The following is a 288,358-nucleotide window of genomic DNA, read 5'->3' as shown; positions in this document are numbered from 1 at the left end:
CTTCAAAACAAGAAAATTCCTGTGCAGTATTGTATATGTACCTAATAATTAACACACGCATGTCTGAGTGCACACACACACTTTTTACACTATTGAATCAAACCAAATAGATCCCAGAAGAACGTAAGAGGTAGCATTTGGCCATGTATATTCTGAGGAGCCAAGTTAGTCCAACTTAATCTATATTGGATGCTCCTACAGCATACTGTAGAAAAGCACATTGTAAAACTTAACTTTGACCTGAAACTCTTGACCTAAGGTATATTTCTTCAAGACCTTATGGCTCTGTCTATTGAAAGGCAAAACTCATCAGAGCCCTCTTGCTGTTGGTAGAATTCACGAAGTCACAAATTGGGTGACCACATGTTCTAGCTTGCCCAAGACATTTCCATTATGGTTATTTTCTTGCACAATTAATAAAGCCCCCATTCAGTCCAAAATGTGCAAGTTTGGATGATAAATTTTTTGGCCACCCTACTTACTAACCACCCAAGGGCATCACGGCACTGGGAAAAAATCTCAATATCAGTTCATATCTGGGAACCTTTTGAAGCAGCTTGGTTTCTGATTTATGAAATACAAGTCCAGAATGTTTGGGTCAATTTCCCCGCAAGAGATTTCTGTGGATCCTTGTTAGATGTCTTTAAAAGGAACGACAGTAAAGTCCAGTTTATATTAACTTTCACACTATGATTCTGAAAGAAAACTGTAGTTGCCTCCTCACATACTGGCAAGCTGGGAGACGTACTATTTTTAGCACCATAGAAATCATTACATAAAGGGAAGTCTGTTTTCATCTGTGGCTGACAACTTGACTAGTCTCAAACACAGAAAGATAATAGATGTGAAAAGTGTTTAAGTGCAAGGTGCTTCTCTGCTTCCTGATGTGTCGGGAGCTTTCACTAGTAAAAATGTAAGATTCCAGAAAACCAAGGGGACAAATTACTGTTCAAAGTTGACCTGCAAATGTATTCTGATATAAATAGCAGATCAACTTCTTAAAATTTGGTCAGTTGCATATCCTCTGCCTTAGGTAGATATTAGGGCAACTGATCTTATTTCATTAGATACAAAAATTATTTTTTCTTGTTGGTTCAAAATTACAAAACATATTTGCTTTAAATTGGGCATAAAATGTCAAGATCCCCTGAAAAGCATCCATGTCAATAATTAAGTCAACTGGCTATAAAAAGAATAAATTCATCTTAATCAGTAACTTCTCTCTTTCTGGTCCAAGACTAAACCCTTGTGCATCAGGTACAACATGAAATTCAAGTACATCACTTTGTAACTTCCAAACACCCCTCGGCTGATTCAACTTGGAGTGTGTTTTGAAATACCAGGGTTGGAGCTAGAGACAAGATACCTCTGAAATGGTAAGGTCAGGGAGTAGATTAAAACTAGTAGATTAATACATATTGCTCTCAGGCCAGGCAGTCCTAGTTTATGACATCTATCAAATGCTGGAATTAAACCTATCTAGGGATTATTAGTTTCCAAATGGTGAGCTGAGTCCACACGATCTCTTCTTTGTGCATCAAACCCAATACATTTATGAAATGTTATTGAGAAATAATAAAAATATAAAATATATATCTATACTCAAAAGCAAAAAGGAGGAAATCTGGTTGTTCAGAAACTTGGATAAATGCCTCAAAGTTTGAATAAAAGAGGAACAGAATTAAGATCAAATGACGGTTTGAGAGACACTCAAGTGTGTGTTAGAGTAGTAGCTCAAAATGGTGCTCCATGCCAAGCAATGTGAGAACTTTCACCTGACTCGTGACAGTACTCCATCCATGGTGACAGGTTAATCTAAACTAAACTTTTAAAAAATGAAGATCTGTATCTTTTCATCTCATAGGGTCACCTGGACCTAAAGGTATTATGAAAATTATTTCTTTCCTGGTAAACTGTAGTAAAGAGTTTCAATTATTAAGACTCTGATTTGTCTTGTATTACAGGCAATAATTTATTTACTAATGTACAGAGTTCATTGACCTCCCCACCTTCCAGGGACACCGGGATCTGGGGCCTACGTGAAACAATGTGTCTGGGCTCAGAGCAGGAGATGGCCAGCTTGACTCTGACCCCAAGGCACAAATTAATAAGAAAATGTCTTGCATCATGTTCCTGATCTGGGCTGGCCACCCCAACGGGCACCTGGCTGGACTATAGAAACATCCCATCCGTGGGAACAAAAAGATAAAAACATCCCATCCATGGGAACAAGAAGAAATAACTCAAAGTATCCAAATGTCTGAAACTCTGAGTCAGAACCCAGAAAATACTAGAATAAAAGGGAGTTACAAGCAGAGAACAATTAGAAGTCTGACTGAGGAGAGGACGTTTTGCCTCAGACCGAGACAATCGGCACTCCTGCCCACCATACAAAATATTGGGACTTCCCCAGCTGATTGTGGTGTGGATGTTGTAAGTACCGATTTGTTGTTTGCTTCCCCGCTCCTTTGTTCTGTTCCCCTTTGTCAATAAACTCTGATTGCTTAAACAACCAAGTAGCCTTGGCGGCACCTGTCATTCCTTGCCCTTTGTGGCTGCGGACAACAACTAATGAAGCCTTGAGTTCTATTTATAAATATATTTCTCTTCTCCCACTCTTTAGGTTCTTTCCCCTTCAATCAGGTCTAAAGATATTTTCGACTGAAGTAAAAAGGGCAAATCACATCAATTTCCTTGAGTGCCAGAGAGACAATCTCTGAGATTGTTCATAAAATAATGCAAGCTTCTTTCTCAAAATTTTGGATAAATTTTCTAATGAAATAGAGATCAATATGTTCTAACATTTACAGTTCCCTCAAAATTTGCATGAAATCATTTCAACAGCCTGACTTTAAATTGGAAATCTTTCAACATCTGTAGAGCTTGTACACCCAAAGGCTGATACATCAGCATCAGAACCCTGGATGGACATGGCTTTCCCAGAGCTCCATCCATATATAATCCAAACAGGATCATTCCACTATGAGGCACTGCTTTAGCACTCCCTGGGCAAATTATATTATGATCAGACTCACGAGTCAAATTTGGATATAAATTTCCTTACATTTCCAAACTAAGGATGATGCTATTAGTGACAACATTTGGTGTTTCCTACCCTGTAAGCATTCTTGAAATGAAGATACTAGAAGAATTTGATGACAATCACTGTTTCCCTCTCCAAGCCCGTGTATGTAACTACAATGGTAAATTCAGAGGCAAAACAAAATCAAAAGAGTAAGTTCCTCTCTATATCTCAAGCAATATTCTATTACCCCCACTAAAACAGACAATTCCTCCATCTGAATCTTTTCTTTCTGCATTTTATAAAAGCAAATATATTAAGCATAATTTAATCACTACTTATTATTCTTATTCCGTGTTTTGCCTGCATTCATATTTTTTCCAGTTTTATTGAGAAATAATTGACATATATCACTGTATAAATTTAAGGTATATAGCATGATGATTTGATTTACATATATTGCATTCATATTTTAATTCAACCATATATTAAATAAAACTTTAATAACTGTCTAATAGAAAATAGACAATCTTATGGAAAAATCAAGGAATAAACTACATTAAACTATTTATTATTAGTCATTGACTATTAACAGAAATACTTTATAGGTAGTCCATTTCAGATATGACTATTTAATTTATCTGCTCTATCAGCATAAGAGTTAGTGTAGGAGAAATGGCTCTTTGGCGAATCCTGTAACAATCTGAAACATTTTAAGAGGGTTGTGTCTTGTTTTTGTGATCTATTTAATGTAAGAACATGAATTCAGGCATTTATTTTTTTCATCTCCTTTTTTTTAATTCTTCTCCCCAAAGCCCCCCAGCACATATTTGTATATTCTAGTTGTAGGTCCTTCTGGTTGTGCTATGTGGGACACTGCCTCAGCATGGCTTGATGAGCAGTACTAGGTCTGCACCCAGGATCCAAACTGGCAAACCCTGGGCTGCCAGAGCCCAGCGTGTGAACTTAATCACTTGGCCATGGGGCCAGCTCTAAATTTAGGCGTTTTAAAGACTGCATTAATGTACAAATATCAGAGAAAAAGAGAGACCTGTATCCTACATTCTAATTATAAGCTTTTATTATTATGAAACAGGAACCAACACAAAAAGCAATTTTTCTAGGAATGTGACTAGCATAAAATATAATAGCTTAACATTAGTTTTAATTAAGTGAACCTTTTCTTAGCCACTTATATTAATTTCCTGAGTCTGTCATAACAACGTACCACAAGATAAGTGTCTTAAGCCAACAGAAATGCGTTGTCTCACAGTTTCAGTGGTTAGAAGCCTGAAATTAAGGTGTCAGCAGGGCCAGGCTGCCTCTGAAATCTGTTAAGGACTCCTGCATTGCCTCTTCTAGCTTCTGCTGGTTTGCCAACAATCTTTGGTGCTCCTTGGCTTACAGCTGCATAACACCAGTCTCTGCGTTTATCAACACAAGACATTCTCCCAGAGGTTCTCTGTCTTCATATGGCCGACTGCTCATAAGACACTAGTCAGATTGGATTAAGCCTCCATGTTATTCCAGTATGACCTCATCTTAATCAATTACATCGTCAGCGACCCTGTTTCAAAATAAGATCACATCTGAGAGGTCCTCGAGGTTAGGACTTTAACATACCCTTTTTGAAGGAATACAATTCAACCCATAACACCTGATATTCTTTTTTTAAAAAAAGACAACATAAACTAACTCAATTTATCAAAGAAAATTGGACTCATTTGCCTGCAAATGTTTTTGCTGGGGAATCAACCAAGCATCTATGTCACCCAGGGGTATTATTGAGTTGTTATGAGGGTAAAGAGGATGAATGCTCTGAAAATTTTGCAAATTAAATTGTTTTGCCATAGGCGATGATTTGCAATTATGGTGTCTCAATCAAATGTTTGCCCAAGTTTTCGAGTATACATAAGCTACTTCTTGAAGAAAATTCTGATGAGCTCTATTGATGCTGGAGTGTTTTTCTGGGTAAAGAAGAGAGAACTCTCCAAATGGAAGAAAGCAGTGCTTTCCTGTTCTAAACTGCAAAATACAAAGTTTTTACTCATGCTTTCTTGTAGATAAACAGTGGCTTCTATCACATAAAGCATGGAATGCCTTTTGTGAATATACTTATCTTGACTTAAATATAAATTCTCTTTATGCAGTAAAGGAAAATGCACCCCTAGTTGATCACAGCAAAAAGCTGCTTACAATCCTGGTACCTATCTTCTTGCGCTAGCATGAGATGGGAACCCACATATTGGAATTCAACATAAAAGACAGATGAGAACATCTCTACTATTTCATGGCAACTGTTGGCCAAATTCAGCAGAGGTACACATAATATTTAACAACCATCCAGGAAGAGGCACAGGTCAATTAGAATAGATACCGCCCTTAAATCCACATGTGTCTTTCCTGATGCAGACCCGTGGCATGTCTCTCCTAGACAACAATAGCAACTGTATTTAGGTTGTTATTTCTGCGGTTTTATATAACATTTTTCTGTAATAGAGATTTCCTGGATAGATTAATAGATTAATGAGAAAATCTGTCTAATCTATTAAAATTTTAATTTTGAGAAATGATCAGTGATTCGTTTTCAAAAGTGCTGTGTTTATATTATTGGATACTTTTAATTTTTTAGGTTTGTTATAATATCTTAATAAAATAGAAACTGTAGGACATATGTAAAATTAATATATGAATCTTTATTACCTTCTTGAGCCTTTTCAAGATAATAATGCTAGGACGCCATTTCAAGTTAGCCATATTCTAATACATTCAATAAAATTTGCATTATTTTTCATTTGAATATTAAAAGGAATTATTATGTGATATTTTCTTTTAAAAAAACAATTACAGTGTAGTTTGCCGAGGCGGTTTATTTTTTTCTTTGATTAGTCTTACTAAGTCCCAAATATGCTATATAGAAGGTGTCAGAATAAACTGTGAGAACAGGCAATATTTCTTCCTACACAAACAAAGGAAAAAGGTTTTCTTCATCCTTAGTCGTGTGTTTTTCTTAAATGAATATTCCACAAGAATGCAAATACAATAATGCCATTGTTTTAAAATCAATTTAATGTAAGTTTAGGTTAGAAAATGGAAATCTTTTTTTGTATCCTTGTAAAGGTACTCACTTGGCCCATCTAATTTGCTTACCTCCCTATGCCCAACTACAGCACCTTTAGTGACATAATATCCAAAGAATCATTGGGTGCTTTCATGATGAACTTGTGAACACATTTTGTTATTACTATTGTTGTTGTTATTGCTAAAAAGTAATGTTACTCATTGCTTTGAAAGGAGAGTCACAGTTGAAAAGAAAAAAGTAGACATCTTAAAGAGTCTAGATTCTTATTTCTAAAACACAGAAGCGCTACCTGTTCTCTGAGTTTGTATTTCTACATTACTGTTGTGCTGAAGTGTTCAGCTACTATTCTAGTAGAACTTGGAGCATTACAAAGTTCCTAAATCATGACACATGATGGTTCATTCTCAGAGTTTTAGACATGGTTAGTATATGTAACTCTAATTCATTGCAACAAGTAAGAAAAATGCAAAGTTAGCTGGACATCCTACCCCCTATCCATCTCCTTTCATCTTCGAGGGTAGTCAGGCCAACAGAGATGGATTTAATAGAGATCAGGAGACATTTTTCTGTAGAAATTTTTAAAAATATGTTGGTATATGTTGATGTGTTAGAAACTTCCTGGCTGATGCAAATTGATTTCTCCAAATATTTGTGTTTAACTTATTTTTGATTCACTAGACATATAAGATTTTATTCTTAAATAGACTTTTAGGCGCTAGCCCAGTGACACAGTGGTTAAATTCGCAGTTCCGCTTTGGTAGCCTGGGGTTCGCCGGTTCGGATCCCGGGCGCGGACACGGCACCACTTGGCACTCCATGCTGTGGTAGGTGTCCTACATATAAAGTAGAAGAAGATGGGCATGGATGTTAGCTCAGCCCCAGTCTTCCTCAGTGAAAAGAGGAGGATTGGCAGCAGTTAGCTCAGGGCTAATCTTCCTCAAAAAAAAAAAAAAAAAAAGACTTTTAAAGGCCATGAGGAATACGCTTTTGTTTATAAAAGACACTTCAATGTACTTTTAGCATGTTTTTTTCTCAAGGTGCTAATTAATAGAGTTGATCATTTCCTTAAAGGCAACTAACAATTCTTAAATGACAAGAAGATCAGCACTAACCCCTCCCACGATCTTGCCCTGGGAATCCCAATGTCACCAAAGTGCTAAGACTGACAGTATCTTAGAAAAAATTCCCTCAGCATCTCTGCCACCTGTCGTTGTGTCTTGTTATCCACTTACCATTGTACCATCTGTCACCTCACTGAAATGACCTGTAATTAAGAACTTTGAAGAAAATCCACTCTAAATTATGATTGGACACAGTTTTTCATGGCCCTCAAAATATAATGTCATTTCTGTTCTTGCTATTAGTCAAGAACTCCCTTGCACGGGGCATGGAGAAGACTGGCATGTGCATGGAATGACCTCACTGTCTTAATGACCACTAATTATGCATTTTGTTGTTCAAAAGGCACAATTATATGACAACTACACAGCTGCTTCTCCAAGAAAGGAGAAAAAAGATTTTATCTGGTATAGATTAGCTTTTTAATTATATTTCCCTCCTTGGAATATGGTACATTTTTTGGTTTTCCCCAAATAATTTCCTCATACCGTGAAGTTACTTTCAATTTTTTTAAAAGCACATAATATAACTCTCTTATTAGTATATTTTTATTGTAGCATAAAATGCTTTGGTCACATAAAATATGTGTTTTGAAAGGAAAACAGAATGGCTAACTTGAAAAAATCTACTAAAAAAGATCAATTATACTTTGCAAATAATATTATAAAATTTCATGAATTTTATTTTAATATCTGTATTCCAAGTGCCAGATGTTCCCAAAATGATAAATCCTGTGAGAGGAGGAACTTTTCTCACTTTATTTTTAATGATTTTAAAATTTATTCAACTCACAGATTTGTTAAAAACACTGCAGATATCTTCTTGAATTTCCATATTTTCTGCTTCTTAAGACAACACATTGCCATTTGGAGTAGCTTTTATGGCAAATTAAACTATATCATTTGGAAGTATAATGTCAAACATCACTAAGTAAAAGGGAGATGGGAAAAAAGTGTTTAAGTTATTAAAAAAAATTGAATTCATAAAATCTTCTCATCTTTAGAATTGACAAAGTGCGTTTTTTAAGAGTGTTCTCCACACGTGTTCTGCTACATGTGTGGTGACTGAAGCCCCAGAACAGTCCTCAGTCCCATCCTTGAACACCTCTAGAGCCAGCCTTCCAAATCCTCCAATCCACTTTTGGATAGTTATCATTTCTAGAATGATCTTGCCTAACAGTGAACCAGAAGCTTTTTTTAACTCCCATTCCTTATATTGAAGTTTTAAACTCTTGGGAGATACCTTCTCAGAGGGAATTCCTCTCAAGGTAATGTCACTCTTTCACCTCACAGGCCATCAACAGTATGAACACAACTTCTACTTCCCAAAGGAAACATCTCTAGCTCTTTTTACAACTCCTAGAATGACAAGAATTTTTTAATCCCTTTAGCATGCTGCTGGTATTCTAAGATATAATTTTTATTTCATTCTGTTGACTAATTGTCATATTGTATGCAATAAATGGATCTTTATTCACTATAAGCCATTACTGCCCACCATCTGAGTGAATGCTAAAGAATTTTATGATGAATAAAGCATGCGGGGTATGGAGAGAGAGGGGAACCTAAGTGGACGCATCTAATTCCTCAGTGCCTTTTAAAAAAGCCCCAAAACATATAAGGTATTAAAATCATGTTGACAACCAACTATTATTGTTAACTATCAGCATCTGTGCATACAATTAAGCTATATAATCTTGCTTCAAGAGGGACTGTAAATTATGCAATTTTGTAAATTATGTAATGCAATTATGTAAATTAATCCAATATCTTTACTTTTCAAATTAATTGTAACTCCTTATGATATATATGTATGTATGCATGTACACATGTATGCTTATACACACATACATACATATTTACATGTAGTACATGATATACGCAATCTGTTGTCTGAGGAATTTTCCAATACGGTCCAAAATATTCACTATCATGTTTAAATTTACTGATCCTTCAATGATAAAAGCAATTAACTTTCTTGACTCCAATACGGTGCAAAGAACATAAACAACGTTTGCCCTCCTTTCTTGTTGTTTATTCTTCCTCACTCATTTTAGATAAATCAATGAGCAGAAATGAAGTGAGCAGGCAAGCCTTTTAAAGGCCAGCTGCTGCTGTTGGCATGTATTCGAAGCTAATGGCTAATCTTCAAGTACAGCATCGGTTTTGCTAAAACCTGAATCCTCTTTCATCCTGACAGTCTATGTTTCTGAGCCAAATCAGGGAACAGTTCCTGGATTCCTGAGTCTCTTATTTGAAAGGAGTGTAGGATAAACAGATGAAGTGAAGGGGAGAAGGAACATGTTTATCTTCATCGATTCTGCAGGATGCTTTGTCTTTAGTTCATGTTATTACTGTAGAAGAAGAAAATGGAAAAATGTTCCCTATAAATTGTCAAAGATATGCTCCCTATTAGGATACTATATATATTTTTACTTTTGTTATTTTGTACATGAACCAGAAATATCTGAAATTAAATATAATAATATCACTAAAACATTGTACTTATATGTATATAACATTTGTTTGTTAATATGATTTGTATTCTTGCATTTTGCTTATTGATATTTGTGTTATTTGTCAATAATTTCCAAATGGTATAATTCACAATCTGTAACATGGATATTTATTTCATGATAGTGCAAAAGATATTTTGCCAGTTACAAAAATAGTGTCTTTTATCTTGTCATAATGATAATTAGACCTTGTTTTCCAATTTTCCTGAATTTTAGAAAACATCCATCTAACAGTGTTCAAGTGAACACTTTGAAATAAACAAATCGGACAATTTAGTGAAATAAACTGCTCAAAGTGATGGCTTTTTTAATCGACCAGCAATCAATTTGGTGAATTATGTTATTATGTTAACTGTTCCACTGTAGACCTGCCATTTCACTTCCCTGAGGATTGATAGTTGACAAAACTGATTAAGAAATGCAGGTTTTCTATTAAACATGTGTATGACATATATATGTACATATTACATATATGCATGCAAATGCATATTTATGTCCACTTAAGTGTTTCTATATATGTAATTGCTCCACATATAAAAAGAATTGACAACATTGGGGTGGATGAGGACATAATGCATAGGTCACACACACAATGTGTATATATATATAAAATACATGTATAATTTTATATAGTGAGCATATGTAAAAAATACTCTCATTCTTTAAATTAAGTCCTCAATCTATCCCATTATAAATCTTTACTGAAAATTCATTTCCAGACACAATAACACATTATGAAATAAATCTGCATAAATAAGTGTATAGGGGCTGGCCCAGTGGTGCAGCAGTTAAGTTCGCACGTTCTGCTTCCACAGCCCGGGGTTCACTGGTTCGGATCCTGGGTGCGGACATGGCACTGCTTGGCACGCCATGCTATGGTACGTGTCCCACATAGAAAGTAGAGGAAGATGGGCACGGATGTTAGCTCAGGGACAGGCTTCCTCAGCAAAAAGAGGAGGACTGGCAGTAGTTAGCTCAGGGCTAATCTTCCTCAAAAAATAAAAAATAAAAAATAAGTGTATAAATTTTTTCCTTCCTAAAAATAATAAAAAACATATGAAATGGGATTGGAATACTCAAGCCTCATGAGAATTTATAGTAGAAGTATTTTTGTAAGTACGACAAGAATGTAATCCTGATAGTGATGACGATGATGATGATGATTTGTTTCATGCTGAGTTACAAGATCAGTTTGCCTTCACATGGCAGGGACAGAAATGGACCATTTAAGCGCTTCCTCAAGGTTATCTGCACAGCCCCACTGTATGTCATGGGATGGTAGCCTGAGATCCGGCCCTGTTCTCCTTCCCCACATCAGCAAAATGAGCCCATTACACTGATGATCCAATGTTAACACGTGATAACTTGCCTCTGCTGAGGGACATCCTGCAGACTTTGCCAGAACATCTGCAAAAGAGAGGATGGATGGTGAACCCACAGAAAAGTGGAGGCAGAGGGACGTCCATAAAGTTTTCAAGAGTCGTTTGTTCAGATAGACACGTCTTGTCCTCGGAGCTGTGATTGATAAGATGCAAGCCTAACCAACCCCTAAGAACATGAAAGAGCCTTTGTAGGGACTTTAGGCATTTGGAGGACTTTTATTTCCCACCTGGCACAGTGCCTCCATCCCTTATACCACCTGGTAAAGAAAGGGCACATGTGGGACTGGAGATCAGAGCAATAAGCCACCTTTGAGAAGGCAAAAATGCTAATGATGCAGAATAAACCTCTGGGCATCTCCCAAGCAGGGCTACCATTTGAGTTAAATGTATTTGTGACTTCAGAAGGCATGGGTTGGGCACTGTGGCAGAGACAACAAAAGGAGAGAGTACACCTAGGATTTTGGTCCCAGTTCTGGAAGGGGACAGAACCTGATATGCCCCAATAGATCCGTAGCCAGCCAAATTGCCCTCAGTAAAGGCAGCCCGCTGGGGTAGCCATTTGTTTCCCTTCTTTGTCACAGTGCTCTATGCACTTCCTCAGACAGACCAGCTGGCATGTGGCTGTCCACAAGCATCTAATGTATGGGCCACCCCTCCCCATGTAGAGGTCAATGGCCAACTCAGGATTTTCCCCAATGATGCTTCTTTCCCAAGATCCATTTCTTTGGTCTCCTGGCTGGCTTACAGTTGTTGGCTTGAAACCTTGAAAGTTTGGTTGGACACTGGGGTGAAATTTAAAACTAGTCCCTGTACGCAGAAGGAAAGGAAAGACTGAAGAAAAAGGCCCCACTCCAGATTGGTAGGTGGCAAGTTTAAGAAGCAAAAGAACTTACACAGGAGGCTTGCTTGGGTAGCTGCAAGATGAGCAGATCTCCACATCCGTCTGCCAGAATCTTAAAAGTTTATATAGAGGCCTTACCTGGGTTCAGTCACATATACCGTCCAGATAGTCTCAACAACACCTTGCTCTCTTAAGGCTGTGTCCTTGAAACAGCTCCTAGAGCTGGGGATGGTGGGTGGAACATACATTCCAAGGACAGGGAAGGGTGTGAGGAGCCTCTGATCACCCCAGTCCCGCAACAGGTGGTCAAGCACTCTCAATGACGTCCTCCAACCAGAAGATTTGAAAATGATGAATAAACTGAGGGAATAAGACCTTTCGGACACTATTTAAAATGACTAAAAGTAGTTAAATATGTGCTAATGATGCAGAAATGAACCAAACATAAATGAAACAGAATCCATAGCCCAAAACCAGAAAAATATTCTTTATTTCATTCATTAATTTATATTCTAACTTAAAATGCCACAGCTGTATCTTTGTTCATACCACATTATCATTTGTGAGCCAAGAATGGACAATTGCTTTATTTCATTTTTTCCACTTTATCCTTAATCTCCATTGTTGTTCTCCTAACTCCAGTACACGTTCTACTCAAAAAATGTTATGTGCCCTTGAGTACATGCCTTTGAACGTATATCTTTAGTTGTGTTTTTTAGATATTGTATGTAATTTTTAATTTACACGAATATTTTGCCATATGCATTTTTCACTTCTTGATTTTTCTCACTCATCATTACATGTATTAGTTCAATCTATGTTACTGTGTATACATCTAGTTTGCTGTCCACTATATTCCATAGTGTGTGTCTGATATTCCCCCATAATGAAAACTTGTTTCCAAATTCTCTTTCATATCCAAGAATACACTGCAGTTATCAATGTCCAAGTGTTCTTTTGTACCTTTGTAATAACTTCTCTTCGATGTATACTTTGGAGATTAGGTAGACAGATGAGTCTTGTTGTATACATGTAACTACTTTTATTATGTACTGCCAAATGGCTTTCCAGTTTTGTAGACAAATTTACACTCCCATCAGAGATGCAGGATGCTTTCTGCTTTCCAAAATCCTCATCAAAATTTGGTGGTGTTTAACTTTTTAGTATTTGGCCAATATCATGAATATAAAGTTTTCTCTTTTCTTAAATTTGGATTTCTTTGATTGTGAATTTAAGGAGCTTTCATCTTCTTCATTTATTTATAAGTGACAAGATCCCATCCAATTTAAATGCACTCTCCATTACTGATGTACAGCTTAAAAAGTCTGTTAATTAAACCATATGAAACAATAAATGTAAGTGGCATGCCAATTCCAGGCATGTTAAAATGTGAAAAATAGTGATTTTTTATCTTTTAAGAATTGATATATTGTACTTATTAATCATCTGTTTTCCCCATCAATGAATTGCTTAATTATATTTGTGACCATTTTTCTATTTGTTCTCCTGTATTTACCTTTTGAATTTTAAGTTTGCCTTTGATGATCTAAATTGTATGCTTTTGTTGGTAAAAGATGATAATTCGAATAATAAAACAAAATAAGAGCTTAAATTTATTAAGAGGTTTTATATTCCATGCGCTGTTCTAATCACTTTCCATGTACTATCTTGATTAATCTTCATAAAAATACGATAACCAAAATAACACTGGAACCAAAAAGCTGATTCACAAAGAAAAATGCCAATGACAAAAAAAATAACAACCTTTTGAAAACAGGTAATCTGACTCCATAGTCGGTACCCTTATGCAGTGCATTCCAGTTATTCTTAAGCATCATACAGAGTCTATTATATAAATTGTGCAAATATGTGGCTTTAATAACTTATCCTATAGAATTATACACTGAATAAAATCATTGGTTTTTATACACTAAAATCAATATGTTTTCCTGTTTATGAATTATACTTTTTCTCTTTCCAAAAAGCTATTTACCTGACACAAGATTACATGTTATTTATCAATTGATCTTCTGGCATTTTCTGTAATTAGCTTCACAATCTTAATTCATTTTGCATATTTTTACAACAAAATATGGGCTAATTTTTTCTTTCTTGTGGTGTGCCAGATTGTTCTAAACCAATTACTAAATATTTCATCCCTTCTCATTTATTTGAGGTAACATCATTGTCATATCTACCAATGTACATCTGTTTCTGAGCTTTCTAGTGTGTTCCATTAGTCTCTTTTTTTCTTGACATTTTGGCAGAACAAACTTATTTAATATATGGCTTTGTAGTATATTTTTATACCAGCTAAATTGACTTCTACTTCTTTTCTCTAAAGAAATTAATTGGTGATGGACTTTTTTAAAATTGTAAATGTGCAGAGTTGCTAAAAATAGATAGCTGAATTTTTTTCATTGAATTTAAACATACTTAGCCGTTATTGGGGGGAGGGGCAACTTGAAACTTTCCTTTACTAAGATTTGTGATCCACGTGCTGGTTTATCTGTCTGTTCTTATTCTCATCATTTTTATATTGTTCATTGACATAATATTTCTTATTGTCCTGTGCCTTCATTATGTATTAATCCATAGATCTTGTACTTTGTTTGGTTTCTAATAATACTCTTGTTTTTAATTTAATAGTAAGTGCCATTTTACATAAAAATTATTAAATTTTATAAGTTGATGTTATATTTAGCAATTATGATGAACTCTCATCAATTCTTAGTTTCAGATTCTGGTGCATTTTTTTTAAGACTTTATTTTCTTGGAGAAGTTTTAAGTTTACAACAAAATTAGGAGGAAGGTACAGAGGTTTCCCATACCCCCTACCCCCTCATAGGCATAGCCTTTCCCATGATCAACATCACTCACCAGAATGTTAAATTTTTTTACCAAGAATGAACTTACAGTGACACATCAGAACCACCCAAAGAACATTAGGGTTCACTCTCAGTGTTGTACATTCTACGGATTTGAATAAATGTATAAGGACCTATATCCATCATTGCAATATCATACAGAGTATTTTCACTGCCATAAATATCCTCTATGCTCTGCCTATTTATTTCTTCCCCCTTCTACCTCTGGCAACCACTGATTGTTTTATTACCTCCCCAGTTTTGCCTTTTTCAGAATGTTATATAGTTGGAATCACACAATATGTAGTCTTTTCAGATTGGCTTCTTTCACTTAGTCATATACATTTAAGGTTCCTCCATGCCTTTTCATGACTTGATAGCTCAGTTCTTTTTAGAGCTGAATACTATTCCATTGTCTGGATGTACCACAGTTTATTTATCCAGTTACCTACTGAAGGACATCTTGGTTGCTTCTAAGTTTTGGTGACTATGAATAAAGCTGCTATAAATATCCATGTGTAGGTTTTTGTATGGACATAAGTTTTTAACTTCCTTGAGTACATATCAAGGAGCATGATTACTCAACCGTATGACAAGAGTATGTTTAGTTGTGTAGGAAACTGCCCAACTGCTTTCCAAGGTGTCTGAGCCATTTTGCATTCCCACCAGCAAGGTATGAGCATTCCCGTTGCTCTCCATCCTCACCAGCATTTGGAATTGTCAGTGTTCTGAGTTTAGACTGTTCTAATACGTGTATAGTGTTGTCTCATTGTTGTTTTAATTTGCATTTCTCTAATGACAAATGATGAGGAGCATCTTTTCCTGTGCTAATTTGTCACCTGTACATCTTCTTTGGTGAGCTGTCTGTTGACATCTTTAGCCTATTTTTTAATCAGTTTGTTTGTTTTCTTCTTGTTGATTTTCCAGAGTTCTTTGTAGATTTTGGATAACAGTCCTTTATCAGATGTGCCTTCTGCAACTACGTTTTCCCAGTCTGTGGCTTGTCTTCTCATTCTCTTGATATTGTCTGTCACAGAGCATACATTTTCAATTTTTAGGAAGTCCAGCTTATCAATTATTTCTTTCATAGATGGTGCCTTTGGTATTGTATCTAAAAAGGTATCACCACACCCAAGGTCATCTAGGTTTTCTCCTATGTTATTATCTTCTAGGAGTTTTATAGTTTAGTTTGTGTTTTATGTCTGGGTTTGTGATCCACTATGAGTTAATTTGTGCAGGATGTAAGGTCTGTGTCTAGATTCATTTTTTTTTTTGGCATGTGGATGTCCAGTTATTCCAGCACCATTTGTTGAACAGACTATCTTTGCTCCAGTGTATTGCTTTTGCTATTTTGTCAAAAATCAGTTGACTATATTCGTGGGGGTCTATTTCTGGGCTTTCTATTCTGTTATATTAATCTCTCAGTCTATTCTTTCACCAATATCACACCGTCTTGATTACTATAGCTTTATAGTAAGTGTTGAAGTTAGGTAGAGTCTGTCCTTCAACTTTGTTTTTCTCTTTCAATATTATATTGGCTATTTTGGGTCTTTTGCTTCTCTCTATATATTTTAGAATCAGTTTGTCAATATCTATAAAATAACTTGCTGGGACTCATGGATTTTTTAATGTGGCTGATAAAATCTGCAAATAATAAAAATTTAATTATCTTCTCACCCTAACAGGCATCACAGTATATTCTTACACCATTTTTTCTTGTTTTAAAACATTTTCAGGGTTCAACTTGAACAATAGCAGTAAAGGCAGACATGCTTTTGTAAATTTTTTTTCCAAGTTTACAAGAAATGCATTTTAGTTACTCCACAAATTTCAATGATCGTGTTAAGTGTGTGTAATGTAGGCATCAGAAGTTTAGAATGTTCCCTTCTGTTCCTTATTACAGAATATATCTTTTAAAGTCACAGATATAAAATAAAATTTTGTCAAAATATTTTTGTGACTCTATTGAGATTATTTTCACCTCAACATCTCATTAATGTAACAAAATACACAATAGATTGTAAACTGTGATGGGGCAGTGGAGTAGTCCAAGATTTAAACAAAGCAGTGCATAGAAGGATTTTCCATTACTTATTACCTTCCTCTGATAATCCCCCCCCCCACACACACACTGTATTCTTGGGTAACGTTTTTTCTTAAATGTCTTCTACTTCTAAAGGATTTTCACGCACATTTTTATGCCAGTTTTCCACATCCACATACTCCTTTTTTCTCTCACTTCTGAAGCATCTCCATTTGGGGGAGGTAGCTAGAACTCATGCTGGTTATCTTTTTTTCCTCACATGGAAATTTATTATATCATAAATCTGATATTTCAAATCTGTGGGGTAAATATTAGCTCTTCAAAAATTGATGTCGGGTAATAGTTTCTGCATATGGGAAATTAAATTTAGATTTAGATTTTGCATACACAAAAATTAATAGAAATTAAAGAGCTAATTATAAATAGTAAAACTGAAAAAATATTGGAAAAAAGATTTTATAACCAAGAAAGAGCTTTTATGAATAACATCTAACAATTAACTATATCAATATTAAAAAATAACAATATGGAACTTAAGACTTACATATACAATAATTAAAAAATTCATTTTGGAAGAAATAATCTGCAACATATATAATATTGACAAAGGATTAATATCTAGGCCAAAGGGAAAAAAGGTAAAATATAATATGAGTGATATATCAATAAGTATAATAAATAACAGAATTAAACTCCCAAGAACTACAGATTATAGAAACATTTGATAAGCTCTTTAGTAAGGATGTTTAATTGATTTAAATTAGAGAAATAAATGAAATATCTAAGAAATTCAAACATATAAGAATCCAAAAGAGAAGATCATTTTAAAATTATTTAAATGGGATCTCTAAGAGTGTTATTGAGTTTGAACTTAGAAACTTATTGGATTTTAATCAGCAAATTCAACTCAGCTGAAAAAGTAGAAAGACCTGAATTTTTGATGTATGTTACAGTACAGGCCAATAGAAGGAAAAACATAAAAGGCAGTGTAATGAACCAGAATACAGTATAGCATGTCGAATTGGAATTACATCAAAAGGAAATACAAAGAATCAGGAGAAGGCAAAGGAATAATTTGGTATGGAAATGACTTTTGAGGGGGGCCAGCCCCGTGGTCAAGTGGTTAAGTTTGCACAATCTGCTTTGGCGGCCCAGACTTTGCCAGTTCAGATCTTGGGTATGGACCTATGCACTGCTCGTCAAGCCATGCTGTGGTGGCATCCCACATAGGAAAAACTAGAATGACCTACAACTAAGATATATGGAGAGAAAAAAAAAAAAAAGAAGACAATTAGCAACAGATGTTAGCTCGGGGCCAATCTTCCTCACCCAAAAGCATACTTTAAAAAAAAATTAGGAAATAAAAAGAAATGACTTCTAAGATTCAAAAAGCACAAGTTTTAAGTAGGGTAAATCTGCACGTAGGCATATTTTAGTGAAACCACAGATAACTAAACACATTGAGAAATTTTTAAAAGCAGTTACATCCTAGCATGTCAATATGTAGAGTAAGTTATTGAAACATTAATAGAATATCTTAGGAATAGCTGAGGAAAGAAACTCATTACCAATTGTATTATACCCAAATTTGTGCTGCCCTGGAGCAGACTATTTTAGGATTTTACATATTATTTTTAAAATTAGTTAAGTCGGGGATAAACGATAAAATTTCAGAAGTAATTTTTTAAAGAAAAGAATAAGAACGTATAAGTTTTAAACCAGAGTGTAGATGGGTGGGAAAATAAACATACGAAGTCCAAGATATCAGAAAAAAAAAGTATAAAAATACTGAGTAAAGGAACACAGATTATAATGGTAGAAATTATTCCTAATATATTGAAAATTACAATCAGCAAAATGTCTAAATTGCCACACATAAGGTAGAGATATTTTAAAAATATTATTGTACAAGGAAAATTCTAAGTAAAGGAAAATTGTCACTGTCATAATATCATTAGAAAACATGACTTTAAAGCAAAAATCTCTTAAAAGATAAACTGAAGCACATTAAAATTTATAAGAATTTATTTAAGCAAACATCAATTCCAATCAAGCAGAGGGAAGCCAAAACTGGTTAGTGCGTTTGACAGAAGCTGGGGTAAAGGCTTTTGTAGAGAAAACACAGAAGCAAAACAAAGGAATTTGATTGGCTATTGCTTAAGCAATTGCCTTGTTTGAGAAAGTCAAGTTGGCTGTCTGTGATTAATTGTTCTTAAGTTTTGTTCTTTCAGATTTGAGGGCATTAACTCTGGTTTAGATTCTGGTTTGCTTGTGTAGGCTACCAGGGCATTAGAGATAACTCAGTCTCATGGCCTCCTTGTTTAATTACCTTAACAATCCTTGCTAGGCCTCAAGAGCATCATCATGCTATCAATAAACCAGACTAGAACTGGAACGGGAAAGAAAAATAATGACATAATCTCATTTATGAATTTTGATACAAAAGTCTTAAGTAGGTTAGCAATAGTTAGCAAACACACATGATCTTATTGCATCTATCTTCAGAAATGCAAGAACAACCTAACACTATATATGCTAGCAATGCAAATTACCATATTAACAGATCCCTCAAAAAAATAACATGATCATCTCAAAATATGTAGAGAAGGCATTAAAAATATTCAAACCATGATTTAAATTAAAATATCTTATTAACTAGGAACAGAAGGGAAATTCATTAGCTTAATAGAGTCTACCAAACCTTGCAGCAGACACAGTTAGTGGTGAACATTTGTAAGCTTTTCCCTTTTGGAATAATCAGGAACTCTGTTCAGGTGCCCTCTCCCATCACCTCTGCTCACTACTGTGCTGAAGGTCCTAACAGTGCAGTCAGATACTCCTGGACCAGCACCTGGGCCAGCAGCTCCTTACAAGCCCTCCTACACATATACACAGATACGCTAAAGATACACCTAAGAATTAGAAAGAAATAACCAAAGCTGACTTTTTCACTGACTATATTATCAGCACACTGGAATCAATCCACAAACCATAAAATATAACCAAAGAGTTTCATTATATATTTATTATAGGAAAATCATTTGTATTCCTACATCTGAGAAATATACAATTAAAATGCGTGCTGAAAAAAATCCCACTTACTTAGAAATGTTTCTAACATAAGCTTATGGGTGAGATAAGCTAGGAACAGGGTGTTAGCAAGTTGTATAATTTGAACAGGTTAAAAGAAGATAGAAGGGATTTTTAATGTGGCAGCAGACATTGGTAATTTAGAAGAAGACATAGTATGTAACTAGGGTTTATGCACAGGGAGTAAGTCAAATTTATTCAAAAAAGGCAACAATGTAGGACTGGAAAGGAGAAATTTAAATGTGAGTCAAGTCATGAATGGCTTGTTATGTAAGTTACAGAAATGGTGTTTATTCTCCTGTCAGTGCTGAAGGAAATAGAAGTAATGGAACTTGGAAAACTGACTTAGTACAATCAAGGCTACATTTAAGAAGAAGAGGATTCTAGGAGATGGCCTGAAGCGGAGAAAGCCTGCAGACAGGGAGACCATTTAAGTCTATCTTCTCTATATCTTCTTAACTGTACATTTAACAGACATTAAAACTTTCCAGTGCAATTACTTTTGTAATCCATAACCATTCAGGCAGGGCTAGTCTTAGAACATGCATTATGACAGTGTTTTCCTTCAGCATATTTGTTTTTTTTGTAGCCTATAAACTTCTTCATACATCTTCTTAAAACGGCAACCACCACTACAAAAGTTCTCTTTCCTATCTTATTAATATTGCAATAACCAGTAAGCCTATGCAACATATATCTCAGTAATATAGCAATAACCATTAGCTTATTTTAATGCTAATAAAATATATAAACATGCCACTGTAATATTTACTGCTAAGTTCATATGCACTCATTGGTTGATGACTTTAATAGTATAATGGAAAAGGAGATATTCATAGAGTGGAAAGGCACAGCCTGTGGAGTCAGACATATCTGAATTTAATTCCTGGCTCTACAGTTTTCTAATTGAGAACCTGAGTGAGATTTTGTCTTCTCAGATTGAGCTTTTAATCTCTTTACCAATATGAATGGTATAACGCCAATCGCACAGTGTGTTAGAAGGATTAAATGAGATGACATATGTGAGATCCCTAGCTCAGTTACTGGCATATTATAGGCCCCAATTAAATGAGTTCCTCTCAAATTTCCCTAACACTACATAATACAGTGAGAAGGAAAAGAAAGTATGATAGAAATGGCACTGCTCCTGCGTGTGTGTGTGCACGTGTGTGTGTGTGTGTCGCAGATGGGGGTGGGAAACTTCTGCAGGATGAATAATGAAAAATATTAAAATGAGAACTGAAAAATTAATTATTCATGCCCAATATATTCAAATAATTGAAAGCATACCAATGATTGACTAAAGGTTTTGGCAGTTATTATAAGTCATCATTAACATCAGTGGGATAAATGAAGTTCCTAAAAATAAAACCTGCAAAATGATATAAATATTGAGAGAAGTTATAATTTTTCATGCCTATATTACTCACATGGCAATGCATAATCAATAAAGTATATATCCAGTTTTGTGTAAATCTGCTTTTCATGGTAAATACAGTATTTATCTTTAGAATCACCTTTGTTTAAATCCTACAGAAACTTTAAGGGAATACATACTATGACTCTCTTAAAAGAGGATGCTTGAGTCCATGTGTGTGTGTTTGTGTGCAGTGTGTGTGTGTGCACGTGCATGTGTTTCCATTCAGAGCATAAGAAGCATGAAGTGGGAAGACAAGAAGACCACTGCAATTGGCAAGATAAGATCGTAGCGTGGAACAGTGGCAACAGAGATAATAATAATAACCAAAACTGATGACTTTTATTCTAACCAAGGGCTCCAGAATAAGGGGACCAGTGGGGAACTGAAATCTGGTACCTTGTGTTCACCAAACTCATTCCTTGGAACAGTAACTGTGTCAGTCTGGAGCAAGTTTTTATTCCAACAAGGCATTTATGGGCCAACAAGCTCTCTGATACTCCCACATACTGCATGGCAGACATTATTTTGTGAGCAACATAGTCTATTTCATGAATTAGATGCATGTAATATTGTGTTGGTTAGTTTGTGTCCACTGAGAAGACTCCAAGGACAGATGTACATGAAAGAAATTTGTTTGTGGGGGTCAGAGGAGCAAGAGAAGGGGAGAAGAGTCCTGAGAGGTGACCAAGATGACATGGACATTCCCCTCAGCTGGGCTAAACTCTAGACAGGTTACTTCCTGCCTCTAGGTTCCAAACCTCCCTCCCGCCCTGACCCTTACAGAATCCAAAGCCTAAACAGAGGCCTATCCCCTCCATTTTCTGAGATCCTTCACTTTAAAAAATGTCATTATAATTTCTTTCTCTGCTCCTTTGAAATGTGAATGTTGTAATAGTCTCTTGCCAGTTTTACAACCCAAGACTGTTTTTCTCAAGGACCTGGGAGCCATCCCTTTGAAATATCATCTCGAAGGAGGGTAGTGCCCCTATCTCTGTCTCTGAGGGAGGATAGGAGCCTAACTTCCACGGGCACTTGACCCAAGCTGTAAAACTACCTCTTGTGATTAAGAAAGAAGAAAGTTTACTTTTCTTTTGGGTAAGCCCAATTGTCAAAGACCAATTGGCAGATGGACTATGATCCCTTGCCAATTTTGCCCCTAAGAGGTGTCCTGTTCTCTTTGTAATGGGTTGACCTTAGTACCCTTGCCTTCCTAGGTCATGGCAGACTACAAGAAGTGTGGCCATGGCCCAAATATAGTTGTGGACACAGGATCAGCAGTCATTGAGGATCCCATGGCATGAGAGATGAGCAGTGCATTTTTATGGCCTCCATTGTCCATACTGCTTACTTCTCTATATCCATATAAGTTCAGGGAGAAGCTCCTTTGTGGTTCCTATGGGCTTTTCTTCTGGAGGGGAAATTTAGAAGAGTAGGAGGAACTTCCTGCGGTTGCCCTCAAGACTGTAACTGGTACTCATCCTTAACTTCCTCCACTCTTCATTCAAATCCTCCCTCATCTGAGCTATCACCTCCTCTGGTCTTGATGGCTTAACCTAGTGGTATAACCCAAGATTTCACTCCTGAGGAGCCTGACCCCTTAGCAATTATACCCTTCTCAGGTCAGAGTTGCTGCACATGCCCATTCACCTTACAACGGAGCAAAGAGGTACCAGGAGGCACCAAGTGGATCATCTGGGTTCTGCACGTATTGCTTCATGCTCTCATTGTATAAATGCAGCCACACCTTCTCTGCTGATCAAGGTTAGTCACCCCTCCAGGACAGTGACTCCTATTTTCACCTGCTGGTCCCTGGACACAAGGAATCCAAAGTACACTGGCAGCAGCCATTGTTTATAGTCTAGTGGGACCCTTGCCATGTCCTCTGCTACTATTATGCCCTCTTTGGGGACCAGGGTCTCCAACTTTGTGGAGAAGACAATTCCGGATACAGTGAGCACAAAATACCCCAGCAAGGTATTTAGAGTTATGTTAAATGGAATCACTCCTGTTTCTACTCTTTGTTTCCACTCATTCTTCCTATTGATGGCACAGTAGCACATTAAGGTCTCTAATTTAGTGAGTTCACTACATCTTAAAGGATGACAGCACATCTTTTCATAGTATGGAGTTTCAGCTATGCCTTTAGAAGGCTGCTCTTGTGCTCTATGATGCAAGCTTCTTTGAGACAGTTCTGTATATATATTGACCAGTGGAGGCAATTTCCATTACTCCTTTGCCATCAAGTGGTCTCCCAGGTCAGATGCTATCTTTCAGGCTCTGCAGGCAGGATATCTATCCAAACTTACCCCTATAAAGACAAACCTATGGCTTGTCAGCAGGAACTGAAGGTACTCAACTTGCCAGCAGGTGGCCGGTTGGTCTCTCTTGTTTTAAAGAGACACTATTTTCATTTTTAGAGTTTTTACTCATCTCACAGTGATGATATGAGCACATACGCTCAAATAAATATTTTACTCAATTAATTTTTAGCATGTTAAATTTAGCAATGCTAGAAAAATTATTTAGTAAAACCTTATTTGAGGGTATGTGTCCAGATCAGCGCTATGAGATAAAGACTCCAAAAATAAAACTGTTGCCTCTTTGAAATAAACTATTTTTAAAGTGTTAGTCTTTTCTCTTTTTTTTGCTCAATGTTTTATCTAAATCAAATTGCCTATCACCCTTGGGTTCTTTGCATGAAAGAGTCTTTGTTAACACTTATCTGATAAAGAACTGTAATCTACACATGAAACCGTGCAAGGATCTTCATATTATGTCACTCTTAAATACTGTGATTTTATTCTGGAAGTGACATCTCCAAATTCAAAATGATGAAACAGGCATATTTAGAAACTGTAATATTATGGGTTTCAATTGAATATGAGTGCTAGCATATGATCCATAGTGGAGTACATATACAAATGTATTGTTTTTTAATTATACACACTAGTTGTGACTGCTTTATTTTTTTGATAAATTTATTAAATTATAAAATGTCTTCAGAAAAAAGCACATCATCATTTTTCAGGATTCACAAAGGGAACTTGCTGCTGTAACCAGCACTTAGACATAAAACAACATTACCAGTCTCTCTGGGATGGCATCCTTACTTCCTCATCACGGTCACTTCCTAGCCCAACAAGGTTTATTGCTATTCTGCCTTAAGCAATATTGTTTGGCTTTGCATGGCTTTCAACTTCAGATAAATGAAATAATGCCATGATGCATGCCTCTGTGCTGGGTTTTTGCTCTACACTCTATCTGTGAGATTCATCCAAGTTGTGTATAGTTATATATTATTAATTTGCATTTCTGAAGAGTATCCAATTATATAAATATATATTCTATATTTATTTATATTATTATATTATATTATTATTTATAAATACTGTAATTTATTTATCCATTCTACAGTAGATGGACATTTGTTAATTTCCAGTTCACAGCCATTAAGAAAAGCTTCTTATGAACATTTAGGTTCGTCTTTTGTTGAACATATCCATTTGGGAGGTTTAAATGTAGAATTAGAAATGCTAAATTGATAGGTTCAGCTTGAGTAGATACTGCCTCCAGCAGTATTTAAGATTTATCGTTTTTTTAATCTTTTTAAAGAATTTTATTTTTCTCTTTTTATTTGATATTTTTATCTATCCTTATTTCTTTCTACCGTCTCTGAGTTAGATTTCTTTTTCTACTATTTATGAGAAATAATGTTAGATAACTGATTTTTAGTCTTTCTCCTTAAAATATATGCATTTATGATTGTAAGCTTCTGGTTAAGCACTGCTTTACCTGCATCCCCGTGCTTTGACATGTCATTTCTTTATGATCATGCGGCTCAAGTTACTTTCAATTTCTTTTGTGATTTCTTCTTTGATTCAACAGTTACTTAGAACTGTATCACTTCATTTTCAAACAAAAAGTATCTAGTAGTCATTAAATCTACAGTGACCGAGGAACATCTTCCAAGTGATTTTACATCTTTGAAATGTATTGAGTCTCAAAAAGTAGCGTACAATCATCTATCATATGATCAATTTTGATAAACATTTTATTTTCACATCAAAATAATGTACATTCTGTCAATGTTGGACATGCTGTTGTATATCTTAAATGTAGTTCAAGTGTATTAATTGTGTAGTCAAGTCTTGTATATCATTACTAATTATGTTTATCGGCTGGATCTATAAGTTAATGAAAATTAATGTCTCCTGCTGTTATTGTGGATTAGGGTATTTTTCTTATAGCAATTAATGCTTTAAAAATTTTGAAGCATTATTATTATGTAAATATAGACTTAAAATCAATATATCTTTCTGGTGGATTCTTTCACTTTATAATAAAGCCTAAAGAAGTCAGTGTCTTCTCAAAACATCCCTTCCTCTGCACTTTGTACCAATCTTTCTGTTCAGATGACACTTCCTTTCTTACCTGACTCCTGTAACGGTTTCTTTAACTCCTCTAGTCTTCCTTATTACCTTCAGTCCATCCCAAATGCTATTTCATAAGGTGTGATGCTGCTCAGAATTCCCTCAGTGGCTTCCCTCCTGCCCTCAGGATAGCATCTTAATTCCTATGAGGGACATTCAAGAGCTTCCACATTTGAGAGCTATTACAGCTTAACGTGAACTGTGCTGCATTCAAACCAGATTGCACTTTCACTCTACAACTTGCCAAGCATTTTCCTGTTCAAGTATTTGCTTTTATTGTTTTCTCTCTCTGGAATGCTAGCTCAATCTTATCCCTCATCAAAATCTAGCCTCCATCAAATGCCTGAAGGACAATTCCAACTTTTACCTGCATCCCCTTCCATAACTAATGATTCTGACCCACATCCCCTTGTGTTATGGTTGTGTCTATTTTTCACTCTTGCTGATAGTATTTTCTTCTTTAAGGGTAAATATATATTTTTTTATTTTTACAACACCAAATCCAGGAATATTCCATGCAAAAGGCATTCAAAAATGACATACTTTATAAATGACTAAACCTTTACAAAATAACAAAGAAAATCATTCTCCGTTTCCTTTAGGGCTATTGTTGCAGGTACGCTAACTGAACGTTAAGACGCCCCCTGAGTCTTAACAGGACAGTGACCTGAGAATAACATGTCGGCATTTTACTCATGAAAACACGGTTTGGCCGGAAGGAATGGAGAAGCAAGTTCATCATATGTGCACTGAAGCTGCCTAATCCAGCTCTGGCAGGAGCTTGCCGCTCCACACTGACCCTCAAATTGGGACTAAAAGCTTGTACATTGGCCTCTTCTGAGCTCGAGAGGGGAGTGGTGCAGGACTGGAGACAAGAGGTGCTGCCTTGGAGAGAAAAGTTTCTCGACCTTTCTCAGAAGCACAAGGCAGAACTGTTCTTGAACTTTGACAGGGGCAGAGTCACTGGATTCTCTGCCTCCCCTTATTCCACTGCCAGTGTGCCCCAGTCCCGTTAACTTGAGGGTAAGAAATATGCTTATAAACTAAGACATCAGTGCCAGGATATAGCTCAATGACAATTTGGTAATAGATCTTGCTTAGAAAGAGTTCAAGATGTAACATAACAGTAAATGCCACCTTACTTGGAACTGATTTACAGGAAGATTTAGTGACAAATGTTTACACTTGATTCAGTAATATAGGAATAATTTTAAAGGATAAAACTTATGAGAGAACTCTCCAAAAATTGAAATTAATCAGTATTTGATTTGCTGTGGATATTAAGCTAATCCAATTTTTATTAAAACAGCAGGTAATGATATTCTATAAGCACAGCAATATTTTATATAGTTTTTTAGACTCTTAGGCAACCTTTCTATAGCAGAGTACTGGAATTTATTGAGGAAAACAATTTCTTAAACTAACCTATTTTGCTTATTTCTAGTTTGAGTCAGAATCTATAATTATTTTACAGACCACTGAAAGTGTTATATGGTGGAAATTTCTGTGTATAGGGAGGAATGTGACAAGTTTAAATTTGATGTGGTTACCTTAGACAAATTGCTGTGACAATATTAATCCATAATATCATTAAGGTGAAAACTATTTTTGACATTCATATTTACGTTTCACACGCTGAAATTGATTTGTTACTCCAAGGCAGTTTTGGTTATCATTTCTGTCATATTCTCATAGATAAAAATTAAATATATAAATTATATTGGGTCACCTGGGGTCAAAGAACACACAGGCTGTTGAGTGGAGAAGGGAAAACATTTTAATGCTTCAGGGAATAAACTCTACTCTAGAATCGTCTTTTCTTCGGAAGTGCATACTAGCTTTCCTTCTTATAACAAATACTCAATATTTCGTTATTCTTTTCCCAAGACAAAATATTGAGTATTTGTTATAGGAAGGAAAGCTAATATTCTTTTCCCAAGTCTTCAATTTTTGGCACTTGACTGTAATTTCTTCATCCAGTGCTGTGAGAGAAAGGCAGCGGGGTTAGGTTAATACAGTGAGTCAAGACAAATGCCAAGTACGCGTCTTACGAGACTTATATTCTCCATAGAGAGAATCACAGAAGCATGGAGCATGGTGATATATTTGAGCGTGGCACCGAAGTTCTACAGAGGGCTGTAGATATATTGAGTTAGGCACTTAAAGCAATTGCTTTCAGTCATCTCAATGATAAGCAGTCACAGATGAGATGTGTGCATTTGAGATGAAAGAGCTCGGTGTAAATTTAAATCAAATCCAAAGTCTGACATTTACCTCATTTTGGTTGGAGAGGAAAGGAATATATTTAAGGTTGAGAAACAAATTTAAATACTCAAGATGAGTTAAAAAGAGTTGGAAATTCTGTCACAGAATCTCACTTAGATTCACTGTAGATAAATGAGTTGATGACTATCTCATATTTAGATAAATAGAAGACTTCTTTGATTATGGACTGAAGTAAGATTAATGTGTAAAGGTAAACGAAAGGAATCATTTGATTGTTTAATTATGAAAGACAATCAAGAAGGGGGGCCATGATCATAAAGAAATGTATATAATATTCTAGGTCTGTTCAATACGAGTCACACTATGCACAGAGGAGACCGAACACTATGATGCCTAAAAATATCACTCATTCCTACTGTCTGTAACATACAACAAAATGTAAGCTGCTGCTCATCACAAACCACTGTGAATTTAGACTTTGTAAGAGGATTTATATTTTTTTAATTATAAATGAGGCCCTTTCAGAATAAAATGTCCCCAGTATCTCTTAATAGGTAAATCAGAAAAAAGCAGACCAGTGAGAAAGAAGAAATATTCAGAAATATTACTGCAACATTTTAGTTGGCCGTTAAATTATCTGGAGGGTTTTCCCCCAACCCTAAAAATGTGCCTTTAGGAATGATCACTCAATATCAGGTTCTGGAAAAATAGAGGAGGTGGAGTTATTCTGTGTAGCTCCCATGGAAGGAATGAGAGGTAACAGCCAACCACATGGTCACCTGCTTCTGCAGGACAAAAGGATTCATGTCTGGACATTCACCTCCATGACAAATGTGGCTGCGACAGAGCAGATGGTAATGACCAATAGTCAACAGTAGTTTTGATCAACATTGACGACTCTTCCCCAGTTGTTTATTCAAAATGGGGAAATAGGGAGAAATCCTGATTTCAAGATGTTATCTGAAACAGCAGGCTCTGAAGCAACCACTTCGAATGGTCCCAGTTTATTCTTAGCTTAGGTTTCCTAGAGTAAAGAACACCACTCAGTTTATTACAAAAATAGAGGGTTATTCATCTTTGACCATCAATAAATGTTGTCCCATAAAAATTACGTACTTTTTATTAGCTTATTTATCCAAAATAACTACTTGTTTAAAAATAGAGACTTTTCTTACTCAAAGAGGAAATTCTTGAAATATTTAAAATAAACTTATTTTTCTAGTCACATTCAAAAGGCTATTACCTTTGCATTTTATCATTGGGTTTGCAGGCCATAAATATACTCTGTATGTGTTCTCCTTTTGCTATTCCTCAAAGTGAATAATCGCAAGAAGAATTTGCCGTTACAAATGTAAAGAACAGTAAAGTTAATTTGGCCACAGTTTCACAGATTCTTGGCAGAGGACATGAGACTCCTGGGCCACAAAGAAAGGAGTTTATTCTTCACTGAACACTAGACAGCATGATTTTATATTTGCATTGGCTTCCACTTGCCCCCCAAGTCCCATTAGGGCAGTCTGGAAGTAGGCACAATTGTACACTGCACATACAGTGGATTTGCACAACATCTGAGGAACTCCAAGCTTAAGAAAACCCCTATCTTATGAGGAGGGTACTAGCAAACCTGCCCAAACTATGTCCCAGACGGAGACACTCCTTTTGTCAGACTCAACAGGAAACATGTGCCCTCTGCCCCTACTGGGAGACACTGTTTCTATCTTCCAAGGCTCTTTGCTATACAAACATCCTTGAAAATAGAGTTGGGAACAAAAGCTCTCGCAAGGCATGTAAAAATGCCACAGACAATTGCATTCAAAAACAATCATAAATCAAAATATTTGAGAATCAACTAGACAGAGAAAGCAGAAGTAGAGGCGACATCATCAATAAAAAATATGAAATCAAATAGAATAGGAAAGCTAATCCCTCTTCAGCATTACATGTGCCAATTAACACTTAGTGTTAATCAATATCTTCTCCGTCGTAGGTTTCTTCCTATCACGTCCCTCTTTCTTAAAAGTGTTCTGGCTGCTTCTCCATTGCCAGAATATCTGAGGGAGATTTCTTCTTCACTGTTGACCTTTGATTTACTTCATTAATCATATCTTTTCCGCAGACCCCATTTATCACCATTGAAAGATTTTGTGACCACCACATGCAAGTTAATGGTGTAGATGGTGTAAACCAAGAAAATATTAAGCTTAGTCATTTATCAAAGGGCCTTTATTTTCCTTAAAAGAAATAAAACACAGTTACAGGTAGGTGAACATAAACATTAAAAGAATATACAAAGACAGAAAGGGATTCAAATACAATAAGTGCAACAAAAGTAAGTTCTCATGAAGTCGTAGATTTCATCACTTTTAAAAAAGATTTTATCTTCTACAATAATCCTAAACAAGCCTTTTTCTTTTTCTTTTCAGTTGGAGACATTACCTGTTTTTGTTGGCTTGAGGTTGGTATAGATTTGTAGCCTCGACTAAAATATATGGTCTATTTAACCTTCATAAGCCTTATTGTAGCTTTTCCCTATGGTGCCCCAGAATAGATTTCCTGAAATTTACAGCCACTCTGCTCTTGGTGTATTGGAATTGGCACAGTGTACAATATCTCAAAGAGTAATTCCCATTACCTAACAGTACAGACCTAAAGTGAAACAAGTCCATTGTCCCAATCAAGCAAGACTTCTCAGGCAGCTCATGACTAATTGAAAGTTCCTCTGGCTTCATGTTTCGACATCCCATGGGCAACATTTTGGAACAATATTCTACTCAGTTTTTTTAAACTGACTGTACAGTCAGAAAAAGAAAAATGTTTGCTTGTATTTCCTAATAGGTTCTGATGGAGAATTTATGGTACTTTCATTTACTTTAACATTTGGCACAAGTATTTTTTGCCCTTAATAACCCTCTGTCAATTCGGTAAATTTTACTTACCATTCTTGTCACTTTCAGTGTGCTTGTTTGCTTTTTTCTATTAGTAGTTAACAGAGCCTTACATTGTCTTGCTCTTTGCTCTCTTGACTCTCATCAGGATAGCTGAATAAAAAAGAAGTTTGTGTGACAACTTCTGAAAATAAATATTGATATAATTTTAGGTGGATTGACTTCTATAAAGCTAAATAATTATATTTTCCACATGGCATGAATTTACAAGATATTAGATCGTCTTTTACCTTCTGCTACCTCAATCTGATTTTGAGAGACGTTATTAACAACCCCTGAAAACTTGGCATGGATGTCACAAATATCTACATCTAGAACAAAAACACTGCTTTAGAAAAGTCAAAGAAAGAATAGAAAAACAAAATAGCCCAATTCATTAGTCAGAAATAGAAGTATAAATTATGTAAATTATAAATATATCTAAATAAGTATACAAATAAATATAAATATATATAAATTATAAATAAATCATTCTATAATACTGTTAACATAATAACGTCAACAACATTGATTTCTTTCTTTTTCTCTACCTCTTCTCACTTCTACTCCATTTTGCTTGCTTACTTATTCTTCCTCAATAATTAATTTCAAAATATTGATTGATTACTCCCAATGTGTCAGACAGTGTGCTACATAGTGAATATACAGTCTGGGCAATACACAAGATGCTTTCCTTCCTCCAGCTCACACTACAGCAGAGAAAGACAATAATAAAATAATTAAATACAATGCAGTGAAACGTGCGCTAGTGGTTCTGCAGTAGCATGCACCAGTTTTTAAAAGATCAGGGAACGGAGGTTTTGCTTAAGTCCTAAAGACTGATGAATTCACTTTCTCCTTCATCCTGTGTGTCTTCTTTATCATCACACAATCCTCTTCTCTTAATATTTGTTACCATTAACATAGTGAGAGTCTCTACAAGGCAGTGAACTTGGCATTATTTTATATTTCATTTAATCATGTCTTGTTTTCTGATCGCTAAACTCCTGAGACTTTTCACAAGAGAAAAGTTCTGCAATTCTTAAATTGTGATCAGTTTTAAAATAGTAATAGAAATAACCTAATTTTTTTTGGTTTTTTGGGTTTTTTGATGCTTCATTTCCGCAAATCCCCCCTGGTACATAGTTGTATATCCTAGTTGCAGGTCCTTCTAGTTGTGGCATGTGGGATGCCGCCTCAACGTGGCCTGACGAGCGGTGCCATGTCGGCGTCCAGGATCCAAACCAGCGAAACCCCTGGCAGCCACAGCGGAGGGGGTGAACTTAACCACTCGGCCACGGGGACAGCCCCTAACCTAATGTTTTTATAGTAGCATTTGTTAAGGAGGACACTGCAAACATTTGATTGCATGTATCCTAATTCAATACAACTACATACAAGCACTGTATAGTGTTTGAGTGTTATGTAATATAGAAATTATTTACCTTAAACATCAAGTGAAACTGGCTTTCCTTTTGCTATACATCAGACTGATGTAACACCTCTCTCCCTTAGTTTTAAGAATCATTTTTTATTATGCAAGTACTAGATGCTTGTTGTAAAGATTTTGAAACCACAGGGAGTTTGAAAAAATAATAATCACAGAAAATTATCCTTCCCAGAAATAACTGTAGATGACAACTTGATATTTTACAGTGGCACTTAGTTTATGATGTGTGTGTGTGTGTGTGTGTGTATAAATTTACATGTGTCCCTTTTCATGCAATTTTCCTGTAAGATGATTCAATAGTTCTAAAGTATTCTACTTGAGAAATTTTCTATAAAATTAGTAAATACTTTTGTTCTCTCCCAACACTATTGTTATCTCTAATTGTTCTCTTTAAAAATATGACCACAATGAATATATTTCATATAAATCTTCCCTTCATCTCATTATGATATATTCCTCAAATTGCTGAATAAAATAAAGAAAAAACCTTAGACTCTATACTGCAGCCAAAGGTCCTATTTTAAACATTCTGCTTTTCTTCCCATTTTGCTAAGTTTCACTTTACTTAGCCACGTATTTAAATTAATGCAAAGAATCTTGCTTGTTTTTTCTGAGGAAGATTCACCCTGAGCTATCATCAGTACCAATCTTCCTCTATTTTGGTTGTGGGTCACCACCACAGCATGGCCACCAATGAGTGGTGTAGGTCCATTCCTGGGAATTGAACCCAAGCCCACGGAAGTGGAGCATGCAGAACTTAACCACTAGTCCATGGGGCCAGACCAAAAAATCTTGTTTTTGATGAGTTGGAATTGTAGTTGAATAAGCCAATGAAGAGTGACAGTGCCACTCACAGTAACCTTAAGGAAAAGAGAGCAGTGATGAGAAGTTCTCTAGTTCTGAGATCTCTGGTCAGAAACACTTCTCTAAAGATTCTAAATCCTAGATTGATCTAAGCCTACTTCATGGAATGTGTTGGGTTGCTATAACAAAATACCACAGGTGGCTTAAACAAATGAATTTATGTTTGCAGTTCTAGAGGCAGGAAATCCAAGATCAGGGTATCAGCATGGTTGGATTCTGGTGAAAGTCCTATCCCTGCGTTGAGGACAGCCACTTTCTTCTGAGTTCTCACATAGCAGAGAGAGAGAACAAGCTCTCTGGTCTCTTCTTTTACAGGCGCTAATCCCATCATGAGGACTCCACCCCTATGACCTCATCTGAACCTAATTACGTCCCAAAGGCCACATCTCCAAATACCATCACATTGAGAATTAGGGCTTCAATATATGATTTTGGGGGTACACAATTCAGTCTATGGCATCCTGCTTTTTCAGATATCCAGCTGAAAATCAAGTCATCCTCCTCCCAGATGCCTGTGGTACATGGCACAATGGCAGTCACACCATGGCACAGAAGGAGCCACCGCCAACACCTACCACAAGCCACGGGTATCCCAAGGACGTTTGGAATGTGTTTAAGAATCACTTGCCTAAAGAACAAGTGGGGAAATGGGCAAAAGATTACTTGAAAGAATTACTTCTCTTCCCTTTTATCTTCACCTTCAATGAACAGGCCTTTGCTTTAAAAGCCTGAATGAAAAGATCAGGAAAAGCTGTTTCTCTGTGCCTTCCTTCTCTAGTGTTGTTCCAGAATCATCTGGGACTTCAAACTCAGTCCCATCTCTTGTCTCTGAAGTTGGCAAGAAGTCTCAACTTCACATCTTGCCTTTCTCCAACATGAATGGCTTACGCTCTATCTCTGAGTCTTCTGACCTTATCAAGACTCCTTTACAATGTACTGCTTCAGCCTCAGACTTCTACAGTCATTTAGTGATATCTGGATTAAATCAGCCAATCCGAGGAATTTATGACTTGTTACCCTTCCAAGGAAACTCTTTCCTCCAGGCATACTTTTCACAATGCTGTTCCAAAAAATCTAGCATACTGTGTACTTCTAAGCCCAAGTTAAAAATCACATTTTCCAGGAACACTCATTAAATTTTCTTTTTTTCATGATTTCTTCAATCTTTATACTTCACCTTAAACTCTGGGATAATATCCCATTTTAGTCAAAAATCATAGAAATAGCAATGCTAATAACATTAGCAAAGTATGCCTAGTATTTTCCTATTTTCAAAGCACATTCATAGGGATTAATATATTTGACATTCATGTCAGCTCTGTGAGATCTGAAAAGAACTATTCTGATCCTCCTGTTACAGATTAGAAAACAGAGGCATACAAGGGATATAAGTGTGTCCTTAAGCCTAGAAATACTAAAGAAAAGGGTCAGAGACCGAACCTGGGATGTACTTATTAAAACAAAAACAAAGCCTACTCTTTACAATACCCTATAGAGCTTTCCTTTATTATTAGTTGCTCCATGCATTTATGTTTCGACTAATCAATTGGTGTCAAAAGGAAATTCACTGTTTATTTGCCTGCAGAATTTGAAACCACTATGCACATTCATACTAAAAAATTCTTATGTTGTTTCACATGCAAGAGGGCTGTGATTTGTATCATATGAAGAAATAACCAAAGTTGTCAGCCTTTACATGCTGATGTTCTATTTGATAGCAACCTGTATTTCATACTTTCTATCATAACTGCTATGGAGTCCTTGCATTTGCACAAATCCATTTCCATTTTTTGGGATAATTAGGCTTACATAAAGTAGCTCATTAGTATCAGAATTTCATGCTTATATAATATAATAGACTCATAGTAATTAGCGGGATGCTTATTTTTGCCTGAAGTTAAAAATTTTCATTTTCCTTCCTTTTTGACTCTTGGGTCAGAGATATAAAGCTAAGTAGAAATTTGTATAATTATCCTATGGATTTCAAAAGTTCTAGTATGTCCAATCAATTTAAATCACGAAATAGCTTCTTTTTCTTTTTTGCAAAAGCTGTAATTTCAAGAAAATATAAAGCCTCTCACATGTAATTCAATCAAGACATATATTTTTCACTTCATTTTTTTACATAGTTCTTCTTATCCACATTCTTAGCCTCTATGCTAAAAAAATAATAATTAAATTTTTATTTTAATCACTACATTGCTGACATTTAAAAGTCAAGACTTATTGTTAAATTTTACACTATGTGTTCCCAAACCTACTTCGTTCATGAATTCATTAATTAAATGTTCATTCTGTGTGTCAGATATTCTGCTAGATAATTGAATAGAAAGATAAACAGGGCATGTCCTTGTTTGACTTTACATATTACAGATTCTAAAGGAGCAGGCAAAAATACCCCAAGCAGAATATAATAAGTGCTGTCACAGACGTGCGTGCGTGTTGCGTTGGTAACACAGAGGAGGAGGGGCCGCACTCCAGCTTCAGGTGGAGTGGTTGTCAGTTGCGCTTTCCCAAGAAGATTGGGGTTCATCAGAATCCTACAGTTTTTGAAGCACTTTGCGAGATGTACCGGGTAGGAAATAGGGAAAAGGCGCAAAAAACAGATATCTTCAAGTGCATGGATTTTTCAAGCAGAGTGAGCAAAGCATTATTTGAAGAAAAGGAAGGTGAAGGGTATGGGCCAGGTAGCTTAGCTGGAGAAAAGCTTTTCAGTGTTAAATTTGAAAGGGGCCTTTAAGCGTGGTTGAATTGTGGGCACTGGAGTAAGGCAGAACTTGGCTCGAATCCTGCTTCCACCTTGTAATAACTGTTTCACCTTGGACAAATTACTTGACAGCTATAAGGCTTGGTTTTCATGTTTGAAATATAGAGATATATAAATATATATATATATATACCTTTTATGGGTTTGTCAGGTTAAAATAATAAAATTTACGTGATGAACATAGTGTTTAACTCTACTGAAATTTCAGCAATCAATGCTGTTGCTATTCCTACTGCTATTACTCTTCTTAGGGCTTTATTCAACAGGAAGATCGTGCCAGCAGCTGTGTAGAGGACTCATCGGGAGAGGAAGACACTGCAGGCTAGAGAATCTCTTCACAGAGTATGAGAACCATCCAGTCTACAAAACAAATGCAGCAGAATAATAATATTGATAATAAAAACAAAAACATTATCTGAATTTATTTAGTACCTCCTACCAGAGAAACAGAACCAATAGGATATCCATATATTCTATATAGAAACAGTCGATAGAGACAAAGAAAGGACAGAGGCAGAGAGCGAGGGAGAGAGATTTATTTTAAGGAATTGGCTCCAGCGATTGTGGGGGCTAGGAAGTCTGACATCTGTAGGGTAGGTGGCAGGCTAGAAACGCAGGCAGAATTCTATGTTACCGACTTCTGGCAGAATTCCTTCTCCTTCAGAAAACTTCAGGTTGTGTTCTGAAGGCTTTTAACTGATTGGCCTTCACATTATGGAGGATAATGTGCTTTATTCAAAATCTACTGATTGTAAACGTAAATCACTTCTAAAAAAAATAACTTCACAGCAACATCTAGATTTGTGTTTGACCAAACAACTGAGCATGGTAACCTAGACAAGTTGGCACACAAAATTAACCATTATTATAGAGCTGATGAAACCAAGATGTAGTTTACTTAACTGATAACATGTAAAACGTCTGAGAGGTAGTAAAATGTGGAGCTGGCATTCGAGCACCTGGATATCTGCCTCCATACTGAGAACGAACGTGTCATCCATATGCTTTACCATCTCCTAATAGAAGTAGATGTGGAGAAGAGAAGATTCATGTGAGAGCCAGGTCTGTACGTGGGAACTGAGAGACGAGAGAGCATAAAATTGTTTCCTATAGCTTATTTTGAATGATTACTTGGCTGGTAGAGAGATTCTGAAAAGAGGTGATTGTGGAGGATGAAGAACTGGTCTATTTTGAATCAGGTAAGTTTTAGTCCTACAAGACATTAAGCAAAGATAAACAGGTTACTTCCCTGAGTAAAAAGCCTGGATGGAAAAAGGAATTATTGTTCCTTGCCTCCTTCCTTTTCAAATGTCATCCCTGCTGCGTGAAATGTCTGTCCGCATTTATCCACTCACAACGCCCGGCTCCTCCTTCAAGTTTGAGATGGACTGGTATCTTCTACACAGAAGCCTCCTATGAGTTTCCAGGGACACTGAGTCGTCTTTCCCCTGCTTCTATAGGGCACAGCTCTGTGAATTCTGTCGCACTCCACAGTGACCTCCTCCAGGTGAGGACCTGTGTCTGACCTAGCCATGTATATGCAGCAGCTAACAAAGTGCCTGGGCACCAGCACTGGGCAGTAAGTTATTGCCAAATGAATAAAGATTAGTCTCCTCATTTTATTAATATAAATATGCATATGGTTGGTCAGGAGTATAAAATATTATGACAGATTTATGGATCCTTTTCAATATTCAGCTTAAGTATATAATAATAGGTGGACTGTCCTGTCAAGTACAATTGACTTTGTAAAATGTTGTGCTGGACTCATTCATTTCATTTTCTGTTTGGTTTGTCTCGATGTTGACTCCAAATTATATATCATTCTTATGTTTACATATTCATGTGATTTAATGTGTTAGAAAAAATACCATTGATATATGCAATGCTGATTATGTATAACTTGAGCTAAGTCTAAAAATAAACAGAGGGAAAATAATCAGTAATGTATATATTACATTACTGAATAAATTTAGCTTAAAAATGATTTTTGCTCATACTGAAATGGGCAAACAAACTAACCTTTTGTATTTTCCTTTTTTGGCATCTAACTGATGTTTCTCAGTTTTCTTTCTTTAATTCAGGAAAATGAGCTGACTCTACTGTGTTGGTATAGTTATACAACATTGCACTACAACTTAAAATTTGATAATCAACTAATTGACGCCAATTTTAGTAACAAACTAAAATTTAATTAATGATGGCAACTTCAGGATTGCATACTCTGCTCAAACTGTAGTGTACATGAATTAATTTCAAAGGAAGAGCAAGTCCACATAAAAGCTGATTTATATATTCACTTCTGAGGCCCTGGAATTCCATCTGCCTTTGTGGCATTGGGCCACATCAAATTCTTTCAGGGGCACATAGGTGTCCAGTAAACTGTGCTTGGCAGCCTGCACACCCGGTACACACATCGATGACTGAACACAACGTCCCTCCTCTCAGTGAGAGCCGCCTTCTTATTCGTGTTTGCATCTGTATATGGTTTCAGGCCAAAAATGAGTGGATGGGCAGTGACTTTAAGCAATGAAGACACATTGGGTATATACATTGGATTATCTTTTAAAAAGTGTTTAAATTACAAAATCTAAGAATGCTCACCATCTTACATGAAAAAAATCATTCCACTGTAAATAAAAATGCAGAGATATGTTAATGTATAACCATCAACTTTAAAGCAGCATAGAAAAAATACTTTTTTAGATAAAATTTTGGCCTTTTTTATTTAAAATAGTGTGCAACATATACTACTGTTAGAACTTTCATTGCCCTAGTTCCACTTCACCTAATCTGTTCTAAGTGAAATGTTCATTTCTTTATTCTGCTGTGTTTTTACTGATTCTTTGTGTGGCATGATTATTCTTGATTTTAAGCCTCTAAATAAACATAGAATTGCTAACTCAATAACAGTCTGTGAAATAAAAATATATTCTATTCAGATCAGAGCCTGGCATTTACTATTACGTTAAATCATTAAATTATGTGGATGAATTACAAATTACGATTAGGTTATTCTACTCACCGAATACTAACTATAAGTTACTTTTATAAATTTATCCGACTCTTGAAATGCGTGCACATATGCAGACTAGCATGTCTTATTCTGAAGCTCCTCTTAGCTATAAAAATTCAGGATATTCGCGTTAGTCTCCAGAAGAACGTTCTCAAAGCATGCCTCCAGGAAGCTTCTGAGACGTCAGCCCTTCTGCCTATCTTGGCTATAGTTTTAGGCATCTTAAGATGCTTTATATACTTTTCTGACATTGCCCTCATTTTTTTCTCTCTTGTACTTTCGTAACATAATTCAACAAGCATTTAGTGAGTGCCCACTAGGTGTCAGACAATCTCCTAATAATTTCAAAAGAACAATCTTCCCTATCTTCACATATGTGAAAGGAGTGGAACAAGAAAGAGCACAGTGTGAGGAAGAGGTAATTTTCTGTTTTCTCCTTGAAAATGTTGAGGTAACCTACTTCCTGAACACTTTCCAATTGGGTCTGATTCTACAATTGATTTGATTATAAGACTATTTCTTTAAAAACTGGTTTTGAGTAACAAATTTGCACAGTAAGGTAATTACTCTCTTGGGTATTAAGTACCTTAGTAAGGTATTACTTACTAAGGTATTATTTATAATGACTTAATACCTTAGTAGGTATTATGCTAAGTGAACTGAATCAGCTGGAGAAAGGCTGACATATGATTTCACTCGTAAGTGGAAAATAAAAACAACAAGCAAACACATAGATACAGAGATTAGATTGGAGGTTTACCAGAGGGGAAAGAGGGAAGGTGGAGGGCAAAAGGGGTAAAAGGGCACATGTATGTGGTGACAGATAGCAATTAGCCTTTGGATGGTGAACATGATGTAGTCTATGCAGAAATCGAAATATAATGATGTACACCTGAAAATAATAATTCTTTCATTCATTCATACAACATTGTTGGAAGGTTTACTGTATGGTAGATCCCATGCACAATTTCTGTGAAGAAAACACAAATGAAAAATGATGTCTATCCTCATGGAATTTACTCTCAGCAAGAGAGAAATGAATATCATAATCATATTCAGAAATGCAAGTTGGAACGTGAACTCGACATACTCAATTAGCAAAGACAGAATTTAGGTGCCAATATAAAAGTTAATATTCCATTCTACGCCTTTGGGCAATTTTCATATAATAAAAAAACAACTGCATGAACTATAAGGTTTTGTTCATTTTAGGTAAGCATATATAGTCTTAAAATAAAAGTTCAAATTCAAGAAAATTTTGTCGAGTGTCTTAACATTGTATTACAAAGAATGCCTATTTCTTTCTCTTATGCAATCAACCTTATTTTGAAAATACTTAGGCGTGCTTCTAACTGAAAAGAACTTTCAGGAGACTATAAGGTAAAGGCAACCACTTTATAAAGGAATTTATACGTTTTCTCTGTTAAAAGAAGACAATTGTTTTAAACTGATACAATATTCTATATATAATAGAAATTTACTTTATTTTGAAAATAAAAATGGAATCTTCAAGTTCATTGGTTAATTTTTTATATATACACAGTATCTAAAGACATCTCTCTGAAGATTTTTTTATTATATTCATTCTAGAATTTATTTCCTATCTTTATTCTGCTTAGTTTTATTGGTTTAATTTGTTGTTTTAGCCTCATTGTAAAAGTTTTTCCAATATTTTGTGACTCTTGTTTAATTTACTTGTTATCAGGAAATCCTATTCCAGTTCTAATTTGCTGTGATCTGTTCCCTGATGTTATATAAAATGGCCAGAATGTACTGCTACTGCTGAGAGGTACGTGCCAGGGTCATTTCTTTTGGATATGAGCTTTTCCCTCCCTCCTGGGTGTTAGATCCCACCAACATCTCTCCTCTCTTCTTTCTCAGGGCTGACACTCACTGCTCCAGCTCAAGATCAAGTGCCACTCCTTCTAGTTCTGAGTAGAAATGGGAGAAACTCAAATGGCCTAGCTGTTCCAAATCAATTTCCCCTATCAGTCTCCTTGACAACAAACATTCCCAACTTCATTGCTGCATCCCGCCTGCAATGACTCAGCACGGAACTCTCTGATGCTGCTCCTACTTTTGCAGCAAGAATCTGCTGTACATGTTCTGGGAAGTGATTTATTCAGGTTTGAGATCTGAGCATGTCTACTTTCTAACCTTTAGGGTTCCTCTCGGTATTTCTATCAAGTAGCTTCACAGTTTCTTGTTTTGCTGGACATCTATAGGTTTATTCTTATTTGTAAAATACTTTTTTATTTCATTCATGGAATGTTAAGTGAGAGGCAGAGTGTATGTCTTCCTCACTTTTTCATTTTGTTTCAATCTTTTAACAATCTCCACCATTATATTGTTCATGTTGTAAACTCACTCATCTTTCGGTATCTTGAACATTGTACTCTTTTATACACAATTTGTTGCTTTAATAAAGATTTTTATGTGAAAATGTGCTTCTCTCTTTGATTCTTTGTTTCTTTTCCTCAGGGAATGGCAACAACATTCTCCCAATATCCCTACACAAATTTTCAGTCTTATTTGTCTCCTCTTTTAATCCTACTCCCTTCATTTAAACTCTCCAGTATTTTCTTCATCTGTTTGTTTTAACTGTTTCTTTTCCAATAAATATTTTCTCAATTTCCCTCACTCTCCATGTCTACTACCACTGTTTGGTTCCACATCTATCTTTTCTTGACTGGCCTATTGCATTCATCTGTGGAAGTTAATAAACAGAAACATCATTAAAATGGAGTCGGGAGGCCAAAAGGGGGAACTCTCATGCCCTACATCCATAGCAGAGCCCAAGTGGGAGAAGAAAGACTTCCTCTTCTTAACAGCAAGGAGCTCTGCCAATTAGGTGGCCACAACTCAGCCAATGAAAAGCCAGTACACCTCAAACTCTTTGTTTATACTAGCTCTCCCAAATTCCTCTTCCTCTCTATAAAAGAGTTTCTCCTCCCCTTGTTGCTGGGGGACTTGCACATACCTGGCCATGGTTGCAGACCCCAATTGCAGTTCTTTGTTGATCCAGAGTAAACCCATTTTTTCTGAAGAAATAACTGGTTGTCTATTTGTTTAAGGCCAACACATCTCAATGGACATTGCCTTCTTTAACATGCCCAACTAATCAATTTATTTCACAGCAGATAAAATTACTTCTAAAGTATAAGTCAGATCTCATTTTCCCATGAATCTCCAATACCTCTGGGGAATGGCCTATAAGCCTGGATGGATCCCAAGATCCTTCATGATTTTCAGCTCATATCTCCCTGACTGATTCCTGGAATCCAGCACATTTGAAGTTCTTCTTTTTTCTGGTTCCCCATGCTCTTTTTAGTCTCCTTGATTTTACATAGACTTAATTGAAACACCCAGTCATCCTAGTGTATAAATGGATGCCCTTTCACAAAAATAGTCTCTAAATATTTCTTGAATACATATTGATTACAGAAACCAAATACTGGACAGTTCGACTCTTGGTGCCATTATGTAAACTCTCCTCCTTTTTTGTTTTCCAAGCATTTCACCTCTGGCCCCAGTCTTCTCAGTAATCAAGAAAAAACTCTCAGCAAATCACAAATGGTCCGCTGGACTTGCCCTACTTTGAGCCACTTTATTGACCACCAACCTAGAGAAATTGCAGGGGTGACTTACCCTCCTATAGAAACCACAAATCAGCATTAACTTTCCAGTATTAGATTGAGCCATATAACATTAATATTTTTTCTTGGTCAAAAAAGTCTGATTTTGACAATTTTATCTTATTTAATCTAATATGTACAACATTACATTCTACAAAATACTAGCAAAAATAATTTTCTCTACCTAGTTACATTTCCAGTGACAATATGGTACTGCTCAGAGTTTGGTCTATTAGACACCTCACACATTGACCCACCCTTGAATGTATATTTGATTTAGAGAAGACATTTTCTTTGGCTGAATGGCTTTACCATTTTTTTAAAAAAATAGATTTTATATTTTAGAATAGTTTTAAGTGCCCAGCAAAACTGAACAGAAAGTACAGTGTTCCCATATCCCACTTTGTCCCACACTGGACAGCGTCCTCCGTTGTCAGCATCCCCCAACCAGAGTGTGACATTTGTTACAAGCAACAGCGCAGTATTGACATATCATAATAGCCCAAAGTCCATAGTTTACATTAGGGTTACAACTTCTGTGTATAATGACATGTATCCACCATCATACTATTATATGGAATAGTTTCACTGCCCTAAAAATCCTCGTGCTCTGCCTTTTTATCCTCCCTCCCTCATTGCAATCCCAGGCAACCAGTGATCTTTTTACTGTCTCCATGGTTTTGCCTTTTCTAGAATGTCATATAGTTGGAATTATACAATATATATAGCCTTTCCAGATTAGCTTCTTTCACTTTGCAGTATGCATTTAAGTTTCTTCCATGTCTTTTCATGACTTGATAGTTCATTTCTTTTTAGAGCTGAATAATATTCCATTGTCTGGATGTACCATAGTTCATTTATCCATTCATCTACTGAAGGACATCTTGGTTGCTTCCAAGTTTTAGCAATTATGAATAAAGCTGATATCAACATACATGTGCAGGTTTTTGTACGGATATAAGTTTTCAACTTACTTGGATAAATACCAAGGGCACGATTGCAGGATCATATGATAAGAGTATATTTCATTTTATAAGAAAATGACAAACTAGTTTCCCAAGTGGTGGTGCCATTTTGCATTCCCATGAAGCTTTATCACTTTTAATTGCTGAGAGGACTCTTGTACACTATTCAGACTGGAACCCAGTTCTTATTTTCTTTATGAAACCTTCACCATCTCCAGGTAAAACTAGGCACTTTTTTCTCCATTCTACCATAAGTCTTAAATTTTTTTTAAGCTTATGTTAAGTATACCCCCAAATGAGGCCAAATCTAGGAAAGGACTAGTGTCCTTCCAAGGATCAACTCACCTTAGAAAAGGTAATGGTAATTGAGGAAGACAGATTTTAGGTCAAACACTGTGGGTGTTGTTGGTATCTTTCTAGACTCTGTCACACTAGTCTATGGCTGCATATAAATAAATTAAATTACAAGCTGCTTAGAGCTTTCATTGTGGAAGCCCTGATCTACTTTGGCATCAAGTTGTGTCTGAACACCACACTGGGAAGACAGAAGTCCCCCATCAACACCGAAGCAGTATTTGGCTGATTGAGAACAGCAGGGAGCGCTAACATGCTACTTCCTGTTGGGGACAAGACACAGGGATGGCAGAAATCAGCAGGATCAGGATTTTGACTGGACGAAGGGGCTGCCCGTTTCAGTTTTATCCTATCTTTGAAATCATGACCTTTGAACAAAATTCTTAAGGAAATTGAGACCAGCAGTTAACGATGCCTAGAAATCAGTTGATTTGTAAATCATCTTTAGTGGTTAAGGACTGACAAAAATTACTCAAGAAAGGGAATCAGTAGGGGAATAAACAACTCAAAATCAGCAGAAGGCAAGTGTTTTTGAAACATGGCTGATACAGTAAGTATGAAATAGGATCTAGTGATTATAAGAATAATTAGAGATTTGGGGTCTAGCCTGGTGGAATAGCAGTTAAGTTCAAGTGCTCCTCTTTGGTGGCCTGGGGTTCTCAGGTCTAGATCCCAGGCATGGACCTAGCACAGCTCGTTAAACCACACTGTGGTGGCACCCCACAAAAAATAGAAGAGGTTTGGCACAGATGTTAGCTCAGCAGCAATCTTCCTCAAACAAAAAGAGGAAGATTGGCAACAGATGTTAGCTCAGGGCCAATCTTCCTCACACACATACACACACAAGAATAATCAGAGATTAAATGAAATAGTGCATATTATTATACTTTGAAATATCATGCTATACAAGGTAAAGTATTATTTATCATAGAGATCAGCATCTTTTAAGTGTACTTGGAAAATAATTTAAATAACTGTATTTTAATTCAGTTAATATTCCTAAGAAAAAGCCTCAAAAATGACTTCATTTAGTATGAAAATACAAATGTTATTATTCATTTTAATTTTATATTTTCTGTACTCTTCTGATTATCTTCTGATATTGATAATCTTCTATTATCAGAGGAAAAAAATGTGTTCACATACTGGCTTGAGGAAATAAAGAATTCAATGAGTCCTCAAGTGGCTGGTCTGTTACAGTTTTCAACTTTCCACGTAGAAAAAAAATGATCATCATTAGGTTTTAATAATGTATCACATGTTTAAATGCTTGCCAAACTGACAGTGAGTCTTTATATATTACTGTTTTTCTCATTATTAAACCAAGTGAAATTGACAGGAATGAGGTTCTGTGCCAAGAAGAGACATTTGTTATTTCTTGCTCAGGAAGGTAAGGGAGATTAGACACCTTAATTCCCCAAATACCCAAACTTAGAGAAGATTTTAGGAAGAGTTTATCTTTTAGTTTACTATTGTATCATTTGAAAGTTTCAAAATGCTTATATAATCTTATTTGTAATATAGATTTGTACTGTATGCATTTTCTAAAAGAGTAACAAATGATTGTTTGCCAGTGACTGGTTAGTAATGATTCCTGTTAAAAATAGTAGTGGTTAAGTGCATAGATTCAGGTGTTAAACTTACAGTGTCAACTCTTATTTTGACAAATTATTATCTGAGTGATGATGGGTAAATTAATAGTACCTCTCTCACTGAGATGTTATGGGGATTGAACGAGTTGACATCTGCAAATGACTTAGAATGATGTGTTCAACATTCAGAATCAATCAGTGTAATTTACTATATTAGCAGAATAAAGAATAAAGTTGATATCATCTCAATAGATAGAAAAAACACTTGACAAAATTCAAAACTCAGTTACGATAAACACTTCCAGTGACCGAGGTATAGAAGGGATCATCTTTAATATGATAAAAGATATTCATGGAAAACCTATTGCTAATATACTACTAAGTGGATAGACAACAAATTCCCTAAGATGGCAACAAGGCAACTATTTCTGTTTGGCATTGTGTTGGAGTTCCCAAGGAAACAAAACAAGAGAAAATTATTCAGTTAAGAATGGAAGGAGAAAATTATCTTTTTGGCAGAAAACATGATTGCTTTTATGTAAAATACTAGTTAATCAGAAAAAAAAATCCCTAAGATTATTAATAAATTAATATAGCAAGATTATAGGGCTCAAATCATTATGAAAGAATGAATTATATTCTTGTATACTAATAAACTATTGAAAATTAGCACTTTAAAAACAATACTATTTATGGCAAATTCTAATAAAAAAAATTTAGAATAAATATGGTAAGTCCACAATGAAAACTATAAAGTAGAGCAGAGAGAAATTAAAGAGGATCTGAATAAATGGAAAGACAGGTCATGTCGTAAATTTAAAGGATTTAAATATTATTTATATGTAAATCTCTGAAAAATAATATACAAATTCAAGATCACTCCTGTAAATAATCCAGTGAGCCTTCTTGTAGAAATTGACAAGTTGATCCTAAAACGGACATATAAATGCAAAAGACCAAGATGGAAAACTTGTAACTACTTGATTTTAATACCATAGTCACATAAATCTCTGGTAATTAGGAGAATGTAGGGGTAGACAAATAGATCAATGGGACAGACTAGAGAGTCCAGAGTAGACATAAACATATATGACCAATTAAATCGTGATACAAACACTAAGGTAATTAACTGGGGAAAGGCTTTTCTCTTCAAGAAATTTTCCAAAACAACTGCATATCTGTTTAAGGGAAAATGAGTCGATACTCCTACCGCAAATGATACATTGAAGTTAGATTGAAATGGATCAAACTGAACATAAGTGTGAAAAATAGAAAGGTTTAGAAGAAAACTTAGGATCATATTTTTGTGACCTATAAGTAGGTAAAGATTTCTTATAAAAGACATTAAAATAATTAAATATAGAAGAAAATTGGTAAACTTTATCAAAATTATCCATTTCTACTCCTCAAAATATATATTGAGAAAATGAAAGGGCAAGACATAAGTTGGCAGAAAACATTTACTAGATGTAAAGCTGTCAAAAGACTCGTATGCAGAGTATTGGTATGTCTGCGTTTGTGTGTGTGTGTGTGTGCGTGTGTGTGTTGGAGGGGAGTTTGCATCTTATAATTCCATAATAGGACTAACAGTTTATAAAATGTGCAAGAGACTTCTTCATGGAAATGCAAATTAAAACCGCCAAGAAAAATTACTTCATAGTCACTTTAATGACTAAAATTAAAGTCTGATAGTATCAAACGTTAGCTTGTATGCAGCAATTGAATTTCACACACATTCCTGCTGGGAGTTAAGATGGTTACAATCACTTCAGGACATAGTTTGGCAGTTTCTTATAAAATTAAGCAAGACCTACACTATGACCCACCAATTTCAATCCACTAAACATATGACCCAGCAGTTACTCTCAGAGAATATTCACAAAGTCTTCTTTCAGTGTAATCAAAAGGGAAAAATGACGCTAATATCCATTAATATCTATTAATGGATGAACGTATGAAATCGTGGCATTCATACAATTCATATCAAGCAATAACAGAGACAAAGAATTGATGCCTGCAATGACATGAACGAATTTCAAAACTTTGTGGTAAGTGAAAGAAACCAATTACGAGACAGTGCATATTGTATGATTTCATTTATATTAAGTTCTAGACAGGCAGAACTATTTGATGGCAATAGGAATCAGAAATTTGTTTTGCCCTGGGGGACTTGGGAGTATGGATTTACTGAAACAGGACCTGAGAAACACATGGCAATGAGGAAGATGTTCTATAGGTTAATTAGTGTAGGAATTAGACATTGCACATATTTGGCAAAACGCAAAAAGTTCTATGCTTAAATTATACCTTATTAAAAAAAATAGTCTACCTTAAAGCAAAATATGACTATAATCTATGACTACTGATCTATAACAAAAAACTGCTACAAGGAAGGATTATATGTAAAAATCACATACATGAAATCTATATAACTGTATAGGTACATTATTACATATATGCATATAACAGTTTTATATGTATACATATAACAGCATTATAAGGGGATGTACATATATACGTATATTTGTATGAACATATATACATATGTACAGGTGTGTGTGTTTAACAGATGTATATGTCTCTCAGGATACACCAATAAATGTTAAAAAGATCGTTAAGAACAAACAAGAAAATTCAGTATATATTTAAATACATTTTAAAGCCTGGTTGTTCTCCAGTTATTCAACCACGTTTTGAAAATTTCATTTGAATTTCAATATGTTCAACTACATCTTAAAAAGCATGTTTAGATATTTAAGTATTGTTGTCATTATTCCTCCACAGCTAGGTCAGCCCTATCTAATTACATAATTTAAAGCTTATTTTTAATGCATTGGTGACTTTTTTATGCAGATCATTTTAAGGAGATAGATTTAGTTCATTGCTCTTAAGGTAATATTATGTTTTTAAAAGTAGGCCCCTTTTTTGCTCATTATAATAACAGAATAATGTGTTTTTTTCCTTCCTTGTGAAACAATCCTAAAATATTCTTATTAATTATAGTTTTAATCATAAATGTACTTGGAGGTAAATATAAACGTTGCTTCTTGTTTCTCTTCTTTTGCAAAATAAAAGTGAGTATTAACTAATATTTCCTTTAAGCTTATCCTTTTCCTGTGATTTCACATCCACTTTTCTCAAATAATTGAGAAGCTATGAGACAAAATATAAGATAGAATGTTAAAGCTAGGAAAGACTTGAGCCAACATCCAAGCTTTTGACCAACTGAGTAACATATGTCAGCTCCCAGACTCCACCCTGAACCGATGAGAAAGAGTAGATTGAAGGAACTGGGGCTAGCAACTATTACTGAATTCTGACAACTTTGTGGGAATATATGGGGAGCCCATGTGGGAGGAACAGGAAAAATGGAGTTCAACATTGTTGGAGGAGAAATCACTGCCCTGGAGTGGGAGAGGACAAGAGGCCACACACTGATGATGGAGGACAGGCTGGGGAATTATTATACTTGTGCCATTGTTCCTTTGCAAATTGACCAAGTGGGATCTTAGCTTGCCTGTGAGCTCATTGACAACAAGAAAGCACAGCCATTGCATATCATAAAGTGAGAAGGTGAGTGCTTTGGAACTAGGTACCAGCAATGTGTAAAGTAAGGAATGTTGGTGTGTTTTCTCGTTTCTCTCGATCTACTTCCCAGCATACACCATATACAGGTGCTTGTCAATCACAACAGGCAATTGCAGGCTAAGGGTTGTGTACTACCTGGAACAGAGGTGAGGAGAAATTATTTGGAGTTATAGGAAAACCTGTGGAAGAAAAATGGGAGAGATCAAGCCCTTTATCCCTCACCAAGAGGGTGTTTTTCAGACTGCTAAACATAACTTATTTGTAGATCAAAAATGCATTTTAGTGGGCCACACTGAGTGTGTTTACTTAAAAAGAAACTGAATTGAAACATCAAGGTATCACATGAGTGATAGCAAGTGTGTTTTCATAAAATATTTGTAAGTTAAACTTTTAGAATCTTTGTGTAAAATGTGTAAAATCTTAACTCCATAAGGACATCGATTTTGGTCTGTTCTGCTCCATCCTGATACCCAGAGAGTCAGATTGCACCAGTGTCTGGTATTTTATAGGCACTCAATAAATATCTTTTAATAAATACAAGCATGTGATACTTTATTAAAATACTTTATGAAAAATATATTTTCCATGGTAGGTTGCAATAAAACAAAAGTTCGATAATAGTGCTATAATTTTAACTAAAAAAGCACAACATAGGTACTAGACTTCCACCCCTTCTCCAGCCCGAGTTAGACATTATTAGCTAGAGTGAAACAAAAATCCATCAGCACTGAAAATGAGCACATAACACGTGAGGAAGATGATCACAGTGAAAGACTATGAGGAATGTAAACCACCAATAAAAGAGAATCAAAACGTGTGTGTGTGTGTGTGTGTACAATATTGAAAAGAAAAAAGAAAGGATATTAGAAACATTAAGCAGGAGTAAAAAGCAGTTTTAGAAATAAAAAGCAATTGAAGATATTAGATATAAAACTACAATTGTTGAAATAGAGATCATCTAGTTCAAAGCTCTCTTATTCAGAGAGGAAATTGAGACTGGAAATTGAGAAAGGAAATAATTGTTTCATGTCTCTGCATGATCTTTGGATTAATATATGAAAATGTAAATTTGCATATGACATATTTTGCTTTGCCTTTTTACTATTTCTGAGATATTCTAATATAGCGATTTTATTTAGTTCTAAAGAAACATATTTTTGCCTTCCAAAATAACTTGACTTTAGTTTTATTTAGCCAGTCATATCTTAACAAGTACTTAAAAGTTAAAGAAATAAAAGGTGACTGATAGTAGGGTTTGTCACTTAGAAAACATTAAAAACCCTGTTAAAATTCATTTTTACTAGGATATTTTAGTACTGATTAAAGGGATTCATAGCATAGATAATTCTTCAGAAAGAGTGTTAGCTCTTTAGTAGTAAAGAATAATACTCAAGAGAAGTTTGGTTCTGAAGGAAAATAGTGTTTGTTTGAATCTGATTCTCTCACCATATTCTCCCAAGAAAGGCATAAGACCAACGAGTAGCGACATACACACACACACACACACACATTCCATACCTTTGGCCTTACTAAGAAACAGAGAATATCACAAAAATTGTATTACCTCTAAGGAGAGAGAGAAACACCACTCACTAACAGTGCTCCCACACTGCTGCAAGCTTCTTGGTACAGAGAGCCAAGGCGGGGAGAGGAGACTTAAGAGACTCCTTGAAAAGGCAGAGGGGAAAGAGGAGAACTTCAACAAATCATACACTAAATTACCCTCAAGACCTTCAGTTAGAGAAATTCCAGTACTAAGTTCCAAAATACAAAAGTCACATCTGGGACTTGGTAGTCCATAACATCAGCTGCGAGAAGGTAGCTTGAAAGAGAGAAGGAGAGGAAGTGAGAGAGAGGCAGAAACATTTCTCTGGATGAGAAGATAAAGCAAGAAGAAGCAAAAGAATGGGAAGGGTGAAGAATTAAGTATTCTACAGAAATCAAGTAGAAACAAGACTCACTAACCCCTCATCTTCACCCACTACCTCCATCATCCACAAGGTCATCATTTAAACAATATAAACTGACAGAAGTGGATGCTATTGGACTTGGAACCTGTGTAGGCAGAATAATGGCTCGTACCAGTAGAAACATCCTAGTCCCTGAAAACTGTACATATATTTCCTTACATGACAAAAGGATGCTTAGGAAACTGAGGTTGTAAATCAGCTCATCTTAAAAAAGAGGTTGTATTCGATTTTCCAGTTGTGCCCAACAGAATCATAAAGCTCCTTAGCAATGGAACAGAAAAGCAGAAGAGAAAGTCCAAGTGATGTGTTGTGAGGGTTCAACCCACCACTGGGATTTTAAGACACAGAAAGGGGACCCTGACTAAGGAATGCGATTGACCTCTAGAAGGTGAAAAAGGAAAGGAAACTGATCCACTCCTAGGGCAGCCAGAAAGGACCCCAAGCTGGTGGACATGTTGATTTTAGCCCTGTGAGACCTGTGTCACACTTCTGAACTATTGAACAGTAACATAATAAACTTTTGTCATTTTTAAGCCACTAAATTTGTGGTAATTTGTAAAAGCAGCAATAGAAAACTAATACAAACTGTCTCCATGAAATATTTAGGGTTAGAAAATAAATCAAACAAACTCCATATAGAGCTATGGTAAAAAGAGAAAATACACATCAAAATATTTCGGCCAATGATTATTGTATGCCCAAGATACACAGAGCAGAAGTAAATTTTATGGCTGTTAATTGAAGTAAATATCTAATATAAACATTCTGAGATTTTAAAAAGAATCAAAAAATCCCTTAGAATCAGATCCAAAAATTGAGAATAATAGAAAAAAGAGAAATAAATGGAGAGCAATTTCATTGGTCTCAGAAAGGTGCAGAAAATATCAGAAACAAAAAATTACAAAGTTGTCAAGTGCATCTAACAAAGCAAACGTATGAAATAAAATAAAACAACGAGGAGAATTGAAAAAGAAATAAAGAAAGAAATAGAAAGGGTCAGAGGTAAAAGTTGTTGAAATGAAGGACAGGCAAAAAAGGTCCAATACCCGTATAGGGGGAGTTTTTGAAGAAGAAAACAAAAACAGAATGACTATATAAAGGTATAATGCAAAAAATCCTTTAGAAGTGACTTTAAACACCTTAATTAAACTTATTGAAACTGCCCAGCATATACCTTAGAAAAATTGGGATGCAAAAAATCAATCCTAAGACATGTGTCAGTAAAAGTTTTAGACTTTAAGACAAAGAAAAAAACTCTTGGAAACTGTAGGCAAAAATATCAGGGGCCAGCCCAGTGGTGCAGTGGTTAAGTTTGCACATTCCACTTCGGTGGCCCAGGGTTCACTAGTTTGGATCCCTGGTGTGGACACGGCACCCTTGGCAAGCCATGCTGTGGTAGGTGTCCCACATATAAAGCAGAGGAAGATGGGCATGGATGTTAGCTCAGGGCCAGTCTTCCTTAGCAAAAAGAGGAAGATTGGCAGCAGATGTTAGCTCAGGGCTAATCTTCCTCAAAAAAAAAAAAAAAATCAAGCTGCTTAGAAGTCAATGAAAACTAGGTTGGCATTAGATTTCCCAAATGCTCCATACAAAACTGGGCAATGGGGTAGTAAACCTTTTCAAGAAACTCAGGAAACAAAGTACATGCCAAGGGTTTATTTAGCCACATTGTTCTTCAAATACGAAAGATTCAAAAGAAACACTTTGAAAGGTTGAAAACTCAAAGATGGCCCATTGTTGAGAGTTTAGCTAAACTACTCCATAATATTGCTACATCTACATCCATTTTGTGTGGCCAACCTGCATGGCCCTTGAGCTGACAGGGATTACCCTGTCAAGTGCATGCCCTAGATAACCCCTCTCAGAGTCACAAGTAAGTGTAAGGTCCTGATGTGACTCCTCCCGCTGCCCTTGTGATAAGCATGTTCCCCTCCTCCAGGGCCTTCCACTTCTTTTCCCCTTAAATAAGGCCCCCATGAAGCTTACCAAAACCTGGCTCCTTTTGGTTTAAATTGACTCATTTGGCCCTAAGCCAGAAACCCGAAAGCACTCCACCTGCAGACCCTGAAAAAGTCATGTGCCCCAGGTCCTGCCCCACTCTCTCTGTCTGTACCGTCTTGACCTCTTGCGGCCCTCCAGGAGTGCTGTGTATCCCCTCCAGAACCTGTGAGAAATAAACTTCTCTATTTCACTTTGCCTTTTCCAACCAGGGCTCACCATCCGACATCCCAGGGCTTTACTTAACAAATGTTAATTTAGCAAAGTCATAACAGCTGGCTTCAGGACTGGGCTGGATTGAGTCCAGCATTCAATGAACCACAGGGAATGAATTTTAGCTGCAAATGGCTTATGGACTGGTTCTCCCAGGTGGCTAATTCTTTCTGGGAGGGGTCCATTGCTTACTGGCTTGCAGTTGCACTGCTTTTCACTGCTTTGTACTGACTGTGCCAAATTTTGCCTTGGCTTCCCATACAAGCTCTGAAAAAAGCCACCAGATTCCTCCTGAACCTCAGGGCATTGCTTATCACAGCAGGTTTGAGCTGCTATGGGTGTATTTATTAACATCCCACAGGGAGAGGGTAAAGTCCCCCAGTGGGTCTTGGGCTTCAGATGTGTTTCCTGACTCTAAGAACACACCCAGCTGGCAACTGTTAGGAGAACTCACTAAGATTTTTGTAGGGTCCCTTGCATTGGTTAATGGGCGGGGCACGAGAGTGGCAACCTCTTTGGAAGCAGGTGCTACTGTATAAAGGTGCCAGGCGGTATCCTTATAAGGAGGAGAGGGAGACTCCCCTTACCTGACCCCTGTGTCTGCGGGCAACACCAGGATGATAGGGGCACCCTGACTCAGGAAGTCATGGCCCCTGGCAAGGCAAGTGCAGCTGAGCCCGGAGGTCCCTCTGTGGCTGCATACCTTGCTGCTGTCACATCTCATCCCCTGACCCTATGCGATATTGTGGGTCTCACCCCTGGCTTGTAGTAGCACAACATCGATGGCCCAATACAGATGGCTGGAACACCTAGTGCCAATGCCCCGTGAAACCCCCAAGGAGGCTAATAAGCATCTCACTAAACTTAAAATGTCCATAGAGGTAGACTGGGCACCACTCAGCACCATGGCCAACCAACATGCCAAAGTGCTGATTCTACACTTTCCAAATCCAGGGCCGGGCCTGCTGATCCTGCCGCCATTGCACTAGTGGAGGCTGACCCCAGTGCCAGGGAGGTCATTTGGGACACCCTGGGGGAAGGGCTGCCTGGGAGTCTGGCCACTGGGGACATCCACTGCAGATCTTTCCAGTGATAATTTGTAAGGTCAAATCAGTGGGAGATAATACAGAATTAAAAACTGAAACTCATACCTTTACCAATCTGGAGATTCAAAATATTTTAAAAGACTTGGTATAGCAAGAGGGTAAAAAAAGGGGGCTGACTAGATGTTGAGAGTGTTTAACCCTGGCTCTGAGCTATTGTATACTGCCACAGAAATGAGGCAACCAGCTGGTGTTTCCAAGGACCTAAAAATGCATAACCTTTAAAAGGCCCCCAGAACCTGAGGGCCAAATTCTTGAGACACACTGGTGACTTCAACCCTCCACTTACACAAGCCACCCCAGGACTAAGTCAACCAGACTTAAAGCAAAGGCTGCTGACTCAGACAATCACAAGGCCACAATCCAGGCCTCTAATGATGAGGGAAAGTTCAAACCCAAAGGCACAAGACCTAAAGATATACAGAGAGAATCTCTTCCCCTCCTTACTTGGATTTTTATGGCTTGGTGCTGAGCTCACCCTTCTGTCAATGTTATTACCTCAAAGGCTCAAAGCCAATGGAAGATAGTAGATGAAGTCTGACTCTCTATAAGATTAATACGGTTTAATGGATCTATCACTTCTTTTAAGATAGCAACCCAGATGACCTAAATTTCATCTCCAATCCTAAGGAGTCCCCAATCAACCCTGACTCCAGAGAATTCTTCTCACATACAGCCCCCTACCCTCTCAAATTACAAGGCTTATGCTCCTCCACTACTTGGGGACTTCCCATGGGATTCAGGGGGCCATGGAGGGAATAGACACAATGACCCGCCATGAGGGAGATGCTCACCCAAACTCCCAGATTTTGTAGTACCAAGACATTCCACAACCTCAAGGCCAGCCCTTGAGTGCCAGGCCCGGCATCCCACTTCACAGAGCATTCTTCCCACCGCCTGGTCCTGGAGTCCCCATGCCAACCATGTTGGGAACCAATACCCAACAGGGATGATTCTAAACAGCAGAGTGCCTTATACTGTCAGCTCCAGCAACTGGGGGTCCCCAGTGAGCCTATATCTGGGAAGCCTTGATGCAAACTCCTCTTTTTAAAATAATTGATCACTTCATTACAGAGTCTAGTCTCAATGGCCCAGAGGCCTTCAAAGGGTCCAGATACTCCCTCTTCTCCAACCAACTTCTCCCACCTGTGGGTTTGGCAGCAACCCAGAGCGTTACCATGGAGACTGGAGCTTGTGCCACTTCTTGGTACAGTTACCCATTGACTACTCTTGTGGTCCGCTGGGACAAAGGCAATAACCAGACATTCTCGGACATATTAGATACAGGAGCCCAAGTCATTCCCATAGTAACTCCAGGTAACCCTTCTGGATTCTCCAAGGAAATGTCCTACAAGGCATAGCAAGTAAAACTGTGACGACAGTAGAAATTAAGCTGGCTGTGTCTACTGCCACCATATTTCTAAAGCAGTTGCCAGTGATGATGGTCCTCCTGGCTCTCTTTATCTATTATAGGTATGGATGCCCTTCTCCAGCTACACGTCTGGTATAATAAACCCAAATTCCTAGCCTTTTTCATGGGAGCTAATAAATGGGAACCTGCCCAAATTCCTTCTCCAGTGGAAAAAGTAAATACACCACAATCTCAGTTGAAACAAGGCACAGAGGGCCTTCTGCCCATCCTTAGAGATATGCTTGACACCAGGCTCATTAGGCCCACCATCTCATCCCTTAATAGCCCTATCTGGCCAGTGGTAAAGCTGGCCTCTAATAAATGGAGATTAACAATTGACTATCAAAACAAGTGCACAGGTTCCTGCCATTAAGACTCCCATTCCCAATATTGTAGAGATGATAGATAACACCCAGAAAGCTCAGGATCCTTATTTTTCTGTTCTAGATCTAGCCGACATCTTTTATTTGGTCCAAATAACTGAAGGCTCACAACCTCAGTTTGCTTAGTTTCAAGAGCACCCCGTATACCTTTATCAGGCTGCTTATGGTTATCTAAGTAGCCTAGCCATCAATATATAACCATGCAGACAAGATCTAAATTCACTCAAACTAACCCACTGCCACCTTTGGCATTATATAGAATGACATTCTTCTATGGGGGTTTTCTGAGGATGCCATTGGGGAAAACTTACACCTAGTAACACAATATTTATAGCATAAGATCAAAGGACCAGCCACTGAGCTCAGGTGATCACAAAGAAAGGTTAGTTGAGGGCCTTGAAATTCCTCACGCTGTAAAACATCGACTCGCAATCAAGCCTTCCACTACATTACAGCAGGCCAAACACGTATTAGGTCGCTGCACCCTTCAGTGGCAATATACTCCACACTTACTCATTCTACTTAAGCCTATTTATGCTATTACATGCAAATTGGCTTATTTCCATTGGAGAGAACCTCAACAAACTGCCTTGTGGCTGGCCCAACAAACCATACAGCAGGGCCTGCCTTTAGTCCCTCTGGGCTCATACTTCTGAGTGGAGTCACTGACGATGCCTCATGGAATCTCTAGACTAAACACAGCTGCCTATGGGGTTCTGGACCAAATGCTTGCCCCAGACAGCATCTGGGTACATGCCACTCGAGCAGCAAATTTTATTGGCCTACTGGGCCAATTGAGAGACAGAGGCATTATTGGGCTCCCAGCTTGTACTGCTTTGCAAACAAGTCTTCACCCTGACTTGGGTCAGGAATTCAACCCAGGAGAGTCTCAGCATGGGTACTGAGGCCTCATTGTTAAATGGAAATGGGGTACCTTCAAGAAAGGGCTACCCTGATGTCAAGGACCCTTCCAGATACCAGGAAGATGTGGCATCCATATGACATATTGTGCAATATGACCCTCTTGTATTAGAAAGCCTGGGGGACAAATCCCAACCAAATTACCTAGAAATCACGATTAGGCGGATTTTATTGGCCCAGACGATGGTCTAGCGCCAGCCATGAAGCTAAGATGAAATGTGTGTGGTTCAAATACTACTATTTTTTTTATTAAAAAGTTCATTTTCCATAACAACACTGTTGATAGAAATCTTCTCACTGTCATCACTGCCCTGAGATATCAAGGATTATTATTTTATCCTCACCAATAGTAAGTATGGGTTTAAGAGCACTCCACTTTAAAGCTGAGTCACTTGTCTTTCCCAGTTCTCTTGTGTAAAAAGAATAGGAACTTAGGCAATTTTATTTAATCTTCACTTGTATTTTCATCATATAAAATGGAGATAATAATAGCACTTACCTCAGAGAGTCATTGTGACTATTAAATGTGTTAATATATGTAAGACACTGCCAACACTGCCTGGCATATAATGGGGACAAAAATGTTAGTCACTATCATCATCACCTTCATCATCTTAATCATTACTATTATCGTAAATTAGAGCCTTATAATTCTGCGAATAAGTTTCCCAAGCACACATGTTAAAGATACTGTTCATCACTGACATTTTATGTGCTTAAGTTTACCACTTAAGAGATGCATGATTATATTTTAAGTGATTTGGAGAATAATCTTTCTGTTTGTCTTTATTTTTCTTATTTTTCAACAAAATTGAAAAATTTTTACTAAGGAATGTATCAAGCTACAGAATTAATTGTGTTCAATATTCTATGTTAGTAATTCCACGAGATTTTAGCTTCACAGGGAAAATGAGATATAATATGGTTATCTTTAAATAACTTAAACGATTCACTTTGCCAATAAATAAACCAGAAATTGATTTTCACTTTTTCTATTCCTGTCTCAAAAACACAAAGTTTATAAGAGTGCAGCGAGTTTGCGTTTCCTCCCATCCATCTAAATGCTGTCTGCTCAGGCTATCACTTTTGGGAAGATGATGTAAGAAAGTTTCAATATATAGCTGGCATAATTGTGCATAGCTGCTGTCAAGAATTCCTAGGCAGAGACTGTCATCTTAAAAGGTTACTGTGACATTTCTAGAATATGCTTTTTCAAATATGAATGAAACATGTTGCCTTTTTGGTTGAGGGTAGGGAAGGCATGGAACCTGACATTTTCCGCAGTGCCAAAATTAGAAAACAAAGTATTAGAATGCCAAAATTAATCAATCATTCAACAAGTATTTATGTAATATCTACTCAGGTGTCCAGTCCTTAGAACGAGCATTTTATCAGGTTTACGTATTTAACAAAATGTAACCACAAAATCAAGGAATTGCTTTAGTCTAAATTACATAGATCTGCCAAGAGAATGTTCCATATGTTGGAACTGCTAAAGGCTCTACACTGTTTTGAATGAATATTTTCTATGCTCAGAGTTATTTCAAATGCAGAATCAAATTCTGCCTATAATAAAATTTAACTCTTAGAAGAAACAGAAATATGCAATTTACGTAGTTAAGATGCACATATATGTATCAAATCATTTTGTTGTACACCTTAAACTTATACAATGTTATATGTCAATTATATTTCAATAAAGCTGGTAAAAAATAAATAAAAATTTCAAACAAATAACTTTGTAATGCTAAAGTCCTACTCGTCTAAAAGAAAAGTAGAATATGCCAGAAATAAATCAATCACTAAGCTTTGGCTGTTTTGTACAAAGATGTACTGACATTAACAAAATCATTTAGGAGAGATTTATTTTAAGCTACATTAGTAGTGGGGATAATGGAAATAAATGTAAACTCCATCACAATGGCATAGATTTTACATGTTGATAAAAAAAATTTTAGATCCTCTTGATTGTAAAAGGATAGAGACAAAGATCATGGCAAGAGTCTTAGGGATGCTTCTAAATATTTCACGTTGTGTAGGAGGTTTGCTCAGACAAATTTGGGAATGGAGTTGTTGCGCTCTCCTTCCTGTGGAGTTGTAAATGTCATGTTCCAAATTCAGGATAAGTCCACAGCTGGAAAAGAGTTTTCACAAACTGTCTACCAGTTTTCTATTATGCACTTATTAATCGTTAATCCTTTCCAATATAAATCTTTTAATTTAATAAGGAATGTCCATTGTGCAACTTTACGCATACTCTAAAATAATCGCATTTGGAATAATAGTAGAAAATAAAGTTAAGCAAAGTATCTTCATTTGCCTTTTTGTTTGGTTTTACTTGTACTAATTACAATTGTGAAAAGTTCCTTCTCTCTCTTATTTTGCTTAGTTGGTTTCCAAATGTGAAATGAAATAGCTAGTTGGGGAGGTTACTACTGTATTCATAACCTTAAAGAAATAATGAGGTTATCACGGGGATTGGAATATGTATAATAAATGTTTGAGTGGACTAAAATAAATTATATATTATCTATAATATATATATATAAATTTTATATACATATTGTTTTGCTGGGGTTTTCTTAGAGGCTGAGACTTTATATATATATATATATATATATATAAAATATATATGTTTGGTTGTTTTCTATTTTTAACCATCAATGAACCTTTGACTCCAAGCATCTTTGCTCATTCACACCAATTCTCTCCGCTCATTTCCTTGATTTTGTTGTGAGTTCTTGATCGATCAAGGTTGTCTCCAGAGTCCATGCCTGGGTAAAATTGAAAGATGCTCTCTTTGCATGGCAATAACTTGGTATGTGTTAGCAATTTCAACAAGTGAGACGTTAAAAGTAATCAAGAAATACAGATCTAACTCTTTATCCCAGTAATTACAGCCTGTAAAAAACAAACAAAATATACAAGAAGCAAGCAAATTACAAAGTTAAACCCCACTGCCTTTTGGCAAGAAGGCAGGAGAGTTTTTCTTGGGGATTGGTCTTCTGTTCCGCTTCAACTTTCCTTTTCATCATCATCTTTCTCAAACCTTTCCCTGATCAACAGTCTCTTTATTTGGCCTATTTGCAGCACTATTAAGGTCCCAAAAATCATGACCCAGACCCCAACCACACAAGAAGGGAACCTGAAAAGACAGTCATTCTCTGTCTCTAGCATTTATTTTATTTTATTTTATGCCAAGTCTCACTATCATAATCTTTGGCACTTTGCAAATATTCCAAACACATTTCAATATAACTTCATTTAAAACAATATTTTGACTTTCGCAGATTTGTATGCTTTAATATTTATTTTCAATTTCCTAAAGCAATTAGCCAAAATAATTATTAGCTAATTATTGTTTATCCTTAAAACGATAGCCCAGTGCTGTACCAGTCTGGAAGAAAAAGGGTTCACAGAAAATGAACAAGAAAGTCACTAAGATGCCTCTGATAACTTTGAGTAGCTCACCATATAAAGGAGGAGGCAGAAATATCATATGCATATAATATATATAAGTATACATATATATTTAAAAGTAAGTATAATGTGTGATAAGTCCAATAGTACATTTATTAATTTTTCCAACAAATGTCCATTGAGCCGCTAAACAGATAGACATAATTCTGTTTATCAGACATCACAATGAACAAAAATGATAAAATCCATGCTCTTGTGAATTTTACATTCTGTCTGAAGGAGACAGAAAATAATCATAGTAAACAAGTAAGTCACATAACTTTGAAATTAAAAAGGTGGTTGTGTTTGGGAGAAAATAGACACAGCGGAAGAATGATGGGAAAGTCCAGGGAAATACTATAACTCTGAGTAGGGTGGACAGGGTAGACATTACTTAGAAAAGAGCATTTGATAAAGAACTTGAAGGAGGTAAGGACACCAGCTGGAGGAAGAGGGAATGGTCAGTGTAAACACATGGACGCAGGAAGGAACAGCAGAGAGGGAGAGGCTGGAACAGAGCAAACAAGTGGCAGACGAGGTCAGAGGGGTATGGAGATGCTTTTAGGACATTATAAGGATTTTGTCTTCTACTCTGAGTAGAATGAGGAAGGAGTAGAGTTTAGAACCAGGGAACAACCAAGTGGAAAGTTCATTTTGAACATATTTCTTTGATCTCCATGCTAATAGTAGTGTAAGTGGGGCAAGGTGGCAAGAGAGAGGCCAGTTAGGAAGTTAATTGCTCTTAATAATTGAGAAAAACAGGTGTCGGTGATGGGTCAGGGAATCGAAATGATGAGAAGTGGTGGGATTCTGTGTATGCTTTAAAAAGGAAAATGAATCTGATTTCTTGGATGTGGGATTTGCAAGAAAAGGTAGGATCCAGATGACCACAAAGTCTTGGGCTTGAGCACAACATTGCAGGAAAAGGGGAAAGACTTGGCTCCTCATGTGCTCTCAGCAAAGGAAAGAAATGACTAGACGCTACTATTGTATACTATTTACAACCTGCAGAATGACCAGGTGACCAAGTCGGGGCCCTGAACCCTTTGGGCCAATACTGCGCTCTTTCAGAGCAATGGGAGAGGTCCAGCAGCTGGGCCAGGGTATAAAAAGAGACCAAGGGTTTACTATTATTTCAAGCTCAGGGACAGGCTGCATTTCTAGCAGATGTGGAGGGGCAGTGTGTGAGTCAGGGAAGTTCTGTTTATGGCCACAAGTAGCTACAGCTTGCCCAGCACTCTTGCTGTGCCGCTTCGGGTTACCCACCCAGGCGCAAATCCATGGGGCCAGAAAGCTGCAGCCTACAGTTCCAGTGCCAGGCAACAGGTGGCCCTCGGGGTGTGGGTGTGGCTGGTGAAGGCATATTGAATGCATTATAAGTAGATACTTATGTAGATGTATTGATAAATGAACCCAGACATATGAATATCCTTAATCCTAAATCTTAGGTTTCCTTCTTTTAGACTATCCTAGACAGCTAATTACCCATAATTCATGTGTGTAAGTCTACCAAAACATGTCTGGAGCTCTTGCAGTTGTCCAATAGTAGCTACTTGACATATACAGAGGAACTCAGCCTAAGAGCATGAATTTATCATTGCATAAACTTTCTTTGATATTTTGTTGAAAACAGAACCAATGAGAATGGATTAACTTAATCAGCATTTCTAACTACCAAAGTTTATAAATCATTTTATTTCACTTATCTGAATATTTAAAACATGAAAAAGGATGACAGAATACTTTCTTTTCTTTGTGTTCAAAAAAATTAATAGTAGTAGTGGCGGGCCCTGTGGCCTAGAGGTTAAGTTCGGTGCACTCCACTTTGGTGACCCTGGTCTGGTTTCTGGGTGTGGACCTACATCACTTGTCAGTGGCCATGCTGTGGCAGCAACCCACAGACAAAACAGAGAAAGACTGGCACAGATGTTAGCTCAGGGCGAATTTTCCTCAAGCAAAAAGAGGAAGATTGGCAATAGACGTTAGCTTAGGGCAAATCTTCCTCAGGAAAAAAAAAAAATAATAATAGTAAAAGTTAGGTATTTTGTTATAAATTTTAAGTGTTTTGATAACTGTTTGCCATTTTTTTTCCTTTTCATGAATACAGGAATTATGTACATATATAAAAATTATATATGATTTACTATTACATCCCTAGGGGTTAGAACACCCTTTGATTTTCACAAAAGATACCCCAAATATTTCATGAATGAAGAAATAAATGGACGAACAAGTAAAAGGTCCACAGTTATCTAATGAAATCAATAACATGATCCTGAGAGACATTTTCCCCACTCCCCATATTAAATAACATTTGGACATAGAGTAATCTCCATATTGGGTATTCCTTTGGAAGAGCAAGGAGACTACTGCAAGAGTCTGAGCAGGTCTTTATAGGCATACTTTTTAATTTCAGTGTTTCCAAGATATTAACTGTTTAACCCATCACCTTCATTATTAAAAAAATTAGGATATCTGTTACTGAGAACTGTTTCAGTACTCTGAAAAATGATTTCTGTACAATATGGTTCCTATATTGCCAAAGAAGCCTGCTAATCAATCTCCTTAAAGAGAATCTTTGGGTGACAGTGGGTGATGGTTGACATAACTGGCACAATTCTTTATATTTATACACTGGATGACAAATAACATAAAGGACAGATCAAGTTAATGTCAGCTTGAAATTATCTGAATGAGGATAATTAAAAATATTCAAATAAGAATTCCAATTACTGACATCTAATGTAAATAAAAATAGCTAGTGCTGGAAATTTTCAATCAAATGAATATTATATTTTTAACTATAACTCATATGAAATGCTCATAAGAAAAACCTTCTTTTGTCATTTCCATTTTTGCTGATTTTATTTGATAAACAGTCCTTCTAGGATATTGAGGGTTTTCTTTTCCTTCAGTTCAGCTTATATGATTAAATCTTTTTTGTTCTTGCTTCTTTTTGACTTAAACTTTGTCCTTTAACCAGTCTTCTGGTTACATGAATGGGTTTTTGAATATAGGAAGACGACCAAGTTACGTTTTACCATGGCTGATGTGTCACTTAGCTTTATAATGTGACTGTAATTTTAACTAGACCGCATGGGTTGTTTTTCTTCCATAATTAAATTACTCGGCAAACCAAAATGTTTGCAGTCAGAGGAATGTGTGCCTTTTCAGCCTGAAAGTTGAGGAAAAAAACACCATTCAAGATGATTGAAATAATTAATTCTGCATTAAGGATATGTCAATATTGCTCTCTGACTCACTCCAAAAGCATAGCATTTTCACTAATTGGAAAGCACACAAATCTTTGTATTGTTTACGATATACTCAGTGGGGAATTCGACTTCCTAGTGTAGACCCAACAAAGTGTTCCATTTATAAATAAATCATGTTTGGATCTTGAGCAATGAGGGATCAGTTAGTGGCAGTTGGCCTCCATGAATCTCAGGAACTCCAGATAATTAACTGCCAGTACTTTTTTTAAACTTTCTATTGAATCCTTCACCGACAGAAAAACAGACTTTGTTACAAATAAACATGTAATGCATTTTCTAAAACTTGACATAATTACAATGCTGTATCTTAATGGAATACTCAACATTATTACTGTCATTACCAGGCATTTTCAGAGTCACCATGGGAGGTAAGCATATTTTCCATTAAAGGATTATTTCTGTCTGAAATCTGTGAACTATTATTGCCTATAAACCTCAATAGCACAAATGTCACACAAAAATAAGACAATGTTTTATTCTTTCAGATACAATTTTAGTGAATATGAACAAAGTGAAATTACTGCATTGCTTGTGTTTGGGGATACTTAGCATAAGGATGGCTGTTTTAAATTTGTTTAAATGGTAAATTTTTAAGTGGTCTATAAATGACTATTACTTTTAATGTGAAGAGATTTTCAGAAATCACAGCATAACAGGACTTATTGAAAAAGTAACTTTTACCTAAATCATATTAATTTGCTTAGAGCTCTCAATAGTAATTATAACGATTTTGTGTGCTTACCTGCATTCAACGTAATTTTGTACCAAGATATTTAGTCCAGAGAGAAATTTTTTCCTCTTAGGGAAGAAAGAAGCTGGAGACAAGGTAGTTGTAAAAACTGGTTTATTTTTTTAAAAATAAATACAAAAATATAAATATAAAACATTAGCAGATAGAATTTGATGAAATGAAATTGCACAAACGTTTGTATACCAGGTTCTATATCACACCTACTAACACCACGTGTACATTTTTTTTTAATTTAATGTACAGAACAGGATATACCTTAAATTTTTCTTCACCTTTTTAAAAGCTTCATTTGCAAGGGCAGGACGTGTATCTAACAGAAGCGGCTTGTTTGTGAGGTTACTTAAAGGAGAACTATCCTGTTCATGTTTCTGAAATTATCTTTTATTTCCTAAGATGGACAACACTGAATTTCCATAGCTTTGGCTCTTGGAAGAGATTAAATAAAATGCCGTATATATTCCATGAGACGTCCTACAGGAAAGAATTAATGAAATTAATGGACAAATTTAAAAAGTAAATGGGAAAAAATTGTGCTGAGTGGCAGGAAAATTCTCCTGAATATCAAATATTGTGAAGTGGAGACGGTGTGGGTAAAGTTACTTCCTCTTGTTGGGACGGAACATACAGCCTAGGTTAAGAGTCTTTGTCACTTTCTCCGCCACCATACATTTCTGCCAGCTTATTAAACCGAGGGCCCCATTCTCGGAGGTAATCGTAGTTTTGGTCTCCGTCAGTGGTACCTGATTCCAAGGAACTCAGAGATTCCGCGATGGAATCATTTCCTTCGTAGGCATAGGTTGCAAGGGAGTCGTAGGGGGGTGCGGTGGGATCCAGATCGTGCTCTTTTAGCCTTTCGTTAATGAAATCCCGGACATCCGTATTATCCGGCGCCGTGGGAGTCCTCCGTGGTATAAATAAAGTTTCCGGCATAATATCTCGCCGGAGCTTTTTTTCCTCGATCGCTGCAGGATTCCTCAGGGTGCCGATATCAAAGGCCTGAGTGTCCTCCTCTCCACCACCTTCATCGTTATAGCTCACAATGTTGTCTCTGATGTCCTCTTTAGACAAGATCAGAGGCTCTTTTTTTCGCTGTCTTTTCAGAGCTGCAAACAGTACTACTATAACTTGAAAAAAGAAAAGAAGATACATTAGAGGGCCATCTAAAACACTATATAAATAACCAGTGGAGGTACGATAAAGGAGTTTCAATTATTTATGTTTTCCATGATAGGTTAGAATTTAAGATTAATTTTGTACTTCCAACAGATCGGTGGGGGGCGGGGGGGGGGGGAGTGTTGAAGGATTCAGCCAGGGGAATCATGTTTAAGAACAGTGTTTATAATTTATTTTTAAAGGAATATGTGATATTTCTCAAATATAGTGACTTATTTTATCTATTTTTCTAAGAAATGTTTAAAGATAGCTCCTGACTGGACAGACATCATCTGTACTTTGAAATAGTGACATAATATGTTATATTTAAAAAAGAAGACAGATTGAATTCAGCTTCAAATAAAGCAATTAAGAAGGGCAAAAATATGCTCATATTTTTCACATCCCTAAACATATTTTTCACATCCCTAAACAATGTTAAAAAAGCAGCATTCTTCACAAGATATGGAGTATTGGTTTCTGTTAAATAGCTTTGCTGATGGATTTACATAATTTTTTTTCTTACATTGTTAAAAGAAGGCCTTAATTACTGGGAAAAAAGACCACATTATTTAGACATTAGATTGGAAGTTTTCCATGGAAATATATGCTGTGCATAAGACCAAAAAAAACTGTTGGATCACATGATGGCAAAGTGCATTCAACTTACAACATTGAATTAACTACAAAAACCATATGTAAACTTTGGCGAGATGCAACTTAAATGTAGATCCACAAGGAGAAATGTGTTTCCCTCAGAAAGGACATTTCTTTACCTCCATGAGAAAGTGTCAATAATAATAATCACATAAAAATCATTTTAATAATCATAGTAATGGTAATAGGAGAAAGTTAATATCAAATTTTCTCCAGTTGCATTAATTTCCCACTCTCATATGCTATCCTCCAACATTTTGGTCCTAATCCTTTAAAATGATGATTTGCAGAAACAGATATGAATTCAATTAAATGGGAAAAGAGAGGGAAAATATCTTGCTTGGCGTGTATACATGTATCTATATATATACGAAGAAACAGCTATATTTATTTACCCTCTTTAGAACAAACATTTAAAGGATGTGGGATTTATTATTGCTATGGACTGAATGTGTCCCCTCAAGATTCGTTAAGTTGAAGCCTAAATCCCCAGTGCGATGGTATCTGGAATGGCGTCTTTGGGAGGTAAGTAGGTCATAAGGGTGGAGCCATCACAAATGAGATTAGTGCCCTTACAAAAAAGACACAAGAGAGATTGTTGTCTCTGTTCTCCACCATGTGAGGATACAACAAAGGACAGCCATCTGCAAACTAGGAAGTGTGCCCTCCCCAAACACAGGATCTCTCAGCGCTTTGATCTTGGGCTTCTCAACCTTTGATCTTGGGCTTCTCAACCTCTCGAACCGTGAGAAACAAATTTCAGTGGTAAGCTACCAGTTTACAGTATTCTATCACAGCAGCCTGAACTGACCAGGACAATTATATTATTATATGAAGGGGTATTAAGTTATGTTTTCTTTTTCATTAACATAGAATGGTTAAGATTACTTGCTTTCAGGCTTGTGTGAGAGGGCAAACAAGGGACTTTTTTAATGCTACAAAAAAGAAAGTTTTAATCTATTGATAAAGGTTCTTGACCTTCAAAGTGATTAAAAATAAATATGTCACCACCAAAAAGAGAAATCAATGTTTACTCAAGTTTTTGAGAAAATATGACATTTTATTTTGCCTAAATTCATGTATTCGTGTACACACAAAAACTTGTGATGCAAAGATTTTAAACGTTAGATTGTTTATTATCAACCATGGGATCCTACCCAGTAAAAAAGGTTCTAATGATGAAGATAATGAAACTTACTAAGACTGGCTCCAAAATCCAAGTTCATTTCACAGCTTCTTATAATGTTAGATACAATGTTTTTTTGGTTAGGGTCACAGGAATATTCACAATAGCTTTAAGATAATTCAACTAGAGAGTAAATTTAATCTAATTTTTAATTCAAAAACAGTTTAAAAGAAATTTGTGCTGAGTTCTAAAATCAAGTATCATTGTTTCAGGGACAAGAGAACTAGGTAAATGGCTATTTTAGCATTATTTCAGTGAAGAGGTAAGATATTGAGGCCTCCATCCAGTTATAATGAGGAAAAAAAAGTGGAAATGAACTTGAGATTTACTGAAAAACTATATACTGTATACACAGTGACTAGTAGCAAGGCACCAGGCTCAGCTACTCAGAAACTGTGTGACCTTGGGAAATGTTTTGAATATTTGTAACTTTCAGTTTCATTATTTAAAAAAGGAAGGTTTCAAGCCTGGCCCTGTGGTCTAGTGTTCAAGTTCAGCATGCTTTGCTTTGGCAGCCTGCGTTCTGGGCATGGACCTATGCCACTCACCAGAAGCCATGATGTGGTGGCAACCCACATACAAAATAGAGGAAGGTTGGCACAGATGTTAGCTTAGGGTGAATCTTCATCAAGCAAAAAAAAAAAATAAAAATATAAAATATAAAAAGTAAAAAAGGAAGGTCTCTATCTGATCAGATAAAATATTTTTAACATAAACAACATTCCACAGTTATTTATGTCTATCTTAAACATTGGGGTTAGTTGGGGGGCATATTTTAATAGCAACATTTCTTATTTACAAACACAAGAAAGTAAGCAATCTAGGAACTAATCACATTTTCTTTAAAGTTTCTTACCCAACAGAATAATGATGCAGAGGAGAATGGCGATCAAGGCTCCCGTGCTGAGGCCGGCTGGGAGGAGCAGGGCCTCAGCGCTGCAGGACTGCATATTGCCTTGGCTGTCGCACGCGCACACGCGGATGGTCAGTGTCCCTGTGCTGCTCTGAATTGGGTAATCGTTGTCTGATATCACCACAGGCAAGAGATAGGTACTTATTTCATGTCTATTGAATCCATTTTTTCTGGTTAAAATTCTGGCAGTATTATCTAAAATAAATTTTAAAATATTACAAATGGCTTGAAACAGTAAATTTGTCTCATCCTGATCACTACGGTTTGACTTACATATAAATAGAAAGATGTTTATGTAATGTATAAAATTGCTATCAATTTTTCCATAAAATGTACACAATGTAATTAAAATAGAGAGAAGATACATTACAGTGTTTGAGGAATCTAATACTATGATTGCTTATTTATTAGAATTTCAACTAATTTTTGGATAATGTTTTCAAATAGTGAATTTTATAAGTGAATTATTTACCAAGACTACATAGATGATAGCATATTGTTTTTCAGAGTTTTCGGAAAACATAAATATTTTGCATACCAAGAAAAAATAGTAAGTGATTTTTTTATTTACAAATGCATGTGTGCATATGCACACACACAAAACACATATTAATCGAATATTCATGAAGAAAAATATGATTGGGTAAATTTTGTGTCGTTGCACTTTTAAAATTAATAAGGCAGTCCCAAACCTTCCAGAGTCCCTGTTTATGAACAACAGTGAGCAAGTTACCTATTTCTCAACTTTGATTTCCCCATTAAAGTGAATACAACGTATAACTCAAAGTATTCGTGGATGACAACGTACAGTGCCTGATAGACCCATAGAGAGAAGTAGGGTTTAATAAAGGCTAGCATCCTACCACCTAGTATATTGCCACTGATAATTCTTTTATCTAATAACTCACCAAGTGTCCTTAAATGAGGGTTGTAGCGTTAATAGAAAAGATTTCTCTGAGCCCTATATAACCAATATTAAAAAATACAATCAATATATACTTGGATGATAATTTCCTATCCGCTTGTCCAATGCACTTAGTGTTGTTTAGCCAGTCCCATAGGGCTGTTTAAAAAGCCGCTGTAGGGAAGGGAGCAAGTTAGCCAATTGCTAAAGCAAACAAACTGGACAGCACACAATAAAAGAAAAAAAGTGACAATTTCTTGCAGGTGTAGCTGTTGAACTTAAAACAATAATTTCCTAAACTATTAATGAGAAGTTAAATTCTAATATATCAGTTTGCATAAACTAGGAAAGTAGATTAGCAAAATAGATGTACATGAGCAAATTTTAAAAATAAAATACAGTCCTGATAATTTTGCAATTTGGTGTATGTTCTAAGAAGTAGTGTGATACAATTCCTCCATTCTCAAACCCACACTGAGATAAACATTTATATGCCTGTGGGTATTTTTAGAATCTTCTTGCCTTATTGTTTTCAAACTTTTCAAAAGTTTCTAAATCTTAATTTTGCTTACAATAGCCTTGATATATTGAAGAAGCAAATGAAGTTTTACCCTACAGTAACCATTTATTCAAGTTAGTTGATTAAATATTCAGAAAGTCATCATACAACAATGCTTTTGACCTATAAGATAGTGAAAAGTGAGAGAATCTCAAGAATGAAAAGCTCTAAGTGTGGTATCACAGAAGCCAGATACTAATCTTTTAAAAAATGATGCCATAGAGTTAAAGATTTTTAAGATGAGCATGTAGATAAATGCAAGGGTATTTTCTCAAGAAGGGCAACATGAATGTGATGTCTATGTCATTGGAATTCCTTTCAAAAGCCTCCCAATAACTGAAAATAGTGAATTTATGCAGGATTAGATCAAATATTCCATCACGCTTTAGCGATATGTATTCTGTTTAGTAAGATGTTCAGGTTCATAGTCATATGGCTTGAGCCCTTGCTTTGAGTAACTTATTTAGGATCAGGAACTCTTTCTAACAGGAAAATGGCACTCTTTGTCAAAAATTAATTAAGATTAGCCTTGAGTTGATTCCCCAGTAACTGTGAAATGCTGGGATAAAACAATATTAAGTTGAGTCTCTATTACTTTTAAAATTGAGAGGGAGCTTGTTGGGATCCAGGGCTCAGTTTAAGAGGAATATAAAACAAATAAAAATACAACTAGAAAGAGATATAATTTTGTCAATTCAGTGTTGAGGATGTCCAGTCTAAGTTGTATGTTTAGGTTGCCAAATTCAGCAAATTAAAATGATTGGTGTTTATCTGAAATTCAGATTTAACTGGGCATTTGGTATTTTTATCTACCAACTCTATGTTAATTTTCCCAATAAAAATTATTTTAAGTGTCCAGACGGATAGAAAGCATCGACATTTCAGAAACACAGATTTAGTAAACAGATATTACCAATGGATACCCTCTCTTCAACTGATTTGTGCAAAGTTTCTACTACATCAAATATCTCAGGTAATGGTGGGCTCAATGTAAATCTCTCCATTATCTTAAACTACTTTCTGATATTCTGAAAGCCACTTAGAGGTGATATGGCCTCCTGGTTCTGCCAGCATACATACACTTTTATGAAAGTATTTTAAATATGCCAATGTAGTTATTAGATTTATTTTAAGAATACCTATATCTGCAGTTGCTTTACAACAAGAATGACTTTTTAACAAAAACTAGCTGATAAAATTAGTTTAACATAAATGTACTACGGAGAGAAAAGCTCTAATTGCATACTTTTGTTTAGACTAGAATAATTACCATACATATTGTCCAAAGAATAAAGCTGTTCTACTTTTTAAAAATAGTAACCATTTTCATTTCTTTTTACTCTAAAATATATTTCTGCCTTTTATGAGAATGCAAGAAATATAATTTCAGTATTTTTTATCACAGTGACATTATAAAATCCATATGTTACACAGGACAACAGTTCTTGCCGTTGCAGCCATGCTTTTGCTCTTAACACCCTCATAGGCTAATATGGCTACCTTCTTCACTTGTCTTGTATGCCTTTCTGGCTCTGGTGAATCTGCTGCTGCTAAATCTCATTGAAGTTTGCACAAGAGTCTTGAATCATTCACTTCTCTACCCTATGTGTCTTACCCTTTTTATTACAGGAACTGATTATTTCTAGCCTTTTTAATGTTTTCAAAATTCTACCTTTCATTAGTACCCATATAGAGACTTCTTTCATATATTTCATCATTTTAAAATTCAAGAGAGTAAACAGTGTAAGTCAAGAAATTTGCATACTATCTCATTACATATCTGATGAAAACAAAATTTTGTAACACAGATGAATAAATCAATAGATAATGTATATGGTAATTGTCAATTTCAAGGAAGTTTCTTGTTAATATCACCTTAAATCATAATGAACACATTCTAAACTTTACCTTCGTTATCCTGTACTGTGAAGTTTGGATTGACAGCAGCTAAACTGAAGAAAAATTTCTGTCCACCTAAGGGGTCATCTTTGTCTACCGCACTTATAGTTTGTATTAGCTGCAGAAAAGAGAAAAATACATATTTCTCAAACTTCCATGGGTATAATCTGCTTTATAATATGTAATTCTTTTAACATCCAACTTTATATAATGTTTTTTTAAAGGCAATCAATTTTCTTCCTTGTGCATATATCTTTATTTGAATTATTCCATCTTTTTTATTATTACTTTGATTTTAACACAGTCCCTCTGTCTGTCTGTCTCTCTCTCTCCCCCCTTCCTCCCTCTCTCAGTTTCTCTCTCTCTCTGTTTCTGTCTCTGTCTCTCTCTTAATTTGTCCTAGATAGTATCCATTCCTTCAAAATAGGAAACAGTCATATTATATTCTTTGCAGTTTTATTAATTTAGATATAGCATTTGAAATGAGTGGGCTATTGCATACATATTTAAACATTGATCTGGAAGAGTTGATGTGATGTAGGCAAATTTTAGAAAATTATTGTGATTATGGCTTTCCTCCTCATCAAAAGTAAAGTGAGGGGCCGGCCAGGTGGCACAGTGGTTAAGTCCGCACATCCCGCTTCGGCAGCCCGGCCGGGGTTTGCTGGTTTGGATCCCGGGTGCAGACATGGCACCGCTTGGCAAGCCATGCTGTGGCAGGCATCCCACATATAAAGTAGAGGAAGATGGGCACGGATGTTAGCTCATGGCCAGGCTTCCTCAGCAAAAAGAGGAGGATTGGTAACAGATGTTAGCTCAGGGCCAATCTTCCTCAACAACAACAAAAAGTTAAAGTGGAACAATTCAAAGAATGTAGAGATTTTATAGACAATATTATACATAACTTTTTAAAGGAAATTCTTAATCATTATCTACTTTAACAGTAACAGTTCACTTCATTTGCACTGTCAATAAAGTTATATATTATTAAATTCAACATATGCATACAATGGAGAATGGTTATTTTATAAGGGTCAACTCTTCAATTTATTTTAGGACAAGAGACAATATAAGAAGAGCTATCTAGTAACACAGTAGAAAATTTAACACCTTATACTATAATCAGACCACTGTTTTGAATAAATTATATGATTGATTAATATGACACATATACATATGACACATACATATGTCACAGATAGCCAAATACTATTTTTCATATATATCCAACTTGTCCTTAACTTATATGTATTTTTATATATATATATTTTACATATATATATATTTTGCATATTTTAATTTTGCAAGAAGACCTCAAAAGTTGTTAAATATATGTTTTGATGCCTATATAAATGGTCAAATTTATGCTTAACTAAATCTTAAACAAATTTATGCTTAACATACTTTTACTATGTTAACTCAATTTAACATTGTGTGGATATTTGATGGAAATATGTTACTGATGTTTTGTTGATTTAAAAAGGGTTTCAGGGGCTGGCCCTGTGACCAAGTGGTTAAGTTCACGTGCTCGGCTTCAGTGGCCTGGGTTTTCACTGGTTGGGATACTCGGCATGGACATGGCACCGCTCATCAGGCCATGCTGTGCTGGCATCCTATAAGCCACAACTAGGACCCATAACTAAAATATACAACTATGTACTGGAGGGATTGGGGGAGAAAAATCAGAAAAAAAAAAAGAAGATTGGCAACAGTTGTTAGCTCAGGTGCCAATCTTTAAAGAAAAAAAGGGTTTCAAGTTTAAAACATTAAGTAAAATAATTAGAAAAATTAAGAAATTATTTTAGCTATTCTTTATTAAATTATTGTTCTTTTAAAGTGTCGTATAAAAATAAAAATGTGGCAAATTTGAGGTACTCCTTATTTAATTAAAACCCTAACCATTGTTTCAAAAGTGATACAAGAAATATAATTGGGGGGCTGACCCCTTGGCCAAGTGGTTAAGTTGGCCTTTGCTTCAGTGGCCTAGGGTTTCACCAGTTTGGATCCTGGGCGTGGACATGGCACTGCTCATCGGGCCATGCTGAGGCGGCATCCCACATAATCCCACATGGCACAACCAGAGGCATTCACAACTAGAATATACAGCTATGTACTGGAGGGGCTTTGGGGAGAAGAAGGAAAAAAAAACCCAAAAAACAAGATTGGGAAGAGATGTTAGCTCAGGTGCCAATCTTTAAAAAAAAAAAAAAAAAATCAGCCATATTTAAAAAAAAAAGAAAGAAATATAATTGGACCAAAGGTAAATGTTTATTGTCTAGAAATAAGCAGCAAAAAAAAAAATTATTTAAAACTTTGAATAATTTTTAAAATACAGCATAACTACTTTATAAGATTTTAGAGGTAATTTAAGGTTAAATAGAAGCAAGAATATATGACTAATGGCTTATTCTTTCAATAAAAAACCAAAAGATGGTACATATATGAAGGAATTCAAGAGAAAAATGTTAAAATAATGTTGGTTAGTCCCCTGAAAGAGGTGTCAGTTCAGTTACAAAAACATTTCTTGATTGACTCTTATTTATCAAGTAGTGTAAAGGATTTTACTTTTAAATAGTGATTAATAAGAATAAGTTGAAGAGGAAAAAATGGCATAAATGAAATAATATATCAATAAAGATAGCAACTACTGAAATTCTTATGTTTATATATATCATTAAGATTAATATGTTAACCCTCACATATTGACACATAAAATGATAAAAAGTGAAAGTAGAGCTAACGGTCTTTTAAAATAAAAACTACAATGTCTCAAAATAAATAAATATATATATATAACTGGAATTGTAATTTCCAGTTCATTTTTTGGATCAAAAGAATACATTTCAGAGAACAAAATGGTCACATCTTTAATATAAGAAATTATAAAGATTTACATAAAAATTCTCAGTTAAGATGTATTATTTCAATAAAAGATGATAGCATTGTTGACTTCAAAATCAGTGGTTCACTGATATATTTTCGCTAAATATTATAAAGGGAAAAAGTCAAACTCACATTAACTATACAAACAAAATAGAATTACATGTTGCAAATCTATATCACATTACAACATATTTTTATGACCTAAAGACTTCTCTATTGCAGTTGGAGGCACTTACTTCCTCTACAAGATAGATTTTTTTTTCTTTCAGACACAACTTGGCTTCTAGTGTCCAACCTCTTCATATCCAGAATTTACTTTTCCGTCTAGTCTTCCTTTTCATTTCCAGGCATACATTCGAAAATCACAGTATGTTGTTTTGGTATATGTACCATAAAGAGTTGTGATAGAGATTGGAAGTTGGCAACGAGGAGATAAAACCATTTCCCCTGTCTCTCTATATAAGCACTCACTATTTTATCTTTACTGGAGACAAACTCATTTTGACCCATTTCCAATAAAAGAGGTTGTCACAATTAGGAAAAAAAAATACTGGTGATGTCTAGTAATCATTGTGAGCTTATGAAGAATACACACAGATAAGTCATTTATATTTTATCTCCTTAGAAGTTATATAACGGGTTTGTATTTTCACTGGGCTAGTCGAAAATAGTCTTAAATCAACTTGAGGAGTGTCTCAGTGATCATACTATAATGGAGTGTGGATTGCAAACAGATTTTAAGATACTTAAAGTTAGAAAACTGGTCTCTAAGTTTTAATATTTTAGCTTTTTCAGTGGAAAGACTATTAGTTTCCATTGAGAAAAAAATTCCTTTTTTTCTGGTAAAAACCACCCTTTTTAGTTGTTGGGGAAGTAACTAAACACTGTTCTATGGGAAATATATGATGAGATATTTTGGGTTTGATAAGCGCCTGGAGCTTAGATACTACGCATAGGTAAATATAATCAGCACTCCTCCATAGGGAGATTCTCTGAGAAATCTCCTGTAAGACTGAAATGCTATTTCCTTCCCAAAGAGATTAAAAATTATTGCAATATATTTTATAGACTGAAGGAGTTGGGGTACACGTGAGGTAAAATGGAAGAACGGAGAAAGAGCCAGTCCCCACTTCTGCCCTTTCCCAAGGTGCTCCCACTCTGTCTGAGATGGAAAAGTTGGGGAGTCAAGAAGTCAAGTTCAGGCACAAACGGGGACTGTTAATACTACATCGATTGTAAATTGCATCCTTTCCAAGGGGGAAAGTCTTCTACCCTTAGACCAAGGAATAGGCAAGAAAGGAGGAGGAGGTGGCAATTAACTTTATTTTTGTCTGCTCATTTTGTCCCCACAGCAAATGAATAGAATATTTTCCATGTAGTTGTTCTAAGTGCTACTCTTAAAGGGAATTTAATTTACAGGAGTATTGGGTGGATTGAAATACTCTATAAATAACAAGAGCACTCCCCGAAGTCACAACCAGCTCCTACTTCCTTAGGAGGAAGGGAGACAGAGTTAACAAGTGAATTTCAAGGAAGGCTCAGTGAAGGACTTTACCAAATAGCCACTTTGATTTTGTCTGCTAGGATGTCATAACCTAGAATTCCCTCAAGTATATAACAGTTTAGTTTAAGCAACCACTTTTCAGCCTACGAGACCATAACAACATCTGACTGGTCTTATTAAAATTAACTACTATGGGAAGCTATTGCATATGCAGCCTACAATTAGGCAAAATAATTAAACATGTTCTTCCTATCAAGTTTGTCAAAATTGGCTAACGACTTTCTTATTAAAATCATGCTTCATTTAATTATTTTCCTTTAATATGCCAATTGGCTTCTAAAAGTCTAAAAAGTATAAAGTTACTGAGCCAGATATAGTCAAAAAAAAAAAAAAGAAAAAGAAAAAAGGCATAAAGAAAGTAAACAAACACAATCCCTTACTTTGGATATTTTGAATTCATTTGGAAATCAGTATTTATAATGACTCCAACGCTCTGAAAAGATATCTCTTGAAAATCAAATAGAATAACCACAGAAGGAGCAATGTATGCAGCAGTTGCAAAGTGGGTAATTTATCTCTTGGAGAAAAGGCTTCAACTTATATCATGCTGAGCCTGCGAAGCACAGGACTGTTTGGAATGGTATTTTTAGGGCACACACTGTTTCATTAAGAAGTAGGTCAGACATAGCTAAGTCATTTAAATATTCCAAATTAAACATTTCCATAACATTTTCAAATAAAAATAAATGAATCCAATTGCAGCAATTTTACCATTTCAAACAATAGACAGCCTATTGAATTCCGTTAGAATCTTCAGAAGGAAGAATTTGAGCTATTCCACAAAGCAATTTGCATAAAAATGTAACAATGACATTGATGTTTATAAAGAGCATCAAATGATGTCAAAACACAGTACAGTTTTGCGATGGCTCCTCTTTCTTTAATAAAACACATTTGATTCGCAATTATTATTTATAACATGCAGCTTCCTTCTGTGAAGATAGCACTCAAACCAATTAAGAGCATTTCTGTCAGCCATATACGCTGGAGGTTTCCAGACAACAAAATGAGTCCACTGAGGAAATGGCTTAAAGAGTTATAAACAAAGCTGATGTAGAAAGGATGTTTTAAAGGACAAAAACTAAGTCATTAAGCACTTTATGTGTTGCTATAATGATGAAATGCAATGTATAATCTACGGAGCAGATTCTTTGGCCCTGCTTGGAAATGGTATTTGCATACACTGGAATATTGATGGAATTTTCTCGGATCCCATGTATTTGTCTCTGTTTTTCCCAACTTTGATTTCCCATCTCTCTGGCAGCTATCAATATGTATCTAATGGCACAGCGTTGGGTTTTTTCCTTTGGTTTCTTTTTTGTTTGTGTTTGTTTTTTGAAAGTTTAAAAAGTTATTTCTTCTTATACCTCAATTTTTGTGGCAACGGTAAAATCTTACCTTTATAAAGGAAATATGAAACCTGTTAGACTGTTATTTAAAACATTTTCAGCCCTTAGAAACATCGCCTCTGTTTTTTTAAATTATATTATTGGGACTATATCTAAGTGTTTTTATCTCTGTTTCCTCATTCCTGTCAAGACTGTGAAAATAAAATATTTAACATGCTGTTAAAATCTTCCTTTTAAATCGTGCAGGTGCTCACCTGTCCTGGTCTGGCATTTTCACATACAAAGGTGTCATAGAACACAGCGAATTGTGGGGCATTGTCATTAACATCCAAAATTCTCACAAAAACAGCCACACGAGTCATCTCTTTGGGATTGTCTAGAACAGGGAAGGGAAAAGTTTGTTTAGGAAGACAGATTTGCGTACCAGATTTAATTCATATAAGCATTTTGTGGATATTGAGTGCTCACATACAAACAGGCACTGCATTCATTCCACTAACATAATGAGCACATGCAATAAGGAAAATTACTACAACGCCTAATTAAGTAGTCATGAATTCAGTTATTTTTGGGCTCATGAGCACTACTATTATTTTGGAGAATTTTTATAAAAGCACAACCCAGTGTCATTGAATTCATATTATATCTGTGTCTTTACTGTCCAAATGTAAAACAATGACAAAAACTATTTATTAAATTATTGTTGTACATTATTGTATTACTTAATATTTACCAATTTTTTGGATGAAGAAATAGTTTTAAATAAATTAGTAAGTTGCCCAAGGTCATTAGCTCCTAAGTGGTAGTTGTTATATTACAACCAACCCTTCTGACTATTATCATTAAAATATATTCCAACAGCTACTCTCAACTCTCCTTTTGGAAATTTTAATATATGGCTACTAATGTTACAGTTGGATGGAAATTTACAATGAAATATGAGAGTTCAAATATTTCATTGATATTACTGTTACTGGCCCCATTTCCACAATCCAGTCTCAATATTGCATAACAAAATTAGCTCAATAGTAACAAATAGTATCTTAACCATGATTTTTTTGCTACAAATGCTAAAATCAAGAGCATCAAAGTTTCACATAAAATACGCATTTTAACAATTATCTTGATTTATAAATGGAATTTAAAAATGTAAACATCTATTTAACTTAGCCTTAGGCAACAACTTCATACTAGTCATAATTGCATTATTTCCGCTATGGATTTTTCTAAGGCACTTGTACTGCTATCTGAGAGTGTTGTGACTTCTTAAATTCAGGTTATATTCATCAGCCTTGGAGGTATCAAAATCTCAGTCTTTGGATATAATCAACTTCTGTGTGAACTTTGACAGAGTCAAGATGAAGAACAATATTAAAGGAGAAAGGAGATAATTATCTAAAAACAAAGCAGAACAAAAAATAGCAGACAAGCTGAGGGAAGGCAGCGATCTTGCTAAATGCCTCTACCGACATGAGTTATGAGTAATATCATTTACCCTTGCGAAATTTATCTAACTTTCTAATTTTATCTAAATCATTTTCAGATACGTACAGATAGGGAGTATATCACTACCCAAAATAATTTATTTCTCCTCCTTTCTCTCCATGTAATTATAATGTTACTAAAATAATGAAATCAGCACTTTTTAAAAATGATGTGTAAGAACTGATTCCTCAGCAGGGACGTTAACAAGGCTGAAATAGTATGAAGGAAGGCAGACAGAATTCTAACTCCATTTGAAGTGTATTTACCTTTCCTTCCTCTTTTCAAGAGAAAGTTTAAAACATATCCCCTCTTCAATACTCCTCTTCAGTCTTCTTAACCCCTCTGCATTCAGTTCTCAGGTTCTGATTTTATATTTGCTAACGTGTTGTTGCATATTGTTCATTTCTTAGTGTGTCAGAAGGTTAAGAGTTCAGAAGGTGGAGTCAAACAGCTGCTTTGATTTCCAGGTCCACCACTCATTCACGGTGAGACTGGCCAATTTACTACACCTCCCTAATGCCTCAGTTTACTCAATATGAATCAAAATAGAACTTCCAATGTTGAAGAGTTATTTGAAAAACTAGGACAATTAATGCAAGAAAAGTTCTTATCCAAGTATCAGTTTGTTGGTAAACACTCAATAAGCCTTGACTGTTATTATTAAGATCATCTTTATTATCACTGTCACATCTCCATTTCCTTACATAACTTGAGAGCTTATGCTATCTTTCTCTACACAAAGCATCCACACAATAAAAATGTGTTAACTAGCTTTCCTACAATTCAGATGGGTCTGAAGAGGAGTACTTGTGGGGATAAGTGAGGAGAGGAGAAAAAAAATAGAAAAGTGCTATTCCACTATTTTCCTACCTCTCCTATTTCTACACCATTTGCTAATAGCCAGATGCACAGTATTCACCTACAAACGAATCCTCAACTACCTAAAGTTACTTCTTGCTATAGAGAAGAGTGGGAAGGTACGATTCTTCCATATTTTCTAGAATGTGCACTTTAACCTACTTATACAGTTGGCAGACATAAGCAAAATATTTTCTTTCAATATAAGGTCTTGACATAAAAATACCTCTTTTGTTGGTAGCAATTCACTTTCTAACTATGCCACAGAAGCCAAGAGACAGAAAAGTTTCATATCTAAAAAATTGCTCTGCCAGTCCCATCCCTAATACAATATGGAGATTCTCCAGCCTTTTTATGTATACCTCAAGGCTCTTCAAATCAAAAGCTAAATCCACAGGGATAAATGTGCTTTGTAAACCATCAGGCCTGGAGTCACCTATTCAAAAAACAGTGCTTATACTAATCTTTTTACTGGCAGATGTTGCAGTTTATGTATAAATAAAAATACAAGCATTCCAAGGAAGCATCATACTGAATGGAAGCTGGCATATATTTACCACCTGAGTCTCTTTCAGAGCCATCCAGGCAAGCTCTACTGTAGCAAGAATATATCAGCTATAAAGGATCTTAAATTGTGTGTCCTAAGGTGAAACCTTGTCTATGTATTCACAGGCTTTTCCAAACCTCCAAGAAGAGGAAAGCTTAAATCACTATCTAGATATCCCAGGCTTTAGAAAGGTGTATCTTTTCTACCTGTTTAGGGCAAGAATTTCCACAAATAAGGACCCAGGTCTAGATAATGGAGTCCTTCAGTCGTAAACTTTGCTTTACAGTTCTCAGAATGCATTGCAAAGATTATAGTTAAGTTTTCAGATGTGGTTATAGGAACTCATTGGTTTTTACAATGTGTTCTACAATCCCTCATTGTGACCTTAATTTTAGATTTTTTATTCTCTGCATAGTTTTTAAAAATATATATATTTTCTTTCATTGAGGAAGATTCACCCTGAGCTAACATCTGTGTCAATCTTCCTCTACTTTGTATGTGAGTTCCCACCACAGTATGGCTGACAAGTGGTATAGGTCCATGCCTGGGATCAGAACCTGAAAACCTGGGCCACCAAAGCAGAGCGTGCTGGACTTAACCACTATGCCACAGGGCCAGCCCCCTAAAAATATTTTTTAGAGAAGAAAAAGAGAAGTTATTGCATGATATAATGCACAAAATAATTACCTGGAGTAGTATTTGCCATATGATGGGATATACTGCTATGAAACGTAGAATTAAATTGTTCAAGGTAGGGCCTGGAAACACATTGGTAAGAAGTACATTCCTACGTCATTCTGCCCTGCTCAGTGCTTGGCGTATGACACACTTACCATAAACCCAGTGTTTAAAATCTAGTAAAAACAATGCCCTATATGCTGTTTCCCTCTCCCCCTCATTCCATTTAATACACAGAACAGCATAATGGGCCCCTGACTGTTTGTGGTTTGGCAGGTAGGCATTTCCAGCAGTTACTCTATAGATTGATTTTACTTAAGGGCAAAAAATAGGTTTAGTTCTTAAAAAGAAGAAAGTAATTGTCTTAGCTTTTTACAGAATAGTAATTACTTCAACTAGCTTTAGAAGTTAACTTTCCCGAAGTATCTGAAATGGAAAATGCAATTCTTAGCTCATTGGGTTTGAATAAAGATCGTGAATCAGGCAGCGAGCACAAACAATTGTGATTCTGGAATGACCAGATTGGATCCTGTCAGACACATCTAATCATGGTGATATGGAGACAGACATAGAAATTAAAACTTGCCTTAAAAGAAAATCTCAAAAAATCTTCAGTTAGCCTTAAAAGACACAGCCATTTATATCTCACTACAAAAGAACTGGATCATTTGGATGGTGGGGTTAATCTGTATTCCAGATCCAGATTTAAGGAGAAAGCTAAATCTACTACTTTATCTTGAAACTGAACTCCTTCCTGATGTTCTGTCTAGCCTACTCCCATCCTTCTCAGACTCTTGCTGATTCAGCCCCAGTGCTCTGCCTTCCAAGTCCTGGAACCGTTACTTCAAATAGCTTGACCTTGATACATGTTTGTGGATTCAGCTTAGTATTTCAGATGTGGAATTTATAGGATTAGTTTTTCACCATGATTCAGTCCCTAATTAATGTTTCTTTTTAAAACAGTCAAAGAGTTGCTCTATTCCATGTACATCATAGTACAGGAATCAGAAACCATGAACAGGTTTGCATGTGTAGACAGGGCTGGCTTCATGGCATGTGCAGTTGCACAGGGCCTCACATTGAGAAGGGCCCTACACTTGTTTTAATGTTCTGCTCTTGCCATGTTAAATTTCTTAACCATTTTTTAACAAGAGGCCTGATAGCTTCATTTTATAATAGGCTCCACAAATTGTGTAGCCAGTCCTGTGTATGAGCAAGAACTTTTGTAATTAGAGAGAGAGATGGTTTTGAATCATAGCTCTGCCTGTTAATAGTTGGATGAAATTTTGTAAATTAGGTATAGAATTAAGTACTGGATCTGGAAACAGAATGATTGGTTTCAAATCCCAGTTTTACTACTTCTGGCATTGTCTTCACCTTGGGCAAGTTGCTAAAACCTCTGGAGCCTTATTTCATTCTCTGTTAAATAAGGTCAATAAAAATATTAGCAGGAGAAAATTAATTTAAATTCTTAGAATAATACCTGGCATAGAGTGTTTAATGTTAGCTATTATTGCCAATACCTTGGTTTCTTCATCTGTAAAAGGAAGTAATAATATCTACCTAATCACTGTTCAATGATACACGATCAGCATTTAGCATAGATTTTAATTCAGTGTCCGTGCAACAAATTTAATAATTTCTTATGCCACAACTGGAGGGACAACCAAAGTATACAACTATATACTGGGGGGATATGGGAAGAAAAAGAAGAAAAAAAAATTTCTTTCTCCCCAAAAGAGAATATCTTTAGTTTCCAATTCTCAATCATTTTTATTAGTTAATATTAAATACAGATTTATGAATACCTATAGCTATCCCTCAATATATATAGAACGATTGAAAAAAACTATAGGTATTGAGAAGCCTTTTAAAATCTTACAATTAAAATTACAATTCATGTGTGCAATGAAAAGGAATTATTTTTCATATAAAATAAAACCTAAAAATATATGTTAAATATTATATACATAAAATTCATCTTACTAATCTCAGCAGCTATAACAGTAAGATTGTGCCATTGAGATAGTTCACGGTCAAGTGGCTTTGATGTATAAAGAGATCCATTTCCAGAATGTATGTTAAAGATCCTGTCAAGGTCAGTATGGCGATCCAAGGAAAATCTGAACATAGACGGGAGAGAAAAATACACGGCAGTATTATTGATGGTTTGCAGGAGAAAATGGTAAAATGCAAAGACACACATATAGTGATTTATAATAATTTCAGGAAAGTACATTACTGATCCACAATGCAGACTGTGTCACGGATTTATCACACACACACACAGAGTTGGCACTTTGTTCTGCATTCAGATGCTGGTCTTCTGAATGTTTGTGTTATTAAATCATTATCTATTGCCATATTCAACTGTCCTTGATGTATTCTTTCCACAAAATAGTTGGCATTACAGGTGGTTACATTACCGACTGACTTTACCTAGGGCGTGAAAATTCTGTTGAGGAATTACTACAAGAATCTAACGCAAAAGATCATTCTCAGAAGAAAAGTCTTTTTCTTAGTGAGAAAATTGGAGACAACGTTAGATTCCTCAGAGTAGTAGGTCATCAACTTATGATGGTGTTTAGTAGCTTCATGGTATGATACACGCGTAGCTTCAGTTTCTTAACCACATGTATCATTATAAAATGTATACATTTTAACTAGAGACGTTTTAAAAATAGACGAGTTTGGGATAGGAGTTTTTATACATTTCTATCAAATAAAGTCTTAGTATTTGACTTTAAAAAACAGTTATTCTGCAAAGTGATTAAAGGCATTGTGTTGGGTGTCATTCTAAAGCCTAACACCAGGTTTATCAATCAGGTTGATGCAGTTGGGATAAATCCTATTATTCTGGGGACTGTCAGCCAAAGTTTAAAATAGCTATACCCTTCATCAGTTCCTGTCAGTTCACAATCCTAGTGCCTTACAAATGTTTTATAGTTCTTGAGTTAGCAAGCATGATTCCAGTTATATTTAATGCTCCATATTAAAGAATAAAGAAAACAAAGCAAAGCAACGATGGCAAGACTAGGAGTAATGTTCAGTTATGGCATATCTTTTCCTGAGCCACAACTGTCATTCATTTTAAGGAAAGATATATGAAATAGTATTTTTAAATTGTGTTTTGTGAGTAATAATACAAAATAATTAAAAAGGTACCATAAAACTCTTTTCTCTTTTAGTGTTCCAAACTTGTATAATATTTCCAAAAATAAATTGAAATTTATAATCCTTATGCCAGGTTTTTAATAAATTGCATTAGAAGAACAATTTAACATGTGAACACAGCTAATGTGATTTTACTTTTGAGGACTGCTTATTTTAGATTTTTATTTTAAATCAGTTCTAAATAGAACAGATCAGTAATTTACAAATCTCCTTAATCAACTCTAGCCCTCTCTGTGAAGACAATATGAATTCAGTTTTGTATTCTATATATATATATTTTTTTTGACCTGCATGGTCTATCAAGATTAACATTCAGGAATATTCATTTGAATTTCCTACATCAAGTTAGCATAAATTCATACAACAACCCTCATGGTGTAGACTATGCCATTAATAAGCAATGAAGTCATTAATTCTGTGGCATATAGTATACATAAATGTATTCTTTCCTCTTGGCGTTTAGACTTGTATCCTGATTAAATATCCAATGTCAATATTCATGTCTATGGATTCAAAAATCCATAGACATATTTTGACATATGATAACCATTATTCTATAAGAGGATGCAAAATCTATTTCATTATGTAGAGAAATATCTTTATGTTGCCACTTAATAATACCACTAGATTTAAATTGAACTCTTTTTAAAATATTATATTTCCTTTAAAAAAGGCCATTTTAAAACAGGAACATGGAACACAGCCTGTTAAAGTCAGTTAGGAGCTATGCCAAGGAAATACTTGCTAAGTATTTAATGGGGAAAATTAAATGTCTATATTGGTTATTTAAAAGCTTCAAAGGAAAAAAAAATCCAAGGAATGCAGCAATTTCAATGAAGATAAATGGATTGAGGAAGAGGCATTTACGGGGAAGTCATGCTGGCAGATGGGAGCTGTACGTGATTGCCATGTACAGGTTTCTGCTGCCAGTATGTCACCTGTGATGCTGTGTGTGAATATAAGAAAATATTTAGGTAAAATTATATAAACCAAACAGTTATATTTATATAAAATGTGACTTCACTTGATGAGAACCTACAGAATTTTTAACATTAAGTCCAGCTAGAGTCCCATGGCACATCAAATTAGAGGTTTCCTACATTCCACTGCTGCAGACTTAGGAGTCAGAGGAGAGTGAAATTGGAAATTGCACAACTATTTGAACTCCCACTTGACTGGTCCATGTGGAACAAGGGGAAAGTAAAATTAGCTAGCTGAGAATTAGAGAAACAAATGAAATTCAAAACACATGATGGACTAACAGTTTAAAGTGAGCAGTCATTTTGATGCTGAATTGAATCTTGTATATAGAGATCTGTATTTCTCTAAAATGACAGAACAAATGTCAGTGGTAACTTTGAGTCTTTCTCATTTGTATGTGTTTGTCACATCTCATGGTTTTAGGCTGCCATAAGAAAGCAAACGAAAAGACATTGAAATTACTCTGATCTTTCTGGAATGTTCTAATAGTTTTTGATATAGCCAAAATGATAACAAAAAAACTTCCCTCTTTGATGGCAGTAGTACAGGGGAGTTTCTAAAATCATAATATAACTGCATAGAAACATTGCTATATGCCTTTTAGCTATTAAAACTCTTCTTGACCTCACATATTATTTAAGAACCTGAAAGCACAAAGAAAATGATTTGGTTGCATTGTAAATGCACAGCCTACATAGTGCCCTTTATCTGTACCAGGGGTCAGAACGTCAAATACCTTCCAGAGACAGGCAGATTATACAAGCCAAGTTTCAGGCTAAAGGGCATGATTAAAACTAAAGTAAACTATGAAACTTGTGCATGCCCTACCCCCAAAACAAAGACAATTTAAACACTTGTGGTCACCAAATTTGTGTACAATTTATGGAGAGATTCTTGTAATTTTCAATGCATTAAGTGCTTTCAATAGAATTTTATGGTCTCTATATTTACATCAATTCCCTTTCTTTTCATCTTAGACGCAGGCATAATTACCTAATGGGGCTTGAAGTAGAATCTGGGTCCCTGGCCATTACAGTACCAATGATTGTGCCCACTTCAATATCTTCATGAACCTCAAACAGGTAGGAGGGTCTGCTAAAAACAGGAGGTTCATCCACATCTTCTAGAGAGATTTTCACAATTGTTGTATCTTTAAATGGTCCTAGGTAATAAAAACGGGGATCCACGTGGGTATTTTCTGCTTCAACCTTCAGGGTGTAAAGTCTTCGGCTCTCATAGTCAAGTGGCTGTATAAAAAAATAAATCATCAAATTAGAGTGAGGGAAACTGGATTATATGTTCCTTCCAAGTTACAGGATGACTTTTAAAGCCTGGTTGAGTTCTGTCAAGTTGTTCATTAACTGTAAATAATTAAAAAAATATAATCTTTACATATCAGAGAAGATTCAATTTTTACTTTTTATGTGTGCAATATGTAATACTTCAGAACATAGGAAAATGAGATTTTAAATCTTTAAAAAAGTGGAAAGGATATTAAAACCTATCTCATAAGGTGATTCTCTACAAAAAATGTGCTGGTGGGTTGCGTGTGTATTTGTGTGTTCGTGTGTGTGTGCTGAGGTGTTGGGTACTGCTAAATTTTTCTAAGAAAAAGAATTCAGTTATCTTTTTAAATTGATGTTGTGCTACCTCCAGGCAATTTAATGGGCTCATGGTACTACATAAACTTTATGAAATTTGGAAGACTAATGTAAAACTTTCAACAGTTGTATGAAACATTAAAGATAGGGAATACCATGGGTAAAGAGAAAAGACAAAAATTTTAATGGCAAATTGGTAATTAGGTTACAATATGAAACAAGAAGGAACTTAGATATTGATATAATTTAACTGTCACAAGTATAAAATTAAGCCCCTCATGGGTCACCTATTCTAAAATGTATGTTGTGTTAGAAAAAAAGGCATTATTGATTCAGATTCCCTCGATCTTCTTTTTTTATCTGAGAAGCAGCAGATTCTATTTGCATTACTATTACTTCCCAGTCATGAAAAACCAACAAGAAAGCTGCTTTTTCCCCTTGGCTGGCCACTGTTCATTTAAAAACAGTTGTTGTGTACCTCAGCTTTGCAATAGCATCTCGGGAAAGTGTCATGATGAACCAGAGCTTCAGTGGTTATTTTACGCATATAGAATGTTCTGGATATTTCATTAGAATCTAACTTTCATTGTGCCTCATTTTTTTCTTATAATGATGGTACTCACTCTGCAATAAAAACCTAGTTACCTTTAAACTGTATCACTGAGCATATGTTAGCAGAAAAGTTTAATTTATGTAGCAGAAGGGAAAATGTGAACAATTAAATTATCTTCCAATCCATGCTGTCTCTTTTTAATAGCAACTCTAATTATTGCTTCATACATCTGGATAGATGGCATGCTACTTTTTATGCCTCCAACTGTGGTGAGATATTGCCATTATTAGCTATTAACTGTTTTTTTTTTAAGAAGACAATGTTATTGTGGGGGGCTTTTATTAATGTGGCTCAGAAATATAATCACACATATATTAACCAGCCTTTTAAATCTTGTAAAACCTCAGGTTTCATGTTTCAATCAACAACAACATTTGGTCAAAAAGTTCACGGAGATCTTTGGCTTTATGTCCCTCATATTTATGCACCATATAAATTTTTATTTGAACATGATATTTATTTGAAATACTTGAAAATTATATTTGAAGATGATAGTGATACTTCCTAATGGATAATGCATGAGTGGATAGTACATAATGAAATCTCCTCTTTCTAAACAGGCAGCTTCTTATTTATGCTGATGCTGTGCACCTTTTTCACAGTTATGATGCCTTCCTGTGTGTCCTTGTCAGTTATGATGTCAAACATATCAGTTCCATCACCATCAATAATTCGGTATTCTACTTCAGCATTTTTCCCAGTGTCAGCATCAGTTGCTTTTACACTTCCAATGGCTGTGCCAACTGGGGATGATTCAAGAACTCGAAGATGGATGGTGTCTGCAAAACATAAAGAAAAGAGAGAAAGAGGGAGAGAAAGAGTTCTCAATACAATATTGAAAGGTAAAGTGTGCCTTGGAGATCATTAGAAATCTTAAATTTCTATATTAAATGTTGACTAATTAATAAGGCAAATACACACAAAATGGATAATATTACAGTCTAGGAACAGAAAAAGTGGAACTTCGCAGGATTTTGTCTGTGCATATGATGAATAGTGAGTACCAACCTCTACTTGTATTAGGAATTCTGGTTTCGAAAAGGAGCATGTCTGTTTTGCATTTGCACAAATAACTGAAGATCAGCTTTGAGTGAAGATATGTACCTACGTGTGTTTATAGAATCACGAAAAATCACAGAATATACAGTGAATATTTCTATTTAATTATTTTTCCTTTTTTGTATTTAGTTATTACTACTCTTAGTTTATTTCAGCTGCAGGGCAGAACATCACAAAATTCATGAAATCAGCCACAGTGGGGAGAAATCCTATTTCTACCTGTGATAGGAGAAACAAAGGATAGTCTGTGGGAGAAATACAAAGATGGTTTTCACAGTGTCAACGGAAAAATGCTAAATTCTGACAAGGTCCTCTCCATTCCAGTGCAAAACCAGAATTGATCTAAGCCCCGGGTTCACCACAATGTGCTTCCAGCATGAACAACCTCTACCGCTAATGAGATTTATGTTTTAGCACCTGATCATAAACCACACTTTACTGACAAGTTAATCGACCTGAAGCACACTTCTGATTATAGCACCTTCTTGCTCATAAACCTTAAGTAATTCTCCTTAATATACATAATAAAGTTCAGATCTCTTAGCCAGTCATGCTCTTGCCTGAGTATATCTTTCCAAATGCATTTTTCTTGTAGTCACTTCCATGAAAGATTTGCACCCAATTGGACTTTTCAATTTTCTTGTCAAAACTTAATTTCCTATAGCTCTCTCTCTACTTTTTACATGCTATTTCCCTCTCATAGAATTCCCCCACTACCGTCATATAATCATAACACAATTTACCAAATCTGAGAAAATGGCACTGTTATGGGCTGACTGTTTGGGGGGCTGTGCCCTCTCCCCCTAATTCGTATGTTGAACCTCTAACCCCTATTTGGACCTCAGAATGTGACTGTATCAGGAGACAGGGCCTTTAAAGCGGTAATTAAGGTGAAATGAGAACTTTAGGATGGGCCCTAATCTAATATGACTAGTGTCCTTATAAGAAGAGGAGATCTGGACACAGACACAGAGAGAAGACCATGTGAACACACGGGGAGAAGATGGCCATGTACAAGCCAAGGAGAGGCCTCAGAAGAAACCACCTTGATCTTGGACTTCTAGCTTCCAGAACTGTGAGAAAATAAATTCCTGTTGTTTAAGCCCCCCAGTCTGAGGTATCTTGATATGGCACCCCTAGCAAACTAATATACACACCTCTATCTGCTTAGCTTGGTAAGTCATTCCCTAGGAGACAGCATGAAGACTCAGTTTCTGTCACACTCCAGTAAGTCTCTTAGAGTATATTTTTGACTCTCTTTTTTGCATTTTTTCTCTCTCTATCTTTGGTATCACACTATTGAAAACAACTTCAACTCATTCCTTGGCAACCACCTCATTGGTTTTCTTTGCCTTTGCTGTTTCTTTTCCCAGAAACACTTGTCCCTGGATATTCAGATGGCTCTCTTGCTCACTTCCTTCAGGGGACTGTTCAACGGTGACCGCGTCAGAAGCTCTCACCAATAACCTCACTGAAAATAACCCTAGTGCACACACCACTCTCAGTCACTCTTCTTATCACTGCCACTGCTGGCATTATATTATTTACTGTAGTGGCAGCATCCACTTATTTGTGTATTGATAAATGAGGAACTTCTAACTAGTCTATCAGCTCCTCCACTTGGCCAAATCCAATCAAATCTCAGACGCCCTCAGTACACACTGCAGCCATATTACCCTTTTGAAAGCAATCATCTTATCAATAATTACTCAGAGCTTATCAATAATTACTCAGAGCTTCAAAGCTCTTTGATTGATCCCATTGTACTTAAAATAAAACATACATAGGCCAGCTCTCCATAAATTGGCTCCTTTTCCCTGTCATTCTCTTCTCTTAATTAATACTCTCCATAACACTGATCTCCTTTAGGTTTTTCCAATACGCTTTTCTTATTTCAATGTAATAGACTTTTCCTCCTTATGATAGATTTTCCCCATAACTCTTGGCCTGGCAACCTCTGAGTCTTCCTTTTGATATATTTCTATTTCACTAGCTTTGTTTCTACCACAGAACATCGTTAACTCTAGCCTACTTACTGCAAGAACTTTCTTTAAAAATTAAATCTTATAGAAGCAGCACCTCAGTAAACTGATTTATTACACTGTAGCAGAAGTAGCCTTTCTAAAATCTAAAAATGATATCGTTGCTCTGATGAAAGCACTTATTACTGATGTTAGGAATAATGGGAATTAGGGTAGGCTGCAGCCAAATATGCCACTTTAGCATATTGATTATTTTGTATTAAAGTTTCTTGAGAAACAACTGGTGCAGGAAGGACACTCTGATCCTCCTGTCTGGCCCCCTGAAAGTGGGAAATAAATCATCCCTATAAAAGGGACCCTTCTTGTACCAGGAGGTAGAGATATCCTTATCACCAGAGATAGGGAATTCAGAGACAAGAAGACTGCTTAAACAAACTCTTACTTAGTTTCTTCACTAACTAGTACCCAATTTTAAGTTTCTTTATCTTGCCAGTTCTTCACAAGTTTATTGTTTCTTTGTCTAAAAGGTATATTAACAACCTGCCTTGGTCACTACTTGGGTCCCATGACTATGAGACCTCCATACTTACAAAATTAAATTTGTTTTTTTTCCTCCTGTTAATCTGTTCTGTGTCAATTTAATTATTAGACCACACAAAAGAACCAAGAGGGCTAAAGGGGAATTTTCCCCTCCCTGGCAAGATAAATTCTTAATTTCTTTATTTGGGGTATAATGTCTTATAAAACCTCATTTCTATTAAAATCTTCAGTGTCATGATTATTCTCAAATCTAGAGTATATTTTAAGGACAGCTACATTAATGTTTTTTCAATTAATGCTCAATCAACCAGATCAAAAACATTATAAATACATGGAATATTTACAAAATAAATACAAACAATATGGATGATTTGATTGATGTATATATAAATCCTGCATGCACCATCTAGAGAATACAGATTCTTTTCAAGCAGGCATGAAGCATTGAACCCAATTTCATAAGTACTAAGTTATTAGACAAGTTTGAATAAATTTTAATAAATCAGTATCTACTAAATTCTCTGACCATGCTACAATTAAGGTAGAGCTTAACACAAAAACGATAACCCCCACTAATCATATTCTTGAAATTTTTAAAAGAAGAAATTTAAAATAAATTCTCTGTAACTGATGGTTCAAATAAGATACAAATTTGGACACAAAAAACTTGAAAAAGCAATGAAAAGAAATTAAAACATGTGGTGCAGAGAAAATGATTCTACTTAGAAAAGGTAATTTATAACTTTACATGCTGACAAACAGAGAAAGACAAGCTGAAATTAATGAGCTAAGCAGTAAATATAAGAAACTGGAAAAGAAAGACATCATACTTGCCAAATAAATAGATCATTAAGATAAAAACAAAGTCATGAATTTGAAAGCAATATACAAAAAAGAGAATAAAAATGCTAAAAGTTGGTTTTTTGAAAGGGCTTACCAAATAAATACATATCTGGTAAAACTTCATGGAAAGGGGAGAAAAGCAAATAATTTTATTAAGAATTTTTTAAAAGAAATATAACTGCAAATAATGTAGTGCTTTAGAAGATTAGACAATATTATGACCACCTATATGTCAATAAAATTGAATATTTAGCTAGAGTGGTAAATGCCTAAAAATAATTAAGAATATACAAATCTACTAAAGAGGAAATAAAGTACAATTTAAAATGATCTATTCTCCAAAATACAAACAGTTAACTCAAATATTTTCAAGGAACATTCATGGTACAGAAAATTCCTTATTTTCCTGGAGAAAGAAAATGAGAAAAGATGAGGACTGTTTCCCAACTCGTTATATGAGTTCACTGTAACCCTGATACCAAAGCCAGATGAGAAGAGTCCAATAGTTATATAATGTGGGTTAAAATTCAAGCTCCAGCCCATCTAATTGTATAACCTTTAGCAAGTTCATTTTTAATTTTTAACTCACAATCACTTATATAAAGTTTAGTTTATGAGACACACTACTCTAATCACTTTACTATTAACTAAATTCCAGAATTTGTTTGAATTTCACCATCTTTCCCGTTAAAGTCTTTCCAAAGATCTTACTTTGCATTTGGTTGTCCTGTCCTCCTCTCGTCTGTGCGAGTTCTTCAGTCTTTGTCTTCTACAACCTTGACACTTTTAAACAATACTGATCAGTTATCTTGTAAAACATCTCTCAATTTGAGTCTGTGTCATATTTTCTCACGATTAGCTTGAGATTATGCATTTTTGTCAGCTCTATCATAGAAGTGATGTGTTCTCAGTGTATCGGGTATCAGGGAGCATGTGATGTCAATATGTCTTATGACTGATGTTAACCATGATAACTTGGTTAAGAAGGTGTTTCTGCCAGTTTTCTCCATTTTTCTTTTTTTTTTTTTTTGAGGAAGATTAGCTCTGAGCTAACATCTGCTGCCAATCCTCCTCTTTTTGCTGAGGAAGACAGGCCCTGAGCTAATATCCATGCCCATCTTCCTCTACTTTATATGTGGGATGCCTGCCACAGCATAGCTTGACAAACGGTGCATAAGTCTGCACCCAGGATCCAAACCAGTGAGCCCTCGTCCAATGAAGCAGAACCTGCGAATGTAACCCGTGCACCACTGGGCTAGCCTCTCTATTTTTCTTTATAATCAATATATATCTCAGGATATATACTTTAAGATTTTGCAGCTATCCTGTTTCTCCTCAAAAGTCTGCCCATTAATTTTAGCATTGATCAGTGATCTTGCCTGCAATAATTAATGCTGTGGTTTTCTAATGGTGATTTTCTGTTTTCTTCATTCTTTCTACATTTATTATTTGGAATTGTTCTGTAAAGAAAAGCTGCCCCTTCGCCTCTACTTATCCATTTATTTATTATTTATTATAGCAATATAGACTCAAGGACATTTATTCTATCTGCTATAATCTAATAATATGGTTATTTGTTGTTTTGTGCAAATTCTTCTTTAGTCTCTGGTATCACAAAAATGTTACGGGTTCATTTTATATTTTCCCTGCCCAAACCCTGAAATGAACCACGTCTCTAAGTTAGTCCTGGTTTCATTTAATGGAGAAAGAACCATATTTTTTTTTTTTCCTTTTTATCCCCAAAGCCCCCCGGTACATAGTTGTATATTCTTCGTTGTGGGTCCTTCTAGTTGTGGCATGTGGGATGCTGCCTCAGCGTGGTCTGATGAGCAGTGCCATGTCCACGCCCAGGATTCGAACCAACGAAACACTGGGCTGCCTGCAGCGGAGTGCCCGAACTTAACCACTCGGCCACGGGGCCAGCCCCAGAACCATAATTTTTTAATATAGTCAGGATTCAAAAATTTCAATAAATGGAGTAGCTCTTGCTTCATAACGTTGAAAAAGCCAAAGGAAGGTAATTATCTATATTTGAAATAAGAAATCTAATTATGTCTTTAATATAAAAATTTAAATAATTATGTTATTGTCTTTTAACATGTTAGTTGATCTTTGCTTTAGAAATAAAATATCTGTATCTTTCAAAAGGAATTTAGGGTGCTATGCTTTATAATATTAGTATTTAAGACTTTTTAGCATAAGAGAAAATCCTGTAGTATATTAGAATAAAAGTATTTAAATAGAAACACTATAATCTTGGAACTGACTACATACATCTTTATTTATAAATTCATAGTTATAAAGTAGGACATTTTTGTTTTAATTGTTGTCACTGAAAAAGGCCTACAATTCCATTCCACTAGCACCAAACACAACACTTATACCCAAACACTAGTTACTAACATAAATATTTTTCAATAATATAAACTAAGTCTTCTTGGAGATTTGCTGTTTCTAAGTCTGAGGAGTGGAAAGAAAAGTGAGATTAAGATTTTTTGAGACAGAAATTAAGCAAGATATCAGCGATTAATGGGATCATAAAAAAGTACAAAGAAACCAATCAACTTGGTTCTACTGGTCAGTATTTTGGAAATTTGATCATCAATAAGATAACAATAATTTAGTTGATTAAAACGCATTAAATCATAGTTGTTTTCTGGCAATGCAAGCTAGATAATTCAGTACAACTTTTCAGCTGAAAAACAATCAAATTTGTGGATCATAGATGGAGATAGAGATGTACATGTAAAGGTATTAAAAAGTACAAGCCCCAAACTGAAGGGAAATGAGAACCTAGAGAAATAAGTGGAAGACTGAAGTCCCTTTTTGGTATGAAGATATTTGCCATTTTCACAAAATGGATCTTTATTTTTATAGCCTCTTGAAGCAAGGAGGACTTATATCAAACTCCAGGTAATCCACAGGGTGGATAATCAACAGCCAATGGTCTCCACAACAAACTAGGACTAGTAAGTGTTTTACAGTCAGTGGAAGGGTTCCAGACACAAGCCCTCCTGAAAAACATTTTGCATTCATAGTATGAGTTCAGATGACCTTCAGAGCTGTATTTTTACACACATAGGCAGCTTCAACTGCTAGGGGAGAAAAGATGACACTGTGGCATCCAGAATGCGAGAGGTGAAGGATCATAGGACAGCGTACAGTTACTTCAGGGAGAATCTGTGGAAGGACAAGAAAATCACCGAGATTACGCCACCTGAGAGGATCCTTCTGGGCCACCTCTTCTTATACCTTTCTTCCTCAAGTGCCTTCTCGAAAAGTGAGAGACATTAACAGCCCTGGAAAGATGTATTACAGCTCAATCAAAATCTAGTTGTAAATATGTAGCTCATAAAACCACAAAGGAAGGAAAATGATGGAGTCAGCTGCTGTAAGATATAGAACAACATGTCAAGTGTCTGTTAGGGACACATACCAACACACATGTATGCATACACATGCACACATATAAATAATCTTAAACTAATAGATCTTTAATATTTTGATGGAATATTTTATCAGCCAAATTTATAAATAAGCTTTTAAATTTCCAAATGAAGAAAAATTCAGCCCTGCCAGAGTGTTGCAGGTTTCTCTGCCTTGGTTATCACAAGATGTCCCCTTCCAATGAACATCGTAAGTTTCCTCTCTTTTTCCTGCATGTTTCAAAATAATTCTTGAACTGTAAAATACTAAGTCATATTCGTATATTAATCAAGCTATTTTACCACCAAAGACAGCTGTAACCTACCTGGGAGAGGGATTACAATGAGATGTGGTAATTTCCAACTTCATCCTTCATGGGCCCCTTTTTATTTCCTTCACACATGCAAAATTTTCGTTAAAAATTCTGAGCCTGTATCTTTTTGGTTAGCACCACAATCCTAAACTTACAAAAACATGTTTCTAAAACTTTAAATTAATTTACAAGTAAACGTAGGCTAATATTTTAATGATCTTTGGTAAGGAAAGGATTTCTAAAATACAACAAACAATAAAGCATAAAATAAAAGGTTGATAAGTCAATCTATACTCAAATTAACACCTTCTATAAATAAAAGACAATATAGGAAAAGTGAAACATGTTACAAATAACAGGAGGAAGATAATTTCAGCGCTCATATGGACAAACAGTATCTCTAAAGAACCAGAGAAAAGCCAGATAAACTAGTGGAAAAATTAGTCAAGGATGTGAATGGAAAACAATCTATAGTAGAAGAAACAAGACAGACAGAGAGAGAAATGTACTGGATCTTAATTAAGCAAATGCAAATTAAGGCCATGATGTGATATCATTTGACACCTACTAAGTTAACAAAAATGTAAGTCTGACAACACCCAGTGTTAAAAGTATGTGGTGTAACAGGAACTATTATGCAGAACTGATGGGTGTTAAATTTGGCACAATGACTTTGGGAAATGCATTCATTTCCTAGGGCTGCTACAACAGAGTACCAAAGACTTGGGGGCTTAAAACGAGAGAAATTTCTTGTCTTACAGTTCTGGAGGCTAGAAGTCTGAAACTGAGCTATCTGGCAAAGCCACGCCCCCTGACAGCTCTAGGGAAGAATCTTTCCTTGCCTCTTCTGGCTGCTGGTGTTTGCCAACAATCCTTGACATTCCTTGGCTTGTACATGCATTAGTCCAGATACATGGCCGGCATCCCTGTATGTTCACATCAGCTTCCCTCTGTGCACGTCTCTCTCTGTGTCCTTTTATAAGGACATCAGTCATGTTGAATTAGGGCCCTAACCCTGATGACTTCGTTTCAATTTGATCACCTCTGTAAAGACCTTATTTCTAAATAGGTCACATTTAAGGTACCGGGGGTTAGGACTTCAAAATAAATTTTTTAGGGGACACAATTCAACCCATAACAGGAAACCGTATGAGATTACAGAATGTGAAGTTAAATATTAACATAAATAAATTTCAGCAAGGTGTATGAGGAGAACAGTTGCAGAAATGTCACACAGAATTATTGTTTGTAAAATAAAAAAAAAGAAGAAAACCAAAATGTCAAACAGCATGAGAATAGGTAAATAAACTGTTATATAATCACACATCCCAACATAATGCAAAAGTGAAAACTGTGAGCTACAGTTACATGGGATAAATATGGATGAATCTTAAATGCATAATATGAAGTGGAAAAAGTCAGTTTCAGAACTCAATAATGTTGTTTCATAATATGTTGTTTAGGGATACATAAACACTATATATATATATATATATACACACACACACACACACACACAAATACACATATGTATGTGTATATATATATATATTTTTTCACATGTGTATAATCTTTCTTTCTCTATCTCTCTCTCTGTATATATAGCAAATAGCAAAATATTCAAGGACCATACATGTGAATGCAAACTACTTTTAAAGTCCTTGTGATGCTTTAAAATGGTTCTACTTATATTCTCCTACATATACTACATGAAAATTTAAAACAAGCAAACCCATATACACCACAAATAATTGTCAAGTCAAGCCTCACTTAAAAGTGTTGGTAGCAACCCTGACACTCGACAGAAGCAAACATCTTTTATTTAGAATTCAGTATCAGGCCTCACAAATTTCAATGATTAGAAATTTCAACAGTATATATGTATAACAACAAAAGGAAATATGAGTGAGTGTCAGCAAAAACCCAAAACACTAAAAGCAGCAATGATTAGAAAAAGAATTTCTGAAAGCAAAAAACAAAAATAAGACCCTCTAGCTGAAATCAGATCAACAAAACAACCATATGGAATCATCACATGCAGAATATAAAAAAAATACTTAATAAGCTTTAAGAAGTATAAGTGATCATAAAAATCTCACTAGAGAATAACTATGAAAAGCGGCTGGGCGTATTTGATATAGAGCCAAATACAATAAATAGATACTAACAATATAATAGTTAAAGTTAAAAAAAAATAATGAATGGGTTAAATAGAAGATTAAAATGATCCAAGGAGAGAATTAATGAGCTAGAGGATAAATGGAAGGAAGTGTGCAATTAAAAACGAATACATACATAATTGCTAGGTTGAAAAAAAATACATGGATAAAAATGTCAATGAACCTTTCAAGGCAATCTCTGATCCTAAAAAAATATTGAGCAATGTCATCAAAATTTGATGATAAAATTATTTTGAACCTTGAATGCTCACTCTAGCCATTAATCAAGTGTGATAATCTGATAAAGATAGTTTTAGACCGAGCAAATTTATCTCCCTTTGGGCCTTTTTAAATAACCCAATGAAGAATGTATTCCAGGAAAATAACAGGCTAAGCCAAGATAAAGGAATACATGAGATCCAGAAAGCTATGTATCCAAATTATGAAAGTAAGAACAAAACATCTGGGATGGCAGGTTTTCCTGAGGTATAGAAATTAGCCAGCCCACGTTAGAACAGGCATCCTGAAGCCTCTAGTTTTGCAACTCTGGATGCTGCCAAAATGAAGCCAATGCTATAGGGCTGCTCACTAATAAATTTTGAGCAGCTGTACACACAGCACACCAAAAGCACAGACCTGTAATATCTTGGAAAATATAACTTTGCTAAGGAGGATCTCTAATACTCAATAGTTGAAATTATTACATGGGAAATAAAATGGCCTTTTCCTCTTAGACTTTGGAGAGCCAGAGTATGCCCTATATTTGGCACAAAAGACCAGAATTTTACACAGTTAATAGTATAGCATTTTGATAAGTGCATTTTGAAAATTACACTTTATTTTTGGACAATAAAAATATATATCTTCAGTGAGAGTGCTCTTGGGACAAAAAGACAGAGAGGGAGGCTGACAATTGTGGATAGAAAAGAAACTTCATAACATAATACTTAAATTTGCTAAGATAACCAATAGAGAAACTGAAAAAAAAGTGATGGAATTATGTTTAGGGGAGAATACTTTGAGATGTTACTGAGCTCTGTTTTCATTAACCATGAGAGGAAGTCAAAAGGCAATATATAAAAATACTTCAACAAGAAAATATTACTTAAAGAATTGCAGTTTAAGCTAAACGAACTAGAGAGTAACAGTTTAAAGTTGTTTTCTGTGAGAATTAGAGCTGTTGGCAAGGAGGAATGGAAAGGGTGGCTTATTTTCCTTTTTTAAAAAATGTATCTGTGAATTTAATACTTCAATAGTCATTTTCAAAAAAATTAAATCAAAAATTTTCCTGACGTTATTAGAGATTATCAGTTTACAGTGAAAAGTTTCCATATCATGGATCTCCTTTTAACAGCCAGAGAGAGAACAAAAGAAAAAACGATTTTTTTGTTCCATTAATTTTACTGTCACATGGATTTCACTGTGAGCATTGTCTGTGGGACTTTGTTCTCCCACTTTTTATTTTTAGCTTGGACTTCTTTGAGATTGCTTGTATTTTTAGGCACACGCTTAGATTCTGGAAATCTGTCTGCGTTGAATTCATCACTATAGTTCTGGTCAAGGATCCAAACTGATTTGTTTCTCAGTTGGTGCAGAGATTGTCTGCATTACAAAGTGTATTTGGTTTTGATTAGAGTAAGCATTAGCCATGTTAATTTTCAGTATCTTCTGAGACTTAAAGTGGAAAGTGATCTTGCTTCATTGGTTCATGTGATGAGGAGCCTAAATTATTATATATATATGTACTTCAATTCTCTTCCTCAGTAATTTGTTGCAAGGGATACGCAGACACACACACACACACACACAGAGGTGGGTGAGTAGGTGAATTGTGAGTGCGTGTGTGCATACACTCACATACATGTATATATTTATTTTTCCCTGAAACATTAATAAAAGTGTTTTCAAGGTATTCCATACTTTCCAGAAAAGTGATGATTAAGACTGAGTCCATTCATCAAAGTAGTATAGATTTAGCTCTTCTGTTAAATAATTCAAATGGCTATGTTACAAAGATATATATGTTGTATACACACATACAATGCACATATTCATGATTGTTTTGATTGTATGGCAACTTTCCTAATTAATTCATTCAACAAATGTTTACTCAATGCCCAACATATATAATTTAATAATGCTTTCTTTGGAATAATGTTTATGCTCAGACACCAATTCGGGGACAGGCTTTATTGGGTCTATTTCAAGGTTAAAAAGTACACTTCTAGATTTTAAATGTATGAAAGAACTATTCATTCATAGTTTTTATTTATTTCCAAGATTTGTCTAGTGAACACAAGAATCACACTTTGTCAAGCAAATGGAAATTACCTTAATTAAGAGGCTGCAAGACTGTTTCCCACGTAGGGGGCACAGAGAAGGGACACCAGGAATGAGACATAGACTCGTATGCACACACTGACATGGGCATAGGAGCACCTGTCACCCATCTTAAGTTTCATTTTTCCCTAAAGACATCTATTTGCATGCTCCTTATTTTTATCTTACAGTTGATGGAGCTGTAATTATGTCGGATGCTTTCCTATCAATTCCAATTTATAGTTGTTTTAAATTCGTTCCCAGGTGTCAGGTTGAATGTCCGCTTCTCTTTTAATGTTTAGGGCAGATAAATATTTCTTCCCGGTGAGCCTGTTCTTAGTTTGGTTATTGACTTAAGCACAAAGGCATGAATGAGGAGGAGAGAGTTAATTGCCATTTCTGGATCACATACAGACAGTTGTATTTAGAGGTAAAAATCTAAAAGATAATATCGCAAAGAAGGCTTCCTAAGGACTGGGCAAAATATGTGGCTCCTTAAATAAGTGCACTTAAATAAGTGTCATTGATGACTTCACACAACATCTGAATTTTCATTATTAAAGATTTCAAACAATTTTGATGTTCTGGTTTTATAGGATTCAAGACTAAATATTCCAGGTCATTTATTCTACCAAAAATTTGATCGATAGGACTTTTGCACTTGAATATTACAAATACTACAGATTTGTGTACTAGAATTAGAAATAACTGACAATGTAAGAGACTTTGGAGGGAAGATATAAATAAGAGAGGCAAAGTAAGAGATGTGACAGAGTGACTTCCTCAGGAACAAAAGACACAACTGAGAGGACAATAAGGGCAAACCCAGGTTTTGAGCTTGGCAACAAATAGCTGCTGTTTTATTTGTTGATTAAAAAAATGAGGTTCAAAGAGATCTAATTTGTCTTTCCCTTTTGTTTCCTGCCCTGTTTCTATTCACTTTTACATAAGCACTCTACTTCTCCAGAGTTGAGATTTTAAAAAGCACCACATATATGAATCAACAAAATAATTTAACATTAGTTTAATTTTTTTATTTGCTTTGTGTGTAATCTTATTGTAATATCTCTATGCTGCATAATAATCTCCAACAATACTTACTTTAAGAAAAATGACACAATTATACACGTTTATAAACCATTCCATTGTACAATGCTTAAAAGATCTTTTTTAATGAGCTTAACAGGAAGAAATTAAAAACAAGATAAGGCTCCTTGGAGGAAACTGCAGGGTAGTTAAGGAAATTATGCAATGCTAAATGGGCATTTAGGAGAAAAGAGGGGAGCTGAAAGGCACACCAGAGACTGACAAAGGATTGAGGCTTTGCAAGTGGGGGGTCTCACCAGAGGAAAGACAGAAACCTAAATTTGTGAGCACTGGAGACGTGATCATCAACCTAGCTTTGAGCATTTAAGTTAAATTCGAGCAAAAGGAGATGCTGTATGATGTCAATTTCCTGTTCATGCCATTGAGGAAAGCAACAAGACAAAGCTTTTCGAGAAGCTGCCATTGATCCCCAGAGACTAGGGAATCCATCTTGATACATTTCTTTGAAATTGTCTCCAAGTTAATTGGCATCAATAGACACACACAATTGCAATGTTTAGAAACATAAAAAGTATATAGGATTGGGGGAGGTTAGGATAACCTTAAATGAGTCGTTCATAATCATATTACGTTGTCTTAGGTGCTCAGTCTCTTTGCGACATCTCGCCTGAAATCGTAGGCGTATTAAAAACTCTGTGACAGCAGCCTAATTGAGTCTAAACATATTTGCACAGCTAGTTTTGTATCTATATATCTATTTCAATACCTACCCAGGGGTATTTTCCAACTTTGTTCTAGAGGATACCACAATACAGGGGGACTCTGAATCCCACTATGCAAAATGCCAAGCAGTTTAGCCTAAGGCAACTTTCCACTGGAATACCTGGAGAGTTCCAAGTGGATTTTTGTATAATTTCCATGTACACTATTTTTCTTAGAGAATTATATATTTTATCACACTTGGAAAATTCTATATTTTCCCAGTTACGTCACTCGAAACATTTAGCCTAGCCAAGGTCATACATGTCTGTTTTCACTTACATGTCACATGTGTACCTCAGATCAACTGGATATTTAAAACCCACTATCTTTCTGCATGCATCTCAATTCAAAATGTTCAAATCAAACTGAAATCACTCTCTTTCTTCGAACAAGCTTTTCTCGTAGAAAGCATCTTTTGCTCTCCTCTCTCCCTTAAAACCTCTATTGAGCTCATTATTAAGTCCTATGGATCAGCCTTTTACAGATATCTCAAATCCCTCCTCTCCTTGGCATGAGTTCAGACTCTCACCGACTCCTGCGCTCTTCCAATCCAAGCAGTGTGCTTCATTGCTGCCAGAATAATTAGGCAAAATGAAGAACTTTGCCTGCTGCTCTCCTAAAAAATGTTCCCTTAGATAATAGATGTGACATTTATTTTTGTATTCACCTCTTTTCATGATGCTAACACTGCTTGTATTTCCATTCTCATCTCTCTCAAATCCTGGGATCCAGTCATACCAAATCACACACATTTCCCTGAATTCCACCTTTGTTCATTCTGTCCTCTCTAACAGAAACGCTCTCTCTCTTAATGCCCCTTGTTTTCCTGCCTGGAAACTTTTAAATAAACTCTTAAATAATTTTTTCTTTCTTGATCCCCTTACATCCAAAGAGTCTATCATTTTATGATTTGGGTTTTAATAATTATAGCATGTTATTGCATCATTCTCCAAGTAGATGTATGTACAAAAGCTTATATATATATGTACATATATGTGTATATATACTTATGTTTGCGCATATATATATTTAACCTATATCTACATATGGAAGCAAGAAAGAAAAAGAGAGAGACAATGTGTGTGAGAGCAACCCCAATGTAATAAAATAAAAGTCTATATACGTGTGTTTGTGAGAAAGAGAGTTTGTGTCTGTGTAACTTTCCAGAATGCAAACCATTTATGGATATATTCTGTATCTTATTTCTCACTGCAAGATTATTAGTTTATTATTATTTTCTAGTATGGTTCCTGCCACATATAGGGCTTTAGTCAGTGTTTAATAAATTAAGGAATGCTTTAATAACATTATTTCTTTGTAATTCTTACAAACTAGAGGTATTGGGAACATGGGGAAAATCCTACAAACATTTGAGGGTCTTTTGGTGGTCACAGTAAAAATCTCAGCCCTATCTAACCAATACAAATTGTAGAAAAGTGCTTTTGAATGTAAGAATATTCAGTTTTTTCTAGATAATAAAAAAAGGGAAAAAGAGACAGCTTTAATTTCATCCCCTTCTTTCTCATGCTAAAGAATCTTCCTTGGGACATACCTGACTGTTGCTCTATTTGAAATGTGCTTGACAATTTTAAAATATGCAGATCAGCCCGGGGCCTACATTACTTTGGAATCCCCAGTAGAGGAGAGGTTGACTCTATTTACAAAGCGAAAATCAGCACTTATTAAATCAAACCTCTCTTGTACCAGGCAGGGACTACGCTAGTCTCACAGCTCACCGAATGTAGGTGTCTTAAATCCCCATGTATATCATATAGACATTTCCTTGAAAGGCCTTGTCTCATGCAGACTTACTTATCTGTCCAAGCAGTATAAGGATCTCAGCAAAGGAATCAGTCGTCTTTGGTATGCCCCACCTGAAGTTGTCCCTATAATCTATATAGAAGTAGCGAATCATGGAATTAACTAAAGGCAAGATGCACCAGGGAAGATAAAGACAGTCTTTGATGTACCAATTTCTTTCTTGGTGTAGTGGTTAGAAGTGCAGATTTCTGAGGCAAAGAATCTACGTCCCCAACCTGGCTTTTATTTATTTTCCAGCTGTAGAACCATCAACCATTGACTTAAATGTATGTGTTTCAAAATTTTTTAACTAATAAAAAGGAGTAAATAACTATACGATATTATGTAAGGTGAAAATTAAATGAGTTAATATTTACATTATATTTTATAGTGTTTAGTACATGCTGTAATACTGTGTCTATTACTATTATTTTTATACTGCTGTTTTATTTTAAGTTGAGGTAAACCAGGCAATCCATATTTATGTAACGTAACGGGTTAAATAAAGTCAGTAGCCACACAAGATCATTCAGATAAAACAAACATAGAAATGAAATCTTTTTAGGCTCTGAGTGATTCTGCAATTGCTTACTATTGCTTCTCGATTGGCTGTAGTTGTGTATAATCCTTAGATACAATTTGTTGGGAAATATAAAGAGATGGTATCAAAATACTCAGGAAATTAGATTCCCATTAAGTTTATTTGCACACCCAAAGTGTCCCATCACCTATAATTTATCTTAATAAAGTCTTTCCTATAAGCAAGAAATTCTGTGTTAAGTTTTAGAACTAATAACCAAATGGTGAAGAACTGACTTTTTTGTTACTATTCTCAATAATTCATGGCAAAAATATAGTAGACAGGAATAAATTCATTTTTTTTTGAGTGCACTTGGGATAGACCTGGAAGCTTACATAATAAATATTTACCAAATTCTCATAAATTTCATACTGACTACCTATACACATAATATTCTGAAACTTATCTTAGGAGGGTCAAACATAAATGAATACAAATATGGCCATCATTCAATCATACAATATTTTGTTTGCAGTTTATAAATTTTTTGCCCCTCATAAAGTTTCAGCTCAACTAACATTACATAAATGTACTTGTCACTGGTCCCTGACTTCTACTTGTCCACCTAAGCTGTGTGCAAACATGTCTGTGACTCAATGCTAAGTAGACTAGGGGCATGTTTCTATGACAGGTGGGTTTCTCAGGAACCTATACCCACTCTTAAGCAGAAAGTGAAAAGAGTCTACTCTCTCTCTTTGCTCTCTGACAGATGTGTGGGAAAGCACCTAAATGCATAAAGAGCTGTGGTCTTGAACTATGTTCCAGAGTTGACTCATTTGTGGGTTGGAACTTTTTGCCTGGTCTCAGATGCTTAGTTTCCTTTCTTCTTCTTGAGTCCTAGTGAAATGCTGTCCCACGCAAGAACTAGAGCCAAGTCCTGGGCACCAGCTGGTTGGCTGGGACCCTGACCATCTGCATAACTGCTTTGTAAACTTTTTCTCTAGGCCTGGGCCTTCCTTTCTGAGGTTGATTTTTTCCTTTTTTGGAATGGATGTAAGAGTCTTATCATGCAGCCTTTTCTGCTGTATTAAGGCAAAGATGCCAGGACTAGCCTGGCCTCTGCAGATCAGATCCCTCTTAATCACTGACTCTGGTCTACATTAAAAATCAGTATCCTAACATTTTCCAAGAGATACTCTAAAAAATGGCCATTTGGGCACAAATCCTCTTGTCCCAGTTGGTTTTGCCAAGCCCTACAATAATCAGGTCCCAATAATTAATCTTTTCATAGACCTTTTCCATGGAGCCTATTTTGTGTTTCTGATTATAGGGAAAGAAGGAAGGAAATGGGGTGAAAGAGACTAAAATATTCAAGTGGGAATACCAAGTAGTTAGATTTAAGGTGAGGAAGTGTAACATTTACCTATGTCAACACAATGAAACCTAGCAAAACTCAAGGACCATTGAATGTTTGACTGGTTGGAGAGGAGGAAAATATGCTCTGGAGTCCTCAATCATGGAAATGTTCATTTGTTCATATGAGGTAAGCACACCATTTTATTGTGGTCGCCGAGCTTAGAGGTCTCTCCAGGCTTAAGGTATTTTCATTTAATCTTTGGCTGGCCATAAAAGAACAGTTGCATAGCATCAGAGCAAGGAAAACAAGAAGATTAGAAACAACAGACATACTCCTTGCGAAGGAAAAGAGGAGAGGAAATCCAGATGTATTGAGAACCTAGTTTATGTTACAGTTACTACTGAAGATATTTTATCTATGTAACCTTATTTCTTAATTGTAACACTATAAGTATTGTATATATAGGAACTGGTCTAGAGAAGTTAAATTACCTAATTTTGTGCATTTTCAGTCCTTGAAATTATTCAGGCCTCCTTACAGAAGCCTCCCCTATTCATCCTTCCTAAAATGGCACCCCCATCATTCTCTAGCCCCTTACCTGCATTATGTTCTTCAGAGCACTTACTGCATAACTGGAAATCATATTATACACTCACATGGTTATCACGTCACTGTCTACACCTTCAACCAGTAGCTCAGGTCCATTGTTGGCTGCTGTGGCCTAATTCCTTAGAGCCTGGGATACAGGAGTTACTCAAAATTATCTACTGACCCATTCTTAATCCAGGATTGCTTTCTAACAACAGCAATATATTCCTTTTCTATTTTATTTTCTTGTTCATCTTAGCTTCTTAAATTGCAGGCATTATTTCAATCCTCTTCTTTCTTTCTTTTATTTTTCAACTTAGTATCCTCCAGCTTCTTCCAAAATGATTTCTACTAAAACCAATTGGAAAGGATATTCCACAATTACCGCCATTATGTCAATTCTAGTAGCTGCTATCTAGTACTCATTTTATTGGACTTCTTCAAAGCAACTGTCATTTTTGCTATTTCCATTCTTTGCTATTCTGTTTCCTTTTAGAATTATAAAAGTATAAAAATATATAAAAAATTGGGGCCGGCCCCGTGGCAGAGTGGTTGGGTTCACGCGCTCCACTTTGGTGGCCCAGAGTCTCGCTGGTTCAGATCCTGGGGTGTGGCACCACTCATTAGGCCATGCCGGGGCGGCATCCCACATAGCACAACCAGAGGCACTCACACCTGGAATCTACAACTATGTACTGGGGGGATTTGAGGGGAAGAATAAAAAATTTAAAAAAAAGATGGGCAACAGTTGTTAGCTGAGATGCCAAACTTTAAAAAAAAAAACATAAAAAATAAAAATATATAAAAAAGGAAATTGCAAACATGAAAAGCATCTATTATTTCATCACCATCACTTTGAAGCATGTTCCTTACCATGTTCCTTTCATCCTCCTCAGAATATGCTCTTTCATAAATTGGTAACTCTGCTAATTTCTACCTTCATGAGCTTGCCTTCTTTTCCTATCCCTATGGCTTACAGTAATTTTAAGGAGTAGGTTAAAGAAAAGATTTAGGCTAAGAGCGAAGTTCTCCACAAAAAGCTTCTACTGTAGAGGATGCATTCGTCCACTAACTCCCATATTTGGAAATATACTGCTCCTTTGTACAGTATACATTCTGTGCATAGTTCCTTTATCACACTTATCATTTCATACTGAAATATTCTCTCCCCTGCTAGACAATAAGCCACTCATAAGCAGGAGTCAAGACTTATTAATCTTCATGTGCTTAACTGCAAACACAGTACCAGTCACTGGAAGGTAAGCAATCGATTTTTTTCTTCACGTACTGTTTTTAAAATTAAATTAAGTCACTTGAAATGACCCATGATTCTGAAACAATTTCGACAGAGATATCCCTTTTGAGAGTACAAAATACAATTTAATATCCATAGCAAAAGAGCAGAAAATACTTTGGAACTCAGTTTTCAGGTTCACCTCACCCTTCTAAACCATTGCTTGTCTTTTAGAATCATACTAAGGTGCACATATTATGTTAATGCTCACATATCTATGTACCTCTAAAACCAGAAGATCAAATGATAGCTTATATCAGGCACACAGTTATGTGTTTGTCAACTCCCATAATAACTTACTATTGTCAACGTTCCTGTGAATGCAGAGCTGTCTACTCTAGTCTCCCACCAACCTCCTTGTTGTTTGGCATGATCCAGCCACACTGGTCTGCAGTTCCTGACATAACACCATTCAATTTCCAACCTTAGGGTTTCTCACAGGCTATTTCTTCTGCTTGGAGGATTTTCCCATCTTAAAATGGCTGGGTCTATTCCATCTTAAAATGTTCGAGTGAAATATCACCTCTTGAATGAGAGCTTCCCTTATCCTCCCGTTACACACATGTTCCACGTTTTATCCAGGACTGAGCCAACACCTCGTATTTATACAATGTTTTTACTTATGTGTGATCTGTCTCCTCTACTTTCATAAAAGGTCATAGGGAAAAAAACCAGGGCTATTTTTCTTTTTTTTACAAAATTCATATATCTTGTTTCTAAAATAGTGTTTCATGCAAAAGTGTTCTCAAGAAATAGTTGTAGATAAAGGAATTTATGACTTCACTTGAACAGATCCTCATATAACATATCAGTTTCTCACCTACGGGACTGTTGACATTTTGGGCCAGGTAATTCTTTGTCCTGTCAATTCTAAGGATGTTTAGCAGCATTCCTACCTTACACCCACTACATGCCAGTAGTACCTACCAGTGAGACAAGCAAAAATATCTCAAGATATTACCAAATGTCCTCTGGGGGGGGGGCAAAATTGTTCTTGATTGAGAATGATTGTTATAGATCTACACAATAAAATAAGCTAAACAAGGAAGCGTAATATCTGGGTTTTCGTCTGTCCCTGTCCCCTCCAAATGACTGAGATTTTTATCTTCCACAGATGCAGCATATTGGGAAATGTTAAATTTGGATCAGCCAATCCATGTGAAAGTTTAAGTTCTGACCCTACTTTTATAATATTGACTAATCATAACAACAGAGTAGCACTTACATAAATCAATGTTACTGAACACGTAAGTACACCAGTGCCAGCCACTGACTCAAGGGCTTCAGAGATGTTAAATTATCTCGTTTTATACCACTCCATGGTTTTATGCACTGCTATCGAGTTTTACTGAACGGCATGGAAAAATAGAGACGTCAGTTTAATTGACGAAGGTGAAAAAGCTACCAAGTGAAGAAGAGCATTGGAACTCATGCAGAATGACTCCACAGTCTGCTCCTGAGCTGTTCCATATGGCAGCCACTTGCCAAGCTTCTAACCCTCAAGTGGCTATTGACTGGAAATATGGTTAGTCTGAACTGAGACTTGATGTAACCGGAAAATACTTGATGTAAGTGGATATTTCAAAGAATTATGGGAAAAAAGAATATGAAATATCTGAATAAGTTTTATATTGATGATACGTCTAAAGGATAGTACTGAGTTAAAGAACATATATGATTAAAATAAAGGTTTCCTGCTTCTTTTAACTTTTTTAATATGGGTGTTAGAAAATTTAAAATTACATACGTGGCACACAGTTTTGGTGTGGATTATATTTCTATTAGGCAGCACTGGTTTGTTCTCTTGGTCATTTCTACTCTGAATCTCCTTTACTTTTTCTGTACATTGGGTATAAGGATAATAACAATGGTCTTTACAGGTTAGTTGTGAGTTTTCAATGATATGCTACATATGAAAGTCTTCATAAACTGTGGAACTCTCTCCAAACTTTGGCTATTTAATGAAATGATATTAGAAATGAAAAAGTAGTTTTCCGGATGTTAGATGACTTAGACTATCAAGTAACATTCTAATTGCCATGACTGAGTGTTCCCAATAGTAAGATATGGTTGCAAATATTCACAGCAGAAAAGATAATTGAGAAAATAAAAACCCATAAATTATGTTTCCATCTATAATTAAAAAATAATGAGACAAGATACAGGATGCTCTAAAATTTCTCTAAATGTATTGTGTTGTACATCTGAAGTTGGACATGGATTTCAACCAACCTCTGCCATTACTTCCAGTTTAGCCTTAATGCCTCTAACCTTTGTTTTCTCGTTTGTAGAATGGAGATCATAAGACTGACCTGAATGATTATTATGATTTAATGAAGCAGGTCAACAAATAACTTGATACAGTGTCCAATAAAAATACCATTCAGAAAATATAAGTTATGCTGCTGCTTCTTTTTGTTATCATTACATTATTATTAATTATTATTGTTATTAAGTCCTGGCTTGTGTAACATGCCTACCAGATACCAATCTCAAATTCTGACTTAACAAAAGGAAAAGAAATAATTATTGAATGAATTAATAAAGGTGTTATAATAGATGAAAAAATAATAAAATGAATTTTCATTGGATATTATTCTTTCAAATGTCAAATTTTTCCATTTAACTAGAATCTATTAATTTTCTCATTGAATGCATCATTTTTAAATGGAATGCATTTTAGACACGTGTATATATGTTCTTGGGCATTTAAAATATAATATTTCTCAATGGCTATTTATTATTGATAAAATGCTTTTTACAGGAATATTTTTTGCTCATTGTAGATTATATAATTAATCAGTTATTCTCCCGGATTTGCATATTCATTCTCCTGATAACAGGCTTACACTAAGAGGTGGTCAGATATACACATAAAATTTGAAATTTGAATTTTAATGTAACTAAGCATGTGTTTAGGCTTGTTCAAAAGAACTATAAAGGATTATTATTGGTTTTCTTTTCTCTCCCAATTCTGAGGTAACCTGGAGCTGAATCCTGATGATTTGAAAAGAGCATAAAGGAACGGCCTTCTCTCTGTGTTTTGGGCTGAACACAACAAGAGCAGACCTGAGGGGCAGGGACCATAAATATCTAACAAAAGAATCAGCACAAATACATAAGCATACGATTAGTCTGCCCAAGAAAATTCTATCTGAATGGTATCATCTTTCCACACACATGATTTTAAACAATTCAATTCAAATCATGCAATATTAATAATCAAAGTTAGATAAAAATAGCATGGAAGAGAGGTAAAATGCTTTTAAACAGTCAAAATAACACAGTCAATTCTTAGACCATAATTCCTTCTGCATAATAGTCTTTAGTGTAAAGACATAAATAACACAAAAAGCTACATTTTAATACTTTATCACAATGGTATATAGCCCAAAAGCTAATTAAAATTGGAGGATCAATTTAGAAGTTAATACACAGCAAATGCTAAAAATCAAGGATATAGACCATAGTAGAGCTTGCATTTTATGCCACATTCCCAGCAACATGACATTTTATCTTGAAGTATAGGATCTTTTAGATTAGTAGGCAATTGGCTGAGTCTTGAGAGTGTCCACTGAGACCTAATATCATCCTCTCTAGCTGCATGTCTACCAAATTTGTATAAGAAAGGAGAACAAATACATGTATTACATGGTTGGAAGCTAATGGCTCTTAACCTATTCTTGACCTATTGTGAAAATATGAACGGCTAGTTTTATAACACAAAATAGATCTATAAATAGATCAGGAATACAAAATGTTTTAGGATGATGGCTATTCCAAACACAGAGGTATTCAATGCAAATCTGACGCAGTCATATTAAGTGCAAGTCTGATTAGTTTGCAAGGTTCCCCCATGTAGCACTTTCTTGCTAAGTCTTTATAATATGACAAATTAGATTTTTCATTGAACACTTTTACCCTCAAGTTAGGATCTTCCTTATTAAATTCCATGTGGAAATAAACACACTCACTGTAGAAGAATGATTTAGTTTGTTTTCTAGTAAAACATTATTTCCTTTGGCATTACAATCATAGATGCAGAGTACGTATACGGAGAGGTTTTGTGGTCATAGATCTCCCTGTCTCTGAAGTATATCTGAAATATTTAATTGTCATCTTTTATTAACAGTGAATTCATCAGCATATTTACCTTTTCTTTTTTTTTCATTTCTGTAGCACATTTTTGATGTGTTTTAGATTAAATGATCAATCGCTTTTTTCCTTTCTTTTATTTTCTAACGCTAAGGCTTTTGCCCTGCAGAAAGACCATTAAAGGCAGCTTACTCTGGGGGAAGCGAGGGGGGTTGTCATTGACGTCTGTCAGCGTGATGTTCACAGTGGTGGTGCCCGACAAGCCTCCCATCTGGCCGCCCATATCTTTGGCCTGGATCACCACTTGGTATTGCTCCCTGTTTTCTCTGTTCATGTTTGGTAAAGCAGTCCTGATGATACCTTGAAGAAAATATAAAGACTGTGTTATCCTTATTAAAATCTCAATCATTAGTTGCTTAAGCCCACAAATTGTATACCTAATGTAGTGATTTTTGAAAGACAAAATATATGTTTGCTGTTAATTTTTATTATCTAGAAGTTGCAAAAGTGATTCAGTGTAAATATTTCACAATTGGTGCTTTTTATTATTTCCAAAAGAACACCATGTGTGCTATACAAAGACCTAAACCCATATGTAAACACATAAAACAGGTATACTTCCATTAGCTGACTCAACCTTTCAACTTTGAGTTCTTAAATCTTTAAGAGTGGCATCATCACTCTTCTGTGAGTATTAACGTTAAGGTTTAGTTCGTATTTTCCCCCCTCCTTTCTACGTAAAAAGAGCATAAAGACTATTAAATTAACAAACACTGATTCATGATTCCTGACCTGTTTCGGGCTCCACAGAGAAATACGGCTGCCCTTGAAGGATGCTGTAAATGACTCTGGCGCTGTTCCCATAGGAAGGGTCATCGGCATCGGTAGCTGTGACTTGCACCACAGAAGTACCTGAAGTATCCAAATTCAGCTTAGTTCTGCACAGTACCAGAAGGAGGAGCAAAAGCACTGGTTTTCATGGAAGACTTGAACGATTTTTGGTTTTAATAATGACCTCTTAAAGAAACATTTATACAATTTAGAGGAAAATCACATATATAGCATTATTACATGCAAACTCTGGTTTCAACTACAAAAATATTTAGCTAACAGGTGTATTTCACGCATGCAATAGACAATGCTACAGTGTATCAGATTATAACAAATGCAGTCACTTTACAAATGCTCAGGTTTGATATTTAAATTCATTGTCACATAATAGATTTGTTTTGTGTAAAGGGCATGTCTAATCACAAAGGAGTATGTATGCTCCTCTTTCTCCCCCTCCACTAATTAACTATAAAAATAATTAACATCTGCTCTAGAATACAATTTTATGAATAGATTAAATTCTAAATTTAGAAACAAACCAAGATGATCCCAGGTTCCACGAACTCTTAAAAGCTATTTAATAAAGTTCAAGATATTTAAAAGGGCTTTATAGTCAGGTAATTGTCAAAAGTCCTTGGGATTTACTGAAGTAAATATTAAATGATAACCCCAGAACAATGCTTTTGAGAAATGCAGACTTGCAAATTGGCTTTTATAACTGTTACAAGAAAAAATGTATCAGAACTGTTTCATCAGTTTGCACAACTTCTCCCACATTTGAGAAACGCATTTATTCTACTAAATCCATAAACATATTTCTAAAAATGTTATCACTGTTTCCTGATGTTTAATTTTCTGTCATTCTCTATTTGATTAAAAAATTAAAGCCATCTTAACTTTCTTTGCCTACAAATACAACTTCTATTTATTTACATTGAAAAGGGAAATTTCATTTTCTTGAATGTTATGCTTCTAGTTTTTTTAATACTTTCTGTTTTACAGGTTCCACAACCTAAATTTTTAAATCTGTATCTGTGTGTGATTAACTGTGGATTTTCAACTGGTTTATTTGAATAAGAGATTTATACTGGCAGAGTTTTATATATAATAGTTATAATGAAAGGATGTTTTCAAATACTTAATTTGAAAGAATTAGTTAATCTAATCAATTACATCATTCTTATTATCTAGATAATTCAAACAAACTCTAGGCAAATTATGACTAACGAATACATAGAGAACATATGCAAAGACCCTATATTATATCTATGGTGCTCTAAATGTACCTAAAATATATTTGGAGTCAAAATTTTACACAGCTGTTATCTAAATCCATGTGACAAAAAATTGTATTTTTGCAGTTTTCTACTAAGTTCAATAGTATTTTCTTGGATTTTTGAGGAAAGTGTCTACTGATTTGCATTGTAAAGATTTACAAATCCATAGGAAGTGAAAAATGCATTCATCCCTTTTTTTCTGATCATTTCCTAAATTAGGAAATTAAATATGTACTCTTAGTTGGGAATCAAAGATGATTTCAATTACTTGATCATAGAATTTTATGAATTTCTTGTTAATTTTTATACTTTTTGATTACCGTCATAAATGTTGTACATGAACTTACCTACAACGGACATTTCAGGAACACTAGCTGTATAAATTTCCTCTGGGAATGTTGGCTCATTGTCATTGATATCATGGATTTTGATCACAAACTCAGACTCTGGTTCTACTGGTCTCAAAGTTCTTCTGTTAATAGCTTGTGCACGTAGAGTATAAAAGGCCTTTTCTTCCCTATCAATTCTTCTTGTGGCATGAATGTCACCTGTTTTTTCATCAATAATAAAAAGAGTCCCAGCTCCATCTCCAGATAAAATATATTTGAGTGATCCATCTCCTTTATCTTGGTCTGAATGAAGCTAGGGGAAATAAAAAAGTGTATATCCATGAGAATGTCTAAAGGTACATAATGCTGAAAGAATTCAAAGAAGGTCTCTCGTGTCCCATCACTGAATAATGGGGTCAGTTATCTTAGTTCTTGAAATGAGAGTTGAATACGTATGATCACACTCATCTATATACTTTAAACAACAGGACTAGCCTTTTATATATCAGCAGGATTTTTATTCTAAATGGAAAAAAGTAATAAAAATAAGCCAAACAGAGCTATTCTCTGTGCTTTGCTTGGTAAATAACTATTTTCATAGGCAAATAACTCCTGACAAAGACATAAGTCATCAGTCTCGACATGCTGGTGTAAACATTGTTTCTCTCACCTATTTCTGTGAGTGGAAAATTCTTTTACTCACATTATGCAGGAAACTCATCTCCTACAAATTTATTATTAGTTATTGCATTTCCATTGGGATATTAGTGATATCTTAAGAACTGTGAGACAGGCAAAATTGTATGAGACATAGTTCCTACATGAGAAACACTATGCATCATTTTTTGGTTCATACAAAAGACAGTGACTACACCATAAATATTTGCGGGCCTCAGAGTAAGAGTACAAATAGATGTCTATATAACATGTGGCTATATATTTTAAAGTTCTAGGGGCCAGCCTGGTGGTGTATTAGTTAAGTTCGCACACTCTGCTTCAGCGGCCTGGGGTTTGCGGGTTCAGATCCTGGGCGTGGACCTAGACACCACTCATCAAGCCATGCTGTGGCAGCATCCCACATACAAAATAGAGGAAGACTGGCATGGATGTTAGCTCAGGGACAAACTTCCTCAAGCAAAAAGACGAAGATTGCTAACAGATGCTAGCTCAGGGTCAATTTTCCTCACCAAAAAAAAATCTATGTTCTATCTAGCCTCCTACCTTGTCCAATCTATCTTCTCAACAAACTTAAGCAAGTTCTGTGAAGGAACAAGACAATGCAGGGCAAGTCTGTTTCTTGCTCCCAGCCTATGCCCACAACACTAATCTTCCAGAATCCAAGTCATCTTGTCAAAGAGCATGCATTCATGTGGACATCTCAGCCCAGTGCTCAACCCATCCCAGTGCAAATGCTCGCCCAGGAGCCCAGTGTCATGGGCAAATTCCATTTATGGTGTCTTTTACTAGATGCCCACTAGGGGTTAAGGATGCATATAACAGTGAGCGAGTCTGGCATTTGGGTGACTGACCTGGAGAAGAAACCCTCCTTGGACTTTGAAGCAAGCTCAGGAATGTTTGGGCAGGGAATAATTGGTCCCAAGTACCCTGAGCACAGTCTGGAAATGGATGTGCAGGTTCCAGATGTGAATATCCCCTACCTCCCATGGAACTCTTACCCTGAAGGGAGGGGTTTGGCCATTGGAGGAACAGAGCGTGGCTTTGTAAAACACAAGGATTATAAGTTTTTCTTTAATTGTACCACCCAACCAATGAACATTTTCTATGCTATGATCACAGTTTTATTATTTGCAATAAGAGACTCTGTTTTTTAAATTTTTATTTTGTTTTTTATTTGGTAAGAAATATGAAAATAAAGTGTAGATTTTCTAGATCTCAACAAAGCATTTATTATAACTTAGACATCATCACCAACATGTTTGCTTTTTAATATTCATATAAAGTATATTCATAAATCAGAGTAGGCACACCAACCTGTAGCCTAGAGAATTAAAAATAAGATACATTATCCTTAAATTATGCCAAACATTATAGAGTTAGATATTTACCTACATAGGTTTTATTTTTGCTCTTTAGATTACTTGCATCAACAAACATTTTCATCTAATTATGTCTAGAAACATTAAATTGATTAGTTTCTATTTAAAGAAAATTTTATTTCTATTCTTTATGGGAGTTCATGTCAATGACCTTGACCAGGAAACATTTTTATATGGACATCAAAACTGTTTAAATTAAATAAATATTTTAAAACACACACACACATGCCTAATATATTGTATCACTGGTTATTGCTGTGTCTACAAAAGCAGTCTAATTTTTGGTTAATGGTTCATAGTAATTCGCATTTAGCTATCAAATTTGGATCAAATATCATTTTTTCTGATTTCTGGACAAATAACTCATTACAGATATAATGGATAAAGAAAAATCCCAAATGGATATGTACTTTGGAGAAAAAGAAGTCAGGTAACAAATAGTTTTTCACTGCATTTTCAGCTATTTATAAACAATAGAGTAAGGTTGAAAAACTCAAGAAATATCTGCTTTTAACCAAAAGGCTCTCAGAAGTAATATAAGACTGTGTTGTCCAGGGAACCACTCTCAAAAAGTCACAAGACTGATGCGTTTTAGTAATTGAAAATGCACAGAGTTGCTGGGAAACTTTCCAATTATATGAATGCACAACACAGTGGCAATTTTCCAAATGGCAGGTGTAAGTGTTGCATATTTCTTGTTCTGTCTGGCAATCAAAATAATTCAAGAAAAGATTATTGATATTATCAATCATTTGATCAGATAACTTTGTGGATTGTAATAGACAGTTATGATTTTTATTATCTATTATTCAGCAGTTTTAATTGAGAACTATCTCTTTACTTTCATAAGAATAAGGTACTTTTAAAAGTAAATCAACAATTCCATTGTAGTTCCATGGAAGATTCAAATACTGTGTGTAATAAAAATTCACAGGACAGCCCCTAAATTCGCCCATGGGAATGAGTGAGGATTTCCTTAAGCATATAACACCTAAACTACCTGATAAAGAATGAGTAGAGGTTTCAATCTGGGAAATTTTTTGCATTTTACAAACTTTACATCTCATAAAGAATACTGGATGAATATAGAACATAGATTCAGGGTAGTGAGGGATATAAGGAAAGACGGGAATTATTAAGACCGGTTCTGTTATTCTAATCAGTTAGACATGCAAAAAAGTTACTAGTATGGTGAGATTTTAATTTTTATAGAGCTCAGTTTTGGAATATGAATCACAGCAGGATTCTTACCTTCACTCATACTACAGAGAGAGAAAATTAAATCCTGTAATTGGACCACATGCTGTGGGAGTTTCTGCTGGATTAGAAAATGGAACACGGTTTGGGGAATCAAAGAGATGAGGGCTGGAAGTCAGACTGGTTTTGAGAATCAGAAATGAAAGGATTGCTACCTTCTCCAATGGGAATATAATAAAGAGAAACAAATTAGACATACAAATTAGTAAGTTTTGGTTTTAAGAAGCCAGACTTACAAGAAATGTTTTATGAACCATGAAAGCTTGCATGAAAAAAAAGTACCTTCTTTTCTTACAGAGGGGAATAACTGAACATTAACACTAGAATAAAGGACCAAAATGACCATATTTGAGGGCTTGAAATTAGCTCATGTTTATCAAAATATAATTTAAATAAACATATTTAAGAACTGGACAAGTAAAGAAATTACAACAGACATTTACCATAGGGCAGAGAGATGCACTTCCAGAGCTCCCCAGACTTGGGGAGTTGCTTCCTCCTCTAGATGGAACCGATGGGAGGCAAGAGCTAAGTAATAACAGGTATGTGGATGATGATTTCCTTACAGTTACAGAAAGACACCATGGACAAAGTTCTTTAATTATAGTCTCCTGCCCCAGCTCCCCGTCATCTTTTTAAATTTCTCTTTATTATTTTAATCATCCCTTCCTTTGGATACTTTTTCAATCCTTACACTAGTATTGTCACTCTCTCTCATTCCTTGTGTGGATGATAGAATTTTATTTCACATTCCAACTCATTTACAAATAATGATCAGACAAGCGTTAGTCCTTACAACTGTAGCTTTCCCATTACTTTTCCCTTTTTTACTTGGATCTTAGATATCAATACTTACATTTATTAAACATTTAATTGAACAAAATTAATTGTTTACATACTGAGAAGTGGGATTATGGATCATGTGCCAAATAACTTACAGCGTCTACTTTTGAAATAACTTTTATATTGATTTGACCTTGTGCTATTTTATTATGTGAGACATTAAGTTTTCTTTAAACATAGAAAAAATGTCAGAGTATTGTGGCTTTAGTTTCTCAGTAACACCTGTTCTCCGGTGTGAAACATTTGTGCCACAAATCTTTAAGAAGAATTTTATGTTAATACTGACCTTTTCTTTCCTTGAGGAAAGCCTATTAAAAATTCACAACCTGCTGTGTTCCTTGTAAATTCACAAGCAGATAAAGGACATGGCAAGATGCATGACAATTAATGGAAATAGAACAACTGGGACTGTGCTGCACATTTAAAAGTCATTTTCCTATTATTTAACTTTTTAATTTAGATGTGGTTAATTATAACTCATTTGCTTACAGTGAGTAGATTAATAATTAAAACTAAACAGCCCATTGAATTTTAAGAAATATTTTAACCACAAATTATATCATGCAAGCCTGGTAATTTTAAATGTGGCAGGTTTCTGATAAGTCTGTAACATTTCATATAATTCGTCATCTTAAGATATTTGCCTAGAAGAAAGTTTGTAAACCAAAAGGGGTCTTGTGGCTTATCTAGTTTAAGGCCTTCTTTTTTTCTAAGAGGAAGAAATTGAGATGCAATCAATTTTTTATCACACAGATGTTAAATTAAGATAACACTTCAGGATAGGTGCTGTGTTGGCGGAATACCTTCCTCTTAACATCAGTCCATTTTTATTTCTCAGTGTCTCATATTAAATGAGGAAATATTCTTAAAAAAATAATCAAAGTATCTGTCTACAAAGTATAGAGAGTTTAAGTAATTTGTTACCAGAAAGATAACTGATAAAAGATTTTACCTTATTTTTTCACCTTGGCTAGAAAAAAAATAAAGAACAGTTTTACAAAGTGAAAAAACATATCTGCCAATACTGCCAGTAAAAGTCTGATTACTAGTTTAGAGGAATTTATATTGCTATCAGAGTCTTTTTCATTTATAATATTGACACCTTTATGGATATTGGTAATTGTTGGTATTTAGTTCCATTGCAAAAATTGAGAAAAGACAGTAGAAGAAATTAGAATTATATTTGTAGAACTATATTAGAATTATATTTATAATGGTTAGACTAGTTCTTTAAAGGATAAATTTTGATGAATGAACCACAAAGACTGTAACATTTACTATCTGATTTGACAATTTCGCATTTTCGTGTGTGTCTATTAACTCGAAAATTTCAGAAATTGTTGAATGGATTTTCTAATGTACAGTGATAATTTTATGCCTGCTGTTCTTTCAAACGGCCAATATATGCTATATTTGTTTTAAACAACCCAGAATGTGGCAAATATGCTGTGTGGTAGCATCATCATTAGCATTTTGCTCTAATTGCTCTAGTGAGTAACATAATGTCAAATGGAAAATAAGGCACTAAATCAAACAACTTTAAATCTGCATCCAAGAAAAAAAAATACTGGTGAACATGGCCCAGCATCAGAAAGCAGCTGAAAGCATGTTAAACCAAGTAAACACAATCTGGTCAGAAATAAGTACTTACTCATTTTGTTGAGACTGGGGGAAAAGAGGGAAGAGGGATGGCAAATCTTGAATTGAGTAGGTGAAGCTTACAGTGTGAGACTGAGTATTATTTTAATATTAATGATATAGGAAAATATAGACCAATTTTTATGAATCCCAATGAAATAATTTTTCCTTCAAAAATAGAAATAGGGAGGAGAAATAAAGCTTATCCATGGAATGGATCGTAAAAACAATTACGATAATTTAAAAATACGTCACATATAGGATTTAGATTGATAAAGACTTTCTTGAACAATTTCTTTCTGGGACTAGAGGTGAGCAGAGAGGATTACATGATGGATGGAAAATGACATCTGCAAAGCTTAGGTTCTGCCAAAAAAATTAAAGTGATTTATTTTCAACTTTTGAGAGGGTTCTCTAGAGATCTCCTCCAAGAGGAAAAGCTCCAGGGGAGTTCTGGACTTAATAACTAGGGTTTCCTCTTTTTACTTGATCTTTTAAGAGTGCAGCCTGTTGAAAGTTGGTCTTGTGCTTATGGGCCCCCTGACTGGTGAGTCCAATCTGGGATCATCTTGGAGTTTTGGGTGCTCTATTTGGAGCAATAGGAATTACTCAAGACGCTACAACAGGTCAGATTTCTTTGCAGAGAGTGCTATAAAATTAAAGAAGATAACTCCTGCTAGAATTGCTGCTAACTCACATCTTGAACTGTCTCAACTAGGGTACATTTCTTTGCCAGTACTGTAAGGATGCCAAGATTGCATTGAAGGTATGCATTTAAGTTTTGCATGAACATACTTTTACAGGGCATTATCTGCTTTAAGACCTTACATGGTATGTATAACACACAGTGGGCACATTCTTTCTAATGTATTACTTTATCCTTTCCAAAGAGAGTTATAGGGGAAATATTTTAGAAAAAGTTCATATTCCTTTAGAAGCCTGGCATCTTCCTTCTTATAGATTCGAAAATCACTAAATTATGCAAAGTATCCCCTTCAATGTCAATGAACATGACATTGAACATTTCACTCCTTATTTTTCTCCACAACTTGAAGAACTCTTCTTAAGCATCCTGGATTTATAATATAGGGATATATGTAAATATATGCCTAAAAAGTCGCTAAGTAAATGTAAAATATTTAAAGCCAAGAGATTCATCTTTGATTAATAAGGTGAAAAGAAATTAGAGAATAATTAATAAAGGCTGATCACTTTTTTTCTATGGGCTCCAGAGGCAGCTGAGAATTTATCCTCCCTCCTTTTCACCAAGAAAGGTGTGATGACAGGAGGTGTGAAAGGAAGGAGAGGGACAGGAAGAGGTGTTTATTGAAGGAATTTATTTAAATCAATGTTTCTTTAACTGGTTGAACTAAACTAAATTGAATAGAATGATGCGAATCCTAAGTGCGGTATTTTAGGACTCAGAAGTTTCAGAAATTTTGCCATAGAGGCAGCATTGAAGCTGTTTGGTTTCTAAGGCTTGCAAAGATGCTGTTATCTTGAAAGCTACAGAATGACAAGTATATGATTGGATGCCCAAAGGAGAAGACACAGGCAGCTGTCTGCTGTCTACAGGGGCTAAGGTCAAGGAGGGGGAAAATTAAAAGGGGTCTGAATCTTTACAGTTATTGGATTTTTTGAGGCACTGACTGAAATGAGAATCTAAAAAAAGGGCTATGAATGATATCCTAGGAAAAAAAATTACGTTTGTGTGTGTGTATGTGTTTGGGTACAAAATACAAAAACAATGTTATATGCTGTATCAGGAAACACAAATACCCCCTGAAAGGTAGCCATAGACTATTAAATAAAAAACTCCTATGCCAGATCAATTTTCTATGTTTTTATACAAAAGAAGGAACAGAGAAATCAGGTAGATGTTCTCCTCAGGAAAGGGGTTTGCTCATTTGGCTGAGAGACATTCATATCTTCATGAAATGAAGAAAATTACTCCCCAAATTTATGAAACAATATCATGCCTTTATAACTTGTCTCCTCCACCACTACCTTAATTATCCACCCTGCAAATTCTTACTCATCTGTAAAGATCCTATTTTGATGACTTATCTCCTATATGAAGCACTTTTTCAAACTCCTGTAAGGCTAAATTAATCTCTTTCTTTTGTGTCCCAATTATAATTTGTGTGTGTTTGTATGAATGTGTGTATATACATATATGTATATATTTATATATATAAAATATAAAATTTTGTCTGTATATGTATGCATAAAATATATATATAAAATTATATATATATGTGTATACATATATAGAAAATTTCATAACACCTGTACAAATTTTGAACTATTATTTTTATAAGTCTTCATGGAACTACAAATATATTTATTTTGAGGATAAGAATTAAATTTCTTTTCTTTTGGACTCCCAATATTTTACAGTACATAATACAGAATTATTTATTTGTGGAAGGAAATGGACATCACAGTCAAATGTCACAGACATGAGGAATAAAGAGTTCATTTTGTGCTACTTCTTTGGAAAGGTTTAATATTCTGAATGGAGTCTAATGGAATTAGAAGTCCATATTGAGAAGTGGGAATCAGCAATTACATTCTAAGTATAAACATATGCAAAGAAAATTCTGTTCTTCATATTGAAAAAGATTGGGACTTCAAGTTAGATAGAAACTCCAGTTAACTACAAGATTGGATCAGTGGAATATGATATATACATAGATTATCAGAGGACAAATTTAAATTTTTCAGTGAAGAGCCAGGGATAGAAATGCAAATCCAAATTTCTCTCTGAAATCGTATGACAAGTCATTGTAGACATCCGTAATTTATCTTTTTTTTTTTTTTTTTTTTTTAAAGATTTTATTTTTTCCTTTTTCTCCCCAAAGCCCCCCCGGTACACAGTTGTATATTCTTTGTTGTGGGTCCTTCTAGTTGTGGCATGTGGGACGCCGCCTCAGCGTGGTTTGACGAGCAGTGTCATGTCCGCGCCCAGGATCCGAACCAACGAAACACTGGGCCGCCTGCAGCGGAGCGCGCGAACTTAACCACTCGGCCACGGGGCCAGCCCCATCCGTAATTTATCTTAAGAGTAGGATACGGTAGTTTGATAATAATAATAGGAGAACATCCCAACTGACAACATATAGAACAGCCAGATAGATTACAAAAAATGTCATATTGCCAAGGCTGTATGGCAGTGTAAACAACAATTGAATAAACCAAAACCTGGAAGGATAGAATTGCACAAAAGTGAACTTGTCACCTATGAACTGCCCTGAGTAAATCAAAAGAGGTTTTGGAAGCCCTTAATTGTTTCTCAAAGGTGTTTTTTAGTTATGTTAAGAGATGCAATCACCAACCACCTTGAACCAGTCCAAACTCCACCGCAAGAGAGGCCTTATTACCATAAGATGCCATATATGCAGAAGCATGTTTCCAAACTGTCAGAAAATACCCACCTCTACCTGATGATGAAAGCTCCCTTTTAAACATTCATTCCCCATCCAAAATAAAAGGTACCTGTTTTCCCTTGCTCAGGAGCCATGGCTTTGGAAGGGATTCCCTGTGGTCTCTTTATTTGCTGCAAATAAAGTTTACTTTGTGTGACAACTACTTCTGGTGAAGTCTTTGATTTCAATTCACCAAGAAGTGAACCTACTTTGGTTCAATGACAAAATTTGGTGACCATCAAGGGACTTCTATCCCTGAGGTTCTAGTCCTCTGGCCACCTGGTTTCCAAGGGATAGAGCAGTGGGCTGCAGTAGCACACTCAGGCTACCCTGTTCACGCTACTGGGAGTTGAGGATTGGACTTCACGAGGAGGACTCCCTTCTTGGTGCTTGTGCCGCTGGCTTGACATCACTGCCCCCATGGGGAGACCCAGCAGCTACACTGAGCACTTTGCTCAGAGGATATCTTGACAGAAGCAAGTGGTGCTGACTCCATGGCACAGCTATACGAGTTATTTCCTTAAGTTGTGCCACAAAATACATTTAATCCTAACTTATAGAATTGATGGGTTGCTTGACCCAGCCATTGGGAAACCTAAGAGCTCTGGGTCTGGTAAAATGGGAGCAATTCGACCCTTGACTAGTCTTTCCCAGAGATTTGAGTCCTGGAGTGACAATGTGTGGGTTTGAGGCCCCTCTGGAGTTACTGAGTCCGTCTTTTTGGTTGGGGATGCCTGACATTGATCTTGTTTTTCTATAGTCCTGCTTTTTGGACTCCTAGGTCCCCCTCTTTTCCTTGCTTTCTTTACTGTCACTCTCTGGGTGAAATGCAGCACCCATGCACCCACCAGTTTTATTTGCCCTTTCACTCTCTGATAAAGGATTTCAACTGGTGTCCTTTCCCTCCCAGAACACCTCCCCAAGTCTCAGTGAGGTACTTTTGTCTCTTTCGTCATCTACTTACAAGATTTGGTCAACAAAAGAGAGGACCTTTTCCTGGGCTCACAAAGCAAGATCTTACAACTGAGCTCATTCTTTCCTTAAAGTGAGACATTTGGTCTGAAATCTTATACCTTAGTCAGGCCTCTCCAGACCCTCTGCCCAGTCCACTTCTTTGGGAGTGCCTGGTGGGAGCAAGGATTCAAAAGGCATCCCTTATAGACAGCTCTCAATCCCCAGTACTTGACCTTCTAGATCCACTTGGATGCCCAAACATTAGCTTTTACTTATCTTGCGTCTACTTTCAGGCTACTAGGGTGCTACATCTTTAGGCAAAATCTTGTGGCATCTGTATCACCACTGACCACTAAAACTTGCCTCTTGGAAGTTGGAAACAGACCATAAGAAAAGACTCTAGAATATGAGGGCTGGGGGAAAGCTCCATCCCAGAGGAGAGCCTATTGGACTGCATCCTCCAGAAGTGGAAGGTAATCAGGTATTCTGCGTTGATCCAAAAGCAGATGATCTTTTTATGTAATACAGCCTAGCCTCAATATTCATTGGAGGATGGGGAAAATGACCAGAGCATGGGACTCTAAATTTTAACAGCTACTACAATTTGATCTATTTTTCAAAAAAAAAACAAGAAATGGGAAGAAAGCCCCATGTCCAGTGCTTCATGGCACTATATCAAAATGAAGGGTTACAAAGGAAATACAGAATTTGAAAATTAAAAGTTGGACCTAAGACTTTGAAAATACTTCCCATGTTACAAGATCTTTCTGATGAGGAGGATCTACTCTTCCAAGTCAGGAAATGTGGGGCTAAGGCAGGTCAACCTCACAGTCCACTCCGCTCACACACTCCAGCTTCAGCCCCACCATCAGGGCAGCTGATGACCCCTGAGAGATCTACTCAGATCACATCCCTACTCAAACCAGAGGCCGTAACCCCAAAGTCCCTAACCCAGTGTATTCAGGGCCAAACCTTTTACTATCCCCACTGGGCAATCCCCCTACAGGGAATTTGACTCTCCAACAAAAAAAGACCTTTCTCCCTCCTCTTCCAGATAGTACAACTAGATTGGCAACCAGTTACGAACCTGGGATATCTCCCCTGAGACAGGTCCCTGATGGTGAGGGTAGACTTATTAATGTTTTCCCCCCCTTTTCCACCTCTGATGTATACAATTGGAAAGTATACACTAGAGGATTAAGGGCTGATCCAGAGGAATTCATGAATGTGACAAAGGGAATCTTCTCCAAACATAATCCAACCTGAGCAGATATTCAAAGCCTGTTAACTAGCCTCCTCACAGACAAGGAAAAGTCAGCTATTCTGCTAAAAACTAGAGAACAAGTAGATAATGAATGTGACCCAGGATCGGACATTTGCAGGTCTAGTGAACAGGCTATGCCAGGGGTTCACCCTAGATGGAATCTCAATGACTCTGAAGATCAAGAAAAGTTAGGACATTCTTGTAGTCTGCTTTTGCAAGCCATGGAAATGGTAAGCCAGCTACCCAATAACTGGTCTAAATTAAGGGAGATCCAACAAGGCCCTGAGGAAAACCCCTCTGCCATTTTACTGAGGCTGCAGGACTGCCTCAGGCAATATACGAATTGGGTCCCTGAGACCCAGGGCGGTACAGTGGTTGTTAATATTTATTTCATATCTCAAAGTGCTCCAGACATCTGTAGGAAACTCCAAAAGTTGGCTATAGATCCTGATACTAATTCTGCACAGTTAGTAGAGGCTGCCTTTAGAGTCTTCCACAACCGGGATAAAAAAGAAGACAAGAAGATGAAAAGGTGAGCCATCCTGTCAGCTGTGGCCCTCCACTCTACTCAAGGCAACCCGAGGGAGAGGAGTAAGATGCCATGGGTGAGTGATTCCGGCCCCCACCAAGGGGTCAGAAGCCCACCAACAAAGTTGGGGGCTAATCAGTGTGCAGACTGCAAAGAGGAAGGGCAGTGGTGGCAGGATTATCCACACGATCCCCAGAGAGGGAAGGGATGGAACAGGACCGAGCCACGGCAGCTTCCTTTGACTACAGATGAGATGTGACAGGGCCATGGGACTCCCTGGTTGGCTTCAGGCAATGAAATCCTCATCTCCCCTGAGAAGCCTTGGGCAGTGAGAGGAGAGCAGGTTGAATTCTCGCTGGATACTGGAGCCACATTTTCAGCGTTGAACACTCAAAGGGAAACCTTTCCAAAACAAAAGTGTGACATAAAAGGAATATCAGGAAAAGGAGAGACCTAAAGGTTTCTGGAGCCCTTGAGCTGTGAATCAGGATCAAAAATGCTGAAAGATTCTTTTCTGTATTCCCTGTTCCCCTCTAGGGAGGGACATGTTATCTAAGTTAGGGGCCTCAATAAACTGGGAACAAGATAAACTAGAGATCCAAGACCCTAAAAGTCAGGGAGTTGAGCTCATGGCCCTATTACAGGAGACGCCAGCCCCTGAGAAGCAAGAGAGTCCCCTAAGTGTCTTAATCCAAGTTAACTCAGAAGCATGGGCACAGGACAGGTGGGAGAAGCAGCCAGTGTCATGCCAGTAAAGGTAACATTGAAGCAGATAGATCACTGGCCCCAGGTAAAACAATGCCTTGAAACCAGGGGCCATCAGAGGAATCCTTTCTGTAATCAATAGGGTTTTAGAACAGGGATTGATCAGGCCATGGAGATCCCCAAGGAATATTCCAATATTGCGAGTTACAAAGCCAGGAGTAGTGGAATATAGATTTGTTCAAGACCTTAGGGCTGTCAGTGAAGGAGTCTGAGACTTACATCTTGTAGTGCCAAATCCTTACACCTTGCTAGTTAACCTCCTTGGGGACAGCAGGTTCTATACAATGCTGCATTTAAATGATGCTTTTTTTCTGCATCCCATTGGATCCCAAGTTCCAGGAGATATTTTCCTTTGAATGGGAGGACCCAGACTCCACCATAAGCAATCGTACTGCTGAACTGCTTTAACCCAAGGGTTCAAAAACTCCCCTATTATCTTTAGGGAAATCCTAGGCCAAGATTTAAGGGAACTAAAATTAGAACAGAGTACTATGTTACAGTATGTAGATAGCATCCTAATAGCCAGCCCTACTAAAGAAATCTCCAATAAAAACTGTAGTTATGTTGAACTTATTAGTCAGTAAGAGATAGAAAGTGTGTAAGGGGAAGTCATAAATTTCTATAAAGACTGTAAAGTATTTGGGGTTTGTCACTTCAAAAGGGTAATGCAGCCTTTTTCAAGAGAGAAAAATGGTAATATGTCAATTTGCTCCACCAAAGACGCGCAGGCAGTGATGAGGATTCTTGGGGATGGCTGGCTTTTGCCACATTTGGATTCTTAACTTTGGATTAATTGTTAAGTCTCTCTATGATAAACTACAGGGGCCAGAAATGGACCGCTTTGCATGGGATAAGCTATGTGACCAAGCTTTCAATAAGCTTAAAAATTTGCTAATGAAAGTGCTTGCACTGGCTTTACCAGACCTGAGCAAAACGATTGACCTATATGTTCAAGAAAGACAGGAAATAGCTATAGGAGGGCTCACCCAAATGTTGGGACCCCTAAAAGGAGCGGTAGACTATTTCTCAAAACAGCTAGAGACCGTGGCAAAAGGATGGCCCCCATGTTTGAGATCTATAGCTGTCACCTGTCTCTTAATCAAGGAAGCAGAAAAACTCTATGGGCCAACCTATGATGGTATGGACCCCCCATCAACTCTCTAGCCCACTAGAAACTAAAGGACATCCGCAGTTATCCCAGAATAGGATACTACAATATCAAGCTATGCTGCTAGACTCCCCTCAGATTTCTTTAAAATCCTGTCACACTCTAAACCCAGCTACCTGCTCCCTGATGCCAATGGCCCTATTCCCCATGCCTGCTCAGAAGTGATTGATCAGGTTTACTCTAGTCACAGAGATCTCTGGAGTGAACATTAGCTAAGGCAGAGGAAGGGTTGTTTGTAGATGGGAGCAGCTTCATGAACAATGGACAAAGAAGAGCAGGTCATGCAATAGTGTCCCTGCATGCAACCATAGAAGCCAACGGGCTGACACCAGGCACCTTGGCTCTAAAAGCGGAAATAATTGCATTAACTAGAGCTTTCAAACTGGGAAAGGAAAAGATAATAACAATACATACAGACTCTAAGTATGCTTTCTCTTTAATTCATGCTCATGGAGCCATTTAGAAAGAGAGTGCTTCTTAACAGCAGCAGTAAAGAAATTAAAATAGGCCAGAGATCCTTAAACTGTTAGAAGTGGTACAGGGCCCCAAGATGAAGTAGCTGTGGACCATTGCAAAGGCCATCAAAGGGGAGAATGAGAGGCCATGAAAGGAATAACTCGGCAGACACAGCTGCAAAAAGGGCTGCTATGTCAGGAGAGCTTCTCCAATTACCATTAATTCCCACTCTGCCCTTCTATGAGTTTACATCAAGTGTATTCCCCTGAAAAAGTACGGGAAGCCACTACACAGGGTTACCAGTGGTCTCCAGTAGTTAAGGGTTGAATGATAAACCAACAAGGGAAGATTTGGGTCCCCAAGCAAATAGCTTGAGGGGTCCTTAAGAGTGCTCATGATTCTATCCATTATGGAAAAGAGACCTTATACTTATGGGTGATGAAGGTAATAAGCACCCAAGATATAAAAGAATTTATTGAAAAAATAACTGCACAATGTGTTTGTGGCCAGAGGAACAATGCACAAATCAGACCTCCCGTACCTCCCCTGGCCAGAGCAACTCAAATTAGGGGACCTTTACCCTGGGAAGACTGGCAAGTTGATTTTACTGTTATGCCTACAGCCCCAGGGGGGCTACAAATACCTCTTGGTGTTTATGGATACATTTACTGGATTGATTGAAGACTTTCCTTGTAGGTCAGAAAGGGTGAATGAGGTAACAAAGGTATCACTAAAAGAGATAATTTCCCATTTTGAGTTGCCTAGATCAACTCAAAGTGACAGTGGGCCAGTATTTATATCAAAGATAATCTCTGCAGTAGCCAGAGTTTGAAAAATTAAATGGGGGCTACATGTTCCATGGAAACCATGATCATCTGGAAAAACTGAGCGAGCCAATCAAACTTTAAAGAAAACCTTGGGTAAACTGTGCCAAGAGATGCAGGAAAATTGGCTAAAATTACTGCCAATAGTGCTCACTCAGAAAAGGGCAGCTCCAAAACGCAAACTGAAGCTGAGTTCCCTTGAAATGACCCTATGGGAGGCCATTCCCTCAAGATTCAGATTCGCTCACAAACCCAGACCCAGAGGTTTCCACAGCAATCAAACACATGATCAATCTGGAGCAAGTGGTAGATACACTCAATTAATACAGAAACTTCTGTCTTCCCATGCCCACAGAGGTCATGCTCCACCCATAGGAACCTGGAAATTGTGTCTATCTTAAAACTTGGAAAAGCGATTCACTCCAAGATCAGGTAAATCCTATTTGGGTAGGGCCTCCCTTGGTGTTACTAACTGCTCACTCTTCCCTAAATCTAGAAGGAGTCACCTCACGGGTCCACCACAAGTGGGTAAAAAAAGGAACCCACACCTGAACATCAAGAGAGAGATCGTCGCAGACAACGGATGATGTCCAGTTTTTCTGTGAACCACTCTCTAATTTGAAACTCTTGTTTCAGAGACACCATGAAGATAAGTAAATCCCAATGAACTGTCAACCTACTCCTGTAGAAATACTGGGGAAGACATTCATTATAGCCTTGTTAATAGCTTTAACTCTTACACTCACCAGTGCCCTGCCTGGGACACCCAGAATTGAGTGCTTTGGCTCTTCTAATATGACTCACTCCTACTCCCAGTAGGAACATAAAAAATTAGAATGTCTGGCTCACTGTGGAATGCTATAGATAGCTATAGCATCATGGGTGCTTTGTGTTCTTCTGTTGCATCGTGGCAGACCAAGCAAGAAGTCGGTGCCTCAGCTAATACATCTGGCTGTTTCTATATTAATGCTAGTGGCACTACAGAAAAAAGGGTAACCAGGTTACTAGCAAAGACCACTTGGCTAATAGAAAAGAGCCAGCTAGACCTCACAGAACAAATGTGAAATAGAGTTAAACAAGTCCTTCCCAGCTTATCTTGGCTCCTCCCGCTCTTGGGCCTCCTCATGGGTATCCTTCTTCTTTTGATCTTTGGATCCTGCATATTTAATTGTCTGGTATAATTTGTGACTACATGTATTGAAGCTATAAATTTATAGATGGCTGTGATACAAAGATACGAGCAACTCTGGGTAATACCTGGTGACCCACAAACGTATCTAAAGTTAGCTGGGGAAAAATTCTGCCTCTCTACCAGTCTCTATGACAATGCCCGTGTTCAGCAGGAAGCAGTTACAGAAGAAGCTTCACCCTATGACTTCACCCTATGACCCTCAAGAATGAGGAGCAGGGGCCAGCCCTGTGGCCGAATGGTTAAGTTCGCACGCTTTGCTTCGGTGGCCCAGGGTTTCGTCAGTTCAGATCCTGGGCATGGACATGGAACCACTCATCAGGTCATGCTGAGGCAGCACCCCACATAGCAGAACCAGAGGCACTCACAATCAGAATATGTACTATGTACTTGGGGCTGTGGGAAGAAGAAGAAGAAAAAAAAAAAGAAGAAGAAGATTGGAAACAGATGTTAGCTGAGGTGCCAATCTTTGAAAAAAGAATGAGGAGCAGGATTAAACTAGAGAAGGGATTTTGTCACAAACTAACTGCCCAAATAACTCAAAGGAGGTTTCAGAAGCACTTAATTGTTTCTCAAAGTTGTTTTTTAGTCATTCTAGGAGATGTAATCACCAACTGTCCTGAACTCAGTTCAAACACCACTCAAGAGTGATGCCTGCACAGACAGGCTGAGAAGTGTCCAAGTCACCTTTGCTTCATCTCTGCCCCAGGCAGAGCTTAGGCCTTATTAGCAGAATATGTGATCTATGTGGAAGCATGTTTTTCAAACTGTGCATGTGCGAGCAAATACCCACCTCTGCATGTGATGATGAAACCTCGCTTTTGAGTATTCATCCCCCATCCAAAATAAAAGCTACCTGTTTTCCTTTTCTCAGAAGCCACAGCTTTGGAAGCAATTCCCTGTTGTCTCTTTATTTGCTGCAAATAAATTTTACTTGTGTGACAACTACTTCTGGTGAAGGCTTTGATTTCATCTCACCAAAGAAGCGAATAGACTTTGGTTTGGTAACAAACTGGGGACTGGCAGCTCCTTTTTCCCCAGGGTAATTTGCCAGTCTGGGCCTGGGTTTGGAAGGAAGAATACGTGGTTGTTCCAAGAAGAGGGTCACTTCCAGGGTAAAAAGGAACCAGAAAAGATTTTAGAGTTCATGTGGTACTGGAGTGAAAATATTGGAGAAATGAAGCTCCTCAAATGTATTGCCCAGTCTTCCCATAAGACATTTGTTGAAATGAAATCTAAAAAAATACCTTCACAGCAACAGACTAAAAAGAGATGACAGATGATTAACATTATATTTAGGAGACAAAATTGAAAGATAACTATGTACATAAAATATTTGAAAAGGTAAGGATAAGATGGAGAGAACAGATGAAAAATGAATATGAAAAAAGAATCAAAAAAGCATTCTAAAACCAAAAATACAATATCTGGCATTCCTAAATTAATAGAGTTTTTATAGCAGATTGAATATAGTAAAACACAAGATTAGTTTTTTGGAAGGTAAAAGGAGATTGCCAACATGGAGTTAGGTACATAGAAAATATACAAACTGAAATGCAGTGAGAAAAAACATGAAAAAAAATAGATAAGATCATCGGATGCTTGTGAAACAGAATCAAAAGTTGCAACAGAGATGAAATTGAATTCCCAGAGAGAGAGAGAGAGAAGAGAGAATGGAGCACAAACTATATTTGAAGGGAAAATGGGTAAGAAGTTTTTTCAGTTGGTGAAAAATATCAACCAACAGATTCAATACGATCTGAGAAACTCCAAAAGGATAAATAAAAGTAAAACCACAACTAATCCCATTACAGTCATGTTTTTGAAATTCGAAAGCATAGAAAAACTTACGTAAAAGAGTTCAGGAAAAAAAGATGCGTTAACTTCAAAGCAGCAAGGAGAAGACCGATTGCTTGTTTCTCAATAGAAATGATGGAAGCCAAAATACAATGGAATGACATCTTAAAGCTGTGAAAGAAAATAGCTAGCAACCTAAAATTCTACACTGTGCAACAATAAGCTTCACAGAGGAAGGCGAAATAAGTATGTTCTTGCATAAAACCTAGGGATATTTATCTCAATAGGCTTTCCACAAAAGGAATATTAAACAAGGTTTTCAGATGGAAGAAAGTGATCTCTAATAAAATTTCTGAAGGATATGAAAACACCAGAACTGTAACTATGTGGTAGATATAAACGATTACTGGATATACAAAACAATAGCAATACCTTTGGATTTAGAAATAAACTATATGACAATAACATAATAGAAATAGAGAAGAGGGGATGAAAGATTTAAAGTATTCTTAATTTAAACTGATTTGTGAAAACACATTGAATTGTGAAGTTTTGATATGCACATTTTTCTGCATTTTCATTATTCTTCAATGTAAAATTAGCATAATTTATCTTTGATGTCTTCCCACTTTCCATCTGACTCCACCACCTTCATCTACCATCAACTCCAGGCTTATAAATCTGGCTATCATTCCCAAAGAAAATGGATGACATCATAATGGAATATAAGAAAAACATAGAGAATAATAAAACAAACAAGTGAGTGAAAGGATTCCATAAATGTCAATATTTTGCCAAATTTATGTCAGGTTTTCCTTGCTTTAAGAAATAAAATGGAATTAAAATAAACTGTAATTCATACAGTTGAAGCCTTCTCTGTCCTTTTATTCCTTTCCTTACATCCTTACACATACCACCATCCTGAAATTGGGGTGCACTTTTTTCTTCCATATTTTATATTTTTACAATTTGAGTATTAATAGTACTTGTCCTAAAAAGAATGCTTCATTTCTGTTCTCCTTACAATTCAACTCTTTTCATTTTCAGTAAACTGTGTGATTATCAAGCCAGTTGTTCAAAAACTAAGAACCTAGGAGTCATTGATCCCCTGCCCCCAACTCTATCCATTTATGCCATAAGCAAAGCCTTTCTGACTTCACAATATACCTCCAAGTGCTTCTCACAGCCTCCACTGCTGCCAGTCCCATAAAAGTTACCATAGTCTGTCACCGAAGCTTCCAAGTGGCCTCCTCACTTCTATTTCTATCCTTCTATGGTTACTCTCCACCCATTAGCCAGAGTGATCATTAAAAAATGCAAATTGCTGCATGCCATTACCCTTTGCAAAACCCACCAATGGCTTCCCATTGCATTTAGAACACTATCTAAGTACCTTCTTCTAATTTACAACATTCATAATGATGTAGCTCTTGCTTGTCACGTTGACCTCATCTCTTTTCAGTCTCCCTTTAACCACTTGAACTCATACTGACTTTCCTATTTCTTGAACATGCAAGTTTGTTTCTACCCCAGGCTTTGGCACTAGCTATTTCTTGGAACGAGACGCACTTCCTTACTTCATTTTTATAGGCTTTTCAGTTTATCTCTTTTGTTCATTCATATCTTTTTTCCCTCTGTTTCTCTTGCTCTGTTTTCATATTCTTCTCAATTTCTAAGAAATTCTTTATATATCTGAATATTAATAATTTATGGTCATACCATTACTAATGTCTTCTTCTAGTCTGAGATGTTTCTTTTAACATTCATAATAGTTTCCTTTGTCCTAAAGAATGTTTAATTTTAATGTAGTCAAATTTATCAATCATTCCTTCTATGGTGATTCCTTGTTGTATCTTATTCGAGAAATAATTCCCTAGCCCAAAGACATACATATGGTCTTATATAGTTTCTTCACTTTTAATATTTTTAAAGCTTGTCTTTTGATATTTAGCTCACTTTTACCATGAAAATGTTTTATGTGTGTGTGTATGTGTGTAGCGTTAGATTTATTTTTTCTAATAACGATATACAATAGCTATTCGTTAAACTATTGATTTTAATTACAACTCTGTCACCTAAAAATTTTCTGTATAACCACATGTTTTATTTTTTACATATAGTTTTGACCATTACATACATATGAAGAGCATGGCCCAGGGCATGCTGGACATCACGCTGCTGAAGGTGAACACCTCCCACCTGGAAGCCGCCAGGCCCCCGTCCTCGCTGTGTTTGTTCCCCTGGTGGTCCTCACCGCCAGCTCCCTTATGCTGCAGATCTGTGTGGGTGTGCTCTCATCTTCCTCACCAAGTGCAACCTCAACAGCCCTGCCAAGCATGACAAGTGAGACTTCCTCAACAACCTGGCCACCGGCCTGGTCTTCTTCATCGTGATGCTCAACATCTTCATCACCGCCTTTGGAGGCCAAAGCCCATGATGGACGTGGCTCCCCAGTAGCAAGGTCTCAGCTGCCCAGATTGCACCCAGCCACAGCCATCCAGACCCCAGGCGCCGCCTGGGCCTTAGGGCCACCTCTCTGCGTCACTCCCCGACACTGTCAGAGCCCAGGCTGGCCCCGCTGGACTGTTGGACAGTGTCCCGGGATGAGCTGCCACAGTCAGGCCACACTGGCCAGCCCCAGGCGGGCTCTCATCCTTGGTGGCTCTTCTTCCTGGAGCCTGGAGTGGCGGAGCTCAAAAGGCAGAACTGAAAAACCCCCAAGAAGGGTCATAGCCACCCACGGACAAGGAGCAGGCCCGAGGATGGGCCATCGAGGGGCCAGTGAGGCCCTCAGTCTCAGGACACTTGCAGGAACAAAGAGATGCCCCTCCCTCTGCCAATGCAGAAGCAGACCAGCCTCTAGTGCAGCCCACTATGAGTGACCACGGCCTGTGCAGTGTCCTGACCTGGGACACTGCAGCCCCAGTGTCTCCCTTGGCCCCTGCTGTGGCTGCTGGCTGGGGCCTCATGCTTGGGCTTGAAGGCCATCGTGAGAGAACCAGACTGCCTGGTCTCGGCCCCTGCATATGCCCTCCACCAGCAGTGACCAGGCAGGACCCAGCCACGTCCTCAGGGTCCAAGCCCTCTCTTCTCTAAGCATGAATGACTACTAAAGCTGACGCTCCTCCAAACATTTTTTTTTTCTATATAACCACAGACATGTTTTAGAGCCTACTGTTTTGTTCCATTTGTCTATTGGCACCATTATCGCATAATAGAAGCACCCTTATCCATTGTTTAAAAAATTGTCTTGAGGTTCTTGGTTGTTACCACTGTATTTTTATATCAGCATTACGCTTTCTATTAAAAAAAAACAAAAATCATGAAGAACAAAATACTGTGCTAAATATTTGATTGGGATTGCAATGAACTTACAGATTGGGAAAGAGTGTCAACTTAAACATATGAACACTTCATATTCTCAAATATTTTGCATATCTCCATTTATTAGGGACATATGGATGCCCTTCAGTATAGTTTGACATTTTATTTTGATGTTTAGCTCACTGTTAACATTGGAATTCGTGAGACTCTCTGTTAGGTCTCTAGAGACTTCCTCCTGTGGAGTAGGATCATTTTTATATACTTTTCAAATTATATAGTTGCTTCTAGTATGCAACACTGTTATTAATTCTGGTGATTTGAAGAACTGATTGTACATGCAGATCGACATCAATACAATTATATAATCAGAATAACAAATAAGTTTTCCACTAAACACTATTTCATAATTTTCTTGTGAGTTTTTCCTATAATCTGAAAAAATATCTCACTATATCTTTAGCAATTATTTTGCCTATTATCATATAGCTAATCATTCTTTATTTTTGTTAGTATTTTTCCATGTGTTAGTTTCAACTTTTCTTTGTTAATACAATTAAAGTCAACTCTTAAAAACATAAAGTTGACTTTGGTTCTATTCCTCCAGCCCCACGATGATTAATTTTCCTTTCCAATACAATATCTTGTCACTATTTTTAAGTTTCTCCTTTCCTCACAAATACTAATTGTCTAAATTCTTAGTTTTCTATGCTTTTTTTTTCTTTACTTCAAACACAAACTCTTCCACAACTGTCTAAATTTCCTCTCAACCTGCTGAGGTTAAACGGGTTTTATCTTTCTGAAGACAATCTCCCAGAGTCTTCTGACATGTTCCCAAAGGGACGGTTTGACATTCAAACTTTGTTTCCAGCTGTTAGCCTCTGAGCTTTCTTCACCAGAATCCTTTGCTTCTCCAAACTCTAGTATGTTTTCCTCTTTTTTTGTTTGTACCTTTGATTTTGATGTGACATCCAAATACTGGATGTATATGTATTCTCTTGTTGGGCAAAGTCAAGGCTGGATATTATTTTTTCTTGAAAATATGGAATACACTACTCATCTTCTTCATATTAGTATTGTTGTTAAGGAGTCTGTAGTCGTTCATTAGAAAATACCCAATCTTTGTGTAAGCCCTATGGATTTATTTTTCTCTGGAAGCCTCTGGATTTATCCTTGACTGTTTTATCTGTATCACCTCCTTTTAAAATTTGCTTTATTTATCATTTGAAATAAAATGTTTGTTTGTTTCAAATGATTATTTTTATCAAAATGTCCTATTTTTTTCCATCCTTTTAGAAGATACAATTTAATTATTCTAAAATTCTTTACTCTTCTCTGACTCATTTCTTGTTTCCCCAGAGTGATGCTCTATTTCTTAAATGAGGCTCTTCTTTTGTGCTGCGGGATTTCCTAAAGTGCTAGTGACATTTTGTTATTCCTTTACATTTGTTTAAAGGGTTCATTAGAGGCTTAAATGACTTATCTCCTTCCTTACAAGCCTGACCATTAAATGAGCATGAGGAGTACACGCTGTCCAAATGGGATCGTCAAGCAGCCAAGCGGTCCCTAAGCAATGCATGGTGGCAGCTGCTAGGTTCGTCCCACACTTCCATAGATTTGGAAGCTAAAGACAGAATGAGGGTAAATAAATTTAGACAATGTATTAGTGTAAGCATAGAGGACAGCCTAAGCTTCATGTTTGTATCAATTCCCCTTGCTCCCTAAGTCCCAAGGTGGTGATGAATATAGTGGGTCTGTGTCATAGCTGAGAGACATTGAGCCCAGGAAACTCCTAAGGGCAATTCTAGCATTACCTTTTTTTTCCTGGAATGTAAGCCAATCTTTATTGAGGAAAGGAGAGAGAGGTTTTTATATTCTATCCTGAAATACCACTGGAGAGTAAGCTACTTTCTATTTGCACTGTTCTGGAATGTAAATCAATCCAGCAAAATGGCTGTTAATATTGAGAAGTGACGAAATGTGAGAGAAATATGAAAAACTTGTCTTTCAACAAGGATAGAATACGTCTATTGCGATTGGGAACTTCAAAATAAACTGTGCAAATGGGAAACGTGAAGGAGATGAGCTCCCACCTCCGCTACCATGCATAATACTGGGAATTAGTAATGCCCAACGTGAGGGCCAGAATCACTTCTAGGAAGATATCTGATTGAATGTTTTGCTTATGCTATTAGTAGAGGTAGGAGATGGGGAGGTAGGAAACAGATGCCAGTCCATACAGCTGATTGTGGAGGAGGCAGGAAACTAAATAACCAACAGGTCCAAACTAAGATTGAAAATAATACTCACTTCCACCTCAGCTTTCTTCTCTCCTACACTCATTAACGTCTACTTCTGTTCTGGTGATTGGTGCAGCAATCACAGTGAGCCACTCCACTTTCAGTTCCCCATAAAGTCTTGGTAACTTTTGTTCATCTGAAGGCTCGTCAGTTTGTTCCCTTTGCTTCTAATCTATACGCTGTTTCATTTTCTTCTTTTGTAGGTTGGAAAGGTATAAGTAAGAGTGATTAGGCTACTGTGTTGAAGGAAGCCTATTTTTTTAAAAACATAGTGCAATTTTACTGAATCAAATTGAACGTGTAGGCTCCAAGTGCCCTACTAATAATTGTGTTTTAGTTTATGCTATTAGTTAAAATATAACTGTAAAGGTGGTGTTAATTTTTATTTTTTGCTGTAGAATCTCCAAACCTTAAGGATATTTAAAATCTATAAAACGTAGTTATTTTGTTTGATTAACTCAATAGGCCTTCTTTATATGGTTTAATTAAAATCACTCAGTTTAAATGCCATCCTTCCTGAAAAATCTCTTACAGGCCCTTCTATCACTAAGGATTAAACAAAACTTTTGATTGAATTAACCATTAAATAGTAATTGCTTGGATGATTTTTTAAATTTAATGACTAGAAAATTATAAAGAATAGATTTAAAATATTAATAAAAATTAGTAAAATATTTAATACATCTTTACTAAAGAGCAGCCCATTGGTCTATAATAGAAACCAATGTATGACAAGCTGTAATAGAGGAAATTAATTGAGCATAATTAATTATTATTATTATTACACATTGATAATTATTACATATTTACTTGTTTTCTAGAGTTGTTCCCCAAAAATATTTTTATATATACTCTCACTTATTTGAAATGATGTAAAACCTTTCTCAAGAATTTTTTTATTAAAAATCATAACTAAAAACTATATTTGAAGATATTCTTCAAGCTTGCCTAAACCACCTCATTTCCTTTGCCTAAATTCTATGAAAAATGTTACTGTGTATGTGTGGTGGGGATTTGGTGGGGGGTAGATAGCTTTCTTTTGTTAGTATTATATTCTACAACGTTGAACAAAGATAAAAATGGGGTTACAAAAATCCATTCTTTTTTTATTTTGTATTTATTTTCTACACTTCAATTTAGATTATTTCTATTTACCACCAATACCTCCTTGACAATCTTTTAAATTGAAATTTTCTACTTTTTTTACATTCCTTGTAATTTGATTTTATTGCCAACAATGAATGGCTTGATTTTTCTCCTATTTTAATACCTTTAAATAATCATTCTTATTTTCCCAGTGTGCCATTTTTAATTTATATCCATTCTGTTTTTAGTAAAATAGAACCAATTGCTGGTTGAAAAAAGGATTCAATATATTTCCATATAATTTCTTGCTTAATTTCATTTGTGATCTTCACATAAAAATAAAGACAACACACTACTAAAATTCCATAGCTTAATTCCATTTTTCAGCTAAGTTGTTTGCTTGTATCCTTTAGCCATTAGTCAAAGGAAAAGAAAATGAGATGAATTTACAAAGCTTATTTCCAGTCAGTTAAAAAAAATAAAAAAGGTTTGAGATTGCCAATAAGTATCTCTATGAGAATAAATAACTACTTCAGCTTATGCAAAGCAACTGATGATGTTCCAATTGAACCATCCCTACAGAATTTAACAGTTACTTAACAACTGGTACAGTCACTAAGCCAAATAAGGTGAATGGAATGGATTGAAGATGCAACTAATGACGCATATTGTTTTTCTCAAGGAAGAATTGAATTTAATTGTTTTTAACTCTTTTGAGAAATGATAAGAGAAATTTCATATTTTGCTTAAAATTTTTAACCACTCCCAGAACGCAAGATTTTTGAAACAAGAGGCAAAGTATAAAAGTAAACTACTTTTGTGCCTAATGTAATTTTATGTGATATTAAGCAAAATAAGCACAGGAAAAATTTTAAAAAGATAAATTATATTTTTTAAACTGAGAGTAACAAGTAAGAACAGTGTAAACCAAAGATCATTTAAGTGTTGAAAATCTGTAAGACTTTCAATAAGCAATGTGGAGAATTATTTAAGTTTTTGGGCAAACTTTCCGTAACTGAGGCTGTTTAAAATAATGCTGGTATATTTTATCATTTCAGAATATTTGGTTATACAAAAATTACATACAGAATTTACTTAATTACATTTGTTTAGTATTTAATTATTATAAATTCTGATTAGGATTCTGAATTTTCCAGAATATTCACAATTTCAAATATTTTTCCAGTGGCCAGCCCCATGGCGGAGTGGTTAAGTTCACACACTCCGCATGAGCAGCCCAGGGTTTTGCGGGTTTGAATCCTGAGCACCGACCCAGCACTGCTCATCAAGCCATGCTGAGGTGGCATCCCACATAGCAGAACTAGAAGGACCTACAACTAGAATATACATCTATACACTGGGGGGCTTTAGGGAGAAGAGGGGAAAAAAAAGAAGATTGGCCACAGATGTTAGTTCAGGGCCAATCTTTGAAAAAAATTTGTTTTTCCAAACTATTATTTATGTTTAGCAAGCAAGGATATTATAACATAACAATTACAAGAAATTAAGCACAATAATAAAATCTATTGGGATGGAAAGTTAAAATATCATAAGCAGTCTGGAGGACTAATTTAGAAAACCACATTTATTTATTTATTTATTTATTTATTTATTTATTTATTTATTTTTAAATTTTATTTATTTTTTCTCCCCAAAGCCCCCCTGGTACACAGTTGTATATTCTTCGTTGTGGGTCCTTCTAGTTGTGGCATGTGGGACGCTGCCTCAGCGTGGTTTGATGAGCAGTGCCATGTCTGAGCCCAGGATTCGAACCAATGAAACACTGGGCCGCCTGCAGCAGAGCACGCAAACTTAACCACTCGGCCACGGGTCCAGCCCCTAGAAAACCACATTTTTATTTTAGATCACTATACTTTATATGGAAAACTCTATTCAATCCCTAAAAGGAGTAAATATATATTTTAAGAGGTATTAAAATCCATTACCCTTCTCAGGGTATGCTTTTGAGATTGAACAAAGAAAAAGTCAGAGTCAAAAAATGGAGATAACATAAAAACCGAAGGAGAAAAAGGAACAGAGAAAAATCAAAGAAATATTGTAAGAACAGATAGCCAGATTATTACAATTTATAGCAGTTTGGTTCAAAAAATACTTATCAAGCATGTACTCTGCGTTAGAATTAGGGTGTTCAATGATGGAGACGTCTTTGTTTTTAACCTGCTGGGACCTGCCAATACAAAATTTAACACAGCATATTAGTTATGGAAATATTTTACATTTACATGTTTTAAGATCCAGTGTATTTTTCTCATGAGCTTAGTCCTGTCTCTTCCAGCGATCTTCCTTTATTTTCATTTTTAATGATTTTTTTTAATCCTATCCTTTAAAAGCAAATATTTTGCTTAGGGTGGTGTATGGGGGGTGGGGGGGAGTGTTCTGGCTAGTATGAATTATTTGTTTTAACTGGTCTCTTTAGTGGGATAATTCTTTTCAAAAAACATACACTTAATTCCCTATTGTTTTACTAGTGCACACAAATAAACATGCTGTTAGGAAATAGGTGTCAAAGGAATTACTTTCCCAGGGTTTAGTAGAAATAAACAGGTAAATAAAATAGGCCATAGTCATTTTACTCTTCAGGAAAATCATCCTACACAGCTGCTTTAGCCAAGTTGTAAATAAAGCCAATTTTAGTCATGAATAGACATCTGCCAAAATTTATTATTTGGTTGTGACATTTTTTAGCTACTAATTTGTGCACACAATTGAATATCTGCGCACATAAAAGAAACATTCTTAATGAATTACCTTTATTTTTTTAACCCACTGAATTCATGGCCAGAATATGCATAAATTGACCCGAGATCAATATCCAATCAACAACGCTTCCTTCCGACATTTCACTGTGGGACTAATTCGCACTGAGTACTCTATCTTGAGAAACGTGTTTATTGGAAGAGAAAACTCAAAGGGTTTATGGTCAGCTGAAAATTATGGGCAAGAGAGAGAAAAACACTCTGCTCTGATACAAGAAAATCTTTGGTTAAAGTATTGCCAAAAATGGAGGCTTCTGACAAAGAAACAGGTTACAGGAGTAATTGATAGGTTAAAAAAAAGAAAACAATTGGTTGCAAAATGATGTTTTGAGAATAAAGTCCAAATTTCATAAGAAAGAAACATTATAATCTATTTGAAAATTACTATTCAGAAAAAGGAGAATAAAAATCTTCATTTAGAACTGTTTAACTGATTAAAATGAGGGAAAAAATCAATTTCTTCATTTTATAGGCCAGATTTCAGCTGCTATATAGTTTTTGGCCAGAGAGCAAATTAAAATTAAATGTATGCTCATACTTTCCAAGTTTTAAAGATGTGACATTAAATATTTTTCTACTTTTATATCATTGCTCTTAAAAGACTTACTAGTTTTCATTATTTGTGAACATCTGACTATTTGTGTCTTGCCTTTAACTTAACACGTTTGGATGATTTACTTTAGCAATCCATGATCCCAGCTGCTCAACTAAAAGCAAGATTTTCTTTACTTTCTGTTGATGAAATTAAAATAAGATAATGATATTACATTTGGAAATACTTCCAATTCTATATGTGTGTGTGTAGTTTTCAGTATCTACCTGTTCACTTTGGCTTACAAGTGTCTGGCATATTCAACAGGCCAGTAGGAAAGTATTTTGGGAAAGAAGCCCAACCATCAAGAGAGGAGATGGCCAAGATATAACTGTTACTTATGCTGGCACTTCCATTTCTGGATATTGCCTTTAGGTGCCTCTTTTCATTCATATAATTAAAACTACAATGAATTAAATATGCTTTTTGTTAGAAGCTATTGTGTTTTTTCATTAATGTGTGCCCTAAATTGCAATAATGCTGTGTGTTTGGACAGGGCTTGATGGATTTTAAAAAGTTTGCATATTCATCATCTAATTTTGATTTCCAAAATTACAGCTTGCATGAAGAGATGTTATTATTTCCTTTAAAAATATGGAAACTTAGACTCTGGGAGATCAGGCCATGTTCTCAAGGAGTCTTGGCTGCTAATGTGTGTTGAAGTTGAAACTCCGGGGTTGTTTCCTCTGTAAATGGTTGGCAGTATTTTACAAGTAAAGCAATTTCAGGTTGAAATTTATCGCTGATAGATTTATGTATTCAATAAGAACCTTACCCACAAGAGTAAAATTAAAAAAAGGTGTGTTTCCTCTGTGATATTTTACATCTATTTACTAATATGCTAGTACACCATAGTGAAATAATCCAAGTTTCTTGATAAGATAGTACTAGATTTGACTCCTAGCTGTATAATTTATTAGCTAAATAACCAGACATAATAGCTAGCTTCTCGAAGCTTCAATTTCCTCCTGGTAAAGTAGGCATAGTAATCCTTATATTGCAAGAATGTCATATAAATTATGGCATCTAAAGTGCCTAGCAATAACTAGCATACACTATGCCCTCAATAAATGGTAACTAATATTACTTTCATTATCTAATATTTAAAAGTATTAAATGTATTTCAATTTTGTAAAGAGTGTTAACATTATGTTTATATTGAGAGTAAAAAATATGAATAGAACTGAATACTTGTGAAATTAAAAGTAGAAATCCCAGGGGAATTAACATAAAATTCATACTATATATTAGTCACTTCAGAAGCACGTTTGTTATAAATTTTCATTTAATCAAAATGGATCACAGATCTAAAAGGAAAACAAAACTATAAAAATTCTAGAAGACAGCATAGGAGAAAACCTAGAGAAACTGGACTACGCTGCTGACTTTTTAGATACAACATCAAAGGCATGATCCATGAAAGAAAGAATTGATAAGCTGGACTTCACTGACATCAAACACTGCTCTGCAAAAGACACTGTCAAGAGAATAAGAAGATAGGCCACAGACTGGAAGAAAATTTTTGCAGAAGACACATCTGACAAAGGACTGTTATCCGAAACATACAAAGAACTCTTAAAATTAACAATAGAAAACAAACAACTCAATTAAAAAGTGGGCTAAAGACCCTAAGAGACACCTTATCAAAGAAGATAGACAGATGGCAAATAAGCATATGAAAAGGTGCTGCACACCATGTCATCAGGGAAATGCGAAATAAAATAACAGCGAGATATTCCTACACACCTATTAGAATGCCCCAAGTCTGGAACCTGAGAACACCCTTGTTGGCAAAGATGTGGAGCAATAAGAACTCTTGTTTGCTACTGGTAAGAATGTAACATGGTGCAGCCACTGAGAAGACAGTTTGGAGTTCTCACAAAACTAAGCATAGTTTTACCACATGATCAGCAAGAGCACTCCTTGGTATTTACCCAAAGAGCTGAAAACTTACGTCCACACAATAACCTGCACATGGATGTTTATAGCAGCTTCACTCATAATTACCCTACTTGGAAGCAACCAAGGCGCCCTTCTGTAAGTGAGTGGATAAATAAACTGTGGTGCATCCAAACAATGGAATATTATTTAGCACTAAAAGAAATGAACTATGAAGCCATGAAAAGACACAGAGGAACCGTAAATGCATATTACTAAATGAAAGAAGCCAATCTGAAAAGGCTTCCTAATGTTATATTCCAACTATATGACATTCTAGAAAAGGCAAAACTATGGCGACAGTAAAAAAATCATGGATGCCAGGGGTTGGGGGCGGGGAAGAGATGAATAGGTGGAGCACAGAGAATTTTAGCGTAGTGAAAATATTCTGTATGATAATATAATGATGCACACATGTCATTTTACCTTTGTCCAAATCCAGAGAATGTACAACACCAAGAGTAACCATAGTGTAACCTTGGAATCTGCGTGATTATGATGTACCCAATATAGATTCATCCGTTGTAACTCAAACTGTGACTCAATTTGTTGAGTGATGTTGATAATCAGGAGGCTACACATGTGTCAGGGTAGGGGCTATATGGGAAATCTCTGTACCAATCTTACTGTGGACCTAAAACTGCTCTAAACAAAGTCTTAATTTAAATAAATAAATAATTAATTAATAATTCTATGAGGAAATTATGAAGACAAACTTCAATGGGAAAAACAAAAAGACAACACTATATACAATTATAGCAGTGGTGTAGTAAATTTACTCTTAATTTAAGTGTAATTTGGTGATCAGCTTAAAACAAGCCATCATTCATGACCCTATTGCATTATTATTTTCCCTTATCTTTTCCTGTGTAATTTATTAGGCTTATCCCAAGTTTTATTCACCCCCTCTCTCCAACAACTAAAAGAAAATGAAGGAATATGCCTATGCTTTTAAAGAATAAAACCACTGTGTCATATTAGAACAGAAGGTGTAAAGTTCCTGGAAAGTTCCTACATTTTAAGATTAAGGGCCTATTATTTGGAATGATGGAAAATTAAAGCAAATTAAAACTATAGCATAGAACAACTGACAGTAAGGTTGGTTCATCCCTAAGACATGCTGAGGAAACTCAAGCTTGGAGCAACAAACCATGTTGCCACGGGACAATGACCACAGTAATTATTTAAAGGATTCAGAACTTCAGAGGAGGCCAGGCTCATGTTTCTGCTCCCACTGTGGACCATGCACAGGAATTTAAAACATAAAAACAAAAACCAGCAAACAAAAACACATCTGGCTCTTGTTGTTGACCAATTGAGTTGGAATCTTTCTGGGTAGGGCTGATGAATGGTTTGTTTGTTATTTTGTATTTAATTTGGCAGGTGCATATAATGAAACACAGTGCAACAGTTAAATTCAACACTGTAGACGTAGAAACAACATATAAATCTTTAAACTACATGTAGTGTTAATAAGAAAAAAATGAAATTAGTTTAACAAAATACTATTCATGCAAATTAAAATACACACTTAATATTTTTAAATATACTATATTCATAATTTTTATAAGGAAACATGCTATATGTAAATTACATCTAAAGAATTAAAATATACTTTTACTGAAGAGATTGATAGAGAAAGGTTAAATGATCAAGAGTTATTATCTCTCCTTCCTATACCTATGAGTGTATTTTTTCTTTTTATTTTATTAGCCATGCTAATATAGAATTACAGAATGTAATGATGTCTCAAATTTAATCTTATCCAACTTTTCTGTTTTCAGTCATGAGAAAACCAGAAACCCAAGGGATTAAATGATTTGCCTATAATCATACTGATAATTACCGCAGAGCATGGAATTCAACACGTCTCCTGAAACCCTCTCCAGAAAAATGTCTACAAGACTCCTAGCATTGACTGTGTGTTTTTGTTTTACTTTTTTCATTGTAAGTAGCTCAAAACCTTATTTTCTATTTATTCTACAAAATTTCTATGGTTAATATCATATACGATGTAGAAAAGCAGAATGATTTCCCCGTAAGGTCAAAACAGGACAAGATTTTCGATTCTCATCATTTTCATTTAACATAATACTGAAGATCCTAACCATTGTAATCTGTAAATAAAAATAAAATCACAGGTGTACTAATTGCCATGGGAGAAATAAGCTGTTTAAAAAAAAAAATTTGAAACTCTCACGAACTCATAGAAAGTTGATACTACGGTATAAAGAACTTCTTTTTCTCTTAACCATTTGAGACTAAGTTGTCTACTTGACATACCATCATTTCTGAGTTCTTTAGCTGGCATTTCCTACCAACAAGTAAATTCTCTTACATGTCTTAAATCATCTATCAAAATCACTACCGTAACAGTGATATAATACGTCAATATAATTCTCAGACTCCGTTTAAATTTCACCAATTTTTCCAATAACATCACTTGCAATAAAATTTTTCCAATAACATCTCTTGTAGTAAAAGTATATACCTCAAAACATGTGCTGCATTTAGGTGTTGAGTCTTTTTAGTATCTTTGAGGCTGGAATAGTTCATTTTTCCTCAGCTCCATGATTTGAACAATTATAATAATCACTGATGAGTTATTTTGTAGTATCTTCCTCAACTGAGCTTTGGGTGATATTTCCTCATGTTGTGATGTGGGTGAGGCATTTTTGGCAGGATTTTCACAGAAATGCTGTTATGTTTTTACCACATTCTGTCAGCAAGACTGAGTTTCAATTTATCTCTTTATTGATGGTATTCACTTTGACCAACTGATTCATTCTTCTCAACTGGAAAGTTATAAATTTTCCCTTTGTACTTAATATAGGTTTTACAGGAAGCTTTAAAAAAAATCTATGTAAATATCCCATTACTCATAAAATTTTCTAATCAACCAATCAATTATATGTTCATGGACTAATGCTTTCCTATATTCTCCAGTAGGTTATAATCCTTTATTAACATTTAATGTTCAAATAGCTCCCAGTTTGAACATCCAGTGGGATCCTATTCGAGCTGCTTCTGTGTCCTTTACACAAGTTCCCTTCATTCCTTGAGCACTTACTTGCTTTCTGGCACAAGAAGATGGGTCAGGTTTGTCTTGTACACACCCTGTTCCAGCTGTGCAATCATCCATCTCTCAAAAGGTCTCTGTTCCTCTTAGTTAAATGATATTTAGAAGCAAAGATCTGGGGTATTTGGTACACTCACTGTCACTGGGATATTGCTTTCCCAAGGCTCTCTCCTTGAACACAACTAAGGAATACTTGTATACTCACGTACTATACATATACAGAGATATATATTTCTATATCGATATATATATAAATATACTGAAAACCATGAGTTCACACCAATATCTCTAATTGCAATCCAACAGCACAGAAGTGATTTGAGTTTTATTCCTTTCCTTATGTGTAACTCCCTTTACTTAAGAAAGAATATTTGCTATGATGATCCTTAATATATTGACTTATTCCATCATTCTTCCTGTATGTAACAAACCCCCCACATCTGCCACAATCATCTCCCTCTCTGGAGACTTCAGCTACCTCCCCAGGCTGTGACACATCATATTGGTTCATCTTGTGCATGGACGCTTTCCTTTGCTCATATTCTGAATCTTACACTGGCTCACTCCAGTGTGTATACGCCCTCCTGATCCTTTTCCGACTCTGTCTGCCTACACTGGTCCAAATCCCTATATAATCTCCTTACTGTGTTCAGTCTCTGGCACTCCACCTCCTGCTGCCTTTTCTAAGGATTCCTACTTATCCTGATTTTGTTCTGAAACCTCCTTCTGTGCAACTGAGGCTTTTTCAGTTGTGAAAGTGGATGTCTAGTTTGCTCTGTCCCAAACAGATGTAACTGAATTGTTGAGGAAGGGGATGGAATAGAAGGAAAAGAAAGATGTAAAATTATCTTTTTTCAGACAACCTGATTGTGTAGAAAATCCCAAGCAATCTATTTTTTATAACACTAGATCTGCTAAATAAATTAATCAAGGCCACAGTATGCAAGGACAAAAATACAATATAATTTGTATTTCTAAATACTAGCAAAATGCACTCGGGAAATGGAATCTAAAATAGCACACCTTTTACAACAGCATTAAAGAACATAAAACACTCAGAGAAAAGCACAACAGGATGTATGTAAGATCACTACACTTAAATCTGCAGAACACTGTTGAAAGAATTAAAGTCCAAAATAGATGGAAAGATATCATATGTTCATAGATTGGAAGACTCAGTGTTAAGATGTGTTTGGACTGAATGTTCATGTCCCCTTCAAATTCACATGTGGAAGGCCTATGTTTGGCTATATTTGGCAATGGGGCCTCTAAAGAAGTAATTTAGGTTAAATGAAGTCATAAGGGTGGGGCCCTGATCCTTTAGGATTAGTGTCTTTATAAGAAGAGACACCAGAGAGCTCACTCTCTCCTCTCCTTCCCAGCATCCATCTCTACACACGCAATGAGGAAAGGTCACGTGAGGACAGAGTGAGAAGGTGACCATCTCCAAGCCAGAGAGAGAGCTCCCAACAGAGACTGAATCTGTTGGGCCTTGATTTTGGACCTTTAGGCTTCAGAACTGTGAGAAAATCAATTGCTGTTGTCTAAGCCATCAGTTTATGGTATTTTGTTAAGCAGTGCAAGTAGATTAATATAATATGTCAATTCTCTCCAACTTAATCTATAGATCCAATAAAATCCAAATAATAACCTGGCATATTTTAAATATATTTTTGATGCAATAACATGCAAAAACCCTCAAAACATATCATGCTGAGAAAAAGAAGCCACGGACTACCTGCTCTATAAATTCACTTACAAGAAATTCCCAATGAGAAAATAATAATCTCTGTTGAACGAAGTAAGAACAACAGTTGCCTGTTAGGGGTAGAGGACTGACTGAGAAGGAACACGGGAATTTTCCAGCATGATGGAAATGTCGTCTATCTTCATGTCGTTGATGAGGTATATGTGTTTCTCAAAACTCATCAGACCACACTCAAGATCAGCGTGTTTTACTATACGTAAATCACACCTCAAAATTTTAAAATGCTTGTTTTGAAGAGACTTATTGAGAAAGTTTAAATATGCCAACAAACCCTATTTCCCCTCCTTAGAACTGTGTAACTATGTGTGCATTTCGACCTTTCTTTGCTTTTTATTTTATTAGCTGTGTTAACATAGAATTACAGAATATAATGGTGTCTCAAATTTGGTCTCACCCCGATACTCCATTTTTAGTGATAATCAAACCAGAATCTGAGGGAGTTAAATGATTTTCCCATAATCATACAGAGAGTTAGTGGCAGAGCATGTAATTCAACACGAGTCTCATGATCTACTCTCCAGAAAAATATCTATGAGATTGTTTGCCTTAACTGTATATTTTTAGTCTTAGTTTTTAGTATAAGAAACTTCAAAAAACTTTTTAAAAAGTAAGATTGCTGTAAAAATAATATAGAATAGAAATCATAGGGGGAAACATTAATGTATTGAATGTATCACCTCTATAAAGGAATCTTGGGAATAGAGAACATAGTCTTAATTCACATTTAAAAAATTATTCAAATGAAAGCATTTTAAACAAACATCCCCATTAAAAAATAGGAAAAGGACTTCATTAGACATTTCTTCAAAGAAGATATACAAATAGCCAATAAACCCACGAAAAGATGCTCAACATCACTAATCCTTACGGGAATGCAAATCAAAACCATAATGAGATCCCATTAGGATGCCTATTATCAGCAAAGCAGAAAAACAAATGTTGGCAAGGATGTGCAGAAATTGGAACCCTTTTGCATTTCTGGTGGGAATGTAAAGTGGTGTAGCTGTTGTGAAAAACAGTACGGTGGTCCCTCAAAAAATTAAATATAGAATTATCATATGTTCCAGAAACTCCACATCTGGATAAATACATAAGAGAATTGAAAGCAGGGACTCAAACATATTTACATAACAATGTTCATAAAAGCATTACTCACAATAAGCCAAAATGTGGTAACAACACAAATGTCCACCAACAGATGAATGGATAAACAAAATATGACGTATACATACAATAGAATATTATTCGGCCTTAAAAAGGAATGGATTCTTGGTACATACTTCAACATGAATGAACCTTAAGAATATTACGCTAAGTGACATGAGCCAGACAAAAAATGACAAATATTGTGTGCCTCCACTTACATGAGGTACCTAGAAGAGTCAAATTCACAGAAGCAGAAAATAAAATGGTGGCTACTAGGGGCTCAGTGGAAGAGGTAAAGGGAAGTTATTGTTTAATGGATGTTTTCATTGTGGGATGATGAAACTTTTCTGGAGATGGCAAGTGGTGATGGTAGCACAACAATGTGAATGTACTTACTGCCACCCAATTGTACACTCAAAAATGGTTAAAATGGGGGCCAGCACAGTGGCATAGTGGTTAACTTCTCATGCTCCACTTCAGTGGCCCAGAGTTCGTGGGTTTGGATCCTGGGCTCAGATCTTCACACCGCTCATTAAGCCATGCTGAGGTGGCATCCCACATATAAAATAGAGGAAGACTGGCACAGATGTTAGCTCAGGGATAATCTTCCTCAGGCAAAAGGAGGAAGATTGGCAACAGATGTCAGCTCAGGGACAATCTTCCTCATCAAAAAAATAAAAAGTTAAGATGGTAAATTTTACATATTTTATATTATGTATATTTTACTACAATAATAAAATAAACAATTTTAGAAACTTTACTCGTATACTAATTTTAATATTGATGATGTGCAATGCCTTTTATATAAATGTGAAAAGAAATGCAATTTACCATATGATTTTATACAAATGTGGAAGATTAAAAAAACACAACAACAAACAAATACATAGATATAAAGCATAGATTGGTGGCCACCAGAGGGGAAGCATGGAACAGGGGTGGCAAAAGGGGTAAAAGGACACAGGTGTATGGTGATGGATGGTAATTAGACTTTGGGTGGTGAACACAATGCAGTCTACACGGAAATAAATGAATGATATACATCTGAAATTTACAGAATATACTAAACCAATGTTATCTCACTTAAAAAAATAAATAAATTAGAAAAGGGTATCACCATAAAATAAAGAAATTCAATAAATGCATGCCTCTAAAGATGCATTGAGATATTTTGAAAATAATTTCTATTGTCAAAAACATAGGTTTTCCTCAGAACCATTAACATAATTTCTAAAATAATTTGCAAAATTTGTTATTTAAAATGACTCCATACTTTTTCTTAATTTAGATTATTTTTTTTACAAAATTTTAGTAGACAGTAAATTTATTTCAAATATATATGTATTCTTTTCAAACTTTTATTCTTTATTGGGGACATACTCTTTTCTGTGTATGTGTTTGTGTGAGCAAGGGTGTGCTTTCCTTGAGATTTATTTTTGTCTGAAAATGTTTGAGTTTTCTGTTGCATTGGGAATCCATTACTTTCTTAGAGAGATTAATTCGAAACTTTTGCGCTTGATTTTAAGAGTGACAAAATATTAGTATTCAATTTTGTTTTAACTGAAAACAACAAGGCGAAAATATTTATCTTTGGTTTGAGCGTGGAGTTGCCTCGATGGGCAGAATGCTGTCCCAGCTGTGTGAACTCCCATTATTGGATTGCTTCAACTCGAGAGAGCTTCCTCAAGCTCAGGTCACCATTTCCACGGGAAACTCACATCCAGAACCCGACAGAGGTAGAGGGGTAAGGGCCCGGCCACTTCCAGTCAATGAAAGAAGATCCTGATGGGCTATTTAAGCTCCAGAGACCCATAAGGTGGGCTGAGACTGTCGGGTCTGCATCACTGATCAATTCTCTTTTTGTCCAATCCTAATTCTTACTTCTCCCTTCCACAGGTGTTTATGCCAAGGAACTCCCTAATATGTATTCCGAAAAAGGCTGCATTATACAATACCCAAAATATATACTATTTGCTTGTTATCTGACTAATGCAAAGGGATTTGTACTCGGAAAATGCTGTTGTCATTTCTATCTAACCAGATCTCAAGATTTAAAAACTGTCTATACAGAATATCCAGAAAACGTGAGCTTGTGATACATTTGTGCTTCATATTTTTAATCTAATTTTCTCTGGCACCATTTAAATTTTACTAATTAGGAACAAGCTACTTTTGCGAATGCTTTGACATCATGCCGGTTTTTCCAAAGGAAATTATGACCTAGCTAGACTCACCATCGTGTGAGATGAAGAATGTACTAGCAGCTGCCGGTTTTGAAGTCCTGTTGGCTTATTACCTATTTTAATAAAGATTTGTTCCTGATAGCCTGTTTCAATTTTTTTTTTTCGTGAGAAAGAGTGGTCCTGAGCTAACATCTGTTGTCAATTCCCCTCTTTTTGTTTGAGGAATATTGCTCTCAAGCTAACATCTGTGCCAATCTTCCTCCACTTTTTGTGGGATGCCACCAGAGCATGGCTTGATGAGCAGTACTAGGTCCACACTTGGGATCCGAACCCATAAACCCCAGGCCACTTAGGCAGAGCACATGAACTTAACCATTATGCCACTGGGTCAGCCCCTTCTGTTTCAAAATTTTATCTGAAGAAAGAAAATAAAGAGTGTCCATTAACTCATTCCTTCTTGCAGAAGTTGCATATTACTCAAAATGGAATTTTGTATCGGTAAAGATCCAATTTAAGAGCTTTTAGAGAGAACAAATCTCTTCTCACTTTATTACGGCATTCATCATAATCAGGTCCTCAACAGTCAATTGGGGATTGCATATATAGGATAAATATATTAATAAATTTATATGCTTTGGTGCATTTTAATAGTGAGATTCATGATGGACCTTGAAGACTGTAGAGACAAAAGGAAAGATTTTAAGAAGCTGGAAAAAAGAAAAAAAGCAGGATGTCAGAAATGATAGGAACAGCTTCAATTAAACTAAGAAGAGATTGATTAATGCTAAAAGCCACAGGGGTCAGCAATCAGAAAATGCCTCAGAGAAAGGAATGAGTGAGGAATTATGTGACAGGAAAATAAATTAATTTAAGTCAAAGGCCAGGAAAGCATTATTATTCAGTTTTGAGTCAAGGTCAGTATAAGAACAAGGAAACAATTACGAAGAAACTCCATGAGAACCGAAGTTAAGACACTGGTTAGAGTAGCACAGCAGGAAGACAAGAAAGGGGAGAGATCGCTAACATTCATTGAGTATTTACAGTATGCCAGAAAACATACTTAGCATATTCCACAAACTATCATATTCAATTCTAGCAATATCTTCATAGAAAAAAAAAATACTGCTATGCAGTGGTGAACTGGAAAATCTCTAACAACTAGCTCTCCAGAGGCAGGAGGCTTGACTTAAAGTGTCTGCCAATTTCCGTGGTGTAAATACCACACCATACTTAACTGGCATGCAAACATCCTGAAAAATGACCAGTGGGCTCTTGCAAGCAGGCATGACCTGGCTCCAGCACATCACTGCTGCTCTTGTTATAGGCTTTTAATTACTACTGACCCTGATATTGGTTCCCCTACCCTAAACCCAGCAAATACGGGGTTAAAAGCAAAAGCACCCATACCTCACCCCTGTGTCTTTAGCTACACTCATATGTAAATATTTGTTTCTTTAACCTTTGACTACCTGAGCTTTACTAGCAAACAGAAGCTACAAATTGTTAAAGCCCAAGTGGCTGGGCTCACACTCACGTTTTAGCTAATCACGAGTCCTTGAAGTCTATTACAGGGAAAGTGATGTCCAGAGAATATCAGAAAGCTGAGGCTTCTCGGACCTCAACTCCTGGGCTTCCTGGTGCCAGAATCCACCATCCATAACAAAAGCAGACAACCAGGGATGCCCACTTGCCATTCCCCTATCTTACTATTTCCCCTTCCCTACAAACAGCCACATTCCTCACAAACTTTTAAAAACCCTTATCCACTTTTTAAGGCACTAGCTGTTGCTTTGCTCACCTCTGCCTGGCAAAGAAAGTAAAAGTGTTTTTCTTCCTTTTTACCCAAGACACTCCTCTCCTTATTTGGATTGGCACTGGGTTCAGAGGCCAAACTTTCAGTTACACTATATCTAGTTCAAAAATGAAGACACTAATGCAAATCATAAATTCAGGAAAGGGTGGACTCAAATTTACATAAACTTCTGTGGTGCAAAAATCCATGATACTCTTACGAAACCAGTCTTCAGGACAAACAAAAAGCAAAAAAAAAAAAACAAAATTACTTGTCTGGATAGCTACAGAGATGTCAGTATTATCCCAGAATTCTGGCTGGGCCAGAAATCAAAATTAATTTGGAGTTCAAAAGGACCTGAGAAACCCCAGTGGCAGAGCTAGAGGAATAAAGGCAACCCTTTTGAACTGCCTTACAACTTCCAGTTTGAAATAGCAAAATAGAGAGAAGGTTTGCCTCTTTCTCTTCTTTAAAACACCTAAAGGAATTTAAGAGATCCCAGGAAGAATAACAGCAGCCCCATCTTTGAAGAAATCAAATGATATCCTAAGGCTATCCATATGCAGTGAATTTTAAAATGTCAGGAAAAAAGACACTAAGGGAGGATACGTGGAGATGGGGATCTAAGAAAACATTGGTAGAGTTCAATTTCACAAAATATTTGATATCACATGGCAAGAAAAAAATCAACACCCTCTTATTTAGAAAAAAATGAATGGTTATGTGGGTTGATGGCAGGAGCAAGGGGATCAATTTTGATACACATACGGCAGGGTAAAATGAATCAAAGAGAAGAGTCATATTTGCAGGAAGCTATATTAGTACGAGACGGAGAGGAGAGAAATCTACATTTTGAACTTCTAGAACCACCAATTTGAGTTGGCTGCAAAGAAATAAATAAAACAAACAAAAATCTTGCCATTTATTCATACCACACTCATATATAGCTCACATCAAATTCACATATACAGAGAATTCCTGTCCTTCACTCTATCCTTTGCTTCACATGTTACCTATAAATAACTAGCCCACGACAAATAGTGCATTCAATGATGAAGAAAAAGGAAACAGCTCAGAACGTCTATAATTATACTAGAATAAGAAAAAAAGGAACAAAAGAACAGAACCAAAATATATATACAAAAAAAGGCCATCAGAAAATTATGATGACACAGGTATTAATTTTTTTCTTATCATATACTATAATTCATATGAAATTTCAAAATACTATACAGGTACTGATTTATGTAGTACATTTTTTTAAAAACACATAGAAATAATAAGCAAGACATTCAGGATAATTGGCATGAATTGTTAAAAAAAGTAACAAGAAAATGTGTTTCTACATAAGAGCCCAAGCATTGACAAAAGAGCTGATAGAAGATATTCTAATAACACAGATGGGGGTTAAAATACAAACAGACAGAATTCAGGAAAAAATGAGAAGAGTAAAACTAAACAAAAATGAAGTAACATTGGAAACAACAAAAAAGTAGAACTTGCTATAAACATAATAAATAAAAGAGAAGACTAGACCAAGAAGAGTGAGCAAAATGAATAAGAAACTAGAGTCAAGAAGATTTAGAGATAACAGGCTAAAAAAGAAAAATCACGTGATCATATCAATAGATACAGAAAAACATTTGACAAAATCCAATACCTATTCATATTAAGAACTCTCAGCACACAAAAAAGAAGGGAGCTTCCTCAACCTGACAAAGAATGTCTACAAACAACCTATAAGTAACATCATACTTAATGGTGAGAAACTCAAAGCTTTCCCATTAGGATCAGGTATAATGCAAGAATGACCCTTCTCATCACTGTGTTTGAACACCACACTCAAAGTTCTAGCTAAAGCAATCAGGCAAGAAAAAGAGAACATATACAAATTGGGAAGGAAGAAATAAAATAGCCTTTGTTCACAGATGACATGATCGTCTGTGTAGAAAATCCAAAAGAATCAACCAAAGAATTCTTGGACTAATAAGTCATTATAGCAAGGTTGCAGGATACAAGATTAATATACAAAAGTAAATCATTTTCCTATATACCAGCAATGAACAAGTGGAATCTGAAATTAAAAACACAATACCATTACATTAGGACCCCCCAAAATGAAAAACATTGGTATAAATATAGCACAATATGTACAAGATCTACATGAGGAAAACTACAAAACCCTGAAGAACGAAATCAAAGACCTAAATAAATGGAGAGAAATTCCATGTTCACAGACAGGAAGACTCAATATTTTCTATGTCAGTTATTCCCAACTTGATCTATAGATTCAATGCAATCTTAACAAAAATCTTATCATTTTTGTGGATATTGACAAACTGATTCTAATGTTGATATGGAGGGACAAAAGACCTAGAACAGCCAAGATAATATTGAAGGAAAAGAATGAAGTTGGAGGACTGACACTAACAACTTCAAGACTTATAAAGCTACCATAATCCAGACAAGCTGGAATTGATAAAAGAATAGATAAATAGATCAATGGAACAGAATAGAGAGCCCACAAATAGACCTACATTAATATAGCCAACTGATCATTGACAAAGGAGCAAAGGAAATGCATTGGAACAAAGGTACTCTTTTCAATGAACAGTGCTGGAACAACTGGACATCCACATGCAAAAAATATATATATATCTAGACACAGTTCTTACACCCTTCACAAAAATTAACTCAAAATGGATCACAGACCTAAAAACACTAAACTATAAAACTGCTAGAAATAACATAGGAGAAAAATCAAGGTGATATTAGACATGCTGAAGACTTTTTTAGATAGAACATCCAAGGAATGACCCATGAAAGAAAGAATAGATAAGCTGGACTTCATTAAAATTAAAAACTTCCATTCCATGAAAGATAACATCAAGAGAATGAGAAGAGAGATAATAGACTGGAAGAAAATATTTGCAAAAGACTCATCTGATAATCAAGCTCAGGTATCCAAAATATACAAAGAACTCTGAAAACTTAACAATAAAACCCAAACAACCTGGGGCTGGCCCAGCAGCTGAATGGTTAAGTTCACATGTTCCACTTTGGTGGCCTGGGGTTTCGCTGGTTCCAATCCTGGTCGTGGACATGGAACCACTCATCAGGCCATGATGAGGCGGCGTCCCACATAGCACAACCAGAGGCACTCACAACTAGAATATATAACTATATACTGGGGGGCTTTGGGGAGAAGATGAGGGAAAAGAAAGAAAAAGATTGGCAACAGATGTTAGCTCAGGTGCCAATCTTTAAAAAACAAAACAAAAAAAGAACCTAAATAAAAAATAGGCCAAAGACATAAATATTAACCTTCCCAAAGAAAATAAACAGATGGCAAATAAGCATATGAAAAGATTCTTCACATCATATGTCATCAGGGAAATGAAAATTAAAACTACAATGAGATAGCACTATGCTTCCATCAGAATGGCCAGAATCTGGAACATTGACAACATCCAACTTTGGCAAAAATGTGAAACAACAAGATCCCTCACACAATCCTGGTGGGAACACAAAATGTTAGAAACTTTGGAAGACAAGTTGGTGGTTTCTCACAAAATTAAACAGACTCTTCTTGTGATAATCCAGCAATTATCTTCCTTGATATCTACCCAAAGGAGTTGAAAACTTATATCCACACAAGAGCCTACGCACAAATGTTTATAGCAGCTTTACTGATAGTTGGAAAACTTGGAAATAACCTAGATGTTTTTCCACTGGTGAATGGGTACATAAACTGTGGTACACCCAGATGATGGAATATTATTCAGTGCTAAAAAGAAATGAGCTATAAAGTTATGAAAAGGCATGGAGAAACCTTAAATGCACACTACTAAATGAAAGAAGCCAAGCTGCAAAAGCTACGTAGTGTATTATTCCAACTATGTAACATTCTGGAAAAGACAAAACTATGGAGACAGTGGAAAGATCATTGATTACCAGGGTTAGGGGATGAGGAAGAATGAATAGGGGGAACACAGCGGATTTTTAGGGCAGTGAAATAGGCCCTATGATTCCATAATGATGGATACTTAGCATTATTATTGTCCAAATCCACAATATGTACAATATCAAAAGTGAACTGTAAGGTAAGGTATGGACTTTGGGTGATTCTGATGTGTCAATGTAGGCTCACCACTGTAGTTGATAACGGGGAGGCCATGCATGTGTGGAGGAAGGGGTGTATCAGAAATATGTGTTCCTCTCTTCAGTTTTGCTGTGAATCTAAAATTGCTCTTAAAGATAGTCTTAAAAATAAATTAAAATAATATACAAAAAAGGGAATAAGTAACAAGAGTAACTCTACAGTGGAGATGCCATTTTAATCCAATCATCATAGTTCTTACCAATAATGGGACAAATTGAAATCTTGCACCACCTGATAACATGCAATGAGAGAAATAGCATCACTTCTGTGATTTCCTGCCAAAGATGCATAACCTAAATCTAATCATGAGAAAACACTAGACAAGCACAAACTGAAGGACATTCTACAAAATAACTGGCCTGTCATCTTCCAAAGTGTCAAGGTCATGAAATCAAACTAAGACTGAGAGTTCTATCAGAAGAGAGAAGGAAACCAAAGAGGCATGACAACTAAATGTGACGCATGATTGAGAGCTGCATCATTTTGCTGTAAAGGATGTTATTGGGACAACTCACAAAATTTGAATGGGGCCTGAGGTAGATGTTTACAATGCATCAACGTTAACTTCCTGATTTTGATGGTCCTCTTTCAAATAAAGGGAATGCCTTTATTTGAAAGAAATCAACACTAAATCTTTTGGGTGAGGAATAAAAAGATTTTGAGTGGGAAAAAAAAGAATGAAAGAAGTTTCCAAGAATAGAATCAGGGGGAAAATCTTAGAAGACAAAAACAAATAAAAATTTAATTTCATAAAAATAATCAAATTATCTGTTTAGGAATACATATTCAAATGGCTAAATACAATATATACTGGTGAGAATATATTTGTAACTCAATAAAATTCTCAGAGTTTCATTTTCAGATACAGTAGAGAAGTTGTTCAGAAAAACTTACGTTGGAAACAATTTAAAACGCTGGAAAGAATATAAACAAGAGTTTCATGAAAGTAATAAAGACAAGACAAGATGCTAGAACAAAATCTAATGGAAAGTAACAACCTGTAGAACATTGCACAAGGCTACTTTTTCTATGAGAATATGTTTATAAGGTAAAACTTGCTTTTCAGCTTTGTTGCCCTCCTTGGATAACAGGTACACAATTTAAGGCCAAAGATATAGACTCAACATGCAAAGATTTAACACTTAAAACCTGATGCTCATGCTACAGAAGGAGAGAAAATCACCTTCCCACAAGTAGAGCTAGAGGAATAAAGGAAAGAAAATGCATATGTAACTAAAGGTAAAGAAAAACAACTGACCGTGAGGAGCTATGACCACAGGCTAGCCCTCACCAATATTTTGAGCCAGATTAAAAATATGTAAGCAAACCAGAGACTTCCAAGATAAAAGCTTGAAACCAACCAGGCAAAAATAGGCTATTTATCTCCAAAAGAGAGGCAGATTGTCAGCTGATTTCTCAAAAGCAACAAGCCATTAATAATCCAGGAGACAGAGAAATGTTACCTCAAGTGGCTTCCATTCCTAAATTCTATACCCACAAAAACTAACTTTTTAACACAAGGCCAAAATATCTTCATAAAGAAAGCTGAAGATACGATCACCATCATATATACTAATAAATATACTTGTTGCATAATAAAGGCAAGTGATTCCTAACTGAATGTTTGAGATGTAAGAAGAAACAAAGAGTGAAGAGAATGCAAAAGTTGTGGGTAAATCTAAACAAAGAAAGAACATAAAAGACAACGATACAATAATTCATACTGTAGATGAAGAGTGAGAATGCACACTGTGGTACTTTTACGACCCAGCATCCAGGTAACCTTATAGACTAAAGGGAATCTTCAAAATATTTCACAACAACACTTAGAAAGGAGTGTGAGAATTTGCCACGGCATAAAAAACGATGCTCACTCTGTATCACGTATATGGTGAGAAGAATGCAAGCGTTATTCAAACTACTCATCTTTTTTTATAAAGAAATAAAACAATTTAATTCTCAATGTTTATAATCTTTTAGATTATAGCACACTCAATAATATTAGTTTTCTATTTTATTCATTTCCAATAAATTTATATCAAATAGTAGAAGGGTTCTGAAACTTTGACAAAAAAGAAATTTTAAGATAATAGAGCATTTTGTAAATGATTATTGCGATCACATTGCATGGTTCCAGCATGCACAGACACAGTACCACACTACCAGGCAAAAAGAGGGTTTTATACACTTTATTTCTAAAGAAACCACTAAGACAGGGTCAGCAAACTTTTGTGTTTGTGTGTAAAAGGGCAGATGGTAAAAACTTTAGACTGAGGGCCAGCGTCTTTACACCAAAGTCCGCCTCTTTTCCTTTCTTTTTTTTTTTAAAAAAACTCACCCTTAAAAACACTTACAAATTATTTTTAGATCATGAGCTAAGAGGTTGCCATCTGGATTTAGCCTATTAGCCATAGTTTACCAACTCCTGCACTAAGATACCAAAATGAAGAGTTACAAACAAGCAGAGACAAAAAGTAATAACATGAGACAATAAAAAATTTGACTTTGTTCAAAAGAAGGTAGAAAACAGGAAAGAAGGCAACAAAATCAGATGGTACAAATAGAAAGCAAATAGCAAGATGATAGATTCAAACCTAAACATATCAATAATCATATTAAGTGTCAATAATCTAAATACCTCAATATATTATTTAGAAATGAAGTCAATAATGTTGACGTTTTACCAAGAAAGTCCTTCCACCAGGATGGAAAGTAACTGTAAAAAAGAGTATTTTCAGGTAAAGTTTTCAGTCATTCAAACTGATCTGAGACAAAGAGGTTAACTTCGCCTTCAGGATATCCTGCATCCTCAGTCGGAAATTTTAGAACACTCTATTGCTTTCATCTTTCTATGAATTAAGATATTTTGCCTAAAAATTAACTTAATGAACATTTGACTTTATTTATATTGTTTTAAAATGGTTTGAGCTTTTGTCAAATAAAAGTTTCACGAAGGCTGGAACTACATCTGACTTGTCACACTGTATCCTCAGCATCCAAAACATTGTAGGTGCTCAAAGAGATGGGTATTTATTGGATAGCTGAATAAATGATGGTGAGTGAGCAGACGTATATATTCATTTTATTATAAATAGCGCATGCTTTCTATTTTGTAATATTCTTTCCAGTAATGAAAATATTCTCTCCCAGTCACATTTTTAATATAGTCTGTATGTGCGTTAAGACCCCTGCAAGTTTTAAATGGTGTTAAGATATCTTAATGGCTCAGTAATTATCCTGTTCTTGTGAGTTTGGATAGGTTTCCATTTGCTGTTTCATAAGGTCTATATCCTTAAACATTTTTGTCTCTTTGGGATTAATAATTTCTTAATTGTGCAAACTGGAATTACCTGATTGAAGATATAAACATTTATAGTTTGTTACATATTGTCTGAAATATTGATTCCTGATAATTTGAATCAAATTATAGAGCCATCATTCATGTGTACCTGTTTCTCTTTAATCTGCCAATAACATTCTTACAACTTCGATTATTTTTAACAGATTTATTTCTCTCATTTCTAACGACAATTTTTACTTTTTTGTGATGACCTGTTATCTGTATTTCTTCTGTTATAATCAGCTATAATTTGAATTTAAATTTCCTATGTTGTTATTCAGTATCTCCAACAGCAATGGAAGTGAGGATGACTTTTCTATTACTGAGTTGCTCCTGATGTGTATTACACTTAAATTTCATAAAAATTTATATCATCTTTTAGAATTTCTCTTAGCATATTGGATTTTCTTTTCTTTTTGTTGTCAGAGCCAAGTGCTTCTTAGGATTATAATATAATTTGATTTAAACTCTAGAAGGTTAAATCTCCTCAACACCTTTCTATTTTAAAAAATATCCTCTTCGAAGACCTTGTTTTAGTGCTGAGGAAGGAAATATATAAGATGAATCTGGGACATTGTATAGTGCTAGAAAATAAGAAAGTGCCTAAAAGACAAAATGGCGAAGTGTGTCAAAAGAACACAGGAGCTAATCTGAAAGAGTTCCCTACGTCAAATCTGGATCAATTTGAGCAACAAATTAAATCAAGCAGTAATAGAGAGTAACCCAGAAAAATAAATATCCATATGTTTATATGAATATAAATAAATTATTAAATAAATAAACAGGAGAGAAGAGACAAATCGCCCACAGAGAAAAATTTCAAATATGTGTACATGCTACACCTCATGGATTTGGAATATAATTGCCTGTCCCTTAAGTGTGGGCTATGCTTAGTGACTAGTTCCCAAAGAGAACAGTATTGAAAGTGATGTTACAGCGGAGACCTTAGCCAGTATCAAATCAACATTAACATCATCAGTAATTAGTGATATTTAAAGCCTGACATGATGTTAAGAATGGCACTTCATCTCTGTGGTCTTCCTCCCCAGAGCTCACAACCACAGTATATCCATGAGAAAAATATCAGGAAAATACAAATTGACAGACATTCTACAAAATATCTGATTAGTACACATCGAAAATGTCAAAGTCATCAAAACAAAGGAAATCTGAGAAACTTGCACAGCCCGGAGGAGACTAAAAATACAAGACAGCTAAATGCAATGTGGTCTCCTGGAGGGATCCTGGAAGAGAAAAAGGTACTTAAGGGAGATATAACGAAATCCTGATAAACTATGGAATGCAGTCAAAAAATAATCTGTTCCCGCTGTTCACTACTTGTGGCAAATGCCCTACAATAATTTCAAATGTTAACAACAGGGGAAACTGGGTGTGGGGTGAACAGGAACTCTGTACTTTTGCAACTCTTTTGTAAAATTAAAGTGATTCAAAAATAGTGTATTTTTAAAAGTCTCTTTGGGACTCTTTTCTGCATTATTGTTTTGTTTCTTTCAAAAATATTTAATACACACCAAAAATGCAATTTACAAAAACTAAGAAGGACAGAGAACCTGAGTAGTCCCATGACCATTAAAGAAAATAGGTCAATAGCCCAGATTTCCCTACAATAAAACTATAGTACCAAAGGGAATTTTTAGTGAATTCTAGCCAACATTTGTGAAAGCAAAAATTCAATCACACAGGGGCCCGCCCGGTGGCGCAGCATTAAGTTCGCACATTCCACTTTGGCGGCCCAGGGTTCACCGGTTTGGATTCCGGGTGCGGACATGGTACCTCTTGGGAAGCCATGCTGTGGTAGGCGTCCCACATATAAAGTAGAGGAAGATAGGCATGGATGTTAGCTCCGGGCCAGTCTTTCTCAACAAAAAGAGAAGGATTGGCAGCAGATGGTAGCTCAGGACTAATCTTTCTCAAAAATAAATAAATAAATAAAATAAAATATAAAAAAATTCAATCATACAAATTATTTAAGTTAATGGAAAAAGTGGTAATACTTCCTGTTTCATTTTATGTGGCTATCATAACTTTGATGCCTAAATACAATAGGAACAGTCTTTAAAGAAAATAAATTTTATATGGTGATATCTTGGATAAAAATCAATGATTTTATAAAAGTAGAATTCTAAACAAAATAAGAGCAAATGGAATACAATAATATAAAGCAATTATATCATTACCAATGTGGACTTCAGATCTGCAAGTTTAGCTCAAATGAGAAAAATCATTTAAGTTAATCCCTCAGATTAACATATTAATGGGAAAACAGCTCAATAGATGCATAAATTCATTTGATAACATTTCATACTCATTTATGATTTAAAAACACAGCACATTAGAATTAAAAGGCAATTCTTTAGTATGACAAAAATATCTTTAAAAACAACCTCAAGAAACTTCACAATTAATAGTAAAATGTTGAATTTTTTTTAAATCAGAAACAAAATAAAGATGCTCCTCTCACAATCATCTATTCAATATTGTATTGGAGTTTTTATCAATACAGAAAGACAACTAAAAAAATGATTTGTTTCTTTGATCCCACTAGCACTCTCTCCTGCCAGATACTGCGGCATAAAGTGCTTCTCAGCAGCAAGACTCTAAAGTTGCCTGCGCGCACTTTCTCCAATTTTTCTCTCTCCATTCCCTTTTAAATCCACCGCAGTAAGAATTCTGGACCCACCTTATCACTGAAACCATAAACATCAAGTTCACCTGTAATCACCACAAAACTGAAATCAATAGCTAATTCAAAACTCTCATGTACTTGACTTAGCAGCACCTCTTGACGCAGTTAACACACTCCTCCAAACACTTTCTTCACCTGTCTTCTGAATCACCCTAGACTCTTAGTACTGCCTACAGCTCAAGGAACACTCATTTTCAATTTTATCTGTTGAATTTTCTTCTTTTCTCCCACATCCTCCCCCACCTCACACACACATCTTAATTGGGTTTGTCCCTGAAAACAGCCTATTTCCTCCTCTCTCGCTATACTCACTTTCTTGATACCATACAGTCCCATGACTTTAAATACCTACTATATGCTGATAACTCCTAAGAGGTCTCAGTTTAGAACTCTTCCTGAACTTGCATAATCTCAAAATTCCATTACCTTTTTTTTTTTTTTTTTTTTGCTGGGGAAGATTCACCCCGAGCTAACATCTGTGCCAATCTTCCTCTATTTTGTATATGGGTCACCACTAAAGCATGGCTTGAGGATTGGTGTAGGTCTTTGCCGAGGATCTGAACCTGTAAACCCAGGCTGCTGAAGCAGAGCAGACAGAACTTTAAGCACTTGACCATGGGACCAGCCCCTAAAACTCCGTTATCTTAACACACCCAAAGATGAACTCTATTTCTTACTCCTAATGCTCTAGCACTCCAAATAAAAGCAAATCCATCTTTCCAGTCACTCAGGCCAATTTTTTTTTTGAGTCATCCATAACAACACTCCTTAACACTCCATATATAACACTAGAGAAATTTCCATTGTATCAACTTTAAAGCCAGAAGGATATGTTTAAAACCTAAGTCATATAATGTCAGTGTTTTGCCACCAATTCTACAATATCTTCACATTTCACTCAGAGTAAAAGTCGGAATACTTACAAAGTCCTATGTACTAGTTCCCTATTGCTGCTGTGACAAATTACCACAAACCTAGTGGCTTGAAACAACACATATTTATTCTCCTATAGTTCTGGAGGTCATAAGTCTAAAACCAAGGTGTTAGCAGGCCTCCATTCCTTCTGGAGGCTTCAGAGGAGATGTTTCCTTGCAGTTTCCAGCTTCTAGAGGCTGTCTGCACTCCTTGGCTTGTGGCCCCTTACTCCATTTTCAAAGCTCATTACCCTAACCTCTGGTTCTGTTGTCACATCTCTTTTCTTCTGACCTTGACCCTCTTGCCTCTCTCCTATAGGGACCCATGTGATTACATTGGGATCACCTGGATGATCCAGGATAATACCCCCATCTCAAGATCCTTGATTTAATTACAGCTTCATAGTCTTATTTTGCTATTTAAAATAACACGTTCACGAATTCTGAGAATTAGGATGTGGATGTCTTTGGGGCCCTTATTCCATCACCATGCTCTGTAGGATCTGGGTATCCCATTATCTTTCTGTCTTCCCCTTCTACCACCTGCTTCTTGTTTCCTTTGCCCCACCCACACTCACCTCCTTGCCCTTCATTGAATATTCACAAGGAACCACCTGGTTTACAGTGTTTGCAGTAACTTCCTCATGCAAAACGTATTCCATTGATAGCTGCTTAGTTACTTCTTTAACTTCCTTACAACCCTTTGCTCAAGTTATCACCTTCTCAGTGAGGAGGCATCAACCATCACCACCTGCTGCGTCCCACCCCATATTCCTCACCTCGCTTTACCTCTTCATTTCTGATGGCTCTCTTCATCTTCTAACATGGGATCAGAGTAATATATTTATTACGTTTGTTTTCAATTTCCCACTAAAATTGTGGGCTTCATGACCCAGGATGTGTTGTCTTTTATTCAGTGATGTGACCCAGTGACCTTGAGAGTGTTTGGAAAATAATAGGTCCTCCACACCTATTATGGATTTGGGAATGAAGCAATCAAGAAGAAAAGAACAAAAGATCTGAAGAAACGATTGGTATAACACTTAAAAATTTTCTTCACAAAGAAAGCTCCTTGTTATTTAGGGAAATGCAAATTAAACCACCAGATTTGAAAAATATTCTAAAAATAACAAGCTTCAGTTTCGACACAGAATAACAGGAACTCTCACATACTGCCAGTGGGAGTATGTATTGGTTTAAACTTGGGAAACTAATATGGCAACACATGGAAAAACTGAAGCTAGGCACACACTACAGATTAGAAATTTTACTCCTACTTATATAGACTCTAAAGTTATTCAGTGTACATAAGTGTCAGGATGCGTGTACAGATAGGTTCATAGCAGCATTGTTAGCAATAAGCAAAGCTAGGGGAAAGGGCAACACCATGTATCCACTATTGATAGTGTGTAACTAAATCCAAACATATTCTTATGAAGGCATCCTCTGCACAATAATATGGTTTAATTTCATAAACATATTTGAGTGAAAGAAGAAACACACAGAGAACATATGAACTATGATTACACTCAATTTCAGAAACATTTAAAACACTAGTACGTGTTTAGGAATGGCTACATAAAGGTTCAAACTATAAAGACAAGCAAGACATTATTAACTCAAAAGGAAGCTTCTTGTCACCTCTAGAAAGGAGAAATGGTGAGTTTCTAAAAGACCCACAGGGAGTGTTTCTTAGGACTAGCAATTTTCCATTTCTTGATCCAGCTTGTGGTCGCCCCACTTGATTTATATTTATTCATTAAAGTGTATATATGCGTTTTATTCAACTTTTAGTATGTATTATATTTGAAAATCAAAAAACAAAGAATTAAAGGACAATTAATATGGAAAAATTATGGACCAAAAGAAAAAGAAGAGTATCTTGCCAGTAGAAAAATTAATAAAGGATATAAGCACTCATTTAAAGAAATGGAAAATGCTTTAAACACGGAGAAATGCTCATCCTTGCTTAAAATAAGAGAAAAATGTTTCATTCACAAGATTGAAAAATTTTTTAAGTAATGATAATACAGAGGTTAGATACAATTGTGGGGAAATAGCTACTTTCACACATTACGGTTGATACGATAAATGGAAACAATATCAGTGGAGAGCAATTCAGCAATACATATGAAAATTTAAAATTTCTCAAGACTTTGCTTCCACATTTCCACTTCTAGACATATTCCTAAAGATATACCAGCACTGTGTGAAATACATCATATTATTACATGACTAAATAATTTTTTAAAAATAACTAAATACGCTTTAAAACGAAAATGGTAAAACAAATTATGATACATCCACTGGAAAAGTACTATGCAGCCAATAAAATTTACAAAAAAAAATACCATATCTTTATGTACTGAAATGGAATGAGGCCTCAAGCTACATTCGCAAGTAAAAAAACCCCACACTATATGACATTGGAAGTACAGCACCTGTTATGTAAAAATAAAATCATGCATATGAGTTTACATAGTTCTAGAATGTTTTTTGGAACATATACCCAAAACACCCCCAAAATTGGTAAACATGGTTGTTTCTTACAAAGAGAATTATGGATGCCTGAGGATCCTGGTGAGAGTCTTAGTTTTAACTATATACTCTATTTTGCCTTCTAAAGTTTATACAAAGTGCATGCATTAACAATCCATATATAAATTAAATAATAAACACACAAGCACAAAAGTAAATTTGACTTCTGTATAAAATAGCAGAAATATCCGTTACCTGTGCAATTTTAATTTTGAACTGCTACCATTCAGAAAGCAAGCCACCAAACACATTCATTCTTGTACTGCTTAAACAAGAGTATACTTGTTTTGGAGAGGTAACACATATAATATTAATAACAATATTATTTTTTTTTTTGAGGAAGATTAGCCCTGAGCTAACTACTGCCAATCCTCCTCTTTTTGCTGAGGAAGACTGGCCCTGAGCTAACATCGATGCCCATCCTCCTCCTCTTCATATGTGGGACGCCTACCACAGCATGGCTTTTGCCAAGTGGTGCCATGTCTGCACCCGGGAGCCGAACCGGTGAACACAGGCCGCTGAGAAGCTGAACGTGCAAACTTAACAGCTGCGCCACCGGGCCGGCCATAACAATGTTATTAATAATGCTGCAGTGGGGTGCAATGTCAGCATTTACTCTGGAGTCATTCTTTCTGGGTCAGAATCCCACCTCTTCAAATTACTCGATCGAGGCCCTTAGACAACGTATTTAGAACATAAGGATGTTGTCCTTACTTTTAAATGAGAGACAATAATAAAAACTACTCTATGAGGTTGTTGGAATATTAAGTAATAACAAATAAAATAAATTTTAGAGGTACCATTATCAGGCTATGTTAGGATACTTCAGAATATTACATATTATGTCAGTTTATTCTCACATAAAACTGTATGTAATATTATTTACATGGTTATTTTGCTTCCAGAAGTGTGTTAAATATTAGTGACGAGAAAGGTGGTTTGTTTTTTTCTGTGGGGTGGAGTTTACTCCTGCTGGTGTTTTAAAAGAAAATACTTTTTTTGTTTAGCAATTATGTAGGATGCTGGCCATCAGTTTAATACATTTTCACTTCTAATTCTTAAGAAGGAGAGCGAGCTCACCTGTTGTGCACATTCACATCCTCTCTTTCTGTCCATATCATAATATCCTCTCCCCAGCTCTTCATCGTTTCCAAGTATCTCTCACTCTTACTTATTTTAACTTATTGATAATCTGCCAACTAGAAATTACTGTGTAGCCACCTTCTAGGCTAATGCAAAGCCATCTGACTCCCCTTTGCCTCAGATTATGCAATAACTCTCTCTTTGGCCCACACTGACCTCTAAATCGCCCCACCTCTCTCCTTGATGAGTCTGCATCACTGAACAAGATGAGTCTTGTACTCTTTGTTGTTTCTTCTCCTTTGCCCTCTATGATAGCCCCAGTCTGCCCTTCTCCCCACATCCGTCTTCTCCTCTTGGATGTTCTACCTCTACGTTATTTGATTTATAATCAAAGGTCAGGTTCTTGATCTTTGCTTTCTCTCTTTATTGTCTCCCTTCAGAAGCTCAACTATCATGGATGCAGAAGCTCGGTCCATTCGTGATTCACAACTCTGTCCCTCTGCTCTGCTGGACTCAGGATAATCGAACAGGTACAAACTGGATTTGCTGGTAGACTTTGATGCTGGTTTGTAAACAGTGATAGAATTTGTGTCAAAAAAATTGAAAAACCCAGTGGTCTTGGAGCTTTTGGGGTGTATTTGGAAGATACAATACTGAACCGAGAAGTTCACTGATGAAATTTAAGCTAAATAGCAGCCAAAATAGGAAATATTCCTGCAGAAAAATGTCTACAATAGTACACAGTGTTATTTAGTAAAATTTCCTATTTGGTAAAATAATTTTAGTCCTGGGCTGAGATTTAACATCTTAATATAAAAATCTAAATTTTAGAGTTTATGTAATCTTTAAATGCATAAAGTACAGCTTTAAATGTGAAGTTAGTGAAAGAATTTTACTAAAAAGAAAATCTGAAATTTACATAAAGTGCCCTTTGACTATTGTGGAAGAGAGCTCTCAGTAGAGAAAGGTTTGTATATTATATCCCAACAAAATTACTACTTCCTTTTCTAAATTTAGTGCATCTCCCTGGAAACTTATATGACTTTCTTTATTTTAACTTTTTGTTACAAGTACCAGGAGCCATGGAATGCAGTTACTCAATTATAAATACAATAATAATAATAACAGTAGTAATAATAATGATAACAATACAACAAATATTTAGATTAAATAATATTTTTTAATAAACTAAAGGTAGAAATTTAACTATATTATGTGAACATTTAATATTTCACTTCAGAACATTTATTAAAGTGTTCCCTCCTTTTCTATTCATGCTTTCCTAAGAAGCAATTGAGAATTTGAATATATGAACATATACCACGTATGAGACATTGATGAGCAAACACAAGAACATTCATCCTACTTTTTCATTTTCTTTACTGAAAAGAAAACTATTCCTCAGTACAATGGGAACAAAATTTAATGGAATACATAATTATATATTGTCTCCAGGAAAGAAAATGAGAGGGCTTTAGTAGAAATTTCATAATACTATAATAATAATTTCCCATGCTTCATGGCCATTACATAGGTACTTGTTACTGATAAATTACATTGAGATATTTTCTGCAGAGCAAGTTTATGTGAGATTAAATACATTTTTATCTACAGAGAGTTCTCTCAAATTTTTGCTAGAAGTCATCAACTCAATTTTCACATAATCTTCATTCCAAGATGATTACATTTCTTAAAAGCTTTATATTTGAAAAATGATGGGTTAAATTGTAGACTTAAATTTTCTATTTGAATTTGATTATTTTCAAATAATAGGTAAAGTTTTTCAAAATTTATTTGGCACCGAAAAATTTCTTTGACTCTGTTTTTTATTATTATCAGTCTATGATCATTGTCAAAGTCCTTCTATCTACTTCCAACTATTAGTAGTCTTTGTGAATTCCCTGGCCAAAAGCCACAGAAATAATATTTTTTAGAAAATACATCCTTAAGTATCTCTTATCTAAAACATATTCTAAAACACAGAGAGGTGGATTTTAAAAGATGCTATGTGACAAACTGAAGAAACAGGAAAAAGGGATGAAAAAGCTTCTGAGTGAGGGGGTTAATGAAATGGAGAATTTGAGAGAGAAATGTACAAAGACAAGGCTGTGGTGGGAAAGAAAAGACGACAACAGTCACAGTGACTCTGGGTTAGTAACTCAACAGGAAAAACAGGAGAGAGGGATGGCAGACTTTCCACAAATCCCTAGCACATAGTATGAGCGATGGGGTGTGGTGAATGTGTTTAGGGGGTGTGTGTTTTTTTGTTTCATGAAAGCTATCAAATGAACTTGTCACATATATACATGAATAATCTTCATATATGATAACCTGATATGTAAATAACTTCATGGGAGAGTTTAGTAAACATATGTTTTTCTACTACCAGTAAGAACTTATAAATAAAAGGATGACTATGGTTGTGACTTGTATATGAGCATCCCATACTTAATTCCATTTATCTTGTGTTTTTTTTACATTCAACATTTGACATTTGACATTTGACATTTGCTTGAAAATGCTAACAGGGAGCTTATTTCCTATTACTTTAAATGGGAACAAATATAATGCTTACACATTAATCCAAAATTCAAAACCATGTTCCTAAAATATAACTAAAGCACAGAAAAATATCCATATATGAATAACATGCTATAATGTTAATATATAAAATGATTAAACCAGTGTTACCTAATCACATAAAGGTTAATGCAAATTAGCATGGCTTCTCTAAGTGCTTATGAAATATTAGATGCACAGTCTTTTTGACAGCCTTGGTTATCTTCAAATCACCTATGGGTGGTTTTGAAGTTCTACCAAGTGTATCTGGAATGCAACTCAAAATCTTCCTAAATACTTTTTTGTTAAAATATTATAGTGAGTTTTGAGGATGTAAGCATAGTTTCCCTATATAACTGCTGGCTAAAATATCATTGTATTAAAAGACACAAACATTGTATGGATTTTGAGAATTAAAAACCAAGAGGTGGTCCACCTGGAAAACATTATCAGGATTCTGCAGTGCATGCCTCTATTTAAAAATGCCTTTATTACCTGTTGCTTGAGGATTAATATGAAAAGTTCTTACAAACTCCTGTAATTCTGATTCACCTTATTTCGTGGTCTTTACATATCAGAGAAATAATGTCTTCATTCATCCAAAAGTCCAAATACCCCCTCATCGGGAAGGTCTATAATCATTTAATCCAAAGTAGCTCTGCCAATGTCTATCACATCATCCTGATTTATTTTCTTCCAGGAATTTTTCTGCCTAACATTACCTACTGTATTTCTTTCATGCTTCATCCCTTTTATAGATGAAATTAATAGGATTCAAAAAGAAAATAACTGTATACCAACACCCCTCCTGCCCCCATCCCACCACTAAAATCAGGTCTCTACGTATCGAGCAACTAAATGCTTTTTTATGTAGGTCTTTTTTGACATGTTTGGATTTAAAAAAATAGTTACCTGGAAATTTTAAGCCTCAAGAACAGTACCATTACCATTATTAAAACGTCCAGAAGAGTGTTTCCAACCCCCTGATCTCTCATGTAATGCAAAGTTTCTCCATGTGCTCAGTTTAGATCTAGCTCACCCTAGGAAGATGGCAGTGGAGAGGCCAGTTCATCATCTTCTCTCTCTCCTAGTTCTAACTACTCTTTTCCCTGCTGTAGCCAGGTTTGACCTGACCGTACCCATATTTTTAAGGGCAAAAGGGACATGGTCTAATATGGTGGGCACAGTTGGTATTTCCAGGCTTTGTAGCTGTTTAAAGCCGGGTTATTCTCTCATGGATCATTTTTTTTTCAGTTTCTGGGAGATCTCTCTTCTAGAAATTTCCAATGATCACTTTTTTATGAGGCATTGCACATCAAACGACCCTTTCAAAGAAATAAACAGATAAATAAAAAATAAAAGCATATAGCTTGACTCTCCAATTTCAACGTTTAACAACATTAATTCATGTAATGCAAATCCCAAAAATCTTTTATCTCCACTTTATTTACAAGTACTGCAGAGATGGAACATGGGGATATTTGGCACCTACTTTTTTGCTCTTGGCTTTGGGCACCTGTGCTGTATCTGAGATAAAAAGAGCCCCATAACTTCCTGTTACTCTTATTTATTATTTTCTCCTTCTCTTAAAGGCAGATACTTTATTAGCAGAGAAATTACATTTTTACCTGTGAATATTTAATACCAGAGTAGTATCTGAGTAGTAGAAGGTCTTCTACATATTTGCTGAGAGAATGAATAAATACTCCCTTCACAGTGGGTTTCTGGGGCCACAAGTCTACAGAGAAGGATGATCAAGAGGCTGAAGCCAAACTGCCCTAAGGATTAGACAGGACAGGAAGGAGAGGAGACCTTGAGAGAAACCCAACTTGTAGAAAGTAAATACTAATGGCAACTTTGAAGGAAAGAAGTATGATGATAATTGAGAGCAGATTCAGAAGCAAGAACCCAGAAAGAAGTAACATAGAGACTGAGGTGTTTAGGAAAATGTAAAAGACTCTGGCAAACTAAGGAGGTGTAGGACAGAGTTTCTCAGTCTTGGCACTATTGACATTTAGGACTGGAAAATTCTATGGGGGTCTGTCCTGTGCTTTGTAGGATTTTTGCAGCATCCCTGGCCTCTGCCAACTAGATGCCGGTAGCCTTCCTTCTTCCACCCAGTTATTTTCATGATATCAAGAAGATATAGACAGTTATCCTAAGTATTTAAAAAAATACTATGTTTTTACTTCCCAGAGTGAATGATCTTAGTCGCTGATTCAGAATCAAGATTACTGTTACCTAATTATATTATTAATTTTTTGGTGTTTGGGGATTTTTCTCAATCTCTGGTTTTGATTAAAAATTTATTTTTAACATGCTTTTCTCCACTTGAGAATAATTATTATATAAATTACAAAGTTTGTGCAGTAAATAAAATTAGTAATTCTCTTAGAGCTATATATTTGTTACACCTAAAAGTAAATTCAAGAAATATGTAGTTTAATGTCATTATTTATTTTATTTGAATATTTGGAAGCCTAGAAATTTGAAATGACCTGTCCAGGGCAACTAAATCAGGCAATGGAAAACTGTGATTAAAAGCTACATGTGAAAGACATTACATTAATTTTAAAAAGTTTATAATTACAGTGTTTCTCAAATCTTAAATTGGGAAATTTTAATATGTTTATAGAAGTTTGTGCTATGAAAGCAACATAGCTTAAAAGAAAATTGCTTGAAGTTCAAGTTTTAAACCCCTTGCTATGAAAGGTAAAGAAAGGGTAGAGAAGGTTAACACCTTCTCATCTCTAACTCTATCATGTTATCTCTATCATGTATAGGAAATTTCCTAAAGGTCCATTTTGTGATTATCTCACTGAAAAGGAAAAGAACTTACACTGAATATATGTTGGCTTAGAATCTATTTGATTGAATGATTTAGAGGAAAATGCTTTTACGTCATTGAGAGCTGAACAAAGAAATGCACTGAGTTCATTATTGGTTGGCTTAATTTCTTAATAACAGTTATGGCACTGACAATTTAGCTACTGGACTTTCTCTTTTTCTGTCTCTCTTTATTTCTTCTTTTTTCCTAAATGAGTTTTAAAATACTCACATATTTTATATTTATATTTTAAAATATTATTAAATTAAAACTGAATGTAGATGGAAATGCATATATTAAAAATGAATGTATATAAAATATGATATATATTAAGTATATAAAATGAATATATATATCAAACCACTGACATAATCATACAGTTTGATTTCATAGATGAGAAAATGAAGGCCAGGAGATGTTAGCTGATTTAACCACTGAAAGAAAAACAGTGACCCAAACAGAGTTACATCCTAGGTCTTCTGAGAGTTATGTGCTTTTCTTAAGCTTCTCTCTGCTTTAACTCCCTAAGCAGTAATGGATTTTCATCTGAAAAATTAAATGCCATCCATTCTTTATAGGATTTGGTTGGCTAATTGTTTGGTGTTTTAAAATTGTTCTCCTTCTTCATGCATGTGCTGTCCACTCTTTCTACCAGTGACAATTCCCACCAGTGTAATTCTTTCCATTGTTCCTATTCTGAGCTCTCAAAATATTACCCTCCTCAATGGGGAGTCTATCACTATCTTCCCACATGTTGAGTAATTAGGACATGTATGACTACTACACCTAAGCTAACCTAGAGATACTGAATCACTGAGCATCAATGCCTAAAGAAGAAGCCTTCTCTAAAGGTAGTAAAAACTGGAAGTGAAATTTCTGACAGAAAAGATGACTATGTAATAAACTTATTAGAAACAATGTTGGAAAGAATATCTAGAGGATTTTGAATTTTGTATACTTCACGAAGAAAATGTATCTTGGCCTCAACTTATATTCATTATAATGTATGTTTATTAAAATATTCTATATTGCACATTGCCTTTTTGGCATACACAAATCCATATGTTTACACCTCAATAAAGTTTTTAATCATATAAGTAGTTAATGCAATATATAAATAATTAATAGGTAATTGTATAATACAAGTAGAGGAGACTTGGAATATAAGCTAAGAAATAGACACTTTGGACATTAGAAGTAAACTCATAGCTACAGAATCTAATAAATTTCTGTTGATCCAGTAGTTCAGCACATATTGTAGAGAAAGGAACGGGTGAACACATCCCATAAATTCCTCATCTTTGTCCTCATTAAAGAGTTTGCTTTTATAGAGCATAGCAAGGAAGAATAAAATTTCAGTTGTATATAAAGATGCATACATCTTAAGCATTTAGAAGCTTTAATTGCCAATAGTGAAGTCATTTTCTGGACTAGTTTTCAACCAAAGAGGCCAGCGCTATCAGATGATTCTGGGAATTTGATTCAATACAACTCAAGTCAATTCAATCAACTGAATATTAAGCTCTACTCTAAGAGCTAGAGACAAATTGAGATATGAAGCAAGGTTCTTGATTTCAAGGTATTGATATTCTTTTGGGAGAGAACAAATGAAAATACATAAGAAGTAACTTGACTATCACGTGAGAGTATATAATGTAATGATAATTTAATTTACCAACATTTATTAGATCCTCATTAAGGACAAGATGAAGAAAACAGATGCAAATAAGCCAAATAAGTGCTACCTCTAGGAAGAACAAAAGGAAACTGATACTTTACAGTTTCTACAGTCCAGATTTCTATTATTACACTTTCATGTTGTTGGTTTCCTATATAAAAGTTGCCTATTGCAGCAACCATGAAATTTACCTTAACCCTCTGATCTTAGACTGCCAATCAGATGAGACCTGTGACAAGTCTGCTCCTAAGTGATTTCTGGTAATATTGCTTAGGTTGCTGATTCTTTTCCTTCTCCTTCTAGTCAATCTGACATTTAACCTTTAATGTTATCTTGGCCACACTGCCAGACATTTAAAAAGGACTGAAATACCTGGAACATGAAAAAACATATCAAAGCGTTTTAAAATCAATGAAAATGTATTCTCTCAAAAATAGTTTTCCTTAGAAGAAAAAAACTTTTAGCACAGTTTTAATTATTTGACTGAAGCTATTAAAGTTTAGGTTAATGCAAAAGTCACCAACACAATAATGTACCTATCAATTTCACAGTGTTAACATGTGAGGTATTCACATGTGATTATATCTGTTTTCCTTTTGTTAGTGTGCTTAACTTCTTTTTTCTCTGACGTATTTTGATAGATTGTCCATAAAAATAATAACCCTGACTACTAAAACGAATTCTTTCTGAAGACATTATCTAACTTCGATTAGACTCAGATGGTGCTAAGAAAGAAAACTGGAATTTAGTACAGTCTAGTAGATAAAAGCATTCATTGCTACTTGTATGTCACACTTCTCAGTCCATTCTCAACCAAAACTAATTTTCTTCACTATCTATTATAATTGGATAGAATGAAAACTCGTCTCTGCCCACATCATATCACAATAAGTAAACTACTTTATCTGTTTGTGCTCCTATTTATTTTTCCTTTATATAAATGTATCATAGTGGGACTTGAATAAAAATAAATAACACTCATATCTGGAATAAGTTTTCTTATAAAAAAGCAATTATTTTTGGCCCTAGGTCATATTTTTAATGCCATTTGTTTTCTCATTCTGTAGCATATTAAACAACTTTTAAATATCTTTTCTTCCTCACTGAAGTCAACAGCGATATGTGCTGTATATTATACATATGCATTGTCATTTTAAACAACTATATTGACATAATTTTCTCACTATCATTGATTTCTAACTACAAATCCTAAAGCTGCAATTTTTAGTATCTCTTTAATCCATGAGGTATTGGGGAGAAATAATTCCAGTAAATGAATTCCTACCTTTATCACGCTATATTCATTCACTCCATAGTTTTTCAAATTATAGTTTGTATCGCATAAACAAAAATTGCTTTAGGGATATTTAGAGAATCAACTTTATAAGAATGATGGTCTTGATAATCTTCAAATTTTCCTGAGACATATCAAGAAAGAGCGTAAATATTTGCCATTTCAATGCAGACTTACCTTGCCCACATACTGATAGTCAGATCCCGTGTATTCCTCCAGTAAGAAAAACTGATTCCACATCCAGCCACGTTTTTGACGATGCAGAAGTTTGCCATCACTCCTAGGTACATGTGCAGCTAAAAGTCTTTGCTGGGGCACAGGAGTCCTTCTGAACGTGATCTCTGGCGAACAGAAATGTGGCAGGCATACCCAGAGTAGAAACAGTAGCAAAAATTGATATATTGTCATAGTTCGCTTCTTGAAAATTCCCAACGTGGATGAAGAAAAAGCAGTCCTATTTTATTGGGTTGAATTTTACTGTGTTTCAACTGGTTTCCAACATTTCATCAGTGCTTCGGACATGTTTCCAAAACCTTGAAATAAACAAACAAACAAATAAAAAAAGTCAGTTGACAACATCATGAATGTTACCTGTCACTTTAAACCTAAAGTGATACACATTAATTAATAAGAGCAACCTAAATATTTACTTTTCCTCTTTTACATAAAATAATGAGTAGTTTTGGGAAGCATTACTCGCCTAGTGACATGTCTACAATTTAAGAAAAGATAATGGTAAATAATTTCTTTCAAACAAATCCTAAAGAAGGAATACATTAAGCTTTTATTTTTTTTTCTCCTGGCACTTGAACAGTTTTCAGAAATTATAATCCCTACATAGAGTTGAGATGTAATTAATTTTGCATGTCAAATTTTCCAGAGCAATTTAACATAAATTAAAACACTGAAAACAAAATAGTGATTTAAATAAACTACAGAAAACACGCATCTTCTGTACAATGCAATGATATTTAAATGTTTTTTAAACCGCAGCACAATTTCTTCAAATTTAATCCTGCTTTAAGTTAGAAGTAAAGCCAAAAACAAAACCAAAAACAGGAGTGCCTTGGGCCAAAGACCTCTCCTCTCTTCCCTCTTAGATTGGTCTGTGGAACACCTAGAGTTTCCTGGAGTAGAAAAAAATCTCAACTGTAGTAAATCAATTTGTAATATAATTAATACTGTTTTGTAGACGGATTTCATCATGTTGTCAGCTATACTTTTGATACACTTGGGCAAGCTGTCCACTTCTAACCACCCCTACTGTCACAATGCCATTCTAGAGTTGCATGATGCCCCAGCCTGACTAGTGCAATAGGCTCCTGACTGCTGTCCACCTCCCTCCCTGCACTTATTTTTGCAATGAAATATCCCGGGACATCCCATTAAAAGGTAAGTCAGATCATGTCACGACTCTGCACAAAACGCTGCAATGACGTCTCAACTCACTTTGTAAAACTCAGTGTCTGGCAAGGACCTACCATTCTGTACTCAATTTCATGACTGTCGGTCACTCCTCTGACAGCATGTTTCGCTTCAATCCTCCAGGCCACTCCCAACACTGACTCCTTTCCAGTCAACGTGTCCTTCTTACTTTACCCTGCAACACACTTCATATGCTCCTCTCCTCAACCAGGATCTTTCTCCTTGTGCCCTCTGCCTGGAATGCTTTTCCCCATAAATATGACACAGGTAGATCTCTGCTTCCATGAGGGCTTTCTGGAAATCTCTCCTAACATTTCATATATACCAACATGCTACATGTGCTTTATTTGTTTATCCTGTGTATATTATATTTCCCTGCTCTGATCCCATGAAGGAAGGGAATGTTGCTCTTTGCTTCTGTTTTCAGTGTCTAGAACAGAACCTTGCACATAGTAGATGCTCAATAAACTCTTTGAATGAATGAGTGAACAATAAGTTGATTCAAACATCTGAGTGCCATTACCTTCTCTAGTTATACGTCAACATTTATGTATGAAAAGATACATTTTAAAATCATAATTATTTTATTCTTCATTCATATTGTTAGGATATTATTTTACATTTTTCTCTGTAGGTTGTTTTGTTTGTTTCCTGTTAGGTATGAATTTTATTTCAGGATATGATAAAATATTTGTTATAATAAGTGCTTTGGGGACTAAAAGGATTGAGTTCTACTTCTCTAATATGGCTATGCATTCTAAGTACTCCAGCTCTGACATTTATGCTTTCATCCACAATGATTTGTAAGCAATCTGTTTACTTTTTTTTTGTTTTATTATTAAGATTTAAAGGTCAATGCAAACATGCTTTAGAAACAAGATTAATGGTGAAGCAGTATTTCCCTTGAGTGTATTAAATGACAGTGGAGCTCTCCACAACACATGAAGCATCCAACATGACAGATGTAGACTGTATTAAAATATATCATGTAATGCTATACTTATAGAAATTATCTGATGCACAAAATGGTTTTAGATCACAAAGCACTGACTTTACAGAAACTCAATGGATTGGATTCTAAGTAATAGGAACATTTATTTACCAAAGCAATGTTTGTCTTTTTGTCTGTCAGGACATGCTAGATGATAGTCTCCAGAAACTTACGCTGTTCCTGAGAGTTAGGGGAGAGTGTGTGTAATCCAGGGTATCTTCTCTCTTCTATAAAAGCTTTACAACTTATTGAAGCAACAGCCTTTCTCATTTCATCTCTTTCTTTAATCTTAAAAATATTTGTGAGCAACTCTGATTATTTGTGGTATTTATAATGAAGGAGCAATGTTTTGAAAAGGCTAATAAATAGGCTTCTAGCTACATAGAATATACCCAGGAAGAATTAACATTGGGCAAATTAAGTGTTGGTTTGTTTCACATAATTTCCTATTTTTATTTCATTTTGTTTGTATGTTTATCAGTCGTTCATTTTTTAGAGCAGTTTTAGAGTTCCAAGAAAATTGAGAAGGTATAGAGATTTCCCATATACCCACTGCCACCATACATGCATAATCTCTCCCATTATCAACATCACTCACTAGAGTGGTACATCTTTTTACCAAGGATGAACATACATTGATACATCATAATCACCCAAAGTCCATAGTTTACCTGAGGTTCACTCTTGGTGTTGTATATTCTACGAGTTTGGACAAATGTATAAGAATGAATGTATAAGGTTTTTGAGGATTCTATTGATGTATCTTTTCACTCAGAGATTCTTTACTCAGCCATGTCCTAGTACTACCCATTAGCCTATCAAAGGCATTCTTCATGTCTGTTACAGTGTTTTGATCTCTTGCATTACATTTTAGTTCTTTCTTTGAATTTTCATCTCCTGCTTACATTGCCCATCTGTTCTCGCATGCTGTGTACTTTATCCATTAAACTATTAGCATATTAATCATAGTTGCTTTAAATTCCCCATCTGATAATTCCAACAGCCCTGCCATATCTGGTTCTGGTGTTTGCTCTGTCTCTTCAATTAGTGCTTTTTGCCTTTTGCTGTGCCTTGTAATTTTTTTCTTGATAGCCAACGTGATGTACTGGGAAACGGAACTGTTGTAAATAGTTCTTTAGTAACGTGATGGTTAGGTGTCGGGGCAGGGAGAGGGTTCCATAGTCTATGATTAGTACTGTCTATCAGTGAGCCTGTGCTTCTGGACTATGAACTTCACAAGTGTTTCTGATTTGTTCTCCCTCGTTAGATGGGGCAGGGTGGCTGGAGAAGACTGGATTGTATCTTTCTCTTCTCCCAGGGCAATTAGGACCTGACAATACTCCGGCAGATCAGACTCTCGTTAATTAGTTTCCCCTGAGGGCAGACCTTGTTAAGAACAGTGATCTAAGGTATTTCAAAATGTTTCCTTTTCCCTTCCCCCTGTGGGAAGCACAATGGGATTTTTCTCAGATATTTATTGTGGGAACCTGATCAAGCTCCCTGAGGTAAATCTCACAATATTGAGGAGGGCCCCCTGTGACTGGGGCTTCTTGGAGTTTTGAATTTTCAGACGTGTGTCCAGTAAGTCTCCAGCAATTTGCCAATTGCAGTTCAGGTTTCCTGCCCCATGACTGGTTTTGTGGTGGTTTCTGCAGAGATGTCTCTGCTGGTGAGCTGCGCTTCCCTCTATTTGCCAATGTCTCCAATCTTGAGGGCAGTAGTTTGTCTTGAGGCCTCCATCTCTTATGGATATCCAAGAAGAGTTGTTGGTTTTTCAGTCTGTTCAGCTTTTTGTTGTTTTTAGGATGGAGGAGTAACTTCCAAGCTCCTTACACGTGGAACAAAAAATGTCATCCTTTTTTACTACCTAGTAGCATTCCATTATAGGGATATACCATGATTTGTTTATCCATTCCTGTGACACTAGACTTGTTTCCAGGTTTTCACTATTATCCATAAACTGCTATAAACATTCATATACAAGTTTTTAGAAGAGCATGTGATTTCATTCCTCTTGTGTAAATATCTACATGTACAAACTACTCCCCCACTAATATATAATTGTGAATCATGTCTAAATACTCATATATTATTGAATTTCCCTCACTGGTGAATAGCACATTTTTATGTTTATATAGGTGTATCAGTGAACATTTCTTGAATTAAGTGATTAATATGTTCATAAAAGAGCCTCCTGAATAGATTGGACTATTTATGATGAAAAATAAAAGCTGAATTTTAGAATATGAAAATATTATATAAGGGAGTTGCACTTGTTTGAAATTATAAACAGAGTTATAATTAGAAGGAATCAAGTAGGTTGAGACCACAGTAACTTCCTGGAATGAAAATGCTAAAATTTAATGAAATTCTATAATGTTATTTCCGGTTAATAACTTTCACTTTCAAGAAATTCTTGCAAAACCACATTTCCTTATTTTAATCTCAAAAATAATTTAGTATGAACATTAAATGAAGTTTAAGAATTATTAGACCATCCCTCAGCATTCTGCATTCTGGTAATTCCTATAGACCAGCGCTTCTCAAACCTTCTATATTCACGTCTCCCGGGGCTCTTGTCAGGCATCTATATTCTCATTCAGCAAGTCCGAGGTAGGGCACAACATCCTGCATTTCTGACAAGCTCCCCTGCAATGCCCATGTGGCTGGACCACACGCTTTGAACAGCAGAGGTGGAGACCTCTCCAAACCTAAAATCATCTTCAGGATGTGTTTATAAGTTTTTCCTGTTTCATGTCTCACAACCCTAGTATGCGGCCTACTACATTGATGGGAAAATACAATATAAGGTGACTACTGTGGGAAGATCACAACATTATTTCTAAATAATCAATATTTTCCTGGAATTTTTTTGACTAGAAGAATCTGTCTGATTCAAGTCAGCACACACTACAGCAATTATTCTCCTGATCATACTACAAACTAGGTTTTCATTTATAGATACATTTTAAAGCATTTGCTCACTGAATCTTATTCCATTTCTATCATCACAGAGTGTTCAATACTCTTCTGAAATACTTCTCACTACCATTATTTTCTCTATAACCTGTTAATTTTATTATATAGAAAGCTAAGAACAGCGGATCGCAGAATACAGTATAATAGGCATTTTGATGTATCTCCATGATTATTTAAGTCTCCACACATCACGGGTGATCAATTAAGCTGCAATCCATACTTGGCTAATAAAAGGAATTAGTCATTCTCCAGTCAGTTGATTATGTTGATTAAGATCCTAATGTATCATCCTTTTTTTCCTTTAATTTTACCATTTATAATTGTAACAAAATGCTAAAGATTATTGAGACCAAACTCAAACCTCTATGGATGAACAATTTTAATTCTTTTAGAGTTTCATAGCACCAATACAGTCTAATGAAATTTCAACACTGAGAAATAAAGGAACATTTTTCAGGTGTGTTTATACAATTAAAATATGCTAGTGTATACTAAATACTTCCTTTTTAAGCAGCTGATACCAGTTTATGCATCTACTATAACACACCAGGTGAGATAACCGAATCAAAGCATTACGCGAAGGACACAAATAATATGAGTCCATATGCCTAATCATATTTTCCAGGAGTTCATTACACATTGCCTCCTGTGCTCTAATGGCATAGAAAATGTATAGTTCCACACTGAATATTCATCACTCTATTTTAAATATTTATTTATATATGTATCTCTGCTCAGACTGTAAGTTTAAAGCAGGGTCTTATGTCTTCCATCCAAAGTTACTAATATAGGGTTTGCACAAACTGTTCAATAAATATGTTTTGAATTGGGTTGAATATTACCATTCTCCCTAAAATATTTCAGTGAGAGGAAACTTTGTTTCTTTCCCTGAAACAGCACGGCAACAAGCCAAGGATCATTTACATCATATTGTGCTTATATCCTATTTATATACAACATCACAAAACTCACACAAGACGTTATTCAAACAGGCAATCAATACCCGACTGTTGGATGAAATACGCAACACAAAGGGTTGCCAGTCTCAGATAAGTTATCAAACATGGCGGGGATTGTTACCAGTGCAGACAGAATTCCAAGAAGCTCTGATCCTTGCTATTCTTCTCAGATTAAATTTCCTCTTCAAGCAAAACCATTTGAAATTAATTTTCTTCTCCAGAAATGTGACCTGCACACAAACCAGTAATACATTTTTCCAGCTATACTACCTGCTAACACCTTAAAATGAAAATTTGTAAAACCAGCTATAACCCACATCAATTTTGGGTGGTCGATGGATAGAGCATATGGCAAGGGTAAAGAGAAGCACTGTTGAGTGAGACACATAACTTCGTGTGGCCATGTTCTGCTAACAGGCTAAGGAACAGCACCCAAGAGTTCTTGCTACTCTCTCAGCAGCCTTTTTAACTTCAGCAGCAAGTGTGACAGTCCCAGATGTAACTTGATCCACGACCAAGTTAGTAGTGCTAATACAGCTGTGACATTACACCTGCTGCTCCTGGAAGTCTCATTCTACTGTAGCTAGGATTTATTTCATTATGGGGAAATTGGTAGCAAGAACGCTCTCAGGGTAACTTAAAGATGTTAGGATGAAAGCCATCTGGTACCCAATTTTCTTTGATCCAGCACTTGAACTGCTTCTGAAATGCAATAAGTGAAGAGATGGGGAGAGAGAGCTTGGGAGTGTTATTAAGAATTCCTATCCAAGAGAGGGTGTCATTCCTCATTTAATGCATTATTAGTAGAACATCAAGAAAAAATATTCATAACTGGAAGAAAGAATCTGTTAAAGATCATTTCCATTCAAAGTTACTTCTACAAAGACCTTCTGCGCATGTGCCAATAAATAGTGCGTAAACAATGACTACACATTTAGCATGTTCTACTATATGAATGTGTAGAATAAGTACCAAACTGGGATTAACTATATTGCAAAATGTGTCCTTGCTGTTATACCTGAAAGTGCAAAAACACTTGCGATAGTCATTTGTGAAAACTAGCCAAAGGTACAAACATGGGGAGATATATCACTGGTCATTAAAAATCTACTTAAGTTACAAGTATAATTATAGTTATTACATGAGGATAAGCACAGTAAGCATAAGACAGATCTTTGTGCCATGCATTTATGAGACAATCAGACTTAAACAAAAGAAGCTGAAAATTTTATCAGCACTAATTTTTAACTCTAATTATGCTTTAATATTTGCACAATACTAAAAAGCCCATTTGTAGATAGCCTATCTTATCTCTATGTAGAGAGCCATTACACAAAAAAGGATTAACTCCTAAATTATGTATCTGTAGCTGAAATATAAAATTGGAATAGCATTGCGTGAGGTAAATTTCATTTTCTTGAGGACAGAGAGACTGGAGCGTAATTTATTTTCTATTTTTCATAATGCTTGGCTCAATGCTAAATAGTATTTTTTTCACAGTTTTCAACTGAACTAAAAAGACAACACAAGAAGGTTTATTTCTTTATTTTCTTACTTTTTTTAATTCTTAAAGGTATCAGTGCCTAAGTATAGACTCTAGACTCTAAAACATACTATTAGTTTTGGAAATATGTGGAGTATTAAGCTGTGTTATAATGAGCACCCCAATGAACTAGTGGTAGAAATCGTTGTAGCTGTGTCTTTTTTCACACATCTCAATGGAGTGTGTTTAGAATTTTCATTCTATAGATGGGGTCACTGAGCCTCTCAGCCATGTTCATGGTGCGCTGTCTATGTGCCACACGTTTTGCTACAAGAAAGCTGTCAAATGTAAACAACACTGAAATGATTCTAAGAATCATTCCCATCTAAGAATGAACAGTGTGAATGGGTGAAAAGAGCACCTACTCCAACATGGGTGGTCTGAGAAGTCCTTTTGGAGGAAATCATGTCCTAGATGACACCCAGGAAAGAGGAGACAGAGTGTCATTGTGTGTACGTGTGTGCATGTTGTGTGCAAATAAGTGTGGGAGTTAAACTGAGTTCTGACAACACAACAGGATGGAATTGTGTTCCATGAACTGGAATAATGGGTCATGAATATGTAATGGGCCATAAATAAGGCAAAGAATGTGAAAAGCTCGGGGTGGGGAGAAGAGCATATGCATTGATAATGAAATAATTTCGCTCTGATTATATGACACAATTCTAAGATGACTAAGCTCAAACTTAACTTTAGGTCCAGGCCTCTTACAACATGGAATCCAAATCATCTAATCCTTCAGCCACAATTTCCTCTACCTTAGCCAGAGCTATGTTAGGGCTTTCATGGGCCCTATGCAGTTTACCTTCAGGGGCTTTTTCCTCGAGAAAATAATAAAAGAAAATATATTTTACAACTGCATACAGATAAAGACACATATATTAATATTATATAGTAAAGCATTGTCTTTGATCTAAAAGTTCAACTTTTCCTCTGATTTTAAAAGAAATTAAAACATTTTCATGGGTCCCTCCCTGAAATGATTGAGGGCCCTAGGCCCTGTGCTTACTCTGCCTAATGGAGAAACCAGCCCTGACCTTAGCAGCAACAGATGATCAAGTACTTTTGAACTGAGTTTCAGCAATAAATTTTTCCTCCTGTAACTTAATCTGACAGATATGGGAACAGTTTCAAGAGTAATGTTATGTGATGTGCTCAGTCTCAGAGAGTTAGTGTCAGAACCAGAAACATAACTCAGGTCACCAGATTCCCCCTGCACTGTTCTGAAATGTCCTGCATAATTTAATAATGAATAGATGTTATTATGATTAAAACTTACATTTTAATGCTCTTATCTAGAAGACATCCTGACTAGCTTCCACTTTGCTGAGCACAATAAGATGGACCCGCAGAGAGTGGGAGATTTCTGATACCATGGGAGGTTAGGAACCACAGGCTATGGAAGTACTTGGAGACATATAGTAAGGTTCTGGGTAAAGAATATTTACTAAAAACGTTCATGAAAATGTGGTTGCACATGTAAATTCCACAGATTGCTTTTGATTTGAAACATATCACAGACACGTTGAATTTTAAGTACAAATTTGCTATTCAAGTCCCCTTGAGAACAAAGATTCAGTAGCGAATTGTTCTTTTTTAAGAATTGGGTCTTTGGAAGGAAAACTGGAATTGGTTAAAGTTGTAAATTAGTTAATAAAAAACAGATTTTAAAAATTTCCTTAAAAAGTATGGCTGTGCTTAGTGGTTTCTGCCCCCTCCCCTCACTAACTTCACACCCCCATCCCGGTCCTACCACAATTAATTAATTGCCAGCTATGCCTCTTGGATTTCATAGGAAATCTTGCAACCTACAGCTTGCACTCTTTCATGTGATAAGTTTTATGGCCACTCACTTGAAGAAATTTTGCTTTTCATATGTGTGTATCTGACTTTTCTTTTGGAAGTGCAAACACCAATGGGGAAATCACAGCCTGTGATTACTTTAACAGTTAGAAGAATTAGAGTTTACAAGTCTGCTTCACTGTATCATTTGGTGCCCAAATCCAATATAGTACCAAAAAAAATCACTAGAACAAAAATCTATGCTTGCTGAAGCCAGTGAAATTGTAAGCTTTCAGACATTAAAAGAGATTATGCATTGGCCCCCTGAAATAATTATATACTTGACCCATATTTAATCACAATCACTGTGGGAACCAGAAAGATTCATCATTTCAATAAGAAGTTAGTGCATTAAGCTTAGTGCCAGAAACAAAGCAGGACATCTAAATTCTGGACCATTCGGACACAATCTATAAAATGCCATTCACTCATTTAATTGCAAATTACAATTTCAAGCAGAGTACTAGCTCCTCAGAGAGTTGGTATACCTTCTGTGTATACTTCCCCTCCATGTGTACAGGATACCGTCTGAATTTCTGCCTGGGTATACTTATTACGTGGTGGTACCTGACTTTTGACTATTCCTCCAAACAGGCATTCAGCATCTTGAGGAAAAGCATCCTCCTATTTATCGCTATGTGTGTGTATGTATGAGTTTGTGCGTACGTGAATTTGTGCGTGTGTGTGTCCTCAATGGCCTTTAATGGACTGAGTCAATCAAAGGAAGCATTATATAGCATGCATTTACATTTGAGGGCAATTTAACTTATTTTCCTGCCTCCTACCACCACCTAGGAAGATGAAATCCTAGATAAGTGGAGGCTGGGAGATGAGAGGGGGGATATAGAAAAGGAATTAAAAGTTTATTTAGAGTTTTCTCACTTTCTCTCAGCTATGGAATGAGAATAAGCAGTCACAAAAAAGGAATATGTGTCAAGTCCTAACTTTCTAGAATGGAAGCCTCCTGTATTCATTCAAGATATCTCCTGATTTCTTTTGTAAACATGTATATTCACCCATTTAAACATAACCATTGACCACTTCCATAACTTATCTTGGACTGTGGAAGTGTCATCTGATAGCGAAACTTCTAATACCCAGCTGATTTCAATTTTTTCAATACAACCAGGGAAGAAATAAAGGATCCAGAGGAACAGAGAACACAGTGCAATAAGGAAGTACAGGGCTTTGCGTGACTAGAGTTATCAGTTTCTTCCCTCCTCAGCTCTATTTGTAAAAACCATTCGATTCACTTTTTGTCTTTGGATTCTAATACAAATGAAGCAGGCTGTATAGATACAGTAAACAGTGGGCTCGTATCTCTAACACTGACTTTACCTGAAGGCTCTGAAGAACAAGAATACACGGCAGTGGGAAAATGATGATAAAACTACATGAGAAGACACAATAGACGAAATACAATTTAAGATCTTAAAGCTTGTAGCGGTCCTTTCCAGTTTCTTCTCCCCTAATATTGTATACATCTGTTGTGTAGCACAAATATACATTCTAAGTTTGTCATTATAAAGCACAATTACAAAGTCACAATTGAAAAGAAATTGTGCAATTGAAAGAAATTAACTTAGTTAACTTTGGGGACAAAAATAGTTTTACTACATTTTTCATGGTATTAACACTTGCCAAAGTCAGTGCAAATAAGGTCTATGGATATAAAGCACGACAATTTAATTTTAATTTTTACTTTGATTAGGTGGATTTATCACCAGGAAAAAAAATGGATAACAAAAATGTAATAAACTGTAATAAGCTTACAGTAAATTGCATTTTATTTTTAGAATTAATTACTAGGATGAGTGAAGTTCTTCCAAATACTAGGAAGCTTAGTCTCCTAGCTTGCAGGCTACCACGGTGGGTAATGAAGTATTACCTGACTATATACTATATAAAAGAAAATTTTTTGAGTAGAAAGTTAGAGATAAGTTGAAAGTAAAAGAATGGAACATATTTGTCATGCAAACATTAATTTATAAAATATCTGGGCCGGCTAAATTAATGTCAGATAAAGAAGACATCAGAACAAGAAATACCAGCAGAGAGAAAGCTGTTATATAATGAGGAAAGGGCCAGTTCATGTAGAAAATGCAACAATCATAAATGTGTATGCAAAGCTTCAAAATACATTAAGCAAAAATTGATAGAACTGAAAGAAGAAATTAAAAAATCAACCATTATACAATTACAGTAGGCACCTTCATCATTCCTCCCCAAAATATCAGAATATACATTCTTTTCAAGTATACTTATCAGATGCAGTAACAAGACCATATTCTGGGTTATAAAACAAGTCATGGTATATTGAAGAAGACTGAAATCATACAACATTTCTTTGACTATAACAGATTAAATTAGTAACTAAGAGAGAGAGCAAGATCTGAAAATCTATACATATTTGAAAATTGAACAAGAAATTTTAAATAGCACATGGGTCAAAGAAGAAGTCACGAAAGAAATTAGAACATGTTTTGAATGGAATAAAAATTGAAAAAACCCAATATATTTCAAAATTTGTGTGATGTGGCTAAAGAAGTGCTCAGAGGGAAATTTACAGCATTAAATAGCAATTTCAGCAAAGAGAAACTTGTCAAATCAATTACCTAAGCTTTCCTTTTAAGAGACTTTTACAAAAAGAATAAATTAATCCCAAATCAAGGAGATGAAAGGCAAGTATACATACATTTAATACAGATAAAATATAATATAAATATAATATTCATTATATAAAATTATATACATATATAATTAATATAAATAATATAAAAATAAATTGTATTACAAATTGCAGTTTCTCAAATTGTTCCACATGCACTTATTATTTGATATAGCATTCCCACCCTAGGTATATATCCAGGAGAAATAAAAACCCTTGTTCACAAAAGCCTGTATGTAAATGGTTATACCTGCTTTAGTCATTATTGTCAAAAACTGTAAACAATTCAAATGGCTTCAAATGAGTGAGTGGACAAACCAGCTTTGGTGCATCTATACAATGGCATGCTCCTTACCAATAAAAACTTATGAACTGTTGATACATGTAACAACATGGATAAATCTCAACGGCATTATGTAAGCAGAAGAAACCAGGCTCAAAAATCATATACAGCATGTGATTCCATTTATATGACATTATTGAAAGACTAAAAGTATACAGATAGAAACCACAACAGATTAGTGGTTGCCAGGCCTGAATCACCACAAAGTGGCATCAGGAAACTTTTCAGTGAGCTGGAAACGCTCTCTATCTTGTCAGTGATAGTGATTATAAGGCTGTATACACTTGTCAAAATGCATAGAGTTTTACACTAGAAAGGATGAATTCTACTCTCTGTAAATTATACCTTCATACAAATGGCCAACAGGTACATGAAAAGATGCTCAAACTCACTAATCATCAGGGAAACGCAAATCAAACCCACAATAAGATCTCACCTCACACCTGATAGGACGGCTATTCTACAAAAGGACAAATGTCATTTTTTAAAAACAATATTTACCTTCATTACACTTTCCTTTTATCGAATGCTAAATATTTTAATAATTAAAACCACTTAAGAACACACAATTTTATATATTATCCAGGAAACAAAACCTACTACATACTAATTACATACATAAATATGCAGTATCAAGAAAAGATTTATCATTTTGAAATTTTATTCAGATCAATGATTCTTTATTCTACTCTGAGCCACTGCCGTTCCAAAGAAAAAGATGCCCTAGATTGTATGCCCCATCTTGTTTCCTATTATTCTTTCATTTTAGTTATCAGTTGTCAAAACAATAGACTAAACCTAACACCTAAGAGTATGCCAAATCTTGTTAAAAAATTCTCCATAATCTCATCAAGACTTTATACCCTCAGCTTGGCCTGGACACTCACAGTTTCAGCAAACAGGGAGTCAGTGCAATAGTGCATAAAATATTAGGGCTCTGAAAGCCTGTGCCTGCTTAGGGGAGTGTGTAATTTAATAAAGTGCTCATCGATGTCAGCAGGCTGGCTCATCACAACTTGTGTTGATGTCGAAGCCTGCAGCACAGAAACTCCTACTGCTGATGAGATGACTAAAGTAAGATTACATTTTCCCTTGGAGACAGACACAAAGGTGGGAGAGTTATTCTCAAAGGCATTGAGACTTACAAGTATCTGATGGAACAGAACCAAAATAGGGAAGGGCAGACTTTAAGGCCAGCCAACTAAGGAAACAAACTCAACAGAGCTGCATTATTTATAAGAACGAACGCTATGAAAAATACCACCAGGCTTCTATGGTTCCCACTTTATTCACACACAAATTCCTAACATAAATTATAAATAAGGAATAATATTTTTATGACTTATATGCTAAGCTTTCTAACAATCCTTTGTAAATCCCAGAGAAACTCAAGAACTATGAGTTAGAATTCATATATTGTATTTTATTCTTCACTGTTTAGGGATGTCCTTAGTCATACCTTTTAAAATTATATCTGAAAAAGTCAAATTAATGATTTCTCAAAAGAAGTTGAATTATGTATCATTCACAGAGCTACGAAAGATTTTTCATCTGAGGTCATCCAAGTGAAAGTTTTGTTCATATTGAAGCAAAAGCAAATATTCTGTGATGATTTTCATGAAAGTGTTTTATTAATACTTTAAATATCTTATCTCTTAGTCTGACCTAAATATTAAAGATAATCTGGTGATAAAAATTATTAACTCAGTATTGTTGTAAAGGTAATTTTATCTTTTAAAGCAAGTCCTCTATTTTTTTTTATTTGATAACATCAACCCAGACATTTTAGTTTCCTGACAATATTTTGAATGTTCAGTGTGCTATTGAAAGATCCTTTAGAAGAAATGTTAGTATGAGGAGAAAGGACACTAAATATTGTAGGTGAGACAATATTTTGTATTTTTTAATAACAACGTAGACACAGTCTTACAAAACAAAATAGATTGCAAACAGAATTATCTCATTTTAAACCAGTGGTAATGAGAAAAGATATGGAGCAGTAATGGGTTGTGTTAGCAAAGGGAGCCATCTCTCTTGACTTTGCTTACTCTGTCAACACAATATGTGTTGCTCTTTAATGGCTTGATTTATTATGTTCTGAATATTTTAGCAAAAGATTTCAAAATATAACATCATAGTGCAAACTGCATTGTCACAATATTTCAGTGAAAAGAAACCATCAAAATTTTTATCATTCCATCACTTAATTAGTTGATTCAATGAACAACTATTTAAGACTCAGTATAAACCAGATACTGTGATACACAATCAGGATTTAAAGGTATAACAACACTCCTTTTAAAAAGATTAAAATTCAACAGGGAGAAATAGAGATATGAACAATATAAACTGAGTGAGAAGCATTTTAAAGTTATTAAAATTTCTGCATTTAAAAAATTTCCCATGACACACATTGCTCCTTGCTATACCTCAACTGATTTAACACTATTTTTTGGGCTGGAGGCTTTGGGTGTTAGGCTCCAAGGGAATGGACAGAATAAAGTTGTGGATTATTTAGCACTGTACTTCAAATTGTATTTTCTTCAATATTATTTGTAGGATTAATGCCTTGAAAGTCAGTAAATTTCGAATCTATATAGCTTTCCTAAGAATCTCAGTATGGAGAGAATTAAGGATAGAATGTAGAATTCCCACCCCACTGGAAAGCCAGGAACAACTATGAATTCTGAAGAAGAGCTCTCAGGAAAAGAAATCGAATGGCAAGTGACCTAAGGGTCAGTCTCCTGGCTCCTGGCACTTTCTTCCTCTTCTAAGCCTCTAGTCAACATCTCTGAGGCTTGGCTGAGGGATGGAGAGGGAAAGCCAGAAGTACAGACCAGGTGGTAGATAGAAAGGGCTGATGAACGCATCTAGGAGGGTGAGTCGGAGGGCAGCCTCACAGAGCCCCATACCATCAAGAGTGTTCTAAGGAAGCAACTCATGAACCAGAACAAACATTAGAAGGGAGAGAGAAAAAGGCAAGACAGCAGGACCACAGACTTTAGCAGCAGGACACTAGTGGAAAATATTAAGCCAACTACACTACATCAGAGGCCAGCACAACTCTGGGGTTATTTACCAAAACGATCACCCTCAAATGATCATAGTGTAGGTTTTTAGGGACTAGCTACTTCTCAACAGAGACCAACAGGAATCCAAGAGACCACATACCACCACCAGGAGGCTATGTGAGCTTCCCTGAAATGTTCGGGTTTCTGTTCTCTGCGTGTACACGCTGGGTCACCCTTACCACAGCTGACGGTCTCTGAATTCCCCTGGTCAGCTGGCTTTGCCTCCATGGTCAGGTGCCCATCAGAATTACTGATCATGCTGCTCACGGCCTGTCAATGTCTTTTCACCTCTTCCCCTACCAGTCCCAGAATTCAGGCGATAACACCTGGTAACCATTGTAATGCAAGACAGGGGTGCAGGGCAGAGGAGCAGGGAGGGGATCCCAGTATAAATTATCAGCAGATTCTAAGGTAGTGCTGGAGCCAGAACTATTACATATTAAAACACCTACACTGGACATTTTTAGCTAGTTGGTCCTTGTTTGTAAGACCTAATTTTATCTTGAGACAGTTCTGGAAAATCAACTTTTATATCTCACCAATTATTATGTGCCAACCACTGAGCAAGGTACTTTCACAAATGCTAAGTTAATTCTTAAAATACAGTGAATTAGATTTCTAATGATATAAATGGGAAAAATAAGGAAAAAGATTTTTAAGATGCACGTGTTGGGCTATAGAAAATAACATCATATTAAATAGCTTCTTAAATATAAATTGAATTCTTTAAGCTTAATTTCAATAAACAGTAATTTTATAGTCCATTTAAAAATTGTATTGACTAGGGTCATCTGTATTTTTACTTCCATTATGCTAATTGCATTTGATTAAATTTAGAGATAGATATTTAAATATTAATGTGTTTTTTTCATATCAGAAATATGAATGCTTGGCCTCGATTTCAAAAGACACTTATGAATAAAACATTTCGTTTCCTCTGAATGGCAATGCTAAATAGCTCTACCAAATGGAATTATGATCCCTGAATACAGAGATTATATATTGATTTAATTTATTTCTGGTGAAATCCACATACCAACATCAATAAATACTTCCTGGCAATATTCTCATCGTCGGTATTTTATTTTCCTCAGTCCAAATCCTCAAGAAGATTTTAAGCGCCTTGTACTTACGTGAGTTTAGAGGGCAGGGAAGAAAGATGGGAAATGATAAAGAGGTAAAGAAATGTAAACTAACAGGTGAGGGGGCTGGAGAAAGATGGACTGTTGCTCCTTCAATTGATCTCCTGAGGATAACAATCGCTCCTTTGCTGTCACTGAAGGATCAACAATCAATATTTAGTAAAAGAAAATAGAAAAAGAACAAAAGGCCTCTGCAGGGCCAACATTGGCTGAGTGACTCTTATGGCCAGACAAATTTCTACAGAGTTTAAATATTATTTCTCATCCCAGATTACTTACTGTTCTGCGAAAAGACGATTTATTACTTAGTTTCTCATCCCGAGGATCTAGCATGGATCCTTGCATCTATAGTCATTCAATAAATCCTTGGAAAGTAATATATTATTTTTCCCTCCCAGGATGCCTTCAGCTAGGTCATATTGAATATTAATCCTATTTAATTGATAAATCATACAATGCTGAGGAATTAAGTAACATGTCTAGTGTAATACAGCCAGTAAGTGGCTAAACTCAGATTTTAAAACAGTCTTTCTCTCTTTCCTCTTTATTACATTATCTTCTAACAATAGACTGTTCATAAGTTTTAAAACAGTAAAAACATAGTTATAAGGGAGAGAATAAAACAGGATCATTAGAAAAGTTGTTAAATCTTCCTGTCTTCTATTTTTCAGAGTAAATTTTGCATTAATAATTGTGGTAGGTGTACATCTCAATGGTCCCCAATGTTCCTTCCTCCTGGTCTTCACACTGATGTATGATTCCGTCCTCTTGAGTGTGAGCTGGCCTAGTAACTTGCTTCTAACCAACAGAATACAGGAAAGGTGAAGGTATATTAATCCCAAAGGCTGCGACTTACATCTTACTAGTAGACTCTCCCTATTGCCTTCTCTGCTGGCATGGCTTTATGAACAAGTTACCATGTTGGAGAGGACCATGTGGCAAGGAAGTGAGCATGGCCTATGGCCAAAAGCCATCAGGGAACTGAGGCCCTCAGTCCAACAACCAGTAAGGAACTGAATCCTCCCAACAATCATCTATTTAGTCCCTCTCATGACACCTTGATTGCAACCTGTGAAAGATCTTAAAGATCTTAAGTCATGCTTGGATTCATGACCCACAGCCACCGTACGATAACAAATGCATGTTGTTTTAAAGTACCTAAATAGCATAACCAGAAGGACCTGCAACTAGAATACACAACTATGTACTGGGGGGCTTTGGGGAGACGGAGGGAAAAAAGAAAAAAAGATTGGCAACAGATATTAGCTCTGGTGCCAATCTTTTAAAATAAAATCCAGCATCTAAGTTTTGTGATAATTTGTTATACATTAATATATAACTAATATGACAATATTCAAACAAGTTAATTTTTAAAAAGGGTGATATATGCTAGAAAAAAAAGTATCAGTTGCTTATGATTATACAAATACATGTAGGAAAGACACAAAGTGTCCTAGTGGCCCACTTGAAGTAAGAATAGTTCCTTGAACTACAATAAATGCCATAATTAATGTGGTTCCAATTATAGTAAGGTATTTCAAAAAGGAAATTTTTTGAAAGCTTTAACAAAATTTTTGAGGGGCCGGCCCTGTGGCCAAGTGGTTAAGTTTGCGCGCTCCGCTTTGGCAGCCCAGGGTTTCACTGGTTCAGATCCTGGGTGCGGACAAAGCACCGCTTGTCAGGCCACGTTGAGGCGGCGTCCCACATGCCACAACTAGAAGGACTCACAATTAGAATACACAACTCTGTACTGGGGGGATTTGAGGAGAAAAAGCAGGAAAAAAACAGAAGATTGGCAACAGTTGTTAGCTCAGGTGCCAATCTTTAAAAAAAAAAGGTTTTGATGCAAACTCTATGTCTTCTGATCTTATCATTTAAAGATGCATATTTTTCCACATTTTACCATCTTTGAATGTAGAAAACACCTTCAATTTACACTATAGATGAATTAAAAGAAGTTTATTCTTTTATTGACACAAAATAGTACTCATACAGCTGATGAACGCCAATAATTTATACATGTGTTATAGTATACATTTTTAATATTCTTTTTTGGGTCTGTAATATTGGAATAAAAAACATGGTGGTCCTTAGAAATTCAGAAGTTAACTAAGAAAATATATAGCCCTCAAACTTATACACATATTACTTACAGTAGATTAAAAAGTTATTTTTTCATTTGTTCAATTTATTGCTATGGTCCCATTTGATCAAAACTGAAATGACACAAATTGAACTTTGGGAATGTAGAGTAGTTTTTAATCCATCAAAACATGTATGTGGTTGTGACAGCCACTGATGGAATATTCCTATTATATTTTGGGTCTTTTTTTAAAGGATGATCGGATGTCTTTATCAGGATTGTGCAGTACCCTATTTGCAAAGCATGAGGACACACCCCTCTGAAACACGTAACTCACACCTACTGTTTTTGAGACAAACTGCAAGTAACTGGTTGTGGGTATCACTGTCATCGCCTAAGATAATCCTAGAGCACTTCCATACAAAAAAATGGTAAAGAGTACAATGTAATAATTTTCATTCTACCCTTACTGGAGGTACCTGTTTCTTACAAATGAAGACGGATAATTGAAGTGCAAATCAGCAGTAGAGAATGTGTGGAGAGTGGCTTAGGTATCAGCATTAAACCGTTAGTATTTCATGTTTTGTTTGGCTCTAGCTGCAGTTAGCAAAAATACCATTAAAAAAAAAAACAGGAAAAATAATGCATTTGCTTTCTCTGCTGTTAATATATCTATAAGCAAGTATAAATAACTGAGTGGTTAGATAAGACTCATTTTCACAGCAGTATCATTCATTTTTATAGCCGTTCTAGCAAAAAAGAGAGATTAAATCATCTTTATTTTCTGTGTTCTTTTTCCTGTATACTAGTTTTCAAAATTTTGTTTACTGTTTTCATTGTATTCTTCACTCTATTGTTTTGCTTGCAATCATCCTCTTCACCGAAAAAAATGAAATGACAGCTTTCATTTGCCATAAAAATGAAAGAATGTTCTTGGAAGGATTGGAGGCAGCTGGTGAAGACATTCTCAGTAAGTAGGATTTGGGACAGTGTTCCTATTGAGGACATCCTGGAGATTGTTTCAAGCTTTAAATAAACTAATTCTAGGGCACATAATTGTTGGTCATTAAAGAATCAGTCTCTTATGAAGATATAATATATAGTACAGATGAAATATTTTCACTATTTTTTGAGTAAAAAGACTTCTAGCAGAAAGTTCTTTATTTTTGTTTGTTTCTTTGCTGAGGAAGATTCATCCTGAGCTAACATCTGTCACCAATCTTCCTCTATTTTGTATGTGGGTCTCTGACACAGCATGGTTTGACAAGCAGTGTAGGTCTGCGCCTGGGATCTGAACCCGCGAACCCGGGCTGCCAAAACAGAATGCACAGAATTTTAACCACTCAGCCATGGGGCCAGCCCCAGAAAGCCCTTTTTGAATTGAGTTTCTTTCTTTCTTTTTTTTCTTTTTAAAGATTGGCACCTGAGCTAACATCTGTTGCCAATATTCTTTTTTTTTTTTCTTTTTCTTCTTCTCTCAAAGCCCCCGAGTCCATAGTTGTATATTCTAATTGTGAGTGCCTATGGTTGTGCTATGTTGTATACCAGCTCAGCACGTCCTGATGAGCAGTGCCACGTCCATGCCCAGGGTCCAAACCAGCGAAACCCTGGGCCGTGGAAGCTGAGTGCACAAACTTAACCACTCAGCCATGGGGCGGGGCCCTGAACTGGGTTTCCATTGCTCTCCCACCTCCACTGAAAACTCCTTGACTAAACTATTCAATGAACAGAAGTTTTTTCAATGAAGCATTTGTTTGAGAATAGGAAAATAAACGCAACTGTGAATCTGAGGAATTATCTACTCAGAGGGATACCTAAACACCAAAACTAACAGACTATTTTGCTGGTAAAAATATGCATTCTCAAAGAGTATGAGTAAAGTCACATAGACAGCTAAGGAACATAGTCTTATAATAACTTTGATAAGGGTGTTTTCTGGTTCTATTGTACGGTCAGCATTACCATATATCTATAATACTAACATGGTGGATTCAAAAGTGTTAAAAAAATAATTACTTGCTATCGATAGGACAAACTCTGTGAGATCTAAGGGTAGATCACATCACTAGAATGAAAATTTATGAAGTAAGACAATGAAAACAAGGCATGTTTGAATAACAGGACCTGGCATAATGCAACATGCAATATATTTCCATTCTAAAACCACAAAGAAATAGAAAAATCTCTCTTATTGTCATGAAATTAGTTCTAGAGCTCATACTCTTTCAATGGTAGCCACACTTCCTCCTGATCATACAGTATAGAATTTGGACAATATTAATTTGCAACAGGAAAAGTAAGAATCAGGAAAATATTTGCTCACCTTGCTGATCTCACTGTAGTTGAGGATTTACGTATCAAAGCTTTAAATTCTAAATAATAGAGGGTTGAAAAGTTAAGTATTTGGCAAAGCAATGAGCATGACATGGCAGAAGCCAGTGAAATGGGTGAGGGGTCAATCCCACCATGTTTTCTCTCTCATTGCTTTCACAGCCTTCTCATTGTTGGAGCCACCATCTGAAGAAGCGAGAATTTACTTGTTTTCCAGACAAGGTAAACAGAGAACCAGTCACAACTATTAGACTAGGCATGTCTTCAATAATTCTCTCTGCCAACTAGAATAAAATGTATTTGAGGATGAATCGAGGCCACCTGTTTAAACTGGGGCACAATACAAGAACCATGTTTATCTTGCCTTTCATTATTCATTTTGCCACCTGCTTGTTCTGAGGAAAATCTAAGAGATTAGGGCTCATTTTTTATGTAGTTCCTCCCTGCTTTCCTATTGCCTAGAACAGTGGCTGATGAAGACATGCATGCTTTGGCTTCAACCATCACACCACCTTTCAACCGCAGGAGCCAGGCACCTGGCAGGAATCAGATGTTCTGATGTCAGGGGTGACTTTGGCCACCTCCCCAACCCATTGACATACACTCTTAACTATCCTTTCTGTCTTTCCTTATAAACTCTATTGAGGTATACTTAACACATAAAAAAATGCACATATTTAATGTATACATTTTGATAAGTTTGGACATAGGCCTATACCCAAGATATCATCACCACAAACAAGGTAATAAACATATTCATCACCTCCAGAAGATTTCTTGCATCTGCTTGCTTTTGTGTGTGTGTGTGTGTAGGAAGAACACTGAGTATGAGACCTATCCTCTTAAGTTTTTTGCACAACACAGTATCCTTAACTATAGGCTCTATGTTTTACAGTAAATCTTTATAACTTATTCATCTTGTATAATTGTAACTTTATACCCATTGAACAACAACTCCCCGTTTCCTCCCCCTTCATCTTCTCAAGTTGCCCAAGTTACTCACAATGCATTATAATACTGTCCCTGCCTATTTTTCTAAACTCATCTATTTCTCTTGATCAACTTTCTTCTGTTACACTGGCCTCCATTGATTTCCACCAATACATCAAGCCCATTTCCTCTTCAGGATCTTTACACTTGCTGTTCCTCCTGCGTGGAAAGCCCTTTGATCACATTTCATATTTCTCAAGTCTCAACTCAAATATCACGTCCTCAGAAATTTCTGCTTCACTTCATCTCATTCATTTCTTTCATAAATTTTATCACACAGTGAAATTGTTATTTTTATCTATTGTTTAACTATTTGTCATCTATCCCTAAAATCATGCTACATGAATACAGGAAACTAATACATATTGTTCTTTTTTGCAGCCACAAGCACAGAGCAGTGCTCAGCACATTGTAGAACAAATCGAATGAAACAAAGAATGAACGAATAATTTAGTCCTTTCTAAGACTGGGGAGCCTCTCTGAAACCTTCTGTATCTATCATGGATGGAGCTTCTTTTGGTGAAGATAATGCTGCAAATAATATAAACAGACATCTCTAACTTTCACTTGGTTTCCAGGTACAGTTCGGACACTCACCTCTAAGCCTACCAATTAGATTGACTCTGTTTATACTGTTGATGTCATAAATTAATTCATATATGTAATTCAACAAAGTGATCAAGGCTGAGCATGCCATATCTTTCGGAAATTATGCCCTGAAGGAAGAAGTGGTTCCCACTGTGATCAGCTAACCATAGCAAATGTTCACTACCCAAATCACTTGGCAATTAGAAGTTATGATGTTGACTATAGCATTTTTCACTTATCCTTTCACATTACCAAGGTACTAGCATGCCTTCTGTTCTAATTACTCCAAATTATATCAATGAGAGCCACCCTCATTTTATGCAATGTTACCTATAATTATTTTACCTGTTATGCTGTTTCAAAAAAAACCCAGATATTTTCCACTACATTGTATGGATTTAGTTCTTTTCAGCAAGTTAAAAAGAACGGAGGGGGTCAATGTATAGTAATTTTTAAGAGGTATCCAGGTTTAGTAAAAAAGTAGACTTTAGGCCCAGTCGTGTGCCCAGTGGCTAAGTTCAGTGTGCTCTGCTTCAGTGGCCTAGGTTCAGTTCCCAGGTGCAGACCTACACCACTCATTGGAGGCAATGCTGTGGTAGCAACCCACATATAAAATAGGGGAAGACTGGCATAGATGTTAGCTCAGTGAGAATCTTCCTCAGCAAAAAAAAGAAGACTTTAGTTATCTCATTTTTCTGCTGCAAAGACCAAGTAATATTCAAATGTTCACTACTTGTCATTAAAAGAAGAATTATCCTTGTGTTGTTTTGCAAGGCTAAAGAGAATCAGGAATTTGTTCTTTGAGCGATAAATCTGGATTATGGTTTTCAAGATTTTTGCATTTTTAGGGAAGAACACTGAATATGGGTTCTACAATTGGGGATTTCTTAAAGGTGAAAGACAAAAAAAGAAGAAGAAAATATAAAATAAATAGATATAAAAACAAATCATAGCACTGATAAATGTGAATGAAGTCAATACAAAGTAGAGGCCATGACTAGATTAAAATTATGTTGGAAAATCTGGACATAACTAAAACTTTCCATATTAGAAAAAAAGTATTGTACAATCAATTGTACTCTTCTATGAGAACTTAGCTGTGTAACAAAATAAAATGTATTCTCTAGAATATTTTGGGAGGCATTCAGATTCTTTCATTGATTCTGGATAAAAAAAGAGTATCAAATTCATTTATCTATTAGACGACTGGGCTAAGGCCGAAGTCTTGTGTTGATCAATTTGCCTATCAGCTAAGTCCAGTCTGCGGCATAACCATAGATTGTATTGGTCCTCAGAGCGCCCACACTATTTTTCCTCTAGCAGCTATCTTAGGAATATATCTTACATTTTTCATCTAAGAACATCTAAGCAAGATAGCGATTTTAGAAAAACACAAATCCCTCATTATTATGATTCCATTGGATTTAACATCTCATCCTTTTAAAACATATATCCCTTTAGTCAAAAATCTTTGCTTGGTCATTACTGAAAAGAAATGGCAAATCCAGCTCTTTGCGAATGCGTCAAGTTGTATTCATAGTGCATTTATATCAGGGTTTTGCAGCGGAAGCACTGTTGATATTTTGGACTGGACAATTCATTGTTGTGGGGCGGGGGTGGGGAGCATCCTGTGCAAGTTAGGATGTCTGGCAGCATCTCTGGCCTCTATCCACCCAATGCCAGTAGCAATGTCCCCCTGCTCAGTTGTGAAGGACAAAAATGTCTCCAGACACTGCCAAATCATCCCTGGAGGAGTAGAAGCAACATGACCCCCAATTAAGAGCCACAAAATTGTAACATCACACAGAATATTTATATTTAGATGAATAACTTAATGAAGCACTGAAAGCAAACCCTAAACAAAATGTGCAAGGTTTTAAAAAAAGGAAGACTGAAATTAGGACCTGGCTAAAGTCCTGGAAAGAAGGAGCCATTAAGCATATGTTTGCTAATTAATTCATATGCAAACTTACAACGTAAGCCAAGTTTTTTATAGGATGTTCTTCTGTTCTCTCATTTCTAAGCTATTTTCATAAAAGCCTAAAGTTCAAAATGACCTCGAAGTTAATCTAATCCAATGCAAAAAATGAGTCATCATAGGGGTAAATTATTTTCCCAAGGGTTCATACCAACATAGCTGATCCAATAACCCAAACTCCAGACTCCAATCTCACACCAAATTCCCTAAAACATTCCATATATGCTCTACAACATTCTGTATATTCTCAAGCATACACTTGGGCTCTCTCCTGCAACACACTGAACAGAAACTCAGGAAAATATGGAAAAGCTCTCTTACACTAAAGTGTGTGATTGATATCACTTAGTAAGTTCTATTCTATAATAATTGCATAGAGATTAGCTGGAAAAATTGGCACTTGAGGTATGTGGGAGAAGGGAGAGGTAAGAATGCTTAGTTTCAGAAGAGTTCAAAAAGTCACTTTCCTTAAGCAACAGTATTCAGCATATATTTGTCTGAGTTTTTATCCTAAGGGTTTGTCTAGTCATCTATCTTTATTTTCACCATAGTTTTCACTAGAACGCATTAACTCAATATACCTTTTGAAAGAACATCTTCATTTTTGGTTTGGAGGCAATAATGACAATCAAATATCATTTGTGGTAGTTTTGATGACTTAGGGATCTTGGTTTATTCGACATTTTTAAATACTCACAATGCTTTCCCCAATTAAAAAGGAAACAGTTGGCACTAATTTAAAACAGAAAAATACATATATCCAGCCAAATTTGCTGATGAAATTAGTTGATTATTTGAAATAAAATTGGATCCTCACAGCCTAAGGATGTCAACATAAATTCCAAATGACTTAAAGAGTAAGTATAAAAGTAAAATTGTTGTTTAATGTTTTTCAGTTCTTAGATTGAAAACAGAATAGAAAAACATCTAACCATAAATTAAAGGAAGGCGTTACAAAGGAATAATTAAACAACCATTTGTAAGTCTTCCTTTGCTCCTTCTGCTAGGATTACATACCTATACTCTTGGCCACGTACCTCTGAAAAGAAGATCCTCCTTGTTGAGTTAATGAAACCCATACCCCCATTCCATTCACTTTCGTGTTGGTCATGTAACTTACTTAGGCCAGCTGACCGGCAGACCCAGGAGCGAGAGAAGTACTAAGATTTTGTTCTGATTTGTTTGCATAAAAACATCAAAGAAAAAGCTGACAAGTATAAGCTTTGACTATATTTTCAAATATTCCAAATGTCAGTAGGAAAAAGACGATTTTGGTACTTTCAGAGAGACTTTTGGAGAAAACATGTACACACACAAGTACTTAGGATCCTAATGAAATCGAAATCAATATGAATCAAAAGGTAGTTATAAAAATTCATCCCACAATCATAGATATGACATTTTAAAAGTCTTTAAAGAAAAAATTAATACACTAAGGAGATAATAAATGTAAAAGCTATAACAACAAAAAACTTACACATTTTAAGGACAATGTGGATATCTGGAAAAAATACATGCAACACATATGATAAAGGATTTAATACCTCTAAGGGACCAAGTACTTTGAGCAATTAACAAAAAAAAAATGAGAAGCGCAATGAGAAAATAAGTACAAAACTAATAAACAATGGCCAAAGGAAAGATAATAATCACTGTATTATATATATATGTTATTATTTCTGCTGAGAAGTCTATTTCAAATATCCTTCCAATGTTGATTGAATGTCCTGCCTTATAATTCCTGAATCCCAAGGAAGAATTCCAAAGAATAGATTCTTAGCCTCCTTTATGGCTAAGACCTACATGTGGATTTGGCTCCACAAACTGGACACATCAAAATTCAAAAAGATTCAAAAATTGGTAGAAGTGGATGTAGGCAACACAACCTTAGGGCAATACAAGAAATGTTGACTTTATTATCAGGCCTGATATAGCTAATGTCTCAAAAAAAAAAAATCCAGCTAAAATTAAAAATGAAATTTTATCATCCCATAGTTTGCAGTATCAACATACCTGTGGTAACCTGGAATAAAATGTCCTCTGAGCCCCAGGCTTTGAGAACAATATAAAGAGCACGAGGAACGTGTAAACTGTGAAGGTGAGCTGGTTGTTTCAAACAGTACTGACAGCTTGAAGGAAACAAAGAAGCTCAAAGCGCTAAATTTTGGTTCAAGGCACAGAGAGAAACCATGGGAATTTTGTGACTGATGAAGTAATCTTGTATCCACAATCGTAGACCTAAGGCAGAGCACTAAACTGAAAAATTTGATCCTGCCAACTATAAAATTTAAAAGTTGGTTGCATGCACAGTCTTATTATTACTGCAGTATGAAAGCTAGTGAACTGATTGAGAACAAATAAGATTCTGAATATTGGAGCAAGGAAATGTGGTAGAATCCTGTTGGCTAAGCATCCTCAAACTCCCAAACATCTCTGTGTCTTCATTGTCAGCAGAGGCAGCCTTTCCAAGAGCAAGAAGGCTCTTTTTGCTGCTCTTAAAATCCAATAACGACTTCATCTGAGAGAGTTATCTTACAAGGGAAAACTATTCTTATTATGCTCATCCTCCACCACTTCTAATTATCTCCTGATCGAAATTAGAATCAGAACCCAACATGCCCCAGGGAGACAATTACAAACTCAAATTCTAGAAGAGATGATTAAGCATGAAAATATTGCGAGAATTTTTGGATTTGTATCAGCAAAAATCTAGAAGATATATATATAAATAAGTTTTAAAAGTACTAAACCAAGGATTGCAGGACACAATTTTATAATGCAGCATTTATTAATATGGTTGCCCTTCTCATATAGTTTAGAATTATTGCGCTAACCTCAGCTCATGATAATAGGGTTTGCTTTGTTGTTTGGTTAGCTAATTAAAATATGGAATGCCCAAAACTCCTTAGTATTTTGTGTATAAAAGTTTCACTTAATGAAAGAAATGAGAATGGTAGAGTGGTTTTATCACATGTAATTCTTTCAACCTACTCCTTATCTCTCTTAAGAGAGGATGAAAAACGCTTTCTAACTGAGTATTGAGGAACACACGGATGATGGCACATCAGCATCTTTAAAAAGCATTGTAGAGGTTGTTCTCTGTTAGCTATGAACATCGCTAAGAGATTCTGCAGTAAATAGGCTCTCTTATTTGCATGGGCATGATGAGATCCTTGGATGTTGAGAACAAATAATGTCAGTGAATCATCAGATGCAAGATGTAATTTCGGTAATTAATAGTGGCACTGCAAGAGAGCATTTTTCAGTGGCTAATTGATCATAGTCTCTAGGACTGAAATATATGTACAGCAGTCTAGAGGTCTACATGAATTATATATCTGAAAAACCTTTTGGTTGGTCAGGCAGAAAAATGATGCTCCAACTATAACAAAGATGTATGGCTCTTCAGCCAAATTCCAGGCCTGAGTCACTTCAAAGACTCAGAGCCCAGTGAATGATTATTTTAGTACACCTGAGTGATGACCATGATAACAGCACAAATATCTTTTCCCTAGCTTTCCCAAATGAGACTGTGAATATTTTCTGGGCTAACTGTGAACCAGGGGGAGAGAAATAGCCAGACATTTTGAGGACTTTGATAAACGTTTCAAGCTAGTGAAAATATCTAGGGATCCAAAAGATTTTCTGATGCAAAAAATAAAAGATTTTCTGTCCCCTAGCCAGAATGGGGACAAATGAGTGTCAAAATATACTTTTGATTTAATTTTAACTCATGATCAGCTCAGTGAGATCGCAAACTATCCAGTAGCAATGTATGCAGTTTTTAGGCATCTTATTGGAATAAGCATGCCCAGAGACTGGAAGAAAATTCCCAAGCTAGCCAGTATTCATTCCTTTTTCCTCTTTCTTAATCTCATATTTAGATTTTTATATTCCACTCCCACCTTGTCAGCTCATGAGCCTCAAGGAAAGACATAACCACATCAAAATTTGCAATTTCCAGTAATGCCATGCCCCTTGTTCCTGACTGATTCAAGGAGAGAATTCTGAGAGGATCTCGTCAGTTCTTCTCAATGATATCTCTGTCTCGCTTTTGCTTTCTCTCTCTCTCTCACCTGCTAATCATAAACATGTAACAGATTATTACTGGCTACTTTTACAACCATGAGGGGCTTTATCACTGGATGAATTCAAAATTGCAACTGGAAGAGAAAAGAGCCAGAAGGAACCTGGGTCTTTGAACAGCACAGAATCTCTATTTCAGGCAACCATAAGGTTGACTCATCTCTGGCCTCCTAGCTAATTGGACCAACAGGTTTTCTTAAAGATCTAATTAAATCTAGTAACTGGAGGTTCACTAAAATTTGCAAACAAAATCATCCTAACATCCTATGACAAGCTATGGATGTATAACTGGAAATAAAATAGTATTTGTTGGTTTAGCTCCACATACAAGATAATGTATTATTTTATTTATGAAATTTTTTCCTAACATGGTGTTTAATTGTTTTCTTGATGAAAAAGCAATTTTTCATTAAACAAGAAGAATGTTGGCCATCTTAACAAATACATTAAGTGTGAGAAAACATCTTGATAGCATTACTAACTCAGCAAGTGTGAGATCTTTCTAAATAAACTTCCAGTAATGAAGACATTTAATGATCACTTCAGTGGGATTAATACTTTCTAAAAATCTGCCATTTGAATTCCTAAGAGTGTGTTTTGATACAGGTAATATCTTGCTCATTAGAAGCAGTAAGATTAAAATTTATTCCCAGGACATTTAATGAGCATTTTTAAATTTATCCATGGACTTATTTATTAACATTGTGTCATAGTTTTTACCTGATATTTGAAGATTTTAAAGTAATTTTTTTAAAAAAGCATAAATAAGGATTTGAACTTTTGAATATGTGAATCTTAAGTCTAAACCATAAATTCTATCCAGTGAATAACTTAAATCCTACAACTTCAATAATATAATCCATATTTCTAACATACAATGCCAAGAATTTTAAGTTAAATAATTTATGCCTACATTTTCTTCCTAAAAGTAAGATGCTCACACATATTTTATATCCAATTTCATAGAAGAGGGACTAATTCACATCTCACTGAAATGTGTAAAATGGTGCTTACAGTTACCCTTTCTTGTTCTTGCCCTTTGAATTTAGAGAGACAAGTTAACATTTGCATAAATGTTTAGAGATTAGGAAATTCACATCACTATTGTACATACTCATCAATTAAAAAATAAACTCGTGTTTTGAGTTATTTTTAAGTTTGACTGTTTTAGTACATTACTGAAAAATCCTACGGGACACACTAAAACAATAAAGAATAAGAATGATAAAAATTAAAATTTTGACAGAGGCCTTTGAAGTTTGCAAATAATTCAAAATTAAATAATCAAGCAATTGTTTTTTCAAATTCATATTGAGGATGATTAGGAAGATAGGAAATTTATCACTGACACTATGGAATGCCTCTTGACACTTCTTAATATATCATTTAATTTCAGTATAAAATAACCTCTACAAAGGAAGAAGTCCAATTAAAGAAAAGGAAATGTTCCTATATTGAGTTTTATGATCATGAACAAACATTTGATTAAATTATTGTGATGCTCCAGCATTGCTTACATAATTATACAATATAACTTTTTTCTCCTCTATGATTCTATCAAGTGGCCAGCAGTTGTTAATGGACCACTTATTTAATCAGTTAGATGGTTACCACTTAGATGGAACCAGTCCTTCCTTGAAATCACTATGTCAGAATAAAATTGAGACGAGAGTTTAAAAGATATAGTTAATACAAATTTACAACTTTAATAAAAATATAAAGTTCGCAAAAGAAAAAGTTTTCGTGTTGTCCATTTAATATTTTTGCATAAAAGTGGTATAGTCATACGAGTTTTAATAGTGATATTTAAATTCGGTAAATATCATGTTAATTGACATGATTTAAAAAACAAGTGGTAATGAAGCACTCAGGAACCAGCTTCAGGCAGTTTGCACGTTTAACTTCAATTCGTTTGAACTTTTGCTTCAAAACTAATCAGCCTTCAGTAACACTCCTAAAAGTGCAGTTTCCAGTGACCCCCAAATTATTGCCATCACCTCCATGTTAAATTATTTTAACCTAATATTATCCAATATTATGCTTATAGCAATAGTTCATTTTTCTGAGATGGGCTCTTGAATGAACAGATAATTAATCATCGAAATTGGACACTGATGAATTGGGGGCTGTAATCTGCCCTTTTAGCTCTTGCAAGAGATACAAGGAAAATCACAAAACATTTTTGACTAGGTATATAAAATAGGGAGTGGAGAAAGAATGACTGCTAAGATCCTGGCGTAGTCCGTTTGCGCTGCCCTAACAAAAACACCATAGACTGGGGGGCTTGAACAAGACACATTTACTTCTCACCATTCTGAATGCTGGGAAGTCCAAGATCCAGGCACTAGGAGATTTGTTGTCTGGTAAGAGCCCACTTCCTGGTTCACAGATGGCCATTTTTTTGCTGTGTTCTCACATAGTAGAAGGGGAAGGGAATTCTCTGGAATCTCTCTCAAATAGGGCATGACTACCATTCAGGAGGGTTTTTTCCTCACGACCTAATCACCTCCCAAAGGCCCCACCTGCAAATACCCTCACATTGGAAATAAGGTTTCAACATAAATTTGGGGGGGGGGATATAAACATTCAGTCTATAGCAGATCCCTTCTAATTCTGAAACTGTTCGTTTCTATGACCAAAAACGTAATCATAAGTACTTTGTGAAAAGGGGAAGCTAGCATTTTCTTTCTTTTCAATAGCATGCATGGAAAGAAAGTTAAACACAATCTGGAATGCTTGAAAATAGTTCAAAATTTTTTAATAGGTTCTACAAATGCAATTTGATATTATTTGTCCATGCACTTAAACACGTCTATGTTATTGCCTGTATTTTAAAATATAGCAAATACTGCAACAGAAATTCAAATAACCAAAAATCAGATTTAGACATGCCAATAGCATCATTTTTGCTTCAGATGACTCCTTTTTAAAAATCAAAATAAGTATTATTCCAACTCTTCTTTTTCTTCTCCTTTTACAAATATAACTGTTATAAAATTGGTGTGTGTTTTTATGCATATTTTTTCAATTTTTGCCAAAATTTATGTATCCAAAAACAACATATGATTTTATTTTGTATTGTTTCTATTTAAATGGTACCACATTGGGCTTATCGGGGTTTTTTCTTTTTAATCTTCATTACAATTGAGATTTGTTTGTAAAAAAATTACTTTTATCAGCAAAGTGAATGAGGTATACTTACATGTATCAGCATAGACTCTTCTCCAAAAAAACTTCTATGTTTTTTCCCTTTCAATCCTACCTTACTGACCTCAGCATAAGGCACTTATCTCTCACAGATGTTAAGGTATTCAATTTTTATCCCAGTAGACATAATAACAGTTTTTCTAATATTCCTGAATTTTTATTTTTCCCTGTTGTCCTTTTGTCAAACAGCTCAAAATACAGTAGTTAATTATTTAAACCTATTATATTTTGACAAAATTATATGCATTATAAAGACCCCTTATTATTTTAAGATGAAATAATCTTCCTCAATAATCAGGCCTCCAAATACACTGAGAAAGACTAGTATTAAAAAGCAAAGTTCTTCATTTTGTCTAAAATGAACCAGGCTTAATTGCGAATCAGTTAAGATAAGAAAAAACTTTGCATAAGACAGATAGAATGTGATCATGTGCTTTTTCTCCTCAAAATCTGGCCTTTGAATAAAGAAAGCTCTCTAAAAATGAAGAAGCACATTAACACTGCATTTGATTTAAAATCCTATAAACCCAACTATTTTTTTAGAAGGGTGGTAGGGTCAGGACATATACTTGTCAAAGTTGTACTTTCCTAACCTTTATATATTGTTTCGAATTACTCTAGGCAATCGACTCTGAATATGCCAGTTATATATTACCACAGTGACGGGGCAAAGCAGGTTTTTTTCTCCTCTCATTGCCACAATTTTGTAATTGGTTCCTGTACCAGGTATTCACATTAGACATAAAGAATGTTGACAGAAGAGGCACAGACAAAACATCCAAATCTTATAAAGCAGCAATCAATTTAGCTGACTGACGAGCTCTGGACAGTTTGCTTCAACTTTTGAAGGTTTATGGAAAATTCTTTTTAGTTTCATCTTATCGTCAAGGTCTAGCTGCCAGCATAATATTTAAGACATTTGGACCTATCAGCATTTGCCTTAATATATTCTGCGGTTGAAAATGGGATATATCTGCCAGCATGCAGCAAATATTGGGAGCTCTGATGCAGTTTAATTCAGAAAGGAGCCTCCTTCATCAGTGGTACTCAAGGGCAGTTGGAACTGCCAGTTCAGGGGAGGCACTCCTTAGAGTGTCTACAAACACCTTGCCTCTTACCCCTACCCACAAAACTGACGGCTGTGAGAGCAGCAGCGGGGAGCAAGAAAACCAAACAGGTGATCTAGTCTCCTTGAAATCTCCAGCATGGGCCGCCATCTAGAAGCCCGACAGAATCCCCACACCCATTCATTTCCTTACGCATTCAACCAAAGCATATGCATTGAGAGGGCATCAAGCTAAATAAATCAAACAGTATTCTCAGCCAGCACTGAGCTTACATTTTATTGGAAGGATTTAAACAATAAACACAATAAACAAAGAACACAGCAGAAACAAAACAAGCAAATTCACTGCCGTCAAGAAGCTTGATTTCATTGGGAGGATACTAACAATGAACAAATGGAATTAGTAAAATATATAGTATCCTGGGTGTCAGAAGTGTTTAGGAAACATCAAAACTGGAAAATGGCATAGAGAGTGTTGCAGGATTTCTATTTTAAAAAGGGATGTCAGGGAAATCCTCCCTGAAGGAGTCTCATTTGAATAAAAACTGCAAGGAAAAAAAGGTGAGCCTGGCAGATGTAAGTTAGACAGACAGATACATACATATATACATACAAACATACATACATATAAAATAGATATATGCTATATGTATACGAAATGTGTATATATATGAATATGTATTATGTATATGAAAATGTATAGGAAAATCTTTCCAGGCAGAAGGGCCATCAAAATGGAAAGGCCTCACTCAAAGCAGGGACAGGACAGAATGTTATATTATCAGCTAAAAACCAAGATGGCAGAAGTGATGTCAGCCCTGGGACAGCAGAAGGAGATGAGACTAGAGAGGGAATGGGGACCAGACTATAGAGAGGCCTTGCCAGATCTTGCAAAGTCTTTGGCTTTTACACCAAGTGAGATGTTTGCACAGAGGAGTGACATAACCTCACTTAAGTTGAGAATAGGTTGAGTAGGGCAAGTGCAGAAACAAGGAGACCCATCTGAATGCTCTTCAATTCAGTCTGGATGAAGACTCCAGAAAATGTCAGCACAAACTCAAACTCACAAGTTGCAGCTGACCTTTGACAAAACATATTCATCGGATGTGGTGAACGATTGTGGATCAAATTTTTTCAGCTTCTAAATGTTGTGGGCAGGAGTACACATGGCGGATCAAGAAAATATCAATAATAAGTGGGCTGTGAGAATTCGCACGGAGGGAGGAGATAAGAGCGTGAGGGAAGAAGGGACATTTCTCCGAGCTAGCCATATGAGATTCATTAGCTCTGTGGATACTGAAGGATTTGTTCCAGTAAGCTGCAGAATTTGGAATGCATTAGGATGGATGAGAATGTGCAGAATCAGATATGCGCATTAGCCAAATCACTCTTGCTTGTGATTAGAGAAGGGATCACCATTCTAAATCCCTGTCGGTTTTGAAAGGAATAATCATGATGCACTTTAAATCTGCTAATACAAACTTTTGGATATAGACTATGACTTACTCCTCTTGATGTCTGAGCACTTGAAAATTCTAGGAGAGAGGAGCATTTATTGATGCTAGCAGTATGGCGGCTCCCAATATTTATGTGACATCAACATGGCTTCATGTATTTTACTGACAAAGAAATAAAAATACAGGTAGTTAGGGAAAAAACTCCCTAATGTCAGATTTATATTTTACTCATACATATTTTAAATAAACTCCTTACTTAGAAACAGTCCATTTTGTAAAGTTCAGAAAAAAAATAATAGAATCAGCCAGTTCAGTTCTTTCATTTCAAAAAGAGGATTCTGAGATCAAAAGAAGTTATGTGACTTGTATATTTGACCTTAGTTCTGGCACTTTCTAGGACATATAAAAATGTGAGGTAGCTTCAAAGAGTGCCACGCTCATAATGCCAAGTACATGGAAAAGAAGAAGAAAAAAAAAGCCAGTATACCTCTGCCAGAAATGAGTATTATTTCACCTTTCCTTTGTGTCACACAGGAGGAAGATATAGGACTGGGAAATAGAGCTCCTGGTCCAACGCAGCCTCACATTGTTGATTCACCACCAATACCAAGCCAGCGGTTCCTGAAGATGCAGGCAAGGCAGTCAGGCACGCTCCCAATGGGGGCACTAGTCTTATTTAACAGTCTCAAACAGCTGGAGAGCACACAGCTAACGACCACTTGAGCATGAAAGTGTCTGATGACTGCATATAAAATATGACACACGACGAGGAAAATAGGTAATAAAAATATACAACGGAACAAACGTGCAGTGACAGTCCAAAACGTGTAAATTGCATAACAAATTTTAAAAGAGAAATGTCAATGTAATGTGCATTCTTATAGCAGAGTATTTCTTTCAAATCCGAAATCATTTAAACAATCAGAGAAATTCTCTCTTTTCAATCAACTCAAAGCTACGTGAATGGAAAATGATGCAAAGTTAACAACAGAGAAGAAAACCCCAAACAGAGAGATTTGCAGGTCTGGCAGGAGTTTTTCAACAGCGTTTAAGCATTATGTGAAGAAAAATATTTATGAAATAAAACAACCCTCTGGTCTGAGGATCTCTTACCTTGAAGAAAAGGAAAGCTATCAGAAACAATGCAAGCAGAAGGCAATGCTGAATTCCAAATGCAATTGCAGGGTGAGCTGTACTTTTAAATAACCGCATACATGTTTTTAGAGATTTGTCTCATGGCATGTCTTTTTTTTTTTCTTCACGTAACTGTCAACTATATCAGCGATGAAAATGAAAAATGTATCACTCAAAACTATTTTTTGCGTTTTCTGAAATGTACCTTATCTAGTGAGAAATGAAAATTCTCTCTCTCTTTTTTTCCCCAAGAAATACATTTCTGTAACATTTCTTCACTATCAAAGGATAACAGCAGGTTGAAGGAAAAAACAGGACATAGCCAGATATCCGCAAGGCAACCCTTTTTTGGACAACTCACTAGGTCCTTCAAGGTATAGAAGAGGCCAAAACCTGGCCATTGAGAAGCAGCATCCTGTTGTGATTTTTAGACCAATAACACGGCCTTTTTTGCATTGTTTCTTCCATAGCACTTCTTTCCGTCAGTCATATTAAATATTTCTGCTATTTAGATTTTTATATTCTGATCCCTACTCTTGAATGTAAACTCTATGAGGTCATAGATTTTAGTCTCTCTTACATAAATTTATTTTTCCACTGCCTCAATCAATATTTAAATGAATTAAAAATTACCAAATATCACTGAAAACTGTTTAAGCCAATTGTGGGTAAAGAACATGAAGAAAGAGGAAAGAAACCATAATTCTCTCTGAGACATTTAAAGAAAGCTATAACAAGGTGACACAAGACTGGGGTATGGTGGTCACGGAGGTATGAGAGGGTTCCTATGTCGTTATATGCAATTGTGTGGCTATTTCCAAATTAATCACCACACAAAGGTGAAGTTTAAGTCATTTCATTTTACTCCTTGTGTCATTAACCAGATCGAAAAGGTTTTTTTTTGTTTTCTTTTTTAAAAATAGTAATTTTGTAATTTCATTTCTGATTCTAGATTCAGAAAAGAACTTAGAAGTCAACTCTTTAAATGCCCAATATTTGATGAAAGCAAAATAAACTCAAGATTTTAAGGTATTAAGGTATTATGGCATGTGTTAAAGATCCCTTGATCGGTGAAAAGGGCAGGACTGGAACCCATATTCTGAAATGCTCATGCTTTCTATTATGAACTTCTATGAACCACGTGCCTAAATGTTCTCACACAATGCTGACTGCATCACTTCAAAGAAATATAATAAAGCTAAAAAATGCTCCCAGAAAGACAACTAAACTATCATTAAAAGAGTGGAGCAGCTTTGGAAAGGAAGACCTTAAAAATTATAATCTTCAATCTGGAAACTCTAACATCTATTAAATCCTGAAGACAGTGGATAGTGTGAAAGCCAAGCTATCCACGAACTTCCATTATACCAGGTCTAAGGGCACCCTCTGGAGTTTAAGAGATAAATTTAGGACAAATAACGGGAAGTGCAATACTACTTTATTTATTAGGTAGAGTGCTCAGGGAAGTAACACAGGCTGAAAATATGATAGCTTCATAAAAGGTTTAGATATAAAAACATACAATAAATCAATTCTAGACTATTAAAGGGAAGTGGCCCAATATACCATTTATACTGATTTTATCTTTGTCAAACTACAGGGCTCCGCTTTCTCTCCAGTTATATTTGAAGTGATCAAGCTTGAAGATTTTCACACTGAACTTAAAGAACCAAGTGTCTTAGTAAGATGGGCTAAATAGTAAACGAGTTGAGGTGGTACAGTACTCTGCTCACAATATGTACTCGGTAACTAACTGTCATATGAATTAATTTCTTGCAGCCAAGGTAAAATTTCCAAGTGACCATTATGAAAATGTGATTAGACACATATATTGAACTCTCTCTGAGGGTGCATTCTCTCCAAGAGTTTGGATTAAATCTCTACATTTAGCTACAAGGTCTTTCTGATATATATACTCACAAATTCATAAATATGAAAAGGTATCAAAGATTATTTCTCTACCAGATATGCATTCTAGATTTTGGTATGAGGAAGGCTTCATTTCAAAGCATCTTGGTGTGTTGGTGCTAGGGATCTATAAAGTTGTCTCACAGCATGAGGTCCATCACATTTTAAAATGTTAGCCTTAGCTGCAGAATAAAATACCATCATTACTTATTAGTCACTGAGTGATTAGGATTTGCAACATTTTTACTAAATATTGAGAGAGATCATTTCAGATTTATTGTGGGCTTTTATGTTGAATCGTGTTCTTTTATCATGATCCTTGCTGTTACATTGATATGAACGACTTGTAGAATAATGTTAGTGGAACATGTATAAACTAAGCATAAGAGTTTATATAAATTATCTGTAAAGTGATAAACATTTGTGCTTATAATATGGCACAAAAAGTAACAATTGCAAGGAAAAATCACAAAACTAATAGCATTCAAGCTAACATTAATTTTATGCATCAGTTTCTTTTGGTTCATAAAAACGAAGTGGTTGATGAGCATGAATATGGCACTGAGAATTGAAACGAAAATTCTTTAGAGCTTAATGCAATACAGCAAAGTCCACTCTAGATTCACTTTTCTCTATATGGCAAAACTTTCAAATAATTCATATAGTAATTCTTCATAACCTCACTTGAAGCTTGCTTGGCAAAAACCCCTAAGATATATAATAGTTCCACCTCTTTTCTTTTTTCAGAAACCTAAAGGAAGCATGATCATAATGAAAAAGTGGGTCTTGAAATAACATGAGAGTCATTGTTACAAGATAATCATTCACCTTAAATAAATGGTTATATTAAAATATATTCATATTACCATATGAAAGCTCACAGTTTTCAAAACTCATGTAACCTGAATCAGGTTTGAGAAATACTGGTTTATGTAACAACCTCAACATGGTTCTCTAATAGTGAATTTTTAAAGAAATATAAAATCCCCTTTATTGTTAGAGCCACACAGGGAAGAAATGCTATTGAGTGTTTTCCTGGTAAAACTACTCAGTTTACTAAAACTCAGTGAGTAATATGTTTGTGTGTACATGGGTACATGCACTTAACATTTTTTTTTTGCTTTATATAAAGAGACAATGACTGAGTCTACCTATGTTATAAAGATGAGTTCAAGAATTTGGAACCTTTGATTTTTCATACGCTCGAGGCTTCATGATGAATGACAAGCTTTTTTTAATTAGTTTTTTTGAAAAATTAATCCATATTCACGATAACACTTTCTAACAAAATTATGTATATACTGTAGACACATAAATCTCTTACCCCTGTACCCAGAGGCAACCATTATAACTATCTTCCTATTCATATTAAAAAATATTCTATGTACATTAAAAAATATCATTATATGACTTATTTCCCAATGAAAACAAACAAACAAAAAACCTAGTATATAATGCTAAGAGAATGACATGAAGTCCACTGGGGAATTTATGACTACTTTTAGAGTTAGTTTTTTTAGTGACACTTTTCCTTTCTACAATGCAAGACTTCTCTTCATCACTCATAAATTTTGACAACTCAATTTTATGCATTAATAAAATAAAATAGTGCTTAAAGTATGGCATGTTTGGTACACTTTTAAATGCTAAACTCCACTTATTTTTAGGTCAATTTTCTCTTATTGAAAAAGAAACAATAAACATGTTATTAATAAATAAAAATTTTATAAAAAGGAAAATAGGAGTAGAAAAAATAGATGACACATTTTCGCCTCTCAGGAATACACACATGACTTATATAAATATGGGGTGGAGGTTAAGAATAGAGGGGCAGGGACCATGTTATAGAGTTTGCCTTCTGGCTCTCTCGCTTATTAGCTCTGTGATTTGTGAAAGTTACCTGACCTCTCTGTGCCTCAATTCTCTCATCTGTAAAATGGAGACAACAATGTTTCTTGTCATCTTTAAGATGATTAAAGGAAATAAGAGATGTAAATCACACTGTTCAGTGTCTAGCACTTAGAAAGTTCTCAATAAATGATAGTTATTATGATGGGTATTACCAATATTTAATCATTTACTTTAAAACTTTTTAATAACAGAACTACTATCTTCTACAAATAATCAGTATTAGTGAAAGAACAACGATAGGTTTAATTATTATATTGAGTATGCACTGTACACCACACAACACTAGCACATTCTATGTATAATCTCAGTTAACTATAAAAAATAAGTCCATTTGTGAAGTTGATATTGCCTGGGTCTTCCTTTTACTGTGGGGAAAACTTTGACTACTCTTATAGCATGGTGATAATGCAGGGATGGGAGTTTTAAGACATATGTTCTACTTCGTATTTTTCCAATAACTAGCCATCAGATTAAGAACAAGTTGTTTTCTCAGGGAAAAAAAAGCAAAACAAAACAGAGTTTGAAATAAATAACCCCTGGTCACACAAATGAGCCTAAATTGAAGTGGAATTTAAACAAAACTATCTGACACATCAAAGATGTGAATTCCTTAGTGTGACCATCCGTCATTTTAATAGCTCTGGAACACCAGTTCCCGTCAGCAAACATAGACTAGAGAAAACTACGCTGCCACCAGTGGGAGAAAGTGGTAGACGACAATCAAACCATGAGGAACTCTATACGGAGCGGAGGAAAATCACAGACACCAAATGTTAACTGAGAGTATACAGTGTTTGAGAGCACATACGAGCAAATTGGTAGGGATGAAGAATGGGCAGAATCAGACACATATTATTTAGTAGCAAAATTCCATTGGCACTCCCAGTTTGGCTTACCTTAAAGAAACAAGAGTTTTGGGTTGATTTTGAAGCATTTAGGTTTATATTAACACTACTATTTGATGCATATAAAATGCCAAGAATAGTGGTTGATTGTTTTTTTTTTTTTTAACTTTATTCGTCCCAATGAGTTCAGGGTAAAATAACACCTTTTCTCATGAACTTTTAAAATAGTATCTCTTTTATGAACTTTTAAATCATGCCTGAACTCTTTAACCTAGTATTCAAGTTTCCTCATAAATGTCGTTTTCTCGGCATAAACCCAGCTTGATTCCTTAGTGACCAACAGAACCCGGACAGTTCAATCCTGTCGTTACTCATAGTGATACAAATTCTGGAATCCCCACCCCTTCCATATATTCTAGAGACCCTCCAAGCAAAGGATTTCATCTCCCTCATTACCTCAGCTTTCTGATTTATACTGATGATTCCTAGCATTTACTGGTTTAGAGTTATTTTAGTGCTTAATTATATACCACCAGGGTACCACTTGTGCTATTTTATATCTCAGTAACATATGTCTCTTACTTTTTCTATTATATCCATCTTAGTGTATAACATAAAGCTCTGTGCGAAATATGTGCTTAAGACAATAAATGGCTATAAAGCAAGAGTCAACTAAAAAAGAATCAAATAACAATTTGTATATTTCAAAAGAAGTAATGTCTCCTTCAATGTTCCTACTTTCAAGAATAAACACTCGCTATTTTCAAGGTATTTATGAAACTCTCTCGTTTTTTTTCTGAGGAAGATTAGCCCTGAGCTAACTACTGCCAATCCTCCTCTTTTTGCTGAAGAAGACTGGCCCTGAGCTAATATCCATGCTCATCTTCTTCCGCTTTATATGTGAGATGCCAACCACAGCATGGCGTTTGCCAAGAGGTGCCATGTCCGCACCTGGGATCCCAACTGGCGAACCCCAGGCCACCGAGAAGCCGAACGTGTGAACTTAACTGCTGCGCCACCGGGCCAGCCCTGAAACTTTCTCATTTAAAACTGATTTTACAATCAGTTTATGGGCTCAGACATAAAAACATCATAGTATTTTCGAGCTACAATTATTAATCTGCTGTGCACATTCAAGTCACCCAACAAGAATTTTAAAATATATATGGCCATAACATAACTCAAAAAACTTTAAGGCAGTAGGTCTAGTTCCAGGGAGAGGCCAGTTGTGCATGTTAAATGAAAAGGATAATAAATAAGTAAATAAATAAATAATCAAGTTGAGAAAAAAACCTGCTTTAGAGTTTGTACCTCTAAAAAAGAAAATGTCTTTAAGTTAAAGAGGTAGAGAATATGGTCCAGTAGAAGGCAAAACATCTTTTGTGACTTTAATGAGTATTTACTCTTTCAATTATTCTACAGTAGTATATTTACTGGTAAAATGTAAACCATCATATATGTCCTACTTATCTTATGCATAATATCCTTACCACACGGTTGCTACTATACAGGAGATACTGAGTTAGGTGTTGGGGTTGTAGATAAAAATCAAAATGAACCCGGTTTTAAGAAAGTAATTATATGAAAAAATAAATAAGGCATAAAAAAATAACTCAAGGCAGATGATGACCCACGGTAAAAGCGAGGTATAATACAAAAAAGAGTTACAAGTTCTCCAAAGCTGGAGAGGCCGTCTAGCGGGAGAACCCGAAGAAGATCTTCAGGAAAAAGTCACATTTGAAACATACCTGAATAGGAGGAGTTTCAGCAGGCAGAGCCTGAGGGCAGAGTGACCAATCCAAAGTTAGAAAGATTAAAAATAATAATAAAATAATAATGCATAAAATAAGGAGAATTCTCCTAGAACTGACAGCTGGGCAACTTGTCTGCATCATAAGGCAAATTACAGGAGTTCAGGCAGAGGCACCCACAACGATTTAAAAAAAGAAGGAGCAATCAGATCAGATTAGGTTAAAGAGTCTGATTTTACCCAATAAGCTGTGGTAATGCTGGTAATATTTATTAGGAATTTATTAATTGCAAAACAAACCAAACACCTTTGCTAAGTGCTTTATAAGCATAGTTTCATTTAATCCTTTCAGCATATTTAAGAAGTAGCCATGTTATTATCCCATCTTCCAGACAAGGAAACTGAGGCTTAGCCAGATCAAATACCTTGGTCAAGATTCCCAAGCTCCTTGGTGGCAGAGGTAAAACTCCATGTGGATCTGCTCAACTCTGGCGTGAGAATAATTCACCTCCATGTAGTAGCATCGCTCAAAATGGAGTTGTGCAGGAAAATTTTTGAGCTAGTGAGTGACACAAAGTGTCACAGCTTTAAGGGTTTAGCTTTAATCTCATCCCTGAAGGAAGTCTTTCTTGTACTCTAATGTTGACATATGCCCTCAGCTTTAACCTCATAGTGCTCATACCGTTCCTCGCAATTATCAGACTATTGTAATGTCTGTTTTGATTGTCTCCTGGAAAACACCAGAAGTCATTCGAGGTTAGGAAGTTTGAATATGACTTATTTTTTACCATATCTTGGTTCCTAACATATTGCCTTTTCCATAATGCAAAAATCAATAAGTATTACTGAATGAATAATTGTATAAAAATGCATTAAGAAAAATATATTTTAAGGAGAGTTAGAAGCGGGGAAGAGAGAAGGTCAGCCAATCGGTCTTTGGATTTGCAGAGAACCACGCCTCCTGTTTCTTCAGTTTCACCTTTCAGCAACCAATGAAAAAGTACTTACAAGTGCCTCTTCATCTCCCCTATAATTAAATTGGCATGTTCCCCCATCTACTTCCCCTAAAACGTCATTCATCCTACAAGTAAAACACTAAACAATTTATAACATATTTACCTTTACATGTTGCTCTCTCCGACCGTATTTTCACCTCATTGAGGAAGGGACCATATTATCGACAACTGTTTCCCATGTTCCTAGTGAACTCTATAACATATATTAAGAACTCTACAATATAGTTGAATCGTAAAAGAAAGAGATAATTTGAACCTCTTCTGTACTATTGAGCTGGAATCAAGGAAAGGACCAGTTTGATACTTTTCATACAGTTAGAATTAAAAGGATTTGTCAAATAAGCATATTTGAGGCAAAAAAAAGTTAAGATTTACAGGCAATGCATTTTTAGCCCTAGGACAGTGAGAAAATGGTAAGAAGTGTAAAAATGGTCTCAGGATGATGGTTAATAACGGCAATCTCCCTGTCATTTGAGGGTAAATTACCTTGGGTAAATAGGTGTGCTATGTTTTAGACTAAAATTGAGAAGGAACTAGAAATTTCTAGCTAAAAGCGTCTTGGGTTGTTTCTTAGTTTTTACTCACCTGGGGAGGTATTTCCATATGTTTCTCTCTATATTTATAATTATCCATTTACTAGTCATTCTTTAAAATCTTTCCTCCAAGCAATAGCGCTAAATGTGAATATGACATCATCAAAAAGTTTCATTTAAATTTTAAACATTTCCAAACCCTTACATACACCATTTCAATTTCTGTCTTCCTTTTGGAGTTGAAATAAATACTTTATTTATTTATTTGAAATAATACACAGTGTGCAGCACTGCATAGAAAAAACCCTAGCAGTCTTTTGAGAATAAAAGCGAATCAATAGTAATATCTCTTAGAATAGAAGCACTTTTGTTGACAGAGGGAACATGGTTTAACGGCAAGCAAAGCAATCTTTGTTTTCAGTCAGACTATTGGGCTGTGCATGAGAAATGACATATTCTGACCACTCGCTTTACATTAAGAGGCAGCCTGGCATGTTCGAAACAGAGAGAAAATGATTTGCTTGATAAAGATGGTCACTTCATGGCTTTAACACATAACATAAAGACAATCTTCATTAGATTTTTTGTTATTTTATAAATTTGTCTTCAGTTCCCATGGAGCTCTATTCTTTTAAAGTTATTCATCCCAGTGCCCCAAAGAGAGTCAATTCAGGAGCTGTTCACATTGCAGCTGTAAATGTAAAAAGTGACCCCACGTCCATCTTGGAACTGAAGTCTTCCTGGGGTTTTAAAGACAACGAGGATGATGATGAAAACAATATTTTAGGATGGTAACGTAATGTCTCCAGATAGATAAAGAGATAGATAGAAGATCAATAGATGGATCGATTGATAGACAGAGGCTAGATAGATAGATGGATAGACAGATAGACAGGGATAGCTATAGATATAGGTATAGATACACAAATTAATTAAAGGACTTTCTTGCTCATCTATTGCTATGGGAAATGTAACAAGAAAATCCATTTTGATCAAATTTCTTTATTCTTACCTTCAGATAATAAAGTAAATAATGAGGAATAAGACCTTATAAGCAATGAATGAATGATCCAGACTTAAAAATCTAGAAGTGCCTATTTCCGGCTTCTAGAAGATGATTGTATTATTTTGTTTAAGTCCAGGTACTTTCTTGTAAAATTACAAGAGCAGCAGTAACCATGGGTCCTGCTCTCCTGCAAGCGTGTTATTAGGCTACAAAAAATCTAGTAAAAGAGGCTTGACATTTGGTGAATATGTACATTACACGATGCAACTTATAAATTATTGAAGTATTTATGAAAAAATGAAAGCAAACAAATTTGTCTGTCTGAACTTTCAGCGAGCCCCCTGAAAAACCTATTCAATGCCCAGGGGTTGCTGGCTTCAATTCTTCGCTTTTCATGGCTGCATATTTACATTAAAGTTTTACAAAATGCAAAAATCACAATAATGCAGTGCCCGGTTTCTTTGTGCTGCCGACCAGAAGATGCTGGGAGGAATTTTGCCCTGAGAAAGTTAAACGTCTAAGAAGGCATTAGAGTTTACTTGGAGCTACACAGTAAAAATACATTTTAGTTTAAAAATTACACCTTGCCTCAAAAGCGCTGTTTAAAATATTTTGTTTAGATTTTTGCAAAACAATATTTTTGTCATTCATATTGACATGTAAAAATTAAACTGGATTAATCTAAACATGATCCATTTTTTACGCCATTTTATAGTCCTTAATGTAAGTTCACATTGGTTTCAATGCCTCCGAGGGCAATGTTGCGTTAGAAAAGAATCTGAAACCAGGGAGCATTGCCTAACATACTATGATGTGGCCACAAGGTGGCTCCAAACACTGCAGTATGTTATTTTACCTCTAGACAAGTGAATAGAATTTTACCAGAAATCTTAGCAGCAATTTACCCTATAAATGGGTCAATACTTCAGAAACATAAACTCATTTCAACCTTCTGATTAAATTTTGAAGTATAATTTGTATGATTTTAAAATGCAGACATTCACAACAACATATTAAATGGACGAAAACCTTGAAAAATTTGAAGGATTTTGATAGGAAATGATTCCTTAGTCTGCATAATTAATTATTCAACATTTGTCTTGTTTAGGTTTTAAAAATTAATTTCTCCTCTAGTTTTGCACAATTTTTTTCTCCCTTGATTTTCAATTAAAGGAAAGGAAAATATTTTCAAGTTAATGAACTTTTTCTTTAGCATAATTAAATAATTTTAAAACTAAAGAGGAAACAGATGTAATTTTTAGCCCTCAGAAGGACTAGTTCTGAAAGTACAAACTTTTAGAAAATCAAATGAACTAAAGCATACAACATTAATAGGATATTTTAAATTAGCTATCCTAATCAATCAGCCATCAAGTTAAATCATTTAGCCAAATATTGTGAAGCCGTGAAAAAAGTGAATGTTATTAAATGATCATAGCTTTCAATAAAGATGATATGAAGAAGACTGACTTTGATTAAATAAGTAATATAGATATATTATAGATATATCTATACATAGCTATATATTACATATACATACATATACATATAATTAAATAGTTAATAAATTTAAATATATAGCTGTGACAAAAAATGAGAATTATGTTTTTATGATGTTCACAAAATTATACCTGTTGGTTTGGTTTAGAAGTCTCTGTTATGACTCACTTCCTCTTTACATGTGGGTGGATGAGATAAAATGCTAAGTATATTCTTTAAATAAGTGAATTTCTGAAATAAATATATTAATTAGTCCCAAATTATAAATAAAACTGAAAAATAAAAACTGTGATATAATTCTGGATTTTTAAAATTAAGTTTTAAAAAGGATTTATGGACTCCTTGGGATGTATATTTTATGGCTTTAATATTTTCTTTACGTAATCCATAGAATTCATTCCAGAAGCTTCTTTAATTACCATATAAACAGAGCCACAAAAAGGAATAAAAAAAACAGAAACAGTGATTTTAAATTGGTCTTCATATCACCTTGGATGTAAAGAATGAAAAGAATAAAATGTCTAAATAAAAACCTGTTAAAGTTTTCACATTTTGCAGTAGATTCTGTCTTTATCAGATGGTTTCTGGGACCTAGTCAAAGAAAGCAGGAGCCCACTGACCTTTCAGCTTGTAATAGAAGATTGCAGAATTATTCTTGAGATTTATAGGTATCAAAACTTTAATGGGATTATTTCCGTAATGCACTGCCAATGTTCATCATTCTTGTTCTAATTCTCATTACTCTGACCTCAAGAAGGAGAATCTGTGAAAGGAGCCTTTACTGCAGCATATTCAGAAATGGTTCATGTTTCACCTGAGTGAGTTTATGTGGCTTATGAAAGTCACGACTCTTCGCCTCCGTCTTTCTAATGCTTTCTCCCTCTTCTGTCCTCTTTTTGGGTCCTTCCTATCATTTCCAAAATACATATCTGTTAATTCCCTAGTTCACGCAATTACTATACATGATTCTGAGAATGTAATTTAAGTTTTCAGGTTACATTCTATCTTCATGCAACTGACATTTTAAAACCATTAGAGAATGCATATGTTTGTAATGGTTATACATTGAGTCCTTTCCAATTACAGTCACAGATTGTATTAGCCCTTTCCAATCAGAACAATAAATAAACTGCGTCTTTGGAAATTACATGGTTCAAACCACCATTTTCACAAACAAAAAGAAATTGGAATGAAGAATTTATGATGTTGTCAGTAGAATTAGTGACAGAATCAGAATTAAAACACCAAGTGGTTTTCACTTCAACTCAAGTACAAAATTATTATTATATGATATAAATCAAAATATTCAAAGATTTTAAAGTGGTAGCCCAAGTCATATCATGTACTATGATTAAAATAAAACTCGCTCAATAATGAAAAAGCATAGGTCACATGAATTTACATACAATAACAAACCAATAAAAATGATAAGTAACAATAACAAGTAGCACTAGAATTCACCTATTGTATGTCAGGTGTTGTCAGTACTTTACAGTTATTGTTTCTTTTAATCATGACAACTGCACTATTATATAAGTACAATTATTAATCCCATTTTGCAGATGGAAAAACTACTAGGAATATTAAATATTCAATATATGGTAAGTGACACAGGATTTGAACCCTGGCAGCTTGGTGCCATGGTCCATGTTCTCATCCATCAAAGGTCTTAGTGAGAGTACTTAGGTTAGAGTCATTACATCTTTGAAGAAAGCAATCTCAGTGCTGCTGCCATACAGCCATATCATCGTGTTGTCTTCCTATTAAATATGACCTTCACCAGTTGTTTGCGGCAAAACAGAGTATTATATAAGAGATACTTTTTCACAGAGTGACTGAGTCCAAAAATCAGTGGCTTCTATGGAGTGCATATTTTAATTACTTGAGGGAGTGTGGAAACTTCCGTTCATAAGAATTCTTAGCAAAAGAATGCTGGGGTCCACTTGGTCTTCAGATATGTCCTTTTTATTGAGGCTTCTTGTCTGGGATTGGAATATTAGTCTCTAATTTGAGTCCTTGCTGCAAGACGATGATTGGCTAACTGCAAATGTGAGGCGCAAACTTAGCTCACCAACCAAGATGGCAGCTCGTAACCCAAGCGCCCATTCAGAATGCCCTCTGGGGACTCCACTGAATGACTCTGAGGCTACACAAAAATAGACCTTGAACTAGGCTGCTAACTCATTCTGATATCTTCTTGAAAGATGTCACGTAGCTTTGAATACAATAATGCAGCTTTTAAACAAATAGGTAAACTAGAGTCCCATATTATTCATTTTAAAAGTACATAGTAGTCATCTTTCTCATAACTATCAAAACTGGAATACAATAATGAGTCCTGTGCCTATTCATTTAATACCTCACTGCAACGAAAGTTTTGTTTTTTTCTCTCTTCGTGATTGTATCTCTGGCTGCTTGCACAGTGTCTGGCTTACTAGGCGGTAAGAATACTTGGTGAATGGAGGAATGAATGAAGGAATGAATGAATGAAATAAGATACTGAGAGGTTTCTTCAGTTGCTTATACAACAGAAAATCAAACCTGAAGTCCCTGTGTTAGGCAGAGGAATAGGCGACTGCAAAATGATACCCTGCTATCTAATTGACCACTATTCCATAAAAATGGAAAGTTTTAGAACATATCTACTATTTCTATTATAGATCATATGATATTTAATGGTGAATATCTCACATGAGGACCACTTCTCCTCAAGCAGAAAATTCGTATTGGATTCATCCTTACGTCCTGTCCCTGGGTGTGGTACTAAGGAAATGGCTGTTAGCAACCTCCTCCAAAATAAACAGAATTAATTAGAAGCTGAGGAAAATGGAGGAAGTTACTGTTTAGATGCCAGATCATTTAAAATTATAAAGGAAAATGCAAAAGAAAATATAACACATGCAAAAGAATAAATAGCTATATATGATAGCCTAAAATCAAGAGACAGGTAAATTAACGATTGTGAATTTTGCATCATCATAGTACTTGGTCTGTTAGCACTATCAAAAATTGAAAATTTCCATAGTGATTTTTTTGAGAACAGGGTTTATACGCAATGTCTTCATTTGCTTCCTAGAAAGGACAAGGCTCTTCTCATCCACACGTTTTTCATCTTGGACTTACCTAGAAATGGGTTTGATGCAGCCCCTATCTATAAAGTGAAGTGAATGAATGTCTTTGCTCTGAAGTCAAGATTATGGTTACCATTTCTCTAACTTGACATCTCCATTGGTCTGGATGCCCAAGAGATGGTATACACCTAACACAGATCTTTGTACCAAAAAAGAAAAGATGTTTTTCCCTCACTTGGTTCAGATTTCATATTCTGACAGAGGATAATCCAACTCCAAGAAAAAAACGTTTCGTAAAGAAATTACTTCTTTTAACTTAGACTTTAGAGATATTTCACTTCCCAAGTATTTCTTTTGTTTAGTATTGAAAATAAATACTTGTGTCTATTTCAAAGATAATGCAGTTTTACAAACTAATAAAAAAAGAATATGTAGGGCTGGCCCCCTGGCCGAGTGGTTAAGGTCGCTCACTCTGATTCCGCAGCCCAGGGTTTCAACGGTTTGGATCCTGGGCGTGGACATGGCGCTGCTCATCAGGCCATGGTGAGGCGGCGTCCCACATGCCACAACTAGAAGGACCCACAACTAAAACAATATACAACTATATACTGGGCGGATTTGAGGAGAAAAAGCAGAAAAAAAAAGAAGATTGGCAACAGTTGTTAGCTCAGGTGCCAATTTTTTTTTTTTTTTTTTAAAGCAGGCTAGATATCTCTTTAAAAAAAAGAATATGTAGAACCATTTAGTTATTAAATGTTGGAAAATTAGGGCATATATTTTAAAAGTGAGAGTAGCTGGAAGAGAAGAGAGTGTTACAAAAATGTAGCATTCTCATTTTTTTTAATTGCACCCTTCTAAAAAGCTTTACGTCAGTAGGAAAAAAAGTATTTATTTAGTGTAGAAATTCTACAGAAAATCCCCGCTCTTCACTCCAACAGGAAAAAAGAGTAGAAGGGGAGAAAGAGGGAAAAGGGCTTCTAAGTACATGCCTGTACTTAAGATGAAATTTTGAGCAAATCTCCAAACGAATAACGGAAACCTTGGTGAAGGGAGGGCATAAAAAATAAAGACTTTCCATGGTTCTTGTTCATGGGGAATGGCTTTTCTTCAAATTTAGGAAGCTACATGCAGACAGAATAAATGTGTGTCTTCGTGGTTTTCACTCTCCAGAGACTACATATTGAAAAGTCACTCTAGGGACACAATATGGTTCAACACTACAGAGCAGGAATAACCCCCAAGTTATCAAGCTTTAGGAGGAAGACAAAAAAAGGAGAAAAAAAGAAGAAGAAATTTCTACTTAACTAGGATAATGGTTAATCACCATGTACTCAATTTCTGCTCATTTGATTAAATAAGGTAATATAGACTTTCTTTTATTCCAGTGGTTTCTTTTCTTTATGTCTTTGTTAAAGCAAATAACCACCACACTGTTGGTATTAAAAGTACATGTAATTCAGATTCTTTATTTTATTAGCAATAGATTTAAGCCAATGAGTTAGAGGTGATAAAATTTTAATTTTTTAGTTTATTTAAAGCAAATACTTTAAATAAAAAACTAATGAATATACTTAACATGTAGAAGATTTACACGGTAAACACCAAACCATTAAAGTCCCTCAGATAGTCCAAATATTTTCAAATCTACCTAAATATAAGGCTATCAATTTAAAGCTGATGCCTAGAAGTCAAATTTTCCAGAAACCTTACGGTACTTCATTTAAATTTGAAGTCTGATTCAAGAATTATGGAAACATTCATTACTTTTAAAAGTCCCAGAAGCTACATAGTTTTCAAATGGAATTGATTTAACTTCATTTTATTGGGAGTAGATTTACATGAAAAAGGGTAATCGGTCACATTTTCAAAACTTATGATATTAGCAGGATTATGCATAAAAGGTACTCAATAACCTAGGCAAATACGTTGATTGCCTTTGCTCTATTCATATAATCAACTTAAACGCTTGTATTTTTGAATACTATGTGAACATTGTACAGAATTACCAGAATAACCCAAGTTAAAACATTTACTTTATTCAGTTTATTGATTATTTTAAGTTCCCACACATTCTGCTGAACTTGATTATTGTTCCAGTATATGTTTCCCTCATTTCCAGGTGGAAACAAGAAGGAGCAATGGTAGTTCATGACTCTACATTATCCAGAATAGACATTTCCTCATTATATATCAGTGTACATTTCTAGATCACACACTGGTAATATCTGTATCTTACAACAAAGAAGAATCAACATGTCTAATGAAAGTCTGCTTTCTGGAAACACACAATTTACGTTAAATTTATTTTTTAAATCAGGACTCTGTCAAACTATTTCAATATCCTCTGTTACAGTAAATCAACAAAGATTCCCAATCAATAACTGACACACTGATTATAATAACTCATGTCTATGCATTCTACATTCGGATACTTTGGAGAAGTCATTTCATTAATAGATGCTGAATTTCCCATATTTTGCTTGCTAGTGCAGTAAACTACATTGGTGCCAATTTCAATTCCTTAAAAGCCTAGGTGTTATCATATCCATAAGAATCGCTTTCATTTTAAAAGACATGCTCTAGTTAACCGAACTGTCATATACTTTGTGCTATAATGCAAAGGATAATGTAATAAATCCAGTTTATAATGTGGCAAATGATAGAATACTGATCATAAAAATCACAAGATTTACAGAAATATTATTTCATATAGGGTAATATAAAAAAGCACATGGGAAATTCAATCAAGGACTTTTGTAATTGTCATTAATGAGGGAGGGGGGAAGAAAAAGAGGGAGGGAGATGGATGGGGGAAGAGGGAGGGAGAAAGGGAGGAAGAGAGAGACAGAAAGAGAGGGAGAGAGAGCAGTGCTAAATTTCTGAGAATCAGCAGGCTCTGAAGTGTTTAGACATGTCATTTACTGCTGAATTTCCTGTTGTGAAATGATGTTGCATTATACCTTATAGCCTATTGCTTAATCCTGTCCTGAAGCTCACAACGTTATTTAACTTTAATTCATATTTCTGCATTATATTGATATTTAGAATCAAGGTTGCTTTCTATAAAAGGGAGGGGGAATTGAAAACTGAGATCACATGGTTTGGTAAAGTGCTTTACAATGTTACTGACAAACTCTCTAAGGATGGATATCCCTTTACTACCAGGGATTGTCATATGAAGGTATTTCAACCTCCCACAGGTAGTCATTATTTTCAAGGAAGGCTACATTTTATTTTCTAAAATGAGATAAACTGGAATTTTATTTTATTCATTCTTACTCAGTTTTCAGCTTTCCCTTTCTCTACATCCACCACTAACACGGTAATGTTTAACAAATGTCTCTTAGTAATACAGAGGACAGAACATCACAGGTATTGCAAGAGAGAAATAGGATAAAAATATAAAGACATTAGTGAAATCAAAGTACCTTTATTCTTTACAAAATCGTTACTTTTTGTGAGAAGTTGCACTTATAATAAAGAGTTAAGCAAAAGTTATACTGAAACAATTTTTTAAAACTGTCAGATTATTTTAATGGATCGATGTTCACGTTACATTAAGGATAATGCATTCCCAGAAATCTACAACTTTAAAGTGCTAGATGTGCTTTTCTCACGATGTTTGCCTCTTGAGTTAGTTGGACTGAGTAGTGACAAAGAAGACATGGCAAAGGCAAACATGGCCTCATATGCTTTAGATACCCTTACAAAAGACACCACAACTGGATTTTCAAAGAGCTCAAGGTCTCATCTTAAAATGTCAAGTGAGGTGAGGCTGCTGTAGGGCATGAAAGGAAGAAGAGGACAGAGGTGACCCTGAGCTGAGGTTGTTATCTTCGAAAACAGGCACTCCTTGTGAAATTTTCTCATTCTTATGCATGAAAAAAAATCTGTAATTTTGAGTGTTGAACTTATTGGGATAAAAGCAAGGAATGTTATATTAGTGCTCTGTAAACATAATCCAAATGCTTTAACTAGAAAAAAAGAAAGCCGATTGAAAAATGTTTAAATACAGGACATTTTTTCTACATGCATATTTCAGGTTATTGTACTTATGCCAAAATGAAATTTTATTGATGAACTCATCCTCAGTAGTGTCAAGAAAAGGAAAACCGATTTTCCTATGTTAACTTTCACTTCTCAAACATGTATTCATAATGCTATTACTTGGACTGATTTTTTTTCAAAATATGCATAATACGGACCATATATACTTAGTACAATGCTTCACCAATGTCACCACTGCTCTGTAAAAGCCTAACAAGAATGAGGGCACATTTCTTGCTAGTTAGTTTTCAACTTCAGCCTATTTCAGAAATGACTGTTAAATATTATCTGGTTAGTAAAGTGACTTTTCTGAAATACTATCCAGATAATATTCTAGGTTAATCAAAAGTAGAAGTTTTCAAACATAGACTTGAAATTTGGAGATCAAATATCTGCATAAAATTACTGATGGTTGGCATAAATAATTTTTAGATTTCTTTACTTAATACTTTGTCACTTTGTTTCAGTAATTTACAAGCATGTCTAACGTGGCAACAGTATTAGAATGTAATTTGCATAGTAGAAATAAGAAGATATTACGGCTAATGCTTTTGAAACTCAAGGGCTAGACTAGAGGTAGTTGGGTTTATATCTCTCATTGGTATTAACTGCTAACTATGCAACGCCGTTACTGATAATAACACTTAAAAATGTGGTTCACCTGGCTGCTGAATCAGCATCATGGGAGCTAACGCTGTTCTTGTGCTGCAGCCTAGCGGAATGATTGGGTATAAAAATGACATATTCCAGGAGGACCCAGTGTTATCACCGGCTGCAAAGTAGGTTAAGAAACAGGAAATAAGTCATGTGTCCAGAAATCTCCCAGGTAATATATACTCTGCCTCACTTATTTGCTTAAATGGGAAATTAAGTGAAGATCAAGAAACGCATCCTAGAGTGTGAACAGGGTCCACAAATTTTGGAACAAACCTTTTCATTTTCAAACATTCCCTTTTTCAACAAGAAAAAATAATCATACCTCTTTCAGATTACACTAACTTTCCTAATAATGTGCCAGAAATGTATCTCTCTCTAGGTAGAAAATCAGTGTTCCATCCCTTTATTCCTTTTTTTTTAAAGAAAATCTCAGTGTAGGAAAAAATCTAGCAGTGTCATATTAAATTGAATAGCTGTGTAGTACTGTTCTTATCAATAAACAGCTAGTTTTTATAAACATCTAGGAACATCATCTGAAGCACAGACCAGGACCAGGCAATTTAACCACTGATCTCACACAAATGCATATGTATGTGGATGTCATACAGATTATTCGCTCCTTTCCTATTTCCCTTCTTCTTTTCCTTTTCTAGACATCTAAGGGTATGGAATTCTCTTCTTTGATTGGAGTCAGGGAAGGCACATGTATTCACCAGGGAAGTCAATTTGTTAGCAGCAAGCGTTTGAAAGCAAAGAAGTATCTGATTTAATGAAAGCAGACATTGACTCATACTTTTAAAAACACAGCCCAAAGAAAAAAAGTGAACACAAACGCACGAAGCATTTCTTTGTTTTTACCATCAGAATGGATTTGTATTTGATGTGTCCCTAAGCCACAGACACACTCTGCTTATATTTGTGCACTCTCTAATCCCTTGGCTGTGCCCCCCCACCCCCCGATAAACCACTATTTGCTTATGCATTGAATACATATGTGCCACATTTATTACTCTTCCGGGAAAGGGCGCCAGGCAGATTACCTATGCAACCTATCATTTACCTATTTATCTATGACACAACCTCTTCCTTTTTTCTTCATCACTTTAACAAAAAATGAACCTAGAGCTCTTGTCGATGACATAACGTTTTCATGAAAGTTCTACTAATTAAAAATCCTCACCATACCAGACCTAAAAAATGAGCACACTCTTGCCAAGTGGTATTCACCACAGAGAGGCTCTTGTAGCTACGTTTTAAAGAAGGATAGAGAGGGGCATGGTGTGGAGGGCGAGAGTCTAGTAACATACGCACTGAAGTAGAACAGTTGTTAGCATCAGAGGGCAGATTATTTTTAATACAGATCCTTCAAGAAAAGAAGAAGAAAAAATAATGCATCTCTTAACAGCTAAAGTAATGGCTGGGCAGTTTTGGATATTAGAATCTTTTACTGGAATGAAGACCCACAGTTATACTGTTTTTTGGAAGCAAAAGATGATAGGTCAGTTTTTAAATGATATTTGTTTTGACTGTACCTGTAAACTCCCCTTTTTAATGGTAAGGAGATGGGAGGTTTTTACTGTAGTGGCATAAAAATACTTTCAGACTACTGCTTTTGCCCATACTTAGAGTGCTATCAATAGTTACTTGTTGGGGACAGGCATTTAGACTTGCAAGGTGCTGCATTAATTTAACACCACATAAAATATGGATTTTATTGCAGCAGAGACAATAAATGCTGCATTTGCTGACTACATGCATTTCATCTCCCCCCTTCATCTTCCCCCCTCATACTTCTGACTGAGACGTAAAATGTGAATATAGGAATTATGCCTATTCTATTTCTGATGAATGGCAATCTATTTTATTTATGTAGATGCTTAGGGACCATTGACAGTTTCAAGGAATCTGTCTTCCGCCTGTCATTTCTCTTTATATTGAAGGTACAATGAACTATGACTACAAATAAGTGCAGAGTGAATCCATTCGTATGGAATGCAAAGTAATGTTACATGTTAAGAGTTCACAGCAACAATGTTCTCTCTTCAACTGATTTTTAAAATAAAGATGAGCAAGTATGAGCATGATAAATTACACTCCATAATACATTTTTAGCATTTGTTCAGAGTGAATACATTCACAACTTTAATATCATGACCCACTGTTGAGCATAATATATAATTTATCCAGTTTTACATTACCGCTATAGGTATTCAAAGCAGTTATTTCTAGAATCCAATATGCAGAGTTTTATGCTAACTTATGCATATATTAAAGATAATTACTTGGAAGTAATTATTAAATACAACTTAAAAACAAATATTTTCCCCCAAGAGAAAGAAAATAAAAGACATTAAGGGAGTTAAAAAAGAAAAAAAAAAAAAGAAGAAGAAGAAGAAGAAGAGAGAGAAACGAAGTCTTCCTACCTTTTTTATCAGCTTCTGGGTAACGGAAGTTGGTTCCAGCCAAAATAATCCTGGAGAAACTGTCACAAGGTCTCCTTTTTTGTTTGTTTTCTCCTGTTATTTTCTATCACTGATTCTACTTCAATCTAACTCAAGCTTTCTCTCAGCATCACTTTTAACTCTGGACGGTAGGGAACTGAAGAAAACGGAGGGCGAGCTCTCTCTGATTGGCTTTCATTCAGTGCTTCTGATTAAGGGGAAAGAAAAAAAAAAAGAGAGAAAGGAGGAGGGGAAAAAAGCCCTTCCTCACACGGAGAGAAAGGTTCTGCTGATAGAGCTGCAGCGCTCGCCATGGGAAGGTTAGAGACTGGGGAAGCGCTGGCTTTTGCAAGCACACAGCGATTTGCAAGTGAATGCGAGGGGAGGGCGCATCCGCGAGGAGGGCTGTGGATGAAAGGCGTCCCCTCCCCCGCAGGGCAGAAAGACTCTCTGTTTCAAGGCGAAGGTAATCAGCCCAATCTAATCCGGCTGTGTCCGCAACGCAATCTCAGCAACAGGACTGCTTCCTGCAATTCTTTTTAATAGACACTTCTTCTGACATATATGTTCCTGCACCATCCTTACGCCAGACTACCGAAATACGCGTATTGACGGAGCGCCGAGCCAAATTGCAACCAAATCTGATCCGTTACCGGAGTGATTTTTGTTGCCGTTTAAAATTTTTATTTATTTTTGCTTTCAGTGAACTTTTCTTGATTCTCCAAATTCCTTCTTTTTGTTGCTTATTGTCATATGAGAACACACCTTGTTCATCGTTTTGAAATGTCCGTGAGCCGGGCTTGTCTGCTTAGTCTTATCTGCTTTGCGTTTTTATAGTTTATAGATAAAAATGTTTTACTCATAATTTAAATATGCAATTAATGCTATTACATTATTTAGACTTTGGACTTGACGCAGTCTCCTTTTTCTTTAACTTTTTCCTCAAAACTTTGCATTTCATGCCCAAATGTTTGTGTAAACAGAGTGTAAATACACCTGGATGGTTGTTTATTTATCAACCTTCTAACTGTCCATCTATTTATCTATCTCGACATTGAGTTGAAATCAACCAAAACCTTACCAAAGGATGTCAGTATAGCTCCACAAAATAATGAACACCTTTATATTTTTCTGGCTACATGTAAATTTCTTTTTAAGTAAATAAATTATTTAAACATACTATAAAATAGTATACTATAAAAATAATTTTAAAACTAGAGGAGGAATTAGGATGACAATCTTGTCCAGCTGTGACTTTTTTTAAAAATAGATAACAGGGCTCAGAAATGTTAAATGACTTGCTTAAGTTCACAGAGATAACTAGTGACGAAGTTAAAACAATGACAGTTTATAACTTATATCTATTTATATAAATATATAACATTTATGTTTATAATTCCAATTGAGTACTGTTTCTGAGATGTCATACTACCTCCTGGGTACATGTTTGATGATTCCAGCATCAGTAGGGCCCTTATACAGTCAGCATAGTGGGAAAGGAAAGAAACTGAATCTGGGGAGAAAAAGATGGGGAGGGAGGTTCTAGATAAGATTCCAAAACACTTTTAGTGTACCAGAAGTTTATTATATGACTAATGCTACCAACTAGTTTTTTTTAATATGCCAAATATTTCCATTCAACAAAATGATACTGATAGCAGAAAGCGACTTTTGAAACACTTAATTTTACATATGAGGCCATTAAGATCTGGAAAATTGTAGTGACCCTACTAAAAGTTGTGTGATAACAGAGCTGGAATTCTTACACTCATCTCTGGATCACTTACTCATAGTTTTTTTCAACAGAATGCCTTAACTTTAGAGTCAGGTCAAAATAAGTATTCCGTTTTTTTCTGGGATGTGTTTGTGTTAATAAGATGTATATGTTCAATATAATACTGCCATGGATATGTTAAAGTTGGTTGTCAAAAGTTTTAGAATCTCATACTCTCTATATAAATTACACCATGTTTAATTAAGTACAGCAGATCAGGTGCACACACATATGATAGCCTCTTATTAGATTAACCATTTTTGTGTGTTTGTTTGATATTAGTTTCAGAGTAAATGGCTGCATAATATGAGGAGTTGTTTGGATTTCATTTAAATGGGTCCAGTTGAGAAAATAACCAAAGGCTGAGATCAGATGTGAAATGCTATTTTATTAATGAAAATACATGTTGCAATGATGTGTTCCCCAAATAATAGCTTTTTAACCAGATAGAAGTTTATTCATTTCTTACATAAATTTCTGAGTTGGTATGATTACTGTGCTCTGTGTAATCGTGAGAAATTCAGGTTCCTTCTGTCTTAATGCTTAACCACTTTCAAGGAGTTGAACTCATGTATTTGATCCGAGAGAGGTCACCCCCAAATCTGCCGTCTAGAAGCAGCGGCAAAATGAAAAAAGAAAGACTGCTCCCTTCTATTAGAATCTTCTATGATTTCCTTGGCTGGAAACGAGACACTTAACCATGAATTGTTGCAAGGGAGGCTTAGAAATGTAGTATTTACTCTGGAAAGGTATTTGCCCAGTTAAAGCAATGGATACTGTTAGAGAGGGAGATGGCAGAATTTTGGATACAAGCAGCAGCAGAGCCATCATATCTATGTATCATATAGTAGCATATTTTATGGCTTTTTAGAGGAAAAACCAAAATTTTGTCCTTGTTTAAAATTAAAATTTTGTCATAATGTTAGAGAATGGTATCCTTGCAAAGTCATTTTGATAATATTTTAAAACTTTGAAGTATGAAACAATGGTACTGCTGGTTATTACATTTTCCGTTTTATGATGAGGTAATTATTTAATAAATGATAAAAAGGACATCAATGTATTCCAAAATTCAGGAGATGTAGAAACAGAAATGAGAAAGAGAGAGAACATTTGAACAATGAATGTATTAAAATTTATCCCATTTTCCTTAATGCTCTCCTTATAAAGAGATACATATACTATCCTATTGAATATAATCTTTAGTAAAAAATAATAATAATAAAATAATGAACAAATACAACATTGGCTAAAAATGAAAACCTCTGATAATGAATTTTATTTTATTAAACAATATCATTTTTCAATTTCTTCTTTATTACACTCTATAAATGGGTTAATTTTAGATTCTGTGAATTTGTTTATTTCTTTTGCATTTTCTCGGAAATCCTATGTAAACTAGCTCTGTTAGTTAGATAAAACTTCCCTATAGTCACCAATGTTAAGAAACGGTGGCCCACGAAAGTCAGAAAAATGGACAGTAAACTCTATATGAATGGGATGAATGAGTCAGTGCCTCACTAAAATGTCTCTCTCTGTGAGGAGAGGCCATATGTCCATTATAAGCAAATAAAAGCTGATGAAATTAAAATTTAAAAATGCATTTCTACACTTTTAAAACTAAATGTGAAATTGCACAGAAAATGCCTTACTATAATCATAAAACACTCAAGAAATTGAAGGGCATTCTACCATTGTAACAATGGGACCCTCTGAAGGCTGATTGTCTTCATCGCAAATGTAGAAGACCTAATTTGGTTAAAATCAGTTAAATAAAACCACCTTCCATTCCATGTGGAATTATGTGCCTAAAAGTTGTCATGCTGTCGTCACTAAACAATAAGCATCAGCCCTTAAGGTGTCACTTACTAAACAGATACATACTTGTTTTGTAAAACAATAGCTCTTCAGCCACTCCTTTCCTGGGTTCCTTTGAATGATATTCAAGATAATATCAATTTCCACCATAACAGGAAGTGAATCAAACCCAGTTCTTTCTCTATGGCTATGAGACAAGAGTAGAGAATGTCTACACTGCTTCACTCCCCTCAAATACATTGGCTGAAAAATAATTTTGTATAGTTTGTTTGACACAACATTTTTTCTAATCTCCTTCCAGTCTGTCTTACTGGACTATAGGGGTTGGAAAATTAAAGATTACATTCCCCTGGCAGCCAGTGTTTGGGGTGGCTGTGGGAGTTGGGGGGATTCATATTCTGTTTGTTAGATGTCTTCCTCATCCTTGAAGTAGAAATTGAGTTAAATATGGAGAAAGGCAAAGTGGAAAGCGTTGATTTGGCCACCCAGGACAGTAGCCGAGGAAGCATGGTTTTGTGTTCAGCCTTACCTGAGGTGGTATTGGCCACTGGACCACAGCGATGGATGTGTGATTCTGGCAGCTGGAAATGCTCTTAATATTCACCCAGTCCTTCTCTTTCTATTCATGTTGTAAACTACTGTCTACTACTCAAAATGAAATAATAGTATAATTATTATTGTTTTTGCCTAAAGTAGCTAGAGTGGTTTCTGTTACCTGCAACTGAATGGTTACTGAATCTTCTGTCACAGTAAGCTCTGTCACTGTGACTGTTTAACCGTATCTCCACATTTCTTAGATCACGTAACTTGGAAATGGGAAGATGAAGGATTGAGCCAGGACAAATTAATGTATCAAACAGCTGGTTTTGTTTCTAAATGTAATTATTTTGAAAGACAATCAAGAGTTAATGAGAGGGCCGGCTCCGTGGCCGAGTGGTTAAGTTCGCGTGCTCCGCTGCGGCAGCCCAGGGTTCGGATCCTGGGTGCGGACGTGGCACTGCTCGTCAGGCCATGTTGAGGCGGAATCCCACATCCCACAACTAGAAGGACCTGCAACTAGGATATACAACTGTGTATGGGGCGGAGGGGGAAGGGGGAGGGGGAGGCGGAGGGGGAGGGGGGGAGGGGAGGGGGACGGGGAGGGGGAGGGGGAGGGGAGGGGGAGGGGGGAGGGGAAGGGGGAGGGGGGAGGGGTGAAGGGGGAGGGGGGAGGGGGGAGGGGGGAAGGGGGAGGGGGGAGGGGGGAGGGGAAGGGGGAGGGGGAGGGGGGAGGGGGGAGGGGGGAGGGGGGAGGGGGGTTGGGGAGATAAAGCAAAAAAAATTAAAAAAGATTGGTAACAGTTTTTAGCTCAGGTGCCAATCTTTAAAAAAAAAAAAGAGTTAATGAGAGAACACATGATCTTAAATTTATTCGGACTCTTCTTTTCTTTATAAGCCACTGTCTTCTGTGTGCTTTAGGTCTAAAGGTCAGGGCTAGTTTCTTAACTTTCTTACATCAAACCTGAATCACACTGCTTGAGTTTTTTTACCTACTATTTTTAATGTAAAAATTTTGGTTACATATGAAAAGATTTACAAGTAAATTGAATCCTATCTTCTTAGCAAGACAGAAAAAAATAGATTGAATAATTCTCATGTTGACTGAAAAGTAAATTCTTACTCAGTCTGACTGCTTCCATCCATACCCGAATAAGGTTAGTGGCCTATTTTAAATGTTGAAACATTGGTGAAGTGAAAGTAATCAGGAATGAATTTTCCATTGTCTGGTTGTGATTTAATTTTATGCCTGAGAAAGTGAATGAAAGAAAAATCTTTCAAATAAAAAAAAGTAGTGGAAAACAATAAATCATAAGTATAATGTGTTTGCAATTGTATTTAGTGAACTAAGGTATAATCTTTTATTTTTATATTTTATTTTAAGCTGTATTGTTAATGCAGAGACTAGATCTGAGTGGTGAAGCAGCATTTTAATTGACATCATCACTCTGAAAAGCCATTCTAAGAATTCTTAGAATCTTTTTAAGAAAAAGCAATATTTTTAAATATATTAAATATCTTCTTATAAAACACTGGTCAGCCCTGGTGGTCTAGTGGTTAAAATTTGGTGCTCTTATCTCTGCAGCCAGGTTCGTTTCCTGGTCAGGGAACCACACTACCCATCTGTCAGTTGACACACTGTGGTGGCTGCATGTTGCTGTGATGCTGAAAGCTATGCCACTGGTATTCCAAATACCAGCAGGGTCACCCATAGTGGACAGATTTCGGCAGAGCTTCCAGACTAAGACAGACGAGGAAGAAGAAACTGGCCACCCACTTCTGAAAAACTGGCCATGAAAACCCTGTGAATATCAGCGGAGCATTGTCTGATGTAGTGCCGAAGGTGAGAGGATGGCGCAAAAAGACCCGGGAGGGCTCCATTCTGCTGGACACAGGGTCACTAGGAGTCAGGATCGACTCAATGGACTAATAACAATAAAAGAGTAGACACATCACAACTATTATTTTGTTTTTTCTTTCTTAAAATATCATCTCATTCCTTCTCCTCCTTCCGCACCTTATTATTTGTCAATAGCCGTTAACTTTGTGATATTTTACCTGACTTGTAGCTATCAAATTAACATACCAGTTTCATGGATGCTGACAGAAGACATGAGACTCTCAAGTCAGAGACAAAAGGCACAGGAAGCAGTGTGGTCATCATATTTGTGTCAGTTTTTTCTGTCCCCCGCTTCTCATTTGGCCGATGCTGGAGATGGGCTCAGGAGGATGTTGCACATGAAGTGGGTTTGTATCATAGCTGAAGGACACTAAGCTTAGGGAACTCCATTTGTTATATAATAGACTGAGCAAAACTGCCTGAACTTTACTCCGAAGGGAGACATTATCGTTATTTCGTTGTACAATATGCAAATCCCTCAATTCTGATGGGGACAATATCTCATCATCCAAGGCTCTTCCTATACAAATGAACTTAAAACAATAGTTTAAAGCAAAGAGAAGTTAGTGCAGAAATGTGAGAGACATATGGAAAATTATCTCACAAGATTATTATTTATTGATCCAATGAGAAATATTGGCTATGAAACTCACCTATTCCCAGCATGTGGTTACCCTAATCCTTAGGAAAAATTCTGCAGATGACTGGGTATTCTACCTATAGGACCAATTATATGGCCTGTGACAAAGACTCTCTCATTGATGAAACTTTACTCAGGCTCCCCTGAACTCCTTTTCAACTAAACTTGACTTTTGGACTCGTCTCTGCATTGTCCAATTTTAGTGAGAATCCTGCCAATTCAGTTTAACCAGAATCCCCACCCTCAGTATCTGATCACTTTTGATTTTTAATTAGATTCCTCATGCTCCACCAGCCCCCAGTGATGTCAGATCACCCTATTCTGCCTTCAGCAAGAATACTGTCAGGTCACTTTAGGTAGAATCTCCTCTTGCCCCTGATATTTCCTCTTAGTAGTTTTCTGTGCACTGACCCCCACTCTGTTCATTGACTACAAATTCCCACTTGCCCATGCTGTATTCAGAATTGAGCCCAATCTCTCCTCCCCACTGCAAGACCCCACTGAAGTGGTCCCCATGTCCATCATGATGGCCCCCTTGAATAAGCTTCCTTACCGTGCTTTAGCATGTGTCACTGAATAATTTCTTCTTTAATGTCTGGAACAATGGTTCTCAGAATGCAGTCTCTAGGCCAACAACATTAGCATTACTTGGGACCTTGTTATAAATGCAGATTCTTGAGTCCCATCTCAGACCTACCAAATCAGTAACTATGGGAGTGCTCAGCATTCTGTGTTTTTAAATGTCTCAACGTGATTCTGAGAGCTAAAATGTGAGAATCACTGGCCTATAGTTATGTTAAAGCAATCTAGAAAAGAAAGAAACCCTGACTTAAAACTCATGATTTATGAATGCATAAAATTTGTTTATACAATCACTTATTATTTTTGACACATACATATTATATGCAGAAACACTGCAAAACGTTATGCTATTTATGAGACTGTGGGAGAGAGCTACAACCATGGTCCTGGCTAAATAAGGATTTAACCACCTAATGAGAGAGACAGAAATGAAGACAAGTGATACACAAAAGTAAATGAATGGGAAGAAAGAAGGGAATTTTGCCAAGTGTGTGATGAATGAAGAAGTAGTTACTCTCAAGTTTTCGAAATAGAGTATTGCAACTGTGATGAATGTCAGCTTTGGTTTTCATTTCAGCATTCAACATGCTAGGGGGTAGATGGCAGTGAAAATGCCTGGTCATGATGCTCCATCCTAGCAGCATGTTGATTAAATAAAGTCCCACCAGAGTTGCCAAGAGAATAGACCAGAAAGAGGAGGAGTTCTGAACTCTTTTCTGATAATCTCCATTGATGATGGTAGCTTGCTTTGTATGCAAATGTCTGTCCTTACCTCAGGCCCTCTGTGATTACACTCACCCTCAACGCTGTGTAATCCTTCATGTGACATTATGGAAGAGAATGAGGAAGAGAGAATGAAACAGTGAGAGGAAATTCATAAAATCAGAGGAATTTCATAAAATCCGACTCCAAAACTAAAGAAAAGCAAAAATGTCTTCTCCCTGATTGACAGTGCTGGCTTTATGAGTACGTATTCTGTGTAGTCACACACAGTGCCACCCTTAGAAGGGGTCCACTCTTGGTTTAATGCACTGCTGGTGCACTCTTGAATTTCTTAATAATTTTTAAACAAGGGCCTCCACATTTTCATTTTGCACTGGGGCACATGATTTTTGCCACTGATCTGTTTAGTAACCGCTGCTCATGCTGATGCAGTATGGTGTCACCCATGAACTAAAAAGGTCCCATCACAGGTGAGTGTTTGAACAGTAATCTACGTTGACATTTACAGACAAACACATTGATAAATCTATTTGTCATTAGTAAACAAGGACAGTAAAGTATACTTGACTCGTGTTAAGCTGGGCTTGACTCTATAACATTTGATCTCTAATGTCAGGGTACTGCATAAGGCCTTGATGAAATCAGTCGGTAAAATTTCATTCATTCATGTATTCAGTTATTCACTCTCCAGCTTCTTATTGAGCTGCTACAATATGGCATACATTTTGCTTAGCACTGGGGATGTGATGGCAATCAATAGCTCGCTCCATTCTCATCCCCACAGAGCTCACTCTCTAGTAAGAGGAAAGAATAATTATTTAATCTCACAAAAGATTGTCTTATTATTCACCATGAAAAGCACTCTGAAAGACGGCACTTGATTCTATTGCAGTTTACAAGGGTCTTGACCCAACTAGAGGGCAAGTAGAGAGAGGGGCTAGAAAGGGGGTCAGAGAAATTTCTTAGACGAGGTGGAGCTTGAGGTGAAATTAGAAACATGATAGAATGCCCTTCACTCCAGTAGAAGAAATCATTTTCTGTGTTGCCTGGTAGCGCAAATCTTGCCCTCCTGGCACCTAATTGACCAAACAGTTCCATTACTGCAGATATTTGTAACCACCACCACAATAGATTCCTAATTTATCAGACATATTGTGCATATGTATCCCTTTTGGTTGCTTGAAGAACATCTTGCTCATGCTATAGGTCATTGGACTAGAGCAAAACATACTTCAGCTGTTACAATGTGCTAAAGCTTACCTCTCTAGCCCAGTGAAAGTACTTCATCTTTGCCAGCTTTTTAGCACTAGCAAAACAACAACAAATATTGAACCATTTGTTAATTCTTTGGTATCAGACCATATTTTAGGAAAATCCTGGGGAAAAAAAATTTTGTTGGAACAACTCATTTATATAGTGAACTATGCCATTGTTTAATTTTTATGTAGAGATTGTTTTTTATACTATGGTCCCTGCATCGAAATATCTTTTGGCTAAAAAGCCTCCAAGATTTACCAAGTATTTAGATTTTTTAATCATGACATGATTCAGCCCATGGTTAAACCAAGACACAAAATAAAAGCACTCTGATTACAGGAGTTTTATTTTTAGCTAAGTATTTGTATTTCATAAATTTCATCATTTAATTGATACAATAACTATTCAACCAGATACAAGATCTCAAGCTAAGTAGAGTTGCTTAACATTTTGCATTTCTTATCCTAATTCAATTAATATAAATGGATTAAAAGTCTCTGCAAAAAATGCACAATCAAAAGCAAATTTTAGGTGATTTGTTCAAACTATTAACGGTTCAATTACTGCCTAGTTTAAAATATTAAATTTAAATTTAGGAAACAAAATAAATCAAAGCGTAAGAATGATCATTTGTGAAACTCCTAAGCTGGTTTCTGTAAATAGTGCTCCAGGAGTGGAAATGTTTTGTGTTCTTTATTAACCTTATTTTTTATTTGTCATCATTCTAGGATAGTAAAATGGTCTTTTTCCAAAGTGAAAAGAAAATCATCAAATTTAAGAAAAACAAGAGAACAACATCATTTAACAAAATAAGTAGTCATACATATAGAATTCCAAATAAAGGGAAACATTTTAGAAACAAAACTATCAGTGACTTTCAGTCAATCATATGATATGAGTTAACTCGTATCAAATAACATTATAATGACTCTAAAACTTTTTAATGTGTTTATATAGATGTGATATTCAGAACATCGTAATCATCAAAGTATGTTTAAACTTTATATTGTTATTTTTTTAATCAAATGAATTCTCTTTCTTATCTTAATTCTAAATTGCCTTCCTCTCTCTCTCCTGCCTCCCTTTGTAAGTCTCCCAGACCTAATTGACATTTTTTTGGTAAGTTCATGCTCACTCCATTGTTAATCAATCTAGATGTTTTCAGCTCCTTATATCTTGCACTGGGTTTGGGAGAAGATACTAGCAAGGAGGGAAGACCTGAAGTGAGGAGGATATGCAATGACCTAGAAGAAGTGGGAAAGAACTGAGTTTGAATCAAAGCCCCAGGAGAGGGAGGCCTCCACGCTTGACCTCATCACTGAAGGCTTCTGGTCCTGGCTTGGGTAAGGTGGTTGTAACCACAATAATGGGCTGTTTCTCCTTGTGAATGAGACTGCAGCCCCTCTCCTTGGTCTAACAGATGAATCTAGCAAGCAAGCTGCAAAGGCTTAAAGTCAGTACAGAAATCCAGGCTGTGCTGTGAAGCAGCCATGTGGCCATCCTAAGCTTGTGTTAGAATGACGTCGCAACCCCACACTTCACGACTGAAGGCACCAGCTGGACAGCTCCCCAACAGAAAAAATAAAGGGTGCCTTGCTCTCTCATTTCCCAGCAACAGTTTCTTAGAGATTGAGGGAAAAAGTAATGACCCGTCTCCTTGCCACCCTCCAAACATAGATAACACTAACACTTCAAGCCTTGCTTGATGTATAACCAAAAAGCTCTTGTTCACGTTATGTTTAAAGTATACGAATATTAGATGTGTAAGCCCTTTCCTGCATGTATGCTGAATTGTTAAAAAGTAGAAAAACTGCACTCAGATCTGTAGACCCCCGAGGAGTTCCTCAGACTACTCCGTTGTACTGTTTCCTGGGACTCAAGCTCCTCACTTAGATTATCTGAACAAACTCCTTCCTTTAACATTTACCTAGACTCCTTTTTTTCAGTCAACACCCTCCATAAAACCAGGATGGAGGATAAAGTGAACTATGCTAAAATACGAGTTTATGACTCATACCCTATTCACTGTTAGAGGTCTACGTACATTCCTCAGCGTCTCTGTCTTTGTCTGTCTGATCAGTAAAATCTGTCATTTAATTAATTTTTATATTTTTTTCCCAAAGAAGAAAACTATACATGAAAAGAAGTTATTGAAAGATTTATGAAATTGATAAACACATTGAGATGGGAGAATTTAAATCTTTATTGTATTAACAGTATTGACACAGTTATGTGAGCTGTGCAATATGTGGATGTATTTAACTTTAGCGCCATATACAGTCATACGTAAATGGCTATGTCATATCATAGAGGGAAGTAGATTGCAGATATGAATTATTAGAGCTTTCGAAATCTTTATCATGATGTTATTACCTTTTACGCTTTCTGTTCTCCTTGTTGGCTTTCAGTCTATAGTGCAGGCAAGATCACATGTGCCCATTTTTGAAGCCAACAGAAATAAATATGTAGATTTTTGTTTATACTAAATCCCTCAAAAAAAAAAATCAAAAGTTAAATGCTAACAATCAGGATAGATTTATGAACATAGTCAAAGGAAATAAATTTAAATCATAATTATTTTAATTAGTGTTAACATTTTTCTTTTTTTTTAAAGATTTTTTTATTTTTTCCCTTTTTCTCCCCAAAGCCCCCCAGTACATAGTTGTATATTCTTCATTGTGGGTCCTTCTAGTTGTGGCATGTGGGAAGCTGCCTCAGTGTGGTTTGATGAGCAGTGCCATGTCCGCGTCCAGGATTCGAACCAACGAAACATTGGGCCGCCTGCAGCGGAGCTCACGAACTTAACCACTTGGCCACAGGGGCAGCCCCAACACTTTTCAATTAGAAGACATTGGTGTGCAAAAGCTCTTAGGATGAAAGGTATGGACATCATTTCTTTTCTCCAGTGACCCTCCACCCCCTACCCACATACTGTTTGGAATCTGTGGGAAGTGATCTACCTTAACTGCTAATATGCTATTGTGTGTATCGCTTCTCCTAAAGAATGAAAATGTCATATTGTTATAAAATTTCTACACAAGATTTGTTCGTTTTCCTTTCCTTAACCCACCACTCCTTGGATGGGCGTGGAACATGTGGTGGTTTGCAGACAAATTGATATAATGAAAACATGACATATATTATTTCACTACACCTGCAAATTTTATTCTTGTAATCAAACTAAATCACAAATTTCTTGAGTAATAGTTCTTAATTTCAATGTTGAATCTACTAGTCCTGGTCATAAATATCTGTTGTAGTTATTAAATACACCTGACATCTATTCATTAATCAAATATTTCTTTAATGCCTCCTAGATTCCAGGTACTATTCTAGGTCTTGGGGATAGAGCAGAAAAGTCTTTATTCTCGAGGAACTTGCATTCAGATAAGGGGAGAAAGACAGTAAGCAAATGAACAAGCATATAATACCACAGATGGTGCTAAGTGCTCTAGGTGACAATAAAGCAGGGTAAGGAGACGTGGTCGGCAGAAGAATGAAGCCCAAAAATGCCCACGCCCCAGTTCTTGAAACTTGTGAATGTATTACCTTACGTAGCAGAAGGGACTTTGCAGATGTACTTAAGTTAAGGATCTGGAGGTGAAGAGTTTATCCTGCATGATTCTGGCGACTCAGTATAATCACACGAGTCTTTAAAAGCAGAGCACATTTTTCAGCTCAAAACGAAATGTGAAAACTGAGGAATGGAACCAGTGAGATAACATGACAGCATAAGGACTTGACCCACTGCTACTGACTTTGAAGATGGATGAGCCATGGGGCCAGCCCCGTGGCCGAGAGAATTCACGCGCTCGGCTTCGGTTGCCCAGAGTTTCACTGGTTCGGATCCTGGTCACGGACATGGCACTGCTTGTCAAGCCATGCTGAGGTGGTGTCCCACATAATCCCACATAGCACAACCAGAGGTACTCACGAGAATATACAACTATGTACTAGGGGACCTTTGGGGAGAAGAAGAAGAAGAAAAAAAGGAAGATTGGCAACAGATGTTAGCTCAGGTGCCAATCTTTAAAAAAGACAGATGGATACAGTCAGTGTCTACAAGCTAGAAAACGCTGTGGAACAGATCCCCCCTAGAAAGGAGTGCAGCCCTTGTCGAGACCTTGATTCTAGTCTAGGGAGACCCTTGTCAGAAAGCAGATCTACAGAACTGTAAGATAATAAATTTTCGTTGTTTAAACCACCAAATTTGAGGTAATTTGTCACAGCAGTGATAGAAAACTAATACAGGAGACCAAGAGAGATTACTGACTGGTGAGTATGTTTTTTGCATAATCCTGTTAGAGAAGGTGTCTTTGATGATGTGATGTTTGAGCAGAGTTGAATGAAGTGACAAAGCCAGCTATCTGCATACGTGTGGGAAGAACTCTCTAGGCAGAGGCAATAGCAAGTGCAAATGCCCTGAGGCAGAAACATGCTCAATTGTTTGAGGAATAGCATAGATCATCAGGGTTGAAAAGCAGTAAATCAAGGATGGAGGATTCAGTAATGCATGCTGGCATCAGGGAGCCAGCTGGGTCTCTTATATCATTGCATTTTTTCCTGATTGCCATAGGGAGCCTTTGCAGGTGTGTGTGTGTGTGTGTGGGGGGGGGGGTGGTCAGAGGGAACACATCACCTGATTTTGATTTAAAATGGGTCATTTTGATCACTTGATGGAGAACAGATGGCAGGAAGGGAAGAATAGAGTGGTCTAGCCGGGAGACCAACAAAGAGACTTGTTCAAGTAGGAGATGATGACATCATGGAGGAATTGGTGAGAAATAGTTATATTTTGGATATATTTTGAAAATAAATACAACAGGATTTGCTACTGGATTAGGTATTAGTGTTAGAAAAAAGAAAAAGGGAATGACTCCAACTGCAAAATGGAGTCTCCATACTGAGATGGAGAACTGAGGGAAAAATAGGTTCGGGGCCAACAAAAATACTTGTCTGTTTAGTGATTTTTAAACATTTCTTACCTTTCCACACCTCACATATGTTGACTTATTCTGTCTTTGACCTGCCTGCAACATCACACATGACTTTTATTGTTTTCATTAATTTAAAAATGCCAGAATAAGGAGAGACCATGGGTATTTTCACGCTTGACACCCTCCTTCTGTGCTGCTCACTCTGAAGTTCATCTCGTCAGTGTTTTCTGCTTACTTGTCTTCCTAACCACCCTTCAAACTACACATTTTTCACTTGAGTAGTTTCTAGTCAATGCTTTCTTAGATAAAACCTAATTTGGAAATCTAAATAAGAATGATATTTTGAAGACATATGCAAATTCATTGAGATGAGATTTCAGTATTATAAAGTTCTCTTTGATTTTCTCAGCAATGGCAGTTGGTTCCTAGGTGATGTTAGGTGGGAATGAACATGTTGGGCCTATTAGGTGATAGGTTTCAAATATTAAAATAACTACTCTCGGGGCCGGCCCCGTGGCCGAGTGGTTAAGTTCGCGTGCTCCGCTGCAGGTGGCCCAGTGTTTCGTTGGTTCGAATCCTGGGCGCGGACATGGCACTGCTCATCAAACCACGCTGAGGCAGCGTCCCACATACCACAACTAGAAGAACCCACAACGAGAAATATACAACTTTGTACTGGGGGGCTTTGGGGAGAAAAAGGAAAAAAATAAAATCTTTAAAAAAAAAAATCAAGGCGGGAGAGGGGCAGTTTTTTTTTAAAAAAAAAATAACTACTCTCGTTTTCATTAATTCAAAACTGTCAGCACTGTTTATTAGAGAAACATTGTACTAGGTATGGGGAGGCTGAGGTTTGTACACTCAATACTAAATTAAAAAGTGAATTAATCAGAATAATGCCAAAGTTAACTTCTTTTTAGTTAAAACATTTATAATAATTGTCATCTTGCTGAAAAGTAGATCTCAATAATAAACTCTCTCCAAACCCATATGAAGTATCTAAATATATAGGCGTAAATTTTAAAATCGTACGTAAAATAATATTTAGTTTAATATAACTTTAATGTGTATATCTCTTACTACATTATAGCAAAGTAATATTTTTAAACATTTAGTGATCAGCATAAATCTCCATTAAATCATCTTTTGAGAAGTAATTTTAATGGCAACTAATGAAATTATTTTGATCATATATTTTATGGATTATCACCGAATATCTGAAGTATTACCAACAGCTTAGAAATTCTTAAGCAAAAGAAACATATATTCTTCCCTGCCTGGGCATGTGAGCTTTCTGTGGGCTAATTTGCGTTTGTACAAGATTCATTGTGTTAATACTGACCTTTGATGCTGTCATGCAGGCATAGACAACTGGGTGAATTCTTATAAGTACGTAGTGTGAAAAGTACCAAATGGGTGAAAAAAAGAATGTTCTAGTAAATAGTTACTAATAAACATTAGTACCAGTTGAGCCATGACTTAGATACTGAATTAATAACATAATAATAAAATATGCTCACTAATTTATGTCTAAATATAAAATGGCATTTATACTAAAAATAATACTTCATTCTGTTTCATAATAAAAGACGAATATTCTGAGGCCAGCCCCTTGGATAGTGGTGAAGTTCGCATGCTCCGCTTTGATACCCAGAGTTCACAGGTTTGGATCCTGGGTGTGGACCTACACACTGCTCATCAAGACATGCTTTGGTGGCATCTCAGGTACAAAATAGAGGAAGATTGGCACAGTGTTAGCTCAGTAACAATCTTCCTCAAGCAAAAAGAGGAAGATTGGCAACAGATGTTAACCCAGGTCTGATCTTCCTCAGAAAACAAACAAAGATGGATATTCTATAAAATTAAGAATTTTGAAAATAATACCATTAAATTACTGTTCTGCCAATTAATAAATTCATCTAAAAATTTAGCCATACAGATAGCTTTTGTTAACCTCATTGTTTTTAAAAATTAATGTGGGATGTGATAAATAGCTATGCAAGAGAGACCATGATTTTTTCTGTGTTAAGATCATCATTAATCAACAGAAATTTTTCTTTTCCTGCACATAGAATATAGTGATGTCAAAACAAAAATGTTCAGTTTTTCTTTCCAAATATTTAATTAATGATTGTTCTATATAGGTCTTATTTTTTTCACCAAATTAAATCACAAAGTTACTAATTTTAATTTATTCCACACATTTGTTACAAGGCTTTTAGTTATAGCTTAAATCATTAATTTTTATGTCTTAGTATTTGTATATCACTTTAATTCAACAAAATTTTTCTGATGTCCTGTAGCAAACATTTGAGAAAGGACTAATTGTGATATTTGACAGTGTTCTCTTGATTCCTGCCTGATTATCTTTTCTTCTAACTTTTAGTTTGTGACAACATTATATGACCTCCTTTGTAATATATTGATTGTTAACTAAATCACTAAATCACAAAATCTTAGGTGTGGTAGGAACTTTGGGCGCAAGCCTCTCAAAAATCATTGTTTGAGAGTTGAATAAGCTGAGTCAGAAAAATATTAATCCTTGCTGGATATTAAAATGCTAATTTTTAGCAAAATGGAGACAGTCAAACAACTGGATACTTAAGCATTTATTTATTCTTATGCTTGCTGTCACAGAATTAGAGCCCATGAAATCACATGTCCTTTGGGATCTAAGGCACTTGCTAACTTGGAGTTGTATGTGTGAAGTAGAGGAATAAATCTTCAAGAACCCCTGTGTGTGCAAATAATTAACATTTATGTACAGGCTTTGAGTGATACTATTCATCAACTCCCTTTGTAGACTTTGCTGTTTTATCATTTTTTTCAATGAAAGATTGGCGATCTATTTGCACAGTTCCATTTACACTGTCTTACCCCATTCCTCAAATTTAAGAAAATAAGTATTCACATTTTCAAGATCACTCTCCAAGGTTAGGGTACCAACCTATGGCTGATGGATGGAATTAAAGGGACAGTGGGAAACAAGCAACGACCTGGGCTGTTTTCTTTTGATTTACAGTGACCTCACTGATTGAAACACCAGTTTTTATGTACTATGCAGAATTATTGCAGCTCTGTGGGCTGTAGCTTACTTGACAAAGGTTAAGGCACATGGGTCAATGCAGACTAAAAAGAAACTTTCATCATGATAATTTTCCCGTAAAGTAGAGTTTTGAAATATTGTTATTTTTGGTCGAGAGTATGTTTCAATTCCCCAAAGAAATTTTCATCTCATTAGCTACAGAAAGTACAGTAGAGCACAGAATAATAAGCCCAAAAAGAAACAAAAATAATACAGAGTTTTAGCTGAAGGTAGTATTTTTTTTTAAGAAAAACAAACACACAAACAACGAGTACAAAAGCAAATAAAGAGTTTCAGAGGCCAGTGGCCTTTGTTTTTCATGTATAAACTGGAAAGCAGCCGAGGGTTTTTTGATTCTAGTTCCTTTACTTTTCCAGCTTCCCTAAGAAACCTCATCCAAATCTAGGTTCTGAGAGTCCCTAATGTGTGGTACTGAATGAGGGTAGGAGCTATAACGAAGACCTGTGGGAGACTATTAACTCAAGCCTTAGAGGCTTAGGGATGTTTGTTTTTGTTTGTTTGTTTGTTTTGCTTATGTTTCAGTTTTTAAAATCCACAGAGAGTTAAGAATTAAAGAGACATGAAACTATTATTCAGTACCATATTCTTATAGCAGCACCATATTCAAGCATGAAGTTATTTCTAGATGCTTGTGTACTCAATATGATATAATAAAAGTACTACTCATTGTTTTGAAGGGTTAATATTAATAAAATTTTAAATAGCTTGTTTCCCCTAAAATTTTAACAAAGCCAATTTGGAAAATGCTCCATGTGCATGCCTTTAGGAAAAATTTCTTCTAAGGTAATTCCTTCTAAATATTGTGAAATTCTAGAACATTACATGGAAAAAGTCTACTATAAATTGATCACCATCTGACAACATCTTATATTTTTTCCCTCATTTACAGTTTCATTACTGGTCAATTATAAGTGTGAAACTGCTAAAGAGTCACTTGCTCACTCCATGACGCTTTTAGGGACTGAAGAGAATATGTAAAATAACACAGTACATATAAAATGTTATGCAGTATAAAGTTATGTTTTGCTGCTTTAAAATATACCAGCTTTTATATTTGTGGCTGTATCAACAAAGGAATATAGAAACTACTTGAAATTTTAAAAAATGCAGTCAACTTGTTTTTTAAATGTTAAATCATATTTTTGAAAGCCTTTGGGAAAACTCCACTGACTTTTAGTCCTGAGTTAGGCAAATTTTGATTTAATTTAGACACTGACTGGGTCTGTCCAGAGGAGTAAGCACGGTTTCATTTACAACTGTTCTAAATGAAGTATTTGTATGTGTCTTTGGTGCTTAATCGATAACGCCTAAACTGAGATATGTTTAATTGGGAGGTAAGATATCAACCTCAGTATATTTGTAGAGCTAAGTATGTAATGCAGAGCCCTGTCAGTTATTTTTTTAATGTCTCTTTTCTTCTCTCATCTTGGTGTCGTGATAGTGATACAATGGTTGTGATTAGAATTCATCTTGTTGATGTGAAAACAGGTGAAATATTTCATTGTATTACTTTACATTAGAGAATGTGTGCAGTAGGTCTTTTCTTGGTATTATGGCTCTGTCACTCAATGGCCATGTGACGTTGTGCAAGTGACTTAAACTCCATTTTCTCATCTATAAAATGGAGAGGAAAAAATACCCCCATCTCTTTCTATATTACTTTCAGTGTTGTTAACACTTTAAAAATACAATGGCTGCTTGGGCCCGCCTGGTGGCATAGTGGTTAAGTTTGAGCGCTCTGATTCAGCAGCCTGGGGTTCACTGTTTCGGATCCTGGGCGTGGACCTATGCACCACTTATCAAGCCACGTTGTGGCAGGCGTCCCACATATAAAATAGAGGAAGATGGGCACAGATGTCAGCTCAGGGCCTCTCTTCCTCAACAAAAAGAAGAGGATTGGCAGCAGATATTAGCTCAGGGCTAATCTTCCTCAAGAAAAAAACTTGCAACAGCTGCTATGGACAACAGTATGGAGGTTCCTCAAAAAAATTAAAAGTAGAACTACCACATGATCCCACAACCCCCTTTGGGGTACATCCAAAAGAATTGAAATCAGGATACTGAAGACGTGTCAGCGTTCCCGTATTCATTACAGCACTATTCACAATAGTGAAGATGCGGAAACAACCTAAATGTCCATTGACAGGTGAATGCATTGAAAAAAATGTGCTATCTACATACAATGGAATATTATTCAACCTTCAAAAAGAAGAAAATTCTGCAATGTGTAGCAACATAGATGAACCTGGAGGACACCGTGCTAGGTGAAATAAACCAATCTCAGAAAGAAGAGCATGTATGTGAGGTGCGCAGAGCAGTCGGATTCATAGAATCACATGTGGGATGGTGGATGCCAAGAGTTAGGGGAGGGGAAGTGAGGAATTTCTAATCAACAGGCATAAAGTTTCAGTTACACAAGATGAATAAGTTCTAGAGATCTGCTGTACAACATTGGATGTGTAGTTGACAATAATGTATTATACACTGAAAAATTTGTCAAGGGGGTAGATCTCATATTAAGTGTTCTCACCACAATAAAATACAAGTTGAAAAATTATGACAGCCTGAAAACGTATTCTAAATCATTAAAAGTTTTATGGGAACGATGTAACCTTCCCTATTAATGCAAAACAGTGCTGCTTTCATACCGTGCTTGCTAATCTTGAAAATCTTCTTGAAAATCAACTGCTTCAATGGAAAAAGTAAAACTTTCCTAATATTTTGGCTTCCTTTAAAAATATCTTCATGTTCATTTCAAAAAGTCTTGCAAATAAAAGCTAGTATATTGTTATCTTTGAAACCACATATATTTCTCTTTTTGATCTTAAAAATGTCTATATGAAGACCAACTATCAGTAAATCAAACATAACTTTAATCATTGAAAATGAGTTATCATTAGTATTTAAAAAGGATTTTAGATTTCCTTCATTTTATGAAGGATATCTAGAGCTATTTGAAATAATTATTTCATTTAAATAAAATCAAAGATTTAACTAAAGGATATATAACTGTAAAACTCAGTTTCTTAGAGTTCTCAGGGGAAAAGCTCTTAAATATTTATGATTAAATTATTTAGCTTAAAAAATACTATATACGTATATATTTCCTTGAAAATAATTTATATGTATTTACTTATGTATTCAAATTATGTTTACATATCCATATAACCAAATGTAATTTTTTTCAGTGGTTAGTAATTCACGTCCTTCCAGAGAGGGGGCTAATTTTGTTGGATGCTTATCACTGTAAACTAGTTCAGATAGCCTTCCAATCTAGTCGTTCACCTAGGGCCTACAACTGAGGAAGTTGACCTAAATTGCTCTGCATGGAAAAAAAATATAAGCAAGAACTCTCCTTTTGATTTCTTTGGGGGAAAGCTCCCTAGACAGAGCTGGTATGAAGCAGATGTCTAACAGGATTTTAGATGGGAAATCGTCTCCTGTGTAGTAAGAGAACTCCACTCCCAGTATACCCAAAACACATTCACTCAAATCAACAGTTTTCAGTAAGGCCATACAGAATGGGTTTCATTCAGGAAAATGCTAAGATATATGCCCCAGTGTTGCCTTAAAGCAGAAATAGAGGTTTGTCAAGCCAGGAGGATAGTGGTGTCTGGCTCTCAATGCGTGTGTCAGTGTTGTTCTTCATGCAGTTCAAAATCAGATTGCACCTATAAGATCCAAAATAATTTATCAACTCTATTCTTTTACACATGTGTATCAAAACTAAATTACACCCATAGTCCACAAAAATATTTCTTAAATTATGTTTCTTCTTTCTCTGCCATGAACTGCCCTCATACTCTGCAGCTACTCCCACATGCCCTCCTTACCCGCTAACCCCAAAGATCTTTTCATCCTTTAGCTGAGTGTATTGCTAATGGATTTTCTCTTTCTTTTTCCTTCTTCATCATATAAACTGTATATATCTTCCCATCTTAACAGGGCCATCCCAGGTTAAAAAAAAAAATTACCCCTGTATCTATCCTTGGGGTTAGCAGTTTAGGCGCGCACGTACCCATAGAAAGAATCAAATAACAGTCTTTATTTTCCTTTGACCACTTTAGTAGCTGAGAAATCTCTCAGATACTAATGGAACTAAACAAGGGGTTCTTCAAAACCACACATCATGGCCATTTCAGCATTCAGCTTCCTGTCCATTCATACTTAGCAGCCTGTACTTTTGGGAGCTCTTTTCTATGAAGGGCCCATTAACTGATAGGAAGCGTGGCGAAGGGGTTAAAAACATGGATCCTGCCGTCAAAATCCCAGTGTCCAAACATTGGCTTGGTCATCAATGAGCTGTGAGATGCTGAGAAAGTCATTTGTCCTTCCTACCACTCATTTTCCTCCTCTGTAAAACGGGGGAACATAATAGTCCCTACGTCACCACTCTGTTTTGAGAATTAAAAGAGTTAATTTATACTGAGAAAAAGGCTATTAATGAAAACAAAAGGAAAGCATGTAAATCCATTTTTACCATACACAAAATATGAAAATTATCTGTATTACAGAACCAAAGATTAAAAGTCAGCGTATGTACAATGGAATTTAAATAATTATAACATCGCTTGTTTGCTTCCATTATTAATATCATCATTTTTTTATTTTCCTTCTTTTTCAAATGTATCTTTAGTAATCTATTTTCCATAGAACAATAACAACAGGGAAAATGGCCCTTTATTTACATTAAGTTCCCTACCGATACCATGGTATAATGTAGCACTCTTCAAATAAACTGATAACTAACTGACAAAATCATTTATCATAACTTTTAGAAAAATCCACTAAGCTGTTTCTGAGCTTAGAGAAAAGAAAAAATTGGAGCAAAAAGTAAGGAGACGAAAAAAACGAGTCATTTTTCATATTCAGTAACAAAATATGTCTTTTTCCTTTAAAAAGAAAATTAAAACTTTCCATATTTAACAACTTCCAATTAAAACTTGTTCTATCTCTGCCAATTATCCTCTCCACATTTTTCAACAATTAAAAATGCACTGATCAAAACCTAGTATATCTTTCTGAAGTTTTCACTTAGTTAATCCTAAATTCTTGCAAATCTGTGTTTGATTAGAATTTCACAGAATTAAAAATGTACTAATCCAAAAACAGAATTTCATCATCCCATTACAATAAGCACAAACATGACTATGAAAGATCTGCCTTATCTTGTCATAATTGTCAAGATGGCCTACAGATTTTTCTAGATTTGTTTTCACCTAGAAAAGATCAATAAGATGACTGCAGTGAACAGAGAGCTGTGGTAAAAATATAGGAGGATATTACGACAACATAACTAAACCAATTGAATGTTTTAAACTTCTCATCTAAATCATAGGCTAAATGTAGTATGGTGTTTGTACAAACCATTTCCTACTTTTCAGATGCTGGGAAGTCAGCATCCAAGGATAAAATGTATCATATATAAATGTATTTATTATGCTAAACTAAATAAAGCACCATCCCATTTTTCTCTGATTTTAATCTGATTATTATAATTATAAATTTCACAATTTAAAAGGTTTGCATAATAAGTAATTATGTTTTGGAAAGAAAAAAGAGACCTGGTTTTCTTTCCTCCAATCAAGGGAAAATTTCTAAATTTTCCAATGCTAAATCTGTTTACCAAAAGAGAGGCATTTCATGCAGGTAGTTGAGGAAATGTACAAAACCCATAAAGCCTGGTATCATTTCAAATCAAATTTAAAGTTTTAGAAATTCTGTTTCTCACCAGCCTACTCATTTCACATTGAAATTTTGCAGCCATGGTGGTGTGTCCAATTTGATATCCTGTGCATTTCTTAAAATAGCTTTGCAATCTTTATTGTTGATATCAGGGATATATCATTTAGTAAGAATATTCAAAAAGTGTTAAATTTTGGTTGTTGAAATTGTTGCAATGAACAGAGGCACACAGATCTAATTAGTTTTTGGTATTCAGAGCACACATGGAAAAATAAGAGGATAGGATAATCACTCAATCAGCAAAGATTATTGGAAACAAAATATCTTTGCAACATTAACATATGATTCTAGAAAAATGATAACATAGACCAACTTACTATCTAAAGAACACTTTCAAGTACAGTTTTCGGAGGGGGAAACTGAGGCCAGAAAATTTAGGAAACGTCTTAGTCACTCAGCCAAGCATTAGGTCAGAACTGCAACTTATATCTATTTGAGGACTGATCTTAAACTTTCAATTTCACCATGAACCACTTTAAAAGCAGTCTTTCACTTTTTACTTATCTTCAAGAATTTTGCGCTCAAGTTGAGGGGCATGAGTAATGTATGTGACTCAACAAGTGAGAAAGCCACATCAGTATGAAAAATAGTGCTAAATCATGTTTTAAATATCAGTGAGTGTTAACAGTGGTTGAAAAATTCTTTACTTGGCAGATAGAAATTGAATTGGATCTTCAAGGAATAAACAATTTGAACAGTTGAGGATTCATGATTAGGCAAAGACCAGCTGTACTTATTTTGAATAGTGCAAATTAAATGGCATATAATGATTTCAATCTTCTTCCAAGTGCAGTTGTATGAAATTCCATTTCTCCTAAAGATGTGTCTGTTTATCTATGTATACATATGTATGAATACATATGCAAGTTTATGTGTGTGTATAGTCTGCATTCAAAATTAAATAAATTTAAAATGAATTTCCAAATTTAGGGACAAACTGCAATTAGGAGTTATGACTACTATTGTTATCATTTCCATCTAAATATTAGCTTTTTAAATAAAATGTCAATGGGAAGTTCCAGTTCAGTAATAGCAACACAGCTCAGTATCAGCTGGTATCCGACAAATCCTCTAACAGAGAGATAACATGTGGACAAAATATAAAATTAAGCAAAGTAATAAATAAAATTCAGCTTTTTGAAGGAAGGAAACAGAAAATCACTAAAAAGGAAGCACTGGAAGGAAAAGAAAATCAGATAGAAATTTGAGTAAATGCAGCACTTTGAAAAAAAGGAAGCACCCTATGTGAAATTCTTATATGCTTTAATCTGAGTGAAATCCTCAGTCCCTGGGGCATAAGCTGACTAGACCTCAAGTGTGAAGATGCAGTCTTATTAATTTAGGTATGAAAAGATATAGATCTGGGCTGACAAATTGGCTAGAAATTGAGGAAGGAAATCCTGTAAAGAAGGAAACCATCCAAAAGGGGCAACTCCACAATTTGCATGCAAGTCCTTTTAAATCCTCAAAGGGACCCTGACCTGTACATGTAAAAGGGAGACATCAAGAAGTCTTTTTACTTACAGAAAGTAACCACCGGAAAGCTAAATTTCCTAAGCTGTAGGAAAGACAAAGCATGGAGTGTAAATCCCAAAACATAAGAAGGGACATGATAAACATTTCAGATTTATCACTTAAGACTTAGAATTGCCACACCTTAAAATTAAGACTACACTGTAGGACTAAAAGAGTTGCCCTAAAAAGAAAAAACATGATATCAAACTTCCATAAGTTTAAGGTGACAGCTAGTAACTTAATTTCTTACTAGAACAAAAAATAAACATATCTTCAAAGAAGATAACAGAAGATGACAAATCAGAGTCTCTCCCCACCATCATAGACACTATCCAGTTTATAGTGAAAAGTAATGAGACATGAAATGACAGAAAATGTGATCAAAGTTCAAGAGAAAAAGCAGTCAATATAAATACAACTTGAGATAACATAGATGTTAAAATGAACAGTCAAAAACTTTAAAACATCTGATAGGTAGAATCCTAAAATGGCCCACTAGGGTATTCTGCCCTAATTACCAGGATTGTCATATGATGAGACATTACAATAATGATTGCATTGTGAAACATGGCAAAAGAGATTAAGCAGATAAAACTAAGGTTTGTACTTGTGCTGATTAATTTCATATATATATATATATGTATATATATATATATATACCATTAACTTGGAGGGTGTGTTTAGATGAGATTAACATTTAAATCAGTGAATTTTGAGTAAAGCTGATTGCTCTCCATAATGTAGGTGGGCCTCAAACAATCAGTTGAAGGCCTGAATAGAATGAAAAGATAGGTTTCCAGAGCAAGGAAGGATTCCCTAGCAGACTGGCTTTAGACTTCATGTGTATCATTGGCTCTCCTGGGTTCACAGGCTGCTGGCTTTCAGCCTCAAACAGCATTATCAGCTCTACTGTCACCTCACACTGCAGAACTGGATTTGCTAGCCTCCATAATTGTGGGAGAAAATTCTTTATGATAAATTTCTTCACATGTATGTATATGTGTGTGTATACATATATATATATATATATATATATATATATATATACAATATATATATACACCCTATTGGTTGGACCTATTCTAAGCAAATTCTCTGCTTAAACGCAGATAGTCTTACCTGCTTGATATGGAGTACAGGAAGGATTTGACACATCAGTCCTGGCTTTTAAGATGGAGGGGTGAGATGCTAGAACTGGAGTGGCTTCTAGGATCTGAGAAGGGTCTTGAAAAGCTGAAAGTATCCCTAGGCTGCGAGCTAGAAAGACAATGGGTACCTCAGTCCTACAGCCACAAATAAATTTATTCTACCAAAACAAGAAGGAACTTGGAAGTGGATTCTTTCCTAGAGCCGCCGGATTCAAGCCCAGCCCAGCTGACACCTTGATTTCAGCCTTGTGAGACCTTATGCACCTAGAAGGAGCTAATATAGTGCACCCAGATTGGTGGCCTACAAAGCCGTAAGATAATGAATGGTGTCATTTTAAGCAGCTAGTTTGTGATAATTTGTTATGGAGCAATAGAAAAATAATACAAAACAAGTATTATAAATTCTTAGGTCCATGGACTTGATTGAAAACATGGTCATAATAAGCTAACAGATGATCTCAGAAAAGAAGCAGAAACTATACCAAAGTAAAAAATGAAAATTCTGGAAATGAAAACTATAATATGTGAAATTAAAAAGAAAATCTATAGACTCAACAGCAGATTGGAGATAGCAAGAGTAGGGATGTTGGACTTGAATGAAGATCCAGTTCGAAATAAAAGAGAAAATCAGACCAAAACAAAAAATAAAAAGGAACAGAACCTCAATGAGTTGTGAGACCTATCAAGTGGAGTAACATATATCTGAGTGGAGTAACAGAAGGAGTAGAGAAACAGAATGGGAAAGAAAAAACTTATTTGAAAAAATGATTACTGGGGCTGGCCCCGTGGCCCAGTGGTTAAATTTGCGTGCTCCGCTGCAGGTGGCCCTGTGTTTCGTCGGTTCGAATCCTGGGCACGGACATGGCACTGCTCATCAAACCATGCTGAGGCAGCGTCCCACGTGCCACAACTAGAAGGACCCACAACGAAGAATATACAACTATGTACTGGGGAGCATTGGGGAGAAAAAGGAAAAAAATAAAATCTTTAAAAAAATATGATTACTGAAAGTCTTGCAAATTTGGTGAAAACGTTATATTAGAAATCTAAGAAGTTCAGCAAAACTCATATCAGATGAATAAAGGCCCATATGAGCAAATCACTGAAAACCAAAACTAGGAAAATTCTTGAAAATTAGCTTCCCAAAAAATGCACATTATATACCAGAAAAAAATGACGGGAAAGACAGTAGATTTTTTTTTTTTTTTTGAGGAGAATTAGCCCTGAGCTAACATGTGCCACCAATTCTCTTCCTTTTGCTGAGGAAGACCGGCCCTGAGCTAACATCCGTGCCCATCTTCCTCTATTTTATATGTGGGATGCCTGCCACGGCATGGCTTGACAAGCGGTGCCATGTCCATACCTGGGATCCGAACCACTGAACCCCAGGCTGCTGAAGTGGAATGTGTGAACTTAACGACTGTGCCACTGGGCCGGCCCCAACCATTGATTTTTTTATCAGAAATAAACCAGTATACAATAGAACAAAACAAAAAAGTAGCAGTCATCCCAGAATTTAATATCCAAAGTAGCCATCCTTCAAAACTGAACATAAACAAAATTTAGAGAAAACAAAGGTTGAGGGACTTCCTGCACTACAAACAATGCTAAAAAATATTTTTAAGAATAGAGGAGAAATTGCGCAAGACAGACACTTGGATGTATAGGATGAAATGAAGAACACCCAAAAAAGTAAATATATGGTAAAATATAAAAGACAGTCCTTGCTTCTTTTAAATTACTTTTAAAAATAAATGACTATTTAAAGCAAACAAAACATTTTAAAGATTCAGTAGTAAGACACTGTGGTATTGACCTAAGGTTTGTAAACTTGATCTATGAAGCAGAAGGCAGAAACTAGAAATAGCCCACATTTATGCAGACAATTGATTTTTGACAGAAGTGCAGGAAGATCAGAATGAAAGAATGTCTTTTCAACAAATGGTTCTGCATCAACAAAATAATTGTTGAAAAAAGGTGATCCTAAATCCCCTTGCCTAATTCCACAGGCAACAATTAACGTGACATAGATGGAAAACCTAAACATAAATATTAAAACTACAAAACCTGTGAAAGAAAATATAGGAAAGAATCTTCATGACCTTGGAGTAGCCAAAGATTTCTTAGAATAGAAAGGAAAAAAAAGTAGAAGAAAAAAATTATAAATTTGATTTTATCAAAATTAAAATATTCAGATTCAGAGTTTCAGTCTTAACATGTAAAGAGTTTGGAAGTTATCATCTCTGTATTTACATCAAGAAGTAAATTAACAAACTAAAAATAAATGACTTTCTTTGGACCCATGAGAGAACTGAGGCCGCAAAGCAAAGCGTGCACTTTGAAATTTGGAATAACAGGCCAATCCAGAAATTCAGAGGTGAGATCTGCTTGCCTGTAGTACAGCCACGGGAGCCACAAACTTCAAGGATATTTAAAGGTATTTTTGACAAATTTTTGGAGTTTGAATATGGATTAGCTTGAGAGTGAGAAGCTGTTGGAGCTGTGGTCTTGGAGAGTCTCCACAAGTTTCTGTACTTTATCTTCAGAAACCCCTCCACATTCTCAAAGATGCCCTCATAGCTCTGGCAGTGGGTAAAGATTAATCATTGTGAAACATCCCTAGGGTATTCCCTGTTGCAAAGGCCTACTCTCCAGGGTAAAAATATTTTGCCGGAGCCAAATTCCAGTAAGAGAAGAGCTTTCCTCCATTTTCCAAACCCGGCAGACCTCCAGACTCACATAAGGGGCAAAAAGTTATACCACTTGGAAAACACTTGTGAAAGTCACAACCTAGAGTCTTTCCCTAAAAGGCTGAAATTTGATGATAAGATTTTAGAATGCTTGCCTTCCCCCACACCTGACCACCATTACCAACAGGGCTCCAGCTAAATTATAGAGCATTGCAGCTGAAAGAGGGGCAAGAAGCTCAGTCTCTCTGAGGAGAAGCACTGAGGGGGGTCCCAATGTCAAGATGTCGACAACAAAAAAGAACGCTAGAGGGATTTGAAGCTTCTGGCACCTACAGCTATAGCAAACATGAAATAGTCTAACTTCTAGCCATAAGACCACAAATCCTCATTCTAAGGGTCTGTTCACCTGAGTTTCTAGAACCTATTAAACATGTCTGGCTTTCAAAAAATAGTAGAAAACATTCCAAAAGGCAAGAAAAAATAAAATCTGAAGACACGAACAAGTATCAGAGCCAGACTTGGATATGACGCAAATGTTGGAATTTAAAGTAACTATGATTAATATGATAAGGATTATAATGGAAATAATATAAAACATGCAATAGATGGATAATATAAGCAGAGAGAGATGGGAGTTAAGAAATAATCAGAAGATATTCTAGAAGTTACAAACACTGTAACAGATTGAAGAATGCTTTGGATGGACTCATCAGAGACCAGATATAGCCAAAGAAAGAATCAGTGAGTTTGAAGATAGATCAATGGGAACTTCCCAAACTGAAATGAAGAATAAAAAATGAAAAATAAAATAAAGAAGAAGAACGGAAGAGAACATCCAAAATATGTGGGACAATTTTAATAGGTGTAGTGCATGTGAAGTCGTCATACTAAAAGGAGAAAAAAGATAGTGGAGCAGGAGAAATATTTCAAATAATGTTGTCCAAGAATTCTAAAATTAAGACAGACACCAAAGTACAGATTCAGGAAGCTTGGAGAACATCAAGCAAAATAAATTATAAAACAAAAAATGTGCTTAAGTATGTTATATTCAAACTGCAGAAAATCAATGACAAAGAGCCAGTCTTGAAATCCAGGGAAAAACAAAACCTTACCAAAGAGGATCAAGGATAAGTACAATTGACTTCTCTTCAGAAACTATACGACTATGCAAGCAAGAATAGAGTGGGTTAATATATTTAAACTGTTGGAAAAACAAAAACAGAAACCAAAAAAACTCCAATCTAGAATTCTATGCCAAGAAAAATTTCCCTTCAAAACTGAAGGAGAAATAGACTTTCTCAGATAAACAAAAACTGAGAGAATTCATGGAGAGTAGAACTGTCATGCAAGAAATGTTACCAGAAGTTCTTCAGGAGGAAAAGTAAGTCAAAAACTCAAATTTTCATGAAGAAAGAAGGAATGTTAGGGAAGGGATAAAGGAAGATAAAATTAAATATTTTATTTTTCTCATTCTTATCTAAAAGATAAATGTTTGTTTAAAGGAATAACAGTAACAAAGTACTGGGTGATTACAGCGTGTATGTAAGTGATATAAAAGGCAATAATATGATAAGGGATTGGAGGAAGAAATTAAGAGTACTCTGTTATAAGGTACCTGTACTATGTATGAAGTGGAATAGTACTAATTGAAATTAGACTTAGATTAGTTAAAAATGTATATTGGAAACTTTAGAGCAAGTAATAAATTATTTTTTAAAGAAATATAATTGTAATGCAAAGACAGAGACAAGTGGGGCAATAAAAGTCTCTATTAAAATCAGAGAAGGCAGAAGATGAAGAAAAAAAAACAAAGAACAAAACAATGAGTAGAAAACAGTTACAACATCATAAATATTAGTCTCACTGTATCAATAATTATTTTAAATTTGAATTGTCTAAATATACCAAGTAAAAGACAAATTGTCCAAGTGCATAAAAAATAATAAGACCCAACCATTTGTTGTCTGTGTAACCCATTTTAAATATAAAGACATAGACAAGTTAAAGTAATGGGATAGAGAAAAATGTACCACGTTAACTCTAATAAATAAAAAAGCTAGAGTAGCTGTATTAATTTCAAACAAAGCAGACTTTGGAAGAAAATTGTCAAAAAAACACAAGACATTATGTAATGATAGAAGAGTCATTCTCCAAGATGGCATAACAATCCTAAACATCTATGCAACTAACAACAAAGTATCAAAATACACGAAGCCGAAAGTGATAGAACTGAAGGAGAAATTTAAAAAAAAACTACTATTATAATCAGACTTGAACAGCATTCTGCCAGTAATTGATAAATAAAGTAGACAGAACATCAATAAAAATACAATTGACCTACACAGCACCATCAATCAACTGGATTTAATTGACATTTATAAAATATTCTATCCAACAGCAGCAAAATACGTGTTCTTTTAACAAACTGTAGTGCATTCATACAATGGACTATTATCTCCAATAAAAAATGAGCTATCAAGCCACAAAAAGACTTGGATGAGTTGTAAGTGCCTGTGGATAAGTGAAAGATGTCAGTCTGCAAAGACTACATTTAGCCTGTATGATTCTGATTATATGACATTCTGAGAAAGGCAAAATTATAGAGATAGTAAAAAGAACAGTGGTTTCTGAGAATGTGGAGTGAAAGTGGGGTTGAATAAGTAAAATATAGGGAATATTTTTAGCGTAATGAAACTATTCTGTATGATACTGTAATGGTGGGGATATGACACCATGCATTTGTTAAAACCCATAGACCTTTATAGCACAAAGAGTAAACCTTTATGCATGCAAATTTTAAAATATCATTTAGGAGGTCTGGGCATCTGAGAATGAAATCTGGACTTGACCAGAAAGACTAGTTATACTACAGATATATGAAACAACCTCACTGAAGGGAGTCAGGAAAAACAACACTGACTTAAGTAATTTTGGAAATGGGTGGATTTTGTAAGACTAACAGCAAAAACAAGAGTACATGAGCATTGTATTCTGGCTGATAAAGTTGTTTCACAGGGGCTTAATGGGTAGCAATTCTGATACCCCTCTACAGTATACTGTAATTGAACAAATAAGTATATTGTTGACAGATTGTGGAAGCCAGGTTTCTTACTGATGAAGAGGGAAGTTAAAGTCAAGCAAAGCTAAGAGGACAGAATGATCCACATGGTCATGTATTAGAGTTGGAGACATCAGTATGAAATCATGTTTAGGTTAGTTACAGAAGTTTGCTTATAGCAATAAACATAGATACGTGTATCTACACAGGTTAGTATACACATATAAATTTCTTTGTTCTGTCAGCTGAGGTGGCTTAGAAACAATGATATCCCAGTAGTGACAAGCATATCTAACACCCAGATCTTGGTTTCTAATACGTTCTCCATGAAAAATAACCAGAGTTCCCTGGAGAAATGGCTGATTCTAGAACGGAGGCAGGAAATATGTACAATAAACCTGAAACATCCTATAATGCCAGAAAGTGAGAAGGTGCTCAAAAAATATATATATGCATATGAAAATATGATTAGCATCACATATCATTTAGCAATTGCAAACTAAAGCAACAGTGAAGTACCACTACACAACTATCAGAATGACTAAAATCCAAAACACTTATAACACCAAATGCTGGTAAGGATATGCAGGAACAGGAATTCCCATTCATTGCTGGTCAGAATGCAAAATGTTACAGCCACTGGAGAAGGAGTTTGCAGTTCCTTACAAAGCTAAATATAGGCTTAATATATGATACAGGGATCATTCTTCTAGGTATTTACCCAACTGAGTTGAAAATATACGTCCACACAAAAACCTGCATAAAAAAAGTTTATAACAGATTTATTTACAATTGCTAAAAATTAGAAGCAACCAAGATGTTCTTTAACAAGTGAATGGATAAACAAACTGTGGTACATCCATACAATGGCATGCTATTCAGTCATAAAAAGAAATGACTATCAAATCACAAAAGACATGGAGGAATCTTAAATGCATTTTGCTAAGTGAAAGAAGAGAGTCTGAAAAGGCTCCATACTGTATGATTCCAACTATGTGATATTCTAGAAAAGGAAAAATTGTAGAGACAGGAGAACAATCTGCCAGGGGTTCAGGGCAGATAGTAGGAGGGCTAAATAGTTGGAGCATGGGAGATATTTAGGCTAGTAAAACTATTATGCATGAAACTGTAATGGTGGCTATATGACATTAGGCATTTGTCAAACCCCATAAAATGTACAACACAAAAAGTGACCTCTATTATAAACTATGGGCTTTAGTTAACAAATTACCAAGATTGGCTCATCAGTCATAACAATATACCTCACTAATGCAAAATGTTAATAATAGGCGAGACTGGGAAAGGGAGGGAAGGAGAAATACAAGAATTCTCTATACTTTCTGCTCAATTTTTCTGTGATTCTAAAACCGTTCAAAAATAAACTCTATTATTTTTAAATAAATAAACTGCAGACACACACATATACAAACAAGAAAATGAGGGAGTATGTCAAAGGGACAAAGAGGCCAACTGAAAAAGCTCCCAATAGCCAAAGCTAGAAAATTTTGAGCTATAAAATACATAAATTATTATTGTATTATAACCAAAAGTATTAAATATATGTCCATGAGTCCATACTGAGAAAAATAAATTATTGAATTAATAAATAATGGGGTATAAGTTACAGATCTCCAGTGCCAAAGAATTCCAAACAATTTATGTAGCTACTCTGCCCTCAAGGCGGTACATAATTTCTCACTCCTTAAGTTTGGGTTGTGTAGCGTGAGTCTCTTCTTAAGAATACTGTAAGGAATCAATAGGGGGAAAGGGTGTGAGTAACTTTACAGTGAAGAATCTTGACAATATTACGTCAGCCAGGTCGTCAAGGTCAACATCAACAGTAACAAGTCAGGCTGATAGTACATATTTTGTGATGTGATGAAAATGGAACTTTATCTTAAGGTCTTCCTCTCAAATATATAAAATTCCAGTCTAATCATGAGAAAAATAGTAGACAAATCTTCCTCGAGGGACATTCTACAAAATCCTCGACCAGTACTTCTCAAAACAGTCAAGGCCATCAAAACCATTTGAGAAACTATCACAACCAAGAGGGGCCTAAGGAGACGCAGCTACTACATGGAATATGGTATCCTGGAACAGAAAAAAGACATTCGGACAAAAACTAAGGAACTCTGAAAAAGAATGGACTTTAACTGATAATAGCATATTGAGATTGCTTCATTAATTGTAACAAATGGTACCATACGAATGTAAGGTGCTATTAATGGGGGAAACTGGATGTGGAGTGTATGGGAATTCTTGTAGTATCTTTGCAATTTTTCTGTATAACTAAAATTGTTCTAAAATAAAAAAAATACTTAAAAAATCTTCTCTGCTTTTCAGAATTCTTAAATAAATGAATAAACAAGCGAAGACTATGTATGCCAGATACTTATATTTAGGACATATAAAGGCTTCCTATAAACTACTGCTACTATTACTAATAAAGTTGTTCCAAAAACATAAAAGAAATTATATGAAAGGCCAATAGGCAACTGAATGAGTACTCAACATCATTAGTCACCAGAAAAAAATGCATATTAAACTATCTCACACCTAATGAAAAGGGTAAAATTAAAAATGCTGTATGCATCAAATTTTTATGAGGAGTGGAGTAACTGGATCTCACAAACATTGCCGATGGGAGTATAAAATGGTGCAACAATTTTGGAAAAGTGGCAATATTTTATAAAGTTATAGGTACATCTACCCTACAATGCAGCAAACATACTTCTAGATATTTAACCAAGTGAAGTAAGCACCTAAGTCCACCAAAAAGACCTGTTTATGAGTGTTCATAGCAGCTCTATTAATAATGCTTGAAAACTGACAGCTCAAAATTCCTTCAACAGGGTAATGGATGTACTAATTAGGGTATATTCATAACCCTTTAGTTCCACCATGGAAGAATACTTTGCAATGAAAGGAATGGACCTTTGGAACACACAAAACATGACTGAATCTCAAAACATTATGGTGAAAAAAAGTCTGAAACAAAATAATATATACTCTCTGATTTAATTCATATGAAGTTCAGGAAAAAGCAAAACTAATTCTGTGGAGATAGAAATAAGAATGGGGTTTACTTATGAGTGGATGGGTGTTAGTTGGAAGTGGGCATTAAGGAACTTTCTGGAGAGATGGAAACGTGTTTTATCTTACTTGTGATGGTCTTTACATGGGTGTCTGCATTCATAGAAACTCATCAAATTAAGTTCTCTGCAGTTTGTTGTATATAAAATTGATCTTAATATAACATTTGTCATATTGGTTGAAGAGCTGTTAAACTCTGTGTGGTTTATAGATATCTATGGTAAATATTGGGAAACAATTTATTTTTGCCACAGTTTATTTGATTCTTTTTCAAGTTGATGACAGATTCCTTTTTTGAAGTTTGTAAGACGTAGCATGCTCACTTATTTTTATAAATCATGCATTCACAAGGGATGGTATTTAAAATACCTATATATGTATATTTTTTGAGTTTTGCCTAACTACCCTCTAATTATGTAACAGTGCACTTGAAATGTGCCATTTTTTCCTAAAAATAAAAAAAAAAATTTTTGCAATTCACGCTGAGAAACTTGTACCCAAGAAAATAATGAGTGAGATGTTTTAAGTTTTCTATTCATAAGACTAGTCATTGTTGTATTCCAAGGGGAGAGATGTCAAAGTAAACACAATAGAAAAAAAAGGATTAAAAATGTACTATAGAACTGAGGGCAGCAAAAGGACAGAAGGTCTAGAATGACAACCATGATTTGTAGGTTTCAGTACAATTTATACATTAAGAAGAGCATACCTGGGTGATACGGTTATGTCCCTCAGGCAAAGAGCTCCTTATGGAGGGCAGATGGCATGCTATTTCCCTGGTGTCAGAATCTAAGAATGTCTGTTTTACTCGGTTTATTTTAAATAACCACTTCTCCTTCTCCTGAAATATTACTCTCTCTATTGCAGAAAGCAGAAGGGATGATGATACAGCATAAAAATTTGAAACAGCAATAAGAAGCCAGGGCAGCAGGTGCAGTTGGCTAAAGAATGGAGGAGGCACAGTGTGGCACAGACAGCAGGAGATTGGAAGAAATGCACAGATATTTTATAGGGAGAAAAAGTTGGTAACAAATAATTTTGAAAAACAATATAATCCTGGATTGAGTGCAGAGAACAGAAGTGGTATTTATGTAGGTTAGAAAGTTAAGATTGCATCTCAGAAAGAAAAGCGAAAGATAGAGTTTCAGTTAGAATCTCATTGTAATCATGCAATTACAGAAAGAATTATAACTACTGGAATACTAAGGCAGAGATTGGCAAATGATGACCCACAGGCTAAATCTGGCCGGTGATCTGTTTGGAACGGCTTGCAAGATAGGAATGTTTTGTACGTTTTTAAATGATTGTAAAAAAAAGCAAACAGAGAGACAAATGAACAAGCAAACAAAATCCAAAGGAGAATATAGGACAGAAAGGATATGTGGCTGCAAAGCCTAAAATAGTTACTATCTAAGCCTTTCTGGAGAAAATTGTTCTCCCGCTGGACTAGCCCATTATTCAATATTTAATTAATCCAATCATTTCTTTGACTCTTAATAAATATTTTTAGCGCCTACAGTGTGCCAGTGTGTCACATGCTGGAGCAACACTGAGGAAGATGACAGTCTAAAGCGCTGTCCTCCTGCGGGTAAAAGGATGAAAGGTCAACAAAGATTTAGAAAATAAGTAATTACAATAATGACAAGTTCTGAAAAGAAGCATATACATCTTTTAGCAGGGGGCGTGTGTCAAGGGATTTCGCCTACACTAGAAAACCCTTGATGACTTCCATGAGAAAGTAGTCACTAAATTGAGGGCTGCCAGGTAAATATGAGTTAGTCAGGATGAAGAGGATGGGAGAAGGAGGACTCTTCCAGATAAAGCAGCATGTGTAAAAACTTTCAGGAGTGAATACACTTTGATGCATTTAAGAAAAAAACACGGTTGATATATTTGAAAGATGGCCAGCCCTGGTGGTCTAGCGGTTAAGATTCGGTGCTCTCACCACTGTGGCCTGGGTTTCATTTCCCAGTCAGGGAACCACACTACCCATCTGTCAGTCGTCATACTATGGAGGCTGGGTGTTGCTGTGATGCTGAAAGCTATGCCACTGGTATTTTAAATACCAGCAGGGTCACCCGTGGTGGACAGGTTTCAGTAGGGCTTCCAGACCAAGACAGGCTAGGAAGAAGGACCTGGCCATCCACTTCCAAAAAAAACTGGCCATGAAAACCCTATGACTAGCAGCAGAGTATTGTCTGATACAGGACCAAAAGATGATAGGATGGTGCAAAAATCCACTATGCTGTACACAGGGTCGCTAGGAGTCAGAATCAACTCAACAGCACTAACAACAAATTTGGAGAATAGAGAATGAGGAACAAGAAAGGAAGTGAGGTGAGACAGGACCAGAGAAGAAAGCAGGAGTGAGGTTTTGCAGTGTCTTGTGGGCTATGAGTGATTGACAATGTTTTTTTGTCTACCTGGCTCACGGGTGGAGCTAATATTACCCCGACTTTCTGCTGCCAGCCCAGAGATCAGAGGGAGAGCCAGGCTTAGCAGTCCATTGGCTAGTTTAGGGATGCACACGTAAACTATGTTGAATCCATCTTATTTCTCCTTGGACATTTATCAGAGTGATGTATCAAGAAACATACTTTCTCTTTCTCTAGAAACTCAAGCTATAATGTCATGTAAGTCTGGAGATGCCACCGGCATCTTCAATTTATATGCAGAAGTCTGCCTGAGAATACAGTCAATGGAAAGAAAAACACTACTGAGAGAGAGAAAAAAACGAGTCAGATCCCAGAGGACATAATAGGAGCATCTATTCAGCCATGTCTGAAGAATATATCATTGGGTTTTTGTCAGCTTTGTGAAACAATAATTTAGTTGCTTATTAAATCTTTTGAGTTGGATTTTTGTTACTGACAGCTGAAAGAGTCCTTAAGCAATCTGGATTTTATAAACCCATAGTGGTAGTAATTTTACCCCATGATTCCTAAAGTGTGCTTCTTAATTTTCTCATTTTGAGGCAAATGGGGAGAAATGAAAGAAAGTAGAAATCTGCAAAAGAATTTTCTTCAGAATGCTGTTGTTTGTCTCTTATGGAAGGAGAAGGAGAAGAAAGTACTTATATGTATTTGTTCACATACATTTATTAGAGGAAGACTTTTATTTTTCTTTCTTTCTCTTTCTTTCTTTCTTTTCCTTTTTTTTGTTTTTGAGGAAGATTAGCCCTGAGCTAACATCTACTGCCAATCCTCCTCCTTATGCTGAGGAAGACTGGCCCTGAGCTATCATCAGTGCCCATCTCCCTCCAGTTCCTATGTGGGACGCTTGCCACAGCATCGCTTGCCAAGCGGTGCCTGTCCACATCGGGATCCGCACCGGCGAACCCCGGGCTGCCAAAGTGGAATGTCCGAGCTTAACCGGGCCGGCCCCAACTTCACATATATTTATTAAGCACCTATTATGTGGCTGATAGTTTTCTAGATGGTAAGGATGTAAAAGTAAATAAATTAAAAAAAAATACCCCGCTCTGACAGAGCCCTTGTTTTAGTGAATTTGTTTAATTATTGAAAATACCTTAATTTAAAATGTAAAATAAATCAAGAATAACACAGTATGGTTCTGCATATATTGAACAGAAAAAGATGCTGATTTAGTAACTTCATCAATATAATTCAATTCCAGTTTCTATGATTGGGACTTAGAAGGAAATGAGCCAATACATGCTGACTCTGGCTTCTGACATAACCACCTTTTCAGGACAGAAGCTTTGGGGTGATTGTTCTACTCTGACTTTCACAAACTTGAGCTTCTACAATTTATATAATACTACCAGACCTAAATGAATAGCTGTGATTTTCTTTGGACAGAAATAAATGGGGACTTGTATGGCTGAATCAGCGGTTCTAGAGAAGCCTGTAGCCAACGTACCATTAGTGACCTCATTCCTCAGGACCCTTCCCTCCCCGGGTTGGATAATGCAGGAGTGGATAGTCGGTGTCACTCCTTTCCTTACTCATAGAATTGTTTGTAGGGGAGAGTTAGAAGTGACTTGGGAGGCACAGTCCTTGCTAGTGCACTAGTGCCCTGATCTGGGGCACTTGAACTACTGTGAAGGTTCTGGAGAAAAAGTCAACTAGATTAAAAAGAAAGTCAGAAGTTTGACTTGGCTATAGTTTGTGATTTGATCATATGTGGAAAGCAAGGGAGAAAAGGTCATTCTAAGCTTTCTGACCCATTTAATAGGATACAGCCATAGTAGAATTTCTGTGTGTGCTCATAACGAAAGGCAATTTTGAACAGGTGGAGTATGGATTATGAGCTATGAACTGAGTTAGGAACACTGAAATCGCCACACTATTAAAATTTCCTTTTGATTTGTTTGACCCTGCCTTTTTCTCTACCCCCACAATCCCTCCCCCAACAGGTTACAAATCCCTAGCAGAAGGGACTAGGATTGTTCCCAGATGATACTTAGTGTTTAGAACCACACTTAACATCCAGCAAATAATAAATGCACTTTTCGAATTAAATGAATGAATGAATGAACAGGACCACCAACTGAATCAGCTTTGAAGGAAATGACAGATTTTTTTTATAAACATTCAACTATATACCTGGAGCCTTTGTTCTAGACATATTTTGTGTGTAATATTTTAGTTGGCAGGTAATTGAAACTAATAATCTCTTGTGGGAGTAGAATATGCATCCATAAATATAGTATGATCTGGCCTGGGATGGGAGGAGGAGATAGGAATATTACAAGAAGCTACATCCAGAAACGCCTCCCACTGCAAATACTTAAAGCAATATCTCTGCCATTAAAATGATGTCTGTATGTTAAACAGCAAAGGTCGAGGCCTTATAAAGTCCTCCTTAAAATGCACATCTATTGTCTGTAGGAAAGGAGAGTAACAAAGACCAGTATTTTCCATGAAGCCATCACTGGTCCCTGACGTATCACCACAGATTCATTTATTGTTAAAGTTCATTGCTAGTTTAAAATGCGTGGAGTTTGCGTGGGAAAATGTGGAAGGACAGAGAACAATGAAAAGAAAAATGAGTAAACATGATCTAAATTCAAGAAGTGTGAGAAAACATAAAAGGTGCAGCAAGAAGCCTAATCCTGAACTTAAGGAGCTCAAATATGTTCGCTAATCATTTGCCACTCAACAGATATTCAAAAGTGCTGAGGTTAATAACACATTTAAGCCCAGAATAAAGCACACTTTGAGATAGTCCTAGATTGTCAATGGAGCTCATACGTTTCCATGTAGACCAGTAACAACATAAACAGTCTCAGTAGGGATTTGTCCTAGAGCCTCCTCTGCTAATCTAGTAAATGAGCCACAGCAACAACATATACTGGAGGAATGGATTGACTGGGAGAGTCAGTTCAGTCATGGAGGTGCGTGTGTTCTGCTCAAGGAGGGCCAGGCATCCATCAGGAGCTACTGACAACTGTTTAATGATCTTTCCATTTACTTCATTTGAGCTAGAGTAGGATTTTGCTCAGCGATGGAGTATAAATGTAGCACGTAGGTCCCATGAGATGATAATGGTTCTGCTTCAGGGTGAGAAGGTCATTTATGCCTACCAGTTTAAAATAATTCTATTTTTTTGCATGACTTTGAAAAGCAGTGTAAATGATAGTCAGCGGATGCTGAATATTATATACAAAATACAAAATGAGATTTGGGTATATGAGATTCTTTATGTAAAGAACAAGTAACTCACGCTCTTGACATGTCTATCAAAACACCCTTGCTGGAACATTGTTTGTTGAGCATCTTTCCTTCAGAATTTATACTCTGTCCCCATGCCGGGAACCATCATCACAGTAACTTTTTACTCTGTTTTCTCAGCTCTCACTCTGCCCACTTCTGCTCCTTTTTCTGTCTCTTTTTGTTTGTAGGTTTGATTGTTTTACAGGGAAGAACACGCAATCTGTGTCCTCCACAGGTTGAGTAAAAAGGTTGAAAAGTAATGGATTTAAAACAGCACAATTATTACGTAAATACTGACATATAAAAATATCCCTCTATGACAGAGAGTAAGTTAAAAGGGTACAGCTTCAGTGCAAGGTGACCCTTGTGTACTGCAAATAATATCAGACAGGGGAAATGCCACTTTTATTACATTCTCTCTCACTCCTTATGAGGACAGATCAATTAAAGACAGGGGCCAGGACATGTTTTGTGTTGATAATCTAGGCTAAATGATATGCTTGTGTATGGATTCTTGTTGTATCAGCTCGACTGAACTTTGTATTTTCCCCTGACGCCCTGCTGGTTTACCAGCATATGTGTGCGTAATCACTAGCGTGTGACCTTCTACTGTTTACCACTTAAATATCTGTTCCCTTGACTTTTGCCAGCTGTACTAAGTGATGTTCCCAGGTACATATTGGCTTTGTCAGCAGTTTAACTATCAGAAAGAACATAGCTGTGGATTTCTCAAAAATTCTCCTTTCTATTCCCATTGAGTTAAATATCCCACACTTAAATATAATTGATTGCAATCCTAATGCATAATCTTAAAATTGTTTATACTTTAAAATTTTTCTTCAATTTAATTTCAGTATCCAAAACATATATCTCCAAAGGGAATAGACCCATGTAAAGAAGGAGAGCTATGAGGCACATTGAGTATTTGAGACAAATTGCTTTAAGCTAGTCATAAATTCTTTGTTGTGTTTTCTGCTTATTTCTCCCCTTGCCCAAAACAAAATAATCTGAACTAGCTGTAACATGAAGTAACCGGTAACATTACTGTCATTTTTGGGGCCATGATCAGTATAGAAAGGAAAGTCAGAGCTCTTAAAGCCTTAAGTACTGTCTTCTGGGATGTTAATTTCCTTGGGAAGTTATATGAACACCTTCAGCCACATGGGCATTATTTACTCTTGAGTTTGTTACTGCTGTCTTTATAAATATCCCTCCAGTTGTCCTAAATAGTGGTTGAAGCCTTAAAGTATGCCTAAATTGTTACAGTATAAAAAAGAGTAATTTAGATATGTGAAGTATGTGGCCTGACAAATTACCACGAGCATTTCTCTTCTTTCAGATTGAACTTTTTTTTTCCATCTACATTTTCCTCTTCCTTGAACAGGATAAATTTCAACTGGCAGGGCCACTAATAGTCTCACTTTCACTATCTAATGATAACTATATTCAGATGCAATGGTCTTTGACAAATTGAATTCTAATGTTTCCTGTATTCAGAACCTCTTTGTTCTGAACGTGGGAAGATGGAATGCCCTGCGCTCAGCTGACAGCAGAAAAGGTTGCAACATAGTACTGACGGTGATTTAAAAAATATTTTATGATATCTGATCTACTTCTATACTACAGAAAAGAATTTGAAGCTTGGGACACTTGTCTGGGTCTCACTATTTTGATATTTCTGAATAATAATTTTAAAGTTTTCTCATTGAGTCTGTCTAGGGCTCATAGAATATGAGTGTATTAAAGTGAGTTAGAGTGTTCCTTCAATTTGAGGATTCATATATTTTCTTAATTCTAAAATTGTGTAGGCATTTCTGCTAAAATATTGCTACTCCCACTGTCCAGTCTTTCAAATTCTTGTTACATTTATCTTAGAGATCTGAATTTTTTTTGAACACACATACACAATAACACCTCATGACTTCTGTATTCATTTTATATACATATATACATTATCTATATATCTTTAATTTCTTCCTGTTTGTGTTTTATAACATAATTTTTGTTGACATTATGTTTTCTTAATATTATTCATCCATTTCCTTTTGAAGACTAAACTTATACTTTAATAAAATCAAATTTTTGTCTTTACTTAATTTGGAGTAAATTTTATCAACTAGGTTTTCTTTCATGGCATTGTATTTGTTTATATGTTTTGTAGTTGTGACTGATTCTAGATGTGAATTAATTTTCCATTTTGCATCTCTATTTCTCTGTGTTTTATTTTCTCTGTCTAGAACTTTTGGCAATGATTTCAACTAACTCCAATTCCACCAGTGCAAAAGCAGCTTGGGGATCCTGCCACTTGGCGATAGTGGATATTGTAGAGTCAATCACCAAGCAATCTCCTGGTTTGTCTCAATCCCCACCTCTCCCAGGAGCCCCGAATAATTTGTAGCTTCAGGAAGTGATAAGCAGTAGCTTTTTCCATTCACTTCTCAGCAAGTGGTTCTCATCCCTGATGCCTGTTTCAGAGCAGGGAACCTTGTTTTGCTACTATGCTTTAAATGGGAAGGTTTACTTGTCTTACAGAGGGAATCTTTCTTCTGCTGTCTGTTGTCTGCCTGCTTGAGGCTTGAGACTTCAGCCCCATGGTCTGATTTATGTTTAAATTCTGATTGTGGATTATGTAAATGGTTATGTTATAGTTGAATCCATCAAATTCTTTTCTAAATCTTGGGTTATGAATTGAAATTATCATGATGTGAATATCTCTGTGTATGTGTGTGTGTGTATGTGTGTGTTTGGGGTTGTCTTCAATAGGTGGATTTAGCACATAATCTTGATTGAAAGTTATGTATATTGCCATTATTCAGTGAAATTTATCATATATATTCAAATTATGCCATTGTATGTGTAAAGAAAGTTACTTTTGAAATCAATAAGAACTAAACTTCATAACTAAGAACAATGTATACTGTGTTATTTTTATAGAAAGCTGTATGTTTCCTCTGTTAACCTTATTTTGGGCAAGGAAATAACATTACCCCTAGACTGACTCTAAAAGCAATAATCCTAGAAATTCAGTGAGCTATGATTTTGGCTATTGTTGTAGAGTTCTGTAATATTAAGACTCATAGAGAATGATTATTTTGTTTAGCAAATTGTTACACAGAGAATTAAACATTGTCTCTAAAAAATCAGATTCATAATCCAGACAAGAAAATAAAAATGAAAATAAAGGTCTGGAGTACATTCAAGTATGTTCATCTGACATATTTAATTTTTCCAGCTGAGTGATCATTGATTTGCTGGAATAAATTTTTATGTACAGGGTTAAATAGGCTTAAGGTTTTTTAACCCATGAAAAGATGAAATTAAAATTTAATATTTTCACTAAGTAGATGAATATGTATATTTTATTTCTGGAAGGAAACATACCTCACCTCTAGTTTATTTATATTTCATTTATAAATAATTCATCTATTTCACTTATAGATAATGGCATGATCATGGTTTTTAATTGTTAGTACTGGATGTACATAGTATATGTATTTTGAAATAACATAAATAAGGAAGTTTAATATTTCCGTTACTAGGTTAGTGTATTTGAAAAGGCATTAATTAATATTAAAAGAATATTGGTGTTTCATGACTGTTGAGTGAATACACTCTTCTCATTAAGTGGTATGATATATTAAACTAGTGACATTATGGAGATAATTGTTTTATACATTTTCTCAGCGAGAAATTAACACTAATTGAAGTAAAAGTCTTATCTGTTGATTATGTTTTTTAAAACATTGTAGATAAGATGATCCAAGAATAACCTTAAAATGATCTATGTCTGATGTAGTGCTCTCATATATGTTTATTCTTAGGTAAAGTGGATAAGGGATAATTATTTAGAGGTTTTGAGATGATATTAGGAGAGCTCAGATAAAATAATTTTTTTGCCAAAACTTTGCACTCCTCTTTTTCCAGATTGACTAAATTTGAAGTTTTCTTCCTACTTTTATCACTTCCGCTAAGGCTAATTAAAGGAGTTACTCATCTTCCTAGTTGGATAGAAGGCATGTTGGCCTTTAACAGTTTCGTACTATAAATATAACCCAGGGTATTCACAATACTGCTTGAAAGGTACAAGTTTTGTACCTTTGTTTTGTACTCTGCTTTGTTCTCTGAGTGCCTAATTTCTATAATGTTATAAATATGTTCTTCAAATGGAGAGTTATATGATAATCAGATAACCAGTAATTTTAGCCATACTATATATTTTTTCAAAGATTTGTAGATATTTAAGAAATATTTCAATTTTACCAATACAAATTTTAAATGTCCTCTTCTCTAAAATCACTAAAATATACAAATACCCTTACATCAAAAGACATAAAATAGATATTGACATTGAATTACAACAGTTATGATGTTTTATGCATATATACATATATATTTTAAATTCTTATGAAAAAATGAGTATAATAGCTAAAACGTTTTAGAATAGGAGAACAAATCATGAGCCTTGTCCTCTCTAATTCAAAAATGTAGAAGACAGAATCAAAATAGTGTGGCACTGTTAAAAATAGTTATGAGACATCAATGGAATAGAATAGATAGGCTAATATAATTTAGGAATCATCATAAATAAATAAGGGAAAGATAACTATTTAAAAGTGGCTCTTGTTAAATTGACTCTTTGGAACATAAATTTTATATTAAAACTTCTCAGTGTCTTAGTCAGCTCAGGTCGCTATATCAAAGACCATAAACTGGGTGGCTTAAACAGCAAACATTTATTTTTCACAATTCTGGGGACTGGGAAGTCCAACATCAAGGTGCCAGCCAATTTGGTGTTTAGTGAGAGCCCTCTTCCTGGTTTGCGAGTGGACACCTTCTCGCTGTGTCCTTACACGGTGGAGAGAGAGATCATTTTTCTCCTGTCTTTCCTTCTAAGAACACTAATCTCATCATGAGGGCTCCACCATCATGAATAAATTAGCTCCCAAAGACCTCACTCGCAAATGGGGATTAGGGATTCAGCATATGAATTTTGGGGGGGACACAAACATTCAGTGCAAAGCACCCAGCATCAAATAAATAAATAAATAAAGTGCATAAACGAACAGTAGTTTAAAGAGTTAAACGTAGTTAATGAAATTGCAAAATATAGTGTTCTGACCTCTACTAAAAATCAGTAAACCCTTTCTAAACAGAACATCAACAAATTTCCACTTGCCTGCAAAAACGAAAAGTAAAACCAAGGGATAATTGTTAGATTTGACAATCTATAAAGAAAATACAACAAAAACAAAAAATCAACGAAGTTAACATATGAAACTAGGAAAAAATTTGCAAGAAAATATAAAAGGCAAAGGGTTAAAATTCATAGCATATAAACATTTTTAATTACCGTCCCTAGAGAAATAGGTATAGAGTAAGTCAATTCCAAGAATAAGAAAAAAAATGTTCACTACAACAGTAACCAACGTAAGACAAATAAAAGGAAACCACCCTTTTCATAAATAAGACATTTGCAAAGAATTTATTTTATATTTTAAAAATAGGATATAGCCTTAAGTGGGTGAAAGGTGAACATGGGAATATTAAAAATAATGTAGTAGCTCATGTTTATTGAGCATACATTATATGCAGGATTTTTTTAGGACTTCAGCTATATTGTATTACCAATTAATCCTCAGGACAAGTTCTTAACAATGCAGTGTTTGTAAGTTTCAACGATAATATTTACTACTTACGAACAGTATAGTTTCCTGGACATTATGGTAATCACTAATATATGGCATGTCAAGTAATCTCTAGAGAAGAATTCATGTTCTTCTTGGGCTAGATGAGGAAACCGAAGCTCAAATAGTTTAAGTAAATTTCCAAAGTTGACGGGGCTGTTAAACAACCTCGTTGGATGTGAAATCCCAAACTCTTGCAGTTTCCTGCCCTTTCCACTTTGGCATATTCTCTTTCAATCTTTCTCAAAAGCAAAATTAGAGTATGCATAACTTTAAAAAATTAATAATTTAGACGATGTTGTTTCATTTGTAGGAACCTCTACTTAGGAAATAATAAGAAAGAGATAGTATTTTATCGTCATGAACATACTCGGCAATCATAATTGCAAAAAGATAGAAGCAATTTAAATGTCTAACTATAGAGAATTATTAAATCCAAATACTGGCTAGAATGTAGCTTTTGAAAATCAGGTGTTCAAAGAATATTTAATGACATATACATGTATTCATTTTTCTCTACATGTATGCACAGAGGCAAAGATGGAGGGAAGTTCACAAAAAACTATTAGCAGTGATTATGTAACATTTTACAACATAATTAAATCTGTCTTTATAATTTCTCTTCTCTTTTAGAGTTTCCTGTTTTCTGTTCTTTATTTTGGTTATGTGACCTAGGAAACAGGAGGAATGGCAAACATAGTAGCAGTATGCCAAAAATGAAGGGTAAATAATTAAATAAATGGAAACAAAAGAAAAGGTTTATTTCTTCTCATATAACGAACATCTCAACTCAATTGGGCAGTCCACTGAGTCTCTAAATTAGAGCAGATTTGGATATTTCTGACAGTGTTCGGATGTTGTTTTCATCCTCTGAGATACTGAGATTCACTAGGGAAACCTAGCATTCCAAATGTGTTAGAAAATACATAATGTGTCAACACATTGTGACATGGGAGTGATACTAGTAAAAGCTGTTTAGATCTATTAATAACACAAAACCAGCTCATTCTAATAGCAGGAAAAATATGAACACATTCCAAGTCGTATTCGTTCTTTTCTTTTTTTGTCCTTATTTGCATCTGTAGCATTATTTTATAAATTAGGAGCAATGGAATTTTTTCTTAAGATACATGGTAATTTGTATGGAAATTTCTCCTTCTTTTGAAACTGGTTATTTGCAAATTATATCCAGAACTATTTTATCCATATATTGTTTTTTTTTCCCATTTATATTACCTCCTTTTCCCCTTGCCATTGTATCATCTCCAAAGCTACCATACAAATGACAAATGAAAGAATAATTGAGATAACATTGGTTCATGAAATTTATTTGGTGACTGATTCACTGTTTCTGACTCCACCTTTTCCCAAAGTGATAGAGAAAGGAGAAAACAAGAGCAATAGAAAAGTCGATTTGACCTAACTAAAATGTATCCAAAGTAAGAAATGTCTACAGATGTGAATATTTAATAGGTTTCTTTTTTGGTTCACAGGCGAAATAATCGACCCGCCTCTTCTAACTTCACCTCCATCACCTATAAAGACACAGAAAATGTGGTTATGTTTATTAGCTGCATGATATTAGTCATTTTTATTGCTATTTCTTAAATTTAAACTTGTTTAGAAGCATCAATGTATGTCTTTTTTTTTTTTTTTTGCTACTGATTGAACTCGGATCTAATCTTAGCTAATACATTGAATTGCTTCCATTTTGTCAATAGACATTTTGGAAAGATGGCAGTGAAACCTGTCTGGATGTATACTGATTATTGCAGTTTCTACAGAAATGTGTGTAACTAATGTGATCTATGACAAGGTGACCCAGTGATCGTGATGGTAGTGATAACAAGTGGACCAGAAATCTCAGCACAGTTGTCACCTCAATTTAGTGAGGCAAAAGAAAGCTCTGCTAGATTTTTTTCCCTTGGGTAGCTGTTTTTCATTTAGTTTACGCTCTCATTATTATTATAAATTGAAATTAACTAATTTCCTCGCTCTCATCTTTAATATACTAAGATATGTCAAATGTGTCCAATTGCATCGAACAATTTGAATACATTCTATTTTAATCTTATTGATTATATTGATCTCATTCTACTCCTCAAACAACACAGCCAAAAATGTGCCATCCATTTCTGCAAATGAAACCTCTAGGCAAAGGTTAATTACACGGCTTCTAAATGAAACAACTGAAAAGAGACAATGATCAATTGAAAATAGACCCTAATAGAGGATGAGCATTTTCCCTTACAACATAAGGGTTGGAATTATAAGCCACAGATGCCAGTTCCCAGTTCCCCATGCCAGCTGGGGGTACATTTGATCCCACTCTTTCCCACTGGATTTGAAACTACTTAATTATCCTTGTATTCTAATGACTGTTTGCAGCCGGGCACTGAGATCTAAATCCCTTCTCTGATGCAGAGATGAGTTCAGTTTCTCTATCTAAAGAGAGGATTATTTTTTCCTCATACAGATACATATTAGACTTTGATACAGTAAGAAAAAGAAAGACACATTTACATTCTTCCAACCAAAAAAATCAGTGAATCTGCTGTGTGTGTGTGTAGAGGAGGTTGGAGAGAGAGAAGCTAACTGGCACTGGTTCAGGGGCAGTCTAGCTATTTGCTATTCCACGGCTGCTTCAGGAGTCTGCGGTGGCAGCTGGTAGTGCTTCTCTGATGGCGGTGCTTCCAGGAAACAGCAGAGAGCTAAGACTTAACCTAAAACAATAAACTCAATCCTATTAACAAATTGCTACCCCTCCTCCCTTTATACAGATCCCTTTCCAGAAAACATCTGTCTTCCTGGTCTCCCTTTTGCATGCAGAAAGTCACTTCTAAAGTTCACAGCTTCCTGAGCATTTTTCCATTCTCTATTTAAAAATGTGTTTTGCCCACCACCATCTGACAACGTTTCAGCGGCAGAAGTTGTGCCTACTATTTAGTTTTATTGTCTCTGTCAAGAATACTCTGCTCACATCCTAAGCAAGAAAGAACATGCATGACTAATGCGGAGCAAAAATTATTGGGGGCAATGATATGAAACAGGATAATGCCCTTAGAGAAATTTAGCTCTAACAATCTCATCCAACTCCTAGAGCCCTTCCTCCAATTTCTCATTTTGTGTTGAGATAGTTTGTTTTATTTTATTTTTGTTCCAGGGTATATACTAGTTTTTCTTTGCTGGATGGGGTTTTTTTTTTTTTTTTTTCCATCACAAGAATCCTGCCTTCCACTGATATTTCACATTTATCCATTTACAGTTAACTAAAGGCATTTCAAGACTCATTAATCATCACAAGTGCTTCCCCGCTCATCTTCTCTATTGAAATCCATGCTCTTAATTCAAATATATTTTCATTAAGAGAATTTCTTTGAGGATTTTCTTTGGATAAATACCTAAAATCTGCTGCCTTTAATCTTTGTTGTTGTTCAAAAATGCCTTTCTGGGGCCCGCCCGGTAGCGCAGTGGTTAAGTGTGCACGTTCGGCTTTGGTGGCCCTGGGTTCGCCGCTTTGGATCCCGGGTGCAGGCATGGCACCACTTGACAAGCCATGCCGTGGTAGGCGTCCCACGTATAAAGTAGAGGAAGATGGGCACGGACGTTAGATCAGGGCCAGTCTTCCTCAGAAAAAGAGGAGGATTGGCAGATGCTAGCTCAGGGCTAATCTTGCTCGAAAACAAAAAAGAAAAAAAAATGGCTTTCTTTTGTCTGACACGTTTGGTGTTTTGTTTGGACAACGATCACAGTCTAAACCCCTCAATAGTCTATAGATATTATTCCTTTGTCTTCCCTCTTCTGTTTTTGCATATGAGAAGTCCATTTTTTAAAAATTCCCACACATTTGTAATTAGTTGTTATTGCCTGGAAGACTGTTCATTTTTTTTTCACCGAGGAAGACTAGCCCTGAGCTAACATGCACTGCCAATCCTCCTCTTTTTACTGAGGAAGACTGGCCCTGAGCTAACATCCATGCCCATCTTGCCCAACTTTATATGTGGGATGCCTGCCAGAGCATGGCTTGATAAGTGGTGCACAGGTCCACACCCGGAATCTGAACCTGTGAACCTTGAGCCGCCAAAATGGAACCTGTGAACTTAACTGCTGCACCACCTGGCTGGCCCCAAGACTGTTCATTTTTAAAAAGTTCATGGAAGATAGGATTTTACCAAGGTATTGCCTCTCTTACTCTCTCTTCATTTTCCAGTAACAACTTGATACCTAGTAGGCACATGAGAAATATCCAGGATCTATGAACCCATTTTTATTAAGTGCCTCCTAATGCTAGCTACTTTGCTAGATAAAAAAAAAACCTTAGGGGGGGCTGGCCCCGTGGCTGAGTGGTTAAGTTCATTCGCTCCACTGCAGGTGGCCCAGTGTTTTGTTGGTTGGAATCCTGGGCATGGACATGGCACTGCTCATCAAACCACGCTGAAGCAGCGTCCCACATGCCACAACTAGAAGGACCCACAACGAAGTATATACAACTATGTACTGGGGGGCTTTGGGGAGAAAAAAGAAAAAAATAAAATCTTTAAAAAATGAAATTTAAAAAAAAAACCTTAGGCATCCTTACCCCTGCTCATTAGGTTTAGAGTATGATAAGAAAAGTGGGCAGTTAAACATTTGATTATAATAAGGAATACAGAATTGGAATTGTTTAGAGGCTCAGTAAAGTTCTTTCTGTGGAAGTAAAAAAGTGATTTATTTTAATGCGTTATATAAAAGTTATCTGGGCTTTTCACAAAAACCTATTCTCCTGTTCACCTGAATTGTCACACCCACCAAATGTCTGAAGATCTTTGCTCAGTAAGAGAGAGACTGTAGGGTGTTATTCTCCTACTTTGTATCCTTGTTTCCTCCATCGTTTGGGCATCTAGTTGGTTAGTTATTGCTAAAACGCACAGAAAGCAATTTTCTGAACCTGAGCCAGCATTCATGTCAATCCAATCTAGACAAGATTTTAGGGTTTCATTCAGCTCATATGAGGAGCTAGAGAGGTATCAGGTTAGGAGAGAGAAGGAGTCAGAGATACTGTGTCAGAAGAAAGAGCATATGTGAAAGGTTAGAAGCAAGAAAGAGAATAGAGAGCCAGTAAGAGATGATGAAGTACACGGAGCCATGTTAAAAGTATGAACTTGGATGTAACGAGGAGGCGCCGATGGAAAGATATTCATGATGTGAACTGACCTGAAAAATCGCTATAGGAGGCGCTAAGGACAGCAGTAATCTTGGGGTGCTCTGATAGTTATGTGACAAACAAACGCGAACCACATAAAATCTTTATTTTCGTGAAATGTTTTCCATTTAATCCAAAACAATAGCAATAAGAAAAACTGCCTAAGAATCTAATAGCTATAATGGAGCCACTAATTTTTTTGGAATAAAGACAAATGCTCTCATATTTTTTTACCTGATTCATATCTCGACTGGTGTAAAACATATTAGCCTTTGTTTAAGGTTTAGTTGCTTTTCCACTTTCATAAGAATCTCTTTCAAAAGCAGTCGATGAGTGTGGGAGATTTCCTGAGTCTTGCAGGGCATCTGTTGAAGTCCTAGCTGAAATTTCCTTAAAAAATAAAATAAACTATGAGAACACTGGTCTGACCCAAATGCGTAAGAACTCCTGTCACAATAGAAAAGCAGCTCTTTTAATCAATACACTTTAGCACAGTTAAGTAGGGAGAGGGGAATAATCAGTACTCGTTTTATCTGCAGATTTTTGAAAAGGAAAAGCTAATATTTTCAGGTTGTTTAGAAATTATCATTTAGAGTAGTAATTTAAATGTTTCTATTTAAAAATTTTAAATGTAAATTAATCTTGGAATGTATAATTTAAAAATATACAGCTGTTCCGCAGACAGCTTTGAGGTTCTCTTTTCTGCATTGAGAAGATCATAGACATAAACTGTAGTAACGCATCTGATTCTGTTCAAGGCAATATGGTCTTAGAGGTCAGGAAGTATATCCAACTTGTATGTAGTTTGTGAGGATGTGCATTTGAGTGTCTATGTGTGTTCGCACATATGTCCTGCTAGATTGGGTTGAAAGCTTCTTCAATAAATAATTCTTCAACATGAAATTTTTGTATGTTCTTTTTCTTTTAACATGGACCCTTGAAAATAAAGGACAGCTGCTACTTTACTGATTGATTCATTGGCTGATTGGCACATCTCCTATTTCTAGTATCATCTAGCATTTTTTCAGTTTTATTGAAATCCTATTTCACTGTTTTCTTTAATTTTAAAATATTATAGGCGCTGTTTTCAAAAAAAGGTAACTATCCTGGAACGGCTTAAAAATAATTTCAAAGTTCTTTCTGTTCAAACACACAACTCTTCCTAGAGGCAAACATATTCAAAGGCTTATTAATTCTTATAGATGTTGTTTCGATTACTCTTCAATTATTAATTTTAGGCATTACTTGCTATTTGACACTGTCTTTCATCCAATATTTGATTAAGTGGAACTTTCAAATACGATTCTATCTTTTGTATTTTGTCATATTAAGATAGTTTCTCTTGACTTTAGACTATAAAGGATACGGATGTTTATTTGCCCAGAATTCTCTCTCTATCTCTCTTTTTCCCCCGATCTCCAAACTTGTGTCAGCTACATCTTCAATTTTATCATTTTTCTAAACCTAGGTGGACTTCTAAAGAGAGGTATGCATTTACCCTCCCAGAGAACACTATCTTCAAAATCTGTGGGGTGTCCCTATTAACTTTTATGTAATTGTTTTCATCTATATTATTCCATCTTTCCAATTCAATGCTTTTCCTGCCATAGGTACCCACATTTGTCTATATAATGCATGTTTTCCCAAAATCTATGTGAATTTTTCCCCTTTAATGTTCTTCATTTGGTTTTGACATCAAAATAACGTCCTCCTAAAATTAGTTTGGAAGTATTCCTTCTTCCAACATTTCCCCAAAATATTTGCATAGGACTTTTCTTGTCAAAATGTTTGAAAGAATTCACCAACAAAGCCACCTGAAGGAAACTATACATGTTTTTCCTGTAGTAGGAAAGCGTTTTTTATGAATTCAAGTTTTTAATAAATACAGGACTATTAAGATTTACTTTTTCTTCTGAAGTCAATTTTGATAATTTGCATAGTCAAGGAATGCAACAATTTCTTCTAAGTTTCTAATTTATTGGCATTAATATTTTTATAATATTCTGTATTATTTTTTCATATCGTTAGGAATTGTAAAGATGTCTCCACTTTCACTCCTGTTATTTCTAATTTGTGTTTTTCTGTTTTATCCCTCGATCAGTGTATCAATAGGTTTATTAATTTTGCTAATAATTTAAAAAAAGCTTACCATTTCATTGATTTTCTTTATTGTTTCTTGTTTCATTTTTTCTCTTATCGTTATTGTTTCTCCTAATTATTTGAGTTTAATTTGATTTTTTATTTTGCATTTCTTCTTGTGTATGTCAGTACACAAAAAATTTTCTGAGCATTCCCTTATCTGAAATACAATCAATTTTAAAGTTTGTGTGATACAGAATTCTAGCTTGACTTTTTTCCCTTTTTGCACTTTAAAGATGTTGTCTCACTATTTTCTGACCTGTTTCTGATGAGAATGAAGCTATCATTAAAATTATTGTTTCCCTATATTTAATATAACTTATTCACTAATTGCCTTTTTTTAAAAGTTGGCTTCTAATACGTTAACTGCTACATACCTGAGTTTCACTTTTTTTTGTTTATCCTTAGCATTAGTCAAAATTTGGATATGCAAGTTTATGCTTTTTCAAGAAAATATGTGAATTTTTCAGGCAATATTTTTTAAAAATATTTTTCTGCACAATTTTATTTCTGGGATTCCAATTACACTTATATTATAATGCTTGATATTGAACAAAATGAGACATTGTTCATTGATTTCAGACATTTTATTTTTCTGATTATACTTCAGATTTGATGATTTCTATTAATCTAAGTCTACTTGTCTTTTCTTCTGCAGTCTCCAATTTGCTGTTATGCTCATCTAGAAAATTTTTCGTTTTCTGCTTTGTAATATTCAGTTGTGAAATTTTCAGTTGGTTCATTCATATTGATCAAGATTGCCCTTCTCTTCAATCGTTATGTCAATCATTTTGTTCCTATGATTGAACATATTTGTAATAGCCTTTTGAAGTACTGGTTTATGAATTCCAGCATCAAGCAGTTTGCTTTTTTTTAATTGATCATCTTTTTTGCTTCTTCATATGAAAAATTGTCTTTTCAATTTTATAATAGACATTTTTGAGGACATGTGCAAAGGTATCTGGATCAAGTGGTATCTCTTTAAAGCGTGTGAAGTTTTGTTCTGGCAAAGAGTTAAATAAGTGGTAAATTGTTTTATTCTCCCAGGCTTGATTTTATTATTTGTTTGAAAATGTTCTATCTGTTTTGACCTTATTCTTAGGATCTGGC

The 288,358-nt window shown here is 35.6% G+C and overlaps 1 protein-coding gene across 1 annotated transcript; it reads right to left on the bottom strand.

The window, feature by feature from the left end:
• Nucleotides 1-64,753: 64,753 nt before the first annotated feature.
• LOC103562392 (cadherin-10) lies at nt 64,754-234,675 on the bottom strand. Its single transcript, XM_008537428.2, has 12 exons — nt 234,025-234,675; nt 177,652-178,007; nt 114,240-114,534; nt 112,577-112,696; nt 111,977-112,144; nt 88,272-88,459; nt 86,460-86,713; nt 83,298-83,434; nt 77,998-78,119; nt 71,957-72,065; nt 68,529-68,780; nt 64,754-65,801 (listed from the first exon to the last, which is right to left on the bottom strand). Exons 2-12 carry the CDS (start codon nt 177,880-177,882, stop codon nt 65,311-65,313), a joined length of 2,367 nt encoding a protein of 788 aa, XP_008535650.1. The 5' UTR covers nt 177,883-178,007; nt 234,025-234,675; the 3' UTR covers nt 64,754-65,310.
• Nucleotides 234,676-288,358: the final 53,683 nt, after the last annotated feature.

Source organism: Equus przewalskii, chromosome 20, assembly GCF_037783145.1.
Source record: "Equus przewalskii isolate Varuska chromosome 20, EquPr2, whole genome shotgun sequence".
NCBI classification, from domain to species: Eukaryota; Metazoa; Chordata; class Mammalia; order Perissodactyla; family Equidae; genus Equus; species Equus przewalskii.
This window is presented reverse-complemented; position numbering and strand designations above follow the sequence as displayed.

Excerpts from the sequence above, each read along its gene's own strand:
- LOC103562392 (XM_008537428.2), bottom strand. The coding sequence starts at position 177,882 with ATGACAATATATCAATTTTTGCTACTGTTTCTACTCTGGGTATGCCTG. Across the intron at positions 114,535-177,651 it reads ACTATCAGTATGTGGGCAAG|CTTCATTCAGACCAAGATAA; the intron begins GTAAGTCTGCAT and ends TATTTCCCCTAG. Across the intron at positions 72,066-77,997 it reads AAAATGCCAGACCAGGACAG|CTAATACAAACTATAAGTGC; the intron begins GTGAGCACCTGC and ends TCTTTTCTGCAG.